This window comes from Pipra filicauda, unplaced genomic scaffold, assembly GCF_003945595.2.
Source record: "Pipra filicauda isolate LSUMZ 115617 unplaced genomic scaffold, ASM394559v2 scaffold39_size4671491_pilon, whole genome shotgun sequence".
Lineage (NCBI taxonomy): Eukaryota > Metazoa > Chordata > Aves > Passeriformes > Pipridae > Pipra > Pipra filicauda.
Genome location: NW_024104531.1, coordinates 1,251,539 through 1,539,896, shown reverse-complemented (window position 1 = coordinate 1,539,896; position 288,358 = coordinate 1,251,539). Strand labels below are relative to the sequence as shown.

Here is a 288,358-nt window from a genome sequence, read left to right as displayed (position 1 = left end):
ATATTGCCCCATAAACAGACAAGTACAACATATGTAATTGAATTAACTTCATCAATTTTCTGGAACCACTCTTTTAAACTCAACTTACATTTAGTATATAAAACATTGCCCTAAGATATTCCTTAAGTAATACAACTTTTAATCTATTACTATTACCTGAGTAGTGATGTTCAAACTCACAAAATGATGTGTGTTAACTATCATACAATCTCCTACAGCTGTTTGTCATCCAGAGTAGTTTTATCAGATCTGAAGTCACCAATTTGGAAACATCACTTTATTTGCCATCTTCTGCTCTAGAAAATCTCAGTAAGCTTCAAGGGTTTGCCATATTGGATGCAACTTATACTTTGATTTTGGTAGATTCCTTTTTTGTAAATAGAAAATGGCAACATTTCTCATTGTTTGAGGTTTTCATCGTTTGAACAACTATAGCAAACAAACAAGCTTCAACACAAATAAAAACATGATTTCCTGAAAACATTGTATATTAGCTTTCTTATAGTTGTACTATAGACATGGGTAGTAGAAGAGGTCCATATATCAATAAATTGTATTTTTTTCAAAATTTATTATGTTTTCAATGTAATTTTTATATTTATGTGGTTATTTTTAAGGTAATTATGAAAATCAAATGCCAGGTACTAATCTGAATTTTTTTATAAGCTATACTTAAAAAATTGTGTGAAATTTAATGTCTTCTGCACATTTCTAATTGTGACTGTAATGAATAATTGTATAATTAAATTTACATAATTTGATATATATAAGGATCTATACTTTTGCTACTGTTATGCATTTACAGTAATACTGTAGGATATTGTATTAACCTACTAATGTGATTTTTTTTTCTTTTTTTCTTTTTTTTTTTGCCTTTGTGGACTGAAATTAAAATCTGCCCGTTAAAGGGTAGAGTGTGATTAAAGTTATAGTGTTGTAAATTTTGGGCAATGATTTGAGTGACAGCGAAGTTTAACTGAGTACCCAATATAGCTGTAAGAAAAAAAACCAATTATAATAATAAGATATATAATATAACTAAAACATGGTAAGAGTTGAAATAAGTTCAGTTGCTTAAAGCTCATTTCTCTTCTTATTATCTAGGTAGATCATTAGAAAAGTCTGAGTCAGTGCTACAATCTTATCTCACACATCAACTCCCTGATTAAAACATATATGTGGGTTTTGGCACCTGACTCAAATAAGGCTATTCTTGCACTCTCATAGAGGGAACACAGGCACCACGGGGGTGAATATACAAGAGAGAATGAGAAATGATGTGATTCATCAATACAGGCAAATGGGGAAAGGATGTATAGCCTAAAATGAAAGGGTCACAATAACTCCAAAAGTCCTATGTGGATCTATGTGATGAGAGACAACCTATACACCACTTACTAGGGCAGCATTTGAAAGAATGCACTGCACAGGGTTCCTCATTATTTGTTAGGGCTGAATTCTCCTTCATTCTCCTTTACATGCCATCCTGAATCTGCCCTACAGAGTCTTTTACAGGGAAATAACAATAAACTCTCTTATCAACAGCTTGTTGTAGCAGATACAATACATGGGGTACTGAGATCAAAAAGAGCATGAAAAGCATTTCTGCCAACATCATACAAAATATTGAACATCTGCTATATCTGGGATCCTGGGAGTTGTAATTATAATTTTTGAAATCTGCACACAAGAGTTATAAATATTAGAACTGTAGCCTGTGAAAGCCATGAAATATTTAAGTTGTTTGGCAGGCTTAAGAAAAACTCATAAACTTAATTTAAGCAGCCAAACACTGTATTTTTACAGGTTTTACATCTTTCATGTCATTAGTCATATAAATTAAAGCAACCACAGAACAGCACAGAAGTTGCAAAAGCAAGTCCTGTGGGTGAAAAAAAAGGTCAGCTTGAGATTTAAGACTTTCACCAACACTTCACCTTTCCACTTACACTATATTTCAATTCTTGTATTGAATTTGTCATAGGTATTTTTAACTCATCCATTATCCTATTGTCTGCTAAGTCTCAGCAGCGTTTGATGCTGTACGCATGCATAAACATAGTGGGTCAGATTCACTGGTTATTTGGCATGAGTCTAGTGATGTAAAATAGTCCTTAACCCACCCTATTTATCCTCTCTGGCAAGTTCAATGGCTCCTCTAAGCTATTGGTAAGATGCTAAGAGTCTTGCCCACCCTTCCTGCTCTAAAGAAGCAGGAGACAAGGCAAGTATATGCCATCCAAATGGTAATCAAACCTTAAGGCAAGGCAGGTAGCTTACACAAATTGGTAATGAGGGATTGAGCAAGGAGCCTAGATAGCTTGGCATGAGACAAGAAAAAAGTACTGCCACACCTAAACGAGTATCATGAACCAAAACAATAGGATAGTAGAGGGAGAGGAGTAGTAAGAGGAGCAAGAAACATAAAATTTTGCAAGTGAGGTGTTCAATTTGTAACAATCTTTTAAACTTGTTCAGACACATCAGGCTGGATTAAGATGAATAAAAAAAAATCAAGTTTAAAATAGCAAATCAGTAAGATTTGCAACAACCAGATTCATGAAAGTTAAAGTATGAAAAGACCCAAAGGCAAATTCTCATTTGTACAGAGTCTGCTTCACCTGTTAGATAGCCATATGCTACTAATGAAACTGTAGCTCTGCAAAAGGATTTGGGGTTCCCCAACTGTGCACCAAAAGTGAAGCAAGAAGTTCACTTGAAAAGAAGTAAAGCAGCGAATGTAAGAACGAGGGCTCAAATTATGTTGTCCATAAATCCAGCATCCAGCAGAGAATACCACTCTCTGGACAAGAAAGTCATCTGACATCAGAGAATTTAGAATGGATTAGTGTAGTGGAAACAAAGGAGAATGTGCCCCAGGGGCCACAAATATATACAATACATTCACAGATATTCTCCTTTGAACTACTGAACTGTGAGTAAACAGAAAAACATATCCCAGCTCTTGACTTATGTAATAAAACATGTATCTAAGTGCCAGATGCCATGAGACTATGAGATGTTAGGTTAGCTATTAGTTAATTTAATCAACCCAATTATGATCTCACTTATACATATTTTACACCACCATAATACAATTTCTCCATTCAGGAAAGCCATTCATGAACTGCACCTTCATGCTGCATTTGCCAGCAGATTCTTTTTGCAAAGGTGCTGTATCTAGATTGAGATAGGTATACCATAATTAAAGAGGCATCACTGTGATTTAGAGGCTCTCATCTAAACTCTTTTACTGGATGCAATTTTAGCATTAGAGGAAAAGATGTGTCTTCAGTGTTCCACAAGATACAAAGATACCTCTTCTTTCAGATAGACAAGGTCTGAGAGGTTTTCTTTAGCCAAAGAAAACAGTGAAAGGCTCTCTGGAGTGCCTGCCTTCTTTCGTTGATAATAAGGAATCTGGTCTCTGAAATGTAGCGTAGCTTTGCAAGTGAGTTTTGCCCTGAAGAACAACCTCTGTTGGCACAATGTGGCTGTGAATCTGAATTTATAAATAAACACTCCACATAGAAAGTATTTTACAAAAATCTTGTTAAAACCAATCAGTTCAAAACCCATAATTTCAACAAATGTAATTACCTGTCCCATTTTTTCATATGCTCATTAACAATAATATTTGCACTAGAGACTACAGCACAAGGAGCTTTCACTGTCCTCATTTTCACATGGGACACTGAAAGGAGACTTCCTGTTATTCTCAGTACAGGCAGTTTTATACAGTTTTACACCTGTTATACAAGTGTTTTAGAGGAATAAGCATGTCCCATTTTCTTGATAGATAAACACACACACACACAGACTTCCATCCAAAGATGAAAACATCGGTCAGGAGTCATTCACTCTGTTGTTGTCATCTTCATTCTCTCTTCTCAAGTCCTTCCTCCAATGGCTGGTTTTTTTCCCTGTCTCATAGATGTGCAATTGCAGCTGAGTTGAAAGAACACTTGAGAGGAGTTTATGCTTTCTTCAATCCTACTTCTTCCTTCAATTTTTTTAGCATCTACAGGAAGGAGGAATAAAAGACCAGGAAAGCTAGTATCTGTCAGAAGGGAAAACCTACAGAAGGCCCTAAAAGGCCTTAAGAGACCTGGACATAATGGCAAGGTCTCTACAACTCTGAATTTTCTAAGATGCATGCTCATCTGAGGCCAATCTCTCCCGCTAGTCTCTGGCAGAGAGACAAAGTTAATGTTCTTCAACCAGCAGGTCATGTTATTGCTTCTCTATACTCATAGGCCAGTACTGAATTACCACTTCTGCTTTAATCTTGAAAATATTTCTTCAAAAACGTTTTGATTAAAAGTTAAGTTCAAGTGAAAACAAAAAACACAGCTTCATAAGATAAGCAGTAACATATTTCTAACATATTTCTAAGAGAAAGAAGATGATTCAAAATAAAAAAAGAATCCTTCTGTTTTCCTGTCTAGAAATGCACAAGAATTTGGAAACATCAGTGTGAGGCTTTTCAGACAGCAATACAGTGCTTTATTTCAAATGGTAGAGGGCTGTATTTCTAGAAAATTAATTTCTCATTTTTACCACCATTATTAGTAAGCTGACAGCTATGGTGTCTGCGTCAGTCACCTCTGAATCTTAATAACTTCTGTTTTCACCTACATTTCTACAGCTATGCCACAAGGTGTTTGCAAATACTAGTGATAAATATTTTAGGATGACCCAGCAATATCCCTAGGAGTTCAGAAAAGCTTTTATTCACCTTAAGTGGACCCCAAGTTCTAGGGAAAAATAAATAAACAAACAACGGTACAAATTTGAGAACTAATACATATTAAAAAAAAATGAAAACGAAAAAGAGGTTCACAGTCACTTTGATGTGACATTGTTACTTGGCTCAAAAATTTACCCAAACTGTTCTGAATATGGTATGAGGCCGACATGGACTTTGATTTCATCACTGGCCACACCTGCCATATTTTAGATAGTTGACATTTTTGCATTTTTATCTATTCTAAAATAATTAAAAAAACAAACAAAAAAAAAAAACCAAAGGATATGTTATTCTATATGAATAGCAATATTGTGTGGGCTGAATTGTCAGGTGTGTTGAAAATTGGCTGTACTACCATACCCAAAGGGTAGTGATCCATGATTCAACATATGACTGGTATCTAGTAACAAGCAAAGTACCCCAGGGGTCAGTACTGGGGCTCACATTTTTCAACATCTTCATTAACAACAGGGATAATGACACAGATTGCACCCTCAGCAAATCTGCAGACAACACTGAATTTAAAGAGAGTAGCTGAGCTTTGGTCCAGAGGCACTTTGAGAAACCTGAGCGCTGGACCAACAAAAAGCTCATGATGCTCATCAAGGAAACTGCCAAGTTGCAAGCACAGCAGCCCAATGGACAGATCCACAGGTACCTACTGCTGAGTTAGTTTACAGAAGACACCACTAATACAAGCCAGCAGCAGGTTCACAAGTAAGGTGCATGAGGAGGAGCGTGCCCTGCAGTGGGGCCCTCTGTGCAGTGCAGATAAGGCTGCACCCTGAACGCTCAGTGTGTGCCCACAGATCCAGAGTGACATGCGGAAACTAAAGAAAGATTTCAAGGTGGAAGCAGAGCTCTATGAAGATGGTCAGGGTCTTACAGCTTACAGTTTGTGAAGAGAGGACGGGGCGGGCTTGTTTATTTTGTGAAGTAGAGACTAAAGGATGATCAAACAGTAACCCACAAGGTAGTTAGGAAGACAAGGAAGCCAAACTCTTCTGTCAGTGGCAGACAATAACAAAGGCCAAGGGCCACAGGTTGTGGATTGTGAGTTTCCAGATGGGCATTAAGGAAAAAACTTTTTGTAGAGGGGACATGATGCCCAGAGTAGCTGTGGTCTTCAGCACTCAGTGGGGCGTAGTCCTGGAGCACTTGGATTTGCATTGCATGACTGCAGAGCTCTCTTCCAATCAACAGGTTTGTGACTCTCACAGTTGTTTCTGTGACCACCGAAAGTGCACATCAGCAATTTTTTAATCTGTGTTTAACTATTAAACATAGGAATGTCTGTTAAAATTGAGGGGAATGGGAATAAGGACAGAAAACATTTTCTCACACTGTCATGCCCAGCTGGAGCAAGATATTTCTATTCTCTGTGTCAATATTCTAGGGTCTCTGCAGGGACCATAGGCACATAGTCTGCATGCACAACACGTATGCACATCTAAGGAGGTCTCATGTAATACTCTTAGTCACAAGGAAGACATAGGAGTTCAAAATGAACAAACCAACTAGGACAATGAGGATAGAAACAGCAAGTTGATAAGGATCAAAGGCAGAAAACCCTTTGCACACCCTAAGGCTTGCAAAAAAAGCCATTCATAGCACACAGGAAACAGGAAAACACAGACACGTGCACACAGAAATCCCCTTCTGAGCAGGTTAGATTGAACGAGGATAATCATTTTAAGTTCCCAAATTGCCTGACTCCATATGGGGCTATCAAATGCATTTTCAGTTTTATTATTTTCCTGTAAAAATCCATGTGGAAAAGGGAAGCAAGAGTAGAGGAAGATGCAGTTAGTGAGCCCCGTGGAAGCCATCACTAGGATGGCTGTAGGAACTCAAGACGGTTGACTTTAGCAGCTAAGCCATGCCAAACAACTTGCAGATAAGGGGTACTAAAAATAGCTAGAGAAAAATTCTAGGTTTGCATATGGATTAAGAAAACTGCTGTTGCATTATTTTTTGCAATTATAATCTTTCTTTTCCCAAGTCTTCTACCTAAAAGCATAATGGTCAGTCTTCTAAACATATCTTTCCTTCATTTTTCCCTAACTTGTACTAGAGAGAAAAGTGACCCTAAGTGAAAATTCAGTAAACCTCTTTCATATAATTTATGTAAGCAACAGACAAATGCAGGTACACTTAGGGTGAGTCTGCAAAGAGTTAGTGTGGGAAAGCATGCTGTGGAATTTTGGGGAGGAAGTACCCTTCAGCCTGTTAAAAGCAAAAACTGAGGCATTCTCTGTAGACCCATAATGTGACCAGTGAAAATCCATTAAAAAATCATCTTTCCAAAGATGTTTGTTGTAAACCTGGCCTTCTAATATAATCAGAACACCTAGGATATTTGTCCAGAATCTCTATGTTCTCCATCTTGATTTTCTTAGAAAACAATTTTAACATATTCCTTTTTGAAAAAGAAATGTGTATCAGCATATCTTTACTGAGGACTTTCTTTCAGATTTCCAGAAGGGCCACTGAGTAAGACAAACAGAGGTTTATCAGGAGCAATCTGGGATATATAGACCTCTCCCAGAAGCACTAGCCAACGCAGCTTGCATCCCCAGATCACATGCCACAGCCACTGTCCAGCGATACGATACCTATAACTGAATGGGGGCCATTATAAATCCTTAAGAAACTAACTTTGCCTTAATCAAAAGCCAGATTGCTCTTCCTCTCAGCAGTACATCCTCATGGCATTTTTTGTCATGTTTCAAAGAAAAACTGACACTGAATATACAGCAAAATATCCAAATCATAAGAAAGTTTCCTGTCACAACCCAATGATTCTTAATTGGAATACCCACATGATTTTGGGTAAAATACCTGGTAGTAAGTGTAAACAATACATTACCATCACTGTCTTGCAGGTAGATCAGAAAATCCTGCTGCAATTTAGCTAATGTCAGGCTTCTCAGATGAACAATCTAAATTCTCCAGATAACTTTCCCATTAGAGGAATAGTGTTGCAAATCTATGTAACTGAATGAGGTTATTCAAGAAGCACCACGTTTTGATAACAAAATCCTTTGTGATGATTACCTAATAGCCAGCATTTGTTCAAACACTTTTAATAGACCCTTTTTATCACATGCAAAAAGAATTTCAATGCTAGTTCAGTCTCCTGTTTCATTCTGTCATGAATCACTTCGTAGAGACATTTAGAAGTCAATAATCTACTGTAGCTTTGATGACAGGTGATTAATTTCTACATTTTAGAGACATAATAAGATTTAGCAATAAAAAGGCCTTGAAGTAACCTACCAAACAGCTTTAATCTCAGCCTTGGGACTGTTGCTAAATATGAACGCTTGTACACAAATGTAGATGATTTAAGTTAGTAGGGTTTATTGCAGACTTCTTGCCTTTTCATATTAATCTTGCTTTACAATCAGGCTATCTATACAATCAGTTTATACTGAATATTGTTTCTAATGCAGTACTTGGGGGAGGAAAGTAAGATTATTTACCCACAAGGGCTATATTCTACTGAAAACTAGTTTTACATGCTTTCCATTATGCAGCTTACCAACAATCTTTGTGTGGCAAGGTTAGATGGGTAAAAAAAAAATTAGCAGACGCACACAACTAGTCAGTACCTGCCTGAACAACCACGCAGAACCCTCAGGGCTCAATCCATCACTCAATGAAACTGGTGGGAGTATTTTGTTAACATCAGTTGGCAGATCACTTTAACAGACACACTTGAATAAAAGAAGAAATTCCAAGGTCTCCAGACATGTTCTGGTAGTAAATATGGAATACCTATATAGGTCCTGATCTGACTTTTCTGAGCTTTTCCAAACATTGTCTGGATTCTCTTCTTTCAAAAGTGGTTTTATACTAAAAACGGTACCTGGAAAAACCAAAAAAATTACTATTTTAAAACCTCTCTTCTGTGGTTTTTTTTATACATATTCAGGTATGCTTAATTTTTCTACTCAAATACTTCAGTCTGAAACCTTTGCACATAAAACACTAAACCTTCACTGAAATTCCCTTAGCCAGGAACCTCAAGATAAATTCACAAAATGGTTCTATGGGCTGCTTCTCTTGAGGAGAAGACACTGCTGTAGCAACTGCCTTAGAAAACCCATTTGCTAATGCCAAATTGTGAAGACTTTCTTAAAGTCATTGGGGGCCAATGTGTCTAGCCTACGTTACTATTTACTTGTGATCATATGTTTTTCTTTGTAAAAATAGACTGACAAAAAGCACAAAGAATTCTAGAAGCTGGGCAGATAGAGCAAGTCAATGAGTTCCTTTGTCTTTTTTGCAGTGTCCTAACTTCAGAGTGAACAGTCCCTGGGAAAAAAGTGATAGAGGAACTGAATTTCTCACATCTGAGGGCAGTGCTAAAATGCTGAAGAATATTTAATGCATTGTGCTGCTCCTGCTCTGTGTTTTGCGAAGGGCAAAATGTTAGCAAAGAAGGAATGGGTTCTACTTCTCTCAGTGTCTTAACGCATTTGGGGATGGATGAAGTAGAAGGGCAGAACTTCCAATCCTGAAGAAATGCCACCCTCAGACGTCATCTAAGCAAGCCCTAAAGATGGAAAAACTAAAAAAACCTAAAAAAATAAAATTAAAAAAAAAAATTTAAAAAAAATCAAAACAAAACACGTGACAGAAGCAAAGGCAGAAAGGTAGCAATAACACCTCCTTCCTGTCAGCAGACTTTGGGAAGGAGGAACAGAGGTCTCAGCAATAATGACAAATGGTGTTTTATCAAAGACAAATGGTGACAATATTGCATTTCACTAGCATCTATTAAGAAGCCATTTGAATTTTAAACTCATTTAAAGTAAAGGAGATTTCAATGTCAGGAGATGTGGATAAAGATGTTTAAGACAAGTGCTAGGTGTGGGGGTAATTGAAAGGTTGGAAGGCATGGGTGACAGGAACTGGTGACGGTGGTGGCGAATATGAAAGCAAGAATTCTGTGTGAGGGTATGGGTGGTAATCTTTGGCTAAATATAAGTTGATATCTGTGAGAGCTTCATGTTCTATCTATATTCCAAACCTGTATGAAGACATGAGTGTATATGTTTTCTTCCTTTCTTTCCCACTGGAAGAACTCCTTAGGCACCTTTGTTGGAAAGGAATTACAGTATACTCTGAGTAGGTCCCTGTTCTAGATGATCAGGAACAAGGACACTTTAGCCCAAATATATCTCTCAGGCTTCTTTACAAACTTCAGGATTGAAGACTTATTCTTTTATTTTCTTCATTTTTCCTGTTAAGTAACAGGAATGAAAATTCAGAAAATTCTGCTCATAAGATCTTGAATATAAGAACCTGACATTTAAGAAGTCCTGATTATCACAAAAGTTGTGCAAAAAAGAAAATTAATATTTTTCAGACCTATACCTATTCCAAGAATACTTGTAACAGCAAAGGTAGATAATGTGGGAAACAGAAGGAAAACAAGCATACGTGATTAGAATCTGAAGGCAAAGAAAACTCAAACTATGATTAAAGCCAATGTTGAGATATGACATAAAGGAGGGAAAAATGAGAATTAGAGCTCTGCAAACACGATGAAAGAAACAGAGGTCCTCTACAAATTTATGATGTGTAAGGGCCTAGCAGTTCTCACAAGTACAGAATATACTTATTAATTTCAGTATTTTGGAATATAATTTTTAAACTTCAGATTTTCCAGTCTTTGTATCTCAGTAGGGGAAAGAGCTGATTCTCTATGTAAAGTAGCAAAATTGTGTGTGAGGACAAACACATATTGAGGAAATGAATCATAGCAAGAGACTGGACATTTGAGGCAGATTAGATATATCAGATGGTAAATGGCAGACTGAGGTACTGCAGTGGAGCTGCCTTTGCTGCAGAGCACAAGAAGAGTTATGACATTTATGCATTTTCATTTCTACAGGTGGGGATCTCAAATCATTCTGTGGGTTAGCCTCCTAGTATCGCTAATATGGTCCTGCTGTGGCACACAGTTGATATACTTCTGACTTGTCAAAAAAAGGCACAAAACACACTTAAATCTCTTCATGGCCCTAGCATGAGACATTAAGTTTGAGCTGCTTGTGAATCTAACAGTTATTTCAGGATGTTATGTCCCAAATAACACATTGTATTTTCAGTTTCAAAAATTAATTTTTCTTTATAAACTATGATCTTTAATTCTCATGTATATTTCTTATTTTGAAGCAGATTATTTGAACTACTGTGCAAGGGCATTTCTTGTCAATTACTCTGCTGAATCAAATAATTTATGTAAAATTTAACCAAACATTCATTTTTTTAGATCTAAGGGATTGAATCCTGTCTCTGATCAGGTAAAAGAAGAAATAAAATGGTCTTTTTAGCCATTAAAAATTCAACATATCATACCATTTTAAAATCTCTCCTTTTTCTCAAAGAAAATCACTAACCACATAAAATAACCCAACAGTTTGGTGGCTAAGGAATTTTCAAAGGAATTGTAGCAGTTTCTGAAATTCTAATCTGCACCTTAACCCAGTGACCTTTTTTTCAGAGGAACATCCTACCTACTCTGCCCACTGACAAGACCTAGCACTTTCTTTCACAAAAGTTTTGTGAATCTTCCACAGTTGATATTGTTGGTATGAGGACTATGATGTAAACATGTCTTTGTTACAAACAACTATTATTTTCTTTTTCTTTTACAGAAAAAATTGCAAAAAAAAAAGTTTTCTCAATTCTTCCTCAGCCCAACGATGTAAGCAACGTATTAATACATGTTCTAGTTATGACAGGCAAACCTGTTCTGTCCATGTTTTCTCCAACATGACTGTAAATCTCACTGTGTTTCTACATTTATAGTCTAGTTGCTTCTAAATAGACTATATCTCAAATATTTTAAGACATATGTGAAAATAAATGTTATTCAGATCTCCCCATTTAACCTTTCTACTTGTATCTCTGCCCAAAATAAGATGAAAATTTTGCTGGGTAAAAACTGTCTGGATGGCTGGGACCCAAGCGTTGTGGTGAATGCAGTCACGTCCAGCTGGCAAACGGTCATCGATGGGTGTTCCCCGGGGATCAGTATTGGGGATGTTTCTGTTTAATATCTTTATCAACAATCTGGATAAGGGGATTGAGTGCAACTTCAGTCCGTTTGCAGACAACACCCAGCTGGGCAGGAGTGTTGATCTACTGGAGGGTAGGAAGGCTCCGCAGAGGGATCTGGACAGGCTGGATTGGTGGGCCAAGGTTGCTCTTGGATCACAACAACCCCCTGCAGCACTACAGGCTTGGGGCAGAGTGGCTGGAAAGCTGGCCATTGGAAAGGAGCCTGGGGATACTGGTTGACAGCAACTGAACATGAGCCATCAGTGTGCCCAGGTGGCCAACAAGGCCAGAAATAATGTGGCCGGTGATTGTCCCCCTCTATTTGAACTGATGAGGCTGCACCTTGAATCCTGTGTCCAGTTCTGGGCCCCTCACTACAAGAAGGACATTGGGGTGTGGGAGTATGTCCAGAGAAGGGCAATGGAGCTGGTGAAGGGTCTGGAGCACAATTCTTATGAGGAGTGGCTGAAGGAGCTGGAGTTGTTTAGCCTGGAGAAAAGGAGACTCAGAGGTGACTTTGTCGCTCTCTACAACTACCTGAAATAAGCCTGTAGTGAGGTGGGGATCATCCTCTTCTGCTTTGTCTCAGGTGAAAGGATGAGAGGAAATGGTCTCAAGTTGCACCAGAGGAGGTTTAGATTAGATACCAGGAAAAATTTCTTCATGAAATGGTTGTCAGGCATTGAAACGCATGGCAGTGATCAAATCGCCATCCCTGGAGATACTTCAAAGACATGTATATGTGGCACTTGGGGACATGGTTTAGTGGTGGACTTGGCAGTGCTGGATTACTGGCTGGACTCAACCATCTTGAAGGTCTTTTCCAACCTAAACAATTCTAGGTTTTGATGAAAAGGCTTGAAGATTATCCTGAAGACATGATGCACTAAGCATGACTTGCTAGCTTTTTCAACATATGGGTTCAGAGAGCAGCAGAACAGCATGTTGTAAGGTAAACATATGTAGGTATTCTTCCCAAGAATGTCAAGGCAGTGGAAGGATTAAAAGAAAGGTTTATTTCAGGACCACTTTTTTACAATATGGTGCATTGGGCCTTCAGGGGCAAAAGGCGAGTTCCTGCCCCCTCAGGGCCCCTTTTATCCTCTCTGTTTCTCCTCCACCTTCCCAAGACCTCTGTGCATGTCTCTTAGGGCTATCTCTCTCCTCTCACGTAACAGAGAGAGGCTGAGAACTTCTCGTGCTATGTGGGGGGTGAGGGGAAAGCATTGAAACTGCCTTTGAGAAAGAGTTACCATTTAGTCAGAAAGCCTTCCTAGCGAAAACTGAGTTCCTAACTTTCCGATACAAACTCTTCCGGAGCTGTATCTATCCCTACAATGTGAAGGAAAACATGGGCTTCTGTGAAAAGAAACTGCAAGTCCTCCATCAGGAAAAGCACGCAAGGTAAACTACATAGCAGACTGGTATCTACTCCAAAATGCACAGCAAATGTGATAGAAAGCACTGATCACAAAGGCTGATCACATTCCTTGCGTGCTATGCTTCGCATCTCCAAACTAACTCCAGCGTCACCCTTGACTGTATGAATCACAGATAAGTGCATTGTTCAAAATGAATGACATGGCTGAAACTGGAGCTAAAGTGCAATGAGATACCAATTACAGAATATGTTTTTTTGGATTGGATTCTTTAACACGGCTGTTTACACATCCAACATACCAACTTGCCTACATGAGCAAACTTTTTCAAACAACTTCATACTTAGTTTACTGCCATCTACCATCCCTTGATCTCCTTGAATATTATTTGCCAGGGGCTGAGTATTGGCTGAGTTGATTAAATGGCAAAGCTCCCACAGAATTCAGCATTCTCAGGTTTTTATCCAAACTGTCTTCTTATCCATGCATTTTACATTATTTTTTTTTATATTTCAAACTACTTTTTACAAGATTAGTTTAATTTTATTTCCTGTTGATACTCGAACCACTATAATGTCCTTTGGCTTTATCACCTGTACATTCTAATTTTCATATATCATCTCAATTTAGTATTATCTGTGAAATCTTTGTATTTTCATACCTTTAGAAGCATCAGAAGTAAAAGCTAAAAAAACCCTTATTGTAAGGGCTACAACATATCATATATGCATATCAATAGTAAATTACAAAGAAACAACTAAACTTGTTAAAAGTTGGACTTCTAGAATGAAGTCCATTCTAGTCCATAGTAAAATAATTTTAATTTTCAGTTAGATATATTAGCAGGCTGAGCCCATCACTGGGCTAAGCAGGAGAATAGAAATTTGGTATGCTGAGAAATTGCTATATGAAGAAGCTTAATACATATATCTGCTGCTGAAGCAAATGACAGTAGCTTCTCTGCAGGCCAAGTCTAGAAAAGCTAATGTTAGCAAGATGTGCAAGACTAAATAACAGGCATCAGGGTCACGCAACTTATTAAAATCAGTATTTTAAAAACTGCTTGCTTTAAACATTTACCTTGACATTGTAGATTATCTTTAATACCAAGACAGCTCTTATTCAGTTGACCTCTATTTGAAGCAGCTAAATCCCAGATATATGATTGATTTTTGGTCTTCTCTATTCGAAGAAAAATATGAAGCAAAAATAAAGCTTCAATATATTTAAAATTTATGCTTGCAGAGACAGACTCTGGTGAAATTCATCCAACTTCCTTTTGTGCTGAACAAGACAAGAAGATTGGGCAAGATGTATTTTAAGGGGACCTTCACCAACAGATAACTTAGATGGTTATAATTAGCAATTTACCCCCATTTCAACTATGTTTCATACAATTCACAGTCTCAGGGTTCTTTTTGATTTGGTGGCACTATTTAAACTGCTGATGTTCTCTGCAATACCTACTTTTGAGATAATGATATCCTGTTTGTAATTGCTGTCAAAGTTAACATGAAAAGAGAAACTTAGGATTCATGCAGAAATCTCTTAATTTAGTAATAAGAATTAATGACATAAAAATACTTTAATTTCAAAGCATTAATTTTCCAGTACTGTAACATTTTCCTGCTATCAGAATTTGGACACCCTGGGAACCTAAAAGAAAAGCACAAACATTTCATACCCCTTATAAACACCTAGTTGTCCAAAACCTGAAGTTTCTCTAGGTATCAGGTACCAGTACAACAAAATGCTTACTAAAAAGCTAACCCACAAGAACAAAAATTGTCAACCATGAATAACTGAAAGGTCCGTTGTCTTCCCTTTACAGTCAGTTCAAATGATACAAGTAAAATAATTTCCATGAGTGCAAAAGAAAACAAGCAACCTATGGTATTTTAACAAAGTTTACTTTTTTCTCTTTTGGTGACTATTGAGCTCTTGATGCTTACTAATAAAACGTCAGTAATATCAGCACTAAAGTTTCGTTTTACCTGTCAGCAGATAAGTAACAGTTTAGTAATGCCTCAGGGTGATTGATGGCCAAGTAACAAAGAAATAGCTAGTACTATAAACCCTATTTACAACATGTAAGAAGAACCTTGAAAAGATAATACTATGGATTAACTTTGTGTTATTTTCTATACCTGTTATAAAATTTGTCACGGGTTCTTTAATTGTCTCATTTTCCATTTTTTATGGTCTTTGTCATGACAATAAGTTTTCACATAATTCACTGTCTGCTAGATTGCTTCAAACTATGCAGCAGAAGTCTGAATGCATTGGAGATGCTTTAGCATGATCATCCAGCTTTTCAGCCCTTGTTCACCTAGTTATAAAATTGTGAAAGAAAAGTGATAGAAAATTTTATGCCCTCTAAATGAGCAGCCATTCCCCACCTGTTATTTTCACAATTTTACTCCTTCTCTTTCCCTTGGCTGTCCACTCAAGGACTAGCTAATTCGATGGCAGAGGACTCAGACATGTCCAGGTCCCTTTTTAGTGCCAGTGAACCCCACATTTTTCACTGCAGTCTCCAGAACTCTGGGGTTTTCTCGTGATTCCATATTCCCCTTAAGGAAAGCTAAAGGAAGGGAAATCATGAAACAGGCTAGAAGATCAGTAAGATCCATAAACCCCATTTTTTCTCTCATATATTATAATTTTTAAGTCAGTTCCAAGTTGCTTTGGGATCTGATTTATGATTTTTTAAATGCCCATGGTTGGCAGTGTGGATAGTTATTGAAAAGGTTTGATATAAGATACTCAAAATCTTATGTTCCAGGAAAGACATTGATGGCTCCTGGTGCAGCCTCAGGAAAGCTTCCTTAGAGTGTATCTGGCAAAGCTCGTGGTAAATGTTTTCTTCCCTCTCCAGATGGCTCAGTGACTCCATTTCATCCTAAAAAGTTGTAGCTTGGCCTCAATTATTCACATTTGTCATATTTTGCCTACATTACAGCAATGTGATATTTGGACATAAAGACTTCAACACCTAAGTCCAAAGGGAATGTAACAATACGTGTCACACATTACTGATGTTATATAGATCACTGCAAACACATTTTATTTTTCTACAGCTCCCTACTGTATTTTTCAGACTTCGGCATAGTAGATATCATGCAAAGCAAAAGGATGAAGACAGTTTTTTCTTTGGCATAATAGAACTTTCAAACTTCCTTCAACATAAGTAGAACTTCACTCTTCAGAAGTCTTCTGGCAGTTCCACAATCATAAAACAGCATCCACAGAAAGAAGAACCACCACAGATTTCACATTGTTCAGTCAAATGTGAGTTCAGAAATCTTACATGGAATTCAGCCTGTGCAGAGAAGGCAATGGTGCAATGTAATAATTCTTTTGGGAAATGACCAAAAACATAGGTCACACCAGCAGGAAAAAATGCTTTACTGTCTGTAACCAGTGCAGTTACTAACTCTCAAGAGAATTTAAGTTCCACAATTTCCACTTCTGAGGAAAAACTGCAAATACAAAAGCAACATTTGTATTTCCAGCAAGTAAGCTCATTAGTGCTCAGTGAACAAATATCAGCTTCATTAAGTAGAAAAGTAATAATAATAATAATAATGATAATCCTTAAAAAAGAGCAGAATACAGATGGTCACCTGATCTTGCTGCATGTTTACACAGGAAAGGAAGGAGCCAATGTCATTCCTTCCTCTCCTATGCTGGCTAGTATGATGAGTAGTTAAGTCAGTGATGAGGAGGGAGGTGAGGTGCAGATGGAATGGATGGAAATTAGACATTTAACAACAAGTATTATGTCTCATTCTCATTACTCATTATTTTTAGCAGTATGGACCCACCTTTTAAAGCACTTATAAAAGAGCAGCATGATATAAAAGCAAAAGAGCCTATGTTCCACATTACAATAAAAAGTGAGCTTTCAAAAGAGTCACAGATACCGAGAAAATAGATCTTCGTGGTATACACGTGTCACGTGTACAGGTATCCATGACTATTGCCTTGTGCCCAGTGTCCAACACCTGAAGTGTGCCCTGTGCTAGGTGATATGACTGAGTTGCATGGCTTGTGGCACTGCCCAGCCCTAGAGTCCTGATCTTTCCGGTGACATGATGCAGAAGAGAGTTGAGTAACAATTTTAGCACAGTGAAGTGTTCTACCTCGGAACATCTGCAGTTGGGTTCCTTTGGATGAATAAACTGGAAATGTCAAGATCTTAAATCCCCTTCTGCTAAAATGGAACTCTGTGGAGGAATTTGTGGGATCGAACGGCAAATGGAAAGAAAATAAACAATATTTGGGTGCCAAGAAAAGATTAGGAAATTCCTTCAAAAGGAGGAAAGGAAAGAAGGTTCCTCAGCTTTTGTACTTACCCTGCGACTCCTAAGATTTGCATGATAAACTTGGATGTTACAAAGGAGACAGAATCCCTAGCATGACATGCAGTAATATACATAAATTTGATCTCCCAAGAGCTGACTTTGGGGAAACATTGCCACATCTATATCTCATCTATGATCACTGTAGAAACTTCACTCAGTGTTCCCAGATAAAAAGTAGCAATCCACGATCATAACAAAGGAAAAAAAAAAAAAAGAAATCCTGTAGATAATAAAGTATGCGCTCATGTGTTCCATTCCTGAATATTCAAAAGCAAATTGGAAACCAAACATATATAGACTTCGTTTTAATTTATATTTAGCATATTTAGCATTCTTAGGTTTTCCTGGCAATGTATATTCAGCAGTAGTTTATCAAGCCAGTTATTCAACAAGAAAATCCCTTATCTTGAACACTGCCTCAACTTCTTAGTTCATTATTTTGGTCCCAGAAAGAATGTGGGAGTTTTAGTTTGTTGTGCATTTCATGTTAACCATACAGTAATAGGTCTGTTTAATGGAGAGGGGAAAAAAACTCCAGGAAAATATATTTAAAAAGATACAATGAAGCATTGTTCCCTTAGTGTCATTGAACATGGGCCAACTATACCATTTGGGGTAAATACAGATCTCTGACATTTAACTCTGTTATACCAGACTGATGTTTTCAAAGAGTCGCATGCTCAGTAACTGCAGCACATTTACAATTGTCTTTGAAGTTTTAATCTCAGTTCATGCTACTAAATCACCATGAAAGTTTATTTTTAACTTGTTATATAAAATGTTAAAAAAAAAAAAAAATCAAGGAAACATTTTCATGTATGAAATATGTCAAGTTGAAAGCTGCTAATTGTGTAACTTCAGTATAGTGGGTTTTTTTAAGTTGGCTTCTTGAATTTTTATGCAAGAGAAAAAGAGTTTCTTGGGTTTTAACAGTTTTCAGCTTTTATTTTTAAGTTGTTTTAAGAAAAGAAGAATTTTAAGTGTATCTATTGTGAAATATAAATAAGACTAGAACAAATTATCCCACTAAGCCTAATTTTCTCAATAAAGTTCTGACAAAAAATTATAGTGAAACTATAAAGAGAAAGGATAATGTACTATTACTGAATTGCTAGCACATTCCAATATTTCAGTATTTGGTTTAGAAAACCCATTTTACTTAACATCATATACATCTTAGACAAATGAATTTTGCTTGAGATTGCTGTGGGAACAGGGTCTGAACAAAGCAAAACTAGTTGTAACGTGCTGTGACAAGAATTACTGTGTGTTGCTATCCAAACATGACCACATTTAATGCTTCCATTGAACTTCTGTAATGTGCAGTCATCAGTGCTGAAACTTCTCACATCCTCTGCCTCCCACTCATCTCTGCTTGGCATGGCTCTTCCTCTTCATCTCTAACCTCACTAAAGAATGTTTACAGTCAGTATTGAGAATTTTCTTTCAAATCCATGTTAGATCTCTAGAACTGCCCTCTGCTGAAACTTCTTTCCCTGTGGCTTCAGTTTCCTCACTGGTGAAGGTCACGTTCAACCTTTGTTTACTTGTCAAACATCTTCAAATCATGTCTTCCTTTGATCATCCAGACAATGTGCTGTCCTAGTCCTTCTATTTCTTTGGTAGTCTTTCTGTTTGTTATGGGTTTGTTGTTTTGGGTTTTTTTTTTTGTCTCTAGAGTCTCTCATTCAGCCTCTAACTTCTAGGGTGTAGAATGGTTAGGGTCCCTGCTCCCCTAACTTTAAGAAAATCTCAGACACAAATGCGAATTCAGTGATGAGGTGTATGCAGTTAAATCACAGCCAGTGTATCTGGCCAGTAAAACTGATTTTCCTCTTTTCAGCACCACTTTCTAAGTTTCTAAGCCCTGTTCAGCAGAGCTAATACATTCTTATTTTTTTTTGCTATTCTTTTTCAACATCTATGGGCAGTAGCTTAGCCTAGATCCCAAATATCATGCTTATCACTCTGGTCGAACTTAAATTTTGTAGATTTTCTATGTATATCTTCTTAATGACATAGCCTTTCTTACATATTCAAACAATTAGTAAATTTTGCCCAGAGTTTCATCCTCTTGTTCTTTGATTATGGTAACATTTCATGACAAATGCAAGCATCCCATTTATCTAGGTTGTTGTTTAGACCATATCACCTCTTTTTTAGAAATTCTTCCCCTAACAACATCATTTGCTACGCAGGCCCTTTATAATCGAGCCACTCCACTATTTTTTTCCCTCTGTGTTTCAGAGTGTCAGCTCCCAGCACTAGCCAGTGAACAGTGCCCACGCCCATCATTCAACTGTTGCATCCTCACTTTCTTTTGTGCTAATCTTCATGCTTGGGAGCTCTCCATAAACATCCATCTTCAAATCCATTTGATGCAAGGCCTATGAAAGACCTGGCAGCAGTTAGGTTGGTAGTGTTGGCAACTTCTCATCACACTGACTTATAGTTTCCTTCTATTCTCTCATCGCTCTATATCAATCTGCTGTGTTTTTTTAGTTTTGTTTCAGAACCTGATATATTCATCACCAACTTTTTGTTCTGGTTTTATCCAGAACCTAGCAAAACTAGGACATGGCTCATGGCAGTGGTTTATAGTAATTCAGATAATGGGGACAGAACACAGCTTTTTCACCTCTATGAGAACAAGTTGAAGATTTATTTCATGCATTGTCTATGAGATTATAAGCATCCTATTTTCAGATTACAGGACACACATGCTAACATCCCCAAGGGATGAAAAACAGATTAAAGCTTCTGTCTCTCAATCCAGCTTTGTATCTTGATAAACCATCCTACTTGTTAAATTCGTAGGACTGTTAATGAAAGTTGTAAGATACCAAATGATGCTAATTGAGATGAACGATTGTATTAGACACTGAGGAATGGGCTCAAAGGTCTCCATCTCAGCAGAGTAGCATTGTGCCCTATTATATTATCATACTGTTGAGCAGCAGTTTCCACTGAGTTTGGTGGCAAAACAAACTCTACAGAAACGGGATTTCTCTGAGATAAGCTTTGTTCAAGAGCACCACCTGAAGTAGAATGATCAGATTTATTTCACAGTTGATTAGGTCAAATTCTTTCAATGGATATCAGCATCTGCAGGTTGTAATGAAAATAAAAGTTCTGACATATCAAAGCTAATGATAGAAACATTCCTTCTCAGTCAGGATTTGTAACAGAGCATAAGCAGGTCCTTGAGAACCTCAGGAATCAACTGGCCTCAGGCAGTATAAATGCTGGAACATGAACCCACTTATCACACTCAGAAATTACTTGGTTCAGTGTGGAGCAGTGGGTTTGGATCCAGAAATTTACTGAAGGTCTCAAAGGGAAAAAGCATACAATTGTATGTAAATGTAGGGCCTTTCTATAGGCCCAGGAAGTAAAACAACCCCAAAGGACTGAGTTGTCCCTTCCCCATCAGATTTAACATTGATTTTAACCTAGATTGATCTGTTTTCTTTTTCCTATTTTGAAACACAAGATCCCATGAAGATATGGGCAGCCCTAGGTATTACACGAGAGACAGAAGAGAGAGCAGCAAGTAGAGTACATCAGTTATTTCTAACAAGTGCATCAGGCTACTTCCTTGTTACAAAGAGATTCAACAAGATTAAAGTTAACTGCAGTTTCCCAAACAGTTTGATCAAAGCTGCAGCATTAACTTACTGTTTTCCTCATTTTTGCCTAAAAACTAAGAGCATTTTGCAACTAACTTATGAACAAAGTTAATCGCATTTTGAAGTTCTATTAACATGTAGTTTACCCTGAAATTTGAGGATGCAAATGCTTAGCTTTACTTTTCATATTCTAAGGATATGAAACAAAATGGAGCATCTCTGAGAACAGGAATTTTCCATTTGAATTTTGAATATGAAAAATACAATCATGTCAGGCAAGGAAATGGGTTAATAAAGTACTCTTAGCATGGTATTTTCATTCAGGAGTTTATATCCTTTAGAAAGGTAGACCTAAATAGATGTAAATCAGATGAAGAAGTTAATTATGAGGGAAAAGGGCCAGAAAGTTAGGAGAAGAAGAAGAAATATAATTAGTTTGACAGCGGTGGCTGCCAGAAACAGCTTGCAAATCATGGAACTATGCAGGGATGAAAAGTTGAGCCTAAATTATGGTAAGACTGGGTCTCTCTAAATCACTGGGGAGCAAAATTATTTCAGTAGACCTTTAATTTTCAGTTATTGAAAGTCAACATCATGGCAAATAGCTGCAATGTTTTACAGTAGACCATCATGAAAGTATTTTATTTTTCATTTCCCAAAAATGCATGAAATTTTCGAACACAGGTGAAAATAAGTCATCTCACCAATCACATAAAAAGCAGCTTCCTTCTCAAGTGAGGTATGGATTCACAGGATAATGAAGGAGATGCACAAAGTTATCTGCACGGAATATCTTGCACTTGTAGTACCTTTAGCCAGGCACTCCCAAATGCTGGACCAGTCATGAAGATGTATTACTTTAGCAAAGGCAACAGCAGAAAAATGAGGAAGGAATATTCATTAAAACAAGCAACCTCTTTCAACCCCCTAAGCCCACGTCCTACAATCCTACTCCAACGTCATTTTCTGAACAGGGAATTTCCTTCTTGATCAGGTAACTGTGGGTTCCAGCACTAAAATAAGCAATAGCAACCTGATAAAATTTTTGCAGTGCCACATAGGACAAAATTCCTCCTGCTTTGCACATTCTCCCTTCAGACATCCAGAATCCTATCTATAACTATGTCTCTAGTCCCCAAAACAGTAATAAATACTAAGTTCTGCTTTTTTCCAAAGCCTATAGACTGGGGAATGAGATGTTGGAAAGCAGCACTGTGGAAACAGACCTCGGGGTCCTGGTCGATGGCAAGCAGAATATGAGTCAGAAATGACCTGGCAGCCAGGAGGGCCACCCATGTCCTGGGGGGCATCAGGCAAAGCATCAACAGCCAGTCGGGAGAGGGGATTGTCCCACTCCGCTCTTCACTGGTGAGGCCTCACCTTGAATATTGTGTGCAGTTTTGGGCAATATCGGAAAGATATGAAGCTATTAGAGAGCATCCAAATAAGGGCAACAAAGATGGTGAAGAGTTTGGAGAGGAAGCCATATGAGGAGCATCTGAGGTCACTTGGTGTGTTCAGCCTGGAGAAGAGGAGACTGAGGGGAGACCTCACTGCAGTTACAACTTCCTTGTGAGGGGAAGAGGAGGGGCAGACATTGATCTCTTCTCTGTGGTGACCAGTGACAGGACCTGAGGGAATGGCCTGAAGTTGTGTCAGGGGAGGTTTAGGTTGGGTATTAGGAAAAGGTTCTTCACCCAGAGGGTGGCTGTGTCCTGGAACAGGTTTCCCAGAGAAGTGGTCACAGCAGCAAGCCTGCCAGAGTTCAAGAAGAGCTTGGATGATCCTCTCAGGCACATGGTATGACTCTTGGGGATGGTCCCGTGCAGGACCAGGGGTTGGACTTGATGATCCTTGAGAGTCCTTTCCAACTCAGAATATTCTGTGGTTTTTCTGTGAAGTCTGCAAGCATTGACTTTTTGGAGCCCAAAATCTTTCCTGAGAACATGTACCACTATTTTGCAAAAATTTCCTTTGGGTATCCAACCAGTGAAAAAACTGAAGACAAAAATGCTGTCCACCTTCAAGATTCAGCTTTGACCCAGAGAATGTGAATTTACTCCACTACTGTATAAAATGGGGCCAATACAAAACCTCAAAATTTTTCCCATGAGTTTCCATACTGTATGTTACCAAATACCCTGGCTCCTTCCAGACTCTAACAAGGATTGGTCTCAAGGATAACACATAGGAATATCTACAAGGAAGCATTTTCCAGTACTATTTTGGCTATAGTCACTCTTCCTTAGAGGCAGAGAATAAAGAATATGCCAAAGCATTTTAGCATTTTGGGATGTTTTAAACACTACTAGGGAGCTTAATCTTGTGCATCTTAGTCACGTTAGCCCGCCAAAATGTCCCTGGCTTTCTCTAGGACAACTTCTCAAGCCAAGTTGAAAGCTAAGCCTTTGTATTTGCTTAGTCCTTTACCAGATTGGTTGACCATATTGGTATGACAATGCCAACAGAGTTTGGAGACATATATACTGTCCAGATTGGAAAAAAGTGACCTTCAGATGTCTTTGATCAACTTTAATGTGAAAACAATTCTCAGCTACTATGAGATTGGATTCATACGAGTTTTGACTTGTAACTAGAACTGTGCAAATTATTTTCACTCGGCTCAGTCTCCAATTTTTAATCCTCCTAAATCTCTTGTTTAAAAATTTCTTTTTTATTTTTTTAATAGTAACAAATTCTTATTCCAAAAATTTGAACAAAAAATATTTTGTTCAAATTATGCATATTTTGAAAGATAATGTCTCCTTCTTTTCTGAGTTCTACATTATTTTCAGAAAAGCACATTTGTTGTATTATTAAAGATAATACAGCAAAAACAAAATGTCTGCTGGTAATTCTCAGGCACTGTCAATTCCATGAGCATGATTTCTTTATATTATTACTCTCAGTGACACCATCTTTACATTTATATACAACCCACAAAGAATCAGATATTACAGATTTTTTAGATAGAAAAATAGAGAAGGAAAAATTAAGTATTTGTTTTTCAGTCTATGTACAAAACTCAAGAGAGGCTCAGAAATTTGCCTCAAAACTTGTTACCTGTATGCAGAAATGACCATTCTTCTTCAAAATATATATTGGAACCTCAAAGCTGGAGAATTTGTTTTCACAATCTGTAGTAAATGTATTTCCTAGCAACCAAATCAGGATGGCAATGAACATTAAAGGTCACAGGATAATCTTTTGTCTTGTTTTAACTCCAAGTAGAGAGCTCTAAAGCTGATGCTTTTTTGTTGGTTTTTGTTTGGTTGGATTTTGTTGTTGTTCTTTTTTTAATGAAAGCCCAAAAATGTGCACAAAAGAAATTTCGTGAACAAAAGAAGATGAAAAATTGTTAGGATACCCAAAAGCAAAATAACAGGACAACGGTGGCAAAACTTATTGCTGTCTACTAAGTCCTTCCCCTTAACTGAAACTTTACAGTGTTTTAGTTCCCACACTATTTTATGTAAAAATATGAAGGTTGGCCTTAACTAGATCACACTCTTTGAGACTCTAAATCCCTCCATCGGATATAAGGACTCTTCAAAGAGGATAACCCTAATGCAAAATGAGATTATTCTGGATTCAGTTCAAGGGAATGAGCCAAGCATGATTAGCACCATAAGGCTGCAACTACAGAACATCTTGTACAAACAGTATTAGAAATATTAAGTCAGGAAGACACAATGTGTACAAGGAAATACAAGCACAGTGATTTTAGGGAAGCTGACATTGATCGGAATTAAGTACTACAGAACACACTGATTCAAATTTCATAACAGTGTTACAGATATGCATAATAAAATTCCATAGGTCAAATCTACTTCCACAGATTTGGAAATGCCTACAAAAACAACACAAAAAAAAAACCAGGAGAGGAGAATTAGTCACCAATTATGCTGAAAAGACAAAAGTTCTCAACAATTTCTTCACCTCTGTCTTTAAAAGCACTGTTGGGTCCCCAGCTTTTAGGACAGAAACTCAGGTTGATGCAACCACAAACCCACTGTCAGTGAAGGAAGAGTTGGTTTGTGAACTGTCCCAAGAGCTTTACCCTTACAAATTGATTGGCCCTGATGTTGTCCACCCAAAAGTGTTAAGAGTCCTGGCTGACGTCATTGTGAGGACACTTTCCATAATATTTGAAAAGTTGTGGAGGTAGGACAATTGGAAGAAGACTAAGGTCACCTCCATTCACAAGAAGGGCTTAAAGGAGGATCTAGGAACTTATAGTATAGTCTTATTTCGGTCCTAGGGAATGTTATGGAACAAATCCTCTTGGGGGCTATCACAAGTCAAGTGAAGCACATAATTGAGAAAAGCTGGAATGGATTCACCAAGGCCAAATCACCAAGGGCAGATCACCTTCTATGACAGAGTAACCTGATGGGTTGATTTGGGGTGAACAGTGAATATTGTCTACCTGGATTTGTCCAAGGTTTTCAATATGATTTCCCACAGCCTCCTCCTGGAGAAACTGATGTGTGAGGGTCTAGACAAGTGGTCTGTGTGGTGGATGGGAACTGGTTGACAGGTTGCACCCAGAGGGTGGTGGCAAATACCTCCTTTTCATAACATAATCACTTATCAGTGTGCAGAGAGAAATAGCTGTAGAGAAAATTTCATCTTTGGCTCAGATATCTACAACATGTGGAGAGACTGCCCCAGGAACTTTTCTCCGTGGACTGTGGAGGTAGTCAACATTACTTGCTTAGGCTGGGCAAGTTGGCTGGGACAGTCTCAGACTCTGAAAACTGTGGTTTATAACATATATGCCTTTTCCTCTATGCCTTCTACTGGCTAGAAATGTTACCCACATACAGCTTGCAGCCACACTGACCTTTCTTTCCTTCTATGATTTCTGGCCTTCACCAGTGACTGCTGTAACACATGCAAACGACAACCTTTACACAGAAGCTACCAGAACCTCTACTTTTATGTCTTCCTCCTCCACTTTTTACAAAATTATGCAATGTCAACATATATATTTACATGAAGCAAACCTATTAAAAATTAACGTTGTTTTACCTATTGAATGAAAATATTTCTCACATTAAATGTTTAAATAGGCAGTGAAATTAAGTTCAACATTTATACTAAGATGTTTTTAAAGCTTCAAACACAAACAATCATAATAAAAAATGTTCTTGTTTAATCTACAAAATAAGTACATTTGATTTTAATTATCTGGATAATGACCAAGCAAGTACATCAGGCACATCTCTTCTAAGAGATAATGAAAGGAACAGAGGAGCAAACAATATCCCTGAGAATAGACCAACACATTCTGACTCTAAAGATGACTCCAGTAATGAAAATCTGCCTGTTGCAAATGACTCATCTTCTGAGGACTGCACTGAAGATGTTGAAAATCAGGATGATGCATGTGAAAATAAAATTATCAATATGAAGATGAGGAACAGCAGTCTATCACTGAAGAGCTGTTTGATAATAATGAAACTGAGGAAACAGCGGTACAGAAACAAATGAAAGCAGAGTAAATGTCAGCGATTATAGTGAATCAGTAACTATTTCTTTACGTGCAAGTCGAAGAGATAGAAAACAGTGAGGAAATATACTAGACTCAGTAATGAACTGAAAGGACTAAAAAGGTTAAATTATAAACAAACGAACAAGTAAATAAAAAACTTTGTTGATGAATGAAGGCTGCTAACACACTGCAGTCAGATCTAAGCAGCAATGCAGTGACATTATTACTATACCCAGGTCCTGACAGGGTCTGAAAAGGGTGAATCAACTCGAAGTGTAGGTTCTTAGGCCCTCTTGAGATTTGGCTCTTCTTCTTCACTGATATTAAGATTCATATTGACTATACAAGGAAATAATTTTCTGCTTATCTTAAGCTTCACATTAGCTGATAACGCTAGCAGCAGTACTGATGAAAATGTACCTGATGTAGCACTACCACAGGAAACTAATGATCATAATGAATCCACTTGCTGCTGAAGTACAAGGATGCAAGAACATACATCTGTTTACTAACACAACCAAACAAATAAAACCTAAAAGCAGATTTTTTTAAAATCCAAACAAGTGTTTTCATTACCAGTGTCTTCCTTCTTGATAGATTTACCTATAGTCCTTCTTTTTCCCTCTTTAAATAATTTTTATTAATAATCTTTATAAACATTCATCTGTTTCTATCCCTCATTGACATATCTCCAGAGAGATTACCAAAGATTTTCAGTTTCTACTAGCTTTATCTAATTGTCATTGTGTGATGGCTAAAGATAATCAGTGGATAATTGGTATAAAATATCGGTTCCCGAAGTAGTTAATGCTCTGTCAGACCTATATTTAGAAGTTTTTAACTTGACCATAAATTATTATCTTCATCTGATTTTTAACTAGAAACATTATTTACAATATTCTGTTAAAGACTTTTAAGAACCAAAACAACTCAAAATTGTTCCTAAACTTTTAACCAAATGTGCCCTTCATAATTTTGTAGTAGGTGTTGCTTTTTCTTTCTAAGCTTAATCACAGTGTTGAAGTGTTGGGCCATAGTTTAATTTTTAGACAACAGCAGAAAAAACAATACAAAAAGGAAGTTTTCTGCCATAGAACACAAAACTAAATTATGAAACTCGTATGTTTTAGAAGCCACATCAAAACAAAACCACAGTAAAACAAAATAGGTTTAAAAGCAATTACATAAAAACATGAAAGAAAAGTGTTTTAGAACAGTTAATCATTAATTTTGCAGCTAAAACCAGCAACTGAAGATGCAACGCATACACAGTACACTGTGCTAATGGTTATCTATTGAAACTGTATAGACACCAAAGAGAATTTGTTCTTGTTTTAAAGTAAGAATTTTATCTCCAGGTGGAAAGAGGTTGATAGACATATATTTTTTTTTGAGAGGAAAGAGAAGGTCTTTAGACCTAAACACGGTTTAGATAGGAAAGTCGAGGATGTGACTCAGCATAAGCAAATAATGCACTAACAGTTAAAAGGGTCAAGAAAGGCCAGAACACTGAAGTTGTAATTGAGGATGTGTCTAACAGTGATTGCAACAGGAAAGACAACCAGGGAAGTGGAACCAACTTAAAAGCTAAGCCTATGAAGATGGTCAGAAAAAGTAGAGATGAACAAAAGTTACAGTTGTAGGTGTAAACAATGCCAGTCAAGATAAAAGAGAAATAATGTGAGTAGAGGAACCATGTGGCATTCAATAGGTTTATATATAGAGAAGGGAGACAAATGTTTGCTGAGACAGTTGTACAGGTAGTTGATTCCAGAAACTGTTACTTCTCCAGTAGAATGAGGAGGATGGAAAAAATAGAAATGGCTAGTAGAAGCCACATGGAGATTTCAAGATGATGATGAGAATCTATGGATGACAACAAATCTGTGAGGCCAAGACCAAAGACCATATAAACAGAGAATTTGAACAGGTTATAAAATAAGACAGAGAAGAGATAAGAAATATTGGTAGAAGAAAAAGAGGAAAACTAAAATGAAGGGAGAGCCTGACATGCACCATTTAGCTTTATTTTTACTTTTCTTCTTCTTTTTTCTTTTCTTTTTTTTTTTTTTCTGGTAGGCTACTGTAGAAACAGATACGTGTAAAACCAGAAGTCCAAGGAGGAAATATCTAACCTCTGATGACTGCTTTGATTCACCCCCTCCCCAAATAATGAAAAGATTTATGAGGTAGCTATCAGCTTCTTTACTCTACCGTCTGAAGTTCTGAGGGAGAAAATAAGTATTAGTTTTTACCTTTCCCTTAAAAGTATCACCAAGCAAATAGAATCAGGACAAAACTCTCAATTAAATTTTTCAAAATCTGTATGAATCACATGAGAATGCAAAAATAACAGATTCACTCTTTCTGGAGAAGTAGAGTTAAATGCAAAAAAAAAAAAGGATACAGAACTCTCATGTTTAGCAAAAGCAATGGTGTAAATTGATATTACCTGGTTACTGTGTGGTGAAGCTTATTATATTTCAGAGTATTATCTGTATCATAATTCAGGTCAAAGAATGCATTTAAGGTATCTTTTATGATTCTTGGGCAAACTTAGATGAATAAAGAATGAGTTGAGTAGTTTTTGATACTACAGATGTGTAAAAATCAAAGGAAAAGAGTTTCCATTCACTCCTTTGAGCTTTCAGAATGCCTTTAGGTCTTTCCATTAGAAGACAGAAGTCCCTTACAAGTATCAGAAAACAATATTCCGTTGGGAGCAATTTGATATCTCTAATACAGTTACCCTTTAAAAAAAAAAAGACTTTACTGATAAACAAATTTGATGCATAAATTCTCAAGACAAAAAAAGCATTTTAGATCTCTTAGCTTTGCAAAGTCAAGCACACAAGAAGTGTGTTTTATTTGAAATAATACAAATTATCTTACATTATCTAACCATCTTGGCTATGTAACCAAGCACTCCAAGGACTTGTCTGACTATTACAGAGGTAAGAATAGAACAGAAGAATTGCCAGTGCTACCCACAGTTTTATGGAATACAAGCAGACAAAAAACATTCATGACACTGTTGAACACTGCTATTTAAACTAAGTCCTCTTTCATATACAAAGGACTACTGCAACAACTGCAAAGCAACCCACATTTAGTATGTCTTTAAATATAACCAGTATATGTATCAGGAAAGAGGCGTCAGTTCAGTAGTGCTAATGCAGCTGTTTTTAAGAACACAGGACTAAAAGGGACAAGGTAGGTCACTAACATTAAGTGCCCACAGCTGTGAGGAGCAGTCACTGGATTCAAGGAAGTCTACTGAGCACCTACTTCAAAACCACCATACCCAAGAGGCTACAGAACAGGTCCCTTCCCCACGCCATAAACTGTAAAACTAAAATGCAATCCAAGTTATAATGTGTCTAAGAGAGTTCTAGGTCTCTCCAAAGAGCAGGGTCGTGGCCAATTTAACTGCCTACATCCTCCTAGATACCTGGCCACAAAACTTGCAGAGGTACAAAACAACCCATATTTCCCTGAAATGTTGTTCCCGAGACAAAAAAAAAAAAATAAAATCAATTATTATTGTTAAATCCAGTAGTTGATTTAGTCCTAAATATTTTAAAGAGGCACACAGTCCAAGCACACAAGATATTTTAAAGACCTTATAAGAACAAGCACGCTCTGCTCTACAGCAGAGTTTTAGATTGCCTTAAAAAAATAAATTTTAAAGTTTAAAATTTAAAAAAAGCTTTCCTGTAGTAAGACACTGTTATTGCTTATTACCTGCTTTGCAGGTACCCAAGCTGATGATTGTCTTCAGGAAAAAGAAGGAAGACTTTGCTAAGATTCCTCAGCAGACACTTAACACTGTTACTACTGTCTCATTTTCATCTTTATTTTCCTTCATTTACTCCACAACAGTAGGATAGTTTTTTCTGTCCTGAAATGTAAGAAGGAACCTTCTGAAGGTACTTTGCTGAGAACAGCTAATTGAACATTGCAGCTTTGCCTCTTCAGGCTTGGTACTGTTAAAGGCATTTATCTCAACTAACTTTAGCTATCTAAAATTTAAATTTCTCTCCTGAAGTGGATATCCAGCATCTTCTCATTAACTATAAGGAAGAAAAGCATATTCATAGGGTAAGCCACCCTAAAATAAATGCATAGGACAGGTAAAGAAGGGGACTCTTTGAAACTAATCTTTAGGAGGACAAAATTTTTGGCCATCGCATGCATAGTGCTGGCTGCTGGTGACTTGCAGGGCATTTCCAAATTTGAAGGAGGTGGGGGACAAAGGGGAGTAATCCGTTGTCTTGCTCTGTCATATGATTTCATTCAGACATGTAAATACACATATGTACTTAGAAACACAGAGTAGCTAATTGAATTCAGCAAATACAAGACTGCTAATGACTTTGACCACAATTTTTCAGCGAATACATTACCAGGGAAAGATTAGAGAATTGCTGCAATTGAATTTGTTTGGAATTAACACTTCTGAATGCCTATGAAAAACTCTGCAGCCTCACTGAAAGTTAGTGAGGCACCACTTGCCGTGAGGTGTCGCTTTCCTCCTCTTTTACCCCTCACAGTTAAAGCTGTGCTCCCTCTCCCCTCATGACCTAAGACCAGTAGTTAGAAAAACAAATCTTGGCAAATACAGGTAACCTTAGCATTCCCAGAGCCAGTACTGAGTGTTGGATGGACACAGAGAGTGCTGGTGGGTGCTGTTCTGGGATGAGTGGCTGTACAGAGCATTTATAAACACCTTTCTCTTCCTTCCATGTTTTCCCTTTTTATTTCCTTTTCTTTCCCTTTCTTTCCTTTTATTTCTCTCTCTCTCTCCCTCTCAGTTCCCATTGGAAGCTTGACATCAAATGACTGAGAATCTAAGTATGAAAACCTTAGTGCTGCTCCTTATTTAACTGCTGCTGTCAAGACCACTGAAGTAGAATAGGAAGGGAAACAGGAATTTCCCCTTCGAAGCTTTGCTTTAGTGATCCTGCCATGACAGCACTTCAAAGAGAAGCTGTTCCTTCCCCTCCCAGGCCAACTTCCACCCTCAGCAATTCTACAGAGCAGCTGGGCTCATTAAAGCCCTAACAGCACAGGAAATGGCACAAAGAACTAAATGAAGTTAAACACTTAATTTATTTATTTTGATGTATGAATTAAACAACATTGTCATAAATCTGGTAGCAAATCCTCGCCACATCAGAAAAAGAAGCCAGCAAACATTTCCGAGGGAAAACTGGAAGTCCTTTTAGTTCTCCAGATAATAGTTTTTCTTTGGCAAACTCCATTCCAAACTCTACTTTACAACAGGCTGATTTAGATCAAGGCAAAACTACAAAGAGGAAAATCCCTATGGAGAAGAGCCCAGATACTTTTTAAAACAACTGGATTCCAAAGCTGGACAATAAGCTAACAAAAAGATGCTACCTCTTTAAATAGTAGTTTTAACTCCTCTCTCTCTAATTATTCATGTAAATTAAATTCTACAAGTGAAGAAAAATTCATAAAAGTCATACTTATTCATCTCACAGGGAGATCCGGCATATGAATAGTGCCCATAACCTCAGAAGGTGAAATGTAGAAAATACCACAGGCAACTCCCACCTCAAGTTAACTGAACCAAAAAAGGGAGAATCCTGATGTGAAGGAGACTTGAAGGAGATCCTCCCTAATCACTTCTTAATAGACTCACAGTCCTGACAGAGGAAACAAATCAGGAATTCTGAGGACATGTAATTGTTAATCACTAGCATTCACTATCAAATTCAGTAAGAACTTAGAAGCACAGACAATGAACATTATCACACGGAAAATAAGGCTTATTGCTACGGGTATTCACAGACTTCTATAATGTACTAAAGCAAAACCTCCAGCCATGACAATGCCATTGTACTTCCATAGTTATTTATTTGCCTCCAGTGAAGAGAGGGTGGAAAAATCATTATCAGTTGTAATCAATATATTTCATGAGCAATTTTTTTTCTGTAGGATTTAGCAATACTAGATTTATAGTTCTAACCTGTTCAAAATACTTATTAGACTTTCAGAAGATGAAACAGACTGAGCTTCCCTGGGAAACAAAAAGAAGACAATGAGAAAGAAATTGAATTAATAGCTCTTACCACATCACCACACCCTGTATTAATGAACATTGTGTCAGAACGCCATTGCAACTTGGAAAGCTGACATTTAATATTTTTTTTTTCATATTTGGTCTCCTAGAAAAAGAACAGTGGGGTTTGCAAACAGGGTAGTAGAAATCAGAATGTCTGTGGAATAAACCACGTAATATGAGACAAAAATGGTCAAAAGTAGGAGGAAAACTATAATAAGGATAATTAGATATGTGTTTATTCAATGCCAAGCCGACAGACCCATACATGCCTCCTTTTCGTTAAACCTGCCTGTCCAGAGGCATGAAAGCATACCACACTGGGGTTTTCTGTGCTCAGAAAAGCTACACTATCAGAAGTGGTGCAACCCTGGTGAGGTTTCCAAATCATGTATGGCTTGTTGTTTTATTCCACTAAGCCTTTCCAATATAAATAGAGCTTATGCTGACAAAAGAGTTCTTTACTTACTAAAACTTCCTAAGCCAGGTCTTCAAAAAGGAGCTCTATCAGTGAATGCAGGGGTTTTTTTCTTCATTATTGTCACTGACTACACTTCACCTTCTGTCAAAATGGAAATACTGTGAAAAGTAAAATACAATTGTGGCAAGCACAAAATACAAGCCAAAATTTCTAGTATAGCCCTCACCCTAGTGAAATGGGTGAATACAATCAGAGTATATGCGTATCTGTATCCAAGCACAGCTTTACTCCTTACAGAATAAGAAGTTCTTGTACAGAACTTACATATCCATATCCATATCTATAATCTGTATCTATATCTAATCTATATCTATCTATCTAGCTCACTATTCTGTACGCATATGCATATAAACACACACATTTACCACGTGTATATGCTAGTGTATACATAGTTAAGTTGCATTAGTGTAAGTATAGTTACACAAAATACAGATGACCCCTCCACCAGGCAAAGAGCAACACAGATTTCAAGGGGAAGTGGAGCCTTGTGCAGTACCAGAATTACAATGTTAGTCTGAGATGAAAGTTCCTAGAAACAGCTTTCCCTGTAATTGGGCCAGCTACTGGTTCCCCTTCAGTGAGTTTGCTGACAGGAGCCCCTATCCTCAGAAGGTTTGCTGCCTACAGTTGCCTGCTTCAGCCTCTCCCTGCATCTAATTGCTGGCTTTCTTGCATTGCAGATGGAAAGGCTGATTGCCAGGTGTGAGGGATGGGATGGATTTTTCCCATACCAACAAACTGCTCTGTGTAGTTTGGGGTTTTCTTTTCTACATTCTACTGGTCTGGTTTTGTTGGTATTTAAGTGAGCATTCCTGAAACCTTGGGCAGCTCTGCTGTGTTAGAAGGCTGGAAGGGCCCAAAGGGCTTTTCATCCCAGTAAGACAGCAGCAGGTGAACCCTGGGCATATATATATATATATATATATGTAGCAGGACAAGGAATGTGTTTCTGCACCTTAACTGGTTCTTGTCTCACTGTGTCTTCTGTCCCAGCAGAGTCCTTTGTGATGGATAAGAGGACGTATGGCTATTACTATATACCAAATTAGAACTTATTATTCCCATGTGAAATCCAATTTTGCCAGAAATATTAGCTAGTTTAACTCCAGGGAGATTAACAGCTGTTAAATACAGCTATAGCATCCCCATTTAGCCAAGCAGCACATCTCTTAACCAGGTACAGACTCGGGGCTGGCTCTGCTCAGATAGCAGCTCCTTAATAACACATTTCTTCTGGAATTTCAGAGGATATTGAAGTTTTTTCTGTGACCCTGCTGTTCTGAACTCATTTCTGGAAGGTTTATTTAGCTCTTCTGTTCCACAGAGCTGGGAAGTATAACTCTATACAAGGACAGGTAGGTCATGCAGGAGAATAACCCACCCTGTGGAGTCTGGGTGCTTGCTGTTCTTGGAGTCTTGCAGAAACTTGTACAAAATCCTCCGAAGATTGCGAGTGAAATGCTGAAATTCCCCTCCCCATGATTGATAGATTTAACAGGCTCTCCCAAATTCATTTAGAACCAGCTAAACCTATCCAGGAGTAACAACATTAATGTGTTACACTTTCCCAGCACAGATATAAACAGTATTTCTGAGAGGTCAACAAGATAGAAAACTATTTTCTAGCAGTAAAATATTAAATTATGTCTGTTGCAACAGTTAGCCACAAAACTTCACAAAATTTTCTCCAACTATTCCACATATCTTAAGTTTCTGTTCCAGGGATTTATTCTAGTATAGTTAGACGATACATCAAAACTGGCCTTACAGCTCAAAACTAGTTACAAACTTAACTATGAAGAGACTAGTGTGTTTCCATAGTTAGCCCATCAAACAGGGAATGTACTTGTCAGCTAGTGAATGCATATACAATTATTCAGCAACGTTTAAAGGAGCAAAGGAATAAACATGATCAAAGAGCATCCAAGAATTAGGGATATATCATTTTAATCTCTGAAAATTGCACTACACATCAAATGCATGACAAATAGAATAAATAACAGACAAATCTGATTTATAAAGTTTGAATACCACCTAGGGGTTATGGTAACATCATGCAGCAAAAAAAAGATGCAGAATTTAAGAGTAAATATCACCTTCAAAATTCACCAATTTTTATTTTCTGTACTGCTGAAAATACATTTAAATGGATCTTAAAACCATGTCTTTCATGCACCCCCAGCTCCTGTCTGTGTTTTTCATTAACTGTTCATATCCCACAGTTTGAGTTTCTAAGCTGTTGAAGGAAGCGTTTAAGCGTCGGCAATAACCTCTCCTGGTAACTATAATTACTTGGTTTTCTCCACGCTCCTTCATGCATATTTTTAGTTGATTATAAAACTATAGTTATTCTTCCTTATCGCTGAAACTGAGCAGAGCTCCTAACAGACTCTTTAGGTACGTGTAAAACATGGGAAAAGTATGAGTGATTTCTGCTCTATGTTTGATCATACAGTTTTCAAACCTCACAACACTCATCTGCTCCAAGTGCTCATACCTCTGCACAGATGAGATAAGCCAGCGCAGTCTCTGTGGGTCCGTTTCCTTGCAGCTACACTGTTTCCTGGCTCATGGCACACAGTATCAGCCTCTGGCATCTCCACGGATATGAAAGACTCACACAACAATTCTCCTTGTTATCAGGTGTTTGGATCTTGAGCTGTTCAATTGAATTACATCAACCATGGTGTATTTACACCAGTAGGATATCAAGACATTTGGGTATTTTTTTGACTCACAGAAATCTAGAAGGAACAAAGAAAGCAATCCTTGATGCAGTTCAGTTCAAAAGAAAAAACACTGGCACACTTTTTGTGTTTGTTGCTGTGTATGTTATAGCAAAATAACCAGCAGACAAAAAGCATGTCTAGGCTTTGCCTCAATTTTCTGTTTCATGCTAAGCTTAAGATGTGGTTGTCACTTGTCCCTACTCTCACTTTATGCAGGATGAACCAGCTCAAAACCTGTTGACAGAGTGAATATGCTGCTGTCTTTGAAGGAGGAGATCCATGAAGCCAGAAAGGACAATGTAGGTGAGACAACAGGATAAGACAGTGCAGCTTCTGTACAGTGCCATTAACAGAGTTTTACACATAATGCTATTACAGACCCAAAGTCCTGTCTTTGCATATTTTATGTGAAGCTTCTGTGCAGCAAGACTGCAAATAAACATTCATATAAATAAAAGCCTTCCATTAAAGAAGAAAGATGCTGACATATCATTGTGTAAAGGATATCTGGCCCTCCTAACTAATGCAGCCCTGAAACGGGACCTCAACTCACCTTTCAGGTGAATCTTAATAAACCCCTTATATCCACCAAAAAAAAAAAAAAAAAAAAAAAAAAAAAAAAAAAAAAAAAAAAAAGAAAATTCCAGGCACAGACTCTACTTTTTTTTTTTTTTAAACAAGACTACTGAAAATTACAGACAATAGAAATTAAAGGGTTGATAGACCACTATCCTCCTTGCCCACTGGCAGGATATGTTATTTTCTTCAGGCTTGTACCTTGGCCAACAGCCTTTCTATTGCAGCAACTGTGTCTTTCCAGGTCCCTGAGAGAAATCTGGGGGAGTTTCCCCACTTCAGTGCTTTGACTGCTTGTCAGCTTCCTGCTTTCTGTGGGCACTCACCATACCCGGTGCCCCACCAGTTCCATCCCCGTGGTGCCTCTTGATCCCTGCCTGCCAGCAGCAACAACTGGGAAAGTTTTCCCAGAACTTGCTCCCAGGGATGAGCCAAGGTCTCCCTGTTCTTTACACAGTATCCCACAACTCCCATGCATCCACCAAAATAAAGGAAAGAAATGCCTTCTTTTTGGCTGCCTTTCTTGGCTATCTCTTTAAAAGGAAGATGACATACATTGATGAAAAACTAGCCAGCAAACGCATCAGCCAGGTGCCATCTATCACAGGTCTCCCTATCCTCAAGTAGCTGACAACTCAGCTTTATTCCCTCTCCTGCCCCGTAGCTCACCGTGTGTCTCGAAGCTCTCTGAAAACAGGTATTGATCCAAGCCGTTGCAAGGATAGAGCCTTTTGAGTAGCTCTGTGCCATCATTTTTCCTGAAGACCTGTTAATACAGAAAGACTGGGTCAGCTGAGACTGAGCCTGGACTTAATCTGGGCAGGTGCAGGAGTGGCAGTGCCTGCCCCAACTGAATACGCCCAGGACACTCTCTCTGCAGGCTTACTGGCATGAAACATTTGCTTTCTACAAAGGTGTATTTTTTATTGCTCAGCCACTCTCAACCAGATTAAGGTTTTTTTATTACCTTCATCAACTTACTGTCACTTTCAATTTTACTGACTCATATTTAAGAACAATGCTAATTATTTTAATGTGTTTGCTGTAAATCTAGCCTATGCTAAGAGCTATAATGCAAATCATTTGCAACCTGAATCTTGAATTATAATTGAAAACGAATGCTTTGTATTGTTTGTACTGCCATACTGTTCACAAACCAACAAGGATTGGGATGTGACTATAAGAATTACATCAAACACATAAAAAGATTGGCTTCCCATCTCTAATTAAAAAAAAAATATTAACAAATGGATTGAGATTACAACAGGTCTTGAATTGTTGTTTCAGACATCTCTTCTAACAGACATGCAACATTAAACAAGGAAAAGGAAAAACCATCAACATAAAACAGTTAATACAGATAATTATCCTGGTGGTTTGGGTTTTTTCCCAAATAAATATAGATAATGTAAAACTAACAGGTCTTAGTATCAACTTCCTTTTGAGGTGCAGGGGCACAGGCAGCAGGCACTTTATAAACATTTCAGAAAATGCATTTCAAAAACTTTTCTGAAAACACAAAGCTCTTGAATTTAGAAAAAAAAAATCAGTTCTCTTCAGATTTTCCAGAAGCATTTAATCTAGGCTTTCATTTTTAAGCTTTAAAGTTTTAAATAAAAAATATTAGTCCCTGGGTTAAAAAGAGATAAAAGGACTAAAATCTGCCTTCTAAAGACAAAGGTATTACAGAAAATTTGTGGAGAGATTAATAATGTGTGCCTTTACTACATGTTAAAATGAGATATCAGTGACACCAAGTCACAAAATGGTCATAAGACAAGATCTTTGTATGATGATTTAGGGTTTGGGTTACAGAAACAAACAGTTGGAAAAAAAATCTATAGAATGTTAAACCAGCAAGAAAGAGTAGTCAAGAATAAATATGTGACTATGGACAGGATTTTGCCATCTGCTGAGGAATTAAATACAAGAAACCAGTAGCACAGGAGTTCTGCTTTCCCTACTCTTGGCCTCATCCACCTGAGGACTTCACAGCCATGGCTTGGTCCAGAATGCTGGTGCTTGCTGTTATTAATTTTTTCACACATTTTGATTTAAAGACTGGTTTTCAGTAATGCACAGGGAACCACAGCTAGGCCATTCTCTTCTGAGGCTGTTTATAGTGTGTCGGTCTGTACCTCTTAGACTACAGAGATCTGATGATATTAACTAACAGAGAAACAACCTGCTTACTGTCATGCAGTAAGCTTATATGATAAAAGAAATCAAAACCAAGACCCTCATCCTCAACCTTTGTGCCAATAATAAGTAGCACTTTGATATGTAAAGCAATAAAACAGTGTTTCTCTATTTGTCACAATTACTAAAGGACATACTTTTGAGTAGGGATTGCTTCTGTACAGCTTATTATCATTCCTAAGCATGTGTGATCTATTGTGATGAGATCAATATTACAAAGAATTTCTTCTTTTGTTGTTCACATTATTTTTGGTGAAAAGTTTTTTGAAAATATTTAAATCTTCTTTTGAAACTACGGCTTAACTTTCCATCCTGCACTTACAGCCCTAAATCTGGAAGACAATCCCTACCTTGCTTACAGGTATCTCAGATAAAGAAATTTCAAACAAATACCTGTACAGTGTCCTTAAACACATAGATTCAGTGAGCAACTCATTTCATTCAAATTTGCAGACTCTGGGACTTCAGAGACAAGCTCACTGCCTGAAGAGTGAAGGGAAAGAATAAGTAAGATGTTCTGTAGAAATAATATGGAAAAGCTTTTGGGGTTTTAGTGTCAGATTTATTTTATTGGTGTGGTTCAAGGTGTCTTTTCATGCCAGGCTGGCAATGACACCAATATTCACTTTCACAAATACAGAAGAAGTGTCGGGGCATAGTCAATCGAGGTTACTGCTGGTAAATCCTGTTTGAACTGAGTATTGACATCAAATATTTTCTTATCATCCTGATCAAGATGGGGGACACCTGAAATGCAAACCTAAATCTCCCCAAATGCAGGCTGCCTAGCATATTAGCTTTCCCTATAAAGCTCTACCACATCAAAGAAGTGTTTTTGACAAGGTATCTCTAGCAAGTTTGCTATTCCTCATGGCTAAAAACTGTAGTGCCCTCATAAAATTTGCTGTCTTGTCTAACTAATCTTACCCTACAGAACAGTTGAGGTCAGTTGCTGTGTCCTCGATGCAGCCTTAGAAGAGATAAAGCAACAACCTCTCTTCCCTCATTCCTTCCTCCTCTACTCTCTTTTCTGTTTTCACTGCTCATGAGTACAAGGGTATATATGTTATATCCACTGTACAGCAGAGTCTCCTTTTGTTTCTTTACTGCACAATCAATCAGCCTGTGAAAATAATTCTGCTTCTAGACCAACACAAAATTACTAGAGCAATTAATCTTGTTTCAAATTCTGGCCATCTGTACAGAATCTCCAAAGACAGGTGCTTAAAATTATCTTTGAGAATACCTGTGGAAAAATACTGATCATCCAGCTATTTGCATACCTTCCACATTAAACACAGAGAGGGGGGAGCTTTGAAAATTCTGGCATAGATTTCAATGCTCTCTGCAATAATCTTAGATAAATTGCATTCTGCCTGTGCTTCAAAACCCCACTTCAAACACTTGTGCCAGCAAAATGCTGCCATTTTAATTCTGAGCAGTGGATCACCTGCTGAGTCCAATGTTAGGTCTAAAGTTTTCTGTCATTTAAAAGCAGTCTTCTGACTTAAATATAAAATCAGTGGCTTACACAGTGAATCATTATAAATCTCTTGCACCTTTTAAATCAATCAGTCAAGCTTACAAAGCAGTGATTTAGAGAATCATAGCTCTGAGGCTTTGGGGCCTTTTTGTGCAAAAGCAATAAAAGTAAACCATTTTGTAGCTTTTAGGAATAGTGGTTAGTTTCCTTTTTCCTTCCCAAGGAGTATCCAGTTTTGACTAAGCAGGTTTACCACACTATTTGGCAAAAATGCATTACTTAATTTTATTTCTAAACTCTAACAGAGAGAATAACACCAAAAAATAATTTTTGTTCTGATTAAACATAAATCTTGGTCTAAAATGATTCTTTACTCATAAAATAAATTATTTTCTGGCTAATCATGAAGACCGAAAATTCTAAATGCTTTTCAGTGCAAGGATAGCCAAAGAATTGCTGCACTGGTGGTAAAAGTAGTGCTACCTTGAATTAAGGACGCTTAGCATTTTCCATAAATACAACACTGTTTTCAGCTGCTCATAACTTTGGCAGAGCTGAATCATGAAATTGCAATTCTCTATGCCTCTGCCTGGTTATATCACGTTTGTTGGAGAAGAAGCAGCAATTCAGCAAAGGACTTCGGAAGTTTGTCAGAACAAGATTAGAGAAAATTTTTTATTCATGAAAACTGTATTTGACTCCATACATCTTCCACAAATTTTCCCATTTGGCTAAGGACCATTGGCCATCAATTGTATTTTTTAGTTGCCTTCATAACCACTTGTGTTGGATGAAAAATACATCTTTGTGACAAGTGGTGTAGTGTCTGATTTGCTCTGTCTCTGCTTACTTTCGTGTGTGCTTATACATATATATATATATATATATATACACCTATGTGTCTACATTGTTTATATATGTGTATGTATATGTGTAGACAAACATATACATAAATAATATATATGCATACATGTATATTTCTTTTTCTTTCCATCATCTCCACTCTGGATGAGGTAAAACTTTTGGAAAGAGAGGGTTGCATCTTTCCGGAGAATGAGATTTCTTTCCTGGGGAAGTTTTTGAAGCAGTTAAAGGTGGGAAGACACAGGTATATTGAGAGTGGGCTGGGAGGTTCCTGAAGGAGCAAAGGACCTGATTGCAGTGAGGAGGGTGAGGGAAGATACATCCGAGCATTAGGGGTTATAGAAGGCAGGATAATTTTCATTACCAGAGGAGTTGCATGGAATTTGTGTAGCCTTACGAGGAAATTATTCTTGCCACTCTGTAAAGCAAGAATGGGAAAACTAAGAATCAATCCAGAAAGACATAATACAGAGAGTTATTTGGTTTTGGCTTTATTACTTTAAGTGGTGCCACTGAATATACTAGCTAAGGACAGAATTTTTTTTCGGGCTATCATTATATATTTTAACCAAACCAAGCTTTACTAACTGGAAGCCCAAAGGTGCATCCTGCCACCCTTGCTGCTCTGCAAGCTTGCTATGCAAGGATCCAGTGGTGTCCAGGTCTTGTTGCCCTCCATGTCCAAAGGCTGGAGCCCTTGCCCTAGTCTGGGACCTGCATCTGTCCCTCAGCTGCTGGCAGATCTACCGGCTTCTCAACTAGGTGCCCAGCTGACTCTCTGCAACACAAAAGAAGAGAGAGACTTTAGAGATCTGTGAGTCATTTTCCTCCTCTCAGCAACACAAAGCGCCTTTGGCTGTGGACCTGGAGGTCTGTGCTCACATAGAGCTTCCACATCCCTCACTCACTAGTGTGTTTCAAGAGAGAAAGAGGCACCGAGAACAAAATATCACAGGTAATTGCTTGATATTTGCTGTGATTTTTCCTGATGTGGGGTTTGTAACAGTGTGAAGAAACCACTACAGTGCAGGAGAAGCCACACACAATCAGCATAATATTCCATCTGTTTGAGTCATCTGCCTTTGATAGCATCTACCGCTGGTTAAATCAAGACATAATCTCATTAACAGACAGTGACAAGATTTCCTCTGGAAAATAAGTTTTTCTGCCATCTCTGATGACTTGTACTTTAAACTATAAAATGGATAGGGACAGAATAATTTTATCGAACACAACAGCACATGTAGTCATTTTGTACAACTATGCTTTTAAGTTATACTCTTGCAACAAATGCCAGGTCCTTGGCTCCTGTCGACTCTTACAATAATGTGTTTCATATATTAATTATGCATTGTATAACAGAACATTTCCTTTGATCCATTTTAAATGTTGCTCTCTGACTGCATGAAGAGCTCCTTAGTCCTTGTGCAGTGCCAGGTAGGGGAGCAGCCAGCCCCTCACCTGCACTTCTCTTGGCTTCAGTGAGACTGGGAAGTGCTCAGTCCCCCTGAAAACAAAAAGGCTGATTGAGTGACTTCTTGTGCATTAAGGAGCCCAAATTTACAGATTCTATGTTAAAACAATTCAGCAATTAAGCATAATCCATTATTTTCTTTTGCAATGACTGAGCCACTCCTGATTTCACATCAGTCAGTAGGTATTCTTGCTATTGTTTCAATGGTGTTTAAGTTATGTATGAAATTTATCATGTAAGCAATATAAAATCTATTTTTTACATAATGGCCCTAAGACAAACTGTCTATAATTGATGGAAAGATCTCCACATTTGATCATCTTCAGATTGGACCTATGGTTCATTTTGTTCCTAATATACACTTTGTTCCAGCAAATTTTATTTGTAATTCTCTGAGCTTTGTGCCTTTCTGCCTATCGTACTGCATTAACATAATTTTATTGATTTATATTTCTCATTCATGTTAAACCAAAAAAAATTAAGAGCTTGCAGCAAATTAAATTCAGGTAGATATAACATCATAGGAGCAGTGTTTGAATAGAAACATGAATCAGGTAATAAATAGCTCTCTTTGATCATTGTTTTTAAAATCTCTTGAACCATACTTTGATTAGTTCTATTTAATATTTAACATCTGGTTAGTCAATTTCAATCTGCAACAACTGCTGGTGGAAAAATTCTATACTGACTAAATACATTTATAATACTACAAAGCTGACGTGTAATTGATTTTAGTTCTCATAAAAGGATTATGTTAACTTTTCTTAATCCATATATTAGGGTTTTGTGAAGTCCAGTGAATTCACACTAGGGATATTAAGTGTTTATTCCACATCAATATTTTATGTAAAAAGGATAGGACTATATTTTAGCCTAAGTACTGCTTGCTAGTTTTTTCTCTGGAAAACAGCTAAAATGCAGAAAAGTGCTGCTGTAGCATTGGTGCAGTGAGGGACTGTTTGGTGTTTTCTGGCTTTATATTAGCCAAACAGAATCCTGCTGAAATTTGTCATAGCTGTAAACTACCAAAGATTGTTTCTCCATACACTAAAGGAGTTGATAGATGTATTTTTTTCCTTTCCATAATTGAGCAAAAAGTATGAAATTCTAACCTAGTTAAAGGCTTGATTTAGCCAACATAGTATTTCAGACTGATGTGAACTTAGGAAGCCATGAAAACTGCCAGTAGCCACTGCTGCCCAAGTTAACTTAAAAAATTTGGTAATCTTGTTTATCTCCGGCCTAACAGAGTAAGTACTATATTAATATTAAATTTAAAGCCTTTATGTGTCTTAAATAAATACAGAATTCAGAAAATCCATCCCCGATCTAGAATAGTAAATCAAAAAGGGCTTAATCCAAATATTGGTCCTAAAGTGAAGAATGAAACAATATCCATTCCACTACTTAATATTGGGTCAGGAACAAATGTTTTGCTCCGGGGCCAAGTGCCATGGACCACTTAACAGACACTCCTTCACAAGAAATTGTCTTATAGAGAGGTAGTTGATGTGGTCTAATTTAGAGTGGGGGGCAACAGTGTGTTTATCACAGTAGTATCCACACAATTTCAAGACTGATGCTCATTGATCATTCTGCTACATGAAATTCACATTATTCTTTCTTTCATTGTAATACTAAATAAATCACCTCAGCTTAAAATTACTGATCAAAATTATAAACACTTCTACCATTTCCGGGAACAAATGGAACTACACGCAGTGTTTTTTCTCCTTACACTAGCTATACTGCAGCAAATTTTAATTCTATTGCTCATAAAGTATCCCATCATATTTTTCTAGCTATTCCTTTAGGTTAAGAACAGCTCAAAGAAGTGTTATTCTGAGAGATTTGGTGAAGACGAACTTGGAAATGTGAATTGTGGGAAATATGAACCAGGATGTCAGTTCAGGCAAGGCGGTACCTTTGACCCTTAGAAGCAAGGGTGTCCAGAGGACTTTGTTGACTTTATTGGTATGTATTTGAGTACATATAGACTTTCAAGCACTAGATAGTGGTCTTGTGCCTCCTTCTCTTGGACTTAGGTACCTATTTTCCAACACAGCCCTTCAAAAGGCAGTAAATTTTTTTTTAATCTTGCACCTCACCCTGTGTGTTCCTCATGGGGAAGAACCAGACATCTTCTTGCAATCAAAAAACTGAATTTCTGAGGCAGAAAATTACTAAGCAATAAGAATAATCCAAAAATTAGTGTCTCCTACAACCATAGCTCCTATTTTATGTTTCCATAAATTATTTTCCTCTGTTCTTTTGTCTTCACTAGAATACAGATTTACTGCATAATAGTAAAATTTATATGAACTAGTAGGCAACTGCACTTTAAACTACTTGTTGATGTAAGTCTTCCCTCCCCCTCAAACTACCCATACTAATAAAAAAGGCAAGTCTGTCACTTTGGTTTGTCCAGGTCATCCAGAAAATCCCTCTGTTTAACACATAAACAACAATTTACACATTTGAGCCGTACACGCAAATGAGTATCGTACAGAGAAAAGATGAAAATGTCCATTCCTTATGTCAGCTGTTGGCTACAGCCCAACACAGGGGCTATTATGTGTGATACACAAAATTTACCTTATTTGCAGTATTAAAAACACTTGAGCAACACTGAGGTATTTGGTTTGGAACTAGGACACTTCAGCCTTGAAAATAGTGGTTAATAATGGAAAGAGTTTATTCCTTAGCAGCAATGCTACATTGCTAGCTCTGAACACTTCTTTTTCAAAGTTACCATATGGCATATAAATGATACATGACTTTGGGGTGTATTTCCATGAAAAAAAAAACTAGTCCAGCCTCTGTTCTACCTATGAAACATCATCCCTTTATATATCTAGACAATTGAAATATAAATATATGAGTAAATGTCCCTGTACATTGTTTGCCCAATAGTGTTATCCTTTTCACAAGTCCTTGGTATAAGATGTGGACAAATTTCTATTGTTTTTACAGAACTCCTTCAAATAGTAAGTTTGAACAGATCCAATGTGGTTGATGTGTAAGGTAGCCAAGATCGATGCAAAAAGTCCTTCACCCACTGGTGTGGAACAACAGCCCCTGAACTGATAGAAAACCCCTAGGAGGGATATTTAAATCTTAAGTAAGTGGTCAGGTAAGTGCCTGCAGAAGCAAAAGGACAGATAGCATATTTGGTATGCTAATAGAAACCTATTTACTGGAGGAAGTGACAAAAACATCAATCAAATCAGAAAGGGCTATTAAGAACCGTTAACTCCCTTTCATATGAGCAATGATTTCCTTTGGGAAGTAAATAAATATTCATGACAGGGAGCAGTGAGAGAAATTTCACCAAAATTACACTCTGGCAAGGTTTCCACACTAGACAAATCTTTCGGAGAGACAGTTGGAAGAGCATGTTGGAAGGGGATTGAGTATTTAGAGAACTCTACGCAAGTCCCAGAAAAATCTATTTCTGTATTCTCTTTTCCTTCCTTGGAAATCTGCTGTAGATGTTGTATTTCAATATCTCCCACTAAGCTATCCAAAATTGAGTTTTTTAAGGATTTAAAGACTATTTTAATGTCATTAGAAGGCTCCACCCCCTCATGCTTGTTTTGGTATCTTTTCAAAAATACCTTTTTATTTTTCCAAAAATAAAAAATCTTGCAAAAATTAATAGCAGATCCTGATATTCCACACCATTTGAAGACAAATTTTGAGCTTTTTATGCAGATAATTCTGCCTACAGAGCTCTGAATTTAATACACAGTAAAAAAGTTTATTATGCATTTACAATATCTCAGAACCAGTTTGGAAAACAAACACTTGCTGGCTTTCCCTTTATTTATGTAAGAAAGAAATAAATGTTTGACTCCTATTTTCTCCTTTTAGGCTGACACATGGAAAGGCAAACTCTAGCTTCATATATCCCTACCCCACCTGTTCTGGAAAGGAGCATTTTTGTCGTTTTCTAAGAAAAAAAAAATCAATGCAAGTTAATAAATATAACAGCTCACATTGCATTAGTGCTTTAGTAATGTAGCCTGAAATGAAATAACCTACTTACAAATATGGCAACCTTCCATGACAAGTTTCAGCCTTGAGCAAATTTTTATAGTTAAGTTATGAACCTCTAAAATGATGACCTGTTCTTAATACACTATCTTAAATGTCTCCATCTTTACCATTTTCTTTTTTTATCAATTAAGTGATATTTTTCAGATATCTTTGCAGAGTGGTTGCTAGCAGGGAGTTTGCTGATAAGAATAAATGCCTATGTCTTGTCTCAGTGCGTGGAAGAGATTTTTGCATAGAGAAGTGGAATATTTTGCCTGAGATATTGAGTGGAAAGAGGAAAAGGATACCCTGGCACATTTCCTTAAAAGCCATCTCCTCCTTTATCAAGGTTGTATGTCAAAATCACAGGAGGAAAAGATTTCTTCGCTTCTTTATGTTGAAAGGGTTAGCAATTTGAGGAATGAAGATGACTTTTTTTTTCTGTGAAGACTCACTGACCTTGTAAAGGGCTTGGAGGACGTTTTGTTTTGCATTTTTTCCTTCCTAGATGCATCGTAGTGGTCCAGATGTAGGTCTCTAAGACTGGTACTGAAAAGATGAAAATATCTGTAAAACTTACCTGTAAAATTTCACTTCATCTTATTGTTGGTGTGTAGCAAGGGTCAGGGACTTGAAAAGGACTAATGTAAGATTAAGGAAAAAGGTGGTGATTTTTATAGACTGAAGGGAAAAAAGTTCAATACCAAGGATCCAACTCCATTTAGTCACTCAAGTTAGGCACCAAGAGTCACCTCAAATGCCCCTAAGAAAGCTTACAGAGATGACCAGCATGATAAAAAAATTTATGGAAAGCCCAAGGTGGATTGACAGCTGAAGACAGGAGAAAAGCCAGGCTACCTCATGGGACAGCAGTCTCATGCTCCGGCAGATAAGTTTTGCTTGTAGGGTAGGATTCAGTTTGAGATCAGATCTTCTTTACGTCAGTGTCTATGTTTACGTTCTCCACCTAAGCGAGGAGCTCAGTCTAATTGTCAATATCCAGTACCATTTGAACTGCCTCTGTGTTGGAAGAACCAGCTGCTGTTCCAGAAGTGCTCAGGTCTCCCTTGGGTCCCATGTCACACCTGCCAGTGCCATGTGTATAACAGCGATGTCTTAAAAGGCACGAGATGCTTCTTTTTGGACAACTGACTGCTGTCCTACGTGTTTGAACTCTTTTTACAGTCTGTACAAGTATAGCCTATAGAAACTAGAGAACTATTTAGTTTGCTCTGAAATGGACATGCTAGGGGAAATTCATTTGCCCAAAGAAAGGCGCTTGCAGCCATTTCAGAGGTCCTCATGAATCTGAGACATCCTCACAGGGTTGGTAGACATGATACAGAATTTTTGGGAAAATTATGGCCTCCTGGGGAAGCAACTGGAATTAGATGAAATCCCCCACAGTACCTGATATGACAGTATAAACCTATTTTTAGGCGTGAATCTCACCAAAAGCCTTCTTTGAGTCAGTGGTAGCCTAGATGCCATACCCTGTGGACACCATACAGCATGGCTCACCTGCTCATTCATAGGCATCCCTTCAATTTTGGAGTCTCCTAGGCATGCTGAACATTGGCACAGGGAGACAGAAATTACACAGAACCTATGGGAAACCCACATCCATCTGCCACTGCCACTTGAGTCCAAATTCTCAGGTAAATGCACACCTGTGTGTGAGCAGCTGATCCTGGTCCTAAATATCTGCAGGCTGTCAAGGACTTCTCGGTGGGGAAGGCAGTTAAGGGGGGAAGGTGTTTGTTTCTTTGTTGGTTTTTGTTATTTTTTAAATATCTACAAGCATAAAGGCAAGGTAAGAGTAGGGGAACTGATTCTTAGTATCAAGAATCACCCTGAATACTGATTATATGCTAGGGAGACTATGTAATGGAAGTTCAAGAAAATCTCTGCCTCTCAGATGTGGAGGTGAAGAGACATCAACTGCAGCACTTTCAGTGAAGTCGAAAATTACTCTAAGTGCATCTATCCATTTTAAAACTTCAGTCTCAAGTGTCTGCTTTATTTTTTGTGTGCATCCTAGGCAGCAATTGGCATTCACATGGGATATTTAGTCATGTTCAGCTGTGGCAACTGCACAAAACAGTGCAAATCTGATTTGGATGGCAGTCTAACACCAATTTCACTGTAGTTCTGACACAGCATCATCACACCTCAGTGAAAAACTGTACCATGCATTCAAGTCCTTAAAGGTATGAACCAAAGCACATGAATTTGCATACAGTGGTACCATCAGGTCTGGCCCTAAAACTGGCATTATTTCCAAATTGACCCTCAATTTGCTGGTCATTAGCAAAATTACATTCATAGTACGGTTACCAAATATATAATGGATCTGTATGTAATTACATTACTGCAGTTCAACTCATCCTAATGGACAAACAGGCAGAATCAAGTGCTACCACTTGGTCTCCTTTGCATCCATTTCTGTTTCGTAAAAGGATGTTGTATCAAACACTGTGTAATTGCTAAATTATTATTTGGAGGAAGGCACCCAGTCTCATGTCTGTTCATTGTCCTTATCAATGTGCATTTTCAGGCAAGGGACAGAGTTACTCTATGCTGGCTAAACATCAATACCATGTCACAAAACAGCATTTTTTATTGCGATGCTGCATTAAACTAATATAAAAAGTTCTTTGCATTTCATTGAATAATATCTCATGAAAGCTCTCAAAAATAAAATGGCATTTTATGACATCACTAGTCATCTACAATTCCTTCATTCTAAAACCAGTAATATGTGGGCTTCAGGGAATTAGAGCTAATGCTGCTGTGTGATTCTGAAGGTTATGCCTAATGATTGTGGTTGCTAAATATTTCTGTTCTTTCCACACTGACAATCTACATCAAGACGAGAGCTGACTCGCTGGTCAAAGTCAACCACATTTGCCCTTTGACCACTCTACAGTTCAGCCTTTTTTGTTATGGAAGCTGTGAGATGTGATTAGATTGTTGCTTCTCATAATATAAATAAAAAATGTACAGCTATCAAAACCCTTCATCTTCATTCAATGATCTGAAAAATATTATAGTTACTGTCAGGTTTTAATAATATAGATTTTTGGACCTTTGAAAATATCTACCTTTGAAAATATAAGTAGATGTAGACCAACCTATTAGGGTTGAAGTTTATCTCAGTTTTTACAGACATGACAATAAACTTTTGAATTTTATGTGCTTTTAAAGATCAGTATTTTCAGGACCTTTAGAAATAAAAGAAAAGGAAGTGTTTGGAGTGAAACTATAAAAGTTGTCAGAGCAAGAGATATAAAATTAAATCTACAATTTTGTAACAAGGTCAAAAGGGACCAACCTGGTCAGAAAATATAACAATAGAAATTCAGTAATTCTTTCCTAGTTGATCATATTAAAATATATCTAAAAACTAGTGTGGGGAGATTCAGTTGCATAGGCAAGTCAATCAATAACTACTTCTTGCACCCCTGAGTGCTGCCTGAGAACACTATCCATGTAAAAACCACTCAGGTTCCTAACAGATGAGAATTTGTGACCATGGATGGAATCTATTTGGTTTTACAACCAAAGAGATTATTTTCTGTCTGGATTTAGCCCAACACAGGAAAAATCCAATCTTTTTAATTGTTTGATTATCAGAATTTATATTCCCAATATAACTTAAAATGCCACTTTATGATCTTTCTTGATGTTGGCTTAGGGAAACATTTTCTATGCAAGTGTTTACTCACTAATTTTAATAACTGAAAAATGAATCATGTATTAGTCAAAACACAGGGTGAAGATAATTTCTGTATGTTCAGAGTACCTAGCTGTCCAGACTATATTGGCTACAGCCCCTTTATGAGCTTCTTTAGGAACCTAATAGAACATTTCAGTGGTTTGGATCACTGGGTGTATTTGTAGTCATTCTTGTCCCCTCTGAGTTGTAAAGCCAAAACTCAGCCACCTGTTTCTGAGCAGGAATGTGTGGGCACCACTGGAGCTCAGCTTTCCCACCTGGCTTAACATCCCTATTCTTGCCATAAGATAAAATCAGTCTGGAGAAGAACTGAAATATCCTACAGGAGGGACTGGGTGACCTTCAGTTCTGGAATACAAGAAATGGGCTGAAATGGATTACTGTAAAAAAATGGAAGGTCGTGTAACTAAGAACTAGTAACAAGAATTTGGATTATGAGTTGGGAGTTTACAAATTAGAAATGACAGAGGAGAAAGAACAGGATATGTCAGTCAATCGCAGAATGCTTATATGTGTTTCAGCTGCAAAAAAGCCAGTTCCAAGAGAGTATCAGGGAAGGTATATCTATCAGATATAGGAAAATATTAATGTCATCACGCACAATTCACATTTCACCTGGAGTACTGTGTGTAACTCTGTTCAGGAAAGACGAATTCAAATGGGGAAAAAAGGTCTAGAGAAAGGCCAATAAAATAGTCAGGGAAATCAGAAGGAGAGACCTTCATGTCAGCAGCAGTTCTTCCAGCAGCAGCCCAGCCATGTGCTGTTCCTGACTGTGTATCACTGCCCACTCTCGTCCGAGGACTTGGATTCCCAGACCTGCCATCTTAGCTCCTGGGCAATTCACCCAGGGAAAAGAACAGAGTTAGAATGTCTAACATGGATGTAGCCCACGTACATGATTTAATTTGGGGGGAAGTTGAAAGATCTCTCTTATTCTTCTGAGTACTGAGCTTTTGGAGTTGCCTTCTTATAGAGGGAGTGAGGCCATAATTTTTACTGGTTTCCAAGGGCTCTATGGTAGGAGAACAATTAATATTACATGGCACAGAGCCCTTAAAAGCAAGGAGATGGAAAGAGGACTGTCAGTGTGCCTTCCAGTCCTGTGTTCTTTTATGAGTTCCATACTTGTTTCTATGTATACGAAAGACTTCAGAAATTTATGTCATTTTTTATCTTTACTGCATTTAAAAAAAAAAAGTAATAGCACAGATCTAGAAGAGAAATATTCCTCCAAAGGAAGAAGAATGGATTCATAAAGCTTGGCAAATTACAGGCGTTGACAAATTAACTCTCTGACTAAGAGATCAATATCAAGATTGTGCTGCAACTTGGGCTCCATTCCATGTGTCCCACAAAAGGCTAAACCCCCTGCTAAACTGTTCCTTTTTATTGTCATTTTAAATAAATGAATGACAATTTTTTCATTCAGAGGACCTAGGAGTAGCTAATTGATATTTAGGTCTCTCCTTTTGTATCTCACACGGAACACATACATGTGTGCACGCACGTGGGTGTTTGTGTGTGTGAAAAAGATGTATAAAGTTGAATTAGTATTTATTATTTTAATGAGAATAATCCCCATGGTGCACAACTGCTATTCTACTGAAAAGGCAACTGCTGTGTACTAGTTTATCTAAGAAATTTCAGTGACCATATTTATGAAAGCAATGTAGAAAAAAACAGCATTTCAAAGAAAAAGTAGAAAGAGGTTGAGTAACGGTGCATCGAACTTGCCAGGGTTTGGCCCAGTATGTCCCCGCAGGTTTTTCAGGCCAATTTCAGCTTGCCAGAAGATGTTCCATTCTTGTCCACATCAGAGTTTCCTAGCATATATACCTATATATTTTTGCACCAATGTAATTCCTGTGTTTCACTTGGTCAAGACATTCTACCACTATTGGAATAATGTCCATCATTAAAAAGCAAAGTTCTCCACAGATCCCATACCCTGAAGAGAAGAATCAGAAGTCACCATTTTAGCAAATGGATAGAAGAAGAAGATCCATATTTGATAGTAGCCTTCAGATTCTTTGGATGGCTAGTATTTTAAGACAGTCATAAACTCAGCCTCACTGGCCTGTTAAAGAGGAATATGGCTGCCTTGCAGCACCAAAGCAGTGCAAAATGGATAGAGCACATCAGTGAAAATGGTCCCAGATGTCTTAAATAATAAAATAATATACTAAATGCTTTGCACTGCTAATGTGCCTCGTGCACACAGATCTCAAGGCACCTTACAGACATTAATGAATTAAGTCCTGTAAAGTGGGTAAGTATTATCCATATTATGCCCAAGGGGAAACTGAGAAACAAAGATGTAAGATGATGGTCCAGGAAGTCTGTGACAGGCGTGGGAATAGAACCAAGGTCTCCTGGTCCCCTCTTCAGGGCTGGAGCAACAAAATGCTTTCTAAATTCATCTGTCAGTTATTTTTTGTGAGTAAATTTAGTCCTTTTGAAATTGACAGCCCCAAACACTTGAAGTACTCTATTAAACCACAGTACATCACCAGCACTGGCTGAGCACATCTTTTCCACACTGTCTCAGTAATAAGCATCAACTGCACTTCTTTGGAGACTGTGGGGTGCTCTTTTTGCATCCTTCCCATTCAGAGATGGGAATTCCCAGTAGAGTTTATTGAACTACATTCAAGGTGGAGTTTGTTCAATGTGATCTGGTAATAATATCTGATGACAAGTAGTTATTCAAACTGAGGACTGAGAGTGATATATTGTCACTTTTATACACTGTCCAGCCCACATTTAGCAGGGCAGATTTTTGCTCAAAAATCATGTCAAATGCCTCAAAACTCACTAATATTATTAAGAAACTGGACAGTGGAGTTTATTTCTATCATCAAAACTTTGAACTCTATCACAACTGGCAACTAAATTAATGCCAGTTTTACTGGCACTATCACAGAACCGTTCAGGCATGAAGAGATCTCAGGATGTCTCTGGTCCAAGCACCTGCTTTTAGCCTCCATCGCTTCCAGGGCACAACGCTAGGTCAAGTTTAGCCCCCTTGCTCAGCAGAAACCTCAGCAATGGGGTAGTGGTAGAAGCTCTACTTGATGCATTTTGATTGTTTCAAATCCATTGTGTTTCTACACGTTTCTATGTTCTCATGTGCACCCTGTTCTCACTAACCCTGCCTGTCATACTGCCATACCGCCTTTTGCACTGCATCAACCAAGCCAGTCTCCTGATACATCCACTAGCTTTCCTGAGCATCTGAGTGGCCCAGTCTTGAGCTTGAAGATAGTTGCTCTCAAAGACATGCCAGTTTTCCTAAGGTCCTTTTCCCCTTAAGGTTGCCTCCAATAGGATCTCACCTATCACTTTTCTGAGAAAACCAAAGTCTAGCCACTCTGAGCCCATGGTCTGTTCTCTGCTACTTGCCTTCCTTGCTTCCTTTAAGATGTTGTAGAACACTGTTTAATAGTAGCTACATCGAAGACTACCACTGACTGTCACGTCCCCTACCAGTTACTCCAGTAGGGCAGCATTTCACTTAGCATCTGTGTTAAATTGGCTCCAGAAATCTCTTGGATTGCTTCTTTTCTACTTGTAAGTTTCTGCAAGTCAAGTGATTAGGGTTCCTGAGTTTTCTGGGAGGCATTTTATGGGTACAGTGGAGATGAGGCAAGTAGTGTCCCAAACTAACAGCACAGACCTTGTGATTTGGGACTTGAATTTACAACCCTCCTTCTCAAAACCAATTCTAATTAGCAATACGGTATTTTTCAAAATGAGATTAATTAACTAATGGCACCATTTCTTCAGTGGTGGTGTGGACACATTATCATTCAAAAGCTTTACATTTAAATTAGATACTTTCTGAAAAAATCATTAGCTATCAAAAACTTACAAGTTTGACGTAGAAGCCACTTGGAAAAATTTTAAAGCATCTATTTTGTCAGACAAGCTTGCTTCAGATTCAAAGTTTATAAGTATGTCACACTATCTGGAAAACCCACTCAACTCACACACAAGCCACAAGGCACTCACAAGAAAAATTAGTCTTTGCTGAGCTAGATTGGATTAAAATCAGTGACCTATAGGTAGAAAGCTTTGTACATCATTAGTGATTCCCCAGGGCAGCCTGGTAAACACTAATGTTATGCCTTCTAGAATGAAGCTTGTTTTCTAGAAAGATAAGCTTATTAATTCATTTTTTGACCTTTATTGAGCACTCAGGCAAGGTTGTCCACCCTCTGGACACAAAGATAATATCCACTGCATACATTGCTCTCAATGCCACACACGTTCTACAATTAAATATTTCAACCTCTTCCTAAAAAATCCACTTCCATTAAGTAGTAAACAAGCACTGCAAAAAAAAAATTAGCCTAGATTGCTTCCAGAGTGTGTATCATAAGTCATAAGTTCAGTCAATTTTGCAAGGAATTTGTATTAATTTCTGTGGGGTTTATACATAGACACACCAAAACATTCTTGCAGTCATGGAAGATTTCACATTTTCAATCTTGAGAGGCACTGTAATTGCATGGAGAGCTAGGAAAGAGAGCAGCAGCCTGATGTGCTTTCTCAGGAACCATCGCTTCCTAGAAATATTACCAGACTCTGGATCTTGGTTCTCTGTGTTGCTAAACCCTCAGAACAGATTTTTCTATGGTTTTGGCCCAGGTCAAACAACTTTCTTCCAGACATTCCCAGGCATAATTTAGGAGCTAGCAAGTACCAAGGACCACGATTAAGTGGTAGCAATTTACATGTGACTACCCTGGAGCGTAAGGATTTTAACAACATAGATGCCAGCCATTCCTTGTCAATCAGTCTTGGTGCCAGAGAGTAGTCCTAAAAATACTTAAAGTTTACCATTTTAGATCTGGTCTTGCAAAGACATAACACAGACTTCTCTTTTAAGGTTGCTGGAGTATTTAAAAGGCAGTAGAATGAATATGGGACATTTTTGTTTTCTTTGGAAGCAAATTGAGGACTAAGGATTGTAGATTTCACAGGCAAGCTTGATCATCTATAAAAATAAAACTTGAAGATTTGCATTTAAAACCATAAGTGCTCATGGTGCTTCTTTAGGCACCATGGTCCACTCTGTTAATAAAAAGCTATGTAAACAGTGTGTGCACAATAAATGGTTTATTTATATTAATTGCAGTACAGTAAACAGCATGTGAGTCTGCCTAGTACAAGAGGCATTCTGTTTATAGATTTATTCCAGTGACATTATCAAACTGTTATTTTTCTTATTTGTCAAATATGTGAGCAATAGTTACCTAGAAAGATATTTAATAATAAAGATTATGGAGGACATAGAATTGAGTAAAAAAAATCTCTTGGCTTGGAGCTCAGTGCAAGTCAACCTTGTGTGCAAGTTAAGGAATGAGAAAGAGGCATTTTCATCCAGAACCAATTATCACAAATGATCCCACAGTCATGGCCAAAATCACATTACTCACAATAAGTTAAAAATACCTGGCTATTCTTTTAAGTGCCTATAGTTTTAGACTTAAGGGGGAAAAAAAGTGTTCAAGTTCAATACAAGGAAGGAGGACTCCATCTTACTATGGCCTCTGCATTGCCCTACTTTCTTCTCATCAATATCCTTTGTCCATGTCCCACAGCACCTTCCATGCCCATTTTGGTGCCTCTTCTCCTTAAATGTTTCTTTTCTTCACTCTTCAGCACTCCTGTTTTCCCTTATCATTTCTCTACGTGCTCTTTTCTGTCATCCTTCTTTGTACTTAAGTCCAAGATTTAATAACAGATCTTCTCCCTCTTCCTCCTTTTACCTTGAAAGAAAATGTTGATTTATAGAAGCTAGGAAACTAGGCTCAGAACTTTAAAATTGTTCCTGTAATTTTTTCCTCTGAAATTATGTATAACACATGATGCAAAATTCCAGGGAGACTGGCCAGTACTGGTCGACATAAGGTGTAGGTAGTGAAATTGGTCTTGAATAGGAGGATAATTTCTGACGTAGTTACTCTTAGTGACTGCAGTTTCATAATATATCTGGCTCCAGAAGTAAATGTCAGAAAAATAATTCTGTGACTATTTGCAAAATTACATACAGCTTAAATTGACTTCATATACTTCTTATATGTTCATGGAAACCAAATATGAGTTAACAAGACTAATGCAGGTTTTCTGCATTAATGCTTGAGGAAGAGGAGGTTTAAGCTAATATTAAGGATGCAAACATCTAAAGCACGCAGAATATTCTCTAGAGTTACTGTGTCAAGTGCCGTAGACCGGTAAATGCAGAATTAGTAAACTGGCAAATGGAATACATTGATTGCTTTTACATAACATAATACAACTTAAAACAAACGGTCAATGTTCTTATAAATCTTTGCTAGTGCTTTTCCACAAAGACAATTAAACAATATAACAGCACCCTTCACTGCTATAAGCATGCAGTCACGAGCAACGGCTTTGTGATGAAAGAACATCACATTTTAATTCTTCAGACAGACACTAATTTTTAGTGGTCTACTTTCCTGTAAGAATGACACTTTGAACAAGTTAGTAGCAAGACCAAAAATGGAAAGTTTTCTGAAGTTTTTAGTCTTTCATACTTGATGACAGATTCAAAATCCTAGTGTTATTTTCAAGCCATCCTTTTGTATCTAGGACACAGCAGCCAACAGAGGGAAATATTGCCATGATCAGTCTGTGCCGTGAAATACAATTTGATTTTAGTCATAAACTCACCAAAAACCTTTCCTAGATGATTCAATAAGATCTTTGAAATCACCTAGAATATTAAGCAAGTTGAAAAATATATCTTTGAAGAAGCTTCAATGCAAATATTCTAAATGAAAAAAATTAAGCAATGTCCACAAATAAAATGAGTCACTGAAAAATCATTTGCTTAATTCTAATTAACACTGTTTCTGTCAGCTCATGTACAACTGGGTAGGTAGCGAATTATATTGATGCAGACAGGATTCCTGCTTTCAGTAAGAAATTATTCCTGTACCATTAGCTAAAAATAAAAAGAGACATTCCTTTCTTTAGTTCTGGTTATTTCTCTATCAGAGGAACGCTGGAATAAGGAAAGTTGTTTTTACCATAGCACTGAGGCAGAAAGAACGGGAAAATGTAAGGCAACTGTTCTCTTATCTTCATGTACATCAATTGCATGCTATAAATTCCCTGCTGTTTGAGCACAGACAGAATCTCAAATGCACATGTACTTTTGCTATTAGAAAGTATAAACCAAATAGTGATAAACAGTGACTATTTGTTGTTTAGATTTATTTTCTGAGTAATATAACTGGGTGGGGAAAAAACAGCCTAGTATTGAAGGATGTATCATTTTTAATCTCAGTGCTTTGGCTACTGCCAACATCAGATAGCGTGTCATATTGCAATAATTCAAGGATCTCTCTATTAGTTTCTCTGAGCCTTTAAAGTAAACGAAGCTGTTACAACGGGAAATGTTAGGAAAAGTCTCTAATTCTCCTCAGGTCTGGGACTTAAATTTATTTTAAGGAGAAATTAAAGGTAAGCTGTATTTAACTTAAATGCATTAATCTTTTTAGCCATTATTGTTTGATACACTGTCCAGTTATGAGGATTCTTTCTTTTCAACTTCTGCAATAAGAATTGCTGTTTCTTCCTTCTGCAGTTCAGATGTATTAGCAGCAGCATATTTCAACCACGAGCTACTGCCCAACTTTGGGAAGTGATATTCTCTAATTGCCTACATCCAGCACTTACATGTACACGGTACTCAGAAAGGGTTAAGTGTCTGAATCCTCCGGAACAGTGTTTCCTAAAGAACAATAGAAAAATCATTAGTGTGTTAGCAGAAACAATACCATACTTTTCTCTCTATTGTTTAACCTTTTGTCCACGTTACAAATATCTCAGTGTAGTTCTTATCTTTGACCTTGAGGGACTGTAGCTTTATCAGTGCTTCCGTTTAGATCACAGATGACCTTCAGCTGATATCATTGAGCCCTGACCTGCCTCAGTGATCTGCTCGCACAGAATACATATGCTGAACAGTGCTGGTGTGTGCAGTAGGGGTAAGTGAATTATTTACAAAAATTTGAGTTGACACCTTTTATCAAATGTGGAAAGATGAAGACAAAACAGCTGCTATTGCTGTCGTAAGCAATCTGCTGGTGATTGAATAAAAGTGTCAAGAAAATGGCTGCTTGATGGCCTTTTGTTCTCTCTCATCCAGCTTGATGTTAGTTTGAGCTGTCAGTTAGGAATCACGGCACAGTGATTTATCAATAGGCTGAGTGACCTTCCCGTGCAGGCGGCGCTACCGTGGGCAGACAGCACCCTCTGCCGCGGGCGGCGATCCCGCCGGCCGGCACCGCTTCCCAGCGGGAACGGGAATCCGAAATCATAGTCACCTTCTCTTCTCTTTTTCTTTCCTTTTTTTTTTTCTTCTTAATTTTCTGCCTGTGCTTCGTTTTTATCGTGCCTCTAAAGCTTAGCTCTGAACGCTTAAAAAAAAAAAAAAAAGGCGCTACAAACTGCACTACGGATTCCTAGGCTTTCTTCCTAACAAAAAGGAAAGTACCGAGTGGATCAGTCACTGCTATTTGGGCAAAACAAACTTGCTGCAATTAGACAATGGGAAGGGGAAAGGCAGCGGCTCTCAGACAAGGCCACTTTGTGACGCGTATTTGAATCGTGCTGGTTATCTCGCACCAGATAATTCGCGCGTTAGTCCCATTTATTCCAAAGCTCCGAATTTTAAAGCTGTATTTGCTCGCAAATAATGTCACGTAATAAAGTTCTGACTCTCACAAAGTCACACTTGGTCGAACTTCCGTGACTAAAGAGGCTCTCGGGGTGCTTTACGCAATACACTTCTCTCCAACAAGCTGGTCCCCTTTCCTCCCAGCGCCAGATGGGAGCATCTTTCTCCTCTCCCCGACCTCCCAGTGGCAGCTGGTCCCAGCGGGGGTTTTGAACTTTTAGCACATCAGCCTGTGCTGGGTCTCCCCCCGCAGCAACGCCCCTGTCCGCCGCCCCCCGAGGGCCGCCCCGCACCCAAGGGAGTGGGGCAGCGCCGGCGGCGGTGCGGGTCCAGGTGCGGGGTCCGGCCACGGGCAGCCTGAGCGCAGCCAGACCTGGCGCCGTCTGCCTGTCGCTGCTACGGTGGGCTCTGCCGATGCTGCCAGACCCCACGATACCTGCAGCTGGAGGGTGCTTTACACCCATGATTAATATTATCTAGTAATGATTATTAGCAGCTTTCAAAGACATTCTCATAACAAATTGCTTTCTGGACCAATTTTCTCTCTTCCAGCTTCTTTTCACGTGTTTCTGTTAAGATTAAATTTTACTCAGTTTTTCTGTCACAGATTCATAGATTCATAGAATATTCTGAGTTGGAAGGGACACTAAATAATCTTCCTCTCTCACACTTTGTGGGACTGATATTCTCATCCTGCACAGGACAATGTAAGTTCCTTCCTTCGTTTCTGGAGAACTGATTTTTACTACAGTTATCAGCTGACACAACAATTGTTGATACTCTAAATATATTTTTTTTAATTATTATTAAGGCTTAAGTAATGAGCGATATTTTTTCTTGAGGACTCTGCTTTTCCCAGACACATGCATGCACACACAAGTTGCCCTTGTTTTTTCCTAGCAGTGGATTAAAAGGGGAATTAGTGACTCAGAAGGACTAGTGTATATTTTCTCTATACATGCAGAGTTTAAAAGTAATTCTGTGGAAAAAGTTTTCCTTAAAAACTGCTGTGATAAAACAATGATTAAACACCCCAGCATCTGTCACTGCTGAGAAACAAGTTTTTTTGATTTTTCTGTCTTTTATTAGTTTTGCACAGCAGGGTCATTTTTTTTTTAATGAAATAATTTATTTAATTGCTTCCTTTTAGGACCCAGAAATTAAACCTGCTCACAGACAAGGAGTCTGATTCAGCACTGTAGCTGAAGTTTAGTGAAGTTTTGTGAATTTTGTGTATATTCATCCATGCCAGATCCTGCGGTTAGATCTATGCAGCAAGAAACTTTCACTGACACAAGGACCCAGACTCCAGGGCAGCACCAAAGAAATTTCATTTGGTCAAAGAGAGAGATCCTCTTGGTGGCACACAGATGACCAGTTGGCTGATGAGAATGATACAGTTCAAAGGATATCCTTGGAAATCCATTTTGTGTCCTAAATTGATGGAGTACTAGAAAGACAAGAAATATTTTATTTACAAAAAGACATGAATTTCTAGGTTTCTGTCCAAGGGAAGTGTAGTCAGTGGCTGAATAAAGGGTTCACATTCATGTAATTTTTATCAATGCTTTTCTGAAAAAAACCCACCTCTTTTCAATTTATTTTTCATAGCAGTTTTGCTCATTTTCCCTGCCTTGGTTTCATGGGCATTGTTTCCTTTCCATTACTATCGAGTCAGAGCCAATGCTCTGAAATAGTAGAGTTAGCCACTGCTAGTCTGACAGAAGTGAAATCAGAATAATGGCCAACGTTTTCTAGGGAGACAATGTGTCTTGGTTGAAGCAGTTTTTGCGCTCACAACATGGCTACCAGCTCAGTGCTGAGAAACACCTTGCGGGCTTGGATGAAGGTTACCGAACTGCAAGTTGTGCGTAGGTCTTAAAAGCAAAGTTCTTTAGATCATGAGAGCCTGTAATAGGACATAAATGGACATTTCATCTATAAAATGCCTGCTCATACACTGTCCTCACACCACAGCTAATGCATCAAAACCTGAAATGGGTTCTATGTGACAATTTATTTCCCTGGTTACAGAAAATAATGTCTTGTAATATCAGTAGATTTTCTGTAGTACTTATGTGTTCTATTAAGATGTCTCGCCAACCTGTATTGTGAGCTTTATTATCAGTTTATATTATTTCAATAAAAACTGTTATTATAGTTTGTATTTTCTTGTGTTCAAATGTTTATTCATTTAATTTTCTTGTTGCTTATGTGCTTACTTTATTTCTCTCAAATTTAATAGCTGGGAAAAAAACGTGTGTTGAATGCTCTAGTTAGAAAAGTCAGCAAAAGTATAGAGGGCATGCCTTTAGTGTTTGAGATCATTTTCATGGGGATAGTGTTCATATTTCTAATGAAGATATTGGTTATTTGCATAAAACAGACATAGCAGATTCCATTGAAGGATCTGAAATAATTTTGAAAGCATTCAATGAGCACAGCTTCCTGAGGAGATAGGGACTTTTTAGATGTCCCAGTGGTTCTATCTATTAAGAAAGCTACCCAGAACTTCTCCAATCAAGACACTGTTTTGCTTGTAAGAGCAAAATTAATTTTTAGGGTGACAATTTTGGTGCCAAGCATCTTCTTCTCACCCTTGCTGTGCTTTATTCCTCCCCTTTTAAGACTCACATCTTCCACATGCAGAGGTACAGTTCTAGGGCTGTGGGGAAACTCTCCCATTGTCTTTGGGATATGATATAGATGTTCTTAAAGAACATCTGAAATGCATTTCTCCACTGGACCAGGGAACTACATGAAACTTCCCATTATCTCTTGCAGACTGAGTCTGTTGTTCGTGACTGTAAGACACAGCCTGCAGGGACATGGTACAGCAGTTTAGAAGCAGGGTGAAGGGAGGACTGTTTCAAGCACAGTCCCAAGCAGACATTTCTGGGGGTATTTACAGAGCAATCAAAGTCCAATTTACCTGGCAGTGGGGATTTTCACCCCCAGTAAGCCTACCTCAAATTCGAGTGAATTTCAAATCCCTGGAACTATGTAAAAAATGCTTTTAAGATACTAAGATTTGTCAGATTAATTCCTGAGAGATTCTATCCATGTCAGACATGTCCCATCACAACTGAAAATGTTTTTTCTTGCAACTGGAACTGGAATACAAGCTATCTAAATGTAGGTATCGACACTTCAGCTATCCCTATGTAAATAAGTCTGTTGGAAGGAAACAAGGAGACATATGGGATAAGGACCATGTGAAAAATTATTTGCAGGGGGACTGAGCAGATCTGGAGACAGGGATACTTGGCAGGTAGCTCGGGAAAAGAGTTTCAACAGGAAACTGGATGGTGGAAAAATGGAATTCACTCATCTGTTGTTGAAAATCCTGAGGGAAAGAGAATGAGCATGATTGGTGGAGAAAATGGAGAGCTGGTGTTAAAATCATGTGGAAAAGTGCAGCTTTGAGGAAGGGGGTAACTAAAGAACACATTAAGTGTGAAGCCATGCACATAGATTGTGCCCAGAAGCACAGTCCTCCTAGAGAGCATCAGGAAACCCAATATTTCCAGGTCTGCTGAGAACTAATATCTGTGAAAACCACCACACTGCCCCCACAAGACATCTGCATTGTGAAACTATCTTTATTTGTATGCCCCACATAACTCACAATGTATTCGGTGAAGAGGATGAATCTGCCGCGCTAACAAGACAAATACAGTAATCTAGTATTCCTACCCATTAACTCAAGTGGCTAATGTTTTTGTGATTGATGTCCACCATCTAGAAAGCACTACTGATGGCTGCTCATACGACACAAAATGACATTTGTGGATGGGATTTTTTTTTCAGTTTATTGTCTTAGAAGTAAACCAAAATGTGGTGAAAGAACTTTACAAAACTCTGTCACTCAAAAACTGTGAAGCATCAAACATAAGGTTGCCTCTGAGAACTCTAATTTGCCCCTGCATTTTAAGCAGTCTTTAAATGGGCATCATCACAGTCTATTTTTTTCCCTTGTTTTATTCAGTTCATGTTAAGGTTAATGCTCAGTCAACAAATAGGTATTGAATATTATTGCCTCCTCACTGTTCAGCATATGGCCCAAGGTTTTGCTGCACACCATTCAAATTCTACTCTGAATATAGAATTATTTGTTTCCCCAAGGGCTTCTTTATAAAACTTTCCTAAATATTTCCTAGACAGTAATGAGTTAACTTTCTTAACACCTCTGGAAGATTCCCGTTTTATAGTTGGGAATGATGGCACAAGGGATGTGGGGCCCAAAGTATTCACTAGTTTGTGACGTTCAGTTTAAGAACAACAGAACCAAGTATTTATGAGCATGTAGCATTCTACAATAAAATTACAATTTACCTCAATTTCAGTTGTGACTGCTTATTGCTTCTGTAAACCAGACTCCAGACACCCATAACACAAAACCCACACAATTATTGACCACCTGTTCAGTGACTTGCCAAGCATCCCACAGGAATTCCCTGACAGATGCACAGATAGGGTAAAATTCCCTACGGTTGCATTCAGCTCCCTTAACCATGACACCTTCTTTCCTTTTTTTGCAATCTCTTATCTTGGTCACTATGCATGGGATTGTTCATCAAATTTGAACCACCTAAAAGTTGGCCCTGAGCTGGTTGTCATGCCTCTCTGTTGACAACAGGGAGATTGGTTGAATCACTAAACTAAAGTAAGCATAAATGGGATGGGAGAGTAGGTGTCCATCTTTTCCAACTGACTACAGAGAGATTCCAGACTAGCTTAAGAATAAGCACCCCACATTTAGAAGGCTAATTTATGGTAAAATAAGTCCTTCCCAGTATTAATTTATTTTCTGTAAGAAAATAAATATGCAGCACCATTCTTCACAAAAATCTGATAAATACCTGGTGGCCAGGTTCACTCTTTTAACTAAATATGGCAAAAGTTATGAAGATGGAGCATATAAATAAAAATAGTCTCATAATGCATATGTCCAGTCAGGGTAAATTAAACCATAATCCCAGCTTTATATCAGTCTATGCAGCTTCTGAAAGTATAGTCACATTCTTTCAGCATTGGTTCAGCGTTGCAAGTAAAACCCTGCTTAACTCAGGCAGGGCATGTCCTTGTCTCAGTCCTCTTTGTTATTTCTAATACACATTACTGCCTGTATTACCACATTTTGTGATAACATGTTCTGTACCTTAACAGAGGGTGAAATTTTCAATCCACAGAGAATCAGTTCAAATTCAAAGCCCAGGTCTAATTCTTTGCTAAAGGCTATATGATCAGCAACCCTTAGATAAAATAGGATCACTGAGCTTGAATCCAAATTCTGGGGGAGTCTAGCAAATCAGTTCTTTCATAAGTGACTATGTTCTCTGTCTAACTAATGGAGAGAAACAGATGGTTTAAAAGACCTCCATAAAGTAACTCTGTCTACCTAAATCTAGGCATCTGGATCTTACCCCTGGAGTATGACTCTTAGAATAACAAAAAGCAAAGTGCTTGATCCAGCCTTCTCCAAGTAAAAATCATGTTGAGCCTATGATCTTAACAAAAACATTGAAATGTGCCAATAAATTCTGATGCTTTGGAAAAGCTGACACAAGATGCCATAAAATGCCAACAAAGTCACAAAAATCAGTAGAGAAGCCAGCACAGCCTTGATAAGAGATTACAGTTGAATATTTGGCATGAAAGAACTATCCAACTTGAACAAAAGTAAATGTGTACTGCTTATTTGTCATTACCACTCCTCTACATGGATTTTGCATCTTGGAAAATTTACAGTTGCTATATCAAGTGTCTTATCCAGCTTCATGTATTGCTTTTGTAATTTTACTGATATGACATCATAGAGTGTTCTCCAACAGCAAGATCTTTGATCACTGGCACAGATGTAGCAGAAAAGCAAGCTTAGTTCTGCTGGTTTGAACACCTGGTGCATCTCCAGATATCCACAACCAACTGCGCAACAACCAGGTGCACAATATCAACTACACACCTGAGGTGTATTAACTGTAGAAAGTGGCAGACTGCAGCTGCTGCTATCTCTTGTGGCAAAGAATGTGTGTTCATATCCCCAAAATAAGAATAATTGAGCAGAGCAAAAAAGGTAGGAATGCTGGTATAGTGTTCAGAGTGGGTTCCAGCTGAGTATGTGCAAACACAATGCACAGAAAAACTCATCAATTTCTCACTAATGAATCCCCCAGGCTGACTCTTCATATATCAGATCTGTGCAAAACTTCATCAAATGCAGGAAGAGAGACAGGTAGGTCTTGTCAGGATTTACAAAAGACACAGCTCATATCCAATATAGCATTGTCTCAGTGTGCTCCATTTATTTTTGCTAAGACGTTGTTCAAAAAGCTGCAGCCAGAGTCATCCATTCCATGGGTTAAAAAAGTTAATCTTTTCCTAACTACAATATTTTTTCTTTCATATTGTCTTCAATCTCTATGTCTTCAGTTTGCAGGGATAGTTGTCTGCCCTAAATCTCATGTACGTATGCATCATGACTTCTTCATAAAAGGGATGTAGAATGTTGAATAATATGTAAATTTTATGTTGTAATGAATTGGGTCCTAAGATCTTTAAAGGTCAGACACCTGATATAATACATCATGTTCTTTAATATCAACTACAAAATAACCGTAATAAATTTTGCCACTACCATATCCTCACACGCTGTTACCCACAAAGAAGCACCAAAGGAAATGTGTCATTTGTCAAAACATGTAGGGAAGGTGACGTGTGTACAAGTAATTTTAAAAGTACTGCTAAGGTTAGGCATAGTTATACAAGTTACAAGGTTGACTTTTGAGAGAAGTAACACATTGTCAATGAGCCTGTTGCTTAAATTCCCTAAAATATTCATAAAACCACAAGGCTATTTTTTTTACAGTGAATTCACATCTAATGAAATTCCTGTGTATTAAAACTAGGTAGCAGAAGCTAGCATACGGCAAACTGAAATTATTGCTGTTGACGTAGAATTAACAAAACAAGAAGCTGTAACTAGCAAAACCAGTAAGCTGTAACTAACAAAACCAGTTTATTTTGTCACAAATTCAGTAAAGCCTGTAAGACCACTCTTTAGGCCCAAACGTTAAACATGTTTAAATACGTTGTTGATCAGGAAAGTCATAGACGTATGTTTCAATTTAAGTACATCCTTAAATGTTTAATATAAGAGGTACTGAGTGGTTAAGCTCAATAGGCATTTCCTTAGCAGACTATATCCTAGCAATATTAATGCTAACGGGAGGAGAGATGGACAAAAATGTGAAGTATACACCAGAATTTGCATACCATGATGATGGTACCCTAGACTCCTTGGGCACACCATAGCATCAAAAGGATAGGACAAGCACAAAAAAAAAGTATGTGGCTCTCTGAAAAAGTTTGACAAAAATAGTATGTGAGATAATTTATTGCTTCTTCACAGTCTGCACAGGTAGACAGCAAAGCCAAGGACAAGCAGTACAAATATTCACCGCTTTCTTCTCTCGCCCAATTTGTGCCTACATTCCTGTCTTTGAAATGTGAAGGCAGTGAACCGGTTACAAGCTATGTGAGTGGTGAAATCACGAAGCTGCACTTTATAGAAATAGTAAAAAATAGGAAGTGTCCCTGAACTTCTCAAAGATAGCAAAAGGAGACTAAGGATCATGTCAGCACAAGAAAAGATGTGTCCAACCATAGGTAATGCCACGGAGAAGGTTTTGACACTTAACTAGAGGGAACTTCTTTCTAAGTCTAAAAATGTTTTGCTGCTATACTGTCTTCACCATCCTGCAATTCTAACAATATGGCATGCATTCCTGGTCTTCTTGTATGTGTCTCCTTGTACGGGTAATCTTTGTCCCACTGACACAGGGTAGGATTAAGTAAGATTTTGTGTCACATTCACTCAGATTTAGCCACATGCAATGTGATATCTACTTGAGAGCTAGGTGTCCATGTTCCAGTTATAGTCAACAGAAAGGTCCAGGGCTTGATTTATTTGCATGTGTGGCAGCTTCTGCTGCCCACCTGACTCACTCTAAAGCATCCCAGTGAACCTCATGTTGCTACCTCAGAAGGTCTCACCTCAAAGGGAGCTGGGCATGTATGCATGAGGCATGAATGGTGCAACTGACTATACTGTGAGCTTAAACACCTCATGTACAGATGTCTGTGATGTAGACATATACATCTAGATAACAGTCTCGAGGTGACTCCCACATTTGCTATTCCTTTGATAAGACCTAGTTAGCCAAGATCAAACTGCCCATCCCTTATAAATAATGGCCTCCAAACAGACTGTTTGTTGCTGGGAAGATCTAGAAGTCAACATTCCAGGCAGGAGTGGTGAACGAAGAGGCGTGATTTCAGCCCTAATGAACGATTGCTTTCGCATTAAGCAAAAATGATGACAAGTTCTTGAACAGCTAAAGCTAGGAGGAATGAATGCAATGCTTAATCTTATGCAATTCTTTGTTGTCACTAGTATTGTTATAATTGATACTATTTCTCTGGTTCTATGGAGTTATAGTCATGGTCAATGGCAGAAAAATAGTCCCAGAAGAGAAAGCCCCTATAAACAGAAAGCATAGACGGAAGGTTCCGTTTGGCCCTCTTGCAGCAGGAACAGATAGGCTTGAACAGAAACAGCATGAGAAACAGGGAAAAATCAATGAGATTTCACAGTCTGTATATTAGGCAGATTATACTTACCTACCTTGTAAAAGTCTTTGGAAAATTACTGTTCAAGCTTGTGCAGCATTTTACAGGGGATGAAATGTGCAAATTGTTACTTTTATACATATTTCCTAAGATACAGTCTTCTTTTGATACCAGCACATAACCATCATGTATTAAAGAAATAAGAGATTCCTCATTAGTGTAAAACAGATGTATAATACAGGGTTAGCACCTGAAGACTATAATTCTAATTTTTCCATTTCATAAAGAAGACTTAATTCATAAATGTTAATGACACTGGGGAGTAACTGTCTTTTCCCTGGAGAAAGATTAGACCTTATGTCATATTGTATACTATTGGACTCAGTTTCAACCCGAGTTTTATCGTCATGTACATTTGATGATTTTTTTAGAGTTGATTATATTCCACTTACGGAAAACATTTTCACTTACTTGAAAATTTTGTATTACAATATACATGACATAAACATAAATTTTTAACCAATAACATTTCTGTTAAGGCATTGCAGTTCACTCTCAAAGAGTGTATGTATACAATATATTTTTTTACTCACTAGTGTTGTTTACCACAATGTGTGATGCACAATCTTCTAAAACTGTTTCCTAGATTTTAAATTAATTCTAATATAGGTTTATCAGTTCCTTGTTATGGTGCAGAACTTATATTAAATTCTGTGATCCATAAAATCTTTTTTTGAATGACACATAGTTTAGTTTTTCATTTAGAGGCTATAAAAGTGTTCACAAAAGTTATGTTGGAAAAAAAATGATTGAAAGTGCTAAAACACTGTACAGAATATAAAATCCTTTCATAGACTTTTTATGACACATGAAACATGAGTCTTAAAGGTTTAATGTTACTGACTTTTATACAAGGCTTTTTAATTCTTGATTCCAGTTATGGTTCTGCAAATGAACTGTGACATTAAAAAGAATCAGGCTGGAACTGCCTTAGCTCTCTCTCTAGATGAGTTTCTCCTGGCCATGAAGGGTTCACATAATCTGCCCCACCCTGCCCACATCTGGTTAGCACTAACTCGCTACAGCAGCAGCCAAGTGTAAATCCTGCATTACATTAAATCTGCCTGACACAACGCATCCTACTCAAATTTGTCATTTAGCTTAGGTGGGCTTATAAATTGTTAAGAAGGGTGAAGTGCTACTTAATTTCCCTTTCTCTTAATATTTAATAGTGTGCTACAACAATTGGGCACGTGATTTAATTGACTGAGTAGAGAACCAGCACTGATACATACTCCAAATCAAGAGAGACAAAACCAGTTATTCCATTATTTCCATAGGAGCGAAGAAGCTCATTCTATGGGGACCACTGGGGGAACAGGTTCTTCCACCTTCTAACAGATAAAGGAAGACAAGTATTCATACACAGACCACTATCTCAGCCCAGCAGATTTTTCAGACCCTCCAAAGGAGTACTGTCACACATTTTTCCAGGAACTTCTATAGGTGGATCCGTCACTAGAAGACAATTATATGTGATATGCTCCCAGCCAAATGTAGGCATGAGCAGGTTGGAGGGGTTCCCCAGCACATCAAGTGACCTGCTATACATATATCACATTAAGGACTGCTAATGGGAGAAGGAACTGCAGTCTTACTCTCCTTCAACACAGTTCTGCACAGGTACCTTGGATAATCCCATTTTGCCTGAAAAGCAGATCAGCTCCATTGGCCCAAGGATTTAGGGAAGGTTGAGAGTGACTGAACCTGGGTTTTGTTTGACCTGGACATTTGCAGCTTACTGGTTCAACAGGTATATCTGAGCAAGTTTTCTATACAATATCAATAGAAAGAAAAGGGTATGCTTAATCCCACCCTGAAATAAGTATTTTACACCATTAGAATGCTTATTTCTCTCCACTGAGTATAGAAGCAGCTAGGATGATGAGGTCAGGTGTAGATTTACATATTGGTACATAAAAGGGATCTTGGCCTTTGAGTCACTTCAACCTGACAGTAGCCAGTTGAGAGAACAGTGCAGTAGCAGACTGTGCCCATGCAAGAGCTGAGTCTTACAATTATTCTGTTTGCATCTGATACTGTTTGCACCTCTACAACTAAAATCCCTTTGCCTCAAACACAATATCCCTGTCTCTACTTCTTAGTGAGAAGAGCCCTTGGCTCATGCAGAACTCTGCCCAGCTATCATTAGAGATAGAGAGCAAATCAGCATGGCTCCTTATTTGCACAAGCGGACAAGACAGGTGATTCCAAACTACGCTTAAGCCCAAGCCCCAAACCTCTTTGGTTTACTTGTACTGGTACAGTCAAAAGTTGCAGGTGAAGAGAGATAAGATTATTCTAGGTTCTTCCTTCATTATTATGCATAAAAGTTGTTGCAGCCTGTAATCTGTGATTGGCTGGGAGATTGTAAATTCTATGCATTATTCATTTCTTTAAGTATTATGTATTATTTCTCATTTATGCAAACCCTGCTTTCCTATTGGTTATTGCACTGGTGCATTGTACCAGTTATCCATATATGGTTATAATTTGCATGGTCTGCCTTAACTCCACCTTTTGTTCTGGCACCTTCCTACCCTGCATTATATAAGGTGGGAGCCAGTTTGTGTAAAAGCTTTTTCCTTGCCTACCTTTGATCTGTTCAGTTGTACCCTTTTTACTGCTCACCCTACAATAAAGCTGTCTTACCAATTCCACCCAAGAAGTTGTGGATGTGCTTATTTAACCAGTGTTCCCACAATAAGTCTCAATACAATTCCAGACAACATAGAAGATTAAGACTGAGTTTTTAAGGACAGTGCTCTGATGCACTTTATTAAATAATGCTGTATACCTGGAAAACAGCCCATCACTAAATTGTTATGGTTTCTATCACTGCAATACATACAAATTGTGATCATAGCCTAGGTTCATATAGGCTATGTACTAGGCTATTTCCAAGAAAGAATAAAAAAGGAAAACTTTGATTCAGATAAAGCACTGTTACACAATAACTTTTAGGAGAGTACATTAAAAATCCTGTTGTTTGGTTGCTAAGACTTAGAAAACACAAAAATAATACCAAACGTTTTGGTTTTACCTATGTTTGTCAGAGAAGTAAACCTCAACTGCTGTTACTATGTAGTAAACCTGGATTAAAATACAGATACTTCTAGCATTTTCACTTAATACTGCAGCCACTGCTCTGCATTGTGTTTCCCACATTTTACAAACCTAGTCAAAAAGCAAGAGTAAAAAAAGTCACAAATATTTCACTAAAATGTTTCTTTTCCTTTTTGTCCAAGATACTTTTTTGTGTGTGCACTTACTTCTGCTATCCATGATTGTACAGTAAAATATCTTTCAAAGTCTTCCACAAAATCAATTTCCAAGCACATTTTTACAATAACATTATTAGTTTCTATTTAAAAATTATATCTAATATGTTACTATCTCAGAGTAGAAGAAAATACATCCAAGTTCAGAAGTTGCCAACATCCTGATGGTCCTTTACCCTGTCGTGTGCTTTAGCGTGCTAGTCAGTGCAAATGTAATATTATGAGAAGAAGGCATGATTGGCTGGGGCTCAGTACCAATTTACTTTGGGTTTGATGGAATCAAAATATTTGCTGTAGATTCTCATGCTTGCTTTATACTTCATTACCAAATTATTATAGCTGTAATATGCACACTTAAACAATTTCAGTGTATGCCATACTATAAATTAGTGGATGGGAATCTCACAATTCTCTACAGGGTTCAAAAACCTCAATAAAAGTTTGCTACCTTTTTTTTTTTTTAATCCAATTATCAAGTGGCAAAACCACATTTATATCAAAAGTTAATAGTGCATGATTGTGAAGCAGCAATCTAGTTCATGAACACTGCGTCCAGAAAATGCTAGGGGCATTGTGATTCAGCTGCTGATGAAGAAAAATCCAGTGCTGATACCACAGTACATTGACCTATTCCAAACTAATTTCGTAATTCCAAGTTTTGCATTAGTTGCTCTTGAAGATTTGACAAGCATATTTAGGGCAGATAGAAAAAAATTTTTACATTGTACATCAACACTAGCAACCAAACTTTATTTTCATTTTGATTTTTTAAGGGTTTTTGTTTAGATTTTGTCTAGAGAACATGCTTGAGTTGTGCTTGCGGGAAGAAATATATTTTTACAGTGTGAAGAAGAAGAAAAGAAAAATAAAGCTGTAAAGTGCTATAAAAAGCTGTCTGCTACAGGAGGAGTATTTCTCTCCTGACAGAAAAGCTCCATGTTCTTTTTCCAAAACCCTTTACTAAACTCAGAAACATTGATCCAGACATTTCTAATGCTTCCTTGCTCCACAGTTTGATTACATACTTCATGAAAACTCAGAACTGTTGTAAATTTTCAAACAAGAGAAATCATAGTGCTTATCTACACTGCAGCAGAATGGCATTTTCACTTTCCTTATAACTTTCCCACCCACCACTTCCATTCAGTCTAAGGACAGATTAAAATATTAAGTAATGTCAAACTGTAATACAATGTAAATACAAATTAAAAGTAATGGCTTGCTCTCAAATATCTCTAAAAGCAACTTATTATTTTAGTAATTGGAAGAGTCCTTTTTCATGAAGTGCCACAAAAAGTGCTGAAAGAACCAAGGTCAAAACCTGGATTTTGTTGTTGTTGTTGTTGTTGTTGTCAGTGCTTGGATATCAATTCCATTTAAAATACAACAGACAAGGTTTAGTCCCTGGCATAACTTTGCACTTTATCACTTTCAGGTACTCAGCTTGTGGCCTATTTGAAGTGCAGGAATACTGGAATGGGGGGGTGTTTTCTTACAGTGGGTTATCTCACCGTCTCAGGCTTCCCTTTTCTCCTTGCTCTTTCTCCAGGACTTTGCCACTTCAACATAGCCTTTTGGAGCTTCTTTCTATAAACCATCCATTGAGTCAGAATGAACCCAAAGTCAAAGCTGCATTTTTCTTTTTCTTTTTTTTTTTTTTCAATGTTGTTTTATACATGACTGCTGAGGTGAGAAAATTATGCTTTCTCAAGTATTTTGATGAAGGGAATGTTAGAATTAGAAGAGCACCTAGACAGAATCATCTTTTGGGCATATGTGTTTATGAAAGAAGAAAGGGATTTTTTTCATCCAAAAATCAAAAATACAAGAATCAAAATAATGGTTAACTACAGTAATAATGTTGAAAGCAATTGTAACCAACAGGACTATATGATAGAGACTGGAGTGGGACAAAAGATGTTTTCTTAAGCTATTTAATTAGGGTAGTGATAAAGGATAGGAGGAAGAGTGAAAAGATGCAGAACTACAAGATATCACAGAAATTTCTTTGTATTGAAAGAAGGAAGCTAACTCCTCACCAAAATTCAGTAGAAGTGCCTAACCTAGACCAGTGCTGAAAACAAATAACCCAGAAAAAGTGACAGAGATGTAAAGCAGAGCAAGAGAGGATCAACGTTACAGGAAAGTAGGAATAACAGCCCTAGTAAGGAAAGCAGAGCTAGAGTTGTTAAGTCCAGCTGTCTGCTATCCCAGTGTAGGTACTTGCTACTGGCTCCTATGCTTTCAGAATTCATTTTCATTCTGTGTTCTTTTCTTGAAAGTTGCTTTTACCTCTTATTTACATTTTCTGCTTGTCCCTAAAATGCTTTTCAGGATATACAATCTTTTCTGTTAGATCAGGATGTTTTTAAGATGTCTCCCCACATTCTTTGCATACAAACTCTAATTTATGTATTTTTAACTGAAGGAAATTCCAAGTCTCCTGTAGATGTAGATGACTTCATTACCCTACTTGAAATTGCTCAACTTTGTCTTTTATTTTTTTTTTAAATTAATACACCCAGCTACAGATATACTTCCATTGAATTCAATTTTAAGCAAATTGTGATTGCTTGATCCAAGACCAGCTCTTCTATGATGTTTTCATTTTTCACTGAAAGAAAGTCTAAACTAGCACCATCTCTTAGTTCAGGAACAGTCGGTTAAAAAAAATCTGCTAGTATAGCAGTAAGTATCTAAATCCAGTATAACAGATATGAAAACATCATCTCACGCTCAGGTAAATATATGTTAGACATTACTAATAGCACTGCTGTGATCCCTTATTGTCCCACACTGTTCTTAATAAAAGATGAGCAGAGCCTTAGATGAAATTAGCAGATCAAAGGACATTTGTTTCCTTATAATTAATAGTTAAATTGCAGAACATTTAGACATAAGAATTTTGTGGATGCTTAATTGTTACCTGGGTTCAAATTGCAAAGGGACAAACTAAGGAATAAAATATCAAAGTCTAACAAGTAAAAGATATGACTGTTACGTCCAAAAGTCCCTGAGCTGCAAAGGTATGCTGGGTATGTATCACTGCATGTACTTTTCTAGGCACTTGCCGTTGTCTGTGTTGGGATTGGGCTAATGGGAATTCTGTTTTACTGTGATATGGTCATTCTTATATTGCTATTAGCACCACTCAGTTTAGTACAACTTGGCTTTGCTGTGTATTGGGAAAAAAACTAACTCCTGATGAATGAACTTATATTACTTTCCTTCTCTCTTACTGCAATAGAGCATTGCACACAACTCAAAACAGAAGCCCTATACCAAGACTTCCTTTATCTTTGTTTTTTTATAATTCTGGATCAAATTCTTTCTTTTCCCTGGAAGCACTCTCTCCAGGGATCTTCAAAGACATATATTCTTCATGTTGGAGGCTGAACCAGAAGGGTTGCAGCTGTAGGAGCCAGCTAACAGAGGCAAAGAATTTCTTTCCCTCGACTCTGCACCATTTACTATGCCTCCTCAATATTAATATTTTTCTAGATGGATACTTACATGCATCATTTCAAATGTTTAACAACCACTCCCCCCATATATTATTAAATATGGGGCCTGTGAAAAGCTGCTATTGACTAGTAGGATTTGAATCTTGTCCATGGTGTTGATCTATTCTGCTTGCAGAGGGAATTAAATTAATGTCAAAGTCTCCTGCCCAATACATATCTACATCCACAAAATGGAAAGCATCTTGATTCTTGCAATAGTGGTACTGAGCTGACTAAAATAATATCCTTTTCACTGCCATTATACTAACACAATATAATTGGGGAATTGCTAGAGTCCCTATATTTAATTTTAGTACCTCTGCAAATGATCCTAATAGCCTAATGGCTAGATGCTGCTGTTGCTAATGCTGTTCAATTGACTAGGTTTCAAAGTGTATCAATGAGTCTTTTAAGTATCCACTAGAGCTGTAAGGTTTCAGATTACAGCTCTTAAACTATATGTGATCTCTAATGAAAAAAGAGGAAAAAAAGGAATTGATAAAGCAAGCTAAGGCAGCAAAGTCAGCAAAAATTGTGCAGGCAATCTAACTCCACTCTATAACCATGTGAGCATAGAAATTACATTTGGTCAGTAAATAATACACCTGGGAAAGTAAGCAACAATGCAAATAATAATCCATTTTTTAATAATTAAATCTTAGCTAGGTCCTTATTTGGTCACAATGAATTTTTTTCACAGAGCTATAAGTATAAGCATGGGATTTGTAAAAAAAAAATGCCTTTTAGCTTTTTATGAAAATTAACACATATCTAGTATTGATCTTGATTTGTGCAAGTTAAAACAAGTCTCCTTGGGTAAAATATTCTTAAAGTCAATAATAGGCTGTAATCTCATGTGACACTAATGAAATAACACAAATGACAATTCATTTTTGTTTGCTTGTCTCCTCTTTAACGGATTGATAAATTTTGTTAAAAAAAAAAGAAAACTAGATCTTGGTGCATAGTAGGCATATTTCTAAAACAGTTGATTGATTTTTTGAGTCATTTTTGAAGAAACAATCAATCTCAAGAATTCTTTCCTGAAACATATTTTAATGGCTGTTGATGTATGTTGTGCATAACACAAACACCCAAAATGCAGTGCTGAAGGTCTTAATCCAGCAAACACTTTACACTTGCCTCCCCCAAGCATTTGATTTCTCCAAACATACAAGCAGCTCCAGCTAGGCACAGCTGATTTCACAGATTTCAAGTTAAGCATATGTGTTTACAGATTCTAGCTTAAAAGAAGCTGAGATGTTACAGGAAACAATTCTGTCATGATCAGAGTTTATCTCTGCGCAATGCCAGCTGTATTTATTTCAAATTACCTCAAATTAAAATTGCAGCTATTACCCTTTCTCAAGAGGCTGTATTTTGCAGCCTCTCAGAAAGAGAATAGGGAATGGTGAAAGTGCTGTCACAATAGTGCTAAGAACTACGTGTATTTACTGAGACAAACAGAACAAATGTGAAACTATTCTTCTGCCAAAGACAATATTCCATCTCCTAAGTTATGGGAGAGGGAGAGAGAAAAATAAGCTAACTTACTCCACCTGTACAAATTGCTAAAAGGAAGTAGGGTTTCAAGGTGCTGAGATGCTTTTGAATTTTGTTGGTTAGGGCAAATATTTTCACAGGAGTAATCTTAGTAGTCTCAGCTGATATTTTGATGTTCACATAGCAAAGCTAAGAGCTCACTATATGGCAGAAAAAATAAAGTCTGAATGGGGAAATGGCACCAACCTATCTTTTCAGAGTGGAGGTGGATTTGAAAGAGCATTCACCAGCTGTGAGAGAGTTCTGCAAGTAGCACAACTGAAATTCTGTATTTGCGCTAAAACATAGAGTTCCCATAGAAGAAATCTGATTTCTGAAAGAGAAAAGTCCACACTGAAATGGAAAAGTTCAGCTTCCTCCAGTGGAACGTGCTCTTCCTCATCAAGAAATATTTAAACATTTCTTGAACAGGGGACAAACAGTCTCAATACATAACCATGATAACGCAATTCTGATTTTTTTAGAAAAAAGAACCAAAAAAACATTTACTGGACCAGAGTGTAAAGTGCTGTTGAATTCAGTAGAAATATTCACAGAACTGATCTATGAATAAACTAGCTACCCTTTTGCACTGACAACTCCAGACACCTAGTTTCCTATGACCTTGTATTTGTGCTGTCCTTATCCCACGATACCCGAGATTTAGATGTGACCCAACAGCACTGAACAGAAAATGAGCTAAACAAAGCTCATGAGCTTTGCTAAACAAAGCAAAGCTATTTCCTCTTTTAAACAGAGCCTCCTTATTTTTTTCTTTAAACAATTTCTAGGAAAAATTCCCTGCCCTACAGATTTTCTAGAGCAGGAAGAATATTGTCGGTGCCTGACAATTTTTTAATAAAAAGCAGGAATTGCTGCAAATAAACAATAAATTCATTACAAAAGCAGAGTACTGTCAGTTTTTTAGTTTACTGCTTCTGAAGTCCAAGAAATCCTTTCTAGTTAACAAAAGCAAATACAATTCTTTATGTAATCCGTATCAATTTAACAAATTACACACCCCAAAATTCCTGTTTAAACCAGGTAAATTCACTAGCTAAACAAGTTTTCAGCGTTACTCCTCTGCTGTATAAAGATCTGCTCCTGAGACAGATTAACCTATATGCCTTCTGCTATCTGTAGGTATGCATTCACTGAAATACCTTCCTACCTCTTCATGATTCAATTTAAAGAAACAGATTACTTGAATTACATTACCTATTAGGTCTTTCATTTTGTTTTTGCCTTAGACAGCCCCGCTTCTAGTCTTAAGCTCCTAGAAATTCCATCTGGCCTCCCACCGTTCATTAAAACAAACACTGCCTATTTTATTATTTGCAGTCCTGCCATCCCTCTGCTGAAACAAAAGGGTAGATTGTCTGCTGCATGAGACACCTGGAAGGTGCACAAAGTACAAAGGCCAGAATTCAAAGGAGTTCCCAGTCTATTCAACAAGCAATTACTTCTGCTTCTGATGGGAGACTGTCATCTTCAAACACAAGGCATTCTTTGGAAAGATTAGTCCAAATTACATTTTATTACATTGGCCTGCTTGGATGGCCTAAACTTCATCTCATTCTTATTCTAATGGAATTCAATCAAGGGTATTAATATTTTGTTTATGACATGTTTGGAGTTCTTGTGTTATCAGCACACATTCATGAGAGGAGCTTCAAACAGTATCAGATAACAGTGAGCTGTATGTTGGATGTTGTACAGCACAGGGGATTTTATCATCTTGTTGAACCAGTGGCAGTGATTAAATTAAACTGTCTGAACAAAGCTTTTGCATGTCAGGCTGTTGAATGGCAAAATGAGAGAGTGACACACTTCAAAGATCAAGGAGAGAGAGAGTTGAAAAATTACGTAACTTCTTATTTAATATACTGAATAACCGAACCATTGGCTGCCTGAGCTTTTACTAGCAAATAATCAGAACAAAACATTTCATGCATCCTAGCACTAATACACTGCATGTGAATGCCAAGGTGCATTCACATGCACCTTGTGATGTGAATGTTCTCGTATGATGTGATACGATGTTCTCGTATCATTGTTCTCTCATCTCTGTGAGCATCATACTGAATCTCACCAGTTTTACCCTGCCATACTTTCAAAAAAACTTTCAGAAAATTTGATTTATAGCAATTTCTCTGACAGCTTAGTTTTCATATTTGTGAGGTCCAAAGGCAAAACTCTTAGATCTTCTCTAAAATGAGCAATACCAACATGCAAAATTTCATAGGCATGGGTAGGACTTTTTATAGGAATAAAAAGTGTTCATTAAAGCAAGGGCTAAAATATCCAGACCCCAGGTTCTTGAAATGCAAGCTGGCCTATATCACCTTTAAGAAAAAAAAAAAAAGTGCTGATATGGAAAGACTGGTTGAAAGAAAAACCAAATTAATGGCCTACATACTATTGTCCCAGATTGTGTGGTTTCTGAAAATAACTACTTGAGACAAATTTCATTTGTATATGTGAGAGTTTTAATGTGTGCAGCATGATTTACAGTATAGCATACAGCTTGCTGATATTTTTGGTATGAGCTCAGATATCTTCCTTCTACCAAGTCTTGTGTAAACAAATCCTGCTACCATTTAATCTATTACACTGCAATGTCCATAAAAAATGACTTTCTTCTAAAGTCCCAAATAAGGGAGTCCTAGATTTAAAATAAATAGGCTGAACCAAAAGGCAATTTCTGTTACAAGGTTTAGCTGAATCTTCACAGAGGATGGATTATTGGCTGGGTATTCATTTTTTAAAATATTCATTGCTAGCATAAGTCAAGTTTTAAGAAACATCGGAATGATTTTCTTTCAGTTCTATGCAGAACCCAGAATAGGTCTTGACCTTGTCCACAATGTTAACATAATAAGAATTATCATTTCTTATCAATAATAATTTCATCTGATTACTTTACTTTGCACATTTAAACAAGCTTTACTATGCTTTCTGCAGAAATAAATAGATTTCCTTTATTTATACAACAAGATTAATTTGTTTTCATGTGCAAAAATGAAAGCATCTGTGACTTAAAACCTATCCTCTTCAAAACTTCCAGTGTTTTCATTTGATAGTAATATTCTTCCTTTTTGTAGAGCCATAGTGCAATGACATCCATTAACATTCAAAACTATAGAACACTTTCAAATTCAAATCGACTTGAGATGGTACAGTAGAAGAAATGGAGCCTGTGGGAAACAATTCTGAGAATAAACAGAGGACCAATCCATTAGAATACTGGTGATACATATGTGTGCATACATGTTTGTATTTCATTGCAGCTCTATGAATAAATCAAGATTTAATATTCATGGTAAACAGGTTAAATAATAGACATTTCGGTGCACTACAGTGTTCATGCAATAGTACAAAGACACCTAATTATCTGGTGTAGATTTAAGTACATATGTATGTGTGCTTTTTTAAGAAAAAAACACACAATAACTTTCCAGAAATACTTGTTTATGTTAGGCATTTCAGGAATATCAACCTATGTCAAATTTCAACTATATGTAGAATTCTTATTTTTTTTTAATCTTTCTCTGTCTTTGTCATTAAATAGCACTGCATATAAGAAAACTTTATAATCAAGTAACATGAAAAGTTGTACTTGCTCAGAAAATGTAATTGCTTAATTTTCTTTGCAAAAAGTAAATACCACATATTCACTACTTTTAAGGCACAGGCAATCTAACCAAAATAATTAAACCATTTTACTAAATATCAAGTCTATTTTACTATTTTTCCAAGCCATATTTCAATTTATTTTTTCAAATAATTATACTTAAAACGCCTACATATCTGAAATGCCTATAAAAATGCTGGCTTTAGTATCATGCAAGTTCCTAAATTTGCTGAGATGAGCAGCATTATAGTGGAAGAAATTAAAGAGCTCTTCTCTTTAATTTTAGTTCTGCTACTAGAGAAGACCAAAAAAATGGGTCTCATTATTCATGTGCACATTCATGTATGAGAATGTGATCCAGGTTGTACACCAAGTTACTACATCCTCCTGTGTTGTAGTTTTTTTCAATCTATAGACTAAATTAAAAAGGCATAGTACTATGTTCACAGGTAACATATCTTTTATTGTTGCTAAGCATATGTATATATGCGCAGCGCTTTGGGGCTTTATTCTTTTGCTTGCCTGATACAGGTGTAATTCACTAGTAAGGAGAGTGAAAGCATTGAATAGCCATTAGATTATAATAATAGTTTAGAATTTCCTCTGGTATCTTTTAGTTCCTACGTGATTTATAGAGACTTACCAAATCAGGTAACTTTCAGATGTTTGTAGTATAAGGTCCTCAGCACGTGAACATTTATTCATACAACCAATTCCACTGCACTCAGCAAAAATACTATATGAGTAATGGTAGTTGTGCCTCCACGGATGAAATTCATCTGATCGATAATAAAAGGCTGTGTTTAGTTTAATCTAGATAATTAGCAGATTAATATAATTTGCTTTATCCACAAAACAAGTCAGACTGTGCCCCAAAATTGCCTCTCTCCACCAACAAACAAACATGCCTAAGGCAACCAGCTCAGCAGTAGACCTTATTAAGGCAAATGTGAAGTTAGACAAGGTGAATCTCCAAGCTAAATATATCCAAAGTCAGGTTATAGCATGAGGGAAGCAGATCTCCATGTCGAACTATTGAACTGCATGGGAATTCTTCTGTAACTCGTAAAAAAATAAATATCTTCAAGACAGGACTGTAATCCAAAGCAGGAATAAGATTAATGCTTTCATGGGTTATATAGGTATGAAAGAATACATTGAGACAGTCATTCCTTGTCATCAACTTTTCTTAAACGGGTTCACTTCAAATAATTGTAGTTTATGAATTATGTTCTCATCAGCAAAAATCATGCTGTGTTCCTAGATCTAAAATAAAACAGTGTTGTGCTTTGGTGGTATTATTCCCCATGGAAATGTTTCAGGAAAAATGACATTTCATCTTCATTCCCTATATTGCTAAAGACTTCCAAACCCTAGATAGAGTCTGGGGATAGCTGCTTGTGAATTCCTTTCCTTACCATGCTATTCCATACAAAGTCATGCAGACACAGGATTAAATAGTTCCATATTCCATAAGCGGAAACAGCAAACAGTGGAGTCTTGTTTGTCTAGAAAAAGCTTCATTTACAAGAGAACTTTACAACATGACTCTGCAGCTAGAGGACACATTGCAATTAGAATGCTTAAGGAGTCCATTCCCATTCCTAAATCTAGGAATATATGAATTAGTCCTAAACATAGCTATTAGAAGTGTTAGCACATCAATATAAAGCAAAGAAAAAGGCAGTTTAAAGTGTGCAAAAGGAGCTAGGCAACATTTTACTGCCTAAACTATATGCTTGCATTAATACTTGTGGTCAGAAACCATCATCAAGCACCAATGCATGCCAGGTCATACAGGAAGGAAGCACTATTCTAACTGGCAGCCATAGCATGGATCAAAAGGCCAGAGTGGTATGCTAATTTGGTTTAAGATGAATAAGCATGTCAGCCACAGCATTTTATGTAAAACAGAACTTGTGAAGTTTTACAATCAGGTAGGCACCAGAAAGGAATTACAGTAATCCACCTGGAGGTGACAGAATTACTATATATGGATTAAAATTTCAGCTGTGGCCTGAGAAAATATTATCCCCAACCCAGCAACAGCAAGCACATAAATGAGTAAAAGGTGTAGTGAGGACAGCATGTAAATGACTGCTAAAGAACACAAAGAGTAAAGTGACTATGATTATCTTTGGCAAGGGATACATGGGAAAATATGTCTACAGACCAACAACACAAGAAATCCATTTAAGTACTTATATGTGTCTTTTATCTCCATAGTATTGAAACACTTTTGTACCTTTACCTGAAGGCTCTTATTCACCAATGCACTTAAACTGGCAATTTGAGATACATGCAGGAGAGTCAGAAAACTCTAGCTGGTGCCTAGCAAGAGAGAGGATGACTCCTACTATTCGCAGCACAGGGCTGCAATAGGTGTTAGCTCCTGAATGCTCCTGAGAGGATTTTTCTTTTTCATATATAGTTTGACACACTGTTGTGATAACAGTTCTTACTTCTTTGCATGCAAATTACCATTGACTAAAGGAGATCCAGCAAAATTACTGGTGTGCAACATGGCTGCCTACTTAAAAATGGAAAGTCACACTGACAGCATTCGGTGAACTTGGATTGAGGTGGCTATGAAAAAGCTTACAGAAGCAATTAAAATATTTGTTTAACATTCCACCTTAAACATTTGCACTCTAGCAAATACTTGTACAAGACTTGCAGCACTGGTTAGGCCTCTCACCTTTCAGTGAGAGAAATGGTACTCTACGCTGCTTACAGGGCATTTATTTTGGACACAGCTTTAAAACCTGAAGTTTATGTTAAATGTATATACCAATGTTCCTGTGCTTCACTTTGAATGAGCAAGGATTTGCTGGGTGTCAATATATCAAATAATATTTCCTTAGGGAATTATGCTGAATATGGTGTGAGTCTACTCTAAAACATAGATATATATATGACATCTGAAATACAAAGGTAATACAATTTGATAAATATGGATATAATTTGGTTTTCCTTAGCTGGGATAAGTTACATGTGGACAGGTGTTCTTTGGGGACATTCCTCATGAAACTGATCATCCTTATTCTATTGAATGCCAACGGGTATTTTAACAGAGAAAACGTTATCGCACAGTCAGTGTCAAGTAGTTCAATGTTGTTTAACCAGGTGCTAAATAAGTGTCAAATACTAAGCTCCACACTTGGAATATGTGAGTTATAAACTAAAGATTAAGCAGGTATATTTCCCATGTAGATAACCAGGCATAAACCTTGTACTGCATAGCAAACAGATAAACAAATAAGGCTTAAGTGTACAGGACCTAAACAAGTTGAGCTAGATTCACAGCTTTACACGAAAATAATTTTATAGGAAATATGCAACACAAACCCTCCAAAGTAGCAGGTATTGTTGCAATGGTATTCCATATATTCCTGCAAATTTTATGTTTTATTTGAATTTACTACAACTAGTAGTTTGATAAGAAAATGAGCCTAAGAGATGTATGAGCCTCCTTACACAGCCTCGTAGTTTTTTAGTCACTGTCATTGTCAGTTCTCTGTCTTGCTACTCTTCTCTGTGTGTCAGATTTGAAAGTGGCTTATGAACTTTTTCAGAACTTCATCAGAAGCTGCATTACACTAAAATAACTGTATCACCTCCCTTTTTCTTCTTGATTTTGATGATGGAACATTGTAAATGTTCCTACCTTTCTGTCTGACTCACAGAAACAAATAACAGAACGTTTTCCCTCACATTTTAGTAGTTCAGGATGCTTTAAATGTTGCTAGGCTGTGTAGGAGCTCCTTAAGCTTCTCACTCTCCAATGGACGACTCTTACTTTCAAGAAACCTTTTAGACAACCAAAGAACATCATAGTCTTGGCCACCCCTTAGGCCATTTGGTTCTTGTGAGGTTTGTAGTCGGAGCACACGTTCAGCTTGTTCATAGGCCAAATCTTTGGACTACTGCAAAGCTTGTGAGAAAATATTTAGCTTGTGATAGTTTTTGGCTATGTTACCATAAGGGAAAAATAAACAAACAACAACAAAGTATATCTTTCAAGACCTTTCTTTACGTAATCTCCTCTAGACAAAAGAATCAACGAGACACTTGCAACAGTGCCATCTGGTGACTCCTGTACAGTCAGCCCTAACAAGAGTATTCATTTTCAACAGCTACAAGTTTGTAACACAAAAGATACCCACAATAATCAGGAATGCCTTAATTCTCATTTTAACCAGTAAAAAAAAAATAGCATTTTCATCCTTGTATACTGTCTGGGGTCAGGGAAGCGCTCTGACTACTTTCTATGGTACAAACGGGAGCTAAAAGAGCAAGACATAATTGTAGAAAATAGAAATATTAAAATATTACATCATATATTAGTATACACATACTATATACTACAATATATATATACTACAGTATACATATACTACAAAGGAGTTAGTTATGTACAGTTAAAGGAAATAGTGGCATTAAGCAAAACTTAAGCAAAAGATCTTCAGTCTAGTGTTCTGTATTTAAAAATCTGGAGAAATAAGATAATTCTTGAATTAGCACTAATATTGTGCCATTCTTTTCAAAGGGAAACTGTGATGACTCAGGTAACTTAAAGCCAGTAAGCATCACAAAAAAGCCAGGAAAAATTAATGGAAAGGCTAATAAGCTGATGTGGGATTCAATTAATACAAAATTAAAGGAATGAATGTAATTAATGATGGTCAACATGGTTTCATAGAAAATAGGTCTTGTTAAATAAAACTTACTTCATTCTTTGATGGGATTATTAATTTGGTTTATAATCAAGTCACCACTCTATCTGTAACTGCACGCTTTTGGACTTTCATGGGAGTTATGACTTTAGAAATCCTGATGGCCTTTTATTTTTTTTAAATGGCTTACTCAATCTCTATAAAAGCTCCTTTCATGGGCTTGAGAAATGGCTAAATCATCCAAAATTCAGTTTCCAAAAGCAAAGACACTGTTGAGACTTGATTTTAATAAGGACAGGACATGTACACAAGAACACGTTGTGGCCATATTGTATAATGAAAGATCACACACAAGCAGTACTACCCATCCTGATTTTAGCAGGGTGCTGCAAGGTTCAGTAGCTGAGCTGAGACTTTGTCATGGATAACCTGGAACTAAATGAAAAAAATTGTTGCTGATACAGTTTGTAGTTCACACAAAAGCTGGCAGAGTGGTAAATGTAAAGACAAGACAGACAGAAAGAGGGATTTTGAACTGTTCAGTGAAGTGGACCAATTCAAATTAAATCCATTTTAATGCAGACATATGAAAAGCTAAACAAATAACAATAAGTCAGACCATCCTTGAAAACCAGAGGACCAAGTTCTGCAAAACGGTAACTCCAGAAAGGACCTAAGGGATTACTGAGGAAGCATAAAGAAAAGGGAATCATGAGTGTGATACTGGAGCAAAACAGTGAATAGGACAGGCCGATCTTATCTCCACACAGCACAGGTGAGATTGCTATCAGACAGAAGGAAAGGGGAAAAAAAACCAAAACCACAGGCTGCAGAGAAGACCAGAATGAGCACTGGAGAGAAAAAGAAAAGTGTTTTACAGAAAGGAAAATCCTTTCAGCTTATCAAAAGGAAGATAGTGTGGTGACTTGATTGTAATAGCTCCCTCAGGAGAAAATCCCACAGACTAAAGGGTTCTTTAGTTAAGAAGGAAAAAGCAGAACAAGCAGCTGTGTACTGAGCTTGAGCCAGATAAATTAAAACAAGAAATAAGGCACACAAAGTTTAATAGTGGAGATGATTAACTATGGAACAAACCAACAAAAGAAGCAGTGGATACACTATCTTTATTAATGTCTTCAACTAAAGAATATATGTCTTGTTGGATATGCTTTATCTAAACACAAGTTATTGAACTCAATAGAGAGGTTGTTGGGTGAAATTCAAAGGCTTGTGAAATACAGGAAGTCAGAGTAGGTGATCTAATGGGAATATTTGCACAGACTAATCTTAGCCTCAGGATACTAGTCTCCTTGGGTTACCTCTTCAGTCAATAGAGAGTTTCCTTTAGAGAGCAATTCAGAATAACTTTAGTGCTCTATTTGCCCCTCTCCACCGAGAGCTTGCCTCTCTCCACTGACTGCAGAGAAAAACAGAGGTTAAAGGATAGTTGAAATAATCTGGGCTTTGTTTTTCTTTTTCCACTAAAATACCACCATCATAAAGTATAAAACTGCAATTTTATTAAATATTTGGAAAAGGGCTTAGTGGGTGAACTGCGGGGAGTAGAAGACTGGGGATGGGGACAGCTCTCTTTTCACTAATTAACCCTTGATAACCTCATCCAACTATGTTGGGAGCTACACCTTGTCTCCAAAAGATTATCATCTATGGAGAGAGGCTGAAGATTAATATGGAAATTCTATCTTATCCCCTTAAATATCCTGCTTTAGGAAATCTCCATCCTACCTCCATTCCCCTCTTATTTTGGAGACCACAGAGAAACAAGAGATTCAGAAACATATTTAGTGGGTAGAAATGAGCTCCTGGACAGAGGGCAGGTAGGAGTATTCATCCCGCCTCTACCTTCTATTTTCACTACTGGAAACAGCAAGAGTTATTTTAATTCTTATGTAATCCACCAGATCTAATAAATGTGACTATTTATTTGGTATTTATTTTAAACTGTGATGCCTACTATGGTACTCATACATCCATTGGTATATCCTTACGAGGGGAGGTATATCTTCCTATGTTACAGTTAGTCTATGTGCCACCCTTACTTTGATTGTGCCTTCTTGTCTTAAACACTGCAGATTGCTGACTAACTGCCAGGATGTACATAATATGAAAAGAGAAAAGCTAAAGTGGTTACTAACTACAAAGGGTGACAAAACTTCCTTCGGTGCAGTTTCTAAGACAGTTTGTGTAAATTTTATTGCTGTGAATGAAAGGAAAAAGACACCACTACAGATTTGCTATACAGAAAATTGTCTTTGCTGTGGCCATTTTACTACTGGTATATTCCATCTTAGTAAAATTTAAATGCATAAAATACAAAATGTTAAGTGCTTAAACCTCAGTTCTCTCTTTTGTGAGCCAAAATCTTGCAATCGGTAGCACATATTTTTATTCTTCCTTCTAGTTTTAAAATGCTTTAAAAATAAATCAAAAGGTTAAATTGCAACAATCCTTCATTAAACTGGAAATTGATCCTAAAATACTATTTATTAGAATCCATGCAAAACTAACAGAGGGATATTTTACAGCGCTGCAGCAGTGGTTGCAAATCTTTGCCTGCCATCTAGTGGAATATGCAACAGTTTCCAGTAATGTTTCTATTTATTCTCTTATTTTGTGTTTTGCAAATATTGGAAGTGCATTAAAAAAAATTACTGAAGTAAACATGAAAAGCATGATAGCAGTACCCTCTTCATAAAATTATTAAGCAACAAACTCTAATTGCTGTGCAGACAAAAGAGTAATTTTTGTGGATACCAGGTTCTGTGACACAAATCGGGTTCTGTCAGCTGATTATCCCAGAAGCTGGGATAAAATAAGACAAGCTGAAAATAAGGTAAAGCGCTGCCCAAAATTTTTTTCCTACAGATTTTTTGCTAAACCTACAAACAGATGCCAAATGTGACTTGGACACATCCCAGGACAGTAATAACAAAAAGCAAATAAAAGATGTATTTTAGACGAATGAAGAATATCTCTGATACTTATGGGATCTCTCTCCATACAACACTAGCATACATATGCCAATGCATTGGATACTTACACTGCACACTATAACATAAATAAAGAAGTTTGTGCACTAGGACACAGAGCAGATTCAGGCACGCAGGATATTGCACAACTCCAGTTTCTCTGACAATTGTACACATATTAGGACTAATCAAAGTAATTCTATCAAAATAGAATTTTGATAGAAGAGAAAAAGCACTCACCAAGAAAACTATTATTGAATACTCCCTGATTATCTTGGGGAAATATTGTAGAAATTACTCCCTCTAATAAGAGAATTAAAATTGAAGGGAGAGGAAAATGGTGAATTGTGGCAGATGTAGTTGGCAGAAGACCAAGCTCACAGTAAATGGGAGCACAAGACATAGAACAACAAATTACAACACTATACTGAATGAAAATCTCTGGAGTTTTAGTAAAATAGTTTTCTTTTTTACTTTAATTATTGTTATTTTTTAGTATTTATATGAAGGAAAACAAGCTATTCTAACTACACTGTCGGGCCATGTGAAAGCTAAAGGATTTGCCCAAACAAAATCATGTCTTTGTCCTCCATCCAGTCACAGTTAAGATGAACAATGACCACATCCTCTGTTGGTTTATGTGCTGTATTGCTATTCTCACTAACTTCTGTAAAACTTCACAGACTGCAAGTAAACGCTGAGTTTGGCCCAACATGTCTAAAAATGCATGGCTGCTGTAAAGTCATCTAATCAGATCAAACAGGCAGCCACAGATTGATAGAACCTGAGGGAATGGCCTGAGGTGTCAGGGAAGGTTTAGGTTAGATATGAGAAAAAGTTTCTTCACCCAGAGGGTGGTTGGGTGCTGGAACAGGCTCCTCAGGGAAGTGGTCACAGCACCAAGCTGACAGAGTTCAAGAAGCATTTAGGTGATACTCTCAGGCACATGGTGTGACTCTTGGGGATAATCCTGTGCAGGGTCAGGAGTTGGACTCAATGATCCTTGCGGGTCCCTTCCAACTCAGCATGTTCTGTGATTCTATGACAAAGAGTGGCAGCTTTATTACTAGTATCATGCTTAAGAGTAAAATGCATAGCTGAAAATACCATGCTAAAAATGTAGGCCAGATTATCAGTCTGCATATGTGCCAGTTATTTTTCTGCCTTCAATATGAGCGCAATCAGCACAGCACATAGGAGTGCGTGTACCTTGATGAGTTGTTCCTATGCCTGAGACTGGTTTTACTTGAACAGTGAAGCTAAACAGAACACTTACTTTCAAATTAGAAAAGCACTTGCTCTGAGAAAAGCCTGTTTTACTTCAGTCCGTATTTCTTTATATACAATATCCTATACAATTCAACTTGTACCCTGAATTCTCCCTAAGAGAATAGCGAGGCTCCTCTTTGTATGTCCTAGGAAATGATTGTTCAGATACTTTTGTTTGTATCTTTACTTCAAAATAACCACCTGCTGCTTACAATAAGCTTTGAGTTCAACGCGAGGTCACTGGTCACAAGAATTATTTTTATATTTTTCTGTCCTTCATTAGCTGTCCTCTCCCAAAATTATAATACATTCTCTTCACAATCATATGCCCCTATAAACTGGCTTGAGAACCAAACCAGGGTATGTAACAAGCAGCTTTCCAAGCAGGCAAGATGAAACATCATGAGGAGCTTTCCTGGTAGCCCAGAAAAGAGGTACAAAGTGAGAGCTGATGATTCAGTTCCTTGAAGTTGCACCCTCACAAGTTATGCCAACAGGCAGTGATGGCTGAAGGGGTTGGTGAACCTGTCTTACCAGTGCCAGCTTCAATGCCAAATGCCAAGGCAATGTGACATCCTAAGTCTCTCTTTCCTGTATCTCCTGTCCATTAAATAGGAAGATAACGGTTGGTATCTTCAAACATACCAATTTTGGATGTAGTGTACAAATAAAATAATCATAATACATTCAAGATGGGATGTCCCTCACCCTCCTGAGGCCTCCTTCCCTACCAAGGGTTCCTCCCGGCTGTCCCTAAGGGTTCCTTAGGGAACTACAGTATGGCTGGGCACCACCTCCTCCACTCCTTCATTTTCTATCTCCTTCACTGAAAGTTAAATGTGAGTGTTAAACTTCCACTTGCCTACATAATGACACCACTGAGCTCTTTCAGAGATCCATTTTCATGAGCTGGTCTCTCCTTACATGTAAAAATTGGAGGTAAGAAACTATTTATAAAGTGATAATAAAATGCCTAGACTTAATACATTCCAGACTTCCAGTTCAGATAATTAATAGTTGTGGTGTTTGGTTTTTTTGATCGGGTAATGTTTAAATATCTCAGAAAGCAGGCTTCCATTTATCTCACTGACAGAAACATCACTGATATTCATCCTAAATATTCCTAATTTTCTTCACATTACTTTTACTTAGAGCTGTTCCACATTGCCCTTCATTGACTCTGCAGTCAGAGAGAACTGCTACAGCCAGTGTTCCTGACACCCTTTAGAGAGGTATTGTAGACTTTGCACAAGAAGCTGAATTTAAGCATGTCTTTTAGAACTATTGATTTTAACAACATCAAGCAGTAGCCACTTCGCAATGTCAAAGTTTACTTACCTTCACTCCTGGGAAGTTGTGCCATATTTTTAAGGTAATGGATCTGGTATGTTTTCCCTGTCAGGTTAAAAAGATGTAGCCACAAGACTTCCTTTATGTTCAAGGCCATAACTAGGGTCATTATGTCTCTTCTCAACTTCTCTTTGAGAACCTGCACACTCCTAAGTTCTTTGAGAACTCATCAGGCTTGCTCTTCAGTTCTAAAACAGCTTTATGGCTTCATTTAAGTTATCCTTGTACTTTCTTGCAGTATAAACAGTGGGTCTAGAAGCAGTGAACAGGACTATGGTTTTACTTCACTATCTCTACTTGATAAACCTATTTCCTATATATAACAGGAACCATTTCCACAACTTCACAAAAACCTCACAGTAAAGTAGCTGTTCAGAATGCTTCAAAAATCCTTCTCAAATTACCATTTTTCAAGTACTGAGATTTTGGTTTTAACATTTTTTAAAGCTTTTTTTTCAAATCTCAATCCCAAGGTCACATGACACCAAAACAACACAGTACATTTGTGTTTTTACTGAACGATGTCAACGGTGTTTGAAGTGAAAATTGTCCTGCAAGAACTGGAACATACATCATCACAGAATCACAGAATCATAAAGGTTGGAAAAGACCTTTAAGACGATGAAGTCCAACCATCAACCCAGCAGCACCACCACATTCACCACTAAACAATGTCCTGAAGTGCCATATCCACCCTTTTTGTGAACACTTCCAGGAATGGTAACTTCCCCGGGCACTCTGTTCCAATGCTTTACAGCCCTTTCTGTAAAGAAATTTATCCTAACACCTAATCTAAACCACCCCTGGCACAACTTGAGGCCATTTCCTCTCCTCCTGTCTCTTTGTTACCTGACTTTTTTTGTCTTTCATTCTTTGCTGATGAAATCTCAAGTTCACCAGTCGGATGTTTGCTACTGCTGATGCTAGATGACTGGTCTGCAATTCTGTTCTTGCTCTTGCACTTTTAAATGTTGAAATTACTTTGACATTCTTTGAAATACTGTTTCCAAACTTTTTAATTAAAAAGTAGTATTTGTGGCTTAAAGAGTTGAATCCCTAATACTAAAGCCATGCCTACATCCCTAGCTCAGATCAAACAGAGTAATATAAAGCTCCACTGCTCAGCATTAGATCTCTTTAAAGCAGGTTGTCTACAGCCATACTAACTACCACCTTGTCACATGGGTCACTGCTGATTCTTAGGTTATTGTAATTTTTTTTGCCTTTTCTTTTAAAGTATATCAAATAATAAGGACTGAAGCATTTCTACAGCATGAAACTACAAGCATGTAAAAGCAGATTACTGTGTTTGAAGGTGAAGTGTTGGGGAAGAACAGGACCTGGTACACAGCCTGCTGGGAGCACTCCCTGGAGTAAAGTGTGAAACAGTAACAGCATACAAGTTAAACTCTGAAAGAACTAGTCATTTGAATAAAAAAGTGAGTCTAGGACTGAACCAGTATTTACTTACCCAGAGAACAGCAGGCGGGAAAGAACATTAGCTAACATATATATACACCTTTCATGCATACAGACCTATTAGGGCAAGTGTCTTGGCCTAATCACCATTCAGCTTTTTTTTTGTTAAAACATTTTTTTTTAGTTAACACGATTTTCTATGAAAAACTCTCTAATGTTACAATGGAGACTTCAGGATCATATGTTTATCTTCTTTTCTAGTACTAGCAATCTCATGCGAAGTTATTTTCTTACTTAAGTTTGTATTTCTAAAATGTAAAATTACAAATGTCAGCAATCCATGCTCTCTGCATGACTGGATTCACAGCTGTGTTTAAGTTCTCAGAGCTTTGCTATATGTGACACTAAAGATACTTAGTGTAAGAATGAGAAACTGTAAGTGGTAGGCAGGACTGCATTTTATTCACAATCACTGAAAAGGAATGAGAATAAACAGTCAACTCCTGCCCTAGGTCACCAGTGGTCCTTTGGAGGGTCTTCGCTGGGTTGTGTGCTGCATGACTTAACCTCAAAAAAGGGACAAAGCAACAAAATTTCCCAATTATAAAGTTAGTGAGGGTAGCAAGACTACTAGCAAACTGTGATGAACCGTAGAAACACATGTAAGACTGATTAGGAAAGAAAATGGCCCGTGCATTTCAGCATAGACAAAAAATTATACACATGGAGATAAACCACTGTAGTTTCACATATGAAAAAATAGCCTCTGAGCTTAACATTCCACTCAAGAGTGTTAACAATAGATAATGCCATGGAAAGAGCATAACATTTGGTTCATATTAAAAAAGCAAGTCAAATATCAGGAATTACTAGGAAAGGAATAAAGAACAAGAAAGTAAACAAACAGGCCAGTACTCAACTGCATGGCTAATGTTGCATGCAGTTTTGGTTCCCTTCTCAGAAAATAATATGAGATCCAGAAAAGTTTCAAAGGACAGTAAATACAGAAGCTATTCTATGCCTTTGGTCACCCAAGAAGTATTTTAGCTAATGCATTTCAGTTCAGAAGGGGAAATTTAAAAGTGACTGTAATATATCTGGAGAACATTGACTGGCACAGGCATGGTAGATACAAGTTTACTATGCAGGGCATATTAAATTAAGCTAGTTCAAAATAAACAAGAAGCGGTAATTCCTTAGGCAACAGACATAAATTGATAAGGGCTGCTGTTATTCAGGAAGCATATACAGTCCAAAGGAAACTGGACAAGTACTGGAAAACTGAGCACTGAGAGTTACTAGATAGACAAACCATACGATGTTCAGGAAAGCCCGGAAAAGAAGACACTTAGAAGCTAGAACACAGAAGAAAAATAACCAAATGTGCTTCTATTGTTCTTACCCTTTCTCAGGCAGCTGCTTTTGACTACAAAAGAAGCTATTGTGTTAGAAAAAAACCAACTTTGGTCAGGACCTGTATAGCTATTCCTATGTTTATCTTCAAGAGTTTCAGGAACATATAAGTAAGGAGTACAGAGAAAAAGCACGTGCTGTTTGCTTGGCTCCTTAGTTAAACGTAGTAGAAGGTGGTGCGTGTTAGAAATACAGAAAAGACTTCTCAGTCATCAGTGCTAAGTCTGAGCATTCATGTTCACATAATGGGGATGCTATTAAATGACAGACTTACCTTACAGCAGTAAATATTTCCAATATGAAACTTCCTACTAGAGGGATTTTCTTTATTTCTTACCAGGAAGAAGAAATAAACACATACTGTATTTTTTCTGGATGGTACCCCAAACCAAAAGCCAGCAGGAGTTCCCTTACACCAGTTTTGAGAAACAACATGTTCTCCCTTAAGTATATTAATTAATATTAAGTAACCAATATTACCATTTACTTCCATGTAATAATAGCAATAATGCATTTTTAGTTTTATAGACATCAAATTGAGGTTTCAAATGTCAAAGACATGCCCTGCTTCTATAATTCTGCACGACAAATGGTCCACCAGAAAGTGTCTAAATGCATAAAAACTCTAAGCCTACTGATGGCAAAATGGTAGATGCAATTTATTGGACAGATCAAGAATTATATATATAATTTGTATAACTATATATCTTCTCATATTGCAATTGCAAGCTCTTTTTAAGCATTTCAAAGACATAGAACCCAAATCAAAACAAGCTAACAAGCTAGAAAACCCCCTGGAAATACATAAATGCAAAGTAGTCAATAGAGTGGCATTCAAGGGAAGTCATGACAACTTCCTGAATTACTCAAAGATCTGGCAATGGAGGAAAAGGAGATGCACCAGAAGTGCATTTCCTGATGCATCCTAATAAAATGTCATTATTATTTTAGGCACATTTGCTATAGTTTACTTAAAACTTTCAGGGTTTAAGTTACACAGGGTAATCTCACAGATTTAGATGTGCCTCCTGAGAACAACAAGAACGCTCCACACGTCTTTTCTCTTTTTTGACATGTAGCCCTGAGTTTAGAGAAAATTAAGTAAAGAGCTAATTGCTAATTTGTGCTGATCTGACCTGGTGTCTTCATGATGTTTTACTGACTTTTCAGATTTCCTAAGAGAACTTCATTGTTGATATATTTTTATACTAAGGATATCTTACTGTTTAAAAAAAAAAAAATTACACCCAATATTCAAGTCATGAACACTTAAAACCCTTTGTAAATTGGTGCTGTGAGTGTGAAAAATGACACATATATTTATAAGTTCCCCAGCTTGGTTATCCAGAAGTTTTTATAGCATTCTCTTGCAATGATTTTTGGGACACTCTAACTGGAAATAAAGGTAAGTGATTCAGTGTAATATAAATATTTTTCTATTCTCCCTACCAGCAATTTGAAGTATTTAGCCTCGTTGATTGCTTTTTGTAGAGCTATGACCTAGAGTGCATATGCTGTAAACTCTCAGAGTAGAAAGAACTTTTTATCTCTGCACAAATATAACTTTTGGCTTAACAAAGATTCCAGGTTCATTTCCAAATGTGCTTCACTCTATTAACCCTGGAGTTCCTTTAGGTCCCATTAGCACCACACCTTGAAACTAGGACAACCAAAATCAAAAAAGCTAAAAAAAAAAAAAAAAAGCTTAAAAGCCACAGGTGAAGAATACAAAAGAAACTACTTTCTTACAAAGTAGAATTTCTGGACGAAAGGATATTTACTGGAAATTAAGACTTCTTCTGGCACCAGTGAAGATTTCTAGTTCTAAATGAGAAGACATTTCTACACCAACTGACTGTTTAAGTCTCATTGATACCCATGAACCAAATCTGATGCTTCTCATTTATGCTTTGACTAAGAAATAACAGACAGACTTAATATTTTTAGATCCAGTAGTTGGAACAAATGTAACAAATGTAGCATTTAATCTCCATAAAACATCCCACGTCACCTAGAATTTAAATTTACATACATTTCTGCATGGATAACTGAAGTACCTTTATTACCTAAGTGAAACACTTTTCCCAGCAATTTGAATCAAAATCAAAAGGACAATTCATTACCTATATTATCAAAAATGCTTTACTTCTTATTTTCAAATTGATACTTAAATCACTGGCCTTGCTCTAATTAAAATAAAGTCAGTCTGGGCTTCATTCCTCTATGGTCCATAAAGCAAGGCTAAAATTGTACACGTAGTTTTTCATCAAAGCAAGAGATAAAACCCAGGATATACTAGCACTTCCAAAGGATGCATTAACAAAGCTGCATTCATTATAACAATATGCATTGATACGTGCTAGTAAATTCAACAGACGTACAGTATCTGGCATGATTTTAAAAGTATTGGATGCCAAAGAATAGCAATTGCACTATATTCACAAACAGTTCACAAAAATACCATGTAATGATATTACTGGTGAACTTATTAAAAAATTTTTCAAAGCTATTATATGCACCATTCTTTTGAATAATATTACAGAAATATTCTGAAACCTTTGCATACACACTTATTTCATTTTTGTCTGAATAGTGGCAATCTTCAGAGCTCCTGTTAAGTTTATCTTGGCATTCTTCTCATGCAGAAATCTTTGCCCATATTAGCCTGTCATATTTTCAGCAGCCTAGAAGCAGAAAAAACATTTATTGCAAGTCACCAAAAGAGACATCATATAGATTAAATTTAATCTTTTCTTGTAACTGTTTTAATTTTCCTAGACCTAAAAAAAAACCCCAAACAAACCAAACCTAAAAATTAAGAACTACTTATGAACATTTCTCTAATGAACACTCTTTTTAAAAAAAAATAATGCTGTCGACTGCCATTATCCTTTTCTAAAATAGCCATTCCTGTTTGCTTGTGTTAAATTTTATGTCCTGTATCTGAGCAACTTGTATCCTGTACATTTTACCCTAATGCTTTCAAGGAGTGCTCAAATGCATATGTTTACCTCTGGAGTTTACTACTTGATATAATTTGTGGTAATTATTATTCTCACTCATACAGATAAGCTATTGACACAAAACTTAGAAGAATTACACTAACTATAACCGTATAAATCACACTGCCAATTATTTCATTAAGAATATTAGTATTTTTTATTACTGAATAACTCAACCCAACCAACAAGGCACATTGTCGAAGACTGACATTGGAAGATTTTAGCCAGTTATGGGACAAACAGTCAAAAGATAGCAAAAGGAATGATACATCAGTAAAAGCAAATGAAAAAGTAAAGCAGCCCTCAATTACTGAAATATGCATAGTTAAATTCATATGTATGCATGCCTTTAAGTACAAATATAAAATATGCATGAGCATAGAAAAATGTTAAGTTAAAAATAAAGTATGCAGTCTTCTAGAATAGAAGCAAGATACAGGTTTCCCCTCCACCTCCCAGAAATAAACAAGTAGACGATCCACTAGAAAACAATCGTGATTGTGATGTTTAGGTGGACCATAAAGAATGAAAATCCTTTAAAAGTCAAGTGAGGATTTGTTTTTAAACCATTGTTACCCTCCACTAGTTAAACAGGAGGTAAATGCTAACATATGAAAAGCCCTATATAAACACACATCATGAAATCCCCTCTTGCTGGTCTTTGGAAAGGTTCAAAGCACAGGTTAATGTGGTGAAAGAAATATGTGAAGATTACACTACCAAGCTGCATGTACCCATTTACAAGTACTGCTGCATACTGTTAAGTCTGAGGTTATAGAAATGAGGTCATATTGGTTAAAGGAGAAAGGAGCAATCTATTTGTGATATGATGCAGATAAGGGGGAAAATAGTGACTACAAATGCCCAGAATAAAAATCTGTGGGTTTTGGTTGTGGTTTTTTTTTTTTTTTATATTTTCCCCTTCAAAAGAGTTAATCTAACTATTTTATTTGTACCATTTCTAGCATCATGTTTAATTCAGTTGTATTCATTGCCTTTTCCATGGAACAGTTAATTTCCTTGATTTAAACATGAATCATATCTTAAAGTACAATTTACAAACTGAAGTATAGCAAGTTGCACATACATCCAACTCTTAAAAACAAATTTATAGGCTTTTTAAACAAAAGCATTACCTTTAGAGCTTCTGTAGCCTTGCGTAGTTCTTTAATAACAGATGACAATGCTTCTGGATTTATCCCTTGTTCACAAAGCCGCACACAAATAGACAATGTCTCCATATCCAAGCCAGTGTTTAATATTCTTGAAATCTCAAACAGAACTGCAACAGAAAAAAATAAAAGCACTTCGGTCCCTACAGACTATGAAATTTCAATTATCAAAATCCTTATTCATCAACATTTAACTTCTACAGTAGAGTGTGAACATGGCAGCTGTCCATTGCAGTCTGAACTTCAACAACAGCATTCATGTTCAGCTTTCCAGCACAAGCTAAAAGCTACGGTTTCCAACATAAACACCATGCTTTTCAGGTTCAGGAAACTTATTACTGGATAACAGGTTTTGAAAAGGTAAAAAAAAAATAAGTGAAGAATTCAACAATTAACATGCTCCCCAATTATGTAAAAGGTAGGCTATAAAAATACTGTACTTTAGAACTCCAGATACTGATGATGCCCTGCTGAAATGGCCTGGGAAGCACATTGTTAAAGCTTTTATAGAGAACATCAGCAGTTTTCTAGCCACCTTCTTCCACAACTAAACCTGACTTTAGGTCTAACATTAACACAAGTTTAATGATAAGCAATATTATTCAATTTTTATGTGTCCTGAATCACGAGCAGCACCACATGTCAGTATGAGACCTTCCGGAGAAGGAGATTCCAGTCAGTTTTGTTAAAAAATAGGTATCTCTCTTGCTCCTTCCTAAGTTTCTCTGGAAGGTCCCTTTTCTTTGATTCTCATAAACAGTTTGTCCCAGATGCAACAGAACAACTCACTGAGATTTTACTTCTGGTTTCTACAGTTACCGCCATCCTGAAGCTAAGCTCCAATATGGATTAATTTTGTACAGGTGTTACTCACACAGTTTATGTAACCAAACCTCCCCCAAGCTAGGGAAAAGTGAAGTACAAGGTCTTTCTCACCACATAAAAGCATCATGGCAAGTGACTACTGTCCACTTGACAACTATGAAAATATTACAGTGACATCCTGCAGCACACCCTCAGAGTCACACTTACCCAAGACATTAACAACCTAATGTATCCAGTCAGTTCCATTGAAGCCACAGGGAAAAAAAATCTCTACATGTGAAAATATTCTTGAAGCCCACACAGGTAGGTTGGATTAAGAATATGAACAAGTGTAAGACATGAAAGCAGTCTGTCAGTCTAAAGTCCTATCTACAAGCCAGGAGGAGGAGAGCTTTTATCCTTCTCCACCTCAAGACATTCTTTTTCATGCTGGCTTGAAAACAAACCATTCCAAACACATTATACATGCATGCCCTGTCCATACCAAAGCACCTTCAACTAACAAACTGATGCAGTTGCAATAAAATGACATTGAATGTTCAAGAGCTACAGAACTAAGAAGGACTGAAAACTTCCCAGAAAGAAACAAGTCTTCCTTTTTTTAACCATTTAAAATCTATCAAAAATTTTACTAAGCATGTGACATATTTGAAGGCAGAGCAGTAAATATAACTGAAGATAAGTTCCAATTTCTATGTCAGCAAGAACTGTGGTCACTAGTTGGGGCAGTGTCTTTGGCAGAGAGATGTAGCAGTTTCTCCACAATTTTTACATGGGGAGCCTGGGCTCCTAAATCTGAAGATCAGTGCACTTTCCATATCTGTTCTCAAAAGCCTTTCTTTGTCTTTAAATCCACATGTCATCCCTCCTGCCCAAAACATTCCGGCATAAATGGAGAGAATGGTTGTTATAAGTAAAACTAGGAAATTTGCTGTTCAAAAGAGTTAATAATGTTGTTGTATCCTACTAACCATATTGTTAAGAGTCATAAGTGATTTAATTGTGAAATCTCTAACCACGAGTTTGTTAACACAACGCAGAATGACTTGGTATTTTAAAGATGTTTGTTATAAGCATATTAATAGGGACTAATATGGAGGACAAGCCACGAGGAGTCCTATGATTAGATGACATCAACCGATGGAAAATTCCAGGACCACGGCCACATAGAGACTAAGGACTTTGATGTTATTGGTGGAAGCCCCTCGGCAACGGCGGAGACCCGCGAACGGAGGAGCCAACCTTGGACTAGCCCGCGAAAGAGGAACCAGACAGAGGATAGCCCGCGAAAGTCTCACCAATAGACTATGGACATGACTTAGGGGGGTGGGGACCAACGAGGGTTATAATTGCCGCTGTTTCGGTTCCCCATTTTGCGGACTGTGGTGGAGCAAGGGTTTCCCCCGGTCGCCCGGCTAGCCGCTTTTGCTTGTTAGCATTAATAAACCTGTTTTTACCTTGCAACCTAAATTTTAGCCTCATTTATCCATCACAATGGTTGTCAAGAACTTAAACTCTCTGTCCTTCCCAAACGAATCTCTCTTCATCTGCACAAGTTAGTCTTAACCTCTTGCAGCATCAGAGGAGCCATAATTCTGCTAGTCCTGCCTTGCCTCCAGCAGCAGGTCAGAGAGTGAAGATCAGTGGCTGAAATGATAATTTTTACACCAGCTCGACTGGTGAAAGTCTTTGCTAAGAAACCCTTATGTAACTTCAAGAGAAGGGAAGATCCTGAGAAAATAACAAATGTAAAGCAACACCCCCCCAGATGTTCTCCTTAGCCTCTATGCCCTCCAGGGCATTTCCAGAGAAAGTCTTTACATTTAAGAACCCTCAGGGGATTTCTTGGCAGCTTTCCACTCTGCATATAAGGCTTTGGCATAGGCATTTCAAAGAATTCCAGAGTTTCACACTACGCTAAGAAACAACTCCAGGATGTACCAGCTTTAATTCCTCATAGTGAGGCCAGAAGAGTAAGTGAACACCTGACCTTTACTCACCTGCTCACGTTTCTTAGCTTATAAATCTCCAAAATATTTCCCAGCTCTCCCAGTGCCACTACTCCCACGTTTCTCATCCCATAACAGTTTTGGTTTTTTTTTTGTTTTTTTTTTTTTTTGTCAGAAACTATTCTAATTCTGTAACACTGACTACTGTTCTCAAAGCTTTTTCACTACATTGTTTGGTTTTGTTTCTTTGTTTGTTTTATTTAGTTTACTTCTGTTTTCTGACTTGAGCCATCTAGGAGAACGAGGGTTCAGATCAGTTCAGGTACTGGCAGGGTTGGTCCTGCCTTTCCTTTCCACACACTTCGTTTCCCCCGGCTTAAATCCAAGACGCACAGAGCCAGGTAGCATAATCTGCGTTATCCGGTGCAAATAACGAGAAAGTAAAGTAAATATATACGTATATTTATAAACACTAAAACCCAATAGTATTCTCTATCAAGTACTTAGCTATCTAAAGATCCCCAAGAAAAGCCACTCGACGTCTAAATTCACTCGCACTACGCGGGTGTTTAAAGCGTTTCACACACTATGAATAACACGAAGCAAAAAAGACATTACTACGCGCTGCATCTCCCAGCAGCCGCAACCCGCATCCCTCTTCCCAGGAGAGGCGCCCGAGGCGTTCGCTTTCTCCTCCATCCTGACTAGGCGGAACCGAAGCTCTGGAGCTGCTTCTTAGCGTTGTTTCTTGGCCACCGCCTCGTGCGCGTCCCCCTCCCCGCCTTCTGTCACGTACCGTCCATGGTCTCCCGGACCGCGTTCAGGCTGGCGGCGTTGCTCGCCATGGCGACCCCGCACCGCCCTCACATCCCCTCCCCCGGAACCGGAATGCGCCCCAGCTCCGGCCCCACGTGAGACCCCACCGCAGCGGCACGGCCGGGAGGGCGGGCTTTCTTTCGAATTCGTGCAGCGGCACCCCTGACGATTGGCCCGTTCGAGAGAGAAGGAGCTCTGCCATTGGCCCGACGGCGGAGGCCGTGCGTCGTGATTGGTCAGAACGGCCGGACGGGGCGGGGCTGTTTAAAGAGCCGCCCGGCGCGGCGGGGGCGGGAGCGGTGAGTGGTGCCTGATGAGCGAGCGGCGCGGCGGCAGCGGCCCGGTAACGGCGGCAGGTGTCTGTGGCCCCGACCTCGGCACCCGCGGCATCGCTCCCTCGGCGCCCGGGGACTGGGAGAGCGGCTCGGCGCGGTGGCACCATCCCGGGGAGAAGAGTGAGAAGGGGCTAAGCGGGGACCCCTCACGCGGGGCTCCCGTCCTGTTCGCCGCCGCGGGGGCGCGGGAGGTGCCCTGCAGCGGGAGGGAGCGGTGCCGCCCCCCGAAGCCCTCGAGGGCCGGGGCAGGCCAGGCCAGGCCAGGCCAGTTGGGGCGGGGGAGGGCGGTCGGTTTTAGCGCCTGGGCCAAGCGGGACCTGCTCGGGGCGTTATTGCTGCCCCGGGCCGCGGGCGGCACCGCGCGTCCCCCTTCCCGCCGCCCGAGGTCCTCCCGCGGGCAGGGGCTGCTGGACTGCTCCGGTGTGGAGGGAGGAGGGCGGGCTCGCCGCCCGCAGCCCCGCTCGCCAATCCGTCCCACCCCTGTGGTCGCTGCTTGGCGTGTGGGCACCGTGGGGCGGGCGGGGAAAGAGAGAGAACCCCTCCTTATTCCCGAAGCCCCTGTGTGCCCGCACTTGGTGCGTGAGCTGCCCTCCAGGAACGTGTTTGGCTTCCTGACCGTTCTGTTTCTTCTAGTGGTTGTTCGTGGGTGGGTTTTTTGGTTGCTTGTTATTTTAGTATTTGTTTGTTTGTTTGTTTGTTTTAATTCCCTTTTTCATGCCCTTTCTTGTCTCGTTTTTTTAGGTTCTGTTTATTTTTAATAGTTTATAGCAGCCTCATTTATCGGCTTTGTGCCAGTAGGTCCAAGCCAAAGCTAACTTCGGTTTTTTTAGTCCTTTAAATGCTTCTGGCACCTTAAAACAATTGATCGTCTCTTCCTAAAGCCTTCAACATGACCCTAAAATGTCAAAATTATGATTTCATTACTTCCCTTAATTTTTCATCTCCCTCTCTTTTATTCAGGAGTAGCTTAGTGTTATGGGTGATACAGAAGAAGGTAAAATGCAGATAGCACCAGAAACTCCAGGACGAGTTGCAATCCTGAATCCATTTGAAAGTCCCAGTGATTATTACACTCTTCAGGAGCAGATTGTCTCCAGTCCTTCGGTCTTTAAGTCAACAAAATCCTCATCAGTAAGATCTAGTCTTTAGTTGTTTAAGTATATATGTGGAACGTTAATATTTTCAAATGCATTTAAAAGGATATTTTTTTAGTGTACTTTAATGTATATACTAAGCCAAAGAATTCTGGTAGCAGTTGGCATTTCTTCTCTTTACAGAAATATTCTGCTTTTAATACTAACATTGTTGCTTAGTCTTCCAACCTTTCTAAATTTATCTAATTTAGTCCTTAGATATTAAGTGATTGAGTGCTAAAAAAGCCCCAGTTCCTAAATAATAAAACTTAGTTGCATTTCTGCTATGAGCTGTTTATGCATTCAAATTATTGATTTTGTGTATATATAACTTGTTGTTGCAAATTACATTTTGGTTTTCAGTTGAAATTATTTGCTGGTAAGCAGTAGAGAAGATACCGTGCTAATGAAACTAAAAAGACTTGGTAGATAATTTTTCAAATGTATTTGAACAGTTCTTGCTAATTGTTAAATAAAGGAGTGAAACTGCTTTATTTCTGACTTGGGTTTTGTTGTGCACTATTCACGGCATTATGAGAGGGACTTTGCAAGATGCATATGAGGTTGCAACTCTTCAGTCTTTGACATGGGAGGTGAAAGGAAGACTTCTCTTTTACTGGATAACATGGTTTAGGTACAGACACTGGGTGTTCATGGAACTACAATTTGGATTGTGGCAATCTAGAAACGACTAAATTTTATCCCAAGTTATGTATCTTTAGTAGATCTGTCCTCAGATATTGAGAAGAAACTGACACCTCAGTTTGTAAATGTTAGCTATAACTTTCCATTTAATATTATCTTGTAAATCACTGTAATACCACTATCAGGGTAAGAAGCTTGACTGACAATAATTTTCTTTTAAAAGTAGGTAATTTAAATAGAAACTCTTTTGATTGTCCGAAACTATATGGGAGCAGTGATTGTGTTGTTCCATTGAGATTAGTCCTATAGTTCTATTTTTATCTTTTTAGAATAGTAAGCATTAAGATGCCTGTTTCTTTTTTTTTCAGACACCAGGAAAATTTAGATGGTCTATTGATCAGCTTGCTCTAATAAATCCTGTGGAAATCGACTCAGAAGATGTTCGACGCCAAGCAATGTATTTGAGCCATGCTAGGTAACTTTGCAATCTGTTTTTATGCAGTTAACTTAGCATTAGTACTAGAACACTGTTCTTTTGCTTTATTAACATTTCAGCATAGCATTAAAGACTTTTTATTGAAATCTTTTAACATAAATTTTTACATGTCTGTGATGTGGATATAATATTTAAATGAAGCTTCCTTGCTGTTCCCTCTTTTCGATGTTAAGAACCGCTGATCCACTCTGATTACAGTTTGGAAGACAGTCAGATAAAAGGAGTCAATGGAAGCAAGAAAATGTCTTGCCAGTGATTGTTACCAGGCTACCTCTTCTGTTCCTTGTTACAACACAGTTTATCTTCTCTGAGTATTCCTCCTGCAGAAGGGTAGAACTGGGAAAGCTACCTAGGGAAGCCAGCACTCCCTTTCAAAGGTATAGATTAGACTTAACATGAAGGAGGGGGGGACCAATGCTAGTTACTTGAAGTAGTTTGGGAACCTTATCTCAACTTTTCCCTTTCTCTGAAAATAACTTTCGTGGGGAAAATGAGTAGGTAAAATAGGCTTGGTATTTGGAGCTTATCTTGAGGATAATTTTACATACCAGTAGTACAGAACAACATGTCAAATGAAGGTAGTCAAGGGAGGCCATAGTGGTGAACCCTGTAGACACTCCTGTATCTTTTTCAGATAAAACTTCCACAAAGAATTTCACCTCGTGGCATGAAGCATCGTAGTAATAGGATAATAAACCAGTCTTCTGTCCTGTCTAAATCAGGTCGCTCAGATCTAAGGGGCGTCTAACTCCTCTCCAAGCAGCCTGTTCCAGTGTTTCAACACCCTCCTCCTAAAAAAATACTGTGAAATAGACTTACTGTTCTTAGTGTCTGATTGAACCTACATCTCTCTTTTTGAATAAGAAGAGCTATAGAAGGAATATAACTGTCCTCAGCTATATCTGTGAATCGCCATGTCCTAATGTCAATATTTTTGTTCTTAATAGCCTGGCCTTTCCTGACCTTCCTCTAGCAGCCAGTAGGTTTCAGACACTAATGCTTTTTATATGTTATAAAGCCTTAAGCCCTATGTTTTTTAGGGAGTCAATTACACTGTTTCTGGAAACCTATTTGGACACGCAGAAACGGGCTTTAGTCTGGATGGTTTAGGTGACATGGCCTACAGATGTGTTGTCTCAGTGGGTCCTTTTAGTCTGTCCCACTGTTTCATACCCACTGTGACTTTTTTTTTTTAAGTCATTTCCTGTGACTAGAAAGAGGCTGGTTTGACTATGTGTAGATTTGCTATGTCCATGCTTGCATGTTTCAGTGTAGTACAGATGGGGGTTGTTATTTCTGATGGCTGCAAGCTGTACATGGTTAAATACATATCTGTATATGAGTGTGTGTGTAGGATTTTGCATGGAAACTTAATTTAGATTTTATAAAAACAGTTTTATGGAAACAAAAGTGTAATAAATACAGCTCTTGATGTTAAAAGTTCATGATAAAAGAATTGAGTTTTTGAAGCCCATGCATAATGTTACATGCACTATATACTCTTGTTAAAAGAGTAATTAATTTATAATGCTTGTTATCAAGTAATTTTCTGAATTAATTGCAAACAACCACAAGCATAGGTAATTCCACGTATAACTATTTCAAACTGTGAAATCTCTATAATGTAGTAAAACAGTCTTAGGAGCAGCACAGTGTAAAACCTTGGAAAAGTCTGACTGTGTATCACATATAGACTTGATTTTGTGTAGTGTTACTGTTTCCAGTTTATTAAACTGCTTATAAGATGTTTAGGAGAATACTTTTCTGGCAGACTTGTTGGTGAAAAATAGTCTGTCAATAGCTGAGCAGACACATTGACACAATCTTGTCCACAAACTTTCCCCTTCCTTTTTTATTTCTACTGATAGAAGTTGAATGTTTCTAAATTGGATGCTATGCTATTATTAATTATTAAAAGATGTCTTTCTGCATCGTGCATACTTTGTGTCACAGTTGCAAGTGCTATGTTGCTTGAATTTACATACAAGACTGGCTTGGTTTTATTCTTGTTAAATACAAATGACGTTTTCACTTCGTTATTTTCCTGGAGTTATGCACTGAAGAAAAAAGGTCCTCTTTTGCACTAACCAGCACTTTTAGTGGGAGCTGTTTTCCCGGTTCCTCTGTTTGCTTATTACTTGTCATCCACTATGCATAAATATACAGTGATTGTATGCTTATTCTTTTTTGGTACAGTAACTGAATTTTGTGCAAGTATCTTCATAGAACTGTCACTTTAGCATCATCTAGGCAGACATACTTGAAGGTGGTGTGCCCCCAAGCATTGTAGATACATTCAAAGTGTGATAAGCATGAAAGAACGAACTGTGAAAGAGAGTTTATGTACTAGGCACATCTGTGTGTGTTTGCGTAGCTAATAATGTTGTGTTGTCTGACTGATTTCTAAAATTATTCAAGGTTAATTCAAGTATACTATCTGCATATGAAACCATTATGCAATTCGGCTAGGACAATGATGGACATTTGTAAGCTTCAAAAAATTTTACCATAAATTCCATAGTAGTAACTGAGTTGAGACTAGGAGGTGACCATTAGAGGAAATATAAATATAGAATCTCACACATCATGGCTGAAGTAACTACAATATTTTTTTAAAAGATAGGTTAAAAGCTGCATAAGAGAATGTGTTCATTGTTAGAAACTGAAATATGACGTTATATTCTAAACTGAAGAAAATAAGGCAGACTATCTATTTGGCAGAGAGAACTCTGCCGGGAAAGTGGGCTGTGTCAGGAATTTGAGTTTGCAAATTCCAGGAGTGTCTTCAGTTGCCCTTCAATTCCTTGTAGCCCAGTTTTTTATTCTGCCTGGTTTTATAGTGTAAGACTAATCTCACTGTAACTAATAGTAAAATCTATTCATATGACATAATTTTGGAAGATCAGAAGTGACTGAGTTTTTGTCTAGACTTGCTGATACAAGGAATAAATAGATGATTTGCAAATGTGTACTTATAAATGGTACAGATCTTTTTCAAATGAACTGAACTGAAAATTGCATTTATATTTCTAAATTTATAGTATAAAATGATTGTGCATAACAGTAAAAACAATCTTACAATTGAGGGTTTAGTGCAATTTCATTTATAAAGTTCCTCTTGAGCATCTATAAATTATTATATGGTTGGACTTTACATTTTTTCTTACTTATGTGATGGTTTTGATAATTGAGTTGTCTTTCATTTGTTACTTAGAATTGATAAGGAGACAGAAGACAGAAGGCAAAAAGCTATTGAGGAGGTAATAAAACTTTGTGCTATCAAATATTGTTTTGGTTTTTGTCCAAAAAAAAGGTCCACGTGTATTATAGGATTTCAAAACCCAAAAGCCTGTTATATTTCAGTAATAAAGTGATTTTGCATCCTCATCCATTGTAGTTGGAATCCACATGTTCTTTTTCTTCCCATCTTTTTTCACACACCTGTAGGACAGAACAACAGATTTTTTTTCTTTCATGTAGCTTGGAGAGTGTAGCTGTAAGCTAACTTATAAATAGTTAACTTCAGGTTACAAATAATGATTGAGCATTTGGGGCTTTACAGTAGCTGTTAGTGGTTTATTGCATTTTTAAAAATATTGCAGAATTTTGTGATTTCTTTTGTTCCTTCCAAAGTCTGCTTAGTTGGATGTATGACTTTATTGTGGTAGCTTGTATATATTTCCATCCATTTATTTTTTACTATCCGTTTGTACAGCAGAGAAAGACAAGTGTTTCAAATCTTCACTATAGAACTCTTAAATATAATTTCAATTTAAGAAAGGTAAAGTAAGGCTCTGGTAAGCAAGTCTGTCAGTTTCTGTCTCTACAAACAAAATGTATATTTTAGGATTCCATCAAGATGCTGTGTAGTTGACCTGCAGCTAAGATGTTCTGTTGTTCTAAATCTGCATTAAAAAGGGTATTTCTTCTTTGTGAGGTATAACCTAATGGATTCTGCAGCTGAACAGCTTGAAACCATGTCTCTGATAAAAATTACATCTTTAATAGTTGTGTTTCAAGCTGAGTTTTTTTCTTTTACTTTGAGTCTTGCATTTATTGTGAAAACAAGATTTGCCATGTGTTTCTTGAAGCTATGTAATAGTGTTCATCTCCTCAGCATCAGGGCGTTCCATAGTGCAGCTGTGATGATAGATACATTTTCTGGTTCAAAGAAAAAGACTGAAATGCCAGTAACTCATAAATGTTTCACTGCTAACCAGTTTAGCCAAATACATTAATAATGTTGCCAAAAAGCCTTGGTTTATCACTTTTGCTGCAGTGTCTCTTTATCACTTCTGTGAAATAGCTCAATTGTCAAAATACGACTTGACAAACTGAAAATTTGTAAAGAATTATTTTAAACTACTGTGCAATAAGTGAGGCAGTGACAGTTCAAATTTTTAAATGAGTAACTATTGTTAAAAGAAACTTTTCTTCCGTTTTCACTCTGAAAGATCTGCAGTGCTATGTGTCATAAAGAATATGGGGGTCTTCAACTTATTTTTTCTTTAATCTCTCTGGGTCTGAAATAATGAAATAAGTTCTGCAGTTTTTCTCGTTCAAGGTACTGATCTAAATTTAAGTTGAGAATCACCAACTTTTTAAAAGTGCTGAGATGCTTATTTTTATTCTGCTCTAGTTTTTCACAAAAAGGCTCATAGTTCCTTCTCCTTGGATTGAACATGAAGGCAAACAAGTTTCTCAGTTTAATTCAACTAAATGTAAGTTGCTTTTGTGTGTCTGTCCAAAATAGTTTAGCTTTTGGAGAAATTATCAAGCATAATTTGTTTCAATCTTAATTTAAATTTTAAGAACTGGTGATAAAATATGGCACAACTGATAGATTTTCAGCTGTTCTCTCCAAGTGCTCTCTTTAAGAATTATTTATTAATCAAGTCTCGTATAGTTTTTCATTTTTATTATTTTTGGTTCTTGTTCTTAAATCTTTTTACTTTAATAAACTTGTTTTTAACCAATTTAATTTGCATACAGAATTGCACTGTTGATACTGGTAATAGCCAAGTGTTCTACTTTGCTTTTTATTTCTGATATTTACATGTCCTCCTTATTCTGACTGCTTTCCTCACCATATAAGCATATGAGAAATGGAGTTCCATATTTTTTTACCCTTGCCGTTGTTGCTAAGACCCGTTGTCGTCTTAGCGTTGTTCTAACTCATAGTCACTGCTCCTGGGTTTCCGAAGTTCATTATGGTTATGCCCACGTGAGATTTTATTCTTAATGCTATTGTTACTGAAGTTTATATATAACCAGCAGAATACATAGTAAATGGACTACAAGCTGGACAAATGTCAGATATAAAATATTGTTGGGTAGGAAATTCTTAAATAAGTGGTGATTTTTCAAGATTTGGAAAAGGCTAAACTTAAATGTTTTTTATCAAGGAGATGCAGCTTGTGGATAGTGTATTTTTAATTGTGAGTTGTAAGATCATCATTTTTTGAGCAGATAACATGAGCCACAATCTGAGATCTGGAAAAGTGAACGGTAAAGGAAGATGGTCTCATGTGTTCTTTAGCTGTATAAAAAAACTAAAATATTTCTTCACCTCGAGTCCAGACTGAGTGATTTTATAGAAATGTGTTCTACTTGAACACAGACTGTTTAGCTAAGTGTAAACCAGTTTGTTTTAAATCTCTCTAATGTAGAGAAGGCTGCAGGAGACAAAGGTCTGAGCAACGCTGATGGTATTTCACTATGCTTTGTTTGAATAGAAAGGTGCTGAAATTCTCTTAATCAGCTATAATGGTAACCTTTTTTCAGTACTCCTTTTTAATCTCTTCCAAACTTTGATGCAAAAGTTTTGTTTAGTTGTATTAAATATTCTAACTCTATATGCAATGCATGCTTAAATTTAAGTTCTTCTGTGTTTTACAGCCATTGATCTAAATAACATTTCTCCAATTGGAAGACAGCTAAGCTTGCAGCCTGGAAAGAGCAATGGTGAGTAAAAGGCAATGTCTGAAATTACAGGCTTTCTCTGAAGCAAAATAACCCATTTTAAATGGCTGTTTAATTTAAAAGGGGAATTATTTGTTTGTTAATATTGCTGTAGAAATAGTTTTTCTTGAACTGAATGGTATTATTAATTTTAATGTCCATTTCTCATACTAATTTAATTCTGTTACACTCTCTGGTATTTCTTCTGAAGTAAAAAATGAAGTCCCCTGTAAGACTGTGGGGTGCATTTTTTCCAACTCAATGTATGCACTTTTTCTGAATTAAGAGGTGAATGTAAACCTCAGGTTTATGGGTAAATTACAGTTTCAAGAAACCTTTAATGTTTTGGATTGTTAAGGGTTAGAGAATCTTGATTATTTTCTATGCCAAATAAATAGCAGAGATCTTAATACATCTTTTAAACTGTATCATTTTAGATAAATAGGTAGTGTTTTTCTCCAGGGTAATTTGATGATTTTTCTCTCATTTCCTTTTGAATCCTTCCTTTCTTCAGAGACCTCTTTCCTCAGTTAATATAAAAGCCTCTAGAGAGGCATTCTTACAACTCCTGGGTTTTTTATCTCTAGGCCTAATGTGCTGCATATAGTGTTGTCAAATCAGAATCACAGCTTTAATTAACACTTTTCCTTATTGCAGCTGTAATTTAAATAGCTCAATTGTGGTGCGATTTGAAAGTGAATGTTTGTCTACAGTTTTAGTAAAAGGTCACTAAGCTATTTTTGTTGGTTTTATTCATTGCAGCTGCTTGTCAGACAGTACTGTCTTTGCCAGTGGATATTAATCTAGAGAAAATACTAGGTATGTCATGCAATATCTGTATTTATGAATGTCTAAATGTTTGCTGGGTGTTTTTGTCTTATGAAATACTGAGAACCAAATGAATGAACGAGTTTTAAGTATGTGTTCTAAATGGACAGTGTGTGTTGCACAGGACGTGACTTTAATGATATGATTTGAGTGTGGACGTAAAGACAGAAAAGGAGGGATATGGAGGACAACTGGAAATTGTTCAGCCTGGAGGATGCTGAGGGGAGACCTCATTGCAGTATACAGCTTCGTCATAAAGGGAAGCAGAAGGGCAGGCACTGATCTCTTCCCTGCGATGACCAGTGACAGGACCTGAGGCAATGGCCTAAGTTTTGTCAGGGGAGGTTTAGGTTGGATATTAGAAAAAGGTTCTTTACCCAGAGGATGGTTGGACACTGGAACAGGCTCCCTAGGGAAGTGGTCACAGCACCAAGCCTGCCAGAGTTCAAGAAGTGTTTGGATGATACTTTCAGGGACGTGGTGTGACTCTTGGGGATGGTCCTGTGCAGGGCCAGGAGTTGGACTTGATGATCCTTGTGGGTCCCTTCCAACTCAGGATATTCTATGATTCTATGAAATTGATTAACAGTTAACAAATGCATAAAAGGTAGTAAGCAGAAGATAACTCCTGCCTCCCCCAAACAGAGCAGTTACTTAACTCAGCAGAGCTGTTTGACTTACAGATGACTGGTTGTGAGACTCATAGCCCAACCTTACCTTGAGTGAAGCTGTGCTGTAACCCTGCCTTTAATTTAACTGAAACCATGGTGGTGACTAGAAGTTATGTGGTAGCAAAAAAGCCATGACTGCTGAGTGAGGATGCAACAGAGGCAACAGTCCAAATTAACTCTCTGATTATAAATGCTACGTCAAGCAATTGCTACCACCTTCTCAAGCTTCTCAGGCTGGAAAGGCCTGTTCTTACTGCTCATGTGGGAACAGTGGGTACAACCAGCTCAGAGGGTTTCGTCTGCGTGCAGCTATCCCAGTATTGAATTTCACAACCCTGACTGTGGGTCATCAAAATTAAAACAGAAAAGCAATACCGTATCTATTGCCTTTGTTTTTTGTCTTAACAAATGCTTCCATCAACACATAATTTTTGAGTTCATTAAAAATTTCTTCTACAAGGAATATCCAGTTAGTTTAGTTTTTCTTGGGTAGTAAAATAATCACTTTTGCACTTTTGCAACTCAGATGTGAGGAATTGGGAAAAGACCAGTAAGTAGATGCTAGCCTATATATATACTTTTTTTTTAATTCAGACCCTAGTATTAAGCGATGATAAGCAGAAGTGGAACCTTTGTGGACAGAGTGGACTTTTTGTAGTGGTAACAAGCAATCCTTTGGGATAGGTGCCTAATTAGATTAATGATTTGCTGCATTGGTCAATTGGATTAAATGCTTTAATTTAGTTATATATCTCTCTGTAGTAAGATTTTTTTTTTTCTGCATTCTTATTGGAAACAACTTTTTCCCGTGATTTCTAGGTGAATATTTTAGAACTGAAGAATTTGAAGATCAGTCTCAGGAAAATCTAAGCTCTTCATCACTCAGAAGAAAGCTGTTTTTAGAAGAAAATGGAAGTGTATCTGCATGTTTGTCCCCTTCTCTGCATAGTCCATGCAGTAGTCAGCCACTTGGAGTGCTTTGTTCAATAGAACTGTCTCCAGTCCGGTGCAGAAGCCCTCTGGACACATCTAGTTCAGTAAGTGGCCTGTTTCGTGGACTGGATGGGATGTGCTTTATGAAGGAGTAGGTGCTAGACTTAAGGATGGTGGTTTGTTTTTTTTTCCAAATTCAGAAAAAAATGTGTGAAGTAAAAGTATTAAAAGAATACATTACTGACTTTTTATTTTATCAAATTATTTTGTTGTGCTTGCTATTCTTTTGTGTAGAAGGAATTATTTTCTAATGTTATGAAATGGAAGTAGAAATTAAAACATGCAAAAGACTTGCTGAAAGCATGTTGAAACCCATTCTTCATAAAATGTGTATACAAAAAAAGTCCTGTTTAAATGCATGAACTACTCTCTAAAATACCAGTTGATATGAACTTATGATATAATTATTTCGCTTATAGCTCATAAACTCATTTATAGTGGAAGACATTAATGTGAATCTTTGAATGCAGGGCTAAATGTGCTTTTTTTCTTTTCCATTGACCAGAGTTTTCAGATGAATAGACATTTATTAGAACACAGAACATAATGACTGTTCTTTAATTGAAACAAAGTAAACCTTATTCCCGGGTGGACATAGCACAGTGGAACTGGTTTAGGTGATATGGTTTCATCTGTTTGGTGGCTGAAGTGCATGGAAAAAAACTACCCTAGGAATAGTGTGGCTTAAAAAAAAGTTTACTATGGTAACCTAGTAAAGAATTCCTATAACAGAATAGTAGTCACGTTCTTGCAGTATAATGCTCTTTTCTTAAGGAGAAATGGTTTCATGTTTTGTCTGCTGCTGAAGTAATTCAGAAAATATGGATTACATTAAAATATTAATAGTGGCTGACTTTCATCAGCATTGATATGAGCAAGAAATTTAGATCGGATACTTGACTAGATACACAGATAGCATTAATTCTCTAGTTTAAGTTTCTCAGAGTTCTTAAATCTAATGGATGTAGTAGGCCTAGTTGGTATTATGTGACAGTTTGAGTCCATTGCTCTCTTCTCCTGTGTGGAGGCATAAGGTCCAGGTAAAGAGCTGCACTGAAATATTTAAGCTAAACTAATGATAGAGATTGTCACTGTAGAGGATTAGTCTTTCTCAGTGCTGGCATATTAAACTTTTAAATTAGAACACTTTGGAACACTTTATATATATACATATTAGCCAAAGTTAATGTTATGAAAATATGCTGTGTGGTTTTGATTTTTTTTTTTTTTTTTTTTTTTTTTTCCTGAAGGGCCAGTTTTCTTCAAGTCCTATTCAGGGAGGAACAAGAGCTTACAGTCTGGGAAGTATAACCAGTCCCACATTTTCAGAGGGGTCTCCTGCACGTAGTGGTTCTCCTACTTTTTCACCAATTGCTTTTCACATAAGAAAAACACCACTCTCAGGTATGGTTTAATTGTATATGTTATTATTTCTTGAGTCATATATTTTTATTATAAAAATTTTTATTATAAATTTTTTTTATTTTAAATTTTTTTTATTATAAAAATGTTTTGTTATAAAAACTGCTGAATTCTTAGGGGAACCTATTTCTGTTAGGAGACAAGTTATTATGCTTGGCAGACCAGCAGTCTCCTCCTATATGACACATTTACTGTTTAGCAGTGAAATATGTGAGACAATGAAATGTATATGCTTAGAAAAAATCAACTAGGGAAAATATTTTAGAACCAGACATTGAGACCTTAGAGGAATGAAAAAAGTTAGAAGGGTTAATCTAGTGTGGGAGGTAGTTTAAAGCCACATGTCTGAACTGTCAGGTCACAATTCTGATTTGGCCCAACCTGAAGCATTTTAATGTCAATGGACAAAGAATGTTTAGACTGAGTTTTCAAATCATGCAATCAGGAAGATTATTTGAAATGAAACTGACGAGTGAAGAAGTGACAAACATTTTGTGTCTTTGTTGCTCTAGAAAATGTCGGTATTTCATGCTGTGTCCATAACCTGGAAAGGCTTTAACGCCACGTTTATGCGTGATTTTGATGTTATGAGCCTTGTGGTATTTAATACCATTATATGGGGAGATTGCATATGTGTTTTCTCACTTGTTTGATCATCTTAAACTTTATTGATGCCAAAAATTAAATACCTATAGAATATATGTATTGATACTTGTTTGGGGAAAAACCCACAGAACCAGCCTTCACACACTTTCCTTTGAATACTGTGTAGTATTGACATTTGAAAATGGAAGGTCTACAGTGCAGTAAACCATGTCACAGAAAACAAATTTGGTGGTAAAAATGGGAAAGAAACTTGCCTTTACCATGATAGTTAAAATGTGCTGCTGGTTTGTTTGGGGTTGTTTTGTTTTATTTGGTTGGGAGACTGAGGTCAGTGAAATGCTATTTAGTTGGCTGTAAATGATTCAGTGGACTGTAGGCCCTTGAGGATGATGAATTTTTTTTATTAGCTATTATGTGTAATTTAGCTTTGTTGGTTTTTTTTTACAGACCAAAGAAAATTTACATTTCGGTCTCCAGATATTCCTTCTTCCTCAAATAGAATGACACCGCCAAGTACAAGAAGTCCTTACATAGATGATTGTTCTCCAATTAAAAATTGCTCTCCTATGAGGCTTGGAGCTTGTAGAGGGACTGCCCAGTATCAGACTTCTGTCATTAGAATACCAATTGCAGTTGAGACTCATGATGAGGATGAGGAAGACAAGGAAAATGCTTCTCCAGCAGAAGCTCGGTTCCCAGAAATGGATAATGGAATAAACTTATGTCAGGAAGACAGTGATACTTTTGCACATGGTACACATCTTGTGGTAGCAACTGTGTCTATTGCACCAGATCACTCAGAAGCTTGTCATCAAAGGTTGTCATCATTTCAGGATATAGAAGGCTTAAAAGAAAATAATACTGTAGATATGGCTGATGCAGCTGAAGTGTCAGAGGAAAACACTTGGATAAAAGAAACAATTGGCAATAGCAATACACCAATGACCAGCTTTATGACAGGCATTACTTTCAGTATTGAAAGCTCTCGGATGTGCATGTCACCTCTTGCTGAAAGCAGTGCAATTCCTTGTGACAACAGTAGTATTCAGGTAAAAATAAAATTTTTTTTTGCTTCTCTATGAAACTGAACTGGACATAATAACTTTGAATACATATATTATTCTGGAAGTAATTATTATTTTCTTGTATTGGTTGTGGCATGCTGGTGGTATCATGACTTTTATCGCTTCCCTCCCATCCCGTCTTTGCTCTCAGTGGAGTTAGCATAGCAATTACAAATTATTTTTGTGTTGCTCTGTACAGCAATACATTTAACTTAATCCAAGCTAATTCTGACAAACCTGCTTACAATTTGCTTTTGTTGTTAACTGATTGTAGTTGGTTTGTTGGATTAAGTTCTGTTAATCAAATGAAAATCATATCAAGTATCTGAGGGATTTATTGGTATTACAATTACAGTACATTTTTCAAGCCCTGCTTCTTGATTTCAGGTGGACAGTGGTTACAACACACAGACTTACGGAAACAGCATTATGGATACTGCGGGGGCTGAAAACAGCTGCAGAGAAAATGATGTGAATACTGTAGTTTTTCAGAATAAATCTCAGATGCTTAGAACAAAGGTAGGAGTTAAATTGTGATACAAAAGTGAGAGGCTTCCCATCTAAAGCATCCATTCCCCATTTTGTTTGGTTCCAGGGAGCCTGAGGGGAGAGACAGTGAGGTGATATTAAAGATGTTAATGTAGTGTCATTTCAAGTATGTCGAAAATGGAGAATAAACGCAGGAAAAATTATCTTAAGGTGGCAATAAAATTAATGTGTTTTAAGACAAAGGCAGGTTTTTTCAGAGGAAACTGAGGTACATATGTGAATGGTAGTTGTGAGGCTTCAGATGTATTGGAGTCTGTCTCTTATTTTTGTTTCTGTTGTTCTTGCTGCTTTCTTTTATTGCTAAATTTTTAAATGTGTGCCTGTGGAGAAGGACATTTTTTGGGGAAAATCGTCCGCTGCTGATTTTCATAAACTCATTAGTAAGTTTCTTAGACCATACCTAGCATGCTGACTTGGTGGGTGACTTCCTGCTTGGGTACAGTACAAGTGCTTTGATTACCTACCTGAAAAAAAGAATTACAAAAGACAATACATATCTAGCAAGACTCCTAAACCAATAATATTGTGACTGATCGGAAGGAGTTCTACTTCTTGAAGAGAATTGGAAGCAAGGCTGTTTTCCTTAGAGAAGAGAGCAAAGATCATCTCCTCTCACTTAGTAATTATGGTATTATGGTCTTACAAACTTCTGTCAAGCTCTCAAATGACCTTAAGGCTGTTAAAAAGAAACCCTGCATTCATTCCTTCACTTTGCAGAAACATTTATCTTCACTCACAAGACAAAGGTGTAGACAATAGCTGGTTTTAAAAATACTGTTCTGCATACATAGTCATAAAAAAGTTGCTTAAAAAATTTTTTACAGATTATTAAAATACGTATTTAAAAAGTAAACAAAACTAGTTTCTTGCATTTTGCCCATAGGGAAAAAATAAGTAAATGCAAATAATTGTGTGATTTCTTGTTAACTTTGATATTCAACTATTTTTGTAGCTTCTTTTTCTTTTTCTCCGGTTCATTCTCACTGCTCGCCTCTGTAGATGGATTTGCAGACACATCCTTTCCTAGTATCTACAGTAAGGGAAAAAAAAAAAGAAGTCAAAACATTTTTGACTCAATTTTTTTCTATCCTGGTAAAACTTGAGTTTACTTTTACATACAGTGCGTCAACATCAGAACATTTTGATTTAGAAAATCATCTGCTACAAGACAGTGTGGAAATCAGAACTGGGAAAAGATCAAATTTACAGACCAAGACTATAGACTGGACCCAGAGATGTGTTTCTCTCTGTGAGACAGTATTTAAGTGGCTGGAACCTTTGGATGGACACAAAGGGAATGATCACTGCATGTGCATCTTATTCCTATATTCCTTTCTAACTAGAAAGGAAGACTAGTAACTGATATTTAGGATGACGGAGTATTTTGGATTAACCAGTACAGCCAATCGTGGATCAAGGGATAACCTCAAATTACAGCATTTATTTTGTTGTAGAGTAAGGACCTTCCCAGAAATTCGTACAAGTAGAATGGAAGAACAGGGGAAAAAAAACCCAAACCATCAGCTTGTATTAGTCTTACTTTGTGTCTGTTTTAAAAGTGTGTCCCTTGGACTGGAGTCACAGCTGCAGGAATGTTCCTGAGTCATGCCCCCGCAGTAGCTCTGTTGGTGAGCTTAGTTGGTGAGCACAAACAAGGGGCAGCTCAGAAAGTGGATGTACAACAGAATACAACGGTTCTTTTCTATTACAAATTTCATTATCTACTCTCAGTTTTTAAAATCACAAGGATTAGTTTCAACTCAGTCCAGTCTGGGGAGGATGAACAAATGGAGAGCAGCCCTACCAAGAAGGACTTGGGGGTGCTGGTGGATGAAGGGCTGGACATGAGCTGGCTATGTGTGCTTGCAACTCAGAAAGGCAGTTGTATCCTGGGCTGCATTGAAAGCAGAGTGGCCAGCAGGACAAGGGAGGTGATTTTGCCTCTCTGCTCATCTCTAGTGAGACCCCATCTGGAGCACTGCATCCAGCTCTGGGGTGCCCATCACAGGAAGGACATGTTGAAATGAATACATAGGAGGGAAACCAAGATGATCAGAAGGATGGAGCACCTCTCCTATGAGGAAAGGCTGAGAGAATGGGGATTGTCCAGCTTGCAGAAGAGAAGGCTCCAGGTAGACCTCTGAGCAGCCTTCCAGTACCTGAAGGGAGCCTACAAGAAGGCTGGAGAGGGACTTTTCACAAGAGCTTGTAGTGACAGAAGTGGGAAGGGTTTTAAGTGGGCAGGTTTAGATTAGCTATTAGGAACAAATTCTTTACTGTGAGAGTGGTGAGACACTGGAACAGGTTTCCCAGAGAAGCTGTAAATGCCCCATCCCTGGAGGTGTTCAAGGCCAGGTTGGATGGGGCCTTTGAGCAACCTGGTCCATTGGAAGGTGTCCCTGCCCATGGCAAGGGGGTTGAAACTAGATGATCTTTAAGGTCCCTTCCAACCCAAACCATTCTATGGTTCAAGATAATAAAAGAGCTCAAAGATCAGAATATTTACATGCATTTGGAAACATGATTTCTCAAGGAAAAAAGAAATAATAATGTTTGACTGTATAAACAACAAGGAGCTCTTGCATATTTTGGGTTGTCTTTTTCCTCTATGATTAGGGCTACTCAATTACTGCAACCATATGTTTACAAAGAAAGTCACATGTAACTTTAAGTGCACAATCTTGTAATGTCTTGCAAAATACTTAACAGGCCTAAGGTGTGAGACCAAGTGAAAAGCCCAGTGTCCCAGATGCACTAATAAGCTGGAATTGAAAAATCTTAAGCCAGAGGCAGTTACTAGGACATTACAGTTTGTACAACATTATCAAGAGAAAATTTTTATATTGTGGGAGTTGTAGGACAGAACTGCCATGACAGCCAGCAATTATACAGAGTTAACTTCTGAGCCACCCATCACACTGCAATTCACTGGAGCAAAAAGATCATACTGAGTTTTGGCAGATTTTCAAAGAGAGATTTGATTACAGAACAGTGAAATTCAAGATACTACTTCAGCAAATCATCACCTTTCCCATCAACGGAAATATCCCAATGGGCCCAGAACAGAAATTTAATTTAGACACCTCTATTCTTTTCAACAGCCAGTGAAAGCAGACCTCTGTTCTACCGAGAGTGGAGATGAAGCAATCATCACAAGCTCCTGCTAAATTGTTTTTCTTTTCTTCTGGTTAAATTTCAATTTTACCACATGACAGTTTTGTAACATTATTGAAGGGTAATATGGTTCTGTGAATTTTGTGCCTTACCTTCGGTTCTACCAAGACCATCCGCATTTTCTGATGTTGGATGTTGGAATCATCTAACGTAATGTTCACTTTAACTTTATCAAATACATGTAATGTTGTGTCTTCCACAGTAAGTGATGGTACCTGAAAGTTCATATTTTGTATAAATACTTGCAATGTCTTATGTTTTTATAGAAATAAATATTTTTGTAGGAAAATTCAATCTTACATGTAAATAAAAATGGTCACAAATTAGTGCCATAATATCTGGTACACATAATTAGATATCAACAGTATCACAGAAACCTGTTTGTCAGAACCTGTTTATTTAGACTTACAAATACTATAGCAGCACTACTACTATGGATTAATAAACTTGCATTTAGAAAAACCTCTTGTACCCTTCTAAATCCAACTACAATACACTTTAGTCATTCTGCTCAATTACCAAATAAAAAAATAAAGGTATTTAAGAGCAAACCTTAAGAATAATAAGAACACACCTCATTGTTGTAATCCAGTTTTGGTGTTGGTTTGTCTTTTTCTTCAAAGAAGACTGTTCCTTCTAACCCATACTTAGGGATCAGAACCACAATTGCGTTTTTTCTTACAAATAATATATATGCATCTTCATTTACTACTCCCTTGGTTTTGAAGAATAACTGTAACAAAAGTAAAATACAGAAATAAAAAAAAGCACTAGAACATTCTCTTCTGAATTACAGATATACTGCCTTAGAAAAATAAAACATTCAAATACCAATCTATACGTAATGAGAATTACACAGCATATATTGAAGGCAGATTTAAAAAAAAACCCATAAGCCATTTATAACATTACTGTAGTATTAAGCATTCACCATATTTATAAAAACCACAAAACTAAAAGACCTCTTAAGATGCCATTATTCCGAATTTTTCAGAACAAGCAATGTAGCCTTTAAGCTTTTCCTCAAAGAAGCATCCCTCAACCTTGATCATTTCTGCAGACCTGCTTGGTTTTGCACTATAAAGTACCAGTGTTCCCCCCCTTGCTTTAAAATCAATGTGAATGTCCATGGTTAACCCTGTAACATCTCAGGACTACTTACCTGTGTATGGAATGCGACAGATGCTCTTTGTGCATATTGTGCCATTTTATGTCGGTAATTGAGATTTTTACACATATCTGCTAGTTTATGTTTATCTGTCAGTTCTGGGTAAGTACTGTCTGCTCCTATGGCCACTGCCAAAAGCCGATGCACTATAATATCAGCATACCTGCAGAGATGAGGTTAAACGATCAATGACATAGAAAAACATATTTTTTGAAAATTAAAAAGTTTCTGAATATAAGTTTGGTTTTGTGAATCTTACAGAATCTAAAAGTTTTTGTAATAATGACAGTCTGATGGCAACTCCCTGAATCAATTCAAGATCACTCTCTTTGCTGACCAAAGATGCGCTGCAGAGCCAGAATGAACTATACTGTTTTCTATATTGTATCAATAGAGCCTGTATTGTTGAATGCTTACAAAGAAGAAACAAAGTTTTATTTTTGGATTAAAGAATTATTTAGCATAGAATAGTATTACAATGCCATTGATCTGCAAAATGTAATCCCATTTGAACTTCTTAGTACATAACTTTTATTAGAACCTCAGCAAGGAACTTTTTTAACACATCTAGTAGGAATTAAAGTTACTATTTGGACCCTAGAAATTCCCCAAATTATCCACATAAATATGTAGGAATTTTAATCCGCATGTAAAGACATTTCACTTGAAATGTTTCTAAGGAGCAAAAGATGATAGCAGTTATTTTCCTCAAAACTCTGATAATCCTTGGTTAGAATTAAAAAAACAACCTACTTTTTGAAGTACCATTTCATTACAAGGCAACAGCTACAAAAGCAAGTTTCCAATTAGCAGAGTTTTCACATGTAAAGTACAGTCTCCTCAAAATTTAAACGCAGCTTCCATCTAAAAAGTGACTAGGCAAACTCTGCCTCAGTCTCTGGTTGAGATTAATGCTAACTGACCCCAAAGTGCATTTCTATGACAGAGATCTGTATTAGGGATATATTTCTATTACTTTTATGGGTCTTTTAAAAAAATGTACTAAATCTTAAGAGTTGTGGACAATAAATTTGGGAGCTTACATGAAGATGGATCATGATTTAAGCCACTGCTGTTTCAACTGAAATCTAACACTGAACAGAAACAGTACTTTGTTTCAAACAGACCACAATTTAAAATAGAATTTCTTCACAAATAAATCACTTCTTTTTGTTCTCTGAAACTTCTGTAAAATAAAAGTACCTTCTAATAGGTGAGGTAAAGTGGGTATAAATAGGTGAAGCTAAACCATAGTGATGAAAATCATTATCCATTCCAGAGCAGAAATAAACAGCTTGCATCATGCAACGTGTGGTCAAAATTCGCAACAGTGTATTTAGGTAGGGGAATGTAGGAGATTCAGCTTTGTCTAGTGATTCAGCTAAAGCCTTTGCTGAATCTGTCTTGATTTCCAAATTCTGAAATGAGAGAAGAAGAAATATAATAAAGGTCAGGTATTACTAGCAAATGTTAAGAGTATAAGCAGAAATGCAACAGCTACATCCATGGTAATCTTAGCAACTGGCACAGGTATCACACCTAATAACATAATGGAATGCAACTATTACAAAAATAAAAATCTACCCACGCACAGGTCCCTCCCTCATTATTACTAGCGTTCCATGCAAAACATGAAATGTCATTAGCCTAGGAATTCAGAAAATACATCAATTCTCAATTAAAAAAAACATTGTATGCCAATATTACTAAGTTGCTTTTTCCCCCGAATAAATCAGAAGGAATATAATCCCCCCCATATTTATGCCACACAGAGATTTTCATCCAGGCACAAGGTAATTGACTTTGTTGTATTTCCTCCGCAAAATTATTATAAAAGTGATTTGTAAAACTAGTACTGTATGTCAGTTTGCTCCCTGTTTGCCAGTGTTCTCCGATAAAAATTCAGATAGTGTGAAAATACAGTGCATTTTAGATTTTCAGAAACACAAAGCAAGTTTCATCACAAGATCAGTTGAATGCTCTTTCCTTCATGTACACCACTGACAACAAAGTATGATCCAGCGATCAAATTATGCCTGTATTATGGTAAAATAATTGCATACTTAAAAAGTATAAATACAGCATATTAATACCTACTTGTGATGGTTGTGTCAAAAGTAGTGAAAAAACCACTTTGGTTTATTTAAAAGAATGTTTATCTATGCACAGAAATTTACCTTTCCAAATAAAACAGTACTTTAAAAATAATTTTCAGAGCACAAATGAAATCATTATCATTATTCCAATTTTATGCCAGTGGAAAATTAAATGGGCTAGGTTTCAGCTCGTCTATTAATCTCACACTGAGAGATTTTGGGAGTTTCTCTCTTGCCCTTAGGAAATCAGAAAAAAGGGGTGAGGAAAGAGTTGAAGAGAAAGTAAATATGGATGCACATCAGAGTATCTACAAAGTTAAAAGTTTAGCTCGAATAAAAGATCCTGAAACTGAAAAAATAGGGTTTTTTGTTCAGACTTGTTTCAGGCTAAATAAACCTTTAGCTGATCTAAGGAGAGGATGGAAACTATAAACACAATTTCTTACTTCCTGACTTTGAGAGAAATTGACTGACCAATTTTTAAGTACATCAATAATGTATATGATCCAAAGCCAAAAACTGGCTCAAAAATCACATGTGACTTGGAGAGGAGAAACATTCACAGCATACAAGTGTTACAATACAAGACTTTAGAGAATGATTTACTTTCTTAACCTAAGAAAGGGTTTAAAAAACTCAAGAGTCTTGAGTTTTCATCTAGAGGTACAATTATCTTGCTACAAGTATCAGCACTTTCAAAGGGTAACTGATACACTTTCAAAATACTGCTTTCCAACCCTTACTCTTGGGTAAGTGGCCAACCAGAGAGAAAACATGGCTTTTCATAATGAATTCACTTAATTAACATGGTAAAAACTTGCCTTGGACTTCGCAGCCTTCACAAGGATGTCATAATTTGATGGGGGAGGAGCAGGATGTTTCCGGAGCAAGGCAAACTCTGGGAACTCATCATAAATTTTTTGTGCTACAGAAATGTTGGCAAGCAACATGAACTCTTCAACCATGGAATTTGTTTCTCTATCGTGATAAAATATTTTATATTGTTAGAAATGCATTAAATTATACATTTATTTTGAGTGCCTAATGAAGAAACATTTCACAATCCTAACAATATTTTATAATATTAACTAGTGGTTTTGATTATTTATACCCTTAGGCAAGCAATTCCAAGACTAAAAACATAACACTTATTAAGTTTCAAACAGAGTCAGAAAAAACCTGAAATACTCTAGAATATCAAATTAAAGAAAAATGCCCTTTAAAAGGCCTGAAAAGGCCAACAGATAAGCCTCTTGATTTCTTCCTAAGAGTACTGTTAAAATATTGCACATATGAAGTTTGAAAGCACCATTTTGCACACCATAAAGTTGTGACAGTATACAGAACCTAGTGTAGATTTTAGCACAGAAACTAAGTAGTAGTATGCAAGACAGTATTTTATCTTCAGAAATTGAACCAATAGTCCTGTTACTAGAACTCCTCCGTAAAATTGTAGCACTGCGTATGTGCCATAACTGCTCAGTTGTTCGTGAAGTTTCAGTAATCTCTAACTTCCAAGTTCTAATTTCTCTCCTTTGTTACTACCAGTAGAAAAGCACCACAGAGAAGCCACTGGGATGTAGAGTTTGAAACTTTAGTGCTCTGTTGAATCAGTAGTAAATACACCAGTTCATATATGAAGAATACAGTTCAAAACTTGCTAAACAAGTAGTGGAGTACAGGAATTCTCTTCCAAGGATCAGCTTGCTCAGTGAAGTTGTTGATGTCCCATCCCTGAAAATATTCAAGGCCAGGTTGGGTGGGGCCTTGAGCAACCTGGTCTAGTGGAAGGTGTCTCTGCCTATGGCAGGAGAGTTGGAACTAGATGATCTTTAAAGGTCTCTTCCAACCCAAATCATCCTCTCTATCTATGACTGTCCCGCACTATTATAGGAACTTTGTACACTATTAACTGAATGTTTCTACTTAAACATGTCTTTAAATCAATCCCTACCCTGAATTAACTAATAAATAAAATGCATACTTGAGCTCCTTAGTCTGCAGATCAATAGGATCGTGAGTTTCACTGTCCATGTGGAAACGAACTTCTGGTGACGAAAGTGTTAAGGCTCTGGAAGGCAGTAAGTGGTATTAATGAATTACAGTAAAGCAGACAGAGCAGCTGAGCTGCAAGCCTGTACACAACATCTATCATGAAACTATAATTTAAAATTAGCAGAAATTGTGCAATTAATGTTCAAATTTGCAGAAACTGTCATGCTGATACATACCATAGTAGCTCCTAAAATTTCAAATGCTACTCATCTGGTTATGTTTTTATAATGACTTTAAGAGATCTATATTGACTGATCTTGTGAAGAAAAAGTTAACATTTCAAGTTTATATTTTTGGGGAAATGAAGATAAGCATTTTTATGCAAATCAGAATGGGACAAATACTTCTCTTTTTTTAAGATTTTTCACTAGAAAAATGGATATAGGACCATCATACATTTTAACTACAAAAAAAGTCAGAAAAAAAAAAGCAGGGAAAAAGGTAATAGGTACACTGCCTGGTTTACCCATTCTCGATTCTTTTCTTCTTCAGAATTTTTGCTAATTTGTTTAGTCCACGAAGGCTGGTAGTAATGTCATCATTCATAGTTGCTGAATCAATTCTCATCTGTGCTTCGGCATATGTAAGAGAAGCCTTGAAGACATTAAAAAAAGGAGAGACATCAAGACACATAATTGAATACATAGTTCTGTCTTGCAGAAAGTGCAGCTTCACAATAATATAAAGTTAAATGCCTGTCATCCTCAAAGAATAGTGGACAAATGAGGACAGATCTATGCAAGATATTAAGAAATACCATGCATTTTATTGTTTTTATGCTGATCACAGATGTATTTTATACATCAGAGATCTAATTTTCAGAAAGGTATTAAACATCTACAGTATTTAACTGAATCCACAGTATTTAACTAAAAATATAACTAGCTGGTATATATCAACCATGTCCTATATATATATCATATACCAAGTAACCATACACAAAAACATTGCAGCATTAGAGGCTTAAAAGAGGGCAGAATATAATATTTTCTTTATTTTTAGGATTCCACCATAATTTGTAAGTCTAAGAAAATGTAAATCAATAAGCAGAAAGAAAACTTATATTATCAAGTTTGTTGATCATAGTTTTTATAATACAGCTTTCAGCTTTTTTTCAGAAGTGTAATAATATTTATGTGACTAACCTTGGAATTAATAATACTCTTTGTAAATCTGGTTTTTAGAATTTCAGCCTTGTGGTTCATCTCCCAAATACATGAAAATGCAAGTCTATAAGAGGGAGAAGGAGAGGAAAATCTGTTAAAATCCATACATAAACACATGTAGTTTCTTGTCAGGATCAAATTATGGATCATATGCATATACCTGTCCACATTAGATCTCAGGGAGCATAAGTTGGAACTAAGTAGCTCTGGAACCATATCAATCCTCTGCAAAGTAAAGAATAAAAATCCTAAGTAGTTAAAAGTATGTATTTTAACTTACTGATTTTTAATATACTGAGGTATATTAAATAATATAATAACGACTTTTTTTTTCTATGAAAGCTCAGATTTCTGAAAGAAAAGTATGCTACATTAAGGAAATTCATTCCAAGATCCATTTAAATTATCTTTTTTTTTAGTAACTGTTATTTCTGAAAAAATATTGTGGTCTGTAAGAAATAAGATAAACAGGACCAAGTTTACAGTGTTAACGAATGCAAATCATAGGAAACACCAGAGATTTAGCTATTATGAAAAAAACCCCCACAATGGAAAAGGCAAAACCAGGCCAATTCTGCAATTGCAGATTAGTATTAAAACAGTATTCCAGTTTCAGAGCCGCATGTCAATAATGCTTCAAACAGGAGTTGAAAGGGATATTCTCCAGATAATGGATTTTAAAAGATAAAAAGGGAAAAAAAATGTCTTGGACAAATTAAGTGCAGCCTGAAGGAGTCTGCTTTTTTTTTTCCTTAATTCAGAGAGAATGTGTCTACTCCCAAGTAGTAAAAGGGGAAAGTAATGAAAATCCAACCACTTAATAGCACCAAAAGCTGTAGAAAACAATTACTTTTTCACACAGATATACTGTTGTTCCTCTTTTTACTGACTCCTCATCCAAAGCATTTCCTGGGCGAATGAAATGACTGACATCTGCAATATGTACACCGACCTGGAAAACAAGCATCACATTATGCATCTCATGAAACAGAAAGAGTTCTCAAAGAAACTTTCTCAAGTTTTTATTTACAACCCAACTTATCCACTGCCAGTTCCCTTCAGCAGCTCCTGTATTTACTAATAGGAATAGTTAAATCCTATCATACAGATATTAGAAAGGGAATAGTTGCAGCAATTATTCATAATAAGACATGTGTACGTTTAGGGGGAAGTTATATTCATTACCAGTGCAACTCCTCTTTGCCTGGGGGCTCAAATAACCTCTTTCATTTTCTTCAAGGCTCACTACAAAGTTCTTATTTTCCATTTTGGCACACCCTGCTATTACAATTCTGAATTCCAAAAGGAAGACAATCTGACTAAATTAGATATAAGAGGGTAGAGAGCTGGTGTTAAGCCTGTAGCTTTTTAATGCCTTTTTTTTTTAATAAAATAATCATACCATAGGCATTATAGCAGTATCTTAGCTTTTTTTTTCTGACAGTTCCTTATTCTAATAAGGATAAATATCCTTGTTTATAATACTTACCTAAAGCAGTAAATACATTTTATGTTAATTTCCCATGACATATGAGGATAAACCAGGGTGAATTTAGAAGACATTAAATTCCCACACTGATATAATGAAAATCAACTCCCTTTCTTTATTGCAATCTTGCAGCTGTGCAAACATCACTACTTTATTATAACAGATCTGCAGCTTGGCTCATGTCATATACTATTCTATAGTCATGTCATATATTATTCTATTCTATTACCACTACTGCACTGTTTGTAAAATAAAGGAAGAAGTAAATAAGTAAATGATTGGCTTGATACAATACCTCTATATTTCCATTTTCTATTTCTCTGCAATGTAATGCATCATCAATATCCGTACAGCCAGGAGGATCAACACTACAAACATTCAGATGCCTTAAGTCCTCCCTGTGTTTCATATCCTGAAATTTAAAATAAACAAAAAACTGTTTTCAAGAACACCTTCCATATCAAAGTAAAAACAATTATTTGAGAAAGGCACATTACATAAGATTTTCCCAAGCAAGCAAGTATTTTCAAAATGCTTTTGTTTTGTTTTTCTTTAGTACAAGATTAAAACAGATATGCAGAAACTACAATGATAGAAAAAAATAAGACAGAAGATTATCAAGTAATAATTTTTTTGTTTGTTTTACAGCAATCAGGAAGAGGAACAGAACCATAATCTTGTCATGATCTTAGAATTAGCAGGACCAGGAATCAAGATTTTTTGAAGTGAAATTCTGACTCATGTCCAGATGGATGACTTGTTTAGGATATGACTGCTCTCAACTCTAGCTTTCTAAGGCTTAGATGTCTAGACAGTTGAAAGGAACTGCACACTTTGGAAGTATCTACCTCTGTACAATGGCTACAAAAAGGTCTCAAGTATCTAAGACTAGGCAACTGACTTTTAGTGAGCTAATTTACATGAAGATCCCTCCTTCTGTTTCCATTAAAAATAACAGAAGTAGGTAATAAATTATAATAAAAGTAGCCCACCTCCAAGAAATTAAAATGCACACACAAAAACACTCAGCCCAGCCCAAATCAAAAACTATGCTCAAATTGTCCTCTGATGACATTTTCCCATAAATTCTAAAGCAACCATTTCCCATATTTAAGCTACTGGGGCAAACCGGAAATTCACTAACTGCATTTAAACAGAAATTTTCCTTCCAGAATTGCTTCTTTCTCTAATTACTGTATTATAGCAGAAATACATTTAAGTCTCCACACCTCAGATTATGTTGTCCGTGAAACAGGCTGCCACATTTGGTTACAAAGCTATTTTGCAAGATGAAAAACTCTTAGGGATGATTGTATAATTATTTGAATTGCAGCCTCCCGTTTGCAAAAGCATTCTTTTATCTTTTTATTCTTTAATGAAACCTGTAATATGTTTTTGTCTTAAAATGTTCATCCCCAGCAAACATAGTTTTAGCCAAAACCCAAAAACTTGCAGAGGTCTTGTTTCCATAGGAAATCCAGCTGAAAGTTCAACCTAAGACAAAACAGTCCTGGACAACATTTCTCCTATTTCTGGTGCATTGGAATATCCGAAAATGTCAGTTTGCTTTGAAACAGAAGGCACAGTAATTATTACAGTAATTTACAAATAATTACCTCTTCTGTAATGCTCCATGGCATTTTTGGTAGGAAACTAAGAACAGCCTGGGAAAAAGCCTGATGCGGGACATCATGTTCAAGTAGAAGAACTTCTGTCTCTGTCTCTTTATCTCCAGCACTTCCCAAATTCTTTACAAAATGACCCTGAGAAACAATATACATACACACACATGCATACATCAAGTGATACCATTTGCCCAAAAATAAGTATTTGAGAACATTATCCCTTAGGTTACTCATATATTAAACTACCCAGTAGGAGCAATCTTTTTTCTTTAGTTAACTTACTCATCTTTAAGAGAGAAATTTCATTTTAAACATTTATTTGATTCAGTAAGTTTGCACTGTGTACATCCCCCTCTTTTCCTCGAATGGCACTAAATTCTACATAGTTAAGGCAGAAAAAATTGTAAACGTGAATTCTTTTTTGCAGGAAGGAAAAGCCGTTGCTGAATAAGCAGCAAAACTAATAAGCTCTAATTTCTCTATGGGTTTGCATTGTGTCACACTTTATTCCTACACAAGCCTCTTCAAAACCTACCTAGTGTTCAACACAAATTGGCACTGGTGTCCTCAGTTTCTCATACAGCCTAGTATTTATTTACCCTCAACTTCTAAGAAGTTAATTACCTGTAACTCAGTCCTACTGGCACTTTGATTGAATTTGGCCTATGTGTTAAATATCTGCCAGAACAGTGATCTGTATGTGTGAATGAGCAAAATCAGAGCAAAAGATTCATATTTCTAGGAACCCAGACTAAAACAATCCCAGAATGATAGAATATGCTGAGCTGGGAGGGACCCGGAAGGATCTTCAAGTCCAGCTCTCAGCCCTGCACAGGACAACCCCAAGAGTCACACCACGTGCAAGGTGGTCCATGGTTAGTCTATATAAAGTATCTTAAGTAGCACATATATGTTTACTGCAGAACTGCATGAATAAGCTTTCAAAGCATGATAATCCATACCTGTTTTTATGGGGGAAGAGCAAACTACATCAATTAAGGACTTCCTTAATTTGCACCATCGAATGGCATTCAAATAACTTAAAATTCATGTCAACGCTGTTCGCAGTTGCTCAGTGTTGCAGATAACAAACATTTTATATATAATAACACATAAAAATCAGATAGCTAAAAGTTCAAAAGAAAATGCTTAAACTTACATTAGGATACCTGGAATTCCTGGGCCAACCATCAATAGCAACAATTATTCTTTGTCCTTCCAATGTTTCTGCTTGCCTGGTTTCTATTCGAATGCGAGGAATTCTGCGATCAGCTGGTGTAAACAAATGGCGCCTTGCCTATTAACAGCCAGAAAAAACAACAATTAATTCCCAATTAAAGACAAAACCCAAAAACCTGCACCTCCAGGTGTATTTCTGGATTTATTAACTGGATTATTTCTTTACCTCTTTGATCTGTGATTTGGAAAGCATGCCACAATATGGTCGCCAGTTTCGTTTTATAATGCCCACTACTTTTCCTGTAGGTCTCAGCATGTCCTTGTTAACAGCAGTCTTCAGCTGGTAGGACACAAAGATTAAAAATACAAAACTGTTTAAACTCATGTAAACATGTTTGACTACAGCACATACCTCAAACCTTGGCAGTAACACTTTATGTCTCATTATAATGCCATAAATTCTATTTTAACCTCATAAATAGAACTATGCCTCCCTGTGCTTTGCATAACTTTTAGCATTTTCAGTAAGTGACACAACTTCTTAGTTGTGGAGTGAGCAGAGATAGTGGGACAAGACAGTATTTCTTTCCAGTCTTTTTCTGCTGTTCTTCATTTTTCTGAAATTATGTTCATTAAAAAAACCCAGACAAATAACAATCTCCATCTTATTTTACAACCTATTTTAATCTTCAGGAGTCCTTTTATGCTGCTTGAAAATTCGCCAGTAATTCTCAACACGATCATTAAAAAAAAATTCCCATGACATTCAACTGAAGGATCATTTTTAAAGGAATGATCTTCTTGGTCAGGACATACATGTGTGGACTGCGTGCACACTAATTGCAATTACTGCAGGAAGCTGAGGAATATTTTACAACTGGTTCCGAATGTACTACCTATAAAAGGTAACTGTCAGTGTAATACAACACCTGCTCCTATTCCAGCAAATCCTGATCTGCAAATTGGTATACAGATTTACATTATTTCCTGACTACCACTCAGTAACTTTCGGATTTATTAAGCTTCATAAAGTAATGTGGGAATTTCTAACTGAGATTAATTAAAAAGTATCCATTCTATACATGATCATCTATTTAACACAAATGTACAACTACAAATTAAGTTTTATAACTTCTGTATTCACAGCCTATACAAAGCATGGATAAATCTAAAGCCTAACACTGTCAGGTACTGCAGATTGAATTTCTCTCTTAACATAACAATTAAGTAAAATTATTTATTTCATACAATGTTTTCTTTCTCCTCTTCATTTTCTATGTCATCTTCATTCTGGCCATCATCTTGCAAGACCACTGAGGATGGTGCTACCCATTCATTTTTTGCCAACAGCTCCACGGCGACAATATCTTCATGAACTGCTCGGTTTAAATGTTTCAGTCCCTGAACAATTATCTGGATTTTTTAGAAAACAAAATGAAAATGCAAATATTCATGATGATAAACACAGAACACCCAAATCAAAGCAGTGTAACAGAAGAGTAAACATGTATAACAGGCTCTGCACTCCAAAGAACATTATAAAGCATGTTTGTGACTCATTTTTTTTCCTCTGTCTAGGTTTCTTAGAGTACTGATAATCTTATTTCAGGATTCCAATTCCTTTCATAAAAAAATGTTTTTGGCAGGCTTGGGGACTCCACATACTACTGGGAAAAAGGAATAAAAGAGAGACAGAGAAGTATCTCCAGCTGCAACCACAAATAGGGAGAGAGAAGACAACTGCCACTGCTTGGAATCAGTGTCTGTACAATTGTATCAACTGAGAATTCAGCAGGGAGACAGATGGGTTAACTGCTGGGCAGGAAAAAGCCATCCCCCTCCTCACCAAGCATGAATATAGGAGGGGAAATAAAGCAAGAGAACCCCACAAGGCCTTATGATAGTTTTTTCTGAAAATCCTACCACACACTTGTTCCTTTGTCTTTCACCATATATTTCAAACTGATTTTAAAAACTGTTGAGTCAATTGAAAAACTATTAACAACCAAGACTCAGCTTTATTTTACCAATTACTTTATCAAACTCTAATTTTAAACACATTATTCTTTTTTTCACAAAGAGCACAGTCAGCATTTCAGTAGTCTATATCCATACAAAGAACAAATGAAAATGACAGCAAAAACACTGAAAAAAAAAGAAGAGGAAAAACTACTAAAATGCTCCATTTTAACACATATCATCATGAAAGAATTAAATTTTAAGTCATTACTGAGGCTAGTTAAAGTTCACAGCACAAAGATAAAATGAAAAATTCACCTCTCTGTTTTCTTCAGCATCTCCATGAACCCAAACAGTAGCTTCAAGATAATTCTCTCTGCTCGCCCTATAAGTTCCTTGGAGGTAAATACCAGATTTTATTCCTTGCTGCAATTTGCTAAGAGGAATATGTTCTGGGAATATTATTTTTCCACTTTCTATTTCTTTCTTTAGGAAAAAAGGAGAAGAAATTTTCAGTATTTTATATTCATGATTATTTCCAAACTGAGCTCAGGAACATGACACTCAAACTGACAAACTCCAAAATTGTAACTATGTGCAGGTAGGAATAAGCACAGTAATAAAAAACTACTACTAAGCAGTATTTTTTCTAATAAAACATCAAAAGCATAAAAACCATAAAAACATGGCAATTCCAGGAACTCTTGTTTTCCTGTTTGCCTGCAGTTACTTAAAATGATACTGCATGAGTGGCATACACTTTTCATTTGGATATACTGACTAAACATACACTTAACAAAAAAATACTAGTACAGTACTACATAGTGAAGAGTATGGCACAGAGTGTATACACTGTAAGCTATATGAAACATTATGAAAATACATTAGTGTGACTAAGCTTTGGAGAACCCGAATGATCTACAGTTAGCTGCTGAGAAGACCATCTGAGCCTTCCACTTTCTTCCTACTCTAACATGTTAAAGCTCTATTCTGTTAGAACTATGATGAAATGAACTTTCCCATTTTTTGTAGTTAGCGTTCAGCTCTATAAGTTTGTGTGTGAAAATATAAGTCTTGATTCTGACAAACACAAAGCACAAGGAAACAGAAGAGGATGTAGCTCATCTTTGAACTGCAGACTGCATTTATGTCAACTTAACTGATCACCACATGAAAATACTTTTGATCAATAAGTTAACAAACTTTCAAGTACACACAAACCAAAATTTAAGTAGTCAGCAACATATTTTGTTTTCATTTTGTTTCAATTATTTCTCATATTTATACACTTTATTTAAACCAACTGTTATTATTCTCATCGTCTCAACAGTTGCCTAAAGCAACTGGTTTTTTGCAAATAACAAGACACCTACTAACAGGCATATAAGCAGCACTAAAAATGGCTGCAATGTTTCCTTTTTACTTTTCAGTTGACAAAAAGTTAAATTGCTAAAATGGGAATAAAGTCCAGAGCCCTCATATTCTAAATGGATGCTAATAGCCTGACATACAGTATCCAATATTATACTGCAAACCATTTCTGATTAATTTATTTTATAAAAAGAAAATAAAAACATACCCCTTCATCAGATACACAAGCAAGACGATCTACAAGCTCAGGATTAGCTGTCAAGCTTTTTATATACTCCTCACCTACAAAAGCACACACATAAATATTTATGTGAGAGATGCACAGGATTTAGGTATGAAGAGACTGCACAGTTTATCTGAACAATAAATTAAACATACATACTATTTCACTTACATGTATAAGCAGTTATCCCTTCCTCTAAAGCCTTCTCTTTATTAGTTCTGTCATTTGTTAAAAAGATAACTTGAATCTTCTCCTCATCCTCTATTTTCTTCAAGTGTTCATTGTACCAGTTTACTGCTACCCGAATGGCTCTGTCATTGCGGTCATTCGAAGTTTCTCCTCGCTTTTGCTCTATGTACGTTTCCCTAAATAAATTTAAAAAAAAAAAAAGGCAGGGTGTGACAAAACAAAAAAAATCCCAACATGTATCTCCACTCAGAAAAATTTTCCAGACAAACAAGATCAAGGCTGTGAGGCCAAAAGAATCATTACTGTACCCATTTTAAAATATGTGTAACGCTTCTTAGGCCACTGAAGGGCCAGGAGACAGATAGGTAAAGGAAAATAGGAAGGAAGCGTTAATTTCTAATACAACCTTCTCACAGACAATTGAAGAGGATTGCATTCAAGATGTTAGAACTGTGGGTTCGAGATTCCTAAAACTACGATACTGCAGTATTGGAAATTAATTGTGAGCACAAATAAACGCAAATTCATTGCATCTTCATTTCTTAGAGCTTTCTGTCACTAACTTACTAACAGATTTTTGAATTCTGCTACAGACTGAGCTGACAATAAAGCACTGGAATATGCTTAAAAGGAAATGGAAAATCAGTATTCTATTGCTCAAGATAACAGTGCTAGCAGTTTATTCAATATTCCAATCCTCCTTTCATAACATATATATACTTATACTAATTATAAACAGAAAAGCTCCTGGAACATGCAACTATTTCCCAACAGGATTCTTCAGAAGTATACAGTTCTATGCACACCAGTCTAATTTTTCTTCCTAGTCCACATGTTCCAGTTTTGTTTCCCACTTTTTTTTACCAGACATCGGAGCAACCTTGTTATACCCTATTCCACACCTTACCTATGATGCTCATTGGTGAAAGAATAGAAATGTTTTTCAGGGTTTTGAATCATGTCCCTAATTCGCTTGTATACTGGTGCACTCCGATTCCTGACTTCTTGTAAGACTGTCTGTAGCACAATGACATTCTTAATAACAGGATCTTCGAGGACGTCAATCTGAGGAACAAAATGGAAATGAATCAAAATTGCTGTTTAATTGTATCCAATAACAGGACTTAAAATATTTGTTTGGTTAATACATAAGAAGCTAACAGGAATAATGAGTGGCACTCCTTCTGTCTTCTTCTCTCACTACTGGGAAACTGAACAGTGTATTAAGTTGCTTCCTCCTGCTCACGGGAAAAAAAAATCAAGTAGGATTTTCCATATTCTCCATGACCTGAATTTTCCTGGAGTAAAGAGAAGGACTTATTCTGACTTCCAACAAATTCATCCCAAACATATGCAGGTCTCCAAACAAATGTAAGGCCAATTGTACACTAGAAATTTTATTTACATAAAATGGGTTCCTGTAAATTGTAATCTTAGTAAACAAAATACAACTATGCACAAGCTGACAGTAATCGGCCATAATTTACAGGCTGTATGGCATATGCCTTTGTGAGCAATGCAAGCCATAAAATAGCACCTGAGCACTGTTTCACAGTTGACAGGACATGCCTGGACGTGCATGAGTAGGCTTAAGTTCTCCAAAAATAATCCCATTGTTGCACTGCAATTTTAATTTGCACAGAGTCAAAACAATTGGAATTCTGTTATGTGGGTTTCCCTTTCCCCATCCTCGACGTGGGGGAGCCCAGCTCTAGTTCCTTCTCCGTCTGACAGAACCATTTCCGACGTCTTGTTGGACGGGGAAGGGGAACTCCAGAGACAGGGTTTTTCAGGCCCCGAGCCTGGAGGGGAGAGGTGCCCTCCCCTCCCCCCAGCACCCACGTGGCTCCATGGCAGGCACAGAGACAGCACACCGGGCGTGGAGAGGAGGCAAGAGAGAGTTTATTGTTGGGAAGGGGTTTATAAGGCTTTTAGGAGGGTCAAAGGGGAACCAATCACAAGTTCAGGGTCACACAAAAGAAACCATCAGGTAAAGGGTCAACAGCCAATAGGAAGGGGTTAAACAAAGGACCAATGGGACACCTCAGGACACTTTTCCCAGGACATTCCTGCATGGGAGATAACAGTTGCTGTGGGGGGGTGCTGGGAAGAAGAAACACGTGTTTGCAAAGGGACCACAAAGAGCCATTTTAAGACATGTTTAAACAAGTTTCTCATCAGGTATAGTGCTACACTGTTAGCTGCTCTTGTCTTTTAAAAGATGTTTTTCTTTTTTAAGGAAATTTGTTAAAAAATTGTCAGCACTTTTCTTCGCTAACTCCTGACAGTCATGGTATGCAAAAATCCACACCAAGGATCCAAGCAAGCTGTCAGCATAAAAGGATGAGAGCTCCACTTGCTAGGTTTGTGGTAAGGAACTGTGCAAACCCACCTCAAGAATGAGAAAGCAATAAGGTTCTAGAAGGTATAGCTAAAAGAATCAAAAGCAATGCCAGACCAAGCTTCCCTGACCTTGATGTTTAGATGACCTGAAAGATTCAGAGCCACGTTCATTAGGGAAGAAATTCATTATTATTCTACGTACAAGCTGAAGTACCAGGCCAAGCCTTACTTTTGAAAACCTCTTTCAGTTGCTAGGCAAATCCTTTCCCTACTGTTACCAAGACTTCCTAATCCCCACTTCTCCAGTTTGTGGCAGCATACCCTGGCACATTCTCAGAGTGCTCCACAGGATGCACATACAAACTTTACCAACAGACAACAAGAAGTCCATGTGTAACAGGCTGAAAACACCCTTTGATATGCTGTTTTGGGAAGAAAATCCTTACTTACAACTTTTGGGATGTAAAACTGCTAAAATACAAAAGTGTTGTGCCCCTCTTCTGAGTACTCCATGTCAGGATTCATTAATTACTTCCAGTCTCCAATGTCTGCTAAGGGCTATTCTACCTTCTACACAGGTATTCAAAAGCAACTAAAAAAAAAAAAATTAAATGTCCGTCTTAGGATTCCAATGTCTCCCAGGCAGTCTAGTGTCTGCACTGGTCAGACTCAAACCTTTGCACAATTATTGACGGGCTACAGAGTAAAGTTTCTCCCACTGCTTCCAGAGTTGCACATGGGATGATTTTGTAGCCTCTATTTATTACACGAAAACAACATCACAGTATAGAGAACACAAACCTACATTCTGAAAAACAGAAGAGGCATTTAGGGAAAATTCTGGTTGAGAAGAAAATTCAGTGACCACAGGAAGATCCCAATCACTGTTTCAGAGTCTACCGACTCTCTCTGACTGACTTTTTCCATACCCACATCAGATCACAACGAGCAAAATAAATAAATGTTGTTGTTTACTCCAACCGTTCACAAAACAAGGCAGAAAAAACCAAAACCAAATAAGTAAAAAACCCCAAACCCCCGAAAACCCCAGAGCTAGAGCTGGTGATGCCGTAGCCGTCTGCTGAGGAGCTGGCAAGGAAAGAACGGACTGGCCAGCCAGGGATCAAGTAGCCACAGGGAACAATGGGAGGAGCCAAGCCCACAGCGCGCTGCCAGACACCGGAAGCCCACGCGTAACGGGCGCGGGATAATTCACTCACACACGGATTTAACCAAGGCCGGAGCAGGAAGGGCTTGAGGCTCCACATGGAGCACGGCCGGGCCCAGAGGGAGGCGGCGGCGGGCCCTCCCCGGGGCCCGGGCCTGTCGCTCCGCTGAGGCGGTCGCCCATCTCATCGCTCCCTGCCGGAGCCGCTCACCTGGTGCAGGAGGAGGTTGGTGTCGGGCAGGAGGAAGTGCGGCCCGGGGCAGAGGCTGCTGCTGGCGCCGCTGGGACGCGCCTCCAGCCCGGGCGCGTTGGCGGTGCCGGTGGCGGGGGGGCAGAGGCGGCACGCGGCGGCGCCGCACGCGATGTCCTCGCGCAGGTAGTGCTCGCGCACCACCTTCACCACCGCGCCCGCCCGCGTGCGCTTCACGAACGTCCGCGAGGTCAGCATGGCGCGCGCGGGCCGCGGGAGCGGGCAGGGAAGCGCCGGGAGGCGGGAACGGCGCGGGAAGCGGCGCCCCCGTCGCCGCGGTGATGTCGTGCAGCCGCCCCGCCCCCGCCGCGCCGAGGGGAGGCGGAAGCGCGCGCGCGCGCGTGCGTGTGTTACCGCAGCCGCCGCCGGTCGGGGTGTGCGGGGGCTGCCCCGGGGACCCGCCGGGCTGGGTCAACGCCCCCCGCAGTTACCGCTCAGCAGCTCGGGGCATTCGGTGGGCAGAACAGCATCCCCCCTTCCTGGACCGCCCCCGCCTGCCGTGGGGAAGGGAGGGGGTTGTGGTCCCGGAGAGCGCCCGCGGGGAGTAGCCCCGCTGTCGCTGCCCGGGCTCCGAGCGCGGCGTCTCCTCTCTCGACAGGGCTCTGAGCAGCGCCGTCTGTGAGAAACAACCGTGGTCTGTGCTTGCGGATTGTAAAAGTCCGTGTGGCTGCTGGGTCACCAGCCTGGTAAGAACAGTGCAGCTACTGCTGCTGGGAAGGCAGTCAGCGTTTGAAAGGAGTGTGTAGCCGTGTAGGGGTCGGCCTCTTCTCCCGGGCAAGTAAGGACAGGCCGAGAGGACACAGTCTTAAGCTGCGCCGGGGGAGGCTTAAGTTGGACATTAGGAGAAATTTCTTCACAGAAAGGATGATTAGACATCGAAATGGACTGCCCAGGGAGGTGGTGGACTCACCGTCCCTGGAGGTGTTTAAGGGAAGACTGGATGTGGCACTGAGTGCCATGTTTAGTTGACAAGATGCTGTTCGGTCATAGGTTGGACTCTGCGGTCTCAGAGATCTTTTCCAAACTGAGTGATTCCGTGATCAAAGTATTCCTTTACCTTTTTATCCGGAAAGTCTGGTTATGCCTCTTACGGGATGTTCTCTGATGTAGTATATGCCTCGTGGGTCTCCTGAGTTTTTGGTACATGCACTTCTGACAGCTTACACATCTCTATTTATCATACTAGTAAGCTAGATTCACACTGGCATTTAACTTATTGTGGTCAAACCCCTTGTTAATAGCTGTTTAGCAAGAGAGTCCTTAGGCAACTGCCCTCTTCAGAGCTTGTCAGTATGTTTTTCTCAGGTGGAAAAAAAATAAATAGCAATACTGAGGAGCATTACTTGATTAGTGGTCTAGTTTAACTGGTTAATTTTTCATAACGACATAATGCCTTTCATTTGTTTTGATTTTTGCTGTTAACTCTTCAAGGGGCTCATCTCAAAGTGTAGCTTAAAAACAACTTTGCAAATAGTGGAAGAAAATGTCGCAAGAAGGCTCTAAGGAAACCAAGAAAGTAAACATTTCTAGCTCCTTGGAATCTGAAGATATTAGCTTAGAAACCACAATGCCAACTGATGATGTTTCTTCCTCTGAAGAGAAAGAAGGTACTGTAAAAATCACTAAGCAGCTGATTGAACGGAAGGAGTTGCTCCATAACCTTCAACTGCTTAAAATAGAATTATCTCAAAGAAACTTGATGATTGACAACTTGAAAGTGGAATATTTGACCAAGGTAAGGAGTGTTTCTCCTTTCATTATATAATGTTTTGTTCGTTTTGGTGCTTTTAGAGTATGGTAGAAACTTCTGTTCTGAAAAAATTTCTTTGAATTGCATGATGGAAGCTTGCTTAGGTGGTTTGGTGATTTTCTTTGGGTTTTGTTTGGGTTCTTTAATGAGAAGAAAAGGAAACAAAGATATGGGAAACTTAGCTGACTTATCCAAGTCATTATAAATATATGAGGTGTGATCTAATTAGTTCTACCTTTTCTAAATACAAAGGAAAAACTGATGTTAGCAGCTTAATAGGGCTTTGAACATGAACTTGTGGAATTCTAGAAAAAGTGATCTAAATACAATTTAATGATCTGTTAATAAAGATGTGGCTAGAATATACCAACATGCTAATAGTAGATTGTGCTGTGCACAGCTTCCTCTAAGATGCATGAAATTAAGAAAGGCCTAAAAGCTTTGCCACATCTACATGCAGTTCATTTTTACAAGCTACTGTATACTAACTGTGGCTTTCATTGGCTTGCTGCTCTGAGTTTAAGCCTAATTTGAAAGTCATTGTACAAGTAGATATTTGGTTGAAAAAGACCTAATTAAGAACTAAGTCTTTTTTTATTTTTATTTCATTGGGACAAAATCTGTATCATATTCAATGAAGCTTTAGCATATTTAGAGTTTTTGTTACACAGTTATTGTTGCACTTCCCTCAACATTGGCATCTTCACTTTTTTCTCTCAAGTTGTTCTTTTTTGTAAAATATTTTTTAAAAATTACTAAGGTAACTTTTCTTCATTTTATACTTTGTATTTAGATCGAGGAGCTAGAAGAGAAGCTTAATGATGCAATCCATCAAAAGCAGCTGTTGTCTTTACGACTGGATAGTCAGTTGGCATTACAGCAAGAAGATGCTAGGTATGATGGAAGTAAAATTAAGAACTTCATCTTTTACTGTCCATTAATTAATTTAAATTTGTATAAATAAGTTATTAATGGAAGCAGATAATTATTAATTGCAGGAGTAGGATTTCTTTTGCAGATTATATTAGTATTTTCATTCTAAATATGTAATTTGCATATTTAATGTACATATAAGTAAATTTGAATTCAACTCTCACTGGCTGAAGTTTGTGGTTTTGGTTTTATTGTTACCTTGATTCAGCATTTAATAGGAAAGAGGAATAAAAATGTTCTTAAAACCAATAAAGAGCAAAAGGCGTAGGCAGAGGGAGCAGAATTTTCATCAGTTTAAACTGAATTTTTAATAACTGTAGTGTAGATGACTTGGGAAAGGTAAGGGAATAATGTTTAGCATTTCCAGTCAAGATTGCAGATTTGTCAGAAATGCTTGCAGTCGATGATGTAGAAACTCACTTTCTATCCTAGTTTTCTGAAATATTATTAGTTAATCTGTAGCTGAAAAATAGACTGGCTAGAAGGCTTCTCCAAACTGCTTTGTCAATGAAATGTTTTAAAACACCTGTGAAGGAAGAGCATTATTTACATAGTCTCATGTTACAGTAAAGGATGCACCAGCTTACAAATGTGGCTAATTCAAAATCACATTCTGTAGTAAGGCTAGAACAGATTTAGGGATGTGAAGCCAGACCTGAGATTAGTTACAGCAGAGTTTTTCAGCTAAGAGCAGCTGTTTGTGTCAGAAAAACATCTGTCACTCTGTATGCTTACTTCCACCACAGTGGAATATTTTTATGTTGGCCATACTTGAGTTATCTCGAGTACTCAGTAAAAGTGTACTGATGTGCAAACTGTTATTAATAGGCATAAAAAAGTTGAACTACTTTCCTTTCCCCGATCTTTCCATTAGTTTTCTTGACAGTCTTTTACTTCAGTTTTCATCCCCATTTAGTAGAATTGTACACATTAAAGAATACGTCCTCGTGTGACTGCTTTGCTCAGACTTTCAGTTGTCTTTTTTAAACCAGCGGGGCAGATGTCACCTTGTAGTATTAGCTAGTATTTTTTATGTTACTTCTTAAATAGTGCAGGAATGACTGTGTTGTAAAAAATTATTTCATTTGGATATGTTTTCAAGAGTTATAGCTAAAAAAAGTAGGTTATAGCTCCAAAAAAGTAGGTCAGTCATCTTTGATTTGAAGGTTGTGTGGAGACCTCATAGCAACCATTCAGTATCTGAAGGGGGCCTACAGAGAAGCCAGAGAAGGACTCCTTGTCAAGAACTGTTGTAATAGGACAAAGAGTAAGGGGTAGAAATTGAAAGAAGGGAAATTTAGGTTAGATATTAGGAAGAAGTTATTTACAGTGAGGGTGGTGAGACATTGGAACAGGTTGCCCAGGGAGGTTGTGGATGCCCCAACTCTGGCAGTGTTCAAAGACAGATTGGGTGGGGCTCTGAGCAACATGGTCTAGTGGGAGGTGTCCCTGCCCATGACAGGGGAGATTGGGACTTGGATGACCTTTAAAAGTCCATTCCAACCCCTTAACATTCTATGATTCTATGATTTGAATAAAATGAACTAAACACTTTGAAACATCATTAAGTGATGTGCAGTTTCTCTTGCTGTATAATACCTTGTCACTGGTGATAATAGTAGTGGTGGTGTTTTAAGGCTGGAAGTAAGGTTACTTGTTTTAATGTGATGGTGTTTGGTTTGTTTGTTGGTTGGTTTTTTTAAAAGGACCCTGACTTTTTATGTTACACTTGTTAGAAAATGAAGGGTTGTGTGTGAAATAGACCATGAGCATCCATGGGCTGAAACTTGATAAAACACAAGTTGAAGTTACTATTGCTTTATTTGGTGATATAGTAGTTCCTTGGGGATTTTGTGGAAATGTTTTCTGCTTTTTCGTGTTTTAACCTTTTGATTGGTAAATTAAGATTTATTTATAAATTCAAGTCAGCATATGTGGAGATTGTCGCTTCTCAGATTCAGCTTTGTGTTGTCAGTGACTATAAAGTTCCTGGTTTTTTATATATGCTGTGTCTGATATGTTAATGTAACCATGGTGGTATACACTCTTGTGCTAGTTAACTAATCTGTGTAAATTTTCCCTTTTGCAAAATGAACACAACTCACTCCTTTGCCAGGGTATTCGAAGCTTTGTCACTTGTGTTACTCACTACTTAATGTCTTCTTTTTTCAAATGTTTTCAAATCAATCATGAAGAAAACATCAAGCTCTAATGAAACAAGAAATGGAAACTGTTTTATTGAGACAGAAGCAGCTGGAGGAAACAAATCATCAGTTGAGGGAGAGGGCTGGAAATATCCGTCATAGCTTGAGAGATTTGGAATTAACAGATGATTGCTATGAGAAGCTAAAGTCTCTTCCTGAAGATCAGCTTTCTATCTCTGAATATGTTTCTGTGAGTATTTTGCTTTGTATTAGTTTAAAATATAGGCTGTATCCTTACTGCAAGTAGGTGAGCAGGCATATAGGTGCTTGGCTGCTGGGCAGGGTTAACCCACCACAAGCTGTAAATTAATTTTTTTTTTTTTTTTTTTAGAATTAAAGGGATGTTCATGGAGTAGAAGCCAGTCTATAATCCTAGAATTCTTATTCATCCCCAGCTAGAAATAAAGGACCTTCAGAGGAAGGTGTGCTTCTGGATTGGTCCGTTACGACTGCATTCCAGTAAAGAGGGGAATCTCAGACCGATGTTTTAAAAAGAACCTTACCTTTCCCTCACGCTTTCCATCTGGCCTTTTCCTATTTGACCAAACACAGGAGATAGTGTACCTTAAATTGTCATTCTTATCTAAAGGATGATCTTGCAAAAGTCTCATTTAAGAAGTTCCAAAACTTGGACTTTTGAAAGCAGCAGGAAGGGCTTGGGTTCTTCTGCATTATTACCCTCTAGATGTCTACTGTACCTACTGCCCTCTACAGAAGTATTTGAGGGGTGTTTGTTGATTCCCGCACCACAATGGTTGAAAAAGCAATATTTTTAACAGAAGTGGAAATCTGCGTCAACTTGCTTGAAATTGGGGTGCAGGAAGTTCGGAACTTCGGGAGCTGATTGACAGTCAGTACAAAAGACTATGTAGCCAGGCAGGACAGATACCAGGTGTTAGTAACCTTGTCAGCTGCTCTAAGTGAAGCTGTCACAGCACAATTAGGGTGCTTAGATTGTGAGTAGAAAGGGGGGTCTCAAAAAGATATGAACTGGGAGAGATGAGTAGCAGCCACCCTCTACCCTTAACTTACCTTTCTTTTCCTTTTGTGTTCAATGAGTAAATGCTACTTATATCTGTGCCAAAAACTCTACTAATGTGTTCAGTGAAGCCCCTTTCTTCTTAACATGTCACTTTTTTTCTTTTGAAGAAGTGACTTTTTTTGGCTGATTTTATTTTTTTCCCCCCCGGAGAAGGCATTCTAAAGATGAGGTAAAATGCTGTTTGCTGCTGCTTCTCTTAGCAAGAGGATTAGTGTGAACCTGAAAGTATCAGTTAAGCTTGCTGGTTGTTTATCTTTACTTTGAATTATTCAGCTGATGCAGATGCTGGGTGGCTACAGAACTGTTTTGCTTATCCTGTCTGTACATCCATTTGGCTTCTGACAGCTAGGTAAAGGATGTTGAAAGGAATGTTGTTTTCTGCTTTGCTTGCCTAAGGAAGAATTTTCTATTTCTCAGGCATTTAAAATTTCTGGCTCCAGACTAACAGCATAGCCTACTGATATTAGGGTAAAATTTTCCTTGGCAAGAAAGGGTCCTGCTTAGACAACTTGAGCAAGAAATTTTCAGACTTTTTTTTTTTTTAATCAGTTATAAAATACTGCCTTACAATCTTCAGGATAGAAGTAAACATGTATACAATGCTTAGACTTTGTTTGAAACCTGGTATAATGGACAAACAGTAGGAAGAGCTTAAATGGAGATTTTGTATATAGAGATATTTCAAGTTTAAAATACTGGAATTAAAGCAAATGTGAGATTTTTTTGCTGTTTTTCCACAAAAGGATGGAGTAATGACATGTTAGAACGAAGACTAGGTAATATTTAATGATGACAACTGAAAAATTATGTTTTAAGCATCTTTCTCTGAAAATCATGCTTTTCTGGTTTTTTAACTTAAAAGTAAAAATTCAGATTTTTTAAACTTTTTTTTACCACTTAAAAGAGTGATATTTTTTTTAGAAACAGTGTATGCAAAATTTTATAATACTTCAGGCCATTAAGTATTTTGGCTGCCAAGCACCAGTTCAGTTTGTTCAGTAAAGTGAACCTCTTGTGTAGTCTGTGATAAAAAAAAAATAAAAAATTGCAGCAAGTTGTTTAAAAACGGTATCTGCAAATTCTGTTTGATCTTATTTTAATTGCTGTGTCTTTCAGTTGTATCATTTTGCTAACTACAGCTCAATTGCTGTTTGTCTAAGAAGGCAGTTAACTGATCCAACTGCTTTCACATAACTTCATTTAACAGAAGCCAATTTTTTCATCCTCTGCACCCACCCATTTTTAGGTTAATTCTAGTTTTCCATAAAATGTGGTGGGCACATGCAAAGAGTTTTTTAAAAATTGCCTGGAAAATAGTAACTCTTTGCTTATAGCACATTGATATAAACCTGTAATTTCTAAGATATGTTTTGGAAATCCCATTTCCAGTAATTTCTTTCTGTTCTATTGAGTCAGCGAGAGGCAATGCGTGCTTTGACTGTTGAGTTACATGAATGTTTATTGGTCATCAAACTAGCTAAATAACAGTAACACTTGAATTTCTGCTACAACCTCACCCTTATCTGCTGCGTGCATTTGCACTTTCTTGTTACCATGTAATTATCTTTTCTTGGGAGGGCTGTGCAAATACATTTATTCTTGATACCTGTATCCCATGATATCTTGGTTTCTACTGGGAAATCTGTTTTAAGGTGGTTGTGGTTTGAGAAGTAAATGTGGTCTGATAGCATAAGTTAGGTTTCCTAGGGAAATTGCAGTAAAAATACAAGAGCTTACTGGAAAAGCAAGTGTGAAAAAACCACAATGTTTTAAATGGTTACCAATTAGTGATAATCAAGGTTATTGAATGACCAATTGAATCATCAGATGCTACAGTTAAAACTACAAATACTCATTTTTCAGTCATGTTGCACACTTGCCTTATTGTATAAAGCAAACTACATCTATGTTTACATGACAAATTTCTATGGCTTCTGTGTTTTTAGAATTGTATGCTGTCAATTATATGAAATACACCTGAAACTTTCCTTTGTCTTCTGCTACTTACAGGTAGCAAAACCGAGACCTGTCTTCCTTCTACATGGAAGTGTAGTACACGTTGCTATTGAATGGTCACTTTATTTGTGCTTTCTTGCTTGTATTCTTTAATCATATATCAAACAAAGCATTAGTGATGGAGGGTATGCAGTAGCTTTTGCATGAAAACAGTACCTAATTGTCTGTTCTTTCCACCATCCCCCAAAACCAATATTTTAAGGTATTAAGTTAATCTGAGAGTAATAACCTCTGTGTATGTGTGGGGGTTGTATCCCAAAAAAGCTTTCTTTTTTGTTTTGTCTCTTTGTGCTTTTTACTACTGACTTTGTGGTTTTACTACTGTATTTTCTAGTCTTTTTTTCTTGGTCAGTAGAAATGTTCTGAAAAAGTTTTATGGATGTGAGACTTAATATGCCTATTACTAAAGTGGGGGAAGAGAGCGGAGTATGTGTTGCAGATTTTAATTTATTTTTAATCCTTTTACAAGGATTTTTTGGTCTTAATTTAGCAGAGTTGAGTCTTTCAGAGGCCTAGTTGCCTGATGCAGCTGAATCCATATAACAAGATATTACTGCTGAAGGTGTGTGGGGGGGGTGTGTGTCACAGTTCTTCCTGGTTATGTGCTGTTCCTGCTTTCCTGCGCTGGCTCTTGCATTTTTCTTGGTGCAAATTCAGCACACTGAACTGGCAGAAAACAAAAATTAGTCCCTCACCATTTCTACACACCTCATAAAAATTTAAGTTTGCTTGGGGGAAGTTAGCAAGTTCAGTTAGTTATTGCTAAATAGGTTTTTGGTTTGTTTGGGTTTGTTTTTTTCGCTTTTTACACTGTTAATCAAATAGGCTCTAGGTTTGGCACAAATAAGTGCATCCTTTTTTTTTTTTTTTTTTTTAATTTGGGAAACCTGACTTGGACCTGCCTTAGTTGAACAGCAATGTAATCTTTACCTTTATTTTTCTCTTTTGTTCAGTGCCAAACATATTTTGATTATTTCTTAGCTGATGCTGTCAAAGGTTGAAGAAAGATGCTGGTTTTGCTGTAACGTTTCCTTCACCGCATCCCAACTCCCCAACCAGGTTTCTGTCGTGCTCTAGAAATAACTCGGTGAATTATTGGCGTAAAATGTTGAGCTGATTTGTTTTTAGGATTATAGTTTTGCAATTGCAATTTTGTTAGTCTCAATTTTGAATATATATCTTGTTCTTCTAGGTCCGATTTTATGAAGTAGTCCATTCCTTAAGAAAAGAGCTAAGTGATCTACAGATGAAAAAGGGGAGTCTAACAGAAGAACTAAGTGGGTACAAATCCCAGCTGAAGTCTCTGACAGAGGTCTGTACTTCTGAGTTATCTTAGTTAAGAAACTGTCTAAATATGTAATATTGTGAAAACCTCATTCTCCAAATCATTATTCATGTATAAGATATAGAAGCTTTTTTCCTATATAAAAACTGGGGGGAGAAGAGGGCAGAGAGGGAGGAAGGGAGGGAAAGGAGAAACATGGTATGTACATTTCTGTATAATAGCTAATTTTATGCCATGGCTACCCTGCAAGATGTACTCATGAGACTGTTCAGGGTACTCTCTTACCAGCTGTCTGGTGCTTTCTGAGGGCAAGGTTCAGGGTGGGGAAGCTGAGACAGGAGATCCACCCAGCAGCAGGTGAAGACACCATGATGTTTCAGTGTATAGTTTTTGAGATGTGATGTCTTGATAGTAATTTGCTTCACCTTTAATATTAATGATATAAAAACGGATTTTTAATAATTCTTTGTGGTTGCATTTCCTTTGCTATACTTTTCAACTTTTTATATTTTAATTTTCCTATTTATTTCTGTACTAAAGAGAAAGATAATTTGGTTTCAAGTAAAGGCTAAACACTAGAAGTAGAGAATTTAATTTTTATTTTCAAAGAGCAAAGGAGTTGAAACAGTATAAGAATAATGTTGTTTTTAAGGTATTTATAGTATTTTTAGCATGTATATAGCCAGGGTAATTTGTGTTTTAGCTTAGTTCCACATAAATGTGGAGTTGGGATAACATAGTTTTAGGTACCCATAGTATATTTATCAGTCTTGGCTATCAGGGATTTTAAATACCATTGTCATTTTACTACTTCTGAGAATATTTTTTTATTTGTCGCCTTTTTCTGCCTCTGAAATTTACTTACGGAATAATCAAGTGCATGAGAAATTATTTACACGAGATTATCTTGTGAAATTATTTTCATTTCTCTTTTTGATTGAATTAGAAAAAGTAGTCAATAAAATATGTGCATTTATGTGGTTCAGCATTATTTTGTAATATCTCTGGTCATAGCTGAGATTAAATTAATCCTGTTCATTTTGTCTTACATAAGCATTTTCCTTCATTGTACATTTAATATGCTCTGATTTAATAAAATTATTCAGAAGGATTTAGCCTTCTGAGATTTGACTGACATCTATATTAATTTTTGCTGAAGCAAATTAACAAGACAGTAGATAACAATAATTAAAGTTGTGCTAGAAACAATTTTCTCAGTACATTGACCTTTAATACAGAAACTTCCAGTTTTGTTCTTTTTACACCACATGGTGGCAGTATCCACCTTTCCCATTGATCTATTTTTCCAAGTTTTAAGTGTGCTGTGCTTTGCTTTTATCTCTGCAAAAGAAGCACTAAAATGTTGCCTATGTTGAACTAAGGTGCTTCTTTAAATGCCTATACTCTATTTACATGCTTAAAGTGAGAGGCAATTAGTAAAAATTAATAACTCTCTAGGAAAAAAAGTCAGGGAAGAGATCCAGATGTTGAAATGTCACAAAATTCTCAGGTTTCAGATAAGATCACTTACTACAGTTCTTCAGTAGGTACAAAAAACCACCAAATCTTTATCCTGTATGTTACACATAGCAATGGTGTGGTTTGGGTATTTAATGAAAAGTGACCTGATATGAGGTATTTTTAAGAGCCTCTGTAGTTTGATTCTGGCAAGTTCAGATTGGACCCTGTGACTTGGTAAGTGTCACTGTAAACAAGGTACCTCAGGCTGTTACAGATATTAAGTGAAGAGGAGCATCATCGATATGTGAAGGTACTTTAGAATCTGTAATGTACTTGGTACACTGAAGCTGGCATGCCTACTATCTCTTGCAGTTTATGAAGTGATTTCAAGGGGTACTGCTGGGGTAACTTATTTATCTGAGCTCCTTCGGTAAGGTCAAACGTTATTGCAAGGAAATTTATGAGTAGGAAATAAAGTTTTGTTAATAGCCTTACCTAAGCTCTTATACTCTTCTTTACTGGAAGTGGTTTTTGGGGTTTTTTTTGGTATTTCAATCATTCTTTTTTTCCACGTACATGAAACATGGTTGCTTAAGTTTCTTGCCTGTCATTTAATAATTTATACTCTTTGAAACCTTCTTCTGGGTTTCCATTTCTTAAATTTTAAGTTTTCTCCAACCACTGCAATATTTCTGTTTTCTACATGGCTTATCAACAAAGTGTCTATTCTGAGTTTAAAGCTTCTTTAGGAAACTAATAATACAGACTTTTGAAATACAAAATCATTGAAGTTAAGACAATCGGTTTTTTGGTTTATTTTCTTTGTGAGAATGAACCACTTCCTACAATAAGCATTCCTTTCTTTTTCTGCTGTTGCAGATAATTAAGGCTCTTCCTAATGAGTTTAAACATGGGGGTTTTCCCTCTTTGTGGAACATGGAAAGAACAAAAAATATGTTTACCCCAAATCTTTCTATTAACTACTAATGGCTTAGGGAAGGGGGATTTTGCTGGCTTTTCTGATTGTTCATGGCTGACTGTTTAGGTCTGAGTAAGTTCTATGCATGTAAATATTCACCCAGAAATAAGGTTATGAGGTATATGAGAGAATTAGTTCTAGGCTCATAGGAAAGTCTATCTAGCCAACAAAGAATTGAAAAAGTTTGAAGGAAATTTCAAACTTATCTTAATATGTTAAGTCAACTCTAGGAAAGTTTAAATGTGAAATGAATTCATCAAATAAGACAACCATTGCCTGACATCAGTTCTGTTTTTTTCTGACAGGATGGCTGCCTTCTTTTAATTTGGTCAAGGGAGATGAGCTGTAATTTTAGTCTTTTTGTTTCATAGTGTGAATGTAAGAGACTTTATTTATTTTGTTTTCTCTATCATGAGCCTGTATATACTGTTTTGTGAGAAAATAAAGCAGACTAGTTTTATGCTCCGAATGCTGTCATAATGAACCTGTATTCTGGCTCAGTATTAGTTATATAAAATCAGGTATTCAAACCCATTAAATCTTTTTTTGCTACATAGTGCTGTTTTGTTTTGTTTTTTTCCTGGAGGGTGGAAGGGAATCATACCAAACAGAAACCAATCATACTTGGTTTTGGCATGACAGACCTGGCCTGATCTTGTGAGTGCAGTGGCCTGATATTGTGGCCTCTCAGCCAACTGAGCTTATAAGCAGCTGTACCAGATAGGAAGCTTGATTCTGTAAAAATTGAATTGTCATTGTAGCCTTCTAGAAACTAATCTTCTAAGACTTGACAAATCCACTTGTTCTTTATCTCTAGGCAATTCATTCATTCATTTGTATTAGAAAAACTTTTATTTCTGACTTTAGGGCACGAAACACATCTTCTGAATGTTTGTCACCTTTATTTGTACTCAAGGTGTATGAAAATATATTTTGTTTGTTCAGAAGGGGCAGGAGGTCCTAAGTGTGTGTTAGCCTCTGTTAGCACTCATTTAGTTCTTAGTGTGCTGGAAAGTGAGACCACTAAAACTCTTGACTTTGTAAATTTCTCTTGATGACTGTGTGTAGCTGCTCTTAGCACTTAATCAAAGGCTGCTGAATCTGTAACACAGACCAGCCGGGCAAGGAGCTGCTTCTAACAACTGGTAGCAGAAAATAGCGTGTGAGGACTGGTTTCTAGTACTGGAACATAGTCTGATAAACACAGCTAGTGTCAAAAGATATTTGTTGCCACTTTCTGTTTTTAAAGTGGTTCTGTTGTACAGCTGCTAAGTTAATGGCTCTCTATGCACAATTGTTGCATCTGATTCTGGGTACAGCAGTCACAGACCGGGAGGAGGCAGTGGAATTGTTAAAATGATGTTCTTGTATTGCAGTGCTGACTGACTTGTTACTCAGTGTGTAGTACAGGCTCGTTTTAGTCCTCCTTTTACAGTGCTTAGTACTTCAAGTTTAAGTAATGTTGGCAGCACCACCTTTGGAGGTACAGATAGAAAAGGAAGTCCAGCTATAGGTGTGTATTACCAGGAGCTTCCCCGAAACAAAACCAGCTTCTGATGTGTGTGTTCCCATGCAGAACATCAGTTTACTATTTTCAGAGTTGTTTGCTTCCAAAGTGGTCAGAACCTTCCCTCGAACAGATGTAATTTACTACTCATGAGTTGCTCTCAAGACTGAGAGAGAGTCTGGGAAGGAAACCTTGCTTTTCTTTATAGCTTTAGAAGATTAAGTATTGCTTTCTTCTTCTGGCTAGGAGTTTCTTGGCAGTGTTTTCCTGGAATTCGGTCTCGATACAGGTTTATCAGGGCTTCCTTTCCTCAGTTATTTTTTCTGTAAAGTTGTCTTCAGGACTTGCAATAAGATTTATAGTATGACAGTATCTAAAACCTATGGTAAGCCTAAAGAGAGAGCTGGTTATGTGTAGGACAAAGATCTCTTCTAAGGCTTTGTCTCTGAATCAGGTTTAGTAGCTGTCAAGTTTTGCTAGACATAACTAAAGTTTGCTCTCTGATAATATTTTCCAGCTGGAGGAAAAGCCCATCTATAGTCTTCAAAGAATAAACTAAGCTTTTGTACTTAAAGGATCAGTTGGCACTAGATGCATCTGAATGTTAGAAAACTGCGGCTGTTCTTGGTACTCCAGGACTGTGATCCCTCAGATTTCTCCTAAAGTTGGCATATATGTAAAGACTGCAGTCTAGAACACTTCCCCAGCCCCCAGACGCCACTTCTTTCAAGCAGTGCCTTGATTACTTGGTTTTCATAACTCTCTCTAAAAAGGCCAGATGAGGCCTCAGTCTTAGATGAAGTACATGCTTTTTTTTCCTCCCATTCATTGTTCTTAATATTGTTCTGGAAAAAAAGCTGCAAAGAAGATCCTCTACCAGTAATTATGAGCTTGAGGGAGCAGTTTAACATTTCCAAGAGTCAAGGAAATGATTTATCTATGAAAGTTCCCTTTTCTGTCCAGTATCTTTCTAACTCTTTCGATACATAGCTGTGGCTCACATTGCCTGCTAGCTGTTCAGAAGTACCAAATGGTTTAATTATACTACTCTGTAATGCAGTGATCTCAAGGATCCTTTTCACCTGAGAATATTTCACTGGAGATTCTAGTAAGCTCAGATCTAGAGAAAGAGCTTTTTTCCCCCCTACTTTCTTTTGCTGTAGAAGCACTTAAGCCAAAGCTTTTCTTTCTTACTTTTCTTGTCGAGTTTCTCTATTTTGGAGTAGCTCAACATTTTTGTTTCTAATTTTTGTGGGCAGATAGTAACTCCTCTACAATTCTTGGCAGATTACCAATTTCAAATCAATGTACTAGAGATGTCTTATTCATCCAGTTATGTATAGCTTCTTCCTGACATTGGAGCAGTTGTATTCCAATAAATAATGTATTTACCAATAGTTTTTGAATGCAGACTGTGTAAACAATTAAAGCAAAATGTCATCTTTACCAAGGAGCAGCATCTCATCCAAGTAACTTGAGGGAATTAGTTTTCACATCACAATCATACAGTAGCTTTGTATTTGTCTAGGGCCTTTAGGTACCTTAGTATATGAACAAAATGCTGGCCTGTGTAAGTGATTCTTCAAAGATAAAGATCCTTTTAAAAAAGCTTTTTAAAAGCAGGATCACTTTCTTCCACAGGGCTATCTGTAGACAGTGTGAAGAAGTCATGCTACTTCTGCTTGATTAGCTGGTTAATCTTTTCCCTGCATTTCTGTAAATCTTCTTATCCTGAAGGCTTTTTGAAAGATCAACTAATCCCTACCATGTATTAGGTGTCACTAACTTTGTTCAAAAAATATGTCACCTAGTTTTTGTACTTGCAATTGAGGTAGATGTTCATTTTGGTGACTGCTGTAAACTGCTATTCATTCCAGATTGAGGATAACAGTGAAGCTCAATATCATTAAACTGAGGTCTGCCATTAGGTCTTTAGTTTCTCTACCAGTTTGGGTTTTAAGTGGTGCAGATCATTTGTTTGGAATCTTGCTTGAAACATCCATGTGTTGACAGTGTTTATAAACCAAATTGAAGCACTTCTTGGTAGGGACTGGTTCACATGCTCTGTAGAAAGTACCTGTACTGGTTAATACTGGTTTTCTTAAACAGCTCTGTCAAGAATTTCTTTGGGCAATGTTTGCCTATCTGTCTCACAGAGGACAGGTTTGTTTTTTTGTTTGTTTAACCATCTCGTCAGTCTGAGTTGCTGCTCTCTGCAGTAACAAAGATTATTATTGCAGTCACACTCAGTGTGAGGAAGTACTGTTTATCCTTTAATTATTTTGATGTTTGTGGGCTTACTTAGGTTATTTTTATTTAATAAAAATATTTATTTGCAGGACCTCATTCCTGTACTTGAAAGGGCTCTGTGTCTTGGTTCTTTTATAAGCCCCTTTTTTACTTCAGCAGAACAAAGCTGTTCATCAAGACTTTCAAGCTAGCTCTTGAAGATAAATTGAAAGATAAAGCTGTTCCATTGCAGATATCTTAAAATCAGTTTAGGATATATGGACATTGTTATAAACTAAATTAACTTCATTACATGCAAAGCAAACCTTATTCTTCCTAAGCACAGGCAACCTGATTGTATGTCTTTAAGATGTATTGCTATGGAAGTCCAGAAGCTTGTGTATCTGCTATCTGGATTTATGCATACCATACAGATTTTTTTGTGTTAGCCTATTTACAGCCTAGAACGACTATTAGCTTTGTCATGTTTCTTCATGTGATTAAAATACTACTTTGACACCTTAAAATTAGGTAGATGAAAAACAGTGACCTGTGCAGTATAATTAGTGTTTCTTCAGGAATTATATTAAATCTTTAAAAAACAAACATAACAAACCCACATACTTAAGGTATATCTTAGTATCACTTTTCAAAAGCAGAATTTAACTTCCTTTCCCCGACATTACCATATTGTTACATGACATTAATAATTGATTTGTTAAATAAAATTCAAACCTAAGTTTGTGGCGGAGGTATTAGAAGGAACTAATTTTGTAGATATTTAACCGTTCTGTTAATTGGTACTTTAAAGCTGTTTATGAAAAATTTGTCCAGAGATTACCCAATTTAATTTTATAATTTAGCTAGTTGTCTTCTAGCTTCCAGATGTGTAATAATGTAGGAGCTTCAGTAGCCCACTCAGTGAAGAGTGTATGAATTCTGGCTTGATATTAGCAGCGGTATAACACAGGATATCCACAAAAGAATTTTATTCTAAACTTAATCTTTCGATTTGCACTTAAATGTTAAGTGCCCTTACAGATGTTTCCTATTGCAGGGTGAATCATGTTTGCACTGCACAGCAGGGTAGTAACACCATTATGTTACAGGTTTGAAACTCTAGCTAACTTGTGGACAACAGCTCTTAAAAATGTCTGACAGATACTTTACTGTTACATTTTTATAAATAATAGCATGTTAATTGATTTAAGAAGAAAGTGTTCTATAGTGGTAATTTGCTGAATGTATATCTGTTAATTAGGGTAAATATAAAAATAAACCGTATACGTACCAGTATATGTTAGGATGAGTAACAATCATGTCTTTAAATAATGTGTTTTTAATGATAGACCATCCAGAACTGTCTTTCTTGTTGTTGTGATTTTTGAGATTGTGACCTAATGTGATTTTAGTTAAAGTGAAAATTACTAGGTTTGTGAAATATAAAAAAAAAAAATAATTCTTTTTTATTAACAGAATAGTTACAGTATGTTTAGTAGCTTAGGGAGCTTTTCTGTAGTGTCCTACAAGTATTTAGGTGTGTTTTTTCAAGAAGGCATTCTGTCAGTCTTTCAGTTGATGATGCCTGTGAAGTTGATCAGAGTGTTTTTATGTCATACAGTCTATATAGGCTATTGCCCTAAACGGCTGTATATATGAGAGTTATGTGTCTTGGAAGTTGTGCTAATAGACAAATGCATTATAAAAAATAGGCACATTAATCAAGTATTTATATATAGAGGATAACTTCCTGCTCCGGCTGGTAAATGAGTTTACCAGGGGTGGGGCCCCGCTAGACCTGCTGTTCACAAACAAAGAGGGGCTGGTGGGAGATGTGGTGGTTGGAGACCACGGAAGTGATGAAATAATAGAGTTTTCAATACTCAGGGATGCAAAGAGGGCCATCAATAAAACTTCTACCCTGGACTTCCCCAGGGCAGATTTCGGCCTACTCAGAAGACTAGTTCAGAGTGTACCCTGGGAAACAACCCTTGAAAACAAAGGGGTCCAGGAGGAATGGACATGCTCCAGGAAGCAAGTCTTGAATGCACAGGAGCAGGCTGTCCCAGCGTGCTGAAAGGCAAGCCAGTGGGGAAGATGACTGGTCTGGCTGAACAGGGAGATTTGGAAGGAAATTAGGGGAAAAAAGAGAGCCTACCAACTATGGAAAAAAGGCCTGACTACTCAGGAAGAATTTAGGATTATAGTTAGGTCATGTAGAAAGAAAATTAGAGAGACAAAGGCACACTTTGAACTCAACCTAGCCACTTCTGTTAGGGATAAGAAGAAATGCTTCTACAAATACATTAGCAAAAGGAGGGGTAAGGAAAACGTCCATTCTTTGTTGAGCATGGGAGGAACATAGTCACCAAGGATGAGGAAAAAGCTGAGGTACTTAACACCTTCTTTGTCTCAGTTTTCAACAGTAAGACAGGTTGTCCTCAGGACAACTGGCTTCTGGAACTGGTAGACAGAGACAGAGACAGGAAGCTGAATAGCCCCCCTGTAATCCAAGAGGAAACAGTTAGCCACCTGCTTGGATCCTTACAAGTCTATTGGACCAGATGGGATCCATCCTAGGGTGATGAGCGAGCTGTTGGAAGAGCTCACCAAGCTGCTCTTCATCATTTACCAACAGTCCTGGCTCACTGTGGAGGTCCCAGATGATTGGAAGTTGGCGAATGTCACGCCGATCCACAAAAAGGGCTGCAAGGAGGACCTGGGAAACTACAGGCCTGTCAGCCTGACCTCAGTGCCTGGCAAGGTTATGGAGCAGATCATCCTAAGTGCAATCACACAACACCTACAGGATGGACAAGGGATCAGACCCAGCCAGCAAGAGTTTAGGAGAGGCAGGTCCTGTCTGACCAACCTGATCTCCTCTTATAACCAGGTGACCTGCCTAGTGGATGAGGGAAGGCTGTGGATGTGGTCTGTCAGGACTTGAGCAAAGCCTTTGACACCGTCTCCCACAGCATTCTCCTGAAAAAGCTGGCAGCCCACGGCTTGGATAGGGGCACTCTGTGCTGGGTCAGGAACTGGCTGGAGGGCCGGGCCCAGAGAGTGGTGGTGAACGGTGCTGCATCCAGTTGGCGGCCAGTCACTAGTGGTGTCCCCCAAGGATCAGTGTTGGGCCCAGTTCTGTTTAATATCTTTACCGATGATCTGGATGAGGGGATTGAGTCCACCATTAGCAAATTTGCAGGTGACACCAATTTGGGGGGTGAGTGTTGATCTGCTGGAAGGCAGGAGGGCTCTGCAGAGGGACCTGGACAAGCTGGAGAGATGGCCTGATTCCAATGGGATGAGGTTCAACAAGACCAAGTACCAGGCAGAAAGGGACCTGGGAGTTTGGATTGACAGGAAGCTGAACATGAGCCAGCAGTGTGCCCAGGTGGCCAAGATGGCCAATGGCATCCTGGCCTGGATCAGGAACAGTGTGGCCAACAGGTCCAGGGAAGGGATTCTTCCCTTGTGCTCAGCACTGGTGAGGCCACACCTGGAGTACTGTGTCTTGTTCTGGGCCCCTCAGTTCAGGAAGGATATTGAGGTGCTGGAGCAGGTCCAGAGAAGAGTAACAAGGCTGGTGAAGGGACTGGAGCACAAATCCTATGAGGAGAGGGAGGGAACCGGGGCTGTTTAGCCTGGAGAAGAGGAGGCTCAGGAGAGACCTTGTCACTCCCTACAGCTACCTGACAGGAGGGTGTAGCCAGGTGAGTGTCAGTCTCTTCTCCCAGGCAACCAGCAGTAGGACAAGAGGGCACAGTCTTAAGCTCTACCAGGGGAGGTTTAGGTTGGATATTAGGAAGAAATTTTTTACAGAGGGAGTAATCAGACATCGGAATGGGCTGCCCAGGGAAGTGGTGGATTCACCATCCCTGGAGGCTTTTAAGAGGAGACTGGATGTGGCACTTAGTGCCGTGATCTAGTAACCACAACAGTGTAGGATCAAGAGTTGGACTTGATGATCTCAGAGGTCTTTTCCAACACGGTTGATTCTATGATTCTATTTATAATAAGATAAAAATAAGCTGAGTATCGGTATCGCTGGTTACTTTGTGAAGTGTACTAAATTTCCTAGTACTGAGACAAATGAAAATACTCCCATGTAAATATTCATAAGAGATCTTCACAAAACTTAGTTTGTAATTGCTTTAAGTAAATAGCAGTGTAGCTGTGATCATTTCAAAATGTCCTGCTTTCTAGAGCTATGAAGATGAGAGGAAGAGTCGGTCAGAGCTTGAGGTTAGATGCCAGCGTTTAACACTGGAACTGGCTGATACCAAGCAGATGATTCAGCAAGGTGATTACAGACAAGAGAACTATGATAAAGTAAAATCGTAAGTATCTCTATAATTCAAGTGTTAAAATAACATACAAATATTAATAGATAAACATCAACCTTGATTGACTAGAGATTTTAATTTTATTTTTGACTTGCGCACACCACAGATATTTTTCCTTTCCTCAGTCCACTAATGGTTCAGTTATCTCCTGTAGTATATTGCAGACATAAAATGAACAACATTTTGAAAACTGATGCATTAAATTATCTTCCTAAAAGTTTATATTTTGAGATTGACTGTGTTTTCAGAAGAGCCTAGCAGTCTCTTTGCAACTAAGGAAGTGGGAGCTGTTGATGCCAAGCATCTTGGAACAAGTACTCTTTTTTTTCCTAGTTTAAAAACAGAGTTCTAACAAAAGGCTCTACTCTGTGGTACCTACAGAGTGAATTAAGAGGGTAGGACCTTGGGAATTAATATTTACAATTTAAGATATTCTTATAGTCATAAATTTGAAAGGGCTGTTATGAGAAGTCTTTGTCAGACAATCTTAGGATTACCTTAGTGGATTGGTTTAATTGCAGGAAGCTCCAGCATGTTTCTTTTTAAAAATACAGATCTTATAGTTCTAGCCAAGGTTTTGAATGTCCATCTTGCAAAAAACAATTGCAAAATACTGAAAATGGACTTTTTATAAATACACTCATAGACATATACTTCTCAGTCCAGCTCCCAAAAGGCTTTTTTAGTGTATTTGCAAGTACAAGAAATATCGCCTTTGGCACATTTGTTGGGAAATGGATTCAAAAATGGGGATTATAAATAGAAAACACCCTGCCAGCTCCTTAGTTGTTCATACAGAATGAACTCAGGCAGAGTTACTGACAAAAATGACTTTGCCACTAAGTCATTTGAAGGAGAGTATGTCTTCTGGATTCACAGCTCTTCTGGTTCGCAGCTATATGTACTAAGGACAACCTTGGAATCTACCTGGCAGCTTGTTACAAATAGGATGGACTGATCCTATGGCTTGCTTCCTATGTGCAACTGCATCTTAATAAGTGGATTGTAATAACGTTCCTGTGAATGGCCCCAGTGTTTAGTAGTGTGCATTTAAAATAGTCTTGAGTTGAGAAAAGCATGAATGAACGTGCCAAAACTATATATGAGAGAGTAGGTTGCATTCATCTGTGTAGGCACAGATGAAGGGGAGGGGAGAGCACTGTTGGCATGACTGTATGAGGGAGGATATTTGGGAACACTTCAGGAGTTAATCACTTCCAGGTTTGTTTCTGCCTTTGAAAAATGCTGTCAGATATTCTAGTTCTGCTGCCCTACAAGTTATCTCAGTTTTAAAGCTATGCTATACTTAATATAAATTTGGTTAGCTTTTTTCCAAACTGCAAGCTCATACTGGCTCATTCATTTCCCTGTTCTGACAGGGTTAGAGTGGAGACACAGAGATGCTTCTTTGTGCATATGGAAAGCACTCTTGTTCAGGACACTAACATAATTTTTGCAGCTGTGTCATGTATATTTTAAACAGGAGTAGTACAACCCTCTCTAGTATCAAGGGACTGTATACAAAGGAGAACAGCAACTGAGTACAAGTATATATTTCTTTCTGTTTGATTAGGAAGATGGGAATGAACTTTCTTCACTTTTTCATCGGGCTTCAATATCTGCAAAAGATTCAAGAGAATATAATGGAAAATAACATCAAAAGCTTGGTAAAACTAAAACTATGGATAAGGGTACTTGCAGTTCATTGCTAAGAGGGGAGCCCAAAGTTACACTAAAGAAGAATAATCAGAGGAGGATGAAATAATTTAGGATGGGAATTGAAGATAATTGTAATAGAACTTTCTTTGTTTCTAAGTATTTAAATAATCCTAAATTGTTTCATATAATAAGGTACTGTTCTAGGTGTTAACAACTGAAAAAGTAAGATTATCAGTAACTGCCCTATGGAAGAAGTCAGTGTCACGAACTGAAATAAGGTTGAGAAATTACAAATGCACAGGAATCTTGTTCATTACACTTTATGCATCTAATAGTTTCACTTTGTTTTAACAGTGAACGTGATGTATTTGAGCACGAATTATCAGAACTCAGAAGAAAATATGAAATATTAGAGGTGTCATACAAAGCACAAGCTAAAGAAAGAAATGACTTAGCAAAAGAGGTAAATATAAAGTTCTTACCTTTACTAAGAATTCCTTTACCTCAGGAATTTGATTCTTTGTCTAATCAAGTCTGTCAGGATCGTGGAATAATTTAATTAGAATGGTCCTCAGGAGACCAACTGCTCCAACCTTCCCATGCAATGCAGAAAAAGATTAGGTCAGGTTGCTTAAGGCTGTCATGGTTTGAGAGCCCCAAAAATCTAATTCCCTAGTCCAAGCCCCCTCTCACATCTCAACCCAATGTGAGATGGGTTTTCCAGACAACCACATGAGACTCAAAATGGGGGAAAGGGAATATATATTACAATGACTGTACAAATAAATACATTATATACAATCTTATCTATCTCTACCATTACGTAAGTATTTACAATGGATCAAATCTCTTCTCCCCTCCAAATAAAAGTCCAGGAGGGAAGAAGGAAAGATCCCTTTTCCACTTTCAGAGCAGCAATATCTCTAAGGCAGCAGGCTTTCTTCTTCTCATGCATGCAGCAGCTGTGACTGGATCTCTGCCAGTACTCATGAGGGGTATCCAAGCCCTCGTGGCCCATCGTCTTCAAGCGAGGGTCTTCTCTTCCGTGGACTGCATAGCAGGGACAAAACTCGCTTCACCACGGTCATATCATGGGGTGTAAGATCCCCATGAAGGTCCCTTCCTCAGGGGATTCACCCCTGAATCAGAACATCTCGGGCAGCTTTCAGTTGAAAACCTTTGCCTCAAGAGTTCTACCAGAGCTCCTGTACTGTCTCAAGCAGCGGGGGGGGCCAAGGTCACCCTCTGCATTCTTCTCAGAGCTTTCCAGCTCCTCTCTGTAGTGCATCCTGCACTTCACCCCTCCCTTCTAGGACGTGAGGGGTCTCCAAGGAGTTTGGGGGGTTTTTTTGGTTTCAGTTCTTACCCCAACTCTGTCTCTGTAGAGCTAGTTCTGCTCTCTCTGCTGCTGCTGGCTCTTGTTCTTGGCTCTCTCAGACAACTCTGTGTCTTCTTTGGTTGCATGCTGTTTGCTGCTTTCTTATCTTTTGGCTCTCAGCCACGGTTTCTCCGGTCAGTGCTGGTCTGCCGCTGCTTTCAGTATCTCTTGCTGCTGCTCACCGTGGAGAAACATCCCCCGGCTTATACCTACAGATACATAGTCCAGCTTAACACTGTTCCAAGTCCCTGCAGCCCCAGCCCTGGCGGGCGGGGGTCAGAGCCCCCCAGGGGGCTCCTGCCCTCACTCCTCATGGCTTTCACAACATGGCTACTTCTTCTACCACCAAACTACAACTACCTTTTCTTCCATTCTGAGTGTGGTATGTTTATATTTCACGGAAGCGCTCATTGGGTAAAACTTCAAAACTCCAAGGGTCACCACCCCCTGGGGTTTTACCATTTTATAACTGCAGGGGGAAAAACTGTTTCCCCCCACCACAAAGGCTTTGTCAAGTTTTTAGTATCTCCAAAGATGGAGATTGCACAGCCGTTTGGACAGTCTGTTCCAGTATTTGTTTGCCTTCTTTGTGCAAATATTTTCGTAAAAGCTAATCAGAGTTGTTGCAGCTTTTTTCTGTTGCATCTTGTCCTGTCACTATGTACTGCCAAGAGTCTGGATTTTTCTATGCATTCCACTTGGATAAGTGAAGATAACAATAGGATTTTCCTTGACCAGATTTCTCTTCTAAAGGCTGAAAAAAGCTCCAAACATTTCTCTCAACCCCTTTTGCATCGTGTGCTGCAGTCCACGACTATCTTGGTAGAGCTCTTCTGGTCTCTGCCAGAGAATAAATGCCTCTTCAGGTGCAGAGGGGTTCTTATCTTTGTTAGAATTCCAGTGAGTTGTGATCCAGATAGGTCAGTCATTTTACTCAAATCTCAGCCATTACCATTCTGGTAACACTAGTTTTGCACAGGAGAATACGTTTCTGCTTCTCCAAGGACATTCCAAGAGGCAGAGGCCTGTTAGATCCAAAGAAATGCCCCTTGCTGCTTCTCCATTCAATAATTCATTCATCCAAGAGTCACAAATTGTGTGCAGTGATGGACATGTATGATAACTTTTGGGTCAAGGGACTCAAAAAGAAACATATGTAGAGAATGTTTCCAAGTTCACTGCCTTGATCTATAGGATTTGAGATGATTTATACCAGTACAAGCTTCCATTACTCAGTATGCACTTTCACTATTTCTGCATCAAATTGTTCATAGGGAGGATTGCCTCACTGAACCTCCAGGATGAATTTTTCACCTTAAGTAAGCTAATTAGGATAGAATCATCCAGAACTATTAGCATTGCTAAGGGATTTCCCCCTTCCTGTCTTGTAGGTGTAACTTCGCAACAGCTTTTCAGGAGGGAGAATAGACTTTTACTGAATTCCAAGAAAAAAAGAAACCTTTTCAGTTTATATCATCATTGACTGATTATCAGATGGTTTGTAGCTCAGTGCAACTTGAATGCAAAAGTAAGACTGTTTTTAAGCTGTGATTTTGTACAGAAATTATTCCAGGAAACACCAAAAGAAATAGAGGAAATAATGGATTAACTGTTCTGAAATAATTTATGAATTTATTTTTTAATATCATTTGAAAGGCACTGCATGAGAAGGTTGTTCTTGTCTTCTGCACTGGTTCAGGGAAGAATAATATGGAGGATTTTTGTGTGTTAACACTTTAGCAGCTGAGTACATGTAACAGATTCCTCCTGAAAGTATCCAGGAGAGATTGCATTCCTTAGTGTCTCTGTATAACAATATTACATATAAAATAGTGGCTATAATTTCCACTTCAAAGATGCTACTGCTCTGCCTAATTTTACAGGTAGACGTAGAGATTGTCAGAAACATTAGGGAAAAAATGAGTTTCTACTAGAAAATACCTTTTATATTCTGCTCTTTCATATCAATCTGAAGGCTTCGTTAGGCTGTTTATTCCTCAGCGTTCTATCACTGTTAGAGGACATCAAAAGGCAAGTTTGTCCTCTCCATATAACAGTGGCCAAAAAAGTATTGTTGTGTACATCAAGTTTGTATGTACGCATCAAATACTGTAGTATAGCAAAAACAATGGCTTTTTTGATTAACTTCATACTAAATTAATATGAGAGTGAATAAAAGTAGCACTAATCTCCTGGAAGGTCCTGCTGGTTTTTGTGTATACTGATGTAGCATCACAAGTCCTGTATTGGAGGAACATCCAATTGTAAGTGTTTGACAGAGTATTTGTTCCAGGGGGGGACTAATTATAGGAGCAGTAACTGCTTTCTTTCTTCGTGCAGTAATCCAGGATGTCTGTTCACTGTGTTTATATATATATATATATAACCTGTTACTTGGAGAGAGAGCACAGTTATATTTTTCTCACAGAAGAGAGTTAAAATGAAATTGCAAATATGTGTACATAGGTTAAATACTTACCTTGAAGTTCATGTTAAAGTGTTCTTTTTAATACCTTTTATAGCTGGCAACCATACAACAATCCCTCAACTTGTTGCAAAAAGATAAAGATTATCTTAATCGCCAGAACATGGAGCTTAGTGTTCGCTGTGCACATGAAGAAGATCGTCTTGAAAGACTTCAGATTCAGCTAGAGGATGCCAAAAAAGCTAGGGAAGAAATGTATGAAAAATATGTTACATCCAGGCAAGTTATTGTGTGTTCACTTTTATCTGTAGACAAGTTATTTAATTGTTTTCCCTTGTTTCTTGCACAAATCCTGTTTCATTAATTTTATTTTTCAGAAAGCGAGTCCATATATATTTAACTAGAAGCAGAAACAGTTTTCTTGGGTCTTAATATGTATCAGGAAAATTTTTTTAAACCTTTGATATAAGACCATAGTAGTGAAGATGTCAGCATTGAAAGTTTATGTCAATTAATCTCGTAGGTTTACACAGAAATTTAGAAAGGTAACTGTAGTTAATTACAAAAGAGACTAAAACTCTTTGAAGTGCATATGTTACATATTTGACCTCCCACCACCACAAATTACCTTTATTAAAAGCAGGAGTATTTGATAGACAATCTAAATTATTATTGCAGAATAAAATATACAGTTGTCACAAATGTTAAATATAGTATGTTTTGTATCAACTACTAGAGCTATCAGTCTTTCATATCTTGAGCTTGAATACAGATTCCCTAAGTGTAGCCTTGGGAAATAGATCTATCATTGTACGCTAGCCACTGCTGAATAGCATCAAATCTCTATGCTCTTTGCGCAGAGATGGGATGGGATGTCGAACAGGAAACATTACTCAGCTACATGTCTTGCTACATATGTAATGCTGTACTACAAAATTTCATAGAATCATAGTTGGAAGGGACCCATAATTCAGGGAATGCTGAATCTCTCTGCTCCTTGCAGGACTACCAATACTAAATCGTATGACTAAGAGGTCATCCAATTCAAGGTTATCTAGTTCATGTTATTTCCCTACAGCTAGGTGCCAAAAGATATTGTTTCAATGTATATCCCAAAATTACATCAAATGTTTGCCTATATGCACTGCATTAATGAAAATAAACCTATTTTTTGGTTAGTAATGTCCTTAAAAGGACGCCTGTGGATTGAATGATTAAGCTAAGAGTATGAGGTAGGTTCATCTCCTCCTCAGCCTCTTCCTTGTGTTTGAATCAAGAAGATGGAACTGAAAATAGTATCTATAAATCTCGTGTCCTTGTATAACTAAGATGCAGTGTGCTAATTTGACTCTCCTGTAATACAGCTAAAATACGAAGTGTTATTTAAGGGAAAGAAGGCCACTGGATTGAAATGATCAGCTACGAGTTCTAGCCCATATCAGAACTGTTTTAAATACTATTTTTCCTTTCAATGCGGTCACTTCAAGCTTTTTAATTTGTTTTACTTGTTTATGTCTCAGAACTATGTTCACATGGAACTTCTACATTTTAAATAAATTTTTAAGTTATACTTTTAAATGGTGTTTTAAGAAGTCATGTACATCTGAGCAGTCTTCCTCTAGAATCCTATTTATTTGACAAATAAATTAGAGAGGTACAAAAGTAGACAAGAAAAAAATATACCAGCTAATGGATATTCTACAGTCCTCAGTGGTTTCTGGAGGTGACACCAGTTTGGGTAATAAACTTCTATTTGCTACATTTTGAAGAATCTGAAGCTTTTTAATGCTTTCTTCACATCTGGATGTCTTTGAGCTGCTGTAATTCAGGAATGAAGATGAATAAAACAAACCCAGGTATCTATTTTCAGAAATAAAGAGTAAGTCACCTTCTGGTTTTTGTCAGAACTGCCAGCATTGGGGTACTGCAATTAGAAAATTACAGACTTCAGGAAATGTGAGGCATTAACCTGCCAAATTTTTAAAGAGACATATTTTGAAATAGGTTGAGATTGTGGCATGACAAATCACCTGCAGCTTATAGTTACAGTTCTTAGGAATCTATATGTAAGCACAGACCGACAAAAATTATTTCCCTTTATATGTGTAATCTTAAAACACGGTTCATATTTGCATTGCAATACTCAGATCATGTTTAGTTTATTCACAATATAAATCCTTATTAATAATAGCCCTGGAAAGAAGCTCATTAAAAGTCTGCAACCTCCAGAAGACACAACAACTTGATGAGGCAAACCATTTCTAAAGACTGTAACAACAGGTCAGGAATAAAAATTAGAAAGGGACTTTTTGCAAGGGCATGTAGTGATAGGACAAGGGAGAATGACTTCAAACTGACAGTAGGTTTAGATTAGATATTAGGAAGAAATTTTTCATTGTGAGCGTAGTGAGGCACTGAAACAGGCTTCCCAGAGAGGTTGTGGATGCCCCATCCCTGGAGGTGTTCAAGGCCAGGTTGGTCCAGTAAAAGGTGTCCCTGCCCATGACATGGGGCTTGGAACTAGATGATCTTTAGGGTCCATTTCAATCCAAATCATTCTGTCATGATTCTCTTATTCTTAATGATGATCCTTTGCTTAGGCAGCAACTCATTTGATGTTTATTTAAATGCATTGACAGGGCAGTCAAGCTATGTAACCAGAACATGCTCTTTACTATACTATGGGTTTATTTTAGTCCTCATAAAGATAAGCATCACTTTGAACTGTCTTATGGTGACATCACTGTGGATGTTCATGACTTTTCCAGATACTTCTAATTTTTTCAGTGAACCTCCCTGACTTTTAGCTGTCTTGCCATGGGAGGGAAGGTGTAATTTCTGCAATGTCAGAAATTTTTTTTGGCAAGTAGTGTAGTGGTAAAAGCAAATTGTCTAAGTATCAAGAAAATGGTAATGCTCATTGATCCTGCACATAAGAATTGTATCCTTATGTTCTGATGGTCAACATTCTTTTCTTCGCTTTTTTCTTCATATTGAGCCATATAACACATAAAGAACACAAAGTTTCTAATGGGGGGACCCTTGCATTCCAATACAGCATGTTTTTTGCTTCAGTTTTGGTTTGGTTCTTTTTTTTTCCTGGTAAACCTCTTAATTGTGTCCAAGATCTTCATATGTTATTTGCTGTAGTGCAGCACAATTGAGGAAGGAGAGGAGAAAAATTTACTTTTACCTTGAAGGGTGAGCTGAAATTCAGGGTCTCAATAAGAAGAAAACAGGAAAACCTGACAGCAAGCTTTCTGACATTTCAATGTTTTGGGGCTTTTGGTTAATGTGAAGGAGTTTTTGGCTAGCTCAAGTACAGATTTCTGAAAACTGTGGACTGTCACACAATTGGAAATCAGAAGAAATCTAAGACCTTTTATGGTTGTAAATGCACATTTCTTCATAATATACTTTTTTTTCCAAACCTGTAATTTCTATCAGTTGCTTCATTGCTGATTGATTATTCTTGAAATTAATTAGATGCTATAAAATTTTGACATTCCTTAGCTGTTAAATACTTACAACATAAACCTTTTTTTGTAGTTTTGTAGGAGAGATTCTTTGTGGGATTCCCTACAATCTGTCATGTTTCCAAAGTTACAAAATAAGTCAATATTTCTCTGAAATTGGTATCCTGGTATCCTCTGATATCTGTTGCTTTAAAATTTTCTTATGTATTTTAAATAATTTACACGCCACATTAACAGTATAAATTCCCGAATCATGGGCGTTTTTGACTTCACAAATCTCTGCATGTAATCTTCAATGTTTCTTGTAATGTTTTTTCCCCCATATGAGGTGCAAATAGTAGTCAAAGAAGTCTTGTAGTAGCGTGGCAGTATTGCAAGTCAGTAAGTTTAATCAATCCATATCTAATAAGGAAGAGGAAAGTGAGGGTTTGGGGGTTTTTAAGTAGTGAAGTAATATAAGCACTTAAAGACTGACAAAGAATTTCTGGAAGAATGTTAAGCTTAATGTTATGCGATTAATCAATATCAAATTACTTTAAAAATTTAAAGCAGTATGCAGAAAGCTTTTATTTATTCCCAGTTAAATATTATTTATTCCTGATTGATTTTCATTTAATTTGTGTAACAGTATAGGCTGATATGTATTTCGGGTAATTTGAGAGGTAAATGAATAAGGATTGAAATAAAATGTAAAATCAAGAAGGCCTCTGCTCTAGTTGTAGAGCTGTACCTGAGATTTTGATATTTTGACCAGTGCAATGTATTTGTTTATTTACAGAGATCACTATAAAACAGAATATGAAAAGAGACTGCATGAAGAGTTGGAGCAAATAAGGTTGAAAACAAACCAAGAAATTGAGCAACTAAGAAGCACTTCAAAAGAGATGTATGAACGTGAAAACAGGTAAATAAGATGTAGGCAATAACCTAATCAGAGCAGAAATGACCAAGCACTGTTTTGTGCTTAGTTATAATCCTAATTGACTGACTCTCTGAGAGGTGTTCAAAATCTAACAACTTAAGGTCATTTGTAAAACTGATGAGAATCTTTTAAACACTGAAATGAATTTATACTTATAAAGTAAATACGTGGTGTTATATTTATTATCAAGTGATGGTCATCCAAAATTATCAGTTGAAAAGGATTATTAAAATTCATGTTCTAGATAAACATTGGTTTGAAGTTTGTTCAGATACATAATGTTAGTTAATTAATACAGAATGCATTAGTTTACCTGTCATGCTTATATGGACAGTCTTGAAGCTGTGCCAAGAATCCGGAAGAAGTGGTGCTGATGCAGGAAATAAGGCAGAAAAAAACCGAGGGAAACCAATAAGACTTATGCCTTTATAAAATAAATCTAATTGAGATTGTTTACAGCATGACGATTCAAAAAAAAAAAAAGCATGGATTTCATGTCAATTACTATAAAATTCTCTTTTGAAGAAAATTCTAGTCCTGCAAAGACCTGCATATTGAATTTTATGTGTGTGTCGACTGGTTGAATACCACAGTTACATGTAATACTTTAGGGATCTAGGGATTTGGACCTTGGCACTGGATTTCTTTTTTAGCTTGTGTTTTGGCTGGTTTATTCCTTTAAAATGGGAGGATTGTTTAATAATTAATTATAACTTCATTGTACATGTCCTGAAAGTGTCGTGTGGAGAAGGAATTGATGGTAGTAAAAAGATATTTATGGCATAAGCATCTGTTCCTCTGATAGGTAGTTTTGTTACTGCTGGGAAGAGTGGAAAAAAAGAACATGACTTCTGCTGTCTGTCTTCAGTTCAACAGAAATGTTCTAATTAAAAAAAAGTTACATCATGGTGTAGTTTTGCAAGTGTGAGTAAAATATATACTCATACATACACATCTACACCACTTCCTGTATGCCAATCTCTTTTGAATTACGAAGTAGAAATTTAAACATGCACTGTTTGTGGAGATTTGACAAGGGTCTGTATATCATTGAGAAAGCTACTGAAAGATGTTTCATTTCTATCTGGAACTGATTTACAGTTTTGTTCCTCATTTTGAAACAATTACTTCGGAAATGTAAATCCTTTAGATTTGCCTTCATGTTTTACAGAAACAAAAAGGCTTTTTATCATATGCTCTTTCTATAAAATACAAAAGAAATCCACCATAAGACAATCTGCCTCAATGGCAAGACAAAGGGAAACCCAAATTGCTAGCAAGGCAATTGGCAGTGAATTTATATGATGTGCTGAGACGCTGATTATGTCTGAAAATAAAGATGCTGGTTTCATCCTCTAGCTCAAAGAATGGAATGGTATTACATCTAAGCTAATCTAATATTCAGTTGCTTTTATTCTTTACCACTTTGCCAAGCCTGATGAGTCTGATACTTCCCTTGAATTTATTGGTGCTTATTTTACACTTGGATGAGTCTTCAAGAAACTAAAATGGAAGGGGGGGCACCAATAAAAAGGTGATGCTTTCATTCCTAATTTGTTTGGCATCAGTTTCACTTGTTTGGTTGTTGTAAGCACTGGCTATGTTTGCATTAGCAAGCATGAGTGAATTCATAGGGCATGTGAATGTCTGCATGGGGTTTGGCATTGGATTAGCTGGAGTCTGTTCCCATAGATAAACACAATTTAGTCATTTTGAGCATGTGAGATGCTCTCCTTGAGCACGTTTTCTGGCTTGGTTCAATCTGACTGGAATCCGGTTTGTGCATTCTAGAACAGTTTAGGGATATGAACCGAAGTGCAATAAATGGCAGTTGCCAAGAGGTTTGTTTAAACAGCTAACACAGAAGCCCTTGAGCTTCTGTCTTCCCTGTTGTCATCCCACCTTTTTTTCCCCCCATACCCATTCTTGAGTCTCTAGGTAGTATTTCTGTCCCATTTTAAAAGGGTACTTTCACTTGTGTGGTAGGCTTGGTAGATACCTGACGGTCCATACGGCCTCTTTGTGCAACCATCAGACAGGCACTTCACCTCTTCTGAAACCACAGTCACACAATCTGAAAACTGGCAGCATTGTTAATGTGCGTCTTGGCTCTCTAAAATATTATAACAGAAGTTACATCACATCTGTAGTTGTCATCTTGTTGGTTGAATAGTACCTCACTTTTGTCCTTATTTTTCCTCCTATTGCGTTTGCAGTTGATTAGCTGTTCAGCTAAGCAAAATAGTTTATTCTCTAAATGAGTCTCTGTTTATCTCCTATCACTTGATCTTTATCCCACTTCTGTCACTCTAGTCTTAAGGATACAACACTTGACACCTACTATGAGATATAATATGCTTGATCTTTATGCTGTTAACAAAATTTATTGTCATGTTCCCATATTTGGGTAAGAGTCAGTTTTAAAGAATGTAATCTCAAGACCAGTCCCTGAGTTTCTGCACTAAATTCTGTAGCCCAGTAACTCTATTTTTAAAGAAAATTTTCATTTTCCTCTCATAACCAGTTAGCTGCTACATAATCCTAATTCTGATTTTTCTAAGTAACTGTTTGTATGAATTACTTTGAATTCAGAAAAGTGCCAGTCTAGAAAATAGTCTTCAAAACAAAAATTATATACCATTAGTGTGGCTATAATGACCTAGGATAACATTTACATGGGCTTAATAACTTTGTTTTCCTTTATATCTTGACTTTTCTATTTTCTTCAAATCTTGCCTGAGCCTATAACTTCACTTTGCTTTAAGGAGGTTGCTTTGGGGAATGGGGAGAGAAACAACTTCCGTGGGAAGATCTTTGTTGCATCTGCGTTAGGAGTTTAGTTCAGATGAAGAACGTGGTGTTAAAGTGAAACCCTCTGGTCATTGCGGTTAGCCAGGGTTTTTGCTTGCCTTGCAGTTTGTGCTTGAATGTGCTCACATTTGTAGCACGTGAATAGGATTTCTTTCAGATGAAACGAAATTGAAAGGAATCTTTAAGATCATCTAGTATATTCCAAATGCTAGTGAATGTTCAGGTCACAGAAGCAAACCAGGAGTAAAGTAAAACCCTCAAAACCAGTCATAACGTAGGTGTCTGGTCCTCAGCAACCACTCAGCTCTGAAAATTGGCTGGTGCTCTGTTGCACTAAATACTGGACATATAACTTATAAACACTATCTAAGCAATAGATACAGTTTATTGCAGTGTTAACCTGTAGTCTGCTTGTAGCATAACAGACTATTAATAACTGTAAAATGTTTTAACATAAATACTATCAGTATTATTCTTCATATCATGCTATTCTCATTCACATCAGTGGAATAATAGAGGTGGCTTGCACTTCTTGACTGATCCTTGGTTTAAAAAAAAGAAGAAAAAATATCAATGGATTGTAATAAAATATTTGTTAGAACCCAGGAGACATCAATGATACGCAATAACCTATATATCAGAGTAACTAGACAATTAGTTGTAAGTGGAAGTAGGATTTCTATGCCCAGCTAATCTTTTCTTGCTCTGTCATAAAAGTTGTGAATCATCTCAGCTAGGTGGACAGCATTCCTGTAGTTATTAGTGAAGTACCAAGCAAAATTATTGCAATTTATTTAATTCCTGAAAAAAAAATATTTTATAGTTCTAGTATTCTAGAATAATTTGGATTATATGTTTCTATGTATAAATAGGTAGTTTGATCATTGGTTTTTAGAATTTCAGAGCTGGAAGCTTTGGTGGTATATATGAAAGTAAGCTCAAGTAAAGCCTCTGTAATAAGTAGACATATAGATAGACAGACCCTTCTACTATTCTGTGAGAGTTGAAGGTGGTAGTATTGAAATTCAGATCAAGCTGTAGGAATTAATTAAGCAAAACAGTCTTTTTTCCTAACTGGTTCTTAACAGAATAACTTTTGTTTCCTTCAGAAATTTGAGAGAAGCAAGAGATAATGCTGTTGCTGAAAAAGAAAGAGCAGTTATTGCTGAGAAGGATGCTTTAAGAAAGTACAATCAACTCTTGGAACAGTAAGTGTCTTTAAAATGCATATAATAAATCTAAAGGTGTAACTATGTTTATATCTAGGAGTTTTAGATAGGAGGAAGTACTGGCTTTCTGCTTATAAAGAACAAATTTAATTACAAAGATTTTGTTTAATTTATGTTACAGGTTTAACTCTTGTAGTAAAATTTTCCCATTACCAGTGCAGCAATAATATGAAAGTTTGATTCTTCTCCTACACTCCTGTAAAGACAAGCAAACATAATTTTTCATCTTATAGCAAAAATGTGGATTTCATACTGTGCAGTAGCAGTGCTCAAAGTGTGAACCTGTTCTGTTGTGGTTTCTTTTGCTTTAGTTGAAAGTAGAAAATCATTTTATATGATGACTTCAAGTAATAGTTTTTATAAAGTGTGGATAGGGAGCAGTAGCTATGAGCAATTAAGCTTGCTACATGCTTATTTTTTTACTGCTGCCCCTTTCATGTTCCATGTATAAAATATATTGTCTTTAAAAACGTACAAGTCTATTCATATGGAGAAAGAAACTGTGGTTGATTTTCTGCACTGTTTACAAGCAGTCTTACTTTCCTGTTCTTCAACACTTTTTCCTTGCTTTTTGTAAATTTAGTGTATTAGCTGTGGTAAGTTATGAGGAAATGGAAAACTATGGACAGTAATCAAAGTTGTTTAGGCTAAGTTTGTCATGTGTCCTTAATATTGGATTTAATTCATTGTTTAACCTAAATACGTTTTTTCTAATATGAAGAGATTGGTTTATTAACCAACTGTGAAGTTGTTGAAGAAAGTACTAAATTAACCTTTTTTTTCTCGAAATACTTTTTAAAATGTCATTAACTTAAGCATAGGCATGAATTTATTAAAGCTTTTAATTTTTATGTATAACTCCTAAATTGCACTGGTGTTACTACTGAAGAAATAGCATTGCCTAAGGACTGAAAAAATGTCATTACTAACTAGTGAAACAACACAAGTAGTTCTAGAGTAAGCAGAAGGGGTCAGAAGACTTTATATCCACATTGGATTTCAGGGATTTGACTTCAGATTAATTCTAGTTCAGGCTGAATGGGCCCAAGGGTGTGGAATGCCTGTTAGTGGTTAGAGTGCATTGTGGGTGTTCTTGGATTCTCAAAAAGGAATTCAGTTTGCAGACTCTGAGATGATGGCTCCACAATACAAATGTGGAAATCAAAGCCAGTTAAGTGAGGACAACCAGGAACCTCGGTTCCAAACTACCAGAGTCAAAATAAAATGCTAATGTGAGTCAACCTGCATTTCTTTCTGATGAGACTCCTACCTTTCACTGTGGTAAGATTTACTAAGACACGTGAGGAGTTCATATATAACTGGAAACTCTTCTGGAAAATAGGTCTGTTGTATGATAATTTGAATATGCACTTCTATTTAATGAAAATACCAGCTTTCAATTCTATATTTATTTTCAAACTTAAGAACCATGGACAAAATACTTTTCTGCTGTATTTCCACTTGTATAATATATTGTATTTTTTCATATCATTGCTTGATTTTGAGGAGGGAAGTTTCCCTGCAATCAGAAACATAAGAACCTTTTTCGATACACTTATGCTTCTGGGCTCCTGTAGCTTTTTCCAGTGATAAACCCTCCAATTAAGTAAAAATCTCCTTTCCTCATCTTAAATAAATTCAAAAGTTGATTAATATGGGGTTTTGGAGTTCTAAGAAGTAGATTGTTGCTCAGAAGAGCATGTTTTTCTGCTTGGGAAAATGGAAAACCCATACTATGCTTCTTTAAAATGTAGGTGTCTCTCTTTAAAGCTACCTCACTTCTAACCACACTACAGATGTTAAGACTGGGACTTTCTCCACATTCCAAATCAACTACCTAAATGATCTACAAAGTAACTAACTGGCATGTTGAGATGGTATAAATACCTTAATTTAAGATCCCAGATTCTGAATTCACTGTGAACTGACATGTGACAGTTCTGTGGAGCAAAGAAATTTTGTGATATCAGCAGAAACCCCTAAGATTAAAAAGAAGTACCTGTATTGTCCAGTTCTATATTTAAGTGATTATAACAGCTTGTTCTACGTTAGTGAAAACAAGATGACTCATCGTAGTTACCACTGGTATCATAATCTATATAAACAAACATGTTTGAAAGCTTCAGAAATATGTGGAATGTTGACTGGCCTGAATGGTTGTTAAATAAAGCCCCTGGCAAATCTTGTGATCAGAAGTGTAACTAATACCCAATTTTCTAGTCAAGTGCAGTTATTTTCATTTTTCTTACTGATGTTTGTGATAGCTTTCTGTGAACAGCTCTTTACAAATGCCAAGAAAATACCAAAGTGATAATATTCATGAAAGATTTACACTGAGAAAGGATCTGCTGTTTCAACCTCAAAGTAGATCACGGTGATATCAGGATGTAAGTTTTGTGGTTCACTTTGCTATTATACAGCTGTAAGTTCTGTGTGAGAAACCATGTTTCATTTACCCATGACAATGAAAAAAAATTATTTGATATTTTAGATTAAACTGTTGTCAATGTCACGCATGTTCTAAAAAACTAGGACCAAATGGAAACATTTTCGCTTTGTTTTAAACTATTGGTGGACTTTTTTCTAATTTTCAAGCTGTATTACTGTGATTTAAAGTGTCTGGGGGTTGAACAAGGAGAGCAATTCTGTAATAGCTCCATCATCTATGACATAGTTAAGTGTAGATGCTAGATATGTTCCAACTTTTCCTTCTCTTGAATATTCCTGGAGTGTTATTTTGAAACTATTGACTGTTAATCTGTTACTTCTCCTTGCCAAAAACACCAAAACACCACCAACAAAAACAACAAATAGTTGAATGAATGCATCGTGGTTTTATATCAGGTTTTTTCCTGATGTTTAAATTTTCTAGTTTTGTGAAAGGTACAGCATCAAACTGAAATGGTTCCTTTGGTCAAAGTGGAGTCTAAGGTCAAAAATGGGGTGAACTCACAGTAGAGCACTTCACCTCAGAGGACATCTACAAGAACCATCTCTTGTCTTTGGTTGTTGACTTCCTTAAACTTCCTTTAAAGGAGTAAAATGTCTTTTTCCAGGACTCAGCTCTATCAGTGGGAACTGGTTTGAAAATTCTAGAATTACTGGGAACACAAGGGAAATTCATAGTTAGTGTGATTTTACAAAGTCTTATTTTTCTTAGTGACAAAAAAATCTGTGCTCTGTTATAGCTGATTGCCACTCATGTGATGTACTCAAGGTGATTTTTCTTTTCCTGTCTTTGTGATGATAAAGTGAGAAGTGTAAAGTAATGAAGAGAAACAAAATAGGTATGCAGTAAACAGAAGAAGACTTCAAGAAAACTGTATTGTGGCAATGCTGTTCCTTCAACTTTGCAGTGGACACTATTCATAAAAAACCCTTGGTCTTGGTAAAAGCTAATGGGAGGTTTAAATTCCTATCTCTGTCCATGAGGTAATAGGATATTTTTAAGTACGTACTTTTTCTCTTATTTGAATGTGCACAGATGATGAAAGGACATTTTTATACAAGGTTTTTGGAGTTCTGTTAAGTTAAGATGATGACTACAAAAATGGTTTAGACCCTTAGGTTTGTTCTATAAAGATTTCAAAGTATTTTGGATTATTATTATTTAAACATTTCTGGATTGGTGTACATAGCTATTTAAAATTATGAGATTTGTAGTGGATGATCTGCTGCAGGTAAAAATACCTTTAGGAGTATTTCTAGTGTTTCTATTTAGAAATGCCTTTCTCAAATAAAAAGCAAAATAGAATAAAGGTCATTTACATTTATAACCTTTGTCTATGCTACACAGGTTAAGAGAAGTACGCAAAAAGTTCTCTGTGTATTTGTATTTACTGATTTACTACTTTTCCTTCCAGTCAGCTACAAGATGCATATACATTTTGGAGACTTAATTTTAGTCTCTCCATAATCTTTATAATTTGAATCTCTTTTTATCCCTATTTTCTTTGTTCTTCATAATTGTGGTACATTTTTTTTAAATTCACTTAGAGCTGAATGTTATCTGATTTTAGTCATCTGTCTTAAACTTTGTAGGTCATGGAGAGATGGGATTAATCCTGTTTATCAAACAGGTTTTTAAATTAGATGAAATTAAGATCTCTTTATCTTCTTATTAATTGCACACAAGCCTAGAGGACTGTGTTAGGTGAGAAAATAATTGGATAGATTTACTGAATAAATAATTGTTCTGCTTTGCATTTAGAATATCTACAGAGCATGCGGGAATCTCATTATTAGTTTTTCATTTATTACGTTAAACATTCATTGTTAATAGAAACATTAAAATTAATTATTTTCCCCTTCTGTTAACATATTTTTATAACCTGAATGTTGCTGACTGGAGTGACAGGATTCTAATATTACAATTATTAAGTCAATGTATTTAAGTGCTGGAGTTCTTGGTAATATTTAAATAAGGGCTTATTATCTCTTCAAGAATATTTATATACAATGAAGATTTCAATAACGAATTAAAAAGAGATCCATACTGAAAACTGCTGGCCAAAATATTTCTTTGGCAAAACTGCCATCACTTTATATTAAAAACTACTGCCATAGTCTTTTACTCCCTGGACGTGGCTGCTACATTTGTATATTAATTGCTTTGTAATCCCTTGAATTCCAGAGCTATGTAGGTCTTGAAAATCTTCAGTATCAATTAACGTCTTTAATGTATTCTAAAATGCTTTTTTGGTAATAATTTGCTGGTGCTGTATTCATTTATGATTTCTATAATATTATGTGTATGTGTAATTTTATAACACTTAGAATTTCTATTAGAATAAAGCCAAGCCCTTCACTGTTATTCTTAGACTTTGTCTAGATTTCAGCCCTACCCAAAGTAACTACTGCACATTTCCTGTAAAACTACCTTCATCTTGTTCTCTTGATAAAAAAGTAAAGTATGAGGTACAGCTAAAAGAATAAAATTCTATGAGTGTCATGGAAATTACTGAAAGACATCCTCTCGAAAATTCAAAATCAATGCAAAGAAGCCAGTGAAAGGACCAGGAGTTGATAATATGATGGAGAAGTAATGAAAAAGTCCATTTCCCAGGTGACTCGGTCTAGTTTCTTTCCAAGCTGTAGAAGCAGCGCTGAAATCCATAACAAAACAAGTCTATGCATTTTATGTTTCTACTGAAATGACCAGAGAGGCTCCTACTCTTTTCCTTTTCTTCTAAGGATATGTTTATTTGAACTTTACGTCTTGCTGGATAATTCTAAGCTTCATTTTAATAAACAGAAGGAGAAAACCTAATTAAGTGAATTGATTAAACAGATGAATAAAGCTATTAGGAAGACTGCACACTTTCTAGGGCAATCCTAGTTGTCTTTGGTTGTTAGATTCCTAATCAAGATCTCGAAATTTTACATTCTTAGCTAAGATAGTGTTCTTCCAGAATGGATGCTTTGAGCCCTGTAACCGGTCACCTCATAACTGTAACTGTCTTGATGTTGTAGAATTATCAACATGAAGACTCATAGGAATGCTAAGTTAGTCTAATGTCTGACCTTCCTGAGCTTCAGTACATCTGGAACACAGGCTTTGAAGTTTATTCTCTTGCTGTGCAAGGAATGTTCAGTTATTATATTTATAGCTCTAAAAATCTTTTTATTTCAGTAGCTCTTGTCGCAGCTCCTAAGCAATAATTCTCATGAAATATTATTAGCCTCTGAGGTATGCTTTGGAAAGGTTGTAATATGAACATATCCTCATATCATAAAGATTTTCCGTAAGCCTTGACATTCTCATTTTACCTGTTGATTTCCCACTAGCCAAAAGGTCTTAATCTGAAAATACTATGATTAGTAGAAACAAAATACTAAAATTCTGTGATGGCTATTATGCTGAGTACCTAAGAAACTATTTGTTCTTTTATGTCCTTAAGTTTTTTTTTTTACTAACCTGGAAAGATTGAAAATATATCAGTTGAGAACGAATTTGAAAGCAGTTATAAACACCTTCAAAGAGGCGTTCTGTGATATAAGGGTGCTGCTGCTTAGACTTCGTAAAGTTCTTGAATTATAAGGTTGAAACTTCCACTACAGTCCATGATTTTGCTGTGATTGCTAGTATTCCTCATGTACACACCTGTTTTTGCGACTCACCGCACACAGCTTCTCATTAATGGTCAGCACTGCCAGGGTGAATGAGTAGGGATCCTTTGGAACTCATTACCAAATCATGTTTCAGATGCTAAAAGTTTACATGCGTTCAAAAGGAGACAGGAAGAGCTCAGAGATAAATCTGAGAATCGCTTTACAAATAGAAAACACATCCGATTCAAGAAGTGGTTGAGCTAGAAATAGTTTAACATAGCATCAGAGGATTAGGGAGAAATACAATCTACGCAGAAGTTTTCTTGCTTTTCTCAAAACATACACTTTTGGCTACAATTGGGAGACAGGTTTATCAGGCTACATGGGCCTTTCATCTTATACACTACACCTATTCTGTGTAGAACAGTATAGAAGCTATGGAACACAGGAATTTCTCAACCTTTTAACTGCATGTGCTTAGTGTCCCTTTGAAAAGGTGACATTACATGGATGTAATGACAAGATATAAATGAAAGCATTTATCTGAAGAAGTTGGTAATGTGATTTTATTTGGTGTTATGTCAGTTTATCTATGCAAATAGTATTTATTTCTAGAGTGTTTCTAATCATTTGAGCTTGAAAGATTAAATTTGTGCATTAAGTAGCCCAAAGCACTAACATTTCAATTGCAAATGAGAAAAGAATCTGTTTTAGGAAAATCCCGAGTATATGTTTTTTAGAATACAAAAGAAAAACACGTCACAAATAACAACATGACCGTAAATACATACAGGGATTGTTAGTTGCATGAATTTACCAAAATTCCTAATCTGAAGCTAAATTCTACAAAACCAGAGATACTGTATTTTCTGTATGCCTGTACAAAAATTTGATATTCAAATGATGACTATTTATGTAATACTGTATTTCAGCCTAATAAAACCATAGAAGTTTTAACAATAATTATCTTCTGTAATTACTTTCAGAGGCTGTGGTTACATTCTTATTATTCTCTGGAAAAGGATGTGATTCTATTCTCATATCTGGATATTGAACTCTGAAGAACAGTGTCCGAATAGGTGCTTGTGTGGTTTGAGAAGGCAGTTAAGAGTTTTGTGATCTTACGTTATGAACCTCATGGTAAACTCATGGGAAACTCTACAGTGTTTGTCATGAAGACTTAATATTTATGAGTAAGAGCTTGGGACTGAGTTTTGGCCAAAGCTTGTCTTCTGCAGAATCATATTGGAAGTGGTGAGAAAATGTTAGGTGTAACTGAATGTCAGGTGTAACTGAGAGTAGTTAGGCTGGTCCTTATTTCCATGGTGGGGATACCTGTTCCTGTGAGTAACTCTTACAAATAAGGAAATTGGTGGTATATAGTTCTGGAATGAAGGATAGCTAGTCCATTTGTAAATGGGTGAAAGACTGTGAGTAGATGAAGGACCATCATGGTATTCATGCACATGCTCCCAAAAGTGTACATCAGCAAACCAAGGAGGCCATAAGCCACAAGGAGCTGTTTGCCTTGTACATTGCTCCATCCAGCATTCAATATGCCTAATTAATCACATCAAGGACTTCCTGAAAGAGAGGTATGTATGATATTTACATGTAGTGCTTGCAACTGGTGAAACCAGTGTTCACAACTGATGGGATAACCATGCAAGTTCTTGCAGCCTGTTTGTTGCTTTCTCTCTTCATGAGATTGGCTTGTTGCGTGACCAGTGCCTTGATGAGCAGAGAATGGAAAGACCAGGCTGGGAAGGCTGACTTCCCTTTTGTATGGTCTTGTTTCTAGATAAGATTGCTTCAAGAACGTATCCCAGACTTGTGTCAAGGTTGACTCAGAGAGTTGTTTACGTACAGGGAAACCAGTAAATTTATTTTGAAACTGTATGTCTTCAGCACTGAAGTATTGCGTCACATACTGGATAATGGGAAGGCCATGTCCTTCAGTTTACTCAGAGCAAAGCTATTTAGATAATTTTTACAACTGTTTGTGTTCCTGGCTAAATGATCTAAAGGCACAATTGTGCCTTTATATGACTTATATGACTATGTGGGTAACTCTGTAAGCATATTCTGTGAAACCAGCAAAATGGACATACAATTAATGTTCAATGCACAGTTAACCAGAGTTCAAAAGTTTGCTAAGGAGTACCTTGATCCTGGGTAGCTGAAGGGTGGCAATGGGACATGTCAGCAACATTTTTGCCAAACATTATTTAGCCATAGTGACACTTAGATGTGACATGACATTTGAATCGTGAGGATGCCAAGAGGGTGGTACCACTTTGAGCTATTTATCCCAGTGAGGGGGAACAGGATTTAGATTAAATAAAAAAAAAATAATAAAAGGTGACTTAGAACTTTAGCAAGACCAAAGTGAGACAGGAACATTTGTTCTGGATGGGCCGCTGAGGTGAGCACAGTGAAAGCAGATATGCTGGCCTGCTCCTGATGGTGGCTAGTGGTCATTAGTGAGAGGATTTCTAATTCTGTGGGAGGAGTGTGGTGAGAAGCAGTAAGGACACAGAACTTGAGGACTGAATAAACCCAACCAAGACGGAATGGAGGGATCCATATGAAAGAATAAATCAAGGGGCTTTACTACAAGCGCTAAAGGGCTTCTGCAGTTCTTACCACTACATAGAATTCATAAAGATGCTGCTTATATGCACCTATACTGCCCCAACCCTTTCTTATGAGCCCTGTTTAATAGCAGGTTTTCGTACTCGAAAAGAAACAAATGTTGACAAACTGGAGATAATGTTGCACAGACCACCCTGCAGACTCATGAAGCATGGACAGTGTAGAGATGGGGTGTGTGTGCCCCTTTGAAGTGTTCCAGAAGCAAAAGAATTGCCATAGTTTATGCCAACTTCTCACTCATGGAATAAACAAGCTTGAGAAACTTTCTCTTAAAGGGAAGTAAACTTTTTCTGTCAAGTGGCAGTGTAGTTATAGAAATAAATGTACTAGAAATAGGTTCCTTTGAGATGAAACTTGGGTACTACCTAAAATGCATATACCCATCAGGCATTTAGACTTTTCATAAGACGTTAGATTTCATAATATACATGTAAAGTGTAAATATACATACTTGCACTTACAACCCTATATGTGTATCTTTTCTAAAATTTAAGTATTGGATATATTGTTAAAATGCTGCAGCTTTTGGCTAACATTTTAATATAAATACTACTGCGTGTGTATGCATGCATATAATGTAGTTTAAGCTTTGATGTCGAACCTGTCATCTGGAATTGTTTTCATAGATATTCTAATTGTTTCATGGAAAGTATTTGTTGCCATGGATAGACAGATATAGAAGTGCACTGATTCATCCCTTCTGAAATTTTGCTTAATGTTTGCTCTGATTTTCTGAGATCTTAACTTCTTCCATTCCAGAAATAGGATCTAGATTATAAGTTGCAAGATGCTTCAAAAAGTTGCATCTTCCCATTTTACCTTGGATACATTGCTTGGGTCACTAGAATTACTTGTGGATTATAGAAAGTGGAAGAATTTGTCCTATTCAAAACCCAAAGGGGAGAAGGTTTTATTTGTGCAAAATGGTACTGTAAGTAAATAAGGGTAATTAGAAACCCTAGTCCTTCTCTTGTCTTCATATGTCACTCACTTCAGGTAATTAACTGACTCCTGAATCTCCGAGTATACTCAGTATAGAGTGTTTCTCTGAATAGTAAAAGATGAACAAAGTGTGACTGATGTAAATCCCATACCCAGCGTGTGAAATGCCCAGCATCAGTTGGAATGGGGCCTTTATTGATACCTTAATTCTAAGATTTTTAGACCTAAAACCACGTGAGGAAATATTGTATCTTTTTTGTCTGTTGCATGTTTCTCTAGGATATTTTTGTTTTTGCAGACAGTATACTTTATAGAAGCTAGTGAGACTGGGTTTTTTGGTTTTAGATTTGTCCTTTAGGATTCTGTTCCTAGTTACAAGGTGTGAAATCTGTGTCTAATTTTCTGTGTCAGAGCTCTGGTTTTTTTCCAAAGTATTCTATATGTATTGGTAAATGGGGTACATTTGAGGTTTATTTTCTTGGTGCCAGATGAATTCTTTTTTTCAAAGAAAGAAAAAACTTTTTTAAGTAGTGCGTTCGCTGCAAGGTATTTGTATTATTAAAGTGTGCAGATGAATAGAAACTAGCTGACATGCTCAAGTTAGAAAAGAGCTACCTTATGGTATCTTATTTGCCTGCCAGGGCTTTCCCCCAACCCCTTCCCCCAAATCTTCCTTTTGTCCTTTATCTGAAGTGGTTATCTGTTTGTACAGAACAACTGTAGTAAACAGTTTTAGTTTAGCCATTAGAGTAAGTAAAAAAGATTGGAATCTTTTTTTATTGCTAAATTGATATCTTTTGGCAGAATTATTAATTATTTTTAAAGACAATTCTTGTATTTATCTTTGTAAGTCTCTTTTCTTATGCCAGCTGTCTGGCATAAGAATAATCTTTTCATAAACTTTTCATAAACTGCAGTTAAAAGAACGTATTTTCCGTGATTATTTTAAAATATAATGTTTACTGGAAGGGAAGTCTAGTGAATTCCCACAGATGAAGTGTGAGTGTATTTCTCCCACTTGTAAATGAGTTCTTATTTCCTACAGTACATATTCTGGTACCACAGTGAGTCATTTTCAACATGTTTTAGTTTAGCTTCTAAAGGATTTAAAAACTTGGCAGATACATGTAAATGAATGTTACATCCAGTTTTAGAAACTGCTTCCAAATAGTATTTTACTAAAATGAAGACTGTGAATAGATCTTTCAGAATGCAGAAGTGTCCTTTGTGATAAACCTAAAAGCATTTACAGGGGTCTTTTCTTTTGGATTGTTTGTTACTGGTTTTTTTTCCCCACCTTTAGCATGTTTTGGTTTAACCATCCTATAAAATAGGGAGAATACTTTTGTGAAAAAGCCTTAAGATTTACAGGCAGTTTGTTGTAATTGAATATTTTAGGCAGGCAAGTATATTAACTGAATTTTGCAAAGTTTCGTGCTTTTTTATTTTATAATTTTTCAATTTTATAACTTTTTCAAAATAAATATAATGCCATCTCTGCTTTAATATGGTATTGTTTAAGTTTATATATCCATTTCCCACTTTAATCTGTTTCTGATATGTTACCTTAGTTCAACTCTTAGAAAAGGACTCAAGACTAAATAGTTTGTGTGCCTAAAAGAGACCTAGGATTAATGGGGGTGGAGTGGGAGTGAGAGGAAAAGGGGAGAGGCAGATCAGGCATACTTATATTTAAAAATAAAAAACAACAGCCAAAATCTCCAGCAAAAAATCGCCAGTGTTTCATTTCTGATAAAGTTTATTTTCATTTGTCTTTACTTAAAGAATATGTCTTACTTTTACTTCATTGCCCTGGCTTCCTAGCATCTAGAACATTTATTATAATGGGACCTTATATACTTTGCTCACATGTGATACCAATGCTTAGATGCACTCACGTTTCTGCAGTCGGGCTTTGAATACCACCCTAATTTTTTTCCAGTTGTTGGCAGCGTTAGTCTTATCTGTTTAATATGCATGGTAGGGTTAACTTTGCAAATTTCTGATTATTCTCTGTTCCAACTTTAACCATCTGTATGTTGTCCATGATGCAACACCATATTATCAGTAAGGTTTTACTGTAATTATCACCCTTAAAAATGTCTTTAACTTTTTATTAGACTGAGAAGAAGATGGGGAAAACATATAAACTTGCATTCCTAAGTCTTTCATTCAAAGATTTCCTGGAATCCCTTTTCACTTAATTGTATAAAATATAAAGGAAACCTATTTCAAAACTCTTCTCCCTATCCCTCACCCCAAAATTGGTCTTTAAAATAGTAAATTTTTATCAAGGAGAAATCATAAAAAGAGATGAATAAGTTAGTTTAGGGGATTGAGAAACTTAATTATTTTGTCAGACAAATACATTTTTGTCCTTCTATTATGTCTTAAGTTGTGAACCTTGTAGAAAATTAATGATAGGCAAAAGAGTAAAGGTAATAAAGATGAGGGATGAGGAAAGGAATAGTGTAAATAAAAAAACAGAAAACAAAACAGTCATGAAAACTTGACAGAGTGTGATTCATCTGAGTGTAGAATATATAGTGCAGTTTACCTGTCTTTCTCTTTGGAAGAGTTGTCTAAGCCAGGCAAAGACAAAACAGTTGCATGAAGATAAGTAGAAGGCATGTGTTGCAGTCGATGGCAGAGTCCATTTCTTTGTCTCTATATAGCTAATTGCAGAGATGGAAACTGTGAGTCTTCTTGATGTTAATTTATTTGAAATGTGTTTTGTTTAGTACTAGTTGAACATCTTCCAATTCTGACACTGAAAACCTTTGAACATCCATTTTCAGAGAACCCAGTTTTGTTCATACCACTGTTTTAGAATTTCGTGATCTTTTTGAAGCATTTTTTAAATGTAATGTACTTTAGACTTTGGATGAGTTCAAACATTAGTTCCTGAGAAAAGTAAGTAAATGCAATGTGGATTTCAGTACACTGTTTACTGTGGCCATCATCAGTCTTTTCTAGCTTTAAATGCCAGTGCCAGGATGGGATCATCTCCATAAGGTACTTGTTTCTTTCCATTGACTTCTAGAGGGAGTTTACACAACAGGCTCAGATGTACCCACACCGTAAACAGTGGAAGCTAGGTGAGTCGAGACTCACCTGGCTTTTCTGAGTTAAAGTAGTTCTGCATAGACTCTTCATAAATTTGTGGGCTTTGGAGCTTTTATGCTTTAACATCTCGCTGAGTCCTCCTCCAGTGCAGAATCTTTAAGCCTTTAAGCATTTCTCAAAGGCTGGTCATAAAATTGAATGTTTTTATTATGAAGTATTATATGGCTTGTATGCTGCTGTGCTGGGGGGTTTTTTGGATTTTTTTGTAAAGAACTCTCCTGTCTTCTGTGGTTGGAAGTATTTTGAGTGACAGAAGTTCAGTCAATGTAGGTCTAGAGTTGTGATTAGATCTGGTTAATAAAACTACAGAAGGTTGGAAGATACCATGATCCTTCAAAATTTTCAGTCTTAGCTATCTTACAGTAGCTCTTGCCACACCCAAATGAAGAAGAAGCTTGCATTTGTCTTTTTAGAGAAAAGGGGAGAAAAGAGAGAGAAAAATTGGATAGTACACCATACCAGTTTTGTAATATAAAATGCATAGGTCTCTTCGGGTCTAATGTGGCAGCACTATTAAAAAAAATATGCAGTAACTCTGTGTATTGGGTTCGCATGGCAAGATGTTGGTAGCGGGGGCCTACCAGGGTGGCTTCTGTGAGAAGCTTCTAGAAGCTTTCCCGTTGTCGAACAGAGCCAATGCCAACTGGCTCCAGGATAGACCCACAACCGGCCAATTAGCGAAGGTGGTAGTGCCTATGGGGTAATGTATTTGAGAAGGGGGAAAGTTACCACGGGGGAGCAATTGCGGCTGGAGAGAGGAGTGAGAATATGTGAGAGAAACAACTGTGCGGACACCAAGGTGAGAGAAGGAGGAGGGGGAGGAGGTACTCCAGGCACTAGAGCTAAGATTCCCCTGCAGCCCACGGTGAGGACCATGGTGAAGCAGGCTGTTCCCCTGCAACCCATGGAGATCCATGGTAGCCCATGGAGTGGGAGATGGTTGCTCAAAGAAGGTTGTGACCCTATGGGAAGCCCACACTGGAGCAGGTTTGCCATCAGGACTTGTGACCTCGCAGGGGCCCCTCACTGGAGCACTCTTCCTGAAGAACTGCACCTGTGGGAAGGACCCACATTAGAAGAGTTTGTGGAGGGCTGTCTCCCATGGATGGGAACCCATGCTGGAGCAAAAGGGAAGAGTGTGAGGAGTCCTCCACCTGAGCAGGGACAACATGCGATGAACTGACCGCAACCCCCATTCCCCATTGCACTGCACCACTGGAAGGGTGGAGGTAGAGAAAGTTGGGAGTAAAGTCCAAGAAGAAGGGAGGGATGGGGGGAATGTGGTTTACTTGAAGATTTGGTTTTGTTTCTCATTATCCTTTTCTGATTTGATTGGTAATAAGTTAAATTAGTTTTTTCCCAAGTTGAGTGTGTTTTGCCCATGATGGTAACTGGGGACTGATCTCTCCCTGTCCTTATTTCAACCCATGAAGCTTTCATTATATTTCTTCTGTCCAGTCCAGATGCAGAAGGCATCCAGCCAGGGGCAACCCACCCCTCTTAGAATGTATATGGTTGGTAAGTAGAGGTTTTGCACATGCTAATGGCTTTTCAGCAGATTGTCATAGTGTTATCTGGGGGCAGATTTTCCATGACTTAGAGTCCAGTGAAGTCTTACCAATTCCTCCTGTTCTCAAGCACCACCTAACCTCAGAGGCACTTGAAATCAGTCTGCATTCCAAGTTGGAGCTCATCTAGGTAAAGGTCCTTTTGCATGCTCGGAAGTCTCCTGGTTTGGAAAGTTAAGTGCTTATTTTGATATGGTAGGGAGGTGCTTTAACTCTGTTCAAGTCCCTGAAGGGCCTGTTTTTATTAGGTCATTTCTAACTCATTCAAAATCATTGAGTTCACTCCAGAACACTATTAGAAGAGGAGGTAATGGCTAAGCTTTGCCTCTTTTGTAATGTGCCTCAAGTACTTCCCAGGAAGTTTAAGACCCTTGTTCTTTCTGTCTGTCTCCCTAGTTATTTAAACAGGTTTTGGTGTAACCTGGAAGTTGTGTCAATTTGCCTGGCATTAATAGCAACAAGTCTTGATGCACGTAATGCCTAAGTTTAGCAAAATGCCACAAAAGAGGAAAAATAAAGAAATTCTGGGGATTGTTTGGTGAAAGTCAGTCGAACGGATTCTCAAAAAAATATAAAAATTGCAATTAAAATATGACTTTCAAGGTCTTTTAGCTAGGTAATTGCCTTTTTTGTACTTCTTTTTCCCTTATTAGAAGAAGAAAAACCTCCAAACCTTACAAATGTGTTATCAGGTTTATAAACCTTGGTTTTAGAGTGAACCTTTTGGATCATTGATTCTTTTGTCATTGCGTGTAACCATCTTTTCATAAATTAAACTCTGAACTGTACTATTCCTTTTGGAAGCTATTCTAATTGTTATTTTCAGATGGGATTTCAATTTCTGTTTTAAGATTATTTTCTCATGGTTTATAACATGGAGTTCTGATGATAGCATTAGTCCTTAAATATCTGTTGTTTTGCCCTCTTAAAATCTTAGTCAGACTTTGTTTTTCTAGATTGTAGCTTATTTGACTTCTCATGGGATAGATTCCCTGTTCTCTTGGACATCTGAGTACCATTTCTTTTAATCTTGACCTCCCTTTAACACAGATAACTGGAATTCTGAATAATGTTGCAAATAATTTCCTGCTCTTTCTTGTATGATACCATCGTTTCCATTAGATGTACCTTAGTGATTCCTGGAACTGTGTGTCTTTGGCATAGATGGGTCATGTTAGCAGTTTAGTTGTCCTAGTATCATGAAACAAATCTAGATCCTTTTCCTCAGTCTGCTTTGTCTTCTAAGAGTCTGGATGAAGAGAACCATCACCTTAAGTTTCCTAGCCCTGCTTTAAGTCTTGCATTTGTATATACATTCTTACTTGTTTTGTGATTAGGTTACATTATTATTATCCTGTAAGAATCACACTCTCCAGCATATCAGAGAAGCACAACACTGGAAGATGCGCAGTCATTTTGCTCCAAATACTCAACATGAGGTACAATTCAGCTAAATGTAGTACCTGTGCTGAGTACACTTACAAAGGAACTGCAAATGTCTGTTATTATCATTCCTGAAACATGTTTTTAATCTACATTTCAGATCTTCAGCTGTTCAATGATGTGTCAATAGCATACAAAACTTGAATTGCTAAGAAAAAGTTAGGAAATAATTGTCATTTTAGCACTGGTGTATGATGCTAATCAGAATGAGCTTGCATTACTGAGTTGTGGGGTGAAAATAGCATTTGTGAAAAGTGCAAATAGTTTCAAGTTGTTTCTTGTTCTTATCATTTAACAGGTCATACAAGGCTGTCAGGGCATTTTTTTTCTGTATTAATTAGTTATGAAAAATCATAAAACAAATTACACTGGTTTCTTAGTAATTTTTGTACTTGCCTAAGTTTTAACTCTTCTGTACATTTTATTTAGCAGCTACCAGATTTATTTATTATGGAAATGTTGAGTAACACTCCTGTTTTTTTGTCTTCTAGAAATACTTAGGTTTTAGTCACTTATTTTTTGCTAATTACTAGTCATATGGGCTATCTTTCTGTGTCCTATTAAACAGAAAATATTTGTAAGAATGCTTTTTTACTACACTATGGGTTTAAGGAAGAGAATAATATAAATTATGTTACAGTTCAAACAATATGTTTAAGCTTTCATTTGCATGCTACGCTTGGAGATTTTACCTGTGTATTATAGCTCATATATGAAGTGAGTAGACATGTTTAAGCATCACTTCTTAAATTCACTCATCATATTAGTACTTGATATTTTTCCATAATATTTGCAGTTCTGACAGCTTTTATACTTACTTGCCTTGGCCTTCCTACTCGTTACCACCCTACAAAATAAACCTTTGTATATTCAAATTGATGCCAAGTTGCCAGCAGTACAAATTATAATGGATAATTCATAATGCAAGCTCTTAGAACATTTAGTAGTGTGCTAGTACATTCCTATGAAATGACAGTCTGAGAACTTTATATATGTCAATGTATGATTCTGGAAAAAAGATTCTTTGTTGATCTCACATGTGTGCATATTCCATATCAGTTCAGTGATCTTTAATACGGTTAGAAAGTAGTCATTTTCTGTTACTGTCACATTAATTCTGAAATAGGAAATGAACTATTTTAAAACAATCTTCTAAGCTGAATTTTCTTGAAAAATAGAACCAGGATATATTTTCCAAAATTACAAATAAGTTTGTGTATCTGTAGAGGGAATATAATGAAGGAGAATCTCCTCAAATAAGGAAAAAAAGGTAGCTGAAATGTGATTGTTCCACATGAAAGAAGAACAGTTTTCCCAGTGCAACACTGATGCATATGAATGGTTTTCTAGATCTTCATGGAAATGTGCGTTCTATCCCTGCCAACTGAATTGTGCTCAAGACCTCTTCCTTTTGCTATTTTTGTAATTTTTTCAAATTACAATTTCAGAAATGGCTACTTTATTGCATACTAATAATGATAATACTTTGAGAAGTAATAATACGTATAGAAGTAATAATACTTTGGGAATGCCGTGTTAAATACAGTTCATTTGGCACACATAGAAAATTTTACTATTGAAACTCAGTAGCAAAACTCTGGAACACAAAAAAACATATTTTAAATAGTACTGTAGATAGGTTTTTCTCAAGTCACTTCAATGTCAAATAGTATCTCTATTTCCTTTTTTTAATTATTTTTTCTTTTTTTTTTTTAAACTGTTTTGGCCTTTGGTTTTCTTTTGAAAGTCCCAGTCTGTGCATTTCTTTTTTTTTTTTTTTTTTGAAGCTGCATAAACTAATTTGAAGTCAGTGAGAAATGTAGAATGAGAGCTGTGCATGCCGTTAGAGCAGTGGAAACTGAAATTCATAGGAGAATAGTACCAAAGCACTAAGTATTGCTGCAATTGGTGTTGCAATTTAAAGTAAAAAAATCTGACCAAAATATTTGCAGCAGCAACAGACTTTTCTTTATGAAATCCAAAAAAATAAGTGAAAATGCAAGTTATAATTCTCCTTCTAGTGTATATTTTAATTACTTTTCTGTTTGCAAAGTCCATGGTTCTATTTTATGTCTATGTAAGAGTACCAAATACTTAAGTATGCTGTTTATTTTATTAATCATATTGCATGCTGTATTTGATCATGATCTGAGAGAAGCATTGAATTACTTTAAACACATGCTTTAGATTCCTATAGATCCATAGTACAGTTGTTGAACATACCCTGCATTTCTAAAGAAGCAAAAAAGATTGCTCACATTCATACAAGAGTTTGCTTCCAAGCCAAGAATGACAGATGCTGTTACAGCTGAAAAATGTAGTGTTTTAGGAAAACACTCAAACAGTAGTTAACTTAGGTCAAAGTAAAAAAAAAATAATCTAAGATGCTTTTATCTAAACTGGAGTTAAAGGTACTTGAAGTGTAGATGTTGGTTGTAGAAATTGTCAAGGATTATCTTCCAATTCAGTAAATCTGCAATATCTGAATGAACAAAATAGTTTTGTTCTCTGTCTTTAATGGTTTCAAATGTGTCTAATTCCTTGTATTTCACATTTTAAGTAAATATATTTACAAGAATCTTTTTTATTCTTTGTATTTTCATGTTGTAGAGTATGTGTAAATGATAGCATACCAAGGATTGGTGAAGAGAGGAGTTGTCTGAACATAATCCAAAGTTTTGTGGCCTGGATTTGACTTCCCTGTGCCAAAGCAACATATTTGTCCTATTTTAATGCTGACACAAACAACTAGAGTCTTTAAATTCATTCCATGTGCTACAGAGAATAATTCAAATGAGAGATTGGTTGTCATTTTTAGCAAGAATATAAGGTAATAGAGTAAATGGAAATTTGGAAAGTGAAGGAAAAGTATTAATAAGACAGAAGTACTGAATTATATAGCACTGTGTATAATAATGCCATGTCTAGCATTAATACACACTTTTAGAAACAGGGGAGTGGTCATGGCATACACTCAGCAGTGTAGCACTTAATGGAGTAAAAATCCTGGCACACACTATTGCACTTACATGATGACAGTTTTGGTTCCTACAATGCTAAAAATGTATATGACTGTACTTTAAGAAAAAGACTTGTTCGGAATTTTATTGAAGTCCCTAATTATGGCATAGAACTAATGACTTCTGAATTCTGTCAAAGTCATTAACTTTACAAACCTACAAGTAATTCTTTACAGTCCAACAAGGGAAAGGTATTTCTTGTCACTGACACACACACGCACAAAAAAATCTGCAGTTGTAAAAGGTTTTATTCTTTCATTAATTTATAATGTGATAATGTGTGCGGTGGTAAGTGGCAAATAACCAATAATTCATTGGCTTCAAAAAGAGATTATATTTTATATAAACAAGCAAGTTCTGTTGAGTTGTGTTATGTTCTATGGCTAGAAAAGGGAGACTCATAAAGAACATTTCCTTCTATTTTGAGGAAGCTATTTTAAGATGGGATAAAATACTAAATATTCTGTATCTTCCCAGTTTGGGTGTTACGGGCAGAGTTGAATTAGCTTGATATTTTTTATTTTTCTGAAGGAGAGAATTTCCCTTGAAAGTTCAAAGAAAATTGTTCAAACACCTTAAGCCACAGGCCACATCAAAAATCTCTGCTTAGAATTTGACACGTATCTAGAATACTGTTTCTCTCAAAGCATATATTCTTTGCTCTTGCCAAAATATTTTAATTCAAACAAGAATTCAGGAAAGTCATTCACTTAATGTGGGTCAAACAAGCTAATCTCTGTGGTTACTTTTGGCTATATGTAAGGCTATGTATACAGAGTTCCTTGTGTTTTTGAATGAATCTGTTCTAACTTTATACTAGTCTGCACTTATACCGTTATTAGTTTCGTCACAAAGTTAAGTGAAGACTAATTTACTGTTCTGCTTAGCTTATGTGTTGACTGGAGTCTTTGAAAATGCTCTTCATTGTTGAAAGCCCAGACATCTATTTGAAAACCTGCTGTGGCAAATTGAATTTCAAATCTTAGTACGTCTCTAGAAATCACATCTTTTTAATGAAATACTGATTCCCTTAGTATTCATCTCCACATATGTGCATTCATACACTCAAGTCTAAGGACAGTTTTCTTTGTTTAGTATTCAGTAATTCATGCATGTCACCTACGATCCACAGTCCTATATTCTCATACTTCTCTTTCAACATGAAGCCAAGGATAGAGCACAAGGTCCAGAACTATATTGTGATTTCTGCTTTATCTTCACTTCTCCAGGGTTATCACCTCCACTGTAGCTTTCTCACTGAGAGTAACTTTCTCAAATTTGACACTAATGTTTTTTGCTTACTCTGCTTCAAAGAGGGACATTTCATGCAAAATTCAAAACACTGACAAAGAAAAGCTATTATTAAAAATTCCAGAAAGAGTCTTTTCTGAAAGAGTCTGTGACAAAACCAGGAAACTTGGATGGAAGTCCTATTTTGAGTAAAAGTGATTTTGAACTTCACTTCCAAAGACTTTCACTCCCATGACAGAGACCTTTTAACTTCATCTAAGAACTTAATTCCAGTAATCTGCTGATGTAAGGCTTAAGCTTCACTGTGGAGGACAGTTTACACTTCCACATCCCTGGAATTTAGGAATCCGAAATAAGTATTCACAAAGTCCTCTGCCTGTAAGTTCAGAGTCGATATATAAATATTGATGGAGTGACACTATTCTCATATCATTTACTAAAAAAAGGCAAAATGAGATCTCCTCGCTTAGGAATAACTGATCAAATTGAATTGGTTTATCATCTGATAGGAGTGTTGAATGAATTAATAAATAGGCTTGCTTGTTCCTAACTGAAGGATAATTAAAGCGAAGAGTGATGATTTAAGACCTATTTTCAAAGAACTTGGAGATAACACAAGATTAGACACCAACAGGAAGTAAGTGTAAGTATTTCTCTTCAAATTTGGACAAATCAGGGATAAATTTGAGAAGGATTTTTTATTTTCTTGCTGGGAAAGCTGCTGAGTGTTTTTCCTAGTTGCTTTTGCTGACCAGAATCATCTGTACAGTAAATTCCCACCATCCTGTAACAGTGAGGATTCTGCAAATGGAAAGATAACTAATAAAGTTTTTGGTAGTATTCTCCCTATCAGGAGTACTTCTAAATTGTCAGTTTTCCTACTCATTGAAGTCACTGGATAGAGAGATATGATGAAGTATTTTTCAATGTGTGTGTCTGAGTCAATCAGATTCTTGACTTACTTCATGGTTAGGTCACTGACCTTTTTTGAGATAATTGTGGCTAGTGCTTTATCACTTATTGCAGTTTGAAATGTTTGTCCCTTTAACTCTGTCAGGCAGAAAGAAGAATTCCATTCCCTTTTACTTTTCTGCAGGGAAGTTATACACCACTTGTATAGCTGTTGTGCTTTCATTTGATATTAATAGATTTCAAACTTCTAAATACTTTTTTAACATGTTGCAGAGTGATCCTAGGGAACCTCGACGCCTCAGAGCTCTCATTGGATGAAAAAACTCTAATACTTTTAATCATAATCTAGTAATGCCTGTGTCACTATGATGGTTCCCAGCACAAGTTTCACCCCTGAGATTTGCACTGCAAATCACGAGTTTTAACTCATGAAACATTTATGCTTTGTGTTGCTTTCAGGATGGTAATTCTGCAGTTTTTATTGAAGATTCCCTACCCATACACATGGTGTTTTTGTGGGGAATACAGCTTGGAGTCACTAACATTGTGGATATTCTGAAGCAATTTACCTGCAACTTTTCTTTAAGGTGTAATTTCTGTATGCATGTTTGCAGTGCACACTGTTTATTGCTTGCCTTTGAATGTCTGTTTATGGTTACCAGGAATTTCGAGATTGGGAAGAAGTGAAAATATGGGCCAAACTCCACCCCATTTATATAACAGCAGTCAAAGTATTAGACTGTGTGCCCCATTAGTATCGCTAAGACAAGCATGCTTCAGTGTCATGTACCTATAAACACTGCATTGTCAAGAACAGCTGGCAGTATGCAGATTTTCTTGTTTTCTGGAAGACTGACTCCATTTTGAATTAAGGCAAGTTGAACTATTACCCTGTTAGGTAGTTTTAGATTAAGCCTAAAGTCTGGTTCTAACCTGGTTCAGACTCTTAACTGTGGAAGAATGGAATGCTGAGCATGAAGCTCAGAGGGGAATACAGTTTAAAATACTTTGCAAGAATATTAAACACCTCCATCTCCTGAAACCTTATTGTAGTAAAGAAAGCAAAAGAATTGCACATCACACAAAACAAGGTTGACTGAAGTACAGTGGTAACTAGACTGTTTTTCAGACCTAAATATTCACACAGAACCAGTAACTAGTGTGGTCAGATTGAAGTACAACAGTTCATTCTTCCAGTTTTAAAGGGAGTTAACTTTTCCTACCTATATTTAAGCCCCCATTCAATGGAAGTCTTTCTTGTAAACCATAAGAATGCAAAGGGTTAAAGCCATGTTTTAACATACGGTTCAGTGAATGGGGTCCTTTATCAAAGGAGTTAATGTTAACAATATGATATGTTAGAGGGAACTTTCCATCTGCTGTTCAGTGAGTACAAGAATTGCATCTGCAGTTGCTTCCCTAGTAATGTGATAAATGTAGCCATATTCTAGGGCTCCTAGCAGAAAGAATGGATGGTGGCAGGGATGAAATGATACAAGCACTGAACACATAGAGTAGTAGGAGTTTTCTCTTTCTTCCTCAATAAAAAGACGTACTACTCAGTTGGGACAGGGAATATTTGGAGATCAGGAGTGTCTTGTCCACAAGTCCCATTAGGGGAAAAGATGCAAAGGAACAAACATTTGTTTTCAAGTCCACTACAAGAAGAAGGAAAATTTTATTTCTCAGGTGTGGTTATTGGAGGGGTTGTGATATTTCAGCTGAAGAAAGAATTGTTGAAATGGTGAGAGAGAACAGAGAAAATGGGAGGGAAATAGAAAAATTAAGACCTGGATTTTGTTTTCTTTTTTAACTGCTTTCCACAATACTAGTCTTTGAAATTAATAACTTGAGTAATAAAGGCAAAGTTGTGTCTGTCTATAAAAATTTTGTAAAACTTGTCAGATGACTGATAAAATACAGAAAAGTATGTTGTGAGAGCAAATATGCTCAAGAGTGGAGACAGCTTGGAGTTAACTGATTATTTTTCACAGTAGTTACTGCATTTTTGAAGTATTTTCACATTTTACATGCCTCAGCAGGTAATATAGGATAATTTGATAACTGAAGAATTTATTGGGATAGGCTGCTTTACAGAAAGTTTAGATTCATTGCACTTTTTCTTGTTTGCAAATGAAGAGAAATGAGATTGTTTCATTAGTGTCATAAACAGCTTGGTGATGTATCTGTTCAGGATTCATTTATTACTCCACTTGAAGATTTTAAAAGCATGCAGAATGTGACTGTAGCTCCTTCCTTTTGTTTTGGGCTGCAAGAGTATCTTCCATATTCTCTAGTGCTATTAATGCCGTTGTCTGTGTGTTTATTGTTCTTACAATATCTTCAGAAGATTCTCTGGTTGATTTGAAAGATTGGTACAGTTCAGAAAAATAATTTTTAGAAACAATATATGTTTCATTTCTGAATAATGACACACACAGGTATCTACACTTTAAGACTTTAAGACAAACTAGCTATATACAGCACTTTATTATTTGATAGTTTTCTCTAGAGCTGAAATACCACTGATGAGCTTTTTTTTTTTAAGTCACATGAATGAAGATCGGTCTTCACGCTGTCTCCTTTGTTTTCCCATTAATGGTAATGTTAATATGGTTCCAATTACTGTCACTGCATAGGAAAGGATATTTTACATCTCTTACTTGAAAGAAGACAGATCCAGTAGTGCTCCCCTACCCACTGGTTGTCTGTCAGTCATTTTAGTATGCTTTGATTTTGTAAGACCGCTCTCTGCTGTTACCATTGCTGTGTCTTTCCATCCTTTTCTCTTCTAACAAAAACTCCCCTGAGCTGCCTAGTTGCACTGAAGCATGCCTGATGGCCTACAGGCACCTAAATGGAAGTTCTTTTAAGTTCTGAAAGACAGATGGAAAGCCATGGATTTTTCCAGTATCATACTTTGTTTAAAACAACTGCTGGAAGTACACTTATAGCAATCTTTGGTACATAATTTTTCATATATTAATAGCTACTGTGTAGCATTCAATTAGCAATAAGGAAATGCAGATTATCTTGTGTTTGAGCATCCTTATTTGAGAGGAACAAATGTGTTTTGTAAACAGCAAGCTCAGTATTAGCCAAGAGTGTACTCTGACAACGTCCTGCATTGTATTAGCAGCACAATAGTCAAGACATCAAGGAACGTCCATTTTTGGGACATCTCAATACAAGCAACATAATGATAAACTGGAGTGAACGTAGTAGAGAGCCACCAGAACAGTCAGGGCTGGAGCATTTGCCCTGTGAGGAAGGGCTGACGAGGGGTTTGTTCAGTCTGGCTCTGGGGTGCCTATCAGCAGTGTTCCTAGTGCCTACAAGCGTGGAGATGGAGCCAGGCCCTTCACAGCAGGGCATGGTAGGGGGATGAGAGAGCATCAGTTGAAACAGGAGATTCTGACTTTGTATAAGGACAATCTTTTCACTACAGCCAAGCATGAGCAGTCTCCATCCTGAGTTTTCAAGACCCAAGTGGCTAAAGCTTTGAGCAACCTGGTGTGATTTTATAGGTGACCTTGCTCTGAGCGCGATGTTGGACTAGATACTTTCTGAAATCCCATCCAATCTGAATTATTTAATAATTGTTTTGCATTTGCATCGTTGAGATCTTATTTTTAAAGGGGTAATTTTACTGAGGAATAAATGGAATATTAGGCAGCAATACACTGACCTCTCATAAGTCATTGCAAACACCAAGGCCATCCATTACATTAATTTTTAGGGGAAAAGTTGCTTTGCTGTCCCTCATTGCTAACTGTAGCACTTGTAGGAACATCTCCTTGACAGATAACAAGGTATGCCTGTACTTTGAACTCTACTTATCAGGAAATCAAACCTGTTATGTGTGATATAAAGGACATAGCAATCATTTGCTAAATTATGGCAGTTTGAACCCTAACCTTCTGACCTACTCTGCCTGGTTTTCAGTGGGGAAAAGGGAGGGGGAGTAAGCAGTCTCTCTGCTAATATAGTAGTTACATATGTCTTTTCATATGTCAGAGGAGCTTTGTCTGATGGTCTCCCAGTTAGCCTCATCTCAAAAGATTTGCCCCCACTTTCTCATTTCTCTCCCTGTCCTTTTCTGGGAAGCTTCAGTGATAACCTTTCCTTTTCTTATTTTTTCATACAAAAAGCTCCATAACTGTATGGAGCAGAATTTTAGTTTTTGTATTCTTAGTTACATAAAAGTTGCATTTATGGAGTTAAGAGCTTACATATTTGTATGTTCATTTCTGTTTTAAGGAGGTATATGGCATTCCAAACATTTTTCTTCTGCTTGTAGCTGTCTGTGATTTTAATGCTTTTTAGATTTTATTTGTTAAAAAGAGACAGTTATTGCTGTTGTCAGTGGTATAACTGCTATTCTGTCAGTCATATTGAATTTTTCTCTTTTTGCATTAATGGAATTAAAAATCATACAGTAATTATCTTTTATTAAGTATATAATTACATCTAAAAATATCTTAGTTAATTTTCTGTTAAATCAGAGGAATTGCAGCATATACAGCCACAGACAAAAGCTGTTGTGGAGGGTAGAAGATAAGGTTGCTGATACATATTTAAGTTTCTTTTCTTCATAAACAGTGTGGAATTTTTTTATGTTTCTAATGTGTAAAATATTATTTGAATTTCATTATTTAGACTGTTATTTTTGTTACTCTCAGTCTCTGGTTTACTGCAAAAGTTTTATCAAAGTTGTATGAGATGGTTAATCGCCTTTTGCTCAGTAGTAGTTTCTTTATAGGTCTACAACGTATCTGTATACCCCCTGCATGACCCATAATATTCTTTCAAAATATCTTTGCATTCCAGTTTTAATTTTATGGTTTTTAACTTTAATAAACTGCTTATGCAACCTAGTTTGTAGAAAGAATAGCAAAGGGAAAAGGTTGGAGAGAAAAGTATGTGCAATGTACAGATCAATGTTCACAATGTAAATCTTCTAAATAATAGAAAAGGCAACTAACCTTGAAAGCATGAACATCCAGAGAGTTTATTTCCTTAAGTCACATTCCACTTATGCGTTTATGGTTTAGACTTGACCTATGTGTGTATATCAAAAGTCGTCAGCAACTTCTTTTCAGTGTCTGCAGAAGTTTAAAGTTTGTGACTTAAGATATTTTTTAAAAAATAGTTGAAACATCTACTAGCTTTAGCAAAGAAGGTTTTATGATTTCTTTCAGAGTTTGGGTTTTGTGTGTGTGTTGTATGTACATGCATGTTTGGGTGCACTGTTCTTTATTCACCGTGACACTAGCATGGATTGATTAGTTAAAGAAAAAAATCTATTTAAGAAAAAAAATCTATTAAAGAAAAAATCTATTCCCTGGAGAGGATCTACACTGTATTAGGAATATTGACTAATTGTTCACCTCAAGAACTTCATGTAAATTTGATAGTTTAGTTATAGTTATGTCATGTTTCTTTAATTATCAATCTTACATTTGTTTCAGCTACCATCTAGAAGAATTACTTCCCTAGCTTATCAGTGAAGGGAATGCATACAAATGCATACCAAGGGGCAGTTTGAGCTGACAGGGTCAGTAATGTTACCTCAGAATGTATTTGAGCCATGTAAAGTCAAACTACCTGCACATATTGGCACTCTGAAACCTCCCAGAATACTGAATTAGCCTATACACAGAAAATGTGACTAAAGACATAATGAGATTTAATAAATATACTTTGGGTTCTTTGCTCTTGGATTAAAATGTGTTTAATACAGAAAACCATATTGCAGAGCAGGGACTGTTTTCAATCTGTGGCTTCAAAGTGATTTTTTTTTTTGGTGAAGTTTTTATTTGTTTGAGCAAAGACGTTGATTAGGCAATGAAAAATCTAATCATGCTTATTCTACTGCTTGTCCAGATGTTCGGTCCACCTCTGTTCAACATGGTTTTCATACTTTCAAGATTGGCGACTTTTGCCATTTTATGTGCTAGTGCAGACAGATGCAAAAGATAGTTTTGTGCAGTGTATCAAGGCTGTGCCAGAAACAGTAGAACTGTTCAGTTTCTTCTGACTGCTTTTGGCTTTGGGTGCTGCTGTCTGCACCCTTTAGCTTGGCTATGTTTCCGCTTTAGATGGTTGCCCTGGACTTTGGAGAATTCTGAAGCTATTTCCTGTGATATCTCTTCATTAGGCTTTAGAGAACTCATTTCATAGCCTTTCTGTTTGCAAAAGATGAATCTTTTATCTTTCTTTGGGCTTATTTTGAAGCTTCATTCAGGGGATCTTGTGAGGTGGTAATTTCCATTTTTGGATTTACAAACTAGTTATCTCTGTACCTACATCTTCTGAAATAGCTAATCTGGTAGGTATTCCCTGACCAACCATGTATACTGATGATTCCTATGTTTCACATTTATATAGTTCTTTATAGATTTAGAACTTATCATCCCCAGAAACATAAATAAGAACACAAGGTTATACATCTTGACTAATGTACCTAGGCAAAAAGAAAAGCAGCTACCATTAGATTCCTAAAAATTACCAAGGTGACTCTACTCTCCTGTTTATGCATCTAAAAATAGTTTTTGAGGAGGAAGCAGTGGAATTATATCCCTTATTATATGTTTATTGGTTTCTTCAGATCCTTTCTTTTTGTTAAGGATGCTGTTACTAATGTCTTCATACTGATAAAGTTGAGTTAGGTTATTTGAATAGATAGTGTGTTTATTTCATTGAAGCACATAAAAAAGAGTTAATCAGGACTCTGATTACTCAAACCGGCTAATAACAGTCTAGGTAAGTGACTTTGAGCAAGCTAAGCATGCATCAGCAGCACTGAACTATCAGAGTTGCAACCACACCCTATTTCACTTTTTAAAAAAAGCATGACAGGAGTTGCTCTTCTTTTTTTAAAGTAGCCCAAAATTAATAATTTCACTTTTAGGAAGTGAAAGACTAGATTTGACATCCATCAGAGCTCCAGGATTGAGAGAAAACTCCCGACTGAAGTTTTTTTATGAAATTCTCATGACTGAAGTGTAACTCACGGGCATAGGCTAGGCTGAAGCAGTCTCTATCAATATTGTTGAAGTTGTGTCTCAGTTCAGGAGCTAATCTTAAGTTTTACAGAGTCAGAGTCAAATAAAAGGAAGCACTATTGCATAGTCCAGAGACAAGGAAACAAAAAAGTATTTCAGTCCCTGTCAATCAGCATGATTCAGCAGATATATCTAAAGCAGACACATCTTTTATATTGTTTATTCTTCCAGTTCTTAAGAGATGGAACACTCATCATGGTAATTAGCTCACTGTAGCTGTTGTAGAGGAATTAACAGAGATAAGCGGTTGCCTATATAGTAATTCACCATGATGCGCCTTTTAGATGTATATTCTACTGCTCCACCTTTAACTTTGCTCCTTCCGAGTCATGTAACAGGTTAGTGAGAAGATCAGTGCAGCAGCTAACCTGTTTCTTTCTATGGAATAAGGCATAGGAATACATGGGAAGTATGCATGTTCTCATCGGGTGATGCAGGGAAAAGTGTCCAACCTGGTGTATTCTGGGCATTAGTCTAGTTAGGATAGAAGGAATACATGGGTTCTACATACTGAAGAACTCCTGTTTATTGCAAAACTAATTTTGAGTTTAGGTGTCCTGAAGCTACAGGTAGTGTAAACCAGATGTTTATCTTGCTGAGTCTGGATGTCTGGAACTAGCGCTTCCTACACACCGTGAAATACTATGTGGAAGTGTTGCCTCCAAGGAATTTGTTTTGACAGAATGAGGATCAGAGGCCAATGCAAAATAAATGCTTAGAATGCTGCAAAACACAAAAATCTGCTTTGAAGCAAGCAGCTTTAAACAAAGCTTCTAAGCTTTCTCTCGCAGATTTTACTGAATCACATGCAAGAGTACTGTATGTTTAATTACTTGATACAAAGCAAATGTGACATCTGGTAAGAACTTACATGTTAAATCAAGTTTCCCCTTTAGCATTTAAGCTATGTGTTTCTGGATTTTTTTTTTAATTACAACCTGAACCAGGAATAGTGTGCTATAAAAAAATCTCAGCATGTTGTTTGGGGAAAATAAATGTTAAGTGAAAATTATATCAGCAAACAAATTTTTCATTGCTTAAACAATTTGTAGATGACGTGCTTCATCTTCTGTTTTGTCATTATACTCAGAACTTTTTAGTTGTTTGTTGAAGGTATTTAAATGTGTTGTTACTAAGTGCATTGTTATTTTAGACCAGATCAGAAATAAATTATTTTCAAGGCATGAATGAAGCAAAAAATAGTACAAAAGACTGAAGTGCCTATAAACTTAGTGTGAAAATCTTCATAAAATATGTGTATTTAAATGAGGAATGACAGTTTTCTTACTCATTTTGTAGTAAATATTAGAGCAGACTTTCAGTTTGTGAAACCAGCTAGACATATAACTCATCTGACTTATGTGCAGTGCTGGAAAAACTGAACAATGAAAGCATTTGAAACTACGGATCAGAGTTCCTACATTTGCAGTTACTTAATGGGTAGCGTGTGAATGTAATTCCGGGGAAATTTTTGATTGCTCAGAAAGAAGCCAACCAGTTTTTAATACCAAGGATCAACAAGAGAACCAGTGGAAGCCAGAGCCTTTGAATGCCAGTGTTTGAACTGGAGTCTCACAGTTTGCTGCATGTAAGGAAAGCATATGTGCAGTCTGTGGCATGACTTTAATTTAATTTAGGCCTATCTAGACCACTGTTACTCCAGTGACTCCAAGTGGGACAATGAAGAGTAAGGAAAATTCAGTTCTGTGCTTTTGTACTTAGCTTGGGAATCTTTGGAAGTGAGGAAGCCTTAACAGCCAGACTCAGTTGCAGAAGGTGACAAAGTTAAACTGGGATTTGAACTTCATATTACAAGAAGTCTGGGTAGGATTTGATGAAGGATGCTAAATGACAAGGTGACATAGGATTAGAGACAAAAGAAAACCAGAATTCCTATCCTACAAGATAGGAATGGAAGTTGAATAAGATATGAACATAGGTAAGAAGAAAAACAGATGTCCTGTGTATAAAGAATGAAAATAGAATTGGAATTCAGAAGACATCAGGGCTGGTGCTGGGACAGAGAGGGAGAAGGGCAGGAACATTAGAGGACATGTTGGGACTGGAATTAGGTTTGCAATAGGTTAGGGAGGAAATGTCTGTAGCATTTGGGCTGTGTTGCAAATTTGGCACTGAAACAAAGCACAGACATTTGTACAAATAGAAGAGTATATTCTAATTATTTTAAAAATCTTAAATCTGGAACTGACTCATCTGTGGACTTTGGATGATTTCAAAACTTACAGGGTTTTCTTAATATTTTTAAACTTGCAAATAATTTCTAAAATATATCCCAAAAAACTTCAGGTTGGTATAATCAGGTTTGCAAAATTAGAAAGGGTTGGTGTTTTGTATCATGTTGGTAGGACTTCCTTTGGAAGACATATTATTTGTATTTGCTTGGCATTCTTTCTTATTAGTACGCTTAACATTAGGATTTGCTGCTTCTGGGATGCTTCATTTTACAAATTTATTGTCTTCTAATGTACTTCATTGTTCAATTACCTTTTTGAGTACTGCTGTACATCTCGGGTTTTGTAAATGGGGTAGACAATGGTAAAAAAGAGTCTATTTCAGTTAGTTAAAAACATTACAGCTGCTATCCCATTTAAGAAGTTGGAAATGCTAAGTGAATCTCACTTTATACATATATGATAGAAATCTTTGATTATCAATATTAGGTTAGGCTGTGCTGATGTGTTTTGTGGTTCCTCCATTCAAAAAAACCAGTTGGTTGCCATACTTTCTTCTGTATACACACTGCATGATTTTACCATGAAATCTTTCCGTTTGCTCTCATTTTATGCAGATTTTGATGAATTATTATTTCATTATCCACTGTTTGCAAAAACAAACTCCTCTGATTTGAAAAATCTTTAAACCATCCTTACAAACCAGAGTGTAAGTCCCTCTCTGAGTACTCCATCTTCTACTTTACTCTAGAAATAACTTTTTTTATAACCATTGTGTCTCTGCGTTAGCACACTTCAGGCATCATTGACTGGTCAGCCTAATGGCACAGAGACATAATGAAGCTGGAACCTCATTCTAGATGATTCTTACGTATGTTTTTTCTTTTCCATTCTTTTTCATTGGCTCAATCTGTAATTTCCCTTTCATTCTCAACCCTCATTCTTCTGTGAGATTAAAATCTCTACTCTTTCATTATATCAAGTTTGCTAAAATTTCTTGATGGAGAAAAATCCTGCAGACCCACATTCCACAGGGTTTTATTCCGTAATAGTAGTATTAAAGCATAGGGTGGTTTTGTTTTCTTTTGTTTTCCCTTAGAGACCATCTAGGCAGATGAAGGAATGTGTTTCAGCACACTGTGTTACATGACTCTATACACACATGCACACACACTTGTGCTGAAATAGTAGCCAAGAAACCAGAGATAGATACTATCTGGCCAGGTAAAAGCAAATATGACAAAGAAACTCTGAATGGTGCTACGGTGGAGGAGTTACTAGTCCGATCAACAGTGTAGTAAAGTCAAAAGAAAACTGACCCTTTGTAACCTTGTCAGTACAAAACAGATCACGCACATGTAAGCTGCTTCAAATTTCCAAAACAAAGCAGAAAAAAAATAAATTTCTGAAGTTACTGTTCATGACTGAGTTGAGAAGCATGCTCTGGAAACACCCAGTTGATTAAGTAGAATCATCAGAGAGCTACAGACTTCTCTGGAAAGTATAGAAAATAGATACAGAGAAGTACCTACTTCTGCTTTGCGTAAGTTTATGTTTGTTTCCGGTGTGGAAGCTCAGTACAGCACAAATCATTGAACCTCAGACTAATCCAAGGTCTGAAGCTGTGGACAGTAAGGTATTGTTTGTGTTGAGGTGGAAGGTGCAAATTTGTTGTTTAGAGTCGATAAATATGACTAGTAATTAAATAAATTTGTGGGTTTCACTGCAGTGTTGGCTGGATGGCATGTATCCTCGTGAAGACTTACTCATTTTGGAACAAAGCATTCTTCCCAGGATTGTAAACAATGTGTATACCAGAAAAGATTTAGTATCATGTCTGCAGCCAGTCATGTACAAAATATGGAGAATTCAAAAGTACTGAATTTTTTTTTGTATCATAAAATGAAAATAGGAACATACAGTCAGGAAGGAGTGATGAAATACTTAAATTATCAGCACTTGAAAAGCGTCCCCAAACAAAAATGACAGTAGTAGTCGATATCTAGATAGGTAACTGGCACTTAGCAGTTTGAGTGCAGTAACACTGAGAACAAATGTCTTACTATTGAAAAAGAAAATTGTTTTTAAAAGAAAAACCTTTTCATGAGCTCAGTAAGCAGAACTTCCAATCTCAGCCTGTGTGGGAACAATCTCATTCATGCGTTGGACTGTTTACACATACACAGATGTCTTCAGAGTGATTATCAGGGGCATCATAATGGCACCTGTTTGTTCTATTCAAGTTAACTCCAGTGAAAATTGCTTCCTCTTTGTGCCTTAGAAACATTCCTACATCTGAAATCCTCAGGGAAAATATCTGAAGTAATCCCCTTGTTTTTGTTAAACACTCTCAATCCCACCTAAAGATAAGGTGCTAAATAGAATGGAATTGTGTTGCAACTGCAATTTGACAAATGGCAACTAACATAACAGCCATGCTGGGTTAGAGTAAAGGTTCATCTGGCAATCTAACCATTTGTTGTTAAGTGGCTTCGGTGTGAGAAGTACCATCTTCCACTTACTAGTTATCAAAGGATTTCTCTGCCGCAAGTTGTTCAGTGTTCTCTTGAGAAAGTGTTAATTTTTAGCATCCCCAGCATCTTATGGTAAGGAATTTCACAGCTTTCATGTATGAATAGCAACTTATATTTGTTTACATTCTGCCTCATTAGTTGGTTTCTCATTCATCTATTCGAAAATACAGTCGACTCCTATTTTCGTTCTCCATGCTGCTCATGATGTTACAGGCTTCCTATTTTTTCCTTTTCCCTCTCTTTTCCAAACTGTAGAGTCCTAGCTTGCTGAAGTAATTTATTCCACACAGTGCGATTGTGTAAGTGTGCAATGTTGCTGGTTGTCAAAGGCAGTCCTAACTACCCTTCTCTGATGCTTTGCCCGCTCTATTCCTTGTGAGGTGAAGTACTAGGATGGTTGTCAGCACTCAGTAATGCAGGCAGCGACATGGAATTGCAAAGTGACACAGTGACTTCTGTATTTTCTCTATTGCTTTTACAGTAATTCCCAAAATGCTAGTTTTGAGCATTATTTAAAACTGAACCAAAGTTTTAATGGATTTATCTATTATAATCCCAAGATCTCAGTCATGGATGAAAACAGTCAGTTAGGAGTTCATCACTCTATGTAGATGGTTAGGAGCATTTTTAAAACCTGTGATTTACTTTGCATATATCTCCTTTAATTTCATATCTTATTTAATGCTAAGATTCATGAGGTTTTCTGCTGTTCTTCACCTCACCCTAATTTTCTACAGTCCAATGATTTAGTATTCTATCAGCAAACCTTTTTATACCTCGTTTTTGAGATTGTCTGTTAAGTAGAGTGAATGAGTAAAATAGATGAAGTCCATTTCTGAGTAGAATATTATTTATCTGTCACTTAAAATTATGTTGTAGTGATTTTCTCAAAGTTATACTTCATTTTTACTGTTTTTTGAAGGACCTGTGGTTCTGAGTGACTGTGGAAATTAATACACCATTGTGGTCTGACAGTTCTTCATGTCTTTGGGTGCAGGAAAAAGCAGTGTAGCTGATATTCATGATATCCCAAGGGATGCACCATTGATATCACTGATGCCTAATACCACTTCTCCCTATCACATGTAACACATGGTGCTAAAGAGAGGAAATATTTCCTTAGTATCTCTCCCAGGAAAAGACTTCACTACATGCATTTGTGTGCCAAGAAACAGATTCACATTGATCTAACATTTTTAAAAATAAGAAAAATAAGGTATACTGTGAGGTCATTGTCATTTGATTATTAACTACATATTTAGGAAAGCCATAGACTGAGTTTTTCATACATTGTGTGTTGCACTGTCATTATAATATTGAATTTTCCTAATGATGTTTCAAATACAGGTTACAATAGTTACATAGATAACCATACTAATACCTATGAAACTTTCAAAATACTGTATTGGTTCTTGAAATTTATACCTGCAGTGAACAGAACTAGCATATATTCTGTGTTTGCTTATTTTTGAATCATTAAAACTTATTTTTTCATTTTCCTTTCAGGTACAGACAAATGCAGCTTGGCACAGAAAGCAAAGTAGCTGAACTTCTTCACCAAAGTAAGTTAAAGTCCTTTGAAACTGAACATGTTCAACTCCTGCAACAAGAAACAGCTAAGAATCTTTCACAGTGCCAAATGGAATGTGAGAAATATCAGAGAAAGCTGGAGGTATGTTATATAAAGAGACATTTTATCGGGCATTATGTAGTTGTTTTCAATTAGAATTTAAAATGGAAAAGTTTGGGGGGAAAGTAACAAAGAACGTAACATGGATGAGTTAGTATCTCCACCAAATTCTGCTGAGGTAAGATTGAACGACAAAGCTTATTAAGTTTCATCACTTTAGTGGAGAATAAGACTTCGGAGAGAGGAAGAAGGCAAAACAATGTCTCATGGAGAGATGTTGAAGAGAGTGCATCATTCATGTGAGGTATATATATATATATCTGCTTGTATCACAAAGCTGCTTATGTCAGTCTATGTGATAATTGTAGGGAAAGAAGACAGTTTCACCAGATCAGTTACGGTGAATTCAGTATCATTATTTAAAACTAGGATCTGTAATAGTGCTGTTGCATAATAAAATACTTTTTATTGATATGCAATTCTGGAACAAATTTTTACAACTAAAAAAAGTGAAAGAGAGCATGGTGTATACAGAATTGAAAAGACCTAACCTTGCTACTCCTAACATGGTAGGTTGACCTTGGTTGGGTGCCAGACACCCATCCAGCCACTCTCGTTCCTCTTCCTGAAGAGAATGGGGCTGAGGTAAATAAGTCTAATAAGTCTATAAAGTACATGGGTTGGTATAAAGATAGGGAGATCACTTACCAGTTACCATCATGGACAAAACAGATTTGACCTGGGGAAAACTAATTTCACTTATTACCAATTGACACACATTTAGATGATGGGAAACAAAGACAAAAACTGAAACATCTTTCCCCACTCCATTCTCTTATGTGTTAACTTTTCTCCATTTCTGACTCTTGTACCTCCCTGTCCCACAGCACTGCAGGGAGGGATGGGAAATGGGGGTTTGAGTCAGTCCTTAACAGCTCTTCTCCATGGTTCTTTCTCCTCACACTTTTATCCTGCTCTAGTGTGGATCCTCTGGGCTGCTTTTTCCTTCAGGAGAAAATCTCGTACTTGGGCTCTCCAGAGGTTGCAGTGCCTTTGGGGCATGTCCGCCTGCTCCAGCCTGGGGTCCTCATGGACTGTAGTGTGGACATCTGCTTCGGTGTGCTTTCGTGGTCTGCAGGAGGGCAACCTGCTTCACCGTGGGCTGCAAGGCAACCTCTGCTCTGGCACATGGAGCCCCTCCTTCCCTCACCTTAGTGTCAGCACCATGGATATTTCTCACATTTTTTCCTTCACTCCTCACTGCCATGCAGTGTTTTTGTCCTTAATTAAATACAGTTTCCTGGAGGTGCCACCGCTTTGGCTGAGAGGCACAATCTGGGCACCTGCACCCACAACGCACCTATTTACATAGACCTGAATGACTGCTTATCTCTACAAGCTTAGAATTTATTATCTTTCAAACATGTACTTCCAAAAATGTATCATATCCTGTTCGCTTGTTTTAGTCTTGGAAATGTGAGTATTCCGCAGAGAAAACTTACTTTAAAACAATATTTCTTTACCTGTCCACAGTTAGTCCCAAAATCGTATCATGGAGTCCAGTTTGTGAGATTTAAATGAGATTGTCAGTGTATGTTTAAATCAAATATCAGGGCAGAAACTGGAAGGGTAGAAGAAAGTGCCAGCAATGGCAGCCTTTGTTTTTTGGAAAAGGATGCCAATCTTCAGGTCCCAGGAACTATAGAGTGGAAACAGAGAGTTTTAGATAGACTGTAATTTCTTGTTTTGTCTGTATTGGGACATTCAGATACTGGCTGATGGGGTTGGTTGTGGTCACAAGCACTGCAAATGCCAGTTTTGCTAGACTTAGAGGTTGCTAAACAGAGTTTTAATTGCACAGACATGTGAAACTTGGAGAATGTAGTTCAATTTGAGTTATATTTTCATTTTTTTTGTGGATATTTATTTGATGTAATTATAACTTGAATATTTGACTTTCAATTCCACTAACACTTTTGGCACTTCTTTTTCTCTTTAGACAGACACTTTTCAACCAGTACTCTTTCATGAAGAAATGTTCTTGCAGAACTTAAATATTTGATGTCTGAAGTTTTTTCTTTTGTTCCTTATGATTGAATTCTCTTAGGGTTTTTTATTTCCTTTCTTAAATATAACATTTATGTACTAAGGTTTTTTCCTTACCTTTCTTCTAGGATACTAATCTTTATTCATAATGTGGTCACTAGTGTCTTGTGGCTCAACTACAGCTGGTTTGTGAACTAACTCTTGCTTTTATTTGGAGCGTAGAGTAGTTTCTCTTGCTAACTAGGAAACAGATTGTTTATATGCTGCCGAGCCTTAACCTGTACATTTACTTCTTCTGTGACACTAGGCTGATCTTTTTATATTCTGGTGGCTTGTTTCTCTAAGCATTTTGCATTCTTTAGTGGTGTTGACAGTGAATCTGGTATTACTGCTGTGTACACTATTCATATATTTCTGTATCTCAAGATCTGTATTCACTTGTCATTCTGAATGTGTGTGATTTTTACTTAGGAAACTAGTATTAAATTTAGCTGCAGTACCCACTTGGTTATTACATTACCTGTTTTGGTGGGATTTTTCTGCAAAGCATGTAGATTACTACTTTACTTCTCAAGAATTTGCTTATTCCAGTTTGTTGTATATTTATGTGGTCAGTGTTGTTTCCTATTATAAAGCACTCTATCAAACTTTAGTTATTATACAGGCCTTCATAACTTTTACTTTTGAACATGAGGGTTTTTGTTTAAAAGAATTGATAAACTGAAATCTGAATCCCGTTAAAGCAACAAAAATAATTGCATTTACGCTATTCTGACTGCTGTGTGTGAATTTTTTTAGTTGTTACCTTGATTTTCCTAACTTTAAAATTCTTGCATCTTTTTCAGTGATTCTTAGTTATGCCTTTGGAGATAGGCATAAGTGATATGACCCGAGACTGTAATCTGCAAAATCATATAATTGAAAAAATAACTGTTTTTTAAAGTATTTTAATCTTTTCTGTGCAAAACTTACATGAAATATTTAATATCCTACTGCTATGCATTTTACATGTGTTGTATTTTGCCACTTTCAAAAGTAACTGTAATGCTGAATCTCTGGTATTTTCATTATTCATTCTCATAGGTGCTTACGAAGGAATTTTATAGTCTTCAGGCTTCTAGTGAAACACGCATTATTGAGCTTCAAACACAGAATTCGGAGTTTCAAGCAAGACTAGATACTTACGAAAAACTTGAAAAAGAGCTCGATGAGATAATATTGCAAACAGCAGAAAGTAAGTTCTGTAACGAGTTATACTCTGTCTGGGGGTGTTTCTGGCATTATGACAAGATTTCTTATTTCTCATGGCACTTGGAAAGTAATACAGTGCCTGTCATTGTCCTTCCTTATGCCTGACAAGACAGTAATTATTTTGATGAAAATGTTAATGACAGGTTTCTAAATGTATCTGTAAATGTGTATCAAACATCCATATGTCTAAGTTTGTGTTTATTAAAAATCATCTCAGTATTCTGTCATTTCTCTTTTCCTTAATCTGATAATTCATTATAATTGGATATGGTTTTTAGGATTCTGCTGTTATTTATTTTAAATATTAGGAAACCCTCTTTCTTGACAGACAAATATAGGTTTCATAATACATGATTAATGTGAATTCTTTAATTAACTGGAAGGGGAGGAAAATTCTTCCATGTGTTGTATTAATAATAATTGGATATTAACTACTTGTTTGTTGCAGCTAAGTCTGTATTGAGTACTAAACCATGGATTAAATTCATACCTTATTAGTCTTGAACATATTTGTGTCTGATTGGCAAAAATAAAAATGTCTGTTCCCAAACACAGCAAAATTTCTGTAAAACCTCTATTGATTTGATTTTCGGCCTAAATGAGTCCACAAAGCAAGTAATTTCTAATTTGAAACTCTGACTCTAATCTTGAAGTCTTTTAGCCTGTTCGTAAATAGAGTACAATTCTAAACTAGAATAGAGTAAGATTCTAAACTAATTCAACTATCTTCTTATCCTTTTCTCTTTCTTTGCTCCTCAAAAAATATTCACAATTTGTAATGTGTTCCAGGTAGAAGATCGTTTCATAAACTTTATATGCAAAGAACAGTGTATATCAAAGTATGTATTACCAAGATGCAGTGATGTCACAGTATTTTTAGTAATTAGATTGCACATAGTTTATTAATTTTATACACTGCAGCTTGTACTTAGAATGGCCTGACTACCCAAAGGTTCCAGTCTGACCATAAGCACATTTGCTATATACATGTTTATATTTATTTGGTAACATGTTTTTGGAAGTGTATATAGAAACTTGTCTAAAGAGTATTTATGTATTAATAAAGAATTTTTGGATCTTACCTTCATTTTTTCCAAGGAGAGGATAGAGTTCAGAAAGCTGGTTTTTGTTCACTGGTTTACATTTTCTTATGCATCTTAGGATGGCATTAAAGATTTTACAGAACTAAATCATTCTTAACTTCTTAAGTATCTATTTTAATTACAATTTACGGTCTATGCTACAATACGACTTTGAGAAATAAAAGTTTCCAAATTAACTGCTCTCTTAAAATATAATGACTTCATTTTCTGATTTCATTGGAGAAAAAAAGGCATTATGGTTTAATATTATTTTGATTTACTTTTTATTTAATAATGAACTTTCTATTATTATAGTGTACTTGATATAGAAAGTTAGGATTAATACTACTACTAGTACTAAGACTAGTATCTGAGGGAAAACTGAAGAAAAAAAGTATTTTTTTTTTAAAAACACTTTGAAGGGGAAGACAGATATACTTCCTCCTGTGTCTCAAATTATGTCCTGATATTTACATGTCAAAAATAACTAAAGGTAGAAAAATAGTTGAAAGGAAATATTTTTCAAGTTGAATATATGATGGAAAAACTTTAGTCTGTCTTCTGGGGAATATAATTTAGACTGAGGAAGACAGTGTGGAAGACAGTTTTAACTTTCTATGAATTTTAGCGATAATAAGGATTAGTCTTCAGTCCTGTGGTCACTTCTTTATATTTAAATAGCATATAATATTTTTTTCTTTCTCTTGAGTCATAAAGCCTCCACTGTTTTACAATATGGGGGGATGCCAGTGGAGGATGGGTTCTCTGGACTTTTTAATAAACCGTGTGTTTGCACATGTGAGGTGGCTTTTGTCATATAATATATAAATGATATATATTATTATATATATTATAAATAATAAATATATAAACTTTTTAATTTTTCCTTTGGAAAATGTGCATGTGGAAGAGATCACTGAATTTGTACTGTGAGTAACCCATCATTATGCCTCACTTTTTTAATACTGAAATGATATGAAACAGACTATTCAGGAAACTATCAAGAATTTATATACCCACTTCTTATAGCGTCTGAGTGGTTTCCACATGAATAACAAAAGTAAACTTTCTTGGCATTTATCTAGTCTTCCTTTTCAGGGTAAAATCTTCACTCTAGCGTTTTTTTGTTGTAGACTAGTTGTTTGATTTTTTCTTGCTTCCATGGTTAGTATCTTCCTAAGAAAAAGGACAAACCTATCTATATCCTCACAATGGCACTTTTTTGCCAAGTAGCGTATAAAACTGTTGTTAATAAGTGTCCGCTAACTTGTAAAATGTATGTTTTCCATCACGCAGTCAGGTGGAGAACCTGAAATGTCAGAAGAGAAGCACACGCTGATACAGAACATTACCTTGACTTGATACCTACAACATTTCAATTTTTTTGTGCTTGTTTTCATGATCTGACATTTACTGAACACTTCTGACAGATATGAATTTACAGGGCAGGATCTCACTGATGTTTTTCTGCAACATGCAACACTGAATTTGTAATCAAAAAGAAGGGTATTGACAAAGGCAAGCTAAATTACTTTTATGTTTTCCTGAACCATAAGTGTTTAACAGCACTGGAGAGTTCCCTGTCATATTTAAAACAGCCCTGAAGTTCTGGTGCATTTGTAATGCCACATTAGTAAGCTTTTTCTGTCATACTTACTGGAATTTCTGTATTGTTTTTCACGTAACTAGATATGTGACTTATCATAAATGCTCTACTAGAGGCTTTTATCTTTCTTCAATGTGTTTTAAGAATCCTTTTTTAAAATAGCATTACGAGGGTATTAGGCAAGTGAGGACAGAAGCTATAGCATTGTGCAAGTTGTTGAGAAGTGAAGGTATTTCTGATTTTGAGGTACTTGAGCTTAGGAAAGATGAGTCAGATAGGACTCTTATGTCATTTCCTCAATTTGTTTCTCCTGTTCCCAAGTATTTGATTCATCAAAGCTGTTGTGTGCTGCCTGGGCTGGTGTTCACTTGTCCTCCCTCCTTCTCTCCTGCCACTCCCCTTTTCTCATGGTCCCCCTTTACCCCTCTTCACTGTCCCCATCTCTTTGCCCCTGCCTTTAACTCACACACACACTTCTTTTTTTCTTTCTTTTTTTTTTTTTCTGGCCCACTTCATCTTACAGGAGAGAGGAAACCTGAATTTCACAAGCTGAAATATGAAAATCTGTACATATTTTAATCTTGCTGCAATTGGGATTTCTTTTCAAAGCAATTGTAATGTGTTTAAATTCCTTAGAAATGCATTTTCAAAAATCAATCATCTTTGGAGGCAGAGATTATTTTTTATATTTTTACTTTGCATAAACATAAGAATCTCCTTCTTGCCCTTCTCTGAAGATGTTTATGACGTTTGTTTTCCTCAAATGTGGTGAAATTTCTGATCACCACAGTCTTTCAAAAATAATAGTTAGCAGCCTCACAGTGACATCAGCTTCCTCAGCAACATCAGATGTGTCCCTTCTGGTCCCATGGGCTTTGTTATGTCCTGTCACCTTAAACACTTCCTAATTTTATCTTCCTCTACATCCTCATATATGCACAGAAAATTAATTCTTTAGAAAAAAAACTTAGTCTAATCCTCTACTGCTGAATTGAACTTATACTACTAGTATGTATTTTATGACCATACCAATAATATGAATATTCAAAGCCCCTGAACTCCTTTTCTTTTCTTTCTTATTGCATGTCTTATGTTAATCATAAAAATAAAAAGTGCTGTAAGAAATTAAAGTATAGCACTGTATTAATGTTATTTGTGAACAAAATTGTTCCATTTAAGTCCAGAAGCCTATACCAACTGAAAATTTAGCTTCTAGAAAAATATTTTTGTATGTGTAGAGTTATAAATAGAATTGCTTAGAAGTTTATAAGTTCTGGCACTGTTTTTCAACAGTACCTTTTTGCAATTTTTTTTCAGTGGAAGATGAATTTGAGGCTGAAAGGGTTCTCTTCTCATATGGATATGGTGCTAATGTTCCTACAACAGCCAAAAGACGACTAAAGCAAAGGTAAAGAAAAGCACCTCCTGAATTTACTTATTCAGGATAAACTAAATGAAGATAAGTGCGTTATATTTTTCTCTTGGAATCCATCCAGTTTGATTAACATAAGGAGGTTTTTTAATTACATAAGTATATGGGAATAGATTGAGGACTAAGACCTGTTAATGTGGTTGATGCATATGAATGAGCGTATACATGTTTTTCTAAGTCTTTTTAAGATCTCTTTTCGTTGACTTTCAGAAAGATTAATTTTAATCGTATAAAACTAAGCAGCTGTAAAAACAGGTTAGTTACATTCTTTACATTTATATAATAGGAAATATATTACTAATACTGTAAAGGTTATTGTATTTAATGGTAAGAAAAACACGTATGTCAGGAAATTAGGAAAGACAAGTTTTCAGAACATCACTATTTCATCTTTATGACTACAGGATCTGATTCCACTTACATTTTTTCTGTTTGCACTGATTAGGCCAATTTGATAATTTGATCAATAGATTAAAATGACTTGTAGGTGAATAACATACCTCTTGCTCATACTCGTTTTTAAATAATAAATTTATATTATGCATTGCCTTTAAGAAATAATACTAACATTTGAATGACTCATTGTGAACCCATGTGTTGTGGCTATGACTCACTTCTCCCAGGCAACTAGCAATAGGACAAGAGGAAATTACCTCAAGCTATGCCATGGGAGGTTCAAGTTGGACAATTTCTCCATAGAAGGGGTTGTTGAGCATTGGAACAGACTGCCCAGGAAGGTGGTGGAGTCACCATCCCAAGAAGGATTCAAGAAATGACTGGATGTGGTACTTAGTGCCATGGTCTAGTTGACAATGTGGTGTTCAGTCATAGGTTGGACTGGATCTTGGGGGTCTTTTCCAACTTTAATGATTCTATGAATGTGGATTTATTCATAATACTTTTAGACTGTGACCACAGTAAAAGCCTCTGCTGTTGTTCAAAATTAGGATGGTAGTTCTCCTAGGATGAGGCTTATTCCACATGATCCAAGTACGCCTACAATTGCTCAAGTGCAGGAAAGTCAGCTGCATAATTGTGCTAGTGGTAGGTTTTGACCAAAATGAGAAACTCCACCATCGTTGGTGGGCACACCAAGAAGAGTATAAAGACAAGGTGAACATACACCATAGATTCACAGTGTACATTTCTATCATTCAGAAGGTTTAATTGCAGTTTTTGTAATTTATAGCTGTTTTTTTACTGCAAGTATTATGTTATTTAGTTGGGTTTGTCTTTTTAACCCTCACCTTCTCCATGACAAAGAATATTTAATGTCAAAAGTTACTAATGAGAATTAAGGGCAAATGATGGTCTGTTCATATTTTCAGCAAAGATTTATGGGCCACCTACTATTTCTTCTGCCCTATATATTTGTTTTCAAATGTTGTCGATATGATTTTATGTAGTACTTAACTTAAACATGGCTTAATTTGCTCTTTTAAGCCTCTTCAGATTGTTTCCTTGTAAGATTTCTCTTTACACTGCATAAAAACGAAGAAGAAGAAAAGAACAGGGGTGTGGGGTGTGGAAAAAAAACTTCCATAACCCTGTTGTAGGTCTGGTTTAGGAGACTGTTGAGAGTCCTATAGTATCGTTTCCTAAAAGTTCAGTTTCTTCCTCCTTTGTCAATAGTTTGGGAACTTCTCTGAGTTTCAGCCTATATCCTTGTTTTTCCCCACCTTATTAGATTCAGTTTAGATTATTTACATATATAAGAATTGTGCTAAATCACTGCTGAATACTGAATCTGATGATCAGTAGGCCAGGATTTCAGATATGCTTGGAAGACACTTTCTGAGCTTAGAAGTGGCTCTGTCATTCAGAATGTCATTGTTCCAAAAGGCATTGGCTAATAAAATTGATTTAATCCTTCATAATGATGTTGGACACTTCATAGACTATCTTTTAAAATTAAAAAAGCCATAGAAGTCTGTGTATGGTTTACCTGCTGTTTTGATTCAAGGAAAACTGCCATGCAGAAAATGTGTGTGTTGCCTTTGGCTCCCAGAGTTTTTAAGCAAAGACTCTGTGACATAAGTTTCTATGTTTAGAACCATTAAAGAAACACAGATAAGTTTTCTGCTCTCTAGGATTGCTCTGGAGTCCACTACCTGCTCTTTAGTCCCTGATATATGGGATCCTAAATGAGAGGCTCTTTTAAGTTCGCATCATGCACTTCAGTTTCTGAAACTTTGTACAAAACCTGCATTTTCAAGCATAGGGCATTGTGGGGTCTGTACTTCTTTGCCTACTTGCCAATAACAACTATTTCATTACTTTGGACATAGGCACTATACACCCATAGTACTAAACTAAACATCCTTGGGAACACTCTGAAGCATCAAGACCAAATGGCATGTAGTATCCCATTTCCATAAAACTAAATTCTCATTGTGGGTTAAGCTGCACGTGAACGACGCATTGGCAATGATTTGCTTGCCCATGCTAACTTCTCACCCATGCCTAGGAACTGCTTGGGAGAGTGCAAATGAGAAAATGCAGAGTATTACCAGGGTGACTCTAGTGGTTTGCTTACAATAAATTATCACATTCTCGAGCACTGCATAATTTTCTAGTATAGTTATAATAAAAGGTTTCCAGAATAAGATGTCTTTGCAGATCAGTCCCTTTATGCCTTTGCTTTAAATTAAAACTAGTCAAAAAATGTATCAATGAGTATGCTTGAAAGGCGTATTTGTGTTATCCTTAAATACTTGCAAATTCAGGTCAAGTTCACTGAATAGTTGTAGCTGGAAAAATTAAGATGGGCTGCATTCCTAAAGTTGCCATGGGAAGGTATCCAAGTTTTCCCTTACACTCTAATAGCTACTAGTCAAAGAAGTGGTTCATTTCTCTTTTGTGCTAGATGAGATCTTCACACATATCTCATATCTCCTAAACAAAAATCTAAATAACCAGTTAGGAGAATTAACTTATGTTTTTCTCAGTTACTGTTTACACAGCCTAATGCTCCTTGGAGGAGGAACTGAGAGAACCAACCTCATGGTAAAAGCTATTGAAAATTGCAGGTAGTTCCTCTCACAATAGGCAAAAGTAAAAGATTTCTACATGAAAGGGTAGGTTTATAACACAGATGAAGAATACTAAGACTTCTTCCAAATCTAAAAGTGTATTCCATTTTACTGAGGAGGAGGTGGAAGTTATGACTGGTCAAATTTTCAGAGAAACCTTGTGCACTCAACTAGCTTTACGCAGTGTAAGCCTCAGCTTAAGGGTAAATATAATCTACCTATCAGTCTGCTTTAGACCAGTTATCCTCTCATAAATTCCGTATTATTGTCAAGAACTGGTTGTGGAGTTATTCAAGAACCCTCTGGATGCAATCCCGTGCAATGTGCTCTGGGATGACCCTGCTTGAGCGGGGAGGTTGGACCAAGTGACCCACTGTGGTCCCTTCCATGTCCTTCTGTGATACTGTGATTAATAATAGTTTGGAAGACTAGGTTAGATGTCTGGAAGGAGGCTCTGCAATTGCATATTGAATCTGCCTATGGATCTGTGCTGTTAAATTGATGATAAACTCTTGATTTTGGACATGAAGTGTGCAAGAGATCGAGGATCTTATTTTTAACTAGGTTGTTAAGTGTCCCAATAACCCTTTCTCTTCAAGGTAATATGCGACTGTATATAAGAGTTTATTTTAAAAAAGTGGCAATAACGTTTAATTATTTAGCATATTAAATGTCAGACAAAACAATTTTGCTTCTGTTTTGAAAATGATAAAATACTACATTTTTCAGTGTTCCGCTATGAAATGTATATTGATGTGTGTTTTTTTTAACTGTTATTTAAGGAGAAGCCTGTTATAGTGATTCTATAAAGTTGCTAAAAAGTAAATACTCATAATTAGATGAAGCATTTTGACAGTATTGCTGCAACTGTATAGTACGGAAAAATTATATAGGTAATTACTTTGTATAAAATACTACAATTGGCATAACTGTGGAGATGCTATTTCAGTGCTTTTAAATTTTATAATATTTTCATTGTTTTTCTAAATTTGACCATGCAGCATGTTTAACTATGTAGTTGATATATATTAGTATTTAAGCATTGGTGAGAAATTAAGGCAATCAAGTTCTGCAATATGATGTGAGAATTTCTTTTACCTATTTTGGAAAATAGGCCTAAGTTGGGAAAAGTTCAACTTGAGCTTGATTTTTATTGGTACAGTGTTCACTTGGCAAGAAGATTACTGCAACTAGAAAAGCAAAACTCATTGCTTGTAAAAGATCTGGAACATCAGAAGGAACAAGTAACACAGATTTCACAAGAGGTAAATTACTGCTACACAAAAATTCAAATCAGTAGAAACTCTAAATATTGCAGAACAACTGTTCATGAAATGAAATGTTTATTATCTATTTGATGTAAAAAAATGGCCTCCTAATTAACCAAAGCTCTATGATAAAAGTTTTCAAAGAAGTTTTTATTGTATTTTGAAACTAATATTGAAAGAGGGATTATTTTAGGGGCTAAACAAGAATGTGAGGTAGACAGAGAGCATTTTGATTTCTGAACAGAAGACCAGCTAGCCAGACTAGTTTATTCTGTTTGATGCTTAATCGTTCAATGAATACATTGATACTTTTTATACAGCTTTTCTCTTAAATCACTTTCGAAGACATTTCTGTAAATCCTTTTCTACAATTGTTCAGTTTTTGAGTCTTTGTTACAATGAATTTAATTTAATGGTCTTTTAAAATTCTGTGTATAATACCTGAAATTACATATTAGTTCGACTTGGAGAACAAACACTAAACAAAACTTTGCTTGAAATGTCCCAGAATTAGAACAAACTAATTTTGTGAAGTATTTTTAAGACTGTCTTTTAACTTTCTCTTAGGAACCAAAGAACAACTATGTTTTCTATTACATATTGCCACTATGGAATTTCTAAGCTTACAATTTCAGGAATGTGATTTAACAGTTTGATTTTTAAAGCCATGGTATTTATAAATTAGGATTACTACACCCAAGTACTCCACTGGGCAAATATTTGAATTTTCTACATATTTTTAAATTATGAATTTTATGTACTTCATATGTATATATATGATTATATATAGTATTTTAATGAAAGATACATGAACAGTGAAGTCTTTTTTTTTTAACCAATACTATAATTTGTTATGTATTCTTCTTAAGTATATCATAGTAATTTGTATTTGACTGAAACGTAGTCTTTCAAATCTTTACTTGCAGACATCAGGAAATTGGTGAATCTATTGCTTGGTGTTCCTCCCTATCACTGTTCTTTATCTTTAATCTTTAATCTTTCTGGTTTTCACTTCAATATGTTTCTTACCCACATTAGTTTTATATTTGCTTCTAGATCACTGATGAAAGATTGAGTACCAGTGACCTTAGTTCAAATTCTGGCAAAATTCCACTAGAACATCTTCACCTCATTTTTATTCTGCCATTAAATTCTTGATTTTTATCATTTAATTTTATAGTTTAGATCCAGATGTAATCCAGTACGAAGTTAAATGTTTTGCAGATAGCTAGTGCACAGTCTACTAACATCAAACTCTTATGTGTAAATAAAATCTTTTAAGACCTGCTTTCAGTTAAACTCATGTCTGGCATTCAGGACTGAGCACTTCAGCAGATTTATTTCTTCCTTTTTTAATTTTGCATATGATTATAGGTAATTTGTTTGATAATAATTACTTATGCCATACTGCTTGCCATCCTTCAGTATGTGCAGGAGGAGTTTACGCTTGTGAACGTAGTGGAGTGGAAAGTAGTCCATTGTTCTCATGTTACACAAGCTGATCATCTGACTTGCTTTCAAACAGATGGAAAAAATTTTATTGAAAACTTCTGTGTTTTCATCAGCATTATATACAGTTTTACTGTATCTCTGCCATATTGGGTTGTACTGTTTCTAGAATTTATTTGCTCCCCTTTTTTGTCTGCTGGTATCAACTTCCCCCTTGAAGTTGTAGCCTCTGTGGTAAATTTCCTGCATTTCATATTTTATGCTGATTGCTATCTATTATCTTTTTTTATATACTTAAAGTTCTTAAACTTGTGTTACTGTCTTTAAATCATTCCCTGAGCCAAGATAGATTTTTACTCCAAGCTGTTGTAACTTTCTTGATTTTTATTTTTTTTAAGAACAAAAGAGAGATCCTGTAAACTACAGCATGCTTAGGGAGCCCATTATTATTCTTTTGATTGACAGTTTGTTCAGTCATTTAGAAGAAATCTAGAAAATGGATAAAAAGTTGAGGCAAAAGTGATTATATCAGCTCTTAGTTTTGAATTTGCATTAAATACAGCTATTTCAGTGCAGTATTTAAGATACAACTGGGTTTTGTTAGCTTTTTAAAGGAGGGTGGAAAAAAAAAATAATTCAATAACTAAAATGGATTCTCTAAGACTCTTCTTTTGGTCTGTCCTTGAATTGCTGTTGAACTTTACAGAAAGAAATCATATTGATCCTCTGGGAAGGTTCAGCATTACCAAGAAGAAAATACTGACTTCTCTATAATTTCATTCATTTTTAAGGAAGTCTGATATACTGTACTTGAAAGTTGGAACCCTATGGAAAAGCTCAGCTACTGAAGAAAAACTTGTCAGTCTTCTGTTAGTCCTATTATAGTTTGTCAGGTTTCAGTTAACTGCAGGATCCTATCTATTTTGACAGCATTAGAAAAGAATTTTTCCTTAAAGTCCTGTTTCTGATGCTTTGTGTAGCAGTGACCTGCAGTGTTAAAGTAGGTATTGAGAATTTCTTTCTACTACAGAAGGTTTGTTGACCATGCCTAGGACAAACAGAATAAAGGAATTCTCATGACCTGATCCAAGAGAGATCCTCAGCTAGTGATAATCCATTTATTGCCTCTGCAACTCACTTTGTTACTCTCAGTTTAAGTGGAAGCCTATATATCAGCTTCTGCAAAGTAGTGATCTGTAAGTACTACATCTAGAGTCCAATCTAAATTTTGGAATTAATTCCCTTTGCAGAGATTTGAACAGCAGTGCCACAACTGATAGATAGAGTCCCTTTTGTCTAGAAGGCTAATATGGTCTTTGGGTAACTTAAAAAGCAACTAGCAAGTCTGTATACAGAAAAAATGGTACTCTGAATGAAGAAATTAATTAGCTGAGTAGTGGGCTTGCTGCTGAATGCCTTTTTGGAGCCTTCACCGTGACACTGTATTTTTTCGTGACTTATGTGTACTCCAGCTGCTGAAACTACTAAATCTTGTTGTATGATCTTAATTCTGTACATAATTTAGTGAATGATCTTGTTATATTGCTCAAGATGCAGACCATATCATGCAAGATTTTTAAACCTAGTGATCCTAATTTGTTCAGGGAACAAGGCTAGAAAGGTTTCTTTCCTACTTATGGGAATGACAGTTACTTTATACTAGTCTTTTAAGCATCTTGTTGGATTTTGCTGTTCATAGAGAGTAACAGATTAGAAGAAAGGGATTTTTTTTTTCCATTTGGACTGTATTTTTATCTAGATTCAATTTCTGAGCTGAAAATTCCACTGTAATAGTATACTGTTTTTGAAAAGTCACCAGTCAATAACACCACAAACAGAGGTATTGACTTTACTTATTTTTTTTAATCAATGGAAGCTGTTACATTAAAACTCTTGAAAATGTAGATTAGGGAAGTGTAGAGAGTAGCATGATTGCAGTGAAAATAACATATAATTAGGACAGAAAATTGGGAGGATAATATACTACTTATTAATTTAAAGGTGGTTTGTTTCCCCTTTTTTTTTTGTTTGGGATGTATATTATTATGCAACTGGTAAAAATCAATAATATCTAATAGTAATTCAATAATAATCAAGTAATTGCGCTTTATAAATAATAAAATTTTTAGTAGTAATACCTTTTTTTTTGGCAGCTTGACAGAGCAAACTCTTTGTTGAACCAAGCACAACAGCCGTACAAATATCTCATTGAAACTGTGCAACAGAGAGATTCTCAAATAAGTCTACAGAAAGAACATATTACACAACTTGAAAAAGATGTCAGGTAATTAAAATCACTATTTCTTTTTTCACTTTCTCTTGAACTGAAAGTGAAATTACTTATGTGTTTATCATTAAGAAAAAATGTTGCAATTGGCCACAAAGTGGGAGATGTTAACACTTCATCATTGATGAACTCCAGTCTTTATGCTGGAACTCTAGTATCTGTGATTTCACTCATAATGTCAGAAAAAGGGGCTTTACGTTTGGAAAAGCAGCTATGACAGTCAGGTTTAAAGTGAATTTGGAGTTGAGAAGAGCTCCCATGAAGCAGAGGAAAATTCAGGAGAGTAAAAGGAAAGAATGACACACCAGATGTACAAAAGTAAAAAATAAAGAAATATAATCAGAGAAAAATAATAGACTAGTCCACCAACAAAGGTTATTTTAGGCATAAGTAGAGCTTATTCTCTAGTGGAGGCTCTCTGATTTGCTGTTATATTTGTCTGTCAGAACTTTCTGACCACTGACCAACTTCTCAGCATCATACAGTTTTAGATGATGGTAATAGGAAAATGTCTTTCATTATTCACATAGTAGTCCAAAAGTCTCTCAAAAGCTAGAAGAGAAAGGAAGTAAATAGATGAGGTCATTTCTGAAAGTGTATGTTTCATGCTTTAAAATATGTAAGAACTTGAATGCATTATTAACATTGATTTTCTGGAGTTTGCAATGGCTCATTGCAAATAATCTCAATACCCAGGTATTTGTCTTAAATTAAGCCTACAAATTAAGGTACCTAAATTAGGGATTGAGGTCAACTTTCCTTGGTGGAAGTGACATCTCCAAAAAGCAATTCAGATTTTGGATGGAATGAGTCATTTCCTAGAGATGCCTGTTACTCTCCATTAACTGTAAAGGGAACTTTTTTCATCTTAAAGTGCCTCAGGTTAAGGAAGAAAATGGATCTTCCCCACAGTGTGACCATTCATGGTAAACATACCAGCAGTATTCTACTGTGGGGAGCTGGGGTGTGCTCACCACTAGTCTCTGTTCCTGTAAAGGAAAGTGTGGTCTGACAAAAAAATATTGTAGCAAAAAAAGTAACACTTTGTACATCAAATATTTTGGTAAGAAGTTTTTTTCCTCTAGTTTCCAATATTTCTTGTAAACTAAAAACAGCTATTATTCCCCTAGTTTACCTTGTTTCATAGGCCAGTGAAATTCTTGGAAACAGTCTAATGTCTCAGGGCTTTTGGTACAATTTGTAGTCCCTAATTTTGCTATTCATAACTCCACATTTAAAACAAAGGTCCTAAATTGCTGGTATTCCCCGGCACACAAGAGAAATCATAATTTGGTATAAATTGGTAATGTTGGTCTTTTACTTTCCCATAAGTGAGAGGAATGTTAAAGGAAGAGATTTCTAACCAGGGAACCATTAGATTCAAGCAATCTTTTGTCATGAGGATAACCTTTTGGTATCTGCTGGATTGCAGATTGGAAACTGATGAAAGTTTTAAATTAAAATATCCCTTAGGTGATTTCAGATTACTTTGTGGCCGAGTCCAACTCCCAGCTATTCCAGAACTGAATCAGAATGGGATTTAAGTAAATTAATGATAATCCCTAGCAAATATATACCAAGTGAAGCTGTGCTGGATCAAAAGATTTAGCCCACTACTCCTAACCCTCTTAGTTTATTAAACAGCATTTTGTTGCTTTGTGTGTGGAATATTCTTGAGAGGATGAGTTCAGAGAATTAATGCTCCTCAAGGAGAGTCCTAAATTCTGCAGATAATGTTGGTGTTATTCGAAAAGCATTAGTGAAAACACTAAACATGGTTTGAAGCCTGGTTTCTCTGTATCTCAGAGCTGAGGGAAAATTTTAATATTTGTAAGACCATTTAAAAAAAATTGTTCTTTCAACCATTACCTATAATTAATAGTTAATACTGCAATTCTGCAGAAGCCTTTCTAAGTTGAGGTTTAATTTGTGCTACAGTTACACAAAGTATGGGTTTTGTTTTAATTTTAAATACAATAAATGCATTAGTTGTATTTCTAAAAAGCAATTTCACAAGTACCAGCTAACAGGAAAAGTGTTTGAATTCTTGTTTTCAGACTGATTTTTAAAAATACTAGTTTTTTTTTAATATATTTTTTTAAATCTTATATATGAGTACCAGACTCTAGATAAGTCAATGTTATATCAATATGCCTGCACCCTCATAATGAAGACCAAATACTTAGTTTTACCCTTACAGCTGCCCTATGCTTGATCGTGATTTTCCTTCCTTTTTGTGTACAGAATCTGTGGTGGAGGAATGTTCTTTTCATGTTGTGTTTTTATGTCATCTGCTCATCAAGAAAGACGGTTCTGCATTATATAAATCATGGATTCCCTAAGCAGAGGAGTCATAGCTGTGTTATCAGTGCCAGTGTTCTCTATCACATCTCACTTGAGTGTGGAGGGATCAGCAAGGACTAATTTGCAAGTGAATTTACTTTTTTAGTCTTAATCCATAATTGGCTTCTGTACACAGTGATCACGGCCAATAATCTTTTTAGAACATACTCCTAGGGTGATTAGGTTCCAGCAGATTTCCAAGGATGATGAGTCAGTACTTTCTTGCAACCTTATAAATGTTTTGCAGCAACCTGCAATAATTTGTATTTCCATGTCTTTTGAGAAGTTTGTTCGTTGCTACTGGATGTGAGCTTGATTCTATGATGAAATAGACCGTCCTGTTGAAATCAGCTCAAGAGGAAGGCAATTATGAGGAAGGCTATCTATAACTGAAATCTTATTTTGGATGTTCTTGGGCCATATCTTTACCAATTTTTCACAAAATGGCCTAAAGTCACTTATAATGTGGTCCCTTTACAGACAACAGGTGTGTTCAGGATTCTCCACCCTCATAATTCTATTAAAGTGTCATTTCTGACAGCAGTTATTTCTACAACAGGAATGGGACAGATTCAGGCAGACCATTTTGATATAATATTTTTGAGAAGTCCTGCAGATCCATCTAAGTTTCCTTTCAACATGGTCTTCAAAGTTCACTTCCACTGGAGCAGCTTACATGCCTTCATCATTAAGTGTCATTACCTCTAGAGCTAAGGCTGTCTTTGAGACCCTCCGTATCAAAATGTCTTCCTCACTTGGAAGGACTGTCCAAATAATGCACAAGATTGCTTGTGTCAATGGCTGTCAAACTGAATTATAGAATGGTGTGGATTGGAAGGGACCTCTGAAGATCGTCTAGTTCCACCCCTCTGCCATGGGTAAGGACATCTTCCACTTAGACCAGGTTGCCCAAAGCCCCATCCAACTTCTCACTGAAAGGAAACGAGTGGTCAAAATACTTACCAGACAGAATTAATCTCTTAAAGTACTATACCAGAACTGGAGATACTTTAGTGGCTTGCTGAGAAGTGTGTCTGTTCTGGACATCTTTCACACAGCTCTGTGGGTCTTTAGCCGTACCTTCACTGGGAGCTGCAAGAGCTGTTGTGGTTGGGGTAAGTGCTTAGCTGAGCACCTGTCATAGCTGTTAGTTATTTGCATGAACAACTTAGGGACCCATTGCCAGGTTATTAAAGGTGTGGTGATGTCACTGCTTAGGTTCTATGTGAAGGCACAAGTGTATTACCACTCAAAGAGAAAAGGAGAGGTTGTTTAGGGGTAATGGAAACTCTGTTAGGTGTTGCCCACACCTAATGTTCGCTACCACTCTCATTCCCATACCCTTAGAATTCTCCCAGACAGGCCATGGGCTGTGCTGGCACTTGGCCTTGAAGAGAACTTGATGGCTCTGGAAGCAGAACGGTTGTGCACTGAGCCAATGCACCTGCATATATGTTTCAGATACAAAACCTCTGGTATTGAGTGACAGAGCATCTGCAGGGTAAATTTATAGGTGGTCCACATGTCTCAAAATATTCTGTTAAGTAACTTCTTATTTATGTTAGACCACATAGCACTCTCATTAACGAAAGTAAATAGCACTGGTTAATAAGAATAGTGCTATGTGTGAGGATGACTCCTTGCTACTAAGAAGAAATCTCTCTAGCATACAGTTCTTTAGTCAGAAACAAAAATAACACATTTAGCATTCCTTTTGAAAATAAATGCTTGTAACTGTCATGCTGTGGGAAAACAAATCTCTGAATTTCATTCTTATGTGTATAGTGAAGTAATTGTAGTTTGAGTACATAATTTTCTGCTAAAAACATCTAGGTTTATAAATAACTGGAGACATTAAACAGGACTTCACTCATAAAGAGAGGATATTTATTTTAAATGCAGTTACTTACTCAAATTTCTCAGTACCAGTGGCTGGTTTTAAAAGAGGTTCACTTACCCAAAAGCACTCCTCAAAAGCCTTAACTGTGTGGCAAATCTAGAAGACACATAAGGATTTCACTCACTAAGAAGCTTTGTACTGAAATGTTCCTTACCTAAACATTTTGGGTTCTCTAATTGCCATCCAAACATAAAACTTGGCATACAGTGTTAGATAAGTTTTTCCCATCACAGAGTGGCAATGAGCTTTTTATGAGAATATTACCATTCTGTGAAATATGTATCATTTATTCCAATGCTACTTCAGTTTACCTGAGAACTGGTCCAAGCAACATTTATAGAAATACATAATTTTCTCTACATTTTCTGACCTGTAATACTACTTTTAAAAAGTTGTTTGGATTTTTTTTTTAAATTTGAAAAAGTAGTTTCAATTTGGACACTTCATGGATATTTTTTTTAATAAATTTTTTTAACCCTCCTGAAGCATTCGAATTAAAATCATTAAGCAATACTCTCCTAAATCCATTTTAAAATCTGAGCTGTGGTCATTTGCCTGCACAATGAGAGAGCACTAATTCGTCATGTATTCTTTCTTCTAAAGAACTTTTATTTGCAAAACTTTTTATACCTCTCTTTCTAACTATGTGACTTAAAAACAAAATTTGACTTAGATTAATAATTAACCATCTGCTCCGAACTATTCATCTGTAATTGGCAGAGAAGGGGTAGCTTCACTATATGGCTATATTATATATTCCATTTCATGTACAAAACCTTCACATATACTATTTGTGTTGATTTTTTCGATGGTAATATTTGTATCTGAATATAAAATGCAAAAAAATAATTCAAGATTGGGCTATTCAACTTCATGCTGTAAGCGGAAATGAACAGAAAGGCACAGTCCTTATTTCTTACAGCATTTGGAGTACACAGTTCAGTGAAAAAGAAACCTGCTTTTTTTTCAAACGGAATAGAAGTAATAATAAAACCCAGTGATGTATTAAACCATGTTTATTTAGTCTGTTCAGTATTCAGAATATCTAATAATAGAAGCTTCTGAACAGGATAGTAGCTAGTATATTTAAACTTAAGCATTAACATGATTTAATTGCCCAAATTGAAAAGGGTAGTCTGAAACTGGGAAATGTTAGTATCCATTCTCTAGAAAAATTATGTAACCTAAAAATGTCTTACTTGTAAAATCCAAGCTACTTTGGCTTTAGATCCTGAGTGAAGAAAACAAAACAAGCCAGTGGTTGCTATGAGCAATGTGTATGTATATGACAAGTATTTTGTGGTAAGTCCTGCATTCCTGGTACCTGGATTCATACCTGGCTAAGCTTTAAAAGCATGATGGAATGAAACTGAATATTCTCCCAGACATTTCAGTTTCTTCTAGAAAAGCACACAGAAAAAGCAGGAGCTGCACTGCTTTTCAGTTGGTGCTCCAACCTGTACTTTTGGGGCTACAGTTATAGCCTCACATCTCACAAAGGCCACCTTCTCCACATGCAGAGTGAGGCAATCAGTGACCAGGACCGTGGAACACAGCGTGGTCTACGCTCGGTCAAGAAGATCCTGTCTCTTCAGATCAAAGTTTATAACTCTTGAGCTGCAGTGTGAGAAGCTGGTTTGTCTAGACTCACAGATCGTGGTTTCAGAATCACAGCAAGGCAGTTAAGGCCCTCCATCACCAAATGGAGCACTCTCATCCTTGCCTTCAGCTGTGGGTCTCCACTGTACATGGTAAATCCAGTTGTTTTGGTGATCCATGTGAAAAATACCCTTTAAAAAGACTCCAGCTTCCATCCAGATCGGTGAAAGGGCCTACTTAACATAGTCACAAATTTTGCAGTACCAACACGAAGAGCAGGTTACCAGAATGTGGTAAGGGAAGGATTATCTTTCAGCAACAGTTTTCACTTAGGTCATCTGAAAGTAATTGCAAAGCTGCTCTCTGATTTGTTGCACTGCCAGTTAAAACTGGATCAGGTTAAACTACTCTTTGATGAAAGTGTAAGGTAGTTTAAAGCTAGAACCTCTTTGCTGATGTCCAAGACGCTGGTTCAGAACATTTTTAAAACAGTGACTGAAATGGTCAGTCTTCTTCCCAAAACAGAACTTTTGAAGGTATCTCTGCTTTACATAGTCATTACAGGTGTGAATATATTATCATTCTGTCTGGTAACTGCTTTCTTGCTCTGTTACATGTATATATGCCTCTCTAGCAGTATTCTTTCAGAAGTACAGGATTTATTCCCTTCTATCTGCAATGATGAAAAAGCATAAGTATTGCAAAACTACTAAATCTAAAGTCTGCACATCCTTTGGTAATTCTATATTAGTATGTATGACAGAAAACACATCAAGTGCTACTGAATGTTATAGAGTCTATGTCCTATATTTGACTATAAACAAAGAAATTTAGAACTGCTTCACATGGATCAGTCATGTCTCATATAGTTTCAGAAGGTATAAGTAGAATAGGTTCTGTTCTGTAGATGAAATTGAACCTGAACATGAACTTCTGGTTAAGTCATAAACAGTGATGTTTATGCTTATTCAGTGCACTACCTAAGTCATTGAGAAACTTTTATTATTGCTTCTCTAAAAAGTTTGCCAGCCTCTTGAAGGATTAGTTTATGTTCTTAGGAAATACAGAAATCCACGACAAAGTGACATACCAATAAATTACAACACACGAACCCAAGAAAAAAGTAGTACAGCAATTTCATCATGATTAAAAATGTGACAGAAAAAAACCCACTTGAAAACATTAAAATATCTTTATAGCTTTTCATAAATGTTACTGCTTTCCTTTTAAATAGCTGAAACAGCTTAGCAATTTGGCAAAAGCATACATTTTTTTTCTGAGAATTAATGAATGCCTAGAAGGAATTGACACTCATAATTTATAATACAGGGCTTGCAAGGAACTGCCAGAAAATCTCTGGGGCAAAGGAGGATGTTCCTTATTTGAAACAAGCAGATGATACATGGCCATTTAAAGATTGATTTATTTTGTTGATCATTTCTGGATCAAATACTGGAAATATTAAATAATCTGTGTTTACAACATATGTAATTGCTCCATTCCATTTATAAAATTTTAATACATTTGCTTTTGAACTCCTGACCTGTATTCAGTATTACATATTTGCACTCCATATGCAGAATTGCATTTTTCATAGTTCATGATTTATGTTACAGTTTATATTGTACAGCCTATTTATTTAAGTCATGCTCATGGCATATATAACATTGGTCTTCCAAGAAAATCTCTCTGGGTATTTTAACAAACTAGATTATATGTATGCTTGCTTTAGTCTGAAGTTTATTGTTAGAAACTCATGTTGGGGCTAGGTGTGAAAATACATTTAATTATAATAGAACTGCTGCCTGGAATCATGATATGTATGCTAAACAGTTCAGATGTTCATATTCCATAACTACAAAACAAAAGAACAATTAGACTTGAACTTGACATTGTGCTAATAAAGCATACCTTCATGCTAAAACAGTTTTCATACTTGATTCATAGGACAAATTTGATCCCATGCATTATCCTGGAATAAAAAATAAAAAATAATAAAAATACATTTACAATTTTCACAGAAACTACACAGCTAAAAGAGGGAGAGCTGGATGTTATTCTTTCTTCAATTTGCTATTTTCAGAATTCTAAATACAGTAGTATAAAAAGAGGTGATACTGAGAACAGTGTGTGTTGCTACTAGTGATGAATACAACAAAGAAATCCACATTTTGATATAGAAGTGTAGATATAAGGAGCCTTACTTTGCTTATAAAATAAGCTCATTTTCCCTGGAAGAAACCAAGAGATAATTATAGAATATTCTGATAATTAAATTACCCTTCAGAGAAAAAAACAAAACAAAACAAAAACATTTTATGAAGGCTTTGAATAGTTTTTCTGTTTGACTAAAATAAGATTTTGTGTATATCAGTACATTCAGGCCCATTTATAAAAATTTCAGTGCTTGAATATAGAAAAGGATCATTAGGTACAATTGCTCAAGCAGACTTTTATTGTTGCCAGTATTTAGCTTTAGAAAATGCATGTTTCAGCCAGAATACGAGATTAAAAGAGATTATCTGTTGCTATTACTGCATTTCCTATCCTCTTTTTACCAGTCTTTTAAATAAAGAAAAGACAGCTTTGCTGCGTGTCAAGAATCAAATGGCAGGAGATTTGGAGAGACTTCTAAATGACCGTGAGGTAATCTTCATCTTTTAGCATTACTACCATAAGTGCACTTTTTCTCTCCTGGGCCTTAAACCATGGAGAAAAAATCGGTTTCCTTTGGTTTGATTTTTGGGGCTTTTTTTGTCTGTGTCATTTTGAGAAACACAGGTGATTGTGTCTGTCAGGTACTGGAGGGGGTCTCAGTTGTACTCTCAGTTGCTAAATTCTCTCTGATGATTTAGTCTCTGTCCTTTTTTTTCTTTTGTATCCAACAGATGCATTGCAACATGTTTAGAATTTTCAAGCGTTTAACAGGTATCTAGATAAAGATGATGAAGTTGATACACTTGTAGTCTGCAAGGCCTGTATGTGCCACAATATGCCCCAGGATCTCTTTGTGCTCCCCGATCCTTGCAACCAAAACCTGGACCAAAACATTGTGCAATTCATTTCCAATACATTAATTTGAATTTCTTTTCAAGTCCAAGACAGGGGTTGGGAAGAAGAGACAGGACAGTAGTTACACAGGTTTCATTCAGATAAGAGTCAGGGTAATTTTTTATGTACTTACCTGACATGGTAAGAGAGGAGATAAGGAGATTCCTTTCAAGGAATCTACAACTCCCCAGAGATTGCATTAGCACTCATTCTATTACATTATTTTCATAGAAAACTGACTATCCATGCACCTCTTGAAGTCCTCTCACTGCACTTCCAAAATTGTTCTCCATCATCTACTTTTCATGCTATTCCCCACATTCCAAAAGTCATGTCATCAATTGGTCCAAACCAGTTTGTCTCTCCTGACCACTTAAAAAACTACTTTTTCTTAGAACCAAAACAAAATAATTTTACTGACAGCTGAGTCTGAGTCTCAACTTAAATGAAGACTTCTAATTCTGTTCCTTGAGTGCAGAACTCAAATGCGAAACAATCACCTAAAAGTAAAAAGAAAGCAAGTTTTTAAATCATGTCATTTCTTTTCTGAATTGCACTGCATGTTTAGCTGATACAATTTCCTCACAGAACAGTTTTTGCCATTAACTCTCCAAATTGATTGAAGTACATGTGAAGTTCCATGCATGAGAGATTAAAATAGTCAAGTTTCAGAAGAGAATAATTGAACATACTTCTCCAAACTGCAGGTGTCATTGACCTGGCAGGAACATCTGCAGGTGCATCAGAAGTAATCATTCAGCTACATAGCTGTTATTTCTGATGTCTGTATCCACATGTATATTTAAATATTAAATTCAAGGCTGAAACAAAGGCACATGTTTGGCTTGGGTTGGATTTGGGTTGGATTTTTTCGTTTGAGTTTTTGGAGGGGGTTTTGTTATTTCTTTGTTTATGTGAAATGCACTGGTCTCTATTATTGTAACTGCGACTGGAAAAAGGGAAAGATTGTACCCATCTTTAAAAAGGGTAGACAGGAGGATCCTGTGAACTACTGAACTGTCAGCCTCACCCCATGCCTGGGAAAATCTTGGAACAGATCCTCCTAGAAGCTCTGCTAAGGCATGTGGAGGACAGGCAGGTGGCATGGCTTCACCAAGGGCAAGTCCTGCCTGACCAACCTAGTGCCCTTCTGTGATGGAGTGACCACATCAGTGGACATGGGAAGGGCTACCAATGTCATTTATCTGGACTTTTGTAAGGCCTTTGACATGGTCCCCCACAACATTCTTCTCTCTAAACTAATGAGAGATGGATTTGATGGGTGGACTGTTAAGTGGGTAAGGAATTGGTTGGAAGGTCACATCCAGAGTGTAGTGGTCAACAGCTCAAAGTCCTGATGGACATCAGTGACAAGTGGTGTTCCTCAAGGAGTCTGTAATGGGACCAGTGTTATTTAGTATTTTCATTAATGACAGAGACAGATCAAGTGCACCCTCAGCACTAAGCTAAGGGGTGCAACTGACACACCTGAAGGATGGGATGCCATCCAGAGGGACCTGGACAAACAAGTGGACCCATGGGAATCTCATGGGGTTTAACAAGAGCAAGTGCAAGGTGCTGCTGCTGGATTGGGACAACCTCTGCTATCAGTACAGTCTGGGGAGGATGAACAGATTGAGAGCAGCCCTGCTGAGAAGGACTTGGGGTTGCTGGTGGATGAGAGGCTGGACATGAGCCAGCAATGTGTGCTCGCAGCCCAGAAAGGCAGCCATGTCCTGTGCTGCATCAAAAGCTGCGTGGCCAGCAGGGCGAGGAAGAGGATTCTGCCCCTCTATTGCGCCCTGGTGAGACCCCATCTGGAGCACTGCATCCAGCTCTGGGGTCCCCAGCACAGGAAGGACATTGACCTGTTGGAGCAAGTCCAGAGGAAGGACACCAAGATGATCAGAGGGCTGGAGCAGCTTTCCTATAAGGAAAGGCTGAGAGAACTGGGATTGTTTGGCCTGGAAAAGAGAAGGTTTCAGGGTGACCTAATTGTGGCCTTCCAGTACCTGAAAGGAGCCAGCAAGAAAGATGGAGAGAGATTTTTCACAAGGGCATGTAATGATAGGATAAGGGGGAATGGTTTCAAACTGAGAGGAGGTTTAGATTAGTTACTGGAAGAAATTAATTTCTGTGAGGGTGGTGAGGACTGGAACAGTTTGCCCAGAGAGGTTATGGATGCCCCATCCCTGGAAGTGTGATGGCCAGGTTGGATTGGGCTTTGAGCATTCTGGTCTCCCCTTGCCCATGGCCAGGGGCTTGGAACTAGATGATCCCTTCCAACCCAAACCATTTTGTGATTTAAACATTTCTAGATAATTTCTAAGCCTTATTATTATATTCATGCTTTATCATATTCTTGTATTAATTATATGAAAAATACTGTGAGGAAACATAATTCTATAAAAATGTAGTGGATTTTCTATGATAGGCTCTTAGCAGGCTGATTTCAAATTAATTTCTTTCAAAGTTTCCTGTTCCTAGTCCTTTTCTCCCAGGTAGGGCTGCTGCCAAATAGTTATGTTCTCAAAGTAGTTACACCTTGGGTTCCTCATTTTAGTAGTGTCATTGGCATGCATTGCAGCTAATTACAAACAGTAGTAAATTATAAAGAAAGGTAAAATTTAGTAATGTTTTCTAAGAAAGCTGTGAAAGTTCTAACTCAAAGGTGTGCAACATTGTTTACATCCAAACAACATTAGTCCCTGTAAGTACCCTCCTAATCTCTTCCTAATATGCAGCAGTTTGCTTCTTTGTGTCATTTCACCACTTAAGATTTTCAAACTGTGCAAAACGATCAGGAAGGGCTTGATTAAAAAAGAAAGCAAATACTTGAGTCTGAAACAGACTTTATCTTTGATGTTCCTCATACCCTGAATGTTTGAATTGAGCAAATATTTCCAAAATTATTACTGTTTTCTCAAATTTCTTTTTACATCTATTAAAAATAGGCCACATTAGTCATACTGGTTTTGCCAAACAGTGATAATGGTTTTTAAAGACAGCTATGCAGAAAAGGATATAAACACTAAAAAAGAAACACTAGAAGTCTCATATTTGAGGGAAGAAAATTACAAAATGCCAGTACTATGCACAAAAATAACACCTAAGAAACAAAAAATAAGCTAAAATTGTTTCCAGAAAATGTGTGAAAATAACAAATAGCTTTTTATTTGTGTGTGTAAGTTTAAATTCTGTCATTTCTGTTTATTCCTAGTGCAACCTTTTATTTTTTACTTTTGATACGTACTTCTTCCATTAGTTTTACAGTCTTTGAATTTCTCTAAAAGGCAACTATCTCGTGCTTTAAAATCTTTGTACAGGATAGGGCAACTTAGTTTGTAGTGAGTTAGTCTTCAATTATATTTTTTTTGTCATCATAATAAAAAAGTTAAATTTTCTTATCTTGAGTTAGTAAAGAGTTAACTGCTTTTAAACAAGGTGTGTGTTTTTAAGTAAAAGTGATATGCAACCTGTAAATACAGATTTATTCAATTGGAAAAAAAATATGAATTATGGGTTTATGTGTTGTGTTCATGCTATCATGTAAAATGGTTACTATCAGTCTCGTTTAGTCATTGCACATACTAAGCTGTCATGTCTTGTTAGGAATTATCTTGTTGCCTTCATGTTTGCAAGTAGAACATTAGAATTCTTGAATAGATAAACCCAAGATATTCATATTTAACATAAAATGAAGTTTAGGTATGTTAAAAGTACAAGCAAAATGCCAGAACAGTGTTAGTGCTGTCTTCCAACATGTTTCAATAAGTGTACAATTTTGACTTAAGGTATTCCAGCCTGTGTGGTCTCAGAATGTGTTAACTCTTTTTAATGCAATGTTAGAGTTTGAGGGATTGGGGTTTTTTATTTCTGTCTTTTTGTGATATCAGCTGGATTCGTAATGTTGCTTTGGAGGCAATTATAGCATTTTATACACTTTTTTAAAAAAGAACTTACATTCATGTTTAATCTTACTTCTCTTTTCACAGATTTTAATTTTGGAAGAAAAAAGTTAAACTTTGAATCTTGAAAGAATTTATATAGGACTCTTACATGGGCTCTTTTATTACAGGAAAAAAATGACACTAGATATTAATGTAATAAAATAGCTCATTATTTAAAATTATGTAGACATCTAATTTGATGATGATTATTATATTTTGCTGTGGGAAATCAAAGTGAAAACTAGTCACTATACAAAGTCTTTAAAGTTTGTGTCCATCCATGAAGAAGAATAATGGAAGCTTTTGTTTTTTTCAGCTATATTCTTGTCCTGCTACTTCCTTTTTTCCTGAATTAATTATTAAATGAACATGGAAAACTTTTTAATCCAGCTTTTCATTTAGATCACTGAGAATCAGCTGGTAGGATAAAATTTCTTCTTCATATAGATAAATGCAAACTTTCCTATTTGAGAGGGAGCTCAATGGCATTATCTTGAATGGTCAGTATCCAGGATCATGTTGAGATTATGTTCTTAGAGGTTCATAATAAAGCCTTCCCTGTGCCACTGCCATCTCTGAAGGAACTGGGGTATGCAGTATCCTGGTGCCATTTGTAAGTCCCTTCATGCAAGACAGCAAGTACAGTTAGTACAGCCAAATTTTTCAGTTGATTTTAGAATAAGATATTTTATATGTTTTGCAAGATATTATTTGTTTTTCCAGATTCATCAGAAGAGCATAAAACATTGTTTGGAGGAACAATGGAGTCTCCCATTAATAAGCTTCTAGTAAACAGTGTGGGTTTTTTTTAAAAAAAGAGTATTTCAAATCCAGATTAATTTTTTTTAGCATTATTATTTGTAGTCTGTGTTCTCTTTTTAATCAGCTGAACTTTACACTTTTGACCCTCTAACTAGGATAACCAAACCACACCAAAAAAACCCCCTAAGTTGTAGTCTTGACTCTTCCCACTAACTAACTGCACCTCTTATCCCAGAGTTGGACTTTGTTGCCCTAGAGTCTTTGTACAGTCAGGGAAGCACAGGTAGAGAAGGATGTTCCTTAAAAGCATAAATCTAGATGAAATTATACTTTATGCATGAGTTGACCGCATAGCTATAACACTGCCTTACCTCTTTACTCCTGATTCTCCTCCTACCTCCTCCTCTTGCACAAACTCTGACACATCTCTAATGCTGCACTGGGACCATTCAAATCACTGAACAGAAACCTAACCTGGCCAAAAAAATAAAACTATGAAATGGCTGACTGTTAGGTTAGCAATTTGAATCACCTTTGGAAAGAGTCCAGCAAGGAAAAAAGCAAGTAAAAATATTTATGTGTCAGTATTACTTACCTATGATAAAGAGGGCATTTTATGTCCAAAACTGTTGAGTATATAGCACACCAGCTTCTGTGCCATCCTTTATCTGCATCCAAACTTTATCGTGTTGTGCACATAATGGGAATCTATAACTTAAAGGCACTGAAGTACAGTTCTCTGTTTAGTGCTAAAGTTAAGTGGGATGAATCTACTAAATCTTTTTTAGCTGAAGCTCTTGATCCATCATTCCTTTTATCTAGTTTGTTGCATTTTTTTTTCCTTCCAACAGTCAGCCTTTGAGTTAAAGAAACATTTACCATGAGCTCTGTGATCTTGCCTTTCATGCTCGATGCAGTTGTTAGTATTTTGTAACATCAGAAGTGCAATTCTAGACTTTATCCATTGGCTTTCAAACTTCAGATGAAAACTTGGAAGGGCAGTCTGTCAGCACTCAGATGTTTGGCAAGAAGTTTTAGTAATAATTTCCTGAGGTTACATTTAAGAGGTTATAAATTTGCTATGCTTTGATGTATAGCATTGTAGTATTTCTTCAGATATTTAAGATGCAGATGTGTCATAGTAAAGAAAACTAATAACGTGCACAATTAAATCTATTTTAGCTTTTCCAATTCAAAATCCGGAGTGTAGAAACTGACTTCTAAAATCTTGAAAATTAACAAACTGGTTTGTATATTTTTAATGTGGAGTTCATGATGAATTGGGGTTTGGGGGGAAAAAAAAGCAGAGCAAGGAGAACAAATGGAGGGATTCTTTTTATGTTTTAAATAGAAATATTCTAGGAGACAGTAGGTGTTCCTGCAAGTGCTAAGATCAGTTTCCATTTGTATGACTATAAGGGACTTAATTTACATTATCTATTTTTTTTAACTGCTTGAAATCATCAGTATCTGATGTCTCGCAATATGGTAATTTTCAACCTATAAAAGTAAAACTAATACTGTGAAACTATCGTAGTAAGAAATAAAAGGGTAAAAATTAGGGCTGTTTACAATAGTCATTAATTTCCTATAACACAATTGTTTATGCAGACATTAATATTTATCAGCACATGAATATTATATACTGGTTAGAAAGATATGACAACCTGCCGATATTTTATCTCCTTTACACATCTGTGCACTCATAGTGCACTAGCAGCTGTGCATACAAGTGATAGAATGTAAACTTGCTGAACTAGTCACCTGCCTTATTGACACATTCATGTGTTACTGCGCCAAAGCTCTTCAGCTGAAGTTAGCAACCAGAAACCAGGCTCTGGCTGTCTGCTAGGGGACAAAATAGAAAACATGTACTAGTACTTTAAATAAACCTATTTGATATCAATCAGTTAAATGGATACAGACACATGAGGTTTGATTGCTTTTTGTTTACTTAAGGCCTGTTAGCTTATGTCAGTAAATTGTCGTGTCACTCAAATTGAGTGTTAAATCTGTCTCAATATGTGTACGTGAATTGGTAGGAATCTTTGAACAGATTGGGTTAAAATTTATTTTGGTTAGCCTTTGCAAGCTTCTGTTTAAAACATATTAAAGTATAAAAAACTCTCACTGAGCTGTTGTTGCTGGAAATACCAGGTTAATATTAAAATACTAATTGCCCAAGTGACTATGTTGAACTTATTTTCCAATTGCCAGGTCAGAAACTTTCCACATCTGATGTGTAACTCACCATTTATGAGTAAATGTGATGTTTTTCCTCTACAACCTTGTAACTCTACCCCATTCCAGGTTTTCACACTTTCTTATCATTATGTCAAAATAATCCTGTTTAATAACTGAATATTTCTCTGGCCTTCGGCACAGTAACTGCACACCTATCTCACAAATATTATACCCACAACTTAGAGCAGAAAACTATCCCTGTTTTGCAGAAGGAACAATCAAAATAAAAGAAGTGGTGCTTTGCCCAAATCTCCCCAGTTTGTGGTAGAGGTTAAGAGTTCATGTGTCCTAATGTAGTATCTTAATCACAGCCATTCTTTGTTTCTTACATATTTAAGTTCAAAAGCCTGAAAAGAAAATCTCCTTAATGTTTATTTTGCCTAACTAGACACAAATTAACTCTTTTCTCTAAGTCATCTTCTTATATTGGAACTGATTGCTATTTGGAAGTAGTTTCACAAACAAATTACATTTTCACTTTGTTTCATTCTGAGAATTTACATTCACTTTTAATCCGTGTCTCCTGAAAAAGACCACTTTCCAAAGACCTGCAAGTCTATGAATAATTAAATCTTAAAAATTTAAAATATAAATTAAAAAAAATGTTTTGAGCTGTAGAATGGATATTTTATATTTTTTGTATCATATTTTCTGGGGGGAAAAAAAGATAAAATTCACAGCAGGCTGAAGGTCTCATGTGAATGAGATTGAAAGTCTAGTTTATCTTGTCCAAGCAAACAGAAGATCTGGTGGAGGTACAAGAAAAGGAGATAAACATAAGGCAACATTATGTATGTAATAGATGTGCACAGAGAAAAAGACCGAACAGGTGAGAGAGAAAGGAGAAATTAAAAACAGAAAACAGTTATTTCATTGTCTTTAAAATGTAGAAAATCTGACTTTTTTTTGTTTTTTGATAAATAACTGCCAAATGCATTCTCCAGTTGTATTTAAGATTGGAGAGAGTCCACATGATCAAGCAGGAGGAATAGCTAATAATTAGTCCTGTTAGGATATGCATAGTTTGTTAATAGCCCTAAGAGTTTTTTCAGAGCTTCTATAAACTATCAGGCTAAGGTTTCCAAGGATTTATGTAAATCTTTATGCATGTTAGACTTTAAACATGGCCATGTGAATTATCAGAATTCTGTGACATTGTTCACAGTGTGAGATTCTAGAATAGGCTCAAGTGATTGCATTCATCTCATGTCAGTATCCTGCACAAAACCCTAGTACTTCTCAATAGTTATCCCTTTATCTGGCCCACAAAAATGAAATGAAAGTCAGATGGTTTTATTCTTTTTGTCGTCTTATATGGAGAGGCAAGGTCTCTTGAAGTATCTCTGCTCTACGTTACTTTGACCAGTTACTCCTTTATTCCCATATTTATCTTTTTTACTTTCATATTGCCTTTGGGACCTGCCCCTCACTGCTAAGTTTTCTGTGCCCAAAGTTTAATTCTGTCTCAGCAATGACCTTGAGAATTCCAGATGAGTTTTCAGCATTTCATTATTAGTCATACTTTAAAGTCTGGCTAATACTATCTTTAGCTGTAATTAAGTTATGCTGAAGAAGATTGACTAGGAATAACCTAGGACAGAAAGCCAATGTGTTGGATTTAGGAACCTGAAGAGTAGCAGCTGCCATCTGCAAAAAACAGAGGTAGAGAGAAGTTCAGACGCTCATAAAAAGCTTTGGAGTCATAAGGGGGAGGGCAGTACGTGTTAAACCAGCGATGGAAGCTTAGTGGATAAAAGGAGAAAACCGCTTTGTTGGGGGAGAGGGGAAGGAAGAGGTATCTGCGGGGGTTTGGAAGACACAAGTGAAAAGATGTGATTGGTAACAGGTGCCATCAAACAATCTCTATCGCTGCCTCTTCCCCCTCTTTTCTGTATAAGAAGATTGTACACGATAATGTCAAAATTATTTGTGTTTCTAAAATGAACGACTTCCTGCTCATCTATGTGCTGCAACTTGTTTTATATAAAATAAATGCTGATGTACAATGCTTAGCTCTTTTTAAATGTTAAGCCAGAGAGTAATTATCATTTTTCTTATGCTACGTTTATGTTCCAAGATTCTAGTTTCTATTAATGTTCTGCATGTTTTCTAAGTAGATTACAGGGACATTTCTGCATCATAAGTAAGCCCCGGAGCTATTCTCGGCTTTAAGCTTGGAGAAACAAAGTGACATTTAAATTGCTAGTCGAGTGTAGAGAAGTTCCTGGCTCATCTTTTACAAAGAAAAATACTCTCCTAAGCAGTATTTCTCATTTTTTGTTATTTATTTTGTTTCTGTCAAGCTTTAATAAAAGATGAATTCCAAATAGTGCTGAATTTAGGAAAAGGGAGGACTTAACGGCCACGTACATTCATTCTTTTCTTGGAGCTGTGTTATTCAGAATGTGTTACTATTTTCATATGTATTCTTGAAAGAATTTTCTTTCCATTCACACTGAGCAGTTGTGTACTAAACAGGAAGTTTCATAGGGAAAATTCAACTTATGTATGGATTATAGGATGGAGTTGGCATGTGGATTTTAAATTACACATTTTTAAGAGAGCCAGAATCAGTTAAAGTGATAAATGTTTAAACAAGAAATTGTTAGCTGTTGATCAGTTTGAAATTGTTCAGACTTTCTTAACATTTAATCAATGTTATAATCCTTTTTTCTGTATTGGCTATGAATATTTCTATCACATTCTGCTGCATATCTAACTTTGTAAAAATTTTACTTTTATTCACTTTATGGTAGCATTTGAATATTACCAAGTGGAAAGTGATTTTAAATACTCTGTAAGAAATAACAAAGACATAGGGAGAACCAAACTAGAATATTACCTTCTCAGAAAATACAGTCACTTCTACATAATAATTTATGAAAATAAAGGCATTTTGACATATTAGCATTTTAGCATCCATTTTCTGTAAGCATACTTCCTAAAGAAAGCATACATTTTATTAAACTTTAATTTGAGTAAATGAATATCACAATAGCTCAGATTAAAAAAATATTGGGGAAATTAGTTACAATTACTAATATACTTCTGATTCTCAATACGAAAGTGAAAAAAACTTAAGAATTTAACATGCAAGTTCTGAATTATGAGGCAAATAATTTCCTGTTTTTGTTAAGTTAGGAAGATTTAACTGCTAAGAACAAATTCAAGACAGCTGAAATAGGCAGAGATTTTTATGTATCTAAAAAACCAGAAGCTGTTCACTGCAATGTCTGGGCCATTTTATTGTTGACACAGTTCTAATGCATTCACCTTATAAAACTGCAAGTAGTTTGTAGATCCATGTAGTCACAGATCTGTCAGTTCATTTTAAGTTTTTATATGCACTGGGATATAGAGAATTTGTGAATTAAGTGTAGTGCAGAGAAGCTATCAACATCCTGCATATGGTCTGGCATCTTTCCACCACCCAGTTATCAGGTTCATTTGTTTGATCAGGACATTTCATACTGTCTTCCAGTTCCCAGCTTTATGGTGTATATCCATGTGCCTAAGATGACCATATGTGCAATTCTTACACCAGAATTCTTGCTAACTTCTCATATTTCCAGGACAGCTGCAATTAGGATGCAACTATGTCAAATACACTCTGCCTTATTTGAAGGATTGAACCATGACTTGTGATGTTTTCTTAATTTCATAGACAGTTGTTAAAATCTTCTTCGAGCTCTGTTGTGCATGTACATTCTACTCCTGATAGGCACAAGATCAAAGAGTTCCACTGTTGAACCTGAATTTGCACCAGTTGTGCCACTGCATCCAATCCATCTGCAGTCTTAAACAGTGGAATGGACTGACTTACCATTTGCTTTATTTTGTTGTCACATCAAAATGACACTTCCATAGTGCCTTTCTCCTGTTTCACATTTTGTCATCATTCATGTTACTGTCCAGTGTTGTTAAATGTGTGCTAATAGTCTTGGTCTTTTTTCCATTTTGAGCTAAAAAAGGGGGACATAATTCCAGGTTGTAGGCAATCTTCTGCAGTGTGTCTCTGGGAGAAATAAAACCCATGAAGAACAGTTCTAAAATAATGCTTTGTCTGAATTGTCGGTAGTTTTGAAGAGGAGACGTAGGTACTACTTTTTCTCAAGAGTCTCATTCATTGATAATGACACATATGTCTCTTTTCTCTAGTGCACTCCAAAGTTCAAGTATCATACTCAAATTTTTTCTTCAAAGTACTGTATACAAGCCATTGCGTACGTTGAAAGGTAGAATCAGGTTCTACCTCAGTCATCTAGCCTGTTGTTCTCTAGAAATGTTTATGCCAACAGTCTGTACAGAGAGTTTCGTTTGTTTACCTCTGTTTTAACTGGTGAACTCCAGTGCTATTAACAAGTACTGCCAGTGTAAAGATGATCTGAGAAGTTGTTTGTCAAGTGACAAAGTAGCAGAGATGGGTCTTGCCTAATTTTAAAAATCTGTGGTATAGATATCTGCATCTGACAATCATCTAGTGATTTGTAGTCAGAAAAGAAAAACAGGCACTATTATGGCGTGATTTAACATATCTTCATTTAAAATGAGCAAAATTAATATTACCTTTGAATTTCTAACCAACGGCTATATAGAGGGATCAGACAAGCTAGTTTGCCTAGGCTTAAGTATTATTACCTAAGATACCTAAAGGACAATGTGAGGAAATCCAACCACGTATCCAGTCACATGTTCCAAAGCCAAACTGCAACCAGAGTTCTCACAAAGATCCCTCTCCATCTTAGTATCAGTGATTAAGTGATACAACTTTATTTTTAACACACCTTTATTTTCACAGAAGGTTACAGTAGGAGTGTAAGGGGGATCCAAGTAAGGAAATGCACAGGACTTCATAGAGGGCAATATCCTTAGTATTTTCACTACCATCACCTGATATGCCCATCAAGCTTGACCCTAGTGAACACCTTGAGACAGATGACTGTGAAGATGGTTACTTCTGAACCACCCTGCCCTGCCCTTTTCCATATTAAGATCACTTTCTCTCAAGGAGTTATAGGAAGTATAAAAAGGGTTTTTTTCTCTGAATCTCTCTATGAACACTTGTGTATTGAACATGAACTTTTAATTCTTGAGAGACGTGAGAAATCATTCTGAAATAAGCTTTTTATAGGACACTACCAAATGGATATAGCATTCTTAAGTGCTGGTTTAGGTTTCTCAAATCAGTATTCTTTAATATACCCATAGCCTCATTTTCTGAACTCTGCTTTTCCCTGTGCAGACTTGTTTGAAGACAACAATAGCTGCCTAAATGGGAGGATATGTGCATGTGAAGACAGATTTCACTGACTTGCCAGGAACCTGTTTTTCATCCCAGTATGGCTGTTTTCCCTCACTTGCATGTTCTATTATATGTATTGGTTTTATTGTTGTTGTTATTTTAGAAGTTAATGTAGTCACCAGACTGCTAAAGTCAAACCTATTATTTGGCTTCCATATTGAGAAGAGTCGAGTCTCTGGGTTCAAGTCGTAGTGTACTAAATCTCTTTTCGAAGCAATTTTTTGTTCAGTTCCTTTCATGCATGGGAGATGTACAGTCAACTGTTCTTGGACCTAAAGACAGTGCTGTAATCTCTCAAATTTCTCCAGACTGGATACATATTTTTATTTTGAGTTATAATTAAACCACATGGGGACCATATGGCATTTAAAGTGAGGAATACAAGCTTTCCAAAGGAGGTCCTAAACATGCATGCTTTGCTCTCACAGTAGAGGAGACTTACGGATTGGGAGTAGGAATGAAATCATCACCTTAGTGCTTGACTCACAAATTTTGAGAGACCTTAACTTTTGAGCAGCATCTCTGAGGAAGGAAACCTCTAGTTTTATCTCTCTTTCAAGTGATTTTTCTGATTTTGTGAGTGAGATTGGTTTTCTTTTTTAAAGATGATAGTATTTAGTGCCTTTTCTGTGTTTCCATTCTTTCACTTTTATGGTATTTTCTTCTCTGGGAACAGATACATTTTCTAGGACAGAAATCTCTTGTTCAGCTTCCACAATACAAGTTCTCTGCTTCAAAATGGAGTTATAATCCAAGGTGAAGTTTGCAATGTAAATTCATAAAGGTATGCAGTCATAAATTGCATATAGAATTCCTAAATTCTATATGCAAAGCTAAAAGTAGAATACCATTCGTCATGGTAAAGGTTCAGTTAACTGTACATGCTGTTATCAGAGTCACTTCGGCTTGAGAGGATATTTAACCATGGGCTTTACTGCACAAAAAAGGAGTCCGATGGATCTGGCATCCTTAGGCTTCTTCTGTGGTTATTTTAGTGATATGAAAAAGCCATTAGATTTACCATCCAAATTAACTATGTTCAGACCACAAAGGTAGATAGTTCTTCCTACTGAGGATTTCCAGCTGTTCAGACTGATCTACGTAAAGCTTCTTTTTAAGATCATTTTATGGCGATTATTTGAGATGCAAGACATCCCTGCCATATGAACAGAGGAATTAATGTGTATGTAATTGATTCTTGTAAGCCAGTTGTTTTTTTTCTTTTGCATCTGCTTCCAGAGCATGACATATAAATATGTATCATTTTAACTGTTTATATAGATTCACATATTTATTATAATTATAGATACACATATATAATGTTAAGTGCCATTCTGAGTTTTTGAGTGTACACAGAGGATTCTTTCTTCAATTATAGTTACATGACAGAGACAGTAAAAAAAAAATTATACTCTTAGCAATTCACTGAAAAGAAATGAGACTCTTGATAAATGCCTATTGTGCTTAATGTAGGCAATTTTTTCATGTGTTTCATCAATTAGTTACATGATAAAACAGCTCCTTTTTATGCCTCAGTCGTTTTCCCTGTCAGACAGTTGTTTTCCATTTTGTTTTGGTGATTTAAATTATGGTTTTGTTATAATAGTTAATATTATACTAATTTTGAATTATGAAAATATAAGATGCTCTTTTTGTACATGTATGTGTGAACATGTATCAAGGACATCAAAACCAATGTAAACAGAGATCCCTTTATAGTATCTATAACTCAAAATACATGAATAAGGCTGCATGCCTTATTTTTGCATTTGTGAATCTTTTTTTTCTAGTTGTATTGCTAGTTTAAGGAATCAAATTTTATCCTTTGTATTCCAGTACTGATCTTTAGTCTCTCTTTTTCTAAGTACTATTTCAATTATCCATAATAAACAGGTAAAACCAATTTTAAATAAAGTATAACTTATTTTTACTTTTACTTTAAAATCAAACATCATAATAAAGCTCTCATATTTTTCCAAAATATGAGTCATATGAGCAGGTAACATGCAACTATTTTTCCTTTTTTATCTTAACTTTTAAAAATTACTTACACTCCTTTGTTTTGGTTCCTTTTACACTATTTTAAAGCTTGATAATTTTCAGTTAGTTCCACAACACCAACACTGATAGCATTGAGCTTAATAAATTAGCAAGGTAGAATTTGGAAAATATGCCAAATCAGAAGACATTTTAATTAATTAACACCATGGGAAAGACTGATGTCTATCTGTTGTCTGTACCTAAATATGGAATCACAGAATCATTAAGGTTGGAAAAGACCTCCAAGATCATTGAATTCAGTCTTTGTATCTCCTTCTCTGTTTGTATATTGGCACACAAAATTGCTTTTGCTATTTTTAACTAAGGTTGTTGGACATATCTTACTAAACATAAATGGAAATAAGCAAGTAATTTCTTCTGATACTATTTACAGTGCAATACATGTTACCTTACTTCACCTTCCTTCGATGTTGCTCCCTGTGTTCTCAGTACATTCATTTTAATCACTTATTTTGAATTCTGGCTACTTTCTGCTTATGTATGCAAAATTTCCAATTATTCTTTTATAGTTAAAGTAATCTTCATTAAATGTGAATTGATATGCATAAGTAAGTGCAATACAGGATGTTAGATTGTTCTAGAGTATGAATATATGTTTTGGAAAACTTAAACAAGTAGATAATCTGTGGTGTGAAAGCTTGTTCTAAAAATGCATTTCTTTTTTAAAAATTAATTTGATCCTTCCAATATGCGTGCAAGGGGAATTATGATTGTACATTGGCTATTCAGGATGAAAGTTGTTGGAAGTAGAAGTCTGAGAAAAGTAAATGATAAGGATAGTGACATGAAAAATGGATTCAGTTTATGACAACTAAATTTAGGTATCAAAATGGAGGCGTCTGTGGTGAAGTAAGTATCTTCCTTTGCTTTATAGTTAAGAGCAGCCTAGTCAATATGTAGTGTTGTTACAACATGATTCAGCCAGCATAGCAATAGGCATCCCAGTTCTGAATGGAGTCACTTTCCAAGCTACATTGTCCGTAATAGGAAATTAGATTCTTAGCTCATGTTTAGATACTTACTTTTAGATACATCAATTTAGGTGTTATAAGTTTGAATTAAATCCCACTTAATGTGTCACACACAGCTCATTACTTTGATTTTTGGCACTTGTGCTGGTATGCAGAGCAGGTTAGCATCCCTAACAAAAATTCATCAGGTTTCTATGGACAGACTTTCAAAATATTTAATAATACAGTCTTGACACTTGTTTGTATGGGTGACACTAATTGTACATAAACACTGTTTTTGTGCCAGCCACATAGTATTTAATTTTTTTCCTCGTGTCATCTTAACCCACCTTTTCTTGCTAACTGCATTGTTTTCCATGTGTCTGCACTGCCACGTCCCCACAGAATATTGCATAAGCGGTAAGTGGGTGCTTGTGTTCCTGGAGTTTGTGACAATGAGACTCACTGAGCCCAGGGAGGAACTGGGTGAATCCACTCAGAGGTGTCAGTACTCGTAATGCTCCCAAGAAGGATGGCTGTCTGGCTTTCTAAAGCCAAATCCCTCAGACCTGGAAGCCTCAACACAGTGACACACAGTTTGCATGGCATCACTTGCTTAGATGTCCAGGAGCCAGCATGGCAAAGATCAAATACTTCCACAGGGAAATTGGGAAATGCAGAACTTTAGCAACACTGTTTTCTACAGTGCACTGAGTAACTGAAGGGAATATTGTAAGTAAACAATTTGCACAGCTCTGCATGGACTCGACACATTAAAAATATATCAAAAATGTTAATCATCTCTTCCTCTTCACATCTTCCTTTCTTAACTTATCCTGAAACTAGTACATATCCTTCTACACAAAAGATTTTTCCCCTCTGCTTTAAACTCTAATACCTACTTTCCCCTTTTTTCACAAGGTCCTGTTCCCATTGGAACAAGTTCACATTCTCAACCCCAATCTCCAGAGCTGCTTTTTCCTTACTAGCTTTTTAGACCAACTTGCCAGATCTTAGGATTGGAAAATCATATTCATGGAATCCGAGTAGCATGCCAACAGTAGCAGGTAGTGCTAATGACTCTTGTTTAGAACTTAAAAGTGAAGGTAAGGATTAAGATTGTTTTCAGGAACAGAGAAATCTAAAGATATGGTTAAAATTTTTCCAGTTCAAGATGGAACTTTGTTTTCAGTATTTCCTTGGTTGAAAACAGCAAATCTCTTGCAAATGTGTTGGGCCGATTTTCTTTCCTTGTTTAGCGATACATATACCAGTGATTCTGTTGGATTCAGTGTTTCTTGTGCTGTTTTGCCAAGTTTGGTTTTGCCCACTAAATGTGGAGGGGGTTTAGAACAAATATTAAGGCAACCTTAGCTAAATCCTCATGATAAATTTGTCTGCGATGCCAAAATAACTTAATCGCTGTGGACTAATTTTTCATCCCTAGTCCCTGTCATTCCTTCCTATAGCTTTACATTAGAGAATCCTCCTGTCACAGGGGAAGATTGTGCTCAGACTTGGAATAGGCCCCGGAGAGTCACCTCTCACACAGACAGTGCTGTCAAGTACAGGACAGATTCTTTAAAGTAGAGAAGACTTTAGACTGCCAAGTGGATCTTGATACAAGAGAATTTGACCCTACACATACAAGTTTCAGCTCTGTTTCTGAAATAAATCTGTGTGACAGTTTTGGGGTTTTGCCTTGTTCAAACATGCAACTATTTGGTCCACAGAATAATTCAGTTTAAGTATAGGAACAGCATTTGCTAATGTCAAAACATTGTTTATGTACAATTTAATCTCCTGTGATGGTGTATTTATTGCTGTATACTCACTTGAGTTATTTTCATCAAGAAATTCTGTCTATGTGTCGCTTTGGCAACATCTTTGCAGAGCTTACAACTTTGAAAAACATGTTGGCATCAGCTATGCAGTCCTTTTAAACAGCTGCTCTGCAGTCATGCTGTTTCAACATGCCACCACACATGGCTGAATTATGCAAATAGTTAATATTAAATGACTGAGATAGAAGAACAATTTGTACACTCGATAAAGCCAGTCTGTGGAGCGTAACACCCATTCATGTAACTGAGTTAGTGTGCGACAATTTAAAGGCTACAGCATGATTCTTTTGACTTTATATATTTTACTAAAAGCAGCAGTGGACAGAGAGAAGGTATATGGCAGGAATGTTTTAAAAGGCTGAGGCCTTTTTTTAACTCATTACTAATAATGCAATGAAAATAGAATGTGCATCAATGTAATTTTCTGGCAAGTATTAAGAAATAGGTAAGATGTAACAAATGTTTGTCGTTCAGCTATAAATATGAATTGCCCTGTTCTCGCTGAGAGATAAGATAAAATGTTAATTATAAAGAATGTTAATGCAGTAACAGTATTGCTTATTGAAGACAACACCATTTGTAAAAAGCAAGAAAACAAAAACAATAATAGTTTTTAAAAAATGTAACATCTTAAAATTTACTTTGAAAGGCTTTTCTACTGGCTTTTCTGTTCTACAATACTGAATACTCTAAATAATAATAATAATAGTAGTAGTAATAATAATAATTCATGCTTTAAATTCTGTAATTTCCATGGACCAGAAGGGGAACATTAGGCACTAAGTGTGATGCAAGATGAGAAAAGAAGATGTTCAGTTAAAGTCAGAAAATGCTATTTTTTTCCTTTTTCACTCTACTGTACATTTTGAATAATCTCTTTTATTCAGCTAAATAGTAAGGAAAGATTACTTTTTTAATTAATCCAAATTGTTTTCAAAGCAAATTATTAGGATATCCAGAAAATGTCTGCATTTCTATATGTTGTCATTTTTCTTTTCCCATGTTGGAAATTTAATTTTCCACAAAATTTCTTTTCCACTCTGATCCTGTTTCTGCTGTACATCCTCTTAAGGTTTTTCATTGTTTTTTTCTTTTCTAATCTGGATATAAAGACATATATGTGTCTCTAGTAATGTATTTATATGGTTTCTGTGCAAGTAATAGTGCTCAAAAGTCCAGTTTGTCACAGTCATTCAAATTAGATTTGTAAACTCTCTCAGCCTGACAAAATAAATGCAAATAAATTCTTTTAAATTAAATGGAAGTTTAAATTAAAAGAGATAGTGGGTTCCTATTGTACAGTAAATGTTCTCTTTTGCTGCCTTTAAGCAAGACAAAATTTGAGTTATGTAAATCCTCCGTGCCCATTTTATTTTTTTACTTTTACTGGGGTCCAATTAGTAATGTTATTAATTATAGCAAGTATATGTTCATTCTTGTTATCTTTGCTGATCCACTTACACATTTAGTTTGGTGAATATAAAGTTATTATTAACAAATAAATATTTAATAAGTTCAAATGTAATTTAACTGAATAACTTAGCATTATTCTTTTGTGGTTTTATAGGAACTAGCCGCAATGAAGCAGATTCTAATGAGTCTACATGGTAAACGCTATGAACAAAATCTACCTCAGTCTCATACTGATGTAAGAAGTGCAACTGGAAAAAACAAATCAAACCCTTCAGTAAAACTGCTGCCAGAACATGAAGAAGAAAATATATTTACACCTAAGCCAACATTATTTGTAAGTACTATGGTAAGAGTAAGTGCCATAAACTTTTTTGATAATTGTTCTCACTTTTTAAAAAGAAAAACACGGGAGATGTATAATTAATTCAGCTAAATACTTGCAGCTCTTTATGAAGTGGTCAACATTGAGGAGATAAATTACAGTTTTTGATGTTATTTAGCTATTTGATACTTTCTACATCTTAAGTTCACAGCAAACTAGGTCTTTTTTTAAAAAAAAAATTGTAATATTTCAATACTAAGAGTAGTTAGCAAAATTTTAATAGTTGTAGAGATTCACCGACTGTATTATTTTAAATCTATCATGATCATGTATGAGTGGAGTGTGTGCATATATACTGAGCAGCAGGAGTGAGGAAATAGGTGTATTTATGTATACTTATAGTCATGTATCTTGGCTAGGCTTCGCGAACGAAGATTTGGGAAAGGGATGTATATTAATGTGTATGTATCTAAATATATATTAAAGAAATGGAAGATCAGTATTGATATCACCTCTGTTGCTAAGGACACCTGATATTATAAACCCCTGTTTTATTCCTTCAGAAACTAAATGCTTGGATTTTAATACATGAAGTGGCCCACTTCAGATTTAGTGCCTCTGGTATTTGAAAGCTTCATGAAAATGGTTTAGAAGTTTCTGACTATGGCTGTGTCTGAACTGATAACTTCAAGAGAGACAAGTTGCACTGCTGAATCTCAAAACAAATCATGACTCCTATTTACACTTCACGATGCTACTTTTCTGTAGGGTGTATCCACACTACAGAGCATATGTGCTATTGTGGTCCAAATATGAGTTTTGGATATTTTTCTTTTCTTTTCCTGGTGGGGACTTTAATATTCAGTGTCTTAAACAGTATGAGGTTTGTGTTGCAGCAGACCAGACACTGGGTTTATAACACAAAATGTAGAAAATGGCTGCATCTCTTGGACATGATGTGAGAGCATTGGGGGATTTTAGGGGTTCAGAATTTGCTTGGATAGTTTATGAGACTAAACAGAGGCTTACCCAGTGCTGTCTCATTCACAGTCCTTTTGGTAGTGGTAAATCATACTGCTCAAACTTTGTCTTTGATGGAGCTGTTCAGTGATCCAAAACATGAGAAAACAATTAGTTTGCATAGATGATCCAGAGTTTCAGTGCGTAATCTGTCCTGTCTTACTTAGGGATATAGATGGCATAGGTTTTCTTGTTAGATAGGGAAAAGAAATTAGTAGTCCTGTGAAAATTCTGCTAGTTTAGGTCAATTTCTAGAATTTTTAAAGCTTGCACAGATAGAGCAGATTTATTTTTGTAACTGAATTCTTCAAAATTAATAAAGTAGATCTTTAAATTGAGTGGTTACTAAGTCTTGGAGGAAAGAATGAATAGAGAGCAGACAGAAAATGGAACTAGAAAGTTTAAGGACAAAACACTAAAGAGATGGTATTCACTAACTCAAGAGATTATACCCAACCCTGAAAGCAGAATAGCCCTTACTGTGTTCCACCTCCACTTCATTAGTTTTATTTCTATAAAAACTAAAACTATTTTGTTTTATACAAACCACCACTGAATTTGCAACAAGAATGTTAAGCAATCCTGACTGTGTAGCAGTAGCCCATAGGATTATGAAGGCAAGGCAAAGTTGCTCATGGATAATTCTCTGCAATTAAAATACTGTCTACAGTGTCAGAAAACTCCTGAATTCTTTTATTTTTATTTATCATTTTTTAAGAACGAAATTTCTGCATAAAGTGTTGGTCAGTTTTGGCACACCTGAGATCTCTCTGCTAAGTTCCATTCTCTTCTCAGCTGGGAAAGTCAGATGATGTTATTTCAAATGAAACCTATTTATGGCGCAGTTATGCATGTTTTCATTGTGATGGATATTTTTAAAAATCATTTAGCTTTTACTGTATAGTCTGCTTTTTATAACCTGGAAATAGGGAGGTTTTAATACAGATATGTTGTAATAGTAACCTTAAATGCATACTTTTGTTTTTAATATTTGCATTTAAGCAAAAACCTCAATTATCCCTGCAAACTACAGAAGAAGGAAAGAGACTTTAGTGTAGATTGCAAGTTTTTCTCTGATGTTCACTGCCTCACAATTAAATGTTCTTTATTTTACAGACAAACAAAGAGGCACCTGTATGGTACAAGAAACTGCAGAAGAAAACATAACCCTAGCATTTTCCGGAAGTATTCAAAATAATTCTTTGGGGAGCTTTTCTTCAAAGGAAGTTATTTTCACCATAATGATGCCCTTTTTACCATAAAAGCAAACAACTCTTTTGGTTTTAGCAACTGTTTTGGTTCTTTTATAACTGTCAAATAATCTTATGCTTCATAAAATAATTTTTAGATCTGTCATGTGATTAAAATGTGTGTATAAAATGTGTGGAAATAAGGTGTGCAGTGATTTTACTAACATATATTTGAATTTTAAAAGATAAATAAACATTAGCCTGTTGTACACATTTATATCTGGGCAGTTAAAGGACATGTTATTCAGAGTGTTCAAATGAATGCATGTTTCAGCTTTTTTATATTATTTTTCTTGGACCCTGTGTTTCATGCCACATTCCTTGCAACTGTTCGGACTTACAGAAATTTAAAAAATATACATGATTTAGCATTAAACTATATCCTACTTTCTATGAAGGAAATTCATGTCAGCTGGAAAAAAAATTACTTATCAGCTTTGATCTGTAGTTTATCATTTGATGTCATTAGTATAACCAAAAAGGCATTAAAAATACTCTAAAGAAGCAATAAAATGCATCCTAATTATCAGCACTGATACTTAATGGGCTAGATAGTAGTGTAGTTACATCAATGAAATAATAAAAAAGGAACCCTGATGTGTGAGTACTGTAAGGCTGTAATGGTGAAATGGGTAACTTGCCATATTTAATTGTATGAAAATAAGCCCCATCTTCCAAGAAGACATTCTACTTATTTATTCTACTCCACCATCTATTTTGACTATAGAAAAGTTCTCTAATATTTTAAAGCACTTTTGACTGCATAGGGTTTATTTCTATATATAACATAAATATAGATTATATTGTTTTAAGTACTGCATACTGAAAATATTGCTTGAATTTCATTTAAGAGAAAGCTCCTTTTTCTTAGCTTCTTTTTCCTTGACAATATTTCTTCAATCGATTATTTGTTCCTACCTGGACACGAACAGTAATTATTTAGTCTATAATACTGAGTTATATCAAGCTGAAGATTCCCAGATACACTTTTCTTCATTTTCCAAACAGCAATTTGAAGCACTGCAATACCTCCTCTGCTCCAGAAAAGCTTCAATTTCTTTAATTTTCCTTTTTTATTTCTGAGAGAGTGAGGTAAAAATGCTAGTAATTACACATCACAGGTTTAAAATTATCATTTTGTGACTGAGGGAGGCCAAGTGTGTAGATAGAGATAATATCTTTTATTAGGCTTTTCACTGGGGAAGAAAATCACACAAACCTATCAGTATAGACATTTCTAAATAACTTTGGTTTCCTGAAGTCTAGGTTTTATTTAATTTATATTTTTATGTTAATAGAACCCTTCAGTTTTATTTCCCATGAAACAGCTCCTATATGCAGACAGTAATTTTGTAGTTTGCAATAGATACTTCATAATGAATCAGTCCCCAGTTTAACTTCCCAGACTATCCAGTTTGTCTGTTATCAATGAATAATTAAATTGTATTATCTAGACGGACTGTGAGTTATTTTAGCTAGATACTAGCTAGAATCTTTAGTATTTACTATTTGTTCTCCTATAGTATCCTTATAGACAAACAGACCTTAAGGTCCTACTGGACAATAAATGGAATATGAGTCAGCAGTGTGCCAGCCAGCTGCATCCTGGGTGGCATTACCAACAGGATAGCCAGCAAATGCAGGGAAGTGATTCCTTCTGTTTGGTACATGGGAGATCACATCTGGAGCACTGCATCTGGTTTTGGGCTTGTTCAAGAAAGACATTGACTGACATATTGCTGTGAGTCTAGCAGAGGTGCACCAAGATGATCAGGGGCTAAAGCACCTGATGTAGAAGGGGAGGCTGAAAGAACTGGATTCATACAGCCTTAAGATTAGAGGATTTAGGGGAGGAACTTGTTGCAGTCTCCAACTACCTAAGAGACAGCAGAGTCTCTCAGAGGTGCACAGCAATAGCTTAAGAGACAATGGACACGGGATGGAGCACTAGAAAACTCAATTAGTTCTTATGAAAAATATTTTTACTGTAAGGGTGGTCAAATACTGGAACAGGTTGCCTAGAGAGGTGGTGGAATCTTCATCCTTGGAGATATTCAGAACTCAACTGGACAAAGACCTGAGCAAACTGGTATAATTGGACCTGACTTTGAGATAGACTAGATAACTGATTTTCAGAATTCTTGTCCAACCTAAATTACTTTATAGTGTTATTTCGAAATATACTGATATAAGATAGTGACACTTATTTGCTTCTTATCTTCCAAAAGACAAAATTCTGTTTAATTCTTCTATGGAAATACAGGAAACGCAGGAACATTTTGACTCCTACAGAATTGTGCATTGTAAAGTTCTGTGTCCTCCATGCAGTCCAATTTTCTAAGGCTGCCAGAATATTAGGCTGATTTGTGGAGAAATTTTATTAACATTTAAACAGTTCTTCAGATGACAAAGTGACATATTCTGACAAAGGATTGTGGTTTTTTGGTTTGTTTATTTTTTTTTAAATTATTACTGAGGTCCATCTTTAGATGTGCAAAAATAAAAGTAATTTGTTAGAATACACTGATAACATATAATGTTGTTGGCAAGTTCTTGTAATCGCTGTAGGCCCTTTGTAAATCTTCTCAATATGTTTTTTTTTTTTCCAGTTGAAGATTTTGTATTTTTCCTGTGATTCCTCACTAGACTCCAAGGCTATAATTAATTATCTAGGAGGAGACCTTCTAAGCCTCTCATGAGAAAGCTAGAATGTCACTTAAATATAACTATTCAAACGTAAGATGCCCTACAGCAAAAATTAATTAAGCTTTTTGCTCTTTAAGTAATGAAAAGGCGCAGTTGCATTACCTGTGCAGCACCTTTACTGATGTTCTTTCCCACAAACATAGTTGTCAAATGAATTGTTCCAAAATTCTTCTTCATGGTCTTTGCAGTCTCGCATTGTAGCAGACCTTGTGTCAATGATGTGTGAGTCAAAAATAATGAAGTAAAGAGAAATTTCTAAGGCCGGTCATGCATGTAAGTAACTTGTGACTGAAGTGCCAACCCACATAATCATCCTCAGTTCCTCTTTTTCAAACCAAAGGGAGCAAAGCCTAAATAAATCTCTATCCACTATTACATTTCGTGGTAAATTAAGTAGGTGTTACTTAAGTGATAAGTTTTGTAAATATAGGGGTTGAACTGGAAAGAAGGAAGGACAGTGGTTTAGAGCAGGTTAGGATGTTTTTCCTTATTTTTTAACACTGTAATTGCTTTCTTTCCTTCCTGTCCCTTGTTTGAACCAAAGAACCTTTAGTTCATCAAGGTAATCTCTTATTTGAGGAAAAAATTGAAAACATATAATTACTTTTTTTTTTAATAAGGACCTAAACTTTTATGGCCTATTGCTGAATCCTGTGGTCATAATTCACTGGCAATGTAGTTTCTAAATATTTTCTGTACAAAGAAGCAATATGTCATTGGGATTTGTAGTCTTCATCCCTTTCAGGATTCTCTGTACAAAACAGTGATGAAACCTTGTGAAAGATGAAAAACTAAATTCAAATATTAATTGTCTGAGTATTTGTCGGTATCTCTGGAATTTCCTGCCTCTTATACATTAGCTGTTATTTTCTGCCTCAGTTATACTTTTGTAGGATACCTAGTTCCAGAAAAAAAAAGAGGAACGCTTAAGTCTATTAAACCTCTGACATCTGCAAGACGATCAGGCAGAACTCTTTTACTCCTGATAAGCATTCATCAACTTCCATGTCTTTGAAATAGATGACTCAGAAAACATGACACTGTAGAAACAAATTATTACCTTTTGAAAAAGTATTTATGTTATTATATATGTGTGCCTCAATCAATTGTCAGTTTGTAGCACATTTACGTGAAAACAGATTTATACACAACAATCTGAGTCTGTAACATCCTGTCATCTTTCAGGGTTGTGCTCGTTAGGGAGATCTACTGAGGAAAGCATTTCTCTCCCTGTTAACGTTACATTTAATAGATCACATGCCAGACTTCTTACTGAGTCAAAGAAATGTATCCCTAGTATTTTCCTATAGCAAAGAATATCAAGAATCTGTATTCATTCTCAACCTTTGAAAATGAAATAAGTATCTCGAGAAGATCAAGTTTTGCTTGGTGTCTTTGGGCAATATTATCCCCTTCTTAAATTCCTCGGATTGACTGGGAACTCTTGACCTTTAAAATGCATGCTTCCGTAGCTTAAGTAAGGCAGTTACACTTGGGGTATTTCGGACTGAAGCTGGGCAGCAATGGACAGCAGTATGGGGTGCCAGCTCTCAGGGGACAGCATCGCTGGCGGAAATGTACAGTAGCTGGGAATTAGGGGAGAGGGAGTGGCGAGTACTGCAGAAGCTTTGAGCAGTAGAAGAAGTAGGTACAGTTCGTCGCAGATGTCAGACCCTCTGCAGCTCTTTAAGCCCTCTGCTGACAGCACAAGAACCACGAACTTGCTTCCACAGAGTTCATTTTGAAGAGTTCCCCGGGTTTCTTTCCTCACTGATAAGTTTTCCATAACAGTAAATACTTGTGGGTTTCGTTTCTTGTTTTTTGTTTTTGAGAGAGACAGAGACTTTTTCTCAGGACACTGGAACTAGATTCAAAAAAATGGTGAATTTCAATCAGCTTACCCTTTAAAGGATGAAGGGGACTAAAATTCCCAGCAAATTTCATCCCCATAAAAGGAGCAAATGGCAGAAGTATTAAATGTAAAAAGTTAGGATTGATCATGGAAATAGCTTTTACTCAAAAACTTACATGTTTTCACAGACTGTGTGCCCTTTTTGAAGATACTACAGAAATAACCACTGTAAAAGAGAATGCCGCTTTGACTGAAGTAATAGAATCAACTTTGTTTGACCATGAATAATTGAAGTCTTTGTGTTAATGCTCCTTTTAAGGGAGTAGTGGATCAGTAAATGTAACTTAATTGCAGGAAAAGTCTTATGGATGGAATTTATGACTGTATTTCAATGAAAGTCTTTTCATTTTTCCTTTTGGTTCAATAGAAAAAGGATTACTTAGATTATTCACTGTTGCAGCTGAAATTGTTAGCAATTCCCAGTGGTCCTGTTTTTCGTGATTCTAGAGATACATATTGTGGCATGCAAGACTGTCTTTTGTTTTCTTATTCAGTTTTTTAGAAGAATTTGTTTATTTTGTGTGTTATTATTAGGTAGATCTAGCAATGTAGTGCTTGACTTCTACAAGGGAATTTTCATATAAAATGTATATGTGAATATACATGTGAATAGAGGATTGTTACCTAAGTAGAGTGGCTCTTTTTAAAAGAAAGTTGAAAATATTCCCACTGAGTTGTCTCTGAGGCCTTGAGAGAGGGTCTTTTCTGTGCCCAAGCATTCTCGTGCTCCCCATTGCAGGTATAGTCCCACACATATAGGAAACATCACTCTGTGCTTCACAGGCCTGTAGTTTCCAAGCACACAACTCCCAATGCCAGTGGAGCAGTCATCTGGAGCTACATGTAAAACATTCACAAAAAAATTAATATCACTCATCTGTGGTATTGTGGGAATTATAAGCAAGGGAAAAATACAATACTTTGATGCAGTCTATTCACTTGTCTTTTTTCCTTCCTGGAGGTTAGCATATAAATAGCATTCCAGTGAGTCTTGAATTTTGGGAAACAGTCTGCAAGTCCTGCAAGGATGGCTAAATCCTTTTTTTCTGATACTTCATCAGAGATGTTCTGTGTTTGGGTACTGACCAGACAACTCCTAAGAGATCATTAGGCACCACTTCTTGCACATTAATCTTTATTTTATTAACTTATTATTTAAATACTAAGTCCCCAGAATTCACTCAGTCTTTATGAGTAAAGGAGTACGTGCTTGAAAGTAACAATGAGCAGTAAAGGGACTAACACGTCAATGACTTGAGTCTTACTGAATTAGCACATTCCTTGTCATTTTGTGTCATTTCTTTCATTATTGCAGTAATTAAAGTTGCAGAATTGCATTTGTGCCATTCAGCAGGGAATGGAGAACAATAACAGTGTTTACCAGCAGCAGGAGGGAGCTTACCTTTCTTTCTCAACCCTGTAAAATCTCTGCAGGCTAATCTCACTGGCAGCTAGGATGCCCTCCTACACAATGAGACTGTCTGAAACCTCCCTTAGGGAAACCTGAGAGAGCTGATTAGATCTCTTGTCCATGAAAACCAAATAGCCAATACTATGAAATATAGCGGTTTTTCATTCTAATGTGTCATTTCAAATCTGTGCAGGCTGAAACCTTTGTCAAATATATTTACACCATGATAGTAATTCTGAGATAGCTGAATAATTTAAAAACATTTTCAGAGTATTTTCAAACCAATAAACTCTGTGAAATTACAAAGAAACAAACTATGTAAAGTTCTTATATTTCCAGGTGCAGTAATATCAAGATCTTTAATAATTCGTTATTATTCTTTTGTAGTTGTAAACTGAAATGTTATGTATATATACATACACATTTTTAACATAAATGTAAGTTAAATTGTTTGAGTTTAATTATATTTATTTTTAATACAAAGCAAAATGTTTTTCTGTGAACATCCATGTTTAAGGTGCTTTTGGTCATGAATTAAATGACAATAAAGTATCTGCAAATTAATTTTATTTTAAAATATATAACTGTACTGCATCATCATCATGGGCTTGTCTGATCTACTGTTCTGGCTCTAGGAATTGTAAGATTTGTGACAGAAAGGTGCAAACTCCCCATGGGCCAACAGTGGACAGCACCACATTTACTGATTTGAATTACAGCCCTAGTTTTCATAAAAATATACGTTATCTTTGATAAGCAAGCTTCCAGATTCACTGGATGTTTCTGGAAACAGGATTACCTGATCCAGCTTCTCAGCTATATTTTTTGTTATTCTTCCATGTAAGAGATTTTCCGTGTTCTATATTCTTATCACTTCTATCTAATTTCTGAAAACATAAAGATGTAACCGTAAGGTTCTCTTGCTTGGGTGCCCCTCAGCCATGGAGGTACCAAAAGCAGACATATGCTGGCATTCTCAGACATCACCTAGGCTTGTCCTAGTCCTGACAACACAAAGTCCTACTTCTACACAGAGAGATGACAGCACTAACATTTCTTCACTCTGCATGAAATAACAATTGTTGGGTTTGCAATAGGAACAAGCATGATCCTGAATGTGGATTTATTGGAGCAAAAACAGTTTGAACAAACCTGGTAAGGCTATTGGCTTCACAGTGCTCTGTAGTCATTATACTGCTTCCATAAGAAAATGAGTATGTACCGTTTTCCTCAGGTAGTGGATAGGATTTAATCTGATCAACCCTGCTGAGTGTTCACAGAAGTTAACTTTGGGTAAGATAATGATGGGGGCATTCCTGAAGAAAGGAGTGACCTTCAGCCCTCCAGCTTTGAAAAGAAACTGCCAAGACAACATTCAGAGCTTCCAGTCTATTAGCTTGAGGCACCTTCTACAGACCATATAAAGCTCCAAAGTACTGATAGGGTACTGAATTTAATATATGCCTCTTCCTTTGTTTTCTAATGTATACTTTAAAAAATGCCAGTTTTCTAGTTTTTATTTATCCCATCCTTAAGTACCTGACTTCATGAAAGAGTAAGGAACCTTTGACAAATATTAGAGAGTATGGATGCCATGACTACTTGAACACTTGACTTTGCAAAGGTTAGAACTTTTCAGTTGTATTTTGCCAGTTAGAGTACATTTAATACAATAAAACAAATTAGGGCCATAGCGTTTGATGGAGGGTGGATATTTAAAAATGTAATGCATTAGTGATTAACAAAGTAATTGTAGAGTGGAATTCCTTAAGCTGCATAATTCAGTGAATAGGCAACTTTTCTGGCTGTTTGGTTATTACTTAGCTTTCTGTGAGCCCAGTTTTCACTCCTGCTTTCAGAGTAGAGGGAGGTGGGCATTACATCACACTGTGCCTCAGTGTGATATTTTTGAAGGAAATACTGACATGAAACTAGTTTAATGGTACCAAAATGTCCTTGGGATAAACAACATAGAGCTTTTATTTATATTCTTAAATTAGATACCAAGAAAGCTTATTGACACTGCTTCATACTATAAATAACGTCACCTGGATTGGAAGTACTGCAATGGATTGTTGCAAAATGCTTCTGTTGATAGAACACAGTGGACCAAGCTGGTCTAACCTACTATGATTAATTATTTCATAGGTCAATTTCACTATCTTCAAATAATTGTTTTAATATAAGATTTAAAATAGCAGGAATGGATGCAGATGTGATATTGATGAAAGACAGTTTGTGCAATTGCAACCTGCTCTATTTGCATCATCTGTCTATGCTAATATGAAGCAAAAGGAAACAAGGTAACTTCTTTTTCCCTTCCACTTTTACTTCTTTTACTTGTCAGTGAAGTCATATCTGAATGCAAAACTTAAAATTTTAAAAACTGTAGTCCTGCACAGTAAGACACTTTAAAACATGTAGAACAGGATGTTTATCTTGGTCCTGACAAAATGCATGTTTTAATATTAGTTTGTTTCTCCTGTGCAATAAAATACATTTTTCCCCACATGTTACATGCAGTTATGTAGTATCTTATGGTGATTTGTACCCAACACTGTGTGCCAGATTTATGAATCATTAGGCCTTACACTTGAATCACACAGAAACAAGGTTTTCTAGTAATTAAAAGAAGCTTTGTATTTTGTTACTCCTCAAAGTTATCAGTATGCAATCTAAAGAGAAAGAAGCCTTGTTTTGTTAAAAGATTGAATCAACTTTTCCTCTCCTTTATCTTATTTATATCTTTCAAGTAGCACAGGGATTAAGACGTTGTTAAAGTCTTGCCTCATCCAACTTGCCACATTACTTACGAGTTCGTGCGTAAGCAAGCTCTGTAGCTTAACTAAGCATGTTATGAACCGGTCAGGTAAACACATTTTAAATGAGCTGTACATTCATGAACAGCAGTTTTCCATACCATAACACAATAGGCATAGACCAAACTTCCATTAAGTCACCCAGCAACGAGAATACTTATGGGTCAAATGTGAACATCCTAATACATACATGTTTTTATCTAGAGCAGCTCTAGTAAAAAAAAAAAAAATAAACAAAGTATCATTAAAATGGAGAAAGGTTTTTATATTGGTTTCTTGTTCTGAAAATATTTCTTTTTATTTATTTAATAATGAAAAAAGCATTTTCAAAAACAAATTATGAAAAGAACTTTTAGGAAAATATTAGTATATTACAAGTGGAAACTAGCTAAGCTGGTTGTAACATATGACTGCAAGTTAAATGCCTCTTTTTGAAAAACAATATCCTTAATTACTTGAATAAATTAATATTCTTAAAATAGGTGCAGAATAAAGCTGAATTAAATATTGTACTGAATATTTTGTTGCATGCTTTACCAGCATGTTTTGTAGAAAATAATCTGGCACTTGAAGCTGAAGCTATGAGTGACAGTGTTAACAAAGTGTTTCATGTTTTTCTCACTGAAACATTATTCACTTCTGTTGATCAGGCTCTAAATATTTTCAGAAAGGCAAAAAATGATGAAGGAAAAAAAGCAGCATTATGTTAATTAACTGTTTAACTATGTTGAATATTATTTGCCATAATCTATTACTTAATATATGTCGGAAAACTTAAATTAAAAACATTCTAAAGGACTTTGAATGCATCTGCAGCTCCTGGGAATAATATAGTTAGCAAAACTAGGGTGAGATATGTAATACTGTCCTATGTCATTTCAACTTATGTAACATTTGATTTGACTTCTTTTTTAATGGACATCTTACTTATATGACTTATTTGAGAAGAGGGATGTTTCTGTGTTTATGCATTTTGATAGATGTATATCACTTCTAAAGACATATTGTGAGCAAACATTTGAGTCATCACTGTCATTTTTCACCTGTCATCTTATTTCTAGATCATCGCAGTGTTGGCAAATCTGTCGTTTTCTGACTACGCTTTACCTCAAGTAAATTAAACTAAACAAACTGTGTGGAGGCAGTTCCTTCCTTGATTTAAAGTGTTCATCACGAGGCAAATAGAAACCATGAAGGTGGATGCAGCTATGCCTTTTCATTACATTACACAATTAAAAATACAGAAATTTCCTCGCCCAGGAAGATCAATATTGTCATCAACCCCCAAGCGAACAGGAGACAGGACTCGTGCAACCACATTTTATCAAAGCTGATCAGCTTCCTCGTAGTGGAGCACTGAAGTCTTTGAGGTTGGTAGCGTTTGGTTCATTCATCTTTCTTATTGGTCCGCTTGTGATGGCCACTAAACACAACAGATGCTCTGGCAAGCTTTTAGCTTCCCTAGCGAGTCTAAATACATTCTCTAATTTCTGGGGTTTTGATGATCAGGATTTTAAACATTGTCATCACAAAAAGACATTCCTCTTCTATGGAGTGATTGGGATGAAAAATCAAGCACGCATTCATAAGTTTTCTTGGGAAGCACCTTTCAGATTCCTGGCTCACCCTTCTACTGCAACCTGAGGTATGTTTTTGTAATCTCTATTTTGCTGTTATGCCTCCTGACAAGTGGCATATAGTTATTCAGCTCACTTATTGAAAGATGTTCAATGTGTCTTCACTGGAGGGCAAACCTCAATTAGTCTTGAGGCAGATGCATAGAAAATCAGTACTTGCTATTGAGATTATTTTGAAATTACTTATTTATTCCTAAACTTCTTTTTTCTTCAAAAAATGTCAGTCAAGTTACCAGGATATGTTGAAAAATGGTAATGGTCACATGAGTTATTACCCTTATTATTAAGCAAGTGAGAACCCTGTAGTAATTTTAATATCCTCTGACTGACTGAAAATCCTACTTTTGCTGCTGCTGCAGCTGTTTCTGATACCAGAAAGGCTGGTTCCTTCTGGTTGTTGGGGTTTTTTTCTCCTCAAGGGTATAATGTTTAGACAGACAGGATATGCTAACTAATTCTTTGTGCTCCTTTGAGTTGGGGTGACTCCTCTGCACAGATCATGGATTTGGGGTGTGCGACAAAAAAAATGGAGCAATAAATTTACTTTAATTAGGAATTCCTGAGCTATGGTGTGCATGCCAACAGTGTTCTGTAGGCTGCTTCTGTGTGATTCTCAAATACTAACAAAAAAGATCCATTGGACCACAAGCAGTGATAGTCAAGCAACCTCACTGTGGGAGACTGATCAACATTGAAATTGTCTAGATTTAACTCCAGTCAATCGACCTCCAGCCTTGGTGGATCTTTATCTGATAGCTCAAAGAATCCATTTTCACAGTTTCTTCTCTATTTAGGCATCTAAACTGCACATAGATTTTAAGTGTGTATTTTTTTTTAATTATTATTTATTTTTATTAAAAAATAAAAGGAGGAGGGGGGCATAAGTAAGTAAGACTGAAAACTGCATTGTTAAAATGAGCCCCTCAGTTTACTGCATGGTCCATCCAGAGTTACGATGTTCCAAGGGAAATAGTGTCAGCCTCCATCTTGAAGCCCAGCTCTCTCCATTGCCTACACACCAATTAGTTGAATAGACACTAGCCGTGCATGCAGGCTCAACAGCTAAGTGTGAGGGAGTGATTTACCCCCTCTTGAACTGCGGATGCTAAAAAAGATTGAGCATTTCAGTGAAACACCCTCACTGGTGCCAGTTACAGTATAACAGCTCTATGAGGTTCACTTTACATATTTAGGCATCTAAGATTTTCATCTTTTTGGCCATCTGAGGAATCTAGCTAACTAGCTATAATTAAGCCATGAACCTTTTCATGTCTTCATATATATCTATACTGGAAGATGTACAGTTTAGAAGCATCCCACATGCCAAGGAATGTAGGGATTTTTAGTTTCAGTAGACAGCATTCCCACCTTCATTATTTATTTCTCCCCCACAGTTAATCTCCTCAGTAAAGCTAATCAACTATTATGTTGGTACATAGCTTGTTGTTAAAAACCAATCAAACATGAGATCTTTTACACCAATCCAGGAATATTCCATTTGAAAAAAAGTTGAGACTTGTCAGTTAGGAATTTTAGTCAAAAATGATGAGCTGAATCCAGTCATACACTTTGAAAAAATGTGTTTTGCATAAACTCTGTTATATTTTGTGACCAACTTTATTCAAAGTTATTTCAACAAAGTCATGTTTTCATAAGCTTATAATGAATGAAATCATATTGTCTTTCTATTTTAATAAATAGCCACACGGAGTGTTCACATCAAGTTGCTCAAATTAATGTCCCAGTGCAACTTTATAACTACCTACATCATTTAATTTACACTTTCTAAATATTGGTTCTAACTCTAGCTTTCTTAACAGTCTTCTGGAACATGTCTAATATTCAAACAATTACTAAATATCAATCCTGAAAACTCACTGACCATCTCTTTTAAAATTCTTGGCGTGAGGTTATCCAGACATATTCATCTAAGACCATAAATAGTAGCTGTTTTAATATGCTCTTGAATTACTGTTGAAATGTATTTTGTCATTATGTGATACAAATATATTTCCTCGTCTTTCCCCAACTGCAGCACAGGAATATTTAGCATGTTTTTTCTCCTTGCTTATCAACAGTTCTACAGCTTTTATCTAAAACCAGACAATTGTGAGAGTTCTTAATACATTTCATGGACTTCTTTTAGATGATCTTTTCAATGCAGGTCACTGACTTCTTAGGCATCTTTCTTCCTCCATATTATTTTTCCATAATCACCACCATCAAAGTTATATTTGCTGTTACTAGTTCTTTTCCCAGCTGTTGAGTGTCTATAATTATAACTGCTTTACAAAATGCTCTCTAAGGAGGCAGGAGGAAAGAGGTCGTTCTTTTCAAGAAGGGGTGTTTTTAGTTCTGTGGGATTGCAGACTTTGAGAACTGTACTCACCTCACTCAGCCTACTATTTATTTCTGTTTTGTCTAATGTAGAATTCACCTATGCTGGATGTAAGTCTGTTTGAGTACAGAGATATAGCTTAGTTTTACGAATTATGAACACACTAGTGCTAATAGCATGAGCTCTCCTGCTTCGCCACTAAGGGTATAGCTACATGACACCCTGAAATTTAGCTTTCTACACTTCCTCTGAATGGGGCAGTTCAGGTGCCACAGGAAACATCAGCCACACAGGCTCATTAGCTTCTCTGGACAGCCAAAGTGGTCTGTCAGGGTCTCTGCACTGCTCCCAGTATTGCAGTAAGCAGCACACTGTAACCCTGCAGATATTAGGCTCTGAAGGCCCCAGGATCATCTTTGTGCACCTCATAGTCAGTTGATTAAGGAGCTTATCCTTTCTTCCCCTACTTGAAAGAACATAGCATAAGAAGTGCAGGAATTTTTTCTGACCACATCCCTTAATTATTTTTGCTCTCAACATCAGGATTTAGTTCCAAATGAGCATTCATTTCCCTACCTCATTATGCTCCTAGTGACTGTTAAGCCCGTAGCATGTCATTGCTTTAATGTCCTCCTAGCTTGTCCAGCCAGACCATCCCCTCTGGCACAACCAAGCCTGTGAAGGCTCCATCTCCCACCTGACAGACCAGGATTTCACGAGACCCAAAGGACTCTCTACTACATTTTTTCTCTAATCAGGAGATTTCAGCAAAAATACGCAATTACGGCAGCTTTAGAGTTAGCGTTTATTAACAGATTCTCAGAATAACATTCTGGAGCCAAAAAGTGCTTTCTTTAGTAGTAAAGAATGTGGGTTTGTCTCATATATTCAAGCAGTTAAAACATCAGCATAAAACCACCTATTGCTAACAAGCATTGCCAACAGCATTTGCTTTTATAAAGCGGGCAAGCCGCCGTGTTGGATGGGGGAGGTGGAAGAAAAGAATGGTGGTGGCTCCCACCAAACTTCCAAGTGACGGGAAAACCACCTTTCCAAAAATTGTGAATGTTATTTCCTAAGTACGCATTCTAATTAATCTTGTCTAATTGCTCCACATGTATAGATTTCCATCTGCTCTAATAGTACATAAATAATTAAATGACATGCTTAAGGAGCATGTCATTGTCATTTCTGGCCCTACCATGCAACAAGTCAGAGCCAAGCAGCTGTATGACAATGGATGAAAATATAGGAAAGACTCATCTCCTAAAGCTGAGTCAGTGACCTGTTGTTCTCAAAAACACCTGTTGTAATAAACAGCCTCCAGTTCAGATATACATTAAACCTATAGAGATCAAAAAAATGAAACTGGTAACAATAAAAGATTTTTCTGTATTTTTGCTTCTCAGATGGGCCAAAAATATTTGAAATGTACCTGAAACCTAGTAATATGAGGCTATTACCTAAAGTTAAGACTCTCTAATATCTGACTAAAGATTGGGTTCAGATACTGAGTGAGATGTCTTGTTTGCTCCAGACAGGTTGATGATTCTTAATCCAAGAATTCAAGTAATGAGCAGTTGAAGTTTCCATCTTGAAACATCTGTTCTGCCAAGTCAGCACTGGCCTTGATAAATAGCAAATCAGACTGATGCATGCAAGTGTATACACACATGCTCAAGTTAAACTTGAGGGAAAATACTTGAACAGATCTCTGCATAGACAGATTTATATAATTAATCTGTAATTAGGCTTTATACAGTGCAGACTGACTCAGGTCAAAACACAGAAAATGCAGACATGGTAGGATCTTTACCTGTTGCTGCAAAAAGATTTTTCAAAGGTTATTTGTGGGTAAGTTTACATACCTTCATTTAGTTGTCACAAACCTTCACTGCTATTCTAAATTACTCATCCTATAGTGCAAGAAAAATATGTTTAGCTAAAGGATAAAAAACAAACCACAAGTACAATTGCATTTGAGTGTTTTTAGTAATCTTAGCAAACTTCAAACATAACTTTAAAAGTTTTGCTTAATTTTTACCTGTGCAAAAGAGAACCTTGCATACACCTCTCATTTTACATAGTCTTTACCAAGCTTTGCAATGGTGACTCTCCCTGGGCCTGTAAGATAATAATTTCTCTTGCAGTTTTTTTTTTCTTTATATTCTAAAAAAATGTCAAATCCAGTTCTCTAACACTGGAGTCACTCTGTTGAGAAAGTTTCTACCAGGCCAGATGTACCAATTCAATTCCATTAACAAAAATGCCAAGCTGGTTCAGGAAAGTACACCCTTCATTCCCAGCAGTACAGCAAAGAAAGCCTGAAGAACTGCACTGGAAACAGGAAGGTTTGACAAAATTGTCCTCTAGGGTATACAGGGGGCTTTGACAGAATGAAATCTCATTTTCTGTACATGCTTCACAACAAAGCCTTGTCCAAGGGGAACTAGAGGCATTCTCCTGATTGTAAGGCTTTGCACACTAGAGCAGAAAGGTGGAACGGGATGACTGCTGGAATCTTAAGAGAGAAAAGAAGTCAAGAAGAAATGTGTTTTTCCTCAAAATGCCAGGCTGAAATAATTAGGGGAGTGCCATTTGTTATTTCAGCAGGAATATCATTTTCTCCATATAGTCTATCACAGTATTTCTGGTAAAGTAAAATGAAAAATGGGAACTGGGCTTGCCTTTCATAAGCAAAGGGAACACCTCTGTAAATTAATCCTGAAACAGCAACAGATAAAGGTACACAGCAATAGACTGTCACTTCATGATTTCCCACATTCGCTTTAACAGAAAGTCACCCTGCTACATTCCTCGTTGTGGTGGTGCTGCATTATATAGCACAAGTGGCATTTGCAAAGCCTGTCATGAGTTAAGATGGTACCTTGTGGCTAGTGCTATCCTGTCTTCGGTGGAAAGTTAGAATGAGAAAAACAACGACTTTCTTAAAGTAAAAGGATTGTACTGGATCTCTTTTGAAAGTCAGAAGTAAAAAGAGAAACCATTTCTCCCCTTGAGGAGATGGAGTCTAACGAGTGGCCAAAGTACAGACATCTACTATTTTGCAAGAAGAAAGTTAATTTCCACTTCTCTAGTAAGTTTATGTGAAAAAATAAGGTGGATATTTTCTGACTCAGAACAGGCCTCTGAATGTGCTAAAAGCTCCTGAAATTATTATCAGACATCTTCCTGTGGCTTTCAAGCCTGGCTTAGTTCAGATGAGGTCCTCAGTTTTCCCTCACCTCATCATTATGAAACAACTTGTCCATGTCTTTCCACTCCTTCCCTACCCCTCCAAACAACATATGTGCAGGTCCCCATCAACTTTGGCCCTACTCCTCCCACCAGGACAGTGGGACACAAGTACCCTTCCTTAGGAGGTGTGTCTGGTGGAGCCGATGAGTTAAGAAACCAGGGAGCCTGTCTCCGTCCTGCCCCTCTGCCAAACTCCTTTGCTCCCAACCCCACTCCCACAAGGCTCCTCCACTGCCAAACTCCCGACCGCCTGGGACTTGACATTTGTTCTTGTTTTCTCCTGTCTCCCCTAATGGGTATAGCACTACTAAGCGAATAGGAATGTACAGAACAAGAGAGTTCAAAGTAATTGAGTCTACATTCATTCAGAAAGCCTGGATCCTTGCCCGCTCAGAACCTGCAGCATTTACATAGTTTCAGAAAGTTTAACCCTTTTTCCCTGAACCTAGTAACGTTCTTTGGAGTGCAGAGCATTGCAGTTCTCTTACCAGTGACCATGGACACTGAAAGGTGTCCTTCACATTCCTAGCTCTAGGTGCTTACCACTCAAGGCTTTATTTCTCCTTTTTTTGCTCTGCAGGACAGTAACTAAAGGCCTTGAGTTGTTATTTTTATAAGATGCTCAGGGAATTGTGTTGCAGAGGAATGACCACTTACTGTAACTCCTGAACGTGTCTGCCAGAAGTCTTACTTACACAAACAGGGCCAAGCTGGGTTGAAAAGAGCTTACTTGTTTTTCTGCTGCAAATTTGTCTATTAAGGTGTAAATTCACCTCTGTCTGCAAAATCAGTGAAGAAGCAGAAACATTCCAAAATTATTATAGCTGTAAACTCTTTTTTTTAATTCCGAACATATTCTCATTTCAGTTTAATTTAGAAGATGATATTAGTTGGCAGTTTATTACCGACTTTAAATTTGTAAATAATAATGATTTGTCCAAAAGTATAAAATCTGATAACAATGGAGATTCTTAAAATGAGCTATTAAATAATTTCTCTGTCTAGATCTAAAAGTGCATTTAGACTGTCTGTAAGATAAATAGTGCAGCACTGTGTAGGTCAGATAAGCAGTGAACCTGATCAGGAACAAGAGTCAATCTGTTTAATTGTTAGTGACAGTAGCAATGTCAAAATAAAACATGACCCTTTAAAAATTATGTAGTCCTTAGTAATCTTCCATTTGATTGTTGCTTGACAAAAGACTATAGGACCCGGCCCATCATTAGCACAAAAACATGGTGATAAGATTGGATTTATTTATCTGTATTAAAACACATTCAGAGATGTTTTTGAAGATGTTTAAAGTATACACAAAGCTTTACTCCGTGATACCATTCTAATTAACCTGCCAAAGCATTTGCTAGAGCAGACCCTTTAACAATGTAAGTATATAAAACAAAGCAAAACAAAAAAAACCCAAATTTTGAAATTATCTGTTTATCATTCACATAAGGAGATGGAGGGAAAACATGCAAATTAAGTACGCAAGTCTCAGAAACATTTCAGTTACTACAGCCTTACAATTCACAGAAATGTCTGAAAGTTATTGGTATATGCACTAATCAGATGCTGTCTAGCCCTATGTTGTGCCTGATCTAGAAGAATTAGTTTCCAGACAGCCTAGTGTAGTATTGCTAGTTTTGCATTTTTAAAGCTGTTAAAAAGCAGTTTATACTAAACTTGTCCTTTCAGAGGGTCAAAAACGTAGTTTGGAGCCTAACTGGCTTAATACAGGCGACATGACGGGCATTCAAAAACTGTAGTTTGAAGTATAGCCCTAAACTAGGGTTATGTCAAGGGCATTCACACAAAAACAAGACATGATTTAAAAATCTGTTGGTTAAAACACCTGCTTATAGGCTTGAGTGAGGAAAGAAATGCCAGCCATGAGTCTTCAGAAAAGGACATTGAAGTTTCATTGTCTAAATGCAAATACGTATTAGTGTTAGTGGATGGAAATTAGCCTGCACGGCTTTAAATGCTACGCTGACGGGAGTAGTCGGATCTGCGTTAGTAATAACAAGCATCGAGCGGCTACGTATTGCTAAACAGACAGTTTGTTTAAAGACATGTTATGCTGAGCTCTTTCCTGGTTCTGTAATTAGTTGTCTACATGCAGGCTCTGAGATATCCTACTCGCTGTGGACTGGGCGGCAAAGAGGAGGAGTGCCAGGTTGACCAGAAAAAAAATGCTTTTTTACGTTTTTAAAAAAGAGCTTTATCTGTAAATGATAGGGGATAAATGCGGGGAGGGGGAGGTTGCAACATGTCTGTGGATTCACAGACTCTCTCCCTGCAAACCGGGAGTGCAGAGCTGGCAGAGCCAGGAAAAAGGTGGAAAGTTTGTGCTTTTTTTCCAAGGCTCCACTATGTGCTGTACTTTTCCCATGCGACGTGATCCCGCCGGTCTTGCACGAAAGGACAGCGACGCTCCTTTTTCTCTTCCTTCAGCGAAACATGCGGGAGCTTAGCTCACCGTCCTATGTCTACGAGGAAATATGCTTTGCGTCGAAACCACACCTCAAAACAAGTAAATAGAAACTTGTCTCATCCAAGGGGGGGCGGGGGGGTGGGGGGGAGGGGGGGGGAAGAGACGAGACAATCCTCGCTACCTCTTTTCCTCTACCTGTCTTCCTTCTAATCTGCGATATATCTGTGATACGCTGAAAAACAGCATTTTCATAGCGTAGGGGGGCTGTATATCGCAGCGCCGAAATTTATTATCAGCAGGTTTCGAGTACGAGTTGCCTTCGGGACAAAAAATAATAAATCTGAATGACTGCCTTTAAAACCCTTTTGAAGATGAAAGGTAGGACAAGACAGTTGTTTTAAAGTGCCCACATTAGCAGCGCTTCTTTACAAGACTATAAATAATAGTGAAAGCACGAGAGGGGCCTCGGCGGACCGCCGCACTTGCTGAAAACCCGCTTCTACTCCACGGCGAGCATCGCGCCCGCCGACCCTGTCCGAGGACCCTGCGCCGGGCACCGCTCCCTGGCTGCTGCCTGGGCGATACCGCCGGGGTCGGGTCGGGGTCGGGTCCGGGGTCAGGGTCGGTACCGGGACCGCTCCACGCCGCTGCCTCCGCCGCGCTCGCCGGCGCCGCCGCTGCGGGGCAGGGCCGGATCGGGCCGGGCCGGGCGGCGGGGAGGAGCTGCCCGCGCTCCCCGTAGGCAGGGCGGGCGGCAGGGCCGGCCCCCTTCGCCGGTCTGGGTGGGGTGTAGGGGGGGCCGGGGGTGGAGTAGGGTGAAATAGAGGCGGGCGTGTGTCACCGGGTAGATACCCGCGGCCAGGTACAGGGGGAGGCACTGACGACAGCGGAGTGGATGCGCTCTGGGCTGGGGCTCCTGGGCACTGAGCGCACGAGCAGCCGCCGCCCGCTCGCCCGCCCGGAGCCGCCCGCGGGTCAATCGCTCTGTGCCGGGGCGGGCAGACCGTCCGCGCCGCACCCGCCGCCAGCCTCATGGCCACCAGGGTGCTGACCATGAGTGCCCGCCTGGGGCCCGTGCAGCAGCCCGAGGAGCCGGTGTTCGCGCAGCTCAAGCCCGTGCTAGGAGCCCGAGAGGCAGGGATCTTCCCCGGGGAGGACCTGAAGCAGCAGCCACCGCCCCAGCAGCCGCAGCAGCACCCTGGGGGCGGCGGGGGCGGCGGCGCGACCCTGCCGGCGGAGGAGATGGTTCAGGTAGGCTGCGGGTACCCCCTCCCAGCCCGCCGGTGGGCGCTGGGTCCCCGCACGGCCCGCCGGCCATCGCGCCTCGCCCGGGTGGGAGCGACCGCTGCGGAGGGGACGGGTGGGACTGGGTGGGGCCGGGCCGCGGGGCGAGGGCGGCGGACACTGAGGTGCGGGGCTGCGGCGGCAGCGGCGGGGGGTGTGTATGTGTATGTGTATGTGTGCGTGTGTGTATGTGTGTGCGTGTGCGGGGGAGCGGCCTCGCTGCCCGTGCGGAGCGGGAGCGCTCCCGCGTTCCCGCCGGCGGAGCTGTGCGCGGCGGCCGGGGCCGAGGCGGGGCGCGGGCTCCGCGGGCCGTCCCGCGGCGGACGGGGGGAGCGGGGCTGCCCCCGCGGCTGTGTTGAAAGCTACAGCTGCTGCCTTCGCACTTGCCCGGCGGCAGAATTAGAGCGGCCGCCTGTCCTCCTCGCCCACGCAGGGAGTCATGTTCGGAAGGGGGGGGGGGGGCGAGAGCACACGACACACGGGGTAAGGGGGGACTTCCCGGGATTTTCTGACTATCCCAGGAGGCTGTTTGGGAGCGGATCCACAGGCAAACAGCTGGAGCAGCTAAAAGCGGGAAGACGCCAGTCGCAGCCGGGCTCCAGCCCGCGGACGGTGCCCGTTCCAGGGGCGGCTCCCCGCGCCCCTGTGGGACGCCCGCGCTCTCCGGGCCGGCGGGAGCCCCCGGTGCCGCAGCGGGCTATCGGGCGCTGCGTTTCGGTGGTGTCTTCCCCAGCGAGTAAATAACTCAGGGCTTCAAAGCGAGCTACCCTCGGCTCGTAAACAAGAGCTAGAAAAAGTAGTCTGGCATGTCGAGGCAGATCCAGATCAAAGAGTCGGGAAGGCGGCTCCGTTTGTTTGTGGTGTTTACTGGGGGTCTTTGAAGAAAGGTCCTAAAATCCGCTTTCGGGCAGAGTTGCTGTTTGTCAGCTGCTTTCTCTTGCGGGGTGCTAAACGGGTCTGGTATGAGCGCTCTCTTGACAGGGCAGGGGGGAATGTAGCATTTGCCCATTGGAGAGTGCGTGATAAATGTTTTGCCGATGACTGTACACCAGTAATGTATAGGGCTCCAGCCACCCACGGATTCCCTCGCACCACTGCGCTAAGAGAATGATTTTCCAGTAATTAAAGAGCTCTCCGAGGACTGAGGCATGGATCGGGACATGTTTATCATGCTATTAGCCAATTATACACTGCACAGATTATTACTGATTTAAACGTAGTCCTGGAGACACTTTACACAAAGAGTACTCTGATGCAGTCAACTCCTCTTCTTGTTATTCAGTATTATTAATAACTTTACACTTTGGTGTCATATTTCTAATCAAATACTGTTCTTTTATGGATGAAAAATCCTGGAAGTGTAGAAATATATATACGTATATATAAGCGTTATTTGAAGTATTAGCATTCAAATAGCCAGCTGAGGATGTGGCTTTTAGAGTTAGCATTTCAAAGAAAAGCGGGTGAAACAGATAGGCAGTAACCCTGCTCGAGCAGTGAATTCCATAGCAGGAGATCTGCAGATTAGGCACAGCGCCTGTCACTTCTGTGCCTCGCACTGTCTTGTAGGCATAAAAGATGAAAAGTTTGTGTATGCTGAAACATCAGATCAATCTTAATGTGTGAATGACTTATGCCATGACTTTATCTCCTTGTCCTTGATGATGTTGATCAGCGTGTGATTATAAAAGACAGGTTCTCATTAGTGTGAGCGTTCATAACTTCTTCTCTAGGTGTCTTGCGACTGGCTGAAGAGTATTGCCTTTTATTTGCAAAGCCTCACATGACTTGCATGCCATCATCTTTCTTGGTTGGTAACAAATCATGTGGATTATGGTCTGTTTTGTCTTTGTAGACAAGATGTGAAATGGAGAAATACTTGGCACCTCAGCTCCCGCCTGTTCCTGTCATCCCCGAACATAAGAAATACAGAAGAGACAGTGCCTCGGTTGTAGACCAGTTTTTCACTGACAGCGAAGGGTTGCCTTACAGCATCAACATGAACGTCTTCCTCCCCGACATTAGCCATCTGAGAACTGGCCTGTACAAATCTCAGCGACCCTGTGTAACCCACATCAAGACAGAGCCGGTCACCATCTTCAGTCACCAGAACGAAACTACTGCCCCTGCCCCTACTCCCACTCAGGCCCTCCCCGAATTTACCAGCATCTTCAGCTCCCACCAAACTCCTGATGTGAACAACATTTTCATCAAGCAGGAGCTTCCAACTCCAGATGTTCATCTTTCTGTCACACCCCAGCAAGGCCAGCTGTATCAGCTCTTGAGCTCACCGGATTTAGATATGCCCAACACTACTACTCAGGCAGCCGTGATGGACTCCCTAAACAATGTCTCCATGCCATCTGCCATGGCGGGCCTTAACACGCTCTCCTCGGCTGTTCCACAGACTGCAATGAAACAGTTCCAGGGTATCCCCCCCTGTAGCTACACCATGCCAAACCAGTTTCTGCAGCAGCAGGCCACTTACTTCCCTCCTTCGCCCCCAAGCTCAGAGCCTGGAAGTCCAGACAGACAAGCAGAGATGCTGCAGAATTTAACCCCCCCTCCATCATATGCCGCAACTATAGCTTCTAAGCTGGCGATTCACAATCCAAACTTACCAGCGACTCTGCCCATAACCCCCCAGAACATCCAACCGGTCAGATACAACAGGAGAAGTAACCCAGATTTGGAGAAAAGACGTATCCACTACTGTGACTATCCTGGTAAGCAATCTATGCCAGAAAATCCCAGCCCTTACAATAAAAAGAGTGTGAATAATCATGGATGAGGTATAAGTGGTTTTTCTTTAGCTGTCGTCTACACCTAGGGAGAACCAAATAGTTTCTTGTCAAAGTAGAATTTCTCTTCTTTGTTGTTTTATTTCGAATGGGACATTTTCACATTCTTTAAATAATATATACTGTTTTCTTCATGTCATTTGTTGTTCTCTTAAACGACTGAGTTCATTTTACCATGTTACAAAATTTTTACTCTATAGAAAATAAAAAAATTATGGCCTTTGCTAATGTAAGTCAGTGTGACTATGCAGCTCCTGCTCTCATTCTTCCAGTACCTGTGGTGGAGCAGAGGCTTAGTTTGTCCAACGCAGTACAGCTCAGTTTGAATCTTCTGGCACCGAAAGAATCATTTCGGCTCCTAGCAGCTGAGGCCGTGGCCATATCTTCCCTGTTATGAACAGGAGATTCAGCTACCCTCAAAAATCCATTAAAACCACCTCTGAAAATTGCCCACAGGTAGATTGTTTTCAGCCTCTCCTTCTCTTACACTGAAGGGGAAGAGGGACCTGACTGTAAACTGTGCCTCCATGTAGTACGTAATCTCAGATACAAGATGTTCACACTCGTAGTGCAGAGAGAAATTGCTGCTCGTGGTTGCTCTTCCCCCTGAGCAACATAACTCTGGGTGGTGTAGCACCCATTCGGTGTGCAGTGTGATAAGTGCTCGGTGGAAGAGTTACACTGAGCCCCGGGTGACAGTGACACCGAGTCTGGCTTGATCAAGTCCTCTGGGAAATTTTTAAAAGATGAAGCCCCTTGCTGAGTTGTTAATTTACGTAGCAGGTGTTACTGTACATAGATTGTAGCAGCTCTGCCAGAAACATACGTGTTTTTTCTATGTAAAGCAGCATATCCCTAGGAGCTTTCTATGTAAAATTTTGCTTCTAAATGACAAAGATGATGCCAGAAAGTAGTAAACTTAAATGTGTCCAGATAGTACCCCAACACTGACTGAGGAAGTTTAAATGTAATGTGAAGTGTTCCTCTTCTCCCTACTGAAGCCTCTCTGCTTTTTTGTTTTGGTTTAGGCTGCACAAAAGTTTATACAAAGTCTTCTCACTTAAAAGCACACCTGAGAACTCACACAGGTATGTATTCACTCTCTTACTGTCTCTTGTTCGTTCATGGCTGACATTTTCTGAGAAAGCAAGCATGTTTGGTCTGCCATCTCCTCCCTGTTTTCTCTAGAGTGGTGTAGGTACAAACTGGCAGTTCAGTTAAGAAATATTTAGGGATTGGTCAATGAAAAGAAAAATTGCTTTTATTAATGCAGTTTTGTTAAACCTTTTATAATACAGAACTCACAATAGCTGAGAATAAAGCAGATGGAAACTTGTCTTTTCAATCTAAAATGCCATTAACGTGTTAAAAAATAGACCTTTTCCCCCTTGAATAATGAATTAAGCATAGTAAACGTATTCTTTTAAAGATTTATCTAAGTAGATGGAATTTTCTGGTTTGGGTTTTTCTCTTTGACCTTTTAGAATTCTTTAATCTTAGAATTTTTCAGAAACATCATGAAAACTCCCAAGATAATGTCCATTTACTTCATCCTTGGCGTTAAGTGTGTTTTATTATTTTTTTTTGAAAGACAAGTAGTTCTACATACTTAATTTAAAAAAGCAACAACATAATTTCATTTTTTTTTTGTCAGTGAATGACATTAAAGTGGAAACAATTAAAAGTGTCAGTGAGTCACACTTGTTTTTTGTACGTTGATCGAACTCCACCTGCAGCTGCAGAGACAGTCCTCGTTCTCGGGCCCGCATGGAGTGGAGCTGGGGATGGTGTTGCTTGTGTGTAGGTGCAGAAGCCGTGCATGCAGAGGACAGTGGTTGGGAGGTGGAATTGCCCTAGGTGCTCTTCCTAAGCATTCACCTGCTGAGACGGGGAGGAGAAGGAAAGAGGGAAACGGGGAGAAAAACTCACCACTAGGAACATCGGAAGCTAGTACCGCTCTTTGCCAGGATCTTAGAACAGAACTGTTCATGCTAAATCAGTGGAAAATATCAAATCAAATGAGAGGGCTGCAGCTCCTGTTTTTAAAACCGAGTATGAGCCTGGTGTTCTTTATGCATGGACGTTGAATCAGAGCAAAACACAAATCACAGTTCAAGCAACTTTGTTATTGAAGCAGGCTGTCAGTGCGATGCCTGTGCCATTCAAGTAAGGAGTAAGTTTAAACCAGAAGTCAAAACAAAACTTGTCGTGAGATGTGATCTAACAAAACGTTTCACTATCTCTATGGAAACAAGGCTTTCTGTTCAGCAGCTATTTAGAATGGATCGTTAGATTATCGTAAAGAAATTGAGTATCTCCAGGCTAAACGTTACTAAGGAAATTTTTTTTTGATAAACGAAAGTTACCTGTGTTGCAGTCACAGTGAAAAATTGAAAGCAGCTGTACAAAGATTATTGCTTTGCATTGGTAACAGACTAAACACAAACGCTATTAAAAATACTTTTTATATGTAATCACTCATTAGCAGTAATTTTAGTAAGAAAGGAATATTTTCATGAGGATGTAAATGTGAGTAGTGTTGGAGAGTAGAAACCCCTTTTAATAAATAATCTGTAAATTTAAGAGTGTGCAATTTCCACTTACGCACTTCAGCCAGGAACTAAATACCAGTTTTAAATATCTCATTTACTATTATATAATAGCTAGAAAGAGAAATAAAAACAAAGCTTTAGTCTAAAAATTACCATTACATCAGCATTTGAAATGAACATTTCTTCTTTTTTAAATCAATTTATATTTTTTTTACACCTTGAGTAGTAACGATGTTAGGGTTTACAAAGTTAATACGTGTGTGCATAGAAATACATCCCACGTTGCTAACATATATTGCTTAGGGTCACTAATGTTTATTGTTGCCTTCACTTTTTTACCTGGAAATGTGAATAGATGTGCAAAGGTCAAAGGAACTGATGTATTCATGAAAACAAGAATGTTGTTTTAGATAAAAATCTAGTGAATTTAAGCAGGTCTGTAATACAAAGGGTCTTCTGGGGAGGTGAATGAAGGGATAAACTGTCTAAAGCGTGCATTACATGCAAGAATGTGAGTCCGTATCCTGTTACCTGCAATATTTCAGAGTTTGGATTAGTTTAACTCTCTTGAATATTCACTTCATAATTGAAGATTTTCAGCACTGATTCTGATCTCTGCCTTAACATATGGTCGAAATGTGTATTAAGAGTCAGATCTCTGTATTAACATTAAATCGATTAATGAATGTTAAAGTAAAGGGGTGCAAACTCAGGGAAACCTGAGAAGTTGCTCAGCTCCCCCAGGAGTGCTAGGGAATCTCGCTATTGGTTTCCAAAGGACTCAATGCACAGAGGGCTAAATTAGGGAGTGTGCCTCTGTGCATCCCATCCCCCTGAACTGTGAATTCATACAGCACTAATAAATTTTGATTTTTTTAGTTTAAATTTTTTTTAAAGGACTTTTGTGAAACTTTTACCTTCAAAGTCTAAAGCAAATGTCACGTAATCCATTTTAATAAAGTTGTGTGTGATATTCTTTCAAATCCCTTCAGGGATAGCAGACCTGTTTATCTGGCTAAACCCGTTCTTTAGTAATCATGGACCACTGAAGTTGTTCTCTCCTCTTATTCTTAGTTTCTTAACAATACCTTTTAAAGTTGGCTGCAGTCTCTTTCTCATCCCAACCAGTCCCCACCCTTCTCAGCAATCTGTCATCTTAAAATAAAAGAGCCTGCAGCAAAGGTTGTCTGCCATTAAAAGTCAAGACAGACCTTATGGTTTTCTTTTTGTATTGGAAAATCTCAGCCTTTTCACGGTATTTATTTAGCAACCTTTCCCTTCTGAAAGTTTTTCCCTGGGTTTAGTAGACGTTCTTTGAGAACAAAGCTAAGGGAAATGTTATTTTTGATAGGTGGAATGTAGGCTGTAGTCTTTTCTTTTTCAGTTGGGATATGAACACGCTGTCAGACTTTGTGAGGTACATTTAAATAAAACTGTAGGAAATGGGCAAGAGGAAAATCCCATACATTTTTCTTCTTAAGTGTTCCCAAGGTGTTTATCTTACACCAAGTCAGGTGGTATAAGCTAATATAGTTATGCTGATTTAATGCAATTACTCTGGACTCTTTCTGTTGATTAGGAATCCAGTATTCCCATTAAGAGCTAAGTATTTGTACCAGTTGCAGAGGCAGGCACACATTTTTCTTTCTCTATGTAATGCTTTAGCATTTGTAAATGATGAAGTAGATTTTAGTTTAAAACTGGTAACCCCAAACCAGAATATGAACAAAGATTCAAATGTTGAAAAGTTGCGTAACACTTTTTATCCATTTCCATGCAGGTGTCTGGTACATCGTAGTACCTTAAAACACTTCCTTTTAAAATAACTTTACCTGTTCGTCGTGGAACCTTTGGCATAACAGCTATATGTCCAACTCAAAAAACCTGCCAAATATCAATGAAAAGCAGTTACTTGCGTATTGCAGATAAACTTCATTCAGTTCCTTTTCTGGCATCTGAGTATATAAATATATATATCACGTAATCATTTAGCAACAGTGGCCCTGTGACTTACCCTTTTAAGATTTCTTTATATGTTAAAGATTGGATTGTGGAAAGCGTTTGATATGTGGGTACCTGGAATACCCTACCTGCAACACTGCAGAACTGCTGGCTCCAGGGGTTTTTTAATTATTATTTCTGTGAACAGCTGCACACTTCAGAATTGCGTATGCTTTTTAGAGGAAAATCTGTCATTGTTTTGAACGCATCAAGGCACGCACGTTGCGGACATTTTCCAGCTGCATATTGGTTTTCTGTATACAGAGTCTTTGTACAGGCATGTTCTCTGGTCACATGATGGGCTTGCCATTAATAGTTTCTAGCATTAACTGCAGAACTATTTCATCTCTATCTATAGATCTAGTTTGGATTTAGTGATGGGAAGTGGAAGCCGAGATAACTCAAGAGAAATGGCATTTCTCTAAATGAGATGCACTCAAAATGCCTCCACTGTCCCTAGTTATTTCAAATGTTTATATAGGCATGGAACAGCTGCTGACTTGTGCAGTTCCTCAAGGTGTTAAATGTTTTATTTTATTTTAGATTTCTGCCTCGATAGATCCAAAATTAGACTGATGGTACAACAGAATTAGAACCAGTTGTGTGCAGTGGACTTGAGCAGTTCCTAGGACTTGGTGCTCTTTAGGGACACTTTTTAAAGGTGGTACCATATAGAATTGCCCAGGAATTCAGGATGCCTGTTGTTGAGAAGGGAAAATAGGTAGTAGTTTGACTCCTGGTGGAAGAAAAGCACCTTGTGAAAACATGTATCAACTCAAATCATCCTGAGACTCTGGTGAGGGATTTCAGTCAGGGAGCACAAATGAGGAATGGAGGCCCCGAAAGAGTCTGCTTTGCTCATGGTTGCAGCCGTCTGTGCATATAGCAAACCTCATCCTGGAAAAATCTTTGCATCATGAAAACAGATACTAAGTAATATTTCTGTGCAGACCCCACTTCTTTGACCTGTTAGATGAGTCAGTTGCACAGATTATACTTTAAGGAGCTGTCAGTAAATGCCATCATTGATAGAGACCATAAGGAAAAGTGGAAGAGAGTTAAATAAAACTGTTGACAAAGTGCATTAAAGTGCAGTGTTGCTAGACAGTGCAGAAGAGTATGTTAGCATCTTTTATTTATGAATTCTTCTAAATCCATTAGTTGCCTGTGTGAGAAATGGAAGTACATTATTTTCCTGTGCAAACCACAGTTTAAGGGAAAATAATGCATTTTTTTTTCCAACACTTTGTGAACAATTGCAGATCTTGGGATTAATTGATCTGGTTCTTTATCTGTAGTCAGAAGCTAAATGAGAAGTGTTAGAATGTGTTGCTCAAAAGAAGGTGAAATTTTAGCAACGTAAAACTATATTCTAATTAAATATTACTGATCATTCACATCAGCATACAATTTTTACGAATCAGGAATTAAATTCTAAGGTGTCAGGTGAGGGGTATTCAGATTTTAGATACCGAAAAGAAAAGCCTAATATTTTCTTTTTGATTAAAAGCCTAGAAAGTCCCTCTAAGCATGAAAGCTTAAAAAAACTGTTGTTTCTGTCAATTGCTCCCTGAGAGGATTAAACTTCAGTTCCAAGATATTTGATTCCTGATAAGGAAACTGTTGACCTAAGAGACTGACTTTAAATATAGTTCATTTTGAGACCGCCCTCCATAGGCTAATATAGTCCCCAAGATTCACAGCAATTGCCAGTGATTAAAACTTTCCATTATTTGATCAGACATTCCTTATTGTAATTAATTTCTGAGCTTGACTGGGATGATTGACTCCTGCTTCCAGCCGGAGTAGTGTGTTGCTTGTTGTTTGTTAGATGACCTGCACCTCCCATTGGTGAAAGATTAGAAACATTTGAGTAATGTCCTAGTTTAGTCTGAGTATCTTAGTAGCAGCATTCCTGTCCTGTCAGGCTGCATTATTTATATTCAGTGATCTCTAACAACTCTGATTAAGGACATATTAAAACCTTTGATTTTGGCAAGTGTACAGTGCTTCGCTTTGAGTTAAAATAGCTTTTGTGCTTTGCTTTAATTTTTAATTTTTTTTTGTGTGTCTGTGTGCATACAGTAGATGGATATCTGGAAGTCTACAGTACATGTTTAATAAATTCCATTTTAAGAGCACCTCTTATCTGACTGCACAAAAGCCAGTGTTACTGGTGAGAGAGCTAAAGAGCTGTTCTTGTACCACAGGCATAGGTTAGGAAATGTGTTCTTAGGAAATGCGTAGACACAGCCATGCACCCCAGATGGCAGGGATTTCTTATAAACCTACTTTAAAAAAATTCCTTTCCTCTTTGTTTGCATATCTCTTTGAAGAGAGACCACCTCTGTTAAGACAGAATGTTATACCAGAAAGAAAATAAACCATTGCACAGGCCAGTCAAGATTCCCCAGTAATCCTTGAACTGCATAAGACAACACTTACCAAAATAAATGTGCTTCAAGAAGTGATGGGAGCCCTGTGAAGGTAATTCCTCTCTGGTCAGAAAGTAGATGATGCACAGTTTCTTTTCAGTCCTCTTTGCTCACCACTCAGTTATCTTTTATTCCTGTCCATGCTTGATTTATCAGTGATCGGACTTTGAGGGCTCAATAGCTCTCTGTTAAAAAATTCCTCAAAATGCTGTTTCATTGTGAAGTTGTACCTAATGGTCCCACTCCAGCCATTACTATACTAGGTAGTGGCTTTATCACATTTTAAAACGTGCAGCATATGCTGCTCATTCATATAATTGATGGGATGGATGTTTCAAGGACTAAATTTGTTTTGTCACTCACAAAATAAGCTGGACATACCTTTCATGCTGCCAGGCCTCTTGGACAACTGAGAATTTTGGTGCACTAAAGAGCTTTTAAATACCCAAGGGATTATTTGTTTTGAAACTTCAGCTTTCTGTTCTTTTTCAAAAAAAAAAAACCACAACCCAAGCACAAACCAAGAAGCTGCTTTTAATGACGACTGCAGCACTTGGTCAATGGCAGAAGGAAGGTCTGATTTTAACTAAACACTGGGAGCAAAACACATCTGAACGAATGCAGGCATACACCCAAGTAACTACTTTCCGGTCCAGTCAGCCTGGAAGAGACAAGAGTTTATAACTGTGGTGCTGTGAGCTGGAGAAACACTATTTCAAACAAACTAAAATAGAAAAAAAATTTTGTTTGTTCTTATTTTTTTTCTAAAAATTTAAGGCTATAGCATGTCAGGGAATTAAGACGACTGATGTTAACATGTCAAAAATTTGAAAACAAATTCACTGGAAAACTTTGAGACAACATAAATATTTTTAATAATCTGGTTTGAAACTGAACATGATAAAGGTTATGTACATAACTGGTGCAGTTATGGTGCGGAAACTTCTGCTTTGCCTGCCACTTTTTTATCATACCTAGCTGAAAATTTTTTAAGGCCAGACACTTGCCACTAGAAATAGTTCCATAATAAACACAAGTAATATTAAAATGGAAAGACTGGCGGAGGGTGTCTTTATACTTTCTTACAAGATGTAATCAGGTGTTGTCTTTTTGGAGTCTTTGAAAAGCATGCTACTTTTTATTTGTCAAGGAAGCTCCAAACTTGCTGTTCTGACAAAAATTTCTGATAACAAACAAGTGAAGTTGCAGGCGTTGCCTGGTGTAATACCTGTATTTGGATTTCTGCATACCAATAGAGTTACCTAACTTTAGGTTTGAAAATCCAGCCCTTGCTGTTTACAGCTTTATATTTAAAGAAAACCATCCTAGCAGTGAATTGCAGAAATAAAGACATAAATCTCTTCAGTGAAATAAGGAAGTTTATTTTCTTCTTAATAGGGAAATTCATCAATAATGGAAGCTTTCAGTGACTTGTTTTTTCCAAACAGAATTTTAAACAGAAACATGTTCTTGCATAGAGGCTGCATGTTGAAGATAGAGGGTGTCTTCAAAATGACTGTCACCCCCGCACTGGTGGCACTGTGCCTTACCCAAATGAGCATGGCCGTGAGTGTCACTGCCAGCGACTAGAATTAGTGTTTGGAAAGCAGTTGGTGCATTTTGACGTGGCTAAATCACAAGAAGATAAATTAAAGGGAGAAGAGGCAACACAGTGTGTTTACTGGTCCAGACCACTCTCCTGTGTGTGGTATTGATAAGAAACCCGAACCTCGGGATCTACCTTGAGGAAATTTTGTCTGTTGAAGTGACTGGTTAGGTTAGCATGTTATATGTGGATATCTACATATCTTTTTGACATCCTTGCAATCTCATAGCATTGTAAATAATTTTTTGTAACGGGCACATTGCAAGCAAAATAGTCTCCTTTCAGGTTAAGCTCCCTTATCTCTTGGTAGGTGCTTTCTGTAAAAGAGCTTCCAAACTAAACATCAGAGCTTAAAATTTCTGTGCACAAGTACAAGTCTCTTTCTCATGCTCCACAAATGTGCTTTTTTTACACTGGAGAGTGGATACGTATTAAGAGCTCAAGAACTTAAAGATATATTTTGTGATGTATAAGCCTAGCAAAATATTTTAAATCAGTGATACTGGATGGAGGTTATGCAGAAATCCAATTAAACTTATGAAATCCCTATCCCGTTGAAGTCTAATTTAAAGGAAAGCAGTTCTGTTTCCCAGAAGTGCTGCGTATAATATTTCTGGCTAGGGAAGAAAGGGTTGGAGTGTGCTATTTGGCTGGAAATCGGTACCAGCTTCCTTCATGGTGTTTTAGTTGAACAGTGTTGACATTCTAACAAATCCCATGGAAGCTCCCCTGAAGTGGAGGAGTTAGCTGTTTTCTTGCTTTTACAGTGAAATATCTGTTTGATACCGCGATCGTGTTCCAGAAAACCAAGCCGTACTGCCTTCATATTTGATGACCAGTGGCATTCTTGGTTTAACACCCTATAGAAGCCCTAAATTGCTGGAGGAAAACCAAATATTTCTAAAACTTTACTGCTACTGTATTTCTCACAATCATTAAAGTAAACAAATCTTACATTACTATGTAGCCAACGAAAACAGTGGATAAAGGGTTCAGTGTCCCTTGTTGTGTATACCTGCTTTTTTAAAAAATAAATCTTCAACCCAGATTTCTCAGAGCTTTAAAGTCAGCATAGCAAAGAAGTACGATCACTTCAGAAAATATGTAATGTGAGGTGCTTTTTCCCTCTCTTGCAGGAACTTAAACCAAATTCTTATTTCTGCTAAGTGACAAAAAGCATGTGTATAGGTTGAGAGAGAGAAAATACTACCAGATAGTTGTTCTTCTGCTTGCTCTAAAAGAGTGAAAATAATCTCCACCTACTTTTTCTTGCCCCTGCTTCCTCCTTGCCCAAAAGGAAAACATTTGAAATTGAGTCAGTTCTTAAATAGAACTTTCCAACGGAAACTAGCATTACAAACATAGATATTCAGTATTTTACCCCTAGGATTTATTCAAAATAGTCTGGGCCTCTACACTGGCACTAAAAATATATTTTCCAGTTCTCACTGTTGGCCAAAGCAGGGGTTAAAAGCAGCATTCTGACCTTAATTTCCAGTACATAAAAGTAACACTGTTAAAACAATCTGTATAAGGCAGCAGCTTGTTCCCCTCTGTTCATCCGTCCCTGAGCAGTGCTTGGTTTAGCTCAGGTCTGCAGCAGTCTGCCGGCAGGGAGGAGCGGTGCTATTCTGCGTGTAGCTTTTCCCCTGAGCAACGCTGTTGCCCAGGAGGATTCTGGCGGTGGCTGGCACTGAAGTGACCGTGACAGTGCGGTAAGTGTCGAGATAGTGTCTCTACGAAGTTGAGTGCCCTGGAGTTTGATGGGCGTTCTGGTTGCTGGACTCGACGTTGGTTTGGACGCTGTTGCACCCAGCAAGGTACAGGGTTCACTGCTGCCCCAGCTGCTGGCAGTTCGTGTGCCAGGAGCCTTCGTATCACTGCTGACACTGCTCACACATGAGGAAAAGTTTTAATGGAGGACAGCTTCTTTTTCTGTTTGTACTCTAACAGGGTCAGGTACCACCTACACAAGACAACTTTGAGGCTGCTTTTTCAATGCAGTGTAGTCCAACACTTGGTGAAAGTTGCATGTACTTCATATCTCCTTGATGCTTGGAAACAGATTTTAATCTCCGGGTCCCCATTCCGATCTGGTCTGGATATTTCTAGGCTTTCATTAACTAGTGCTATTTTCCTGCCCTCTTTACCTTTTCTGTCATTCCATGTGTAATTCTGCAAAATGTAAGAGCAAACATTTGGAGTAGATAGAGACCTAACTATGTATATGCTCTCCCTAGGCAGTGAGGGGGGGCAGGATCACAAGACTAGGAGTTCAGCATCAAGTATAAAGTTGGCAGTTTTAGGTGAAGACTTTTAAAGAAGAGTTTAAAGCTAGTAGGGAGAAAAGAGAAAGAAATGAGAAAAATAAATAAATACACTGGCTTTAAGTTAAGATGCTTCAAATGCAGGAGTAATGCTTTTGTGTAACCTCCGTATGGGCATGTGTGTTTTAAAGCAAAGTGTTCGCAGATCTCCCGGTGCTGTGCCTATTGATCAGCAACAGTCTTTTACAGACACCCTTAATAACCCAGTTAAAATACATCAGTGTATATAGTGCAAAAGGTCCCTCACTGAAGAGGGACCTTTCCTGTCATTCTACTGTGAAGACCAAATGTGTTGTCTGGCTTCTCTGGTGTTACAAAAGCTTTACACACTGGGTTTGAATGAAATCTGTATTTTAGCCTACAGTATGTGTTGCACAGAGCAAAAAACAATCCTATATGATAGAGCATCCCGTCTTCAATCAGCATCAGAATTTACTCAGAGTAAATTCAGCTATGACAGAAATCTATGATCGTTTGTGTTCTGCTTTGCGATCCACCAAGTAATTATAAATTCTGTGAGAGGTGATGCCAGGCTCTTGTTGTTCTTAAGGGATGTTACATTTCTACCATGATTTCAATAAATCCTAGTTGCTGTTTTTGCAAAGGGGTGGTTGGGTGGTTAGTTTTTCTTGCAGAGGTCTGGTTATGGTTGTGACCCTGCTAACTTGAAGCTACATCCCCCTTGTGAGCAAAGGGCTGGTTCTGCACTCAGTAGGAGATGAAAAGTTTCTAGTTGATCAGAAGAAGCAGTAGAAACTCCCAGACAAAAACATTTTCATAATTTCATCTGCATGATAAATAAGGGCTTTTGAAGTAATGTTTTGGAGTTTCTCAGATGGTGTTACCTGCATAGCTTATGCAGAATAAACAGATTGCAGGATGTGGGCTTCTCTCTTTTTTCCACATGCTTGTGTGATGGTAAAAAATGGAAAAGCGGGAGGCACTCAACAGTGCAGTAGGACTGAGACTGTGAGGGTAAAGGTCTGAGACCAATGGAGAGGTAGAAGAGGTTAGAAAGGCTTTTTTGGAATGCTCGGCTTGGGTGTATTTCTGCTCCAGATGAAGCTACTGCCACAGAAGTCATCATGGCTTTGTGAATTTATATTTCTCCCATTTCAACAAACACCTGTAAATTGTAGGCATGCTTAAAATACTGTGTTTATAGTTCTAAAATGGATGAATGCAAACATTTGAGGTGCTTGGACCAGTGTATTCAAGACTAGGTGGATATTTTGAAGTTGCATTCAGAGCTGCTGTAACACAACAAGTTTTCAGAGATGCCATGCTCCCCTACATCAGTACAGACTGCTAGAAACAGCAGGCACTTTCCACCTCTAAAATATGGCTATTTAAGCACCTTATTGTAGACATTTCATTCTGAAAAATGGGTGCTTTGAACTTGAAGGTGCCTTCACCTATATATAGCTAGCCTCAAGCAGGATACCACAAGTTTTTATTGCTTGTTACATTTTAGAAAATACTATCCTCATTGTGTTTGTATCACACCGTGCCCCTTTCTTCACACATCAGAAGCTCTTGAACAGATCTGCACACTACAAAGAATCTTCGTAGAAGTCTTCCTTCCCATTTCAGACCTCTTAAAAAAACTCTGTATAACTTACCCATTTTTCAAAGGTGCAAGCATAAGTTACAAACTTGGCTAGATTGTCACGTGAGGCTGTTTTTTTTTTCTACTCCCTGTCATAGTGAAGTGAGTGTAAAGGAATATATTTCAGTCTCATAGAGGCTTCTTAACTCTGCATTTCAGTACCAAAGCTGTCTCTAATTTGCATTTGGAAGTTTCTTACATTTTACTGAGGTATTAAATCACGCTTTCAAGAACAAAATTTGCTGAAGAAAACAAAGGGGCTGCTTGTTTGGGGCCTGATGAATAGAGCTGCAAATAACTAGGAGGCATCAGCTCCTTGTTTGTCATTTGTTTCTTCAGATGGAAGAGCATTGCTATTCGATGTGATCTCTCATCGGTTTTCTTTGCTAAAGAGTGATGGCTGACAGTTTGGCTTCTCTGTGCTCTCTTTCAGGTGAGAAACCATATAAGTGCACGTGGGAAGGCTGCGACTGGAGATTCGCTCGCTCGGATGAACTAACGCGCCACTACAGGAAGCACACGGGGGCAAAGCCCTTCCAGTGCGCCGTCTGCAATCGCAGCTTCTCCCGCTCCGATCACCTGGCTCTCCACATGAAGAGGCATCAGAACTAAAACCTGGACTTGTCATTGAGGCTGTTTTGTATCTATGCAATTTCCTATTGACTCTCAACATACAGCTGAAATTAGTTTAATTTTTGAGTATGGGTTATCCATTTAAAAGAAATCTCAAAAGAAACTGGAAATGTATATTTTGTATATTTATGCGGGAAAAGGGAAGACACTGTATCACAATACCAGAGTGTTTGGTCATTTGTTTGCTTTCATAATGTATATGGCTTTAGTCAGCAGGTTCATCTCTTTACAAGTATTGTATATCTCAACACATTGCAGCTTCATACATATTTTTTCCTCTTGCGGTGTTTTGACCAAAGCACTGTCATTATGGTGACAGTGTTTGGTAAACAAATTAATGAGAGGATGCAGATGAATGCACACAGTGGAAAAGCCATAAACTGTAATCTGTCAGGTTTTTACTGGACATATTAAGTACATGTGTTTTGTGTTGTGTTTTTTTTTTAATGTTAAGCCGTTCTGTGGATATAAAATACATAGAAAAATTCATAAACAGCCATAGAACAAAATACTTTGTTCTGTGTGTTGCATGTTTGCTATGACAAAGATTTTGTAAATATGCAGATCAGCTTTTTTAGGTTTATTACAAAAGTTTTCTAAGAAACATCTGAAAAAAAACAGTTGTTTTACATTTGATAACATGGCACATTTATGAAAAAAAGTTACTTATATACCTCTCAAAACAGAACCAACTTAGCTTCATTTTTCTTAAGAGAACTGAGCTAAGCCTTTCAGATGTTTTGTACCTGTTAACTCAATGGTGTGCACTGAATATTCAAAGCAGGATTTTGTTTTCAAATTGCTTAAAAGGGCAAAACATGCAGAATGAACTGTAAAGTCAATGTCGGAAGCTGAAATAACGGGGATAGTCAAAATGAACACAGAATGTTAAACCTCTTACTATAAGCTAAACTTAGTATCTCTTTAAAAAGAAGGATTTAGGATGCAGTTTCCATACACAGACGTGTTAAGCTGGTTCAGCACCAGTATGATCTAGTTTGATGTGGATATTGCATGTAATTTACTAGGAGGTAAAGGATACAGTAGTTTTGTTTAAAATTACAGTGCAGTTTAGTTAATCCACTGTTCAGATTGACACGCAGGGGAAAATTTACTGCTGACAAAAGTAGCTGAAACTCCACTGAAGTCAAAGAAATGGTGCCCTTTTTTGCTAACAATGACTTTGATCCACCGTGCTCAGCGTTGAAATAGTAGATGAAGGGCCAAAGATGAGGTTAGACCAGGTAGGATTTGGCCAGACAACAGGAGAAAACCAAACAAAATAGTAAGTGTCTGAACTTCACAAGCCGTAATATTAAGCTGTCAACCAAAGCCTAGAATAGACAATCAAAATACCAAAAAAGGGTCTTGCAGGAAACCCTGCTTTGTTAAAACCGTTATTTGTCTTTATTTATTTGTGGTATATGATAGACTCTTTTTTTAAGACAATTTTACGTATACTTGATAAATTATAGTTTTGTTTGTTATAGTTAGAAATGTTGCTCTTAATGTAAATAGTTGACAAATGATGTAAATAATTTTGTAAGGCTTCAAATGTTTATACGTGGAAACACATGCATAAATTGGTTGCTGTTTTGCTTCTTTTGCCTCCCCCTTACCTTATTTTTGTATTGTGGTATTTCCTATGCAAATGATGGAGCAAACAGCTGTATAGTTGTAGAATGTTTTGAGAGAGAATGAAATGGTTTATATATAAAGACTCTTTTTTTTTTTTGCAAAATAAAACAAAGTGCCTAATGTGTGTGCGTGTGCATGCATGTGCTCTCTCTAGTTCACGACAATGAAAGTTCTGTGTTTTTGCAGTGGGAGCTGGAAATCATGGCAATATTAAGCAAAGAGTGTCTGTTCTGCATAGGAGGGGCTGCCCCTTTGGAAACTACCTGGCACTTCTGCCTCCTGCCCTGATGAAAATAACAAATGTGAAGGGGTAAAGGATGGTGCTTTTCTGCCATCTGAACTTTAAAGGAAGTGTATGGTTGCCTGAAAATGATTGCAATTATCCATCTACAGTGGCACGATTGGAAATCGAAGGTTGGGTGTATAGAGGTATACAAATTCTTTCCCACTTTCAAAATGGTTAAAACCTATTCACGGTCATCAGCAGTGATGCCCAAAAGACGTTTCTCCCCAGAAAGGTGCTTTCATGCCCTAGAAAGGCAGGAAGGTCCCATAACAGCACTATACAATGCCTGCCACAGCAGTATCTCCTTTTCGGTATTTCTCCCTTGGGAGGAAGGAAGTATAGTTCACTTGAAAAATCTGAGTGGACGTGTATGTTGAAATTGGGATGGGGG

The 288,358-nt window shown here is 37.1% G+C and overlaps 5 protein-coding genes across 15 annotated transcripts; 3 read left to right on the top strand and 2 right to left on the bottom strand.

Moving 5' to 3' along the window:
* Positions 1-91,881: 91,881 nt before the first annotated feature.
* On the bottom strand, positions 91,882-100,698 carry MZT1 (mitotic spindle organizing protein 1). Its single transcript, XM_027713556.2, has 3 exons — positions 100,599-100,698; positions 96,993-97,138; positions 91,882-95,538 (listed from the first exon to the last, which is right to left on the bottom strand). The coding sequence occupies exons 1-3, from the start codon at positions 100,645-100,647 to the stop codon at positions 95,515-95,517; spliced, it is 219 nt and encodes a 72-aa protein (XP_027569357.1). The 5' UTR covers positions 100,648-100,698; the 3' UTR covers positions 91,882-95,514.
* Positions 100,699-100,932: 234 nt separating this feature from the next.
* BORA (BORA aurora kinase A activator) lies at positions 100,933-131,102 on the top strand. 4 transcript variants are annotated; one of them, XM_027713541.2, is made up of 12 exons: positions 100,933-101,073; positions 101,914-102,084; positions 103,100-103,206; positions 106,442-106,487; positions 107,867-107,948; positions 109,126-109,191; positions 109,951-110,007; positions 111,507-111,724; positions 112,931-113,084; positions 114,156-114,757; positions 115,160-115,291; positions 130,920-131,100. In XM_027713541.2, exons 2-12 carry the CDS (start codon positions 101,929-101,931, stop codon positions 131,055-131,057), a joined length of 1,758 nt encoding a protein of 585 aa, XP_027569342.1. In that variant the 5' UTR covers positions 100,933-101,073; positions 101,914-101,928; the 3' UTR covers positions 131,058-131,100. The 4 variants fall into 4 exon arrangements, with proteins under 4 accessions (XP_027569342.1, XP_027569345.1, XP_027569344.1 ...); XM_027713544.2 differs by lacking the exon at positions 130,920-131,100 and adding an exon at positions 127,118-127,455; XM_027713543.2 differs by lacking the exon at positions 130,920-131,100 and adding an exon at positions 118,423-119,068.
* DIS3 (DIS3 homolog, exosome endoribonuclease and 3'-5' exoribonuclease) lies at positions 115,090-137,002 on the bottom strand. The gene is made up of 21 exons (XM_027713533.2): positions 136,738-137,002; positions 133,923-134,080; positions 132,998-133,191; positions 132,812-132,885; positions 131,551-131,718; positions 130,522-130,686; positions 129,500-129,613; positions 129,254-129,391; positions 128,086-128,232; positions 126,765-126,881; positions 125,831-125,932; positions 125,141-125,205; positions 124,960-125,044; positions 124,281-124,408; positions 123,744-123,830; positions 122,581-122,737; positions 120,867-121,081; positions 119,658-119,826; positions 119,070-119,228; positions 118,588-118,710; positions 115,090-116,351 (listed from the first exon to the last, which is right to left on the bottom strand). The coding sequence occupies exons 1-21, from the start codon at positions 136,972-136,974 to the stop codon at positions 116,262-116,264; spliced, it is 2,892 nt and encodes a 963-aa protein (XP_027569334.1). The 5' UTR covers positions 136,975-137,002; the 3' UTR covers positions 115,090-116,261.
* PIBF1 (progesterone immunomodulatory binding factor 1) lies at positions 136,601-250,500 on the top strand. 8 transcript variants are annotated; one of them, XM_039385177.1, is made up of 19 exons: positions 136,601-136,752; positions 137,375-137,462; positions 138,208-138,511; positions 139,320-139,420; positions 141,655-141,853; positions 145,914-146,033; positions 156,389-156,522; positions 158,542-158,650; positions 162,088-162,269; positions 166,245-166,370; positions 170,309-170,407; positions 204,696-204,861; positions 207,949-208,099; positions 212,122-212,212; positions 216,383-216,533; positions 220,139-220,269; positions 228,676-228,760; positions 247,846-248,037; positions 250,150-250,500. In XM_039385177.1, the coding sequence occupies exons 3-19, from the start codon at positions 138,260-138,262 to the stop codon at positions 250,198-250,200; spliced, it is 2,340 nt and encodes a 779-aa protein (XP_039241111.1). In that variant the 5' UTR covers positions 136,601-136,752; positions 137,375-137,462; positions 138,208-138,259; the 3' UTR covers positions 250,201-250,500. The 8 variants fall into 8 exon arrangements, with proteins under 8 accessions (XP_039241111.1, XP_039241112.1, XP_039241109.1 ...); XM_039385176.1 differs by lacking the exon at positions 136,601-136,752 and adding an exon at positions 137,134-137,230; XM_039385178.1 differs by lacking the exon at positions 137,375-137,462.
* A 19,226-nt stretch (positions 250,501-269,726) lies between these two features.
* Positions 269,727-286,653, top strand: KLF5 (Kruppel like factor 5). The gene is made up of 4 exons (XM_027713557.2): positions 269,727-270,046; positions 271,935-272,805; positions 273,909-273,968; positions 285,844-286,653. Exons 1-4 carry the CDS (start codon positions 269,828-269,830, stop codon positions 286,020-286,022), a joined length of 1,329 nt encoding a protein of 442 aa, XP_027569358.1. The 5' UTR covers positions 269,727-269,827; the 3' UTR covers positions 286,023-286,653.
* The last annotated feature ends 1,705 nt before the right edge of the window (positions 286,654-288,358 follow it).

What these genes read in the sequence shown, in the direction of transcription:
- BORA (XM_039385183.1), top strand. Translation starts at nt 101,929, where the DNA reads ATGGGTGATACAGAAGAAGGTAAAATGCAGATAGCACCAGAAACTCCA. An exon ending in CTCTGGACACATCTAGTTCA is followed by an intron (nt 111,725 to 112,930) that starts GTAAGTGGCCTG and finishes TTTTTCCTGAAG; the next exon opens with GGCCAGTTTTCTTCAAGTCC. An exon ending in AAGAAAAACACCACTCTCAG is followed by an intron (nt 113,085 to 114,155) that starts GTATGGTTTAAT and finishes TTTTTTTTACAG; the next exon opens with ACCAAAGAAAATTTACATTT.
- MZT1 (XM_027713556.2), bottom strand. Translation starts at nt 100,647, where the DNA reads ATGGCGAGCAACGCCGCCAGCCTGAACGCGGTCCGGGAGACCATGGAC. An exon ending in GGTCCGGGAGACCATGGACG is followed by an intron (nt 97,139 to 100,598) that starts GTACGTGACAGA and finishes TTTCTGTTGCAG; the next exon opens with TTCTGTTTGAGATTTCAAGA. An exon ending in AGGCTACAGAAGCTCTAAAG is followed by an intron (nt 95,539 to 96,992) that starts GTAATGCTTTTG and finishes TTCTGCTTCTAG; the next exon opens with GCTGCTGAAAATATGACAGG.
- DIS3 (XM_027713533.2), bottom strand. Translation starts at nt 136,974, where the DNA reads ATGCTGACCTCGCGGACGTTCGTGAAGCGCACGCGGGCGGGCGCGGTG. An exon ending in TAGAAAATGGAAATATAGAG is followed by an intron (nt 125,933 to 126,764) that starts GTATTGTATCAA and finishes CTTGTTTTCCAG; the next exon opens with GTCGGTGTACATATTGCAGA. An exon ending in TGAAGGCTGCGAAGTCCAAG is followed by an intron (nt 121,082 to 122,580) that starts GCAAGTTTTTAC and finishes CTCTCATTTCAG; the next exon opens with AATTTGGAAATCAAGACAGA.
- KLF5 (XM_027713557.2), top strand. Translation starts at nt 269,828, where the DNA reads ATGGCCACCAGGGTGCTGACCATGAGTGCCCGCCTGGGGCCCGTGCAG. An exon ending in CGGCGGAGGAGATGGTTCAG is followed by an intron (nt 270,047 to 271,934) that starts GTAGGCTGCGGG and finishes TTGTCTTTGTAG; the next exon opens with ACAAGATGTGAAATGGAGAA. An exon ending in CCACTACTGTGACTATCCTG is followed by an intron (nt 272,806 to 273,908) that starts GTAAGCAATCTA and finishes GTTTTGGTTTAG; the next exon opens with GCTGCACAAAAGTTTATACA.
- PIBF1 (XM_039385178.1), top strand. Translation starts at nt 138,260, where the DNA reads ATGTCGCAAGAAGGCTCTAAGGAAACCAAGAAAGTAAACATTTCTAGC. An exon ending in CTATCTCTGAATATGTTTCT is followed by an intron (nt 141,854 to 145,913) that starts GTGAGTATTTTG and finishes TTGTTCTTCTAG; the next exon opens with GTCCGATTTTATGAAGTAGT. An exon ending in GAAATGACTTAGCAAAAGAG is followed by an intron (nt 158,651 to 162,087) that starts GTAAATATAAAG and finishes TACCTTTTATAG; the next exon opens with CTGGCAACCATACAACAATC.